General features: G+C 50.9%; 13 protein-coding genes and 3 long non-coding RNA genes across 18 annotated transcripts; 7 read left to right on the forward strand and 9 right to left on the reverse strand.

The window, feature by feature from the left end:
* The first annotated feature begins 17,184 nt into the window (after positions 1 to 17,184).
* On the forward strand, positions 17,185 to 18,120 carry LOC147646493 (olfactory receptor 14J1-like). Its single transcript, XM_086873317.1, has one exon. The coding sequence runs from the start codon at positions 17,185 to 17,187 to the stop codon at positions 18,118 to 18,120; it is 936 nt and encodes a 311-aa protein (XP_086729443.1).
* Positions 18,121 to 40,688: 22,568 nt separating this feature from the next.
* On the forward strand, positions 40,689 to 41,926 carry LOC147646494 (uncharacterized). The gene is made up of 2 exons (XR_015281846.1): positions 40,689 to 40,861; positions 41,310 to 41,926. It is a non-coding gene; the product is annotated as an uncharacterized LOC147646494 (long non-coding RNA).
* Positions 41,927 to 75,693: 33,767 nt separating this feature from the next.
* On the forward strand, positions 75,694 to 77,018 carry LOC147646495 (uncharacterized). The gene is made up of 3 exons (XM_086873316.1): positions 75,694 to 75,825; positions 76,012 to 76,555; positions 76,640 to 77,018. Exons 1-3 carry the CDS (start codon positions 75,774 to 75,776, stop codon positions 77,016 to 77,018), a joined length of 975 nt encoding a protein of 324 aa, XP_086729442.1. The 5' UTR covers positions 75,694 to 75,773.
* A 12,330-nt stretch (positions 77,019 to 89,348) lies between these two features.
* On the reverse strand, positions 89,349 to 90,305 carry LOC147646496 (olfactory receptor 14C36-like). The gene has a single exon (XM_086873299.1). The coding sequence runs from the start codon at positions 90,303 to 90,305 to the stop codon at positions 89,349 to 89,351; it is 957 nt and encodes a 318-aa protein (XP_086729425.1).
* Positions 90,306 to 98,956: 8,651 nt separating this feature from the next.
* On the forward strand, positions 98,957 to 102,079 carry LOC147646497 (uncharacterized). The gene is made up of 3 exons (XM_086873300.1): positions 98,957 to 99,012; positions 101,060 to 101,138; positions 101,333 to 102,079. Exons 1-3 carry the CDS (start codon positions 98,957 to 98,959, stop codon positions 102,077 to 102,079), a joined length of 882 nt encoding a protein of 293 aa, XP_086729426.1.
* Positions 102,080 to 110,219: 8,140 nt separating this feature from the next.
* Positions 110,220 to 111,947, reverse strand: LOC147646498 (serine/threonine-protein kinase pim-1-like). The gene is made up of 3 exons (XM_086873301.1): positions 111,852 to 111,947; positions 110,706 to 111,651; positions 110,220 to 110,407 (listed from the first exon to the last, which is right to left on the reverse strand). The coding sequence occupies exons 1-3, from the start codon at positions 111,945 to 111,947 to the stop codon at positions 110,304 to 110,306; spliced, it is 1,146 nt and encodes a 381-aa protein (XP_086729427.1). The 3' UTR covers positions 110,220 to 110,303.
* Positions 111,948 to 119,958: 8,011 nt separating this feature from the next.
* Positions 119,959 to 121,685, reverse strand: LOC147646499 (uncharacterized). 2 transcript variants are annotated; one of them, XR_015281854.1, is made up of 3 exons: positions 121,414 to 121,685; positions 120,627 to 120,789; positions 119,959 to 120,096 (listed from the first exon to the last, which is right to left on the reverse strand). It is a non-coding gene; the product is annotated as an uncharacterized LOC147646499 (long non-coding RNA). The 2 variants fall into 2 exon arrangements; XR_015281853.1 differs by lacking the exon at positions 119,959 to 120,096 and having other exon boundaries at positions 120,547 to 120,789.
* A 13,115-nt stretch (positions 121,686 to 134,800) lies between these two features.
* On the reverse strand, positions 134,801 to 136,812 carry LOC147646500 (serine/threonine-protein kinase pim-1-like). Its single transcript, XM_086873302.1, has 2 exons — positions 136,759 to 136,812; positions 134,801 to 135,103 (listed from the first exon to the last, which is right to left on the reverse strand). The coding sequence occupies exons 1-2, from the start codon at positions 136,810 to 136,812 to the stop codon at positions 134,801 to 134,803; spliced, it is 357 nt and encodes a 118-aa protein (XP_086729428.1).
* A 6,442-nt stretch (positions 136,813 to 143,254) lies between these two features.
* On the reverse strand, positions 143,255 to 143,853 carry LOC147646501 (uncharacterized). Its single transcript, XR_015281852.1, has 2 exons — positions 143,755 to 143,853; positions 143,255 to 143,468 (listed from the first exon to the last, which is right to left on the reverse strand). It is a non-coding gene; the product is annotated as an uncharacterized LOC147646501 (long non-coding RNA).
* Positions 143,854 to 145,186: 1,333 nt separating this feature from the next.
* LOC147646502 (serine/threonine-protein kinase pim-1-like) lies at positions 145,187 to 184,599 on the reverse strand. The gene is made up of 4 exons (XM_086873305.1): positions 184,585 to 184,599; positions 145,952 to 146,318; positions 145,250 to 145,426; positions 145,187 to 145,200 (listed from the first exon to the last, which is right to left on the reverse strand). Exons 1-4 carry the CDS (start codon positions 184,597 to 184,599, stop codon positions 145,187 to 145,189), a joined length of 573 nt encoding a protein of 190 aa, XP_086729431.1.
* LOC147646503 (uncharacterized) lies at positions 183,841 to 191,103 on the reverse strand. Its single transcript, XM_086873343.1, has 3 exons — positions 189,602 to 191,103; positions 186,264 to 186,342; positions 183,841 to 186,077 (listed from the first exon to the last, which is right to left on the reverse strand). Exons 2-3 carry the CDS (start codon positions 186,313 to 186,315, stop codon positions 184,987 to 184,989), a joined length of 1,143 nt encoding a protein of 380 aa, XP_086729469.1. The 5' UTR covers positions 186,316 to 186,342; positions 189,602 to 191,103; the 3' UTR covers positions 183,841 to 184,986.
* Positions 188,266 to 217,325, reverse strand: LOC147646504 (uncharacterized). Its single transcript, XM_086873306.1, has 5 exons — positions 217,253 to 217,325; positions 216,203 to 217,066; positions 196,176 to 196,670; positions 189,602 to 189,748; positions 188,266 to 188,276 (listed from the first exon to the last, which is right to left on the reverse strand). The coding sequence occupies exons 1-5, from the start codon at positions 217,302 to 217,304 to the stop codon at positions 188,266 to 188,268; spliced, it is 1,569 nt and encodes a 522-aa protein (XP_086729432.1). The 5' UTR covers positions 217,305 to 217,325.
* Positions 206,626 to 209,248, forward strand: LOC147646505 (uncharacterized). Its single transcript, XM_086873371.1, has 4 exons — positions 206,626 to 206,818; positions 207,269 to 207,376; positions 208,005 to 208,179; positions 208,707 to 209,248. Exons 1-4 carry the CDS (start codon positions 206,791 to 206,793, stop codon positions 208,948 to 208,950), a joined length of 555 nt encoding a protein of 184 aa, XP_086729497.1. The 5' UTR covers positions 206,626 to 206,790; the 3' UTR covers positions 208,951 to 209,248.
* Positions 217,326 to 233,696: 16,371 nt separating the features above from the next.
* On the forward strand, positions 233,697 to 235,248 carry LOC147646506 (serine/threonine-protein kinase pim-1-like). The gene is made up of 5 exons (XM_086873307.1): positions 233,697 to 233,711; positions 233,753 to 233,803; positions 234,008 to 234,374; positions 235,009 to 235,185; positions 235,235 to 235,248. The coding sequence occupies exons 1-5, from the start codon at positions 233,697 to 233,699 to the stop codon at positions 235,246 to 235,248; spliced, it is 624 nt and encodes a 207-aa protein (XP_086729433.1).
* Positions 235,249 to 242,963: 7,715 nt separating this feature from the next.
* Positions 242,964 to 245,088, reverse strand: LOC147646507 (uncharacterized). Its single transcript, XM_086873365.1, has 2 exons — positions 245,012 to 245,088; positions 242,964 to 244,825 (listed from the first exon to the last, which is right to left on the reverse strand). The coding sequence occupies exons 1-2, from the start codon at positions 245,061 to 245,063 to the stop codon at positions 244,047 to 244,049; spliced, it is 831 nt and encodes a 276-aa protein (XP_086729491.1). The 5' UTR covers positions 245,064 to 245,088; the 3' UTR covers positions 242,964 to 244,046.
* A 22,481-nt stretch (positions 245,089 to 267,569) lies between these two features.
* On the forward strand, positions 267,570 to 272,638 carry LOC147646508 (serine/threonine-protein kinase pim-2-like). Of its 2 annotated transcripts, none has more exons than XM_086873327.1 (7): positions 267,570 to 268,282; positions 268,393 to 268,443; positions 268,648 to 269,014; positions 269,644 to 270,224; positions 270,414 to 270,630; positions 271,178 to 271,312; positions 271,599 to 272,638. In XM_086873327.1, the coding sequence occupies exons 1-4, from the start codon at positions 267,755 to 267,757 to the stop codon at positions 270,150 to 270,152; spliced, it is 1,455 nt and encodes a 484-aa protein (XP_086729453.1). In that variant the 5' UTR covers positions 267,570 to 267,754; the 3' UTR covers positions 270,153 to 270,224; positions 270,414 to 270,630; positions 271,178 to 271,312; positions 271,599 to 272,638. The 2 variants fall into 2 exon arrangements, with proteins under 2 accessions (XP_086729453.1, XP_086729454.1); XM_086873328.1 differs by having other exon boundaries at positions 270,456 to 270,630.
* Positions 272,639 to 277,619: the final 4,981 nt, after the last annotated feature.

Raw genomic sequence — 277,619 nt, forward strand, 5'->3', positions numbered from 1 at the left:
CAGCTCCTCTGCAGCTCATCAGAAACACTGTCTGCTCCCAGGCACTGCTGCTGCCCAAGCAGCTCCTGCTTGCTTCAGGAGCAGCCCTGGGAACTGTTCCTGTTCCCTGCGTGGCACAACATCCCTGTTCTCAGCCTTGCAAAGAAAGCTGTTGATGCCAAGTGTGGCCAGGATGAAACATTGCTGTGCCTGAAGCCCCTCTCTTGGGGCCCTACAAACAGCGCTCCAAAAGGAGCCCCTTGCAGCTCTCCTGGGCCAGCCACCTCCCTCGGAGTGGGGCCTCTGTGAGCCGGGAACTCTCCCGTTTGCTGCACTCGGGGCACCCCCGAACAAGGACGGAGCCTGGGCCAATCCCCCCACTCCTCCAGGCTCAGGCCTTGGCCTGCTGGGGAGATGCCAAAGCATCCGCAGGGAGCATTTCCCTGCCCTGCAGGGGAATTTCTCACAGCTGCCTTGCACTGCCTCTTTGTGTCTGTGTGCACACACCAGTGCTGTGCCCTGGCAAATGTGGCAGAAATGCTGCTCTGGGAGGGGCTGGAGTGCCTTGGAGATCTGAGTCAGTCAGGCCTGTGGGTGAGGGTAAGTCATTAGGTAAAAGCTAAGTTAAATGCTGCCTAGTGTTGCTCTTTTTAAAGTTTAATATAAGTTATAAGCTAAGTTGAATATTGTTAAGGATTATCCCTCTGTTAAATCAAAAAGTCATAGGTTATAAATTGGGTTAAATCCAGTAAATGCTGTTGTTTTACTAAATTGTGGCATTGGAGGTTTCAGTTAAGGTTAAGGTATAACTGAAGTCCTGTTAAGTTTGACCTCTGTTAAGTGAGCCAACTCTGGGATGTTATCATGTGTTGTCATACAGCTGTACTGTGATGTCACAGAAGACTCTGATGTCAAAAATTCAACCTGTGATATCACAGTCTGTTCTGTGACGTCACATCCAGGTCTGTGATGTCACAGAGCCACCCTCTATGATGTCAGTCTCTGCTCAATGGTCTCACACCATCCTTTATGATGTCACAGCCAGCTCTGTGATGTCATAACCCCATCAGTGATGTCATACAACCATCTCTGTGATGTCATACAGATACCCTGTAATGTCACAGCACATACTTTGACCTCAAAACCAGGTCTATGATGACATACAGCCATGCTATGATGTCACAGCCATCTCTATGATGTCACACAGTCCCCTCTATGATGCTGTAGCTGCTCAGTGACCTCACACAACAAACTCTGTCATGTCACAGCCCCATCTGTGACCTCACACAGCCCACTCGGAGCTGTCACACAGCCCCTTTCTGACATCCCAGCTGCTCTGGGGCTCCAGGACACAGCCACAGAGGTGCTGCTGGGACACAGCCCCCTCTGGCACATCCCACAGCCCCTGCCAGTGCTGAGCCCCTGGCAGCTCTGTCTGGGCCTGCTCTCTGTGTCCCTGAGCTGCCCTGGCAGGGCCCCAGCCCTGCTGGGCTGTGCTCAGGAGCTGCTCCTGGCCGGAGCTGTCTCCCTGCTGTGGTCTGTTCCCATGGCAACATCTGACCCATTGTTATGGTCTGTTTCCATGGCAGCCATAACCAGCCCCTGTTGCTATGGTCAGTCCCTTGGCAGCTCCATGGAGACCCCATGCCAGGGGTGGTTGCCATGGACACCAGCTCAGACCTGGAGCCAGAGTCCATTGCCATGGCAACCATTTGCAGTCCCATCCCCAGGCTCATGGGATCTCAGAGCCACAGAATTGGCTGAGTTGGGAGGGAGCCATGGGGATCCTCCAGTCCAACTGCTGGCCCTGCACAGGACACCCCAACAATCCCAGCCTGGGCCTGGCAGCGCTGGCCAAACGCTGCTGGAGCTCAGCCAGCCCTGGAGCTGGGAGCCTTCCCTGGGGAGCCTGTTCAGTGCCCCAGCAGCCTCGCGGGAAAAACCTTTTCCTCACATCCAGCCTAAACCTGCTCGCCTCAGCTCCAGCCGCTCCCTCCACTCCTGTCCCTGGGCACCAGAGGGAAGAGGTTCCCGCAGCCCCCAGCCAGGGACCCGCTCCCAAGGCTGCTGCCATGGCAACCAGGCCTGGCACCAGCTGGGATGCTCGGTTTCCACGGGCTGGGCTTCAGGAATGGCATTCCTCAATTTCCTGCTCCTGCTGAAACCGTGCTGCTGCTCACTTCCCTCCCATCTCCCATGGAAAGCACAAAAGACAAAGATCCCAGGCTGGGATAAGAACAATTTATTGAGAACAGCAACGAGATAAGGCAAAAACAGGAACAGAAACAATTTTGGTAACAGAAAGGATAAGACAAACCATTCACAGGGAAAACTAAAATACCACCAACTGACTCTTCCTGGCCACGTATTTCCTCCTGCCAAGAAAGGACACCCTTCTCTGGTGAGAGAGAGAGAGTCCTTTTCCTGCCCCTGGCAATGACCTGAGATGGGATTGAATATAATGGACCATGATCACAGTCTCACATTCTTTGATCCCACATCATGACATTGCCATGGGCAGGAAAAGATACAGGTGTCTTCCCAGCATGGATCCCAGGGAACACGGATCACCAGGTCTCTTCCCAGTGTGGATTCTCCATGGGCAGATGAAGCTGGAGAAGTGCACAAAGCTCTTCATGTATTTTGAGGCACTTGCAGGGCTTCCCTTACCGGTGCCTCCGTTGGTGTCTGCCAAAGTTAGACCTGTCTGAGAAGCTCTTCCCACACTGGGTACACTTGTAAGGCCTCTCCCCAGTGTGGATATGTTTGTGGGTATTGAGGTTGGATCTGTGGATGAAGCTCTTCCCACATTCCCCACACTTGTAGGGCCTCTCCCCAGTGTGGATGCGCCGGTGGGTGATGAGGTGGGAGTTTCGCTTGAAGCCCTCCCCACAGTCAGGGCAGCGGAAGGGCCTCTCATCCGTGTGAATCCGCTGGTGCAGGAGGAGATTGGAGCTGGTCTTAAACCTCTTCCCACACTCGGGACACTCATAGGGCCTCTCCCCAGTGTGGATGCGCTGGTGGATGACAAGTTGGGACTTGAAGCTGAAGCCCTTCCCACATTCCCCACACTCGTAGGCCCATTCCCCAGTGTGGATCATCTGGTGGCGGATCAGGCTGTTGCTGTGGCTGAAGCTCTTCCCACACTCCAAGCACTTGTAGCGCTTCTCCCCATCCTGAAGCTGCTCATGGACCACCAGCTCAGAGCCCTGGCTGGATCTCCAGCCGCCTTCCCGGCACAGGGTGGGTCTTTCCTCCTCAGAGCACCCTGGGATGGGTTTGGAGCCCCTCCTCCTGCGGGATCTCTGGGGATTTCCCTCCCCACTGGATTCCTGCACTGTGGAGCTGCTCAAAACAACCTCTTCCACGAGGTTCTGCCGTGGGGATTTGTCCTCCCTGGTCTCCATCCTCAGCTCCTTGTCTGGAGGAGGAAGGACAAGGAGAGGATGGGATTTGCCTCCGTGCCAGAGGGAAGGGGAAGGAGATCCCCCCAGTGCGTCCCCGGCAGGACGGCGTCGGCAGCGGGGTTGTCCTGCAGCCAGGGGCCAGGCTGGGCTGGGAGATGGAGCAGGAGAGAGGGGGAAAGGGGCACTGACTTCCTCCTCACCTGTCTGGGTGTCCTGGGAGATCTTCCTCTTCCTTGCAGCCTTCTCATCCATCCAGCCAAAGTTTGGGATGGGGAAATCCTGGTTTGGGAGAAAACAAGGAATGAGCACGTTGAGTTTGAAGGTCCCTCTGTCCAAGTCCCTGTCTAGAAGTCACCGGGAATCTGGGGTATCTTGATTTAAAAGGAAAGGTGTTTACTAAGGAAAGGAGAAGCCTCCATTGAAATTGATAAAAATGTAAGCAACAGCCCTTTCCAAATTATTATAATCTTGATTTCAAAGTGATCCCAGATAAAAATATAGGAATAACAGTTCTTTACTAAAGAAATTAAAATGAAAATGCAGCAGTACAATAGAAAAAACCCACAAAAAAAACAGCACTCTGAAAGAGTCAGAATACAACCTGATACCCTGTTGGTCAGGGTGCTGGTAGCAGTCTGATTAAATAGTGGCTGCAGTCCTCCTGGAGTGACTGATGTGCTTCTGTTGAAGCAATGATCCCATAGAAGATTGTAGCTTACCTCTGAAGTTCCGGTGCTGTAGATGAGTCTGGTCTCTCCTCTGGGAATCCAGTGGAGAAAGACTGCCTGTGGTGCTTTGATGCTCTGATTATATCCATGCAGGAATGCTTGGCTCCTCCCCCTGGGTGGAGCATCTCACAATGGGATGATGTCATTTTATCAGTCCTGCACTGAGACTCAATGGCCCATTAACAGAAGATATCCCCTTGGAGGAAGGATGGGTGGTGGAAGAGATAAAGAACATTGCCCCACCTGGTTTTAACAGCTGGCCCATTAACAGAAGACATCCCCCAGTTATGAGGGATGGGTGATGAAAGAGATAAAGAAAACTGCTCCTCTAGTTTTTAACAGATGTTGACAGAATACATGCTTTTGGTTGAATCTTGCATTGCAACCCAAGACATGGGGTACATAAAAATTTTACACCACCAAAATCTGGCCCTGAAAATGCCTCCCAGGAGTTCTAGTTCCATCTCTGTTCTCTCCCTTTTGGTGTTCAGGCTTTCACCCCTGTCCCAGCTGCTGGGGGTCACACTTGTACTGTGGGTCCCCTGTCTTATCGGTCCCTGACCTCTTCTGGCTGCTGTGAGTGCCAGGAATTTGAAAACTTCCTCCCATTTCCATCTCCCCACTTAGGGATGCTGGAAGTTTTTGGGGTCCCAGGGTCCCTGCTCCCCTTATTCCCTTCTTGGGGTTGCAGGGGGACCAAGGAGACCCCCCTGGCCCTCTCTATGCAATTGAGGGTCCCACGAATCATGGTGCTCCTCCTCTCTGGGCTCCCCACTTTGGGGTCCTGGGGGACACAGGGCTCTGCTCCTCCAGGCTGCCTCTGCCAGCAGCTGCCACTGGGAACCCCAAATGTCCCCCTAAAGGACATTTTCTTCTCAGCCTTGGTGTTCTTCATTCTCCAACAATCACCCCCAAAAACCCAACCCAGGAAGCCCCCAGGATATCTGGGCCGGGCTCCCCCTCCCTGGTCACCTGTGGGATAGGGGGGGTTTTGATCCCATGGATGGGGGGGCTGTGAATTCAGGGAGTGAATCCCAGCTTGACTGGGATATGCTGGACCTGAGATCATACTGGGATAACAAGCACCTAACTGGGATTACTAGGAGTGTCTGGGAATGGCTATGGAGATGCTGAGGGCAGCTGGGATATACTGGGCGTGTCTGTGATCATACTGGGGATGACTGGGAACACACTGGGAACAATGGGAACCATGCTGGGGACAACTGGGAGCAACTGGGAGTGACTGGGTCTACACTGGGGGCAGCTGGGCATGACTGCAACCTTGCTGGGAGCAGCTGGGATCATCTGGGAAGCGACTGAGACTATACTGGGGCCAACTGGGTGCAACTGGAATCACGCTGGGAGGAACAGGGAGCAACTGGAACCATCCTGAGGGTAACTGGCATCCTACTGGGATCACAGTGGGAGCAGTTGGGCCATACTGGGCAAGACTGGGACCATACTGGCAGCAACTGGGACTGCACTCAGGGTGACTGGGAGTGGCTGGGAGCAACTGGGATCAGGCTGGAAGCACCTGAGGAGTGATTGAGAGCAACTGGGATAGACTGGGAGAGACTGAAACCACAGTGCAGGTAAATGGGAACAACTGGAACCACACTGGATAATTCTGGGAGCAGCTGTGCCCATGCTGGGGTCATACTGGGATCCTACTGGAACTAGCTGGGACCATACTGGGAGTGAGTGCAAAGGGGCTGGCTGGGACTGGAACTGTGCTGGAGGTGACTGGGAGCAACTGGGCCTATCCTGGGAATGACAGGGAGTCACTCTGGCCATGACTGGAATCATGCTGGAAGGATATGGGAGTGATTGGAACCATACTGGGGGTGACTGGGTGTAACAGCAAATACTGGAAGTGACTGAGATTGTAGTGGGAGTGACTGGGAGTCACTGGGATGCTTGGCTCCTCCCCCTGGCTGGAGCATCTCACAATGGGATGATGTCATTTTATCAGTCCTGCAGTGAGACTCAATGGCCCATTAACAGAAGCTATCCCCCTGGAGGAAGGATGGGTGGTGGAAGAGATAAAGAACACTGCCCCACCTGGTTTTAACAGCTGGCCCATTAACAGAAGATATCCCCCTGGAGGAAGGATGGGTGGTGGAAGAGATAAAGAACACTGCCCCACCTGGTTTTAACAGCTGGCCCATTAAGTGAAGATATCCCCCAGTTATGAGGGATGGGTGATGAAAGAGATAAAGAAAACTGCTCCTCTAGTTTTTAACATGGTGATAGAATACATACATTTGGTTACGTCTTGCATTGCAACGCAGGATATGGGGTCCATAAAAATTGTACACCACCAAAAATTGGCCCTGAAAATGCTTTCCCGAAGTTTTCCATTTCTGTTCTCTCCCTTTTGGTGTTCAGGGGTTCCCCCATGTCCCAGCTGCTGGGGGTCATGCTTGTACTGGGGGTCACACTTCTACTCGGTCCCGGACCTCTTCAGGCTGCTGTGAGTGCCAGGAATTTGAAAAGTTCTTCCCATTTCGATCTCCCCACTTAGGCATGCAGGAAGGTTTTGGGGTCCCAGGGTCCCTGCTCCCCTTATTCCCTTCTTGGGCATGCAGGGGGACCAAGGAGTCACCCCTGCCCCTCTCTATTTAATTGAGGGTCCCACGAATCATGGCACTCCCCCTCTCTGGGCTCCCCACTTTGGGGTCCTGGGGGACACAGGGCTCTGCCCCTCCAGGCTGCCTCTGCTGGCAGCTGCCACTGGGAACCCCAAATGTCCCCCCAAAGGGCATTTTCTTTTCAGCTTTGGTTTTCTTCATTCTCCAATCATCACCCCCAAAAACCCAACCCAGGAAGCCCCCAGGATATCTGGGCCGGGCTCCCCTTCCCTCGTCACCTGTGGGATAGGGTGGGTGTTGATCCCATGGGTGGGAGGGGGCTGTGAATTCAGGGAGTGAATCCCAGTTCGACTGGGATATACTGGGCCTGAGATCATACTGGGATAACAAGCACCTAACTGGGATTACTAGGAGTGTCTGGGAATGGCTATGGACATGCTGAGGGCAGCTGGCATATACTGGGAGTGTCTGTGACCATATTGGGGATGACTGAAAACACACTGGGAACAATGGGAACCATGCTGGGGACAACTGGGAACAACTGGGAGTGACAGGGTCTACACTGGGGGCAACTCCAGCTGGGCATAACTGGGACCATGCAGGGAGCAGCTGGGATCATCTGGGAAGTGACTGGGACTATACTGGGGCCAACTGGGATCAACCGGAATCACGCTGGGAGGAACAGGGAGCAACTGGAACCATCCTGAGGGTAACTGGCATCCTACTGGGATCACAGTGGGAGAAGCTGGGCCATGCTGGGCAAGACTGGGACCATACTGGCAGGAACTAGTACTGCACTCAGGGTGACTGGGAGTGGCTGGGAGCAACTGGGATCAGGCTGGAAGCACCTGAGGAGTGACTAGGAGCAACTTGGATAGACTGGGAGAGACTGAAACCACAGTGCAGGTAAATGGGAACAACTGGAACCATGCTGGATAATCCTGGGAGCAGCTGTGCCCATGCTGTGGTCATACTGGGATCCTACTGGAACTAGCTGGGATCATACTGGAAGTGACCACAAAGGTGCTGGCTGGGACTGGAACCATGCTGGAGGTGACTGGGAGCAACTGGGCCCATCCTGGGAGTGACAGGGAGTCACTCTGGCCATGACTGGAATCATGCTGGGAGGATCTGGGAGTGAATGGAACCATACTGGGTGTGGCTGGGTGTAACAGCAAATACTGGGAGTGACTGAGATTGTAGTGGGAGTGACTGGGATCATCCTGGATATGTTTTTCTGTCGATCTTACGTGTTTCTGGTCTCCTTTTCTTCTCCTTCCTATCATACGTACCTGGAACATTTTTGGATACATTAATGTTACCCAAAATCTTAAGGGTTAACACTTTTTAGGATAAATGAGCTAAGTTTGCAAAGTTAATGCTTTGGTAGGAGTTTTATGTTCAGTTGGATGTTGTATTAAACTCTTTGCCAAAATTCCTTGATTGTCTATATTTTGCCAGTTAAATTTTGTGTCATTTTGACCTCTTAGCTCAGTTGGTCAGAGCATGGTGCCAGTATTACTGAGGTTGTGGGTTCAGTCCTTGTGGGGCCATTCACTTAAGAGCTGGACTTGATGGTCCTTGTGGGTCCCTTCCTACCAAGAATATTCTTTACATCTGTACATGTTGAGAAGATCTGGTTGGTGTTTCTCTTGTACACCAAACTCAAGCACAGGAACCTTTGATTACCACCAGCATTGAAGTGTTCTGGGGTGTTACAGCCCTGCAGGCTCACAGTGGCCTCTTGTTTCCATAAGGCTTCAGACTGTCCCACTGGTCCCTTGGTTCCATGGGCCCAAGAGTGCCACAACGATCCCCTTGGTTCCACAACTTCCCATGGTGTCACACTGGCCCCTTGGTTCCATAAGGATCTGGAGTGTCACACAGGTTTATGGCATTTGTCCTTGCTGCCCCTTACATCCCACTGCCCCACAAAGAGCCCCGAGGCACCCGTGAGGGACAGGCCCTGCTGGGCCAGGCCTGGGCTCAGGGCTTGGCCTTTCTGCTTCCTCCAACCCAGCCAGGGCTGGCTCAGCATTGCAGTTCCCTGCTCAGAGCCTTTGGCTCCCGGCAATCCTGGCCTCCAGGATCTGCTCTCACCAGTCCCTGGGGAGCCTTTGGCAGTCCCTGCCCTCAGTGGGGCTGATTGAAGCTCCAAGGGACTTGGAGTTTTTCTTCTGACTCCTTGAGCAGCTTCTTCAGCCTGAAGGAGGGACAAAGGAAGATCAGAGAAAGGAGAAAGAATCACGAGGTCAAGCACTCCCTGAATTCACAGCTCTCCACCTGTGGGATCATCACCCCCATGCCACAGGTGACCGGGGAGGGGGAGCTCAGCCGAGACATCCTGAGGGGTTGGGTTTTTTGAGGCGGATCTTTGAAGAATGAAGAACTCCAAAGCTGAGTGGAAAATTCCCGTTGGGGGGATACTAGGGCGTCCCAGCATCCCTAAGTGGGGAGATGGAAACAGGGGGAACTTTTCAGATTCCTGGTACTCCCAGCAGACTGGACATGGCAGGAACCTAGTAGACGTGGGACCCCCATACACACTAGACCCCCAGCAGCTGGGACAGGGGGGAAACCCTGAACACCAAAGGGGAGAGAACAGAGATGGAGAACTCCTGGGAGGAATTTTCAGGGCTGAATTTTGGTGGTGTAAAATTTTTATGGACCACATGTCCTGGGCTGCAATGCAAGATGTAACCAAAAGTATGTTTTCTATCACCATCTGTTAAAACCAGGTAGAGAAGTTTTCTTTATCTCTTTCATCACCCATTCCCTCATAACTGGGGGATATCTTCTGTTAATGGGCCAGCCGTTAAAACCAGGTGGGGCAGTGATCTTTATCTCTTCCACCACCCATCCTTCCTCCAGGGGGATATCTTCTGTTAATGGGCCATTGAGTCTCACTGCAGGACTGATAAAATGACATTATCCCATTGTGAGATGCTCCACTCAGGGGGAGGAGCCAAGCATTCCTGCATGGATATAATCTGGGAATCAGAACACCAGAGGCAGTCTTTGTCCACTGGATTCCCAGAGGAGAGACCAGACCCATCTACAGTGCCAGAACTTCAGAGGTAAGCTACAATCTCCTATGGGATCATTGCTTCAACAGAACCACATCTGTCACTCCTGGAGCACTGCAGCCACCATTTAATCAGACTGCTACCAGCACCCTGACCAACAGGGTGTAAGGTCCTGACTCTGTTGGTGCGTTGCTTTTTGTTGTGTTTTTGTTTGGTTTTTTTTTTTTGTACTGCTGCATTTTCATTTTCCTTTCTTTAGTAAAGAATTTATATTCCTTTTCCCATATTGTTACCTGAGAACACTTTGGTTTCAAGATTATAATAATTCAGAGGGGATGGGATGCTTACATTTTTTATCAGTTTCAGTGGTGATTTCTGCCTTCCTTAGCAAACTCCTTTCAAACTAAGTCACGTCAGAGGCCCAGGTGACTTCTAGAGATGGGCTTGGTAAGAGGGACCATCAAACTCAATGTGCTCATTCCTTGTTTTTTCTCAAACCAGGAGTTTCCAATCCCAAACCTTGGCTGGATAGAGAAGCAGGCTGTGAGGAAGAGGAAGATGCCATGGGACACCCAGGCAGGTGAGGAAGAAGTCAGTGCCCCTTTCCCCCTCTCTCCTGCTCCATCTCCCAGCCCAGCCTGGCCCCCGGCTGCAGGACAACCCCGCTGCCGACGCCGTCCTGCCGGGGACGCACTGGGGGGATCTCCTTCCCCTTCCCTCTGGCATGGAGGCAAATCCCATCCTCTCCTTGTCCTTCCTCCCCCAGACAAGGAGCTGAGGATGGAGTCCAGGGAGGACAAATCCCCACGGCAGAACCTTGTGGAAGAGGACGTTTTGAGTGGCTCCACGGTGCAGGACTTTAACAGGGAGGAAAATCCCCAGAGGTCCCGCAGGAGGAGGGGCTCCAAACCCATCCCAGGGTGCTCTGAGGAGGAAAGACCCACCCTGTGCCGGGAAGGCGGCTGGAGATCCAGCCGGGGCTCTGAGCTGGTGGTCCATGAGCAGCTTCAGGATGGGGAGAAGCCCTACAAGTGCTTGGAGTGTGGGAAGAGCTTCAGCCGGAGCAACAGCCTGATCTGCCACCAGATGATCCACACTGGGGAATGGGCCTACGAGTGTGGGGAATGTGGGAAGGGCTTCAGCTGCAACTGCCAACTCATCATCCACCAGCGCATCCACACTGGGGAGAGGCCCTACGAGTGTCCCGAGTGTGGGAAGAGGTTTCAGAGGAGCTCCAATGTTGTCCTGCAGCAGCGGATTCACACGGATGAGAGGCCCTTCTGCTGCCCCGACTGTGGGGAGGGCTTCAAGTACAACTCCAGCCTCATCAGGCACCGGCGCATCCACACTGGGGAGAGGCCCTACACATGTGCACAGTGTGGGAAGAGCTTCACCCGGAGCTCTAACTTGACCAGACCAACGGAAGCACCGGTAAGGGAAGCCCTGCGATTGGTTCAAGTGCAGGAAGAGCTTTGTTCACTGCTCCAGCTTCATCTCACATTGGAAGACTGACATTGGGAAGAGACGTGGTGATCCATGTTCCCTGTGATCCATGCTGGGAACACACCTGTACCTTTTCCTGCCCGTGGTAATGACATGATGTGGGATTAAAGAACATGAGAGTCTGGCCATGGTCCTGTCATTATATTCAATCCCATCTCAGGTCATTGCCAGGGGCAGGAAAAGGACTCCCTCTCTCTCACCAGAGTAGAAGGGTATCCTTTCTTGGCAGGAGGAAATGCATCTTCAGGAAGAAAGAGTCGGTGGTGGTTTAGTTTTTTCTGTGAATGGTTTGTCTTATCCTTTCTGTTACAAAATGTATTTCTTTGTCTGTTTCTTCCTTATCCTGTTGCTGTTCTCAATAAATTGTTCTTATCCCAGCCTGGGATCTTTGCCTTTTGTGCTTTCCATGGGAGGTGGAAGGGAAGCGAGCAGCAGCGCGGTTTCAGCAGGAGCAGGAAATTGGGGAATGCCATTCCTGAAGCCCAGCCCGTGGAAACCGAGCATCCCAGCTGGTGCCAGGCCTGGTTGCCATGGCAGCAGCCTTGGGAGCGGGTCCCTGGCTGGGGGCTGCGGGAACCTCTTCCCTCTGGTGCCCAGGGACAGGAGTGGAGGGAGCGGCTGGAGCTGAGGCGGGCAGGTTTAGGCTGGATGTGAGGAAAAGGTTTTTCCCCTGAGGTTGCTGGGGCACTGAACAGGCTCCCCAGGGAAGGCTCCCAGCTCCAGGGCTGGCTGAGCTCCAGCAGCGTTTGGCCAGCGCTGCCAGGCCCAGGCTGGGATTGTTGGGGTGTCCTGTGCAGGGCCAGCAGTTGGACTGGAGGATCCCCATGGGTCCCTCCCAACTCAGCCAATTCTGTGGCTCTGTGATCCCATGAGCCTGGGGATGGGACTGCAAATGGTTGCCATGGCAATGGACTCTGGCTCCAGGCCTGAGCTGGTGTCCATGGCAACCACCCCTGGCATGGGGTCTCCATGGAGCTGCCATGGGACTGACCATAGCAACAGGGGCTGTGATGGTTGTCATGGAAACAGACCATAACAATGGGTCAGATGTTGCCATGGGAACAGACCACAGCAGGGAGACAGCTCTGGCCAGGAGCAGCTCCTGAGCACAGCCCAGCAGGGCTGGGGCCCTGCCAGGGCAGCTCAGGGACACAGAGAGCAGGCCCAGACAGAGCTGCCAGGGGCTCAGCACTGACAGGGGTTGTGGGATGTGCCAGAGGGGGCTGTGTCACAGCAGCACCTTTGTGGCTGTGTCCTGGAGCCCCAGAGCAGCTGGGATGTCAGAAAGGGGCTGTGTGACAGCTCCGAGTGGGTTGTGTGAGGTCACAGCTAGGGCTGTGACATCACAGAGTTTGTTGTGTGAGGTCACTGAGCAGCTACGGTATCATAGAGGAGATCTGTGACATCACAGTGCAGGTTGTGTCATTGTAGTGTGGCTGCATGACATCACAGCATGGTCTGGGTGATATCACTTAGTGGGTGGTGATATCAGAGAGAGGACTATGACACTAGAGGTTAGATAGAGAATATCACAGAGAGGGTTGTGACATCACTGAGCAGACTGTGACACCACATGGTGGTGATATGAAATCCTAAAGTGGGCAGTGACATCATAGAAGAGCCATGTGACATCTCAGGACAGGTTGTATGACATCACAATACTGACTGTGACATCACAGAGTGAACTATGACATCAAATGTTGCTGTGTGATATCACAGGAGGATATGTGACATCACGAGGTGGTTTTGTGGCATATAGGAAGAGATGTGACATCACAGAAATGTGGTGTGACATCCCAGAGCAGGTTGTGTGACACCACTGAGTGGGCTGTGACATCCCAGGTGTCTGTGTGACATCTCGAGGTCACTGGGGAGGTCACTCTGCCCCAACCTCCTTCACAGTTCCCCCCAGAGAAGTCCAACGCTGCCCTTGCAGCAGCCTGTCTGCACAGAAACACTTCCAGGGCTCTCTGTATTTCCCTTCCCTCACTCTTGCCTCACTCACACACCTCCCAACAACCCACTTGGTGCTTTCAGCTGCAAGGAGTTCAAAGCTTGTCTGTCCTTCAGCAGCTGCTCTAATTCTGCCTTCAGACAACTCTGGGGTTGTGTTTATTGTGGAACTCCCTGTGTGTCTGAAACATTCCCTGTGTGGTTCTGCCTTGGGGAAGGGGAACCTCCTTGGTGGCACCTTGGGCTTGGCACACACTTGAGGAGGGTGTCTGTTTTCCATGGGGAAACTCAGCAGTTTTAGATTGCTAAAATCAAAGAAGGAAAACCCCTCTTTGCCTGAGTGCAGCCAGTTCTGTGAGCAAAGCAGGTCCCAGGAGAGTGAGGAGAGACAGGATGGGGCTGGGGAATGTGGAGCAAGGTTGTCCCCACTGGGTCAGACCTCAAGGCACAGCTTCTCTGACCTGGCCAGACCTCCTTAGGAGAGACCCTGGATCAATATCCATCACTGAATGCTGCAATCACCTCTGCTCTAAAGAGAACAGGAATAAAAGACACCCTTTTAAATAGGAATACATATTTCTTAGAAGCTCTTTGAACTATTTCTCCAGAACTATTGTAGGAAACTTTCCTAAGAACTGCACCAGACCAGAGGGAAATCAAGGCACAGCCATGGTTTGTTAGGATTTGCTTGATCCTAATGAGCCCCGTGGTGCATTTGGAGCTGAGCCCTTCAACTTCAGGGCCTGAGAGGAGATTGCACAAACCTTTCCAGGAGCCCAAGTCAGAGGAAACACCCAAAGTTTCTTGAGGCATTAATGGGTGCCACTGAGGTCCATCCCCAACACAGGCTCCTCATGGACTCCTTGGAGAAGAGAACTGGAGGCCAGGATTGCACAAAAACCTCCCAGAGACTCAGTGTGGAAAGGAAAATCCGAAGTAGCTGGAAAAGCCCTGAGTATCTCAAAGTATTGATGAGCCCCACTGAGTGTCAATGCAAAGCTCCCAAGGGACTCATTAAAGCAGATAATTGGGGCCAGGATTGCACAAACTTCTCAGAGACTCAGGATGGGAAGGAAAAAGGAAAGTACCTTAAGCACCTGAAGTACCTTGAAGCATTAATGAGCCCCACTGAGTGTTGTTACTGACAAAGGCTCTCAAGGGACTAATTACAGCAGATAATTGGAGGCCAGGATTGCACAAAGCTCTCAGAGACTCCAAAGCAAAAGCCAAAGTCCTTTGAAAAAGCTGCAGTCCCTGGGAGCATGAAGGAGCCCCCAGGGCCATTCCTGAGCAAGGCTCCCCAGGGACTCCTTCCAGCAGATCCCTAAGGCACTGGCATGTGGGCTAGGGGGGATGCTGAGGGCAGGCCAAGGGGGTGACAGTGGCCAGCCTTGCTGGGGCTGTGCCAGGAGGCCCCAGGGCCTCAGGACAAGGTGTCTCCTCACAGCCCTTGCTGGCACAGCTTTGGCTGCTGTGGCCCAGGGCACCAAGCCTTGGCTTCTCTTTGTCCCCACCTGTCATCAGTGCCTCCAGTTCTCTGCTCTTCCTGGGGCCTGGGGACACTTTCTCAGTCACATCCCTCAGTGGGACCCATTAAAAGTGAAAGAAACTTTGGAGTTGGATTCTGACTTGGAGTTCTTGAGAGGTTTCTTCCCCTCCCTGTCAGGGACTGATGTTCAGGGCCTCAGCACAAAGCCCCAAGAGGCTCATTAAAGTCCTGCTGCTGTGTCTGTGCTGCTGAGCTGGGCCAGGCTCCTGGCACAGAGGCAGCTCCTGGAAACCAAGAAGAGCTTCAAAAGCACATTTCTCTTGCTGAGCAGCTCTTCTGCCAGCCCAGCAGGGCTGGGGCACTGCCTGCAGCCACCCTGGGCACAGTCCAGAGGCACAGAGAGCTTCAATCAGTCAGGGCTGGGAAGGTGCTGAGAAGTGCCTGGGGCAGAATCCCTGCCAGCCCTTGGCACAGGAAGCCTCTGGCTGCAGGACAATGCAGCTGCAGCTCCTGGAGGCATCTCCTAAAGCTGGAACATCCCAGTGCCTACAGACTCTGTGAGTACAGCTCTGAGTATTTCTGGTGGAGGGGAGGTGAATGCTCATGAAGCTCTGACCTGCTGAGGGTTTCTGATCAGTCATGGAATATTTCCAAGACAAGGATTTTGATAAAAATGAGGACATTTCCTAAGACTTTATATTCAGTTTCCTACTATTTCAGAATGGCAGGGAGGAGGAGGATAAATATTAAATTATTTTATAATAATTTATTATTATTGTTTCTTTTTATTTCTTAATTTTAAAATATTAAAGGTATTCTGAATTATAAAGGTAATACAAATTTTGACAAGTCCCTGAGACACTTTTAGTGATCAGTAGGTTCACAGGAGATTGCTAATGTGCTTTCAGCCATTCTGCCCATGGACTACACCAAGTAAATTATACAAGGAGCACAGCAAATCAGGGGCTGCATAAAAGCAAAGATCCTGCTTTTTTAATCTAGTGCTCTGTGTTGCCTGGATGGGAAATTGCACATTGATATTCAGCTCTCATTTCATTTCTCTATTCAACCTCTTGTGACAGGTTGCAATAAATTAAAAAAAGAAAATTCTCAAATCTTAACCAGGCCGTGACAGAAATCAGCACAGGGCCCCTTACAGGCAGCATCAGTGTCCTTTTCCAGCCTCCTCAGGGTTGCTCTGCCATTGCCATCAGAGCCTGCAGAGCCAGAGCTGCCCCTGGGCAGTGCCCTGAGCTGGGAGGGCTCTGCAGGGCAGAGCTGAGCCCCCAGGGCTGGGCTGGGCTGGGGCTGGGCTGGCAGGGTCCAGCCCTGGGCACAGGGCAGCAGCTGCTGGCAGGGACAGCTCCAGGCAGCAGAGCCCTGGGCAGGCAGTGGGGGGAAAGTGCCACCAAGCTGTGCTGGGATATTTAAAGTCTTCTCCCAACCTAACTATTCCATGATTACTCTTTTACAGATCCCCATGCCAAGACACATGTCTCAATGCAAATGTCTCAATGCAAATGCCTGAGGGTGATTGTCCTGCACTGGTGCTGCCTGGCAGGGGCTGGGCAGGGCTGGGCAAGGAAAGGCTTTTCCTCAGGGCCTGGCTCTCTCTCCTTGCCTTGCCCAGGTGCTCCTGGCATTGCTGACAGCTCTCTGGGAATGGCAGCTCCAGCTGCAGGGGCAGGCCCAGCCCTTGGGCTCCTCCTGTGCAGGCTGGGCACAGCAATGGGATGTCCCAGCTCCCTCTGCCCCAGGAGCTCTGGGCAGGGCAGGCTGGGAGGCTGGGAATGACCCGACTCTCCTCCAGCAGTGCCATGGACAGGACCCTTGGTGTGTCCTTGGGATGCCACCCAAGCTGTCAGCTGTCTCCAGGGGACACTGGGGACAGGAGTGTCCTTGGCCAGGAGTGGGGCTGAGACTCTGAGAAAGGCTGAACCAGTTTGCTTTGCTGTGGGTCCCTCTGCTCTCAGCTGTGTCAGGCGGATTTCCAGGGGAACACAGTGCCTGCCCTCGATCGTAGAAAGGGCATCTGGGGACAGATGGAGTAACAGAGCAGCTCCCTGCACCCTCCACTGAGTTACAGCCAATGCTCCTGCATTGCACATTTCTCTCTGATCTCTCTGGGCACACCCAAACCCTCTCAAACTGCCTTTGGCTGTCACCATTCCTGACCCCTGGGACAGGAGATGCTGCCAGGCTCCTCTGCCTCAGGAGCAGTTTGGTCTGATGCAGTCCAACCCCAGGACTGGCCCCTGACCCCATTCCCAAGACCCCACTGCTGCAGAGCAGAGCTCACTCCTCACTGTCCATGGGCAGAGCCCCTGCTCATCACAGCAACAAGGCCAGATCCCAGCAGAGCTCCAGGCACGGGGCTGAAGGAAGGGCTCTGAGAAAAGGAAAATTGGAGCAGGGCTGGGAGAAGGGACATGGACATTGCTCAGCAAAGTCTCCCCTGACTTGTCACTGTCTCCTCTTTCAACAGGACTCCATGGCCAGAGTGAAGAAATGTCCAACAGCAGCTCCATCAGCCACTTCCTCCTGCTGGCATTGGCAGACACGCGGCAGCTGCAGCTCCTGCACTTCTGCCTCTTCCTGGGCATCTCCCTGGCTGCCCTCCTGGGCAACGGCCTCATCATCAGCGCCGTAGCCTGCAGCCACCACCTGCACAGCCCCATGTTCTTCTTCCTGCTCAACCTGGCCCTCACTGACCTGGGCTCCATCTGCACCACTGTGCCCAAAGCCATGCACAATTCCCTCTGGGACACCAGACACATCTCCTACACAGGATGTGTTGCACAGGTTTTTCTGATTTTCTTCTTCTTTGGATCAGAGCTTGCCCTGCTGACCATCATGTGCTACGACCGCTACGTGTCCATCTGCAAACCCCTGCACTACGGGACCCTCCTGGGCAGCAGAGCTTGTGCCCACATGGCAGCAGCTGCCTGGGCCAGTGCCTTTCTCTATTCACTGCTGCACACAGCCAATACATTTTCCCTGCCCCTGTGCCATGGCAATGCCCTGGGGCAGTTCTTCTGTGAAATCCCACAGATCCTCAAACTGTCCTGTTCACATTCAAACCTCAGGGAACTTGGGCTCATTGCAGTCAGTGTCTGTTTGGTATTTGTCTGTTTTGTGTTCATTGTTTTCTCCTATGTGCAGATCTTCAGGGCTGTGCTGAGGATCCCCTCTGAGCAGGGACAAAGGCACAAAGCCTTTTCCACCTGCCTCCCTCACCTGGCCGTGCTCTCCCTGTTCCTCAGCACTGCCATATTTGCCTACCTGAAGCCCCCCTCCATCTCCTCCCCATCCCTGGATCTGGCAGTGTCAGTTCTGTACTCAGTGGTGCCTCCAGCCCTGAACCCCCTCATCTACAGCCTGAGGAACCAGGAGCTCAAGGCTGCAGTGTGGACACTGATGACTGGATGGTTTCAGAAACATTAAACTGCTGGCCAATTCCTGCAAATAACTTGTAATAAAACTTATCTTTGATACTTCTTGGTGGTTTCATTTAGGAGGTTCATTTACTTAGTTTTGTGTTTTAAAATTGTCTTCAATAAAATGTCATTGTTTTGTGCCATTTCTCATTTTGTTTCTCTCCACCTTCCCTGAGGCCACAGACTGTGTCTATGAGGGGCTGTGCTCTTGGTGGCTTTAAATGAACGAAAGGATCTCCCAGCAAAGTTTTCTCCAGAGATTCCCCTTTTGTTCCCTTCTCTGGAGCTGCAGCAGCAGTGTCTGTGTGCAGAGCTGGGGGCAGATCAGTGCTGGCACAGCAGCTGTGCCCAGGAGCAGCAGCACTTGGTGTTGCCAGTGCTGCTCCCGTGCCACTGCCCCGCTGCCCTCCTGGCCCTGGTGTTGCTGCAGGGCCTGAGTGCTCTCGGGGCCGGGCACAGCCCTGGGGGTGGCAGTGCCGGGGCTGCAGCAGGGACAGGCCATGGGCACTGCTGGGGCAGCGCTGACGCCTCAGGGCAGGGCCTGGGGGCTCCAGGCTCCTTGCCCAGGCTCTCTCAAGAACACGGCCAGGCCAAAGCTCAGCACAGAAAACCCCCGTGAGCAGCCCCAGGCTGGCCGTGGGCAGGCTGGGGGCAAACAGCATGGCTGGGGCTCTGCAAGGTCCCTGGGGGAGATGGGAAGGAGCAGCAGAGCAGGGGCTGATCCATCCCCACTGCGCTGGACACCCCAGGGCAGCGTCCAAGAGCGTCCTCACGGAGCTGCCAACAACATCCCCCTGTGCAGCCCTGGCCTCTCCCCCAGCTCAGAGAGGTGCCGCATCCTTGCAGGCACATGTCATGAATAAAATCTCTCAAGAAATCCACCCTGGATAAAATACTGTGTTTGGTTATGTACAGTTAATGTTCTTATCCCATTTGTAAACCTTGTACCCCTTGTTTACTCCAATGGTTATTAGTAATGTTAATTACTTACCAGTTTCTGAAGTGTTTTAAAGGTTCTTATGAGACATTCCTGTACCCTTTCCCCTTACTTCCCTGCTACCTTGTAACAGAGCTGCTCCCATGGGGGCTAAATCCAACTAACAAAAGCAACCCATTAGAAAGGTATGCCACAGAACAAGGCAACTCCCATGGTCCCTGTGCCACATTAGAACAAAGACACTCCTGGCCAATTTCTTGTGTGCTGCACGGGCCGTGGCCCCGGGGGCCTGGACCCACCCGGAGCTCCTCCCGGAGCCCAGCGGACTCCAGCTCAGCGGGGCCGGCAGCGGGGCACGGCTTAGGCTCGGCAAGGTGTGAGCAGCCGTGGTCCGGCCCAGCCTCAGCCGGGGTCCCGCAGCCTCCCGTCCCCACCCGGTCACTGCTGGGGCCAGCCCGGCCCCGCCAGGCCGAGCCTGTGCGATTCAGCCCTTCTGGGACACAGGGCCAGAAAGACTTCAGCCCTGAAGCAGCAGGCTTTGAGTTCAAGCCTTGGGAAGCACTTGCCAAAGGCTTGATGGCAATTCATACGTTCATCAAGTCACCCCACTGAAAGTTGTTTCTAGAATCTTCCCGTGTCTCTCCCCCGACTGGTTGCAATTTGTCACAGTATTTTGCATCTTTCTAACCCCAGTCTGTGTCTGGACCCATGCCCTCAGACTGCGCCCTCACACCTCCCCTAGATATTGTTGTGTCTGCCCCTAGTCCTGGTCTTTGCACTTTGCTCCTGTGCTGAGCAGGCTTTATGGGCCTCATCCCTACTTGATTTTCCTGTTCCAGTTGGTTTTGGGGACTCCAGCGAACCCGCTCCTTTAATTTCCTCCTCGATTGCCCGGGTGTCAGGGGACCCTGAAGCTTTAAGGATTGTTGTGGCCACTGTCAGCACGACTGCAAGGGCCGCAGTGCAGCGGGGCCCGGCCTGACCGGCAGCCGGGTACCTCCTCAAATGTGGAAGCAAGAGAGAGATTTCCCGGGCTTGCCTGTCTGCAAAATGTCAATCTCACCGAGGTGGATCCAGCTTTTTAAATGCTTTAATAGGTAGTCAGTTCCCACAGCTAGCCAGCTCTTGGATTTTGCTTGGCACAGGGGCAGCTCTCGCTTAGCAGCTCCTCTCAGTAAAATCATTTCCATGGGGGGCTTCTTCCCTGCTCACCAAATAGCAATTCATGCAAAAGCAGCACAAACTGTTCTTCCTGTCCTCCTATCTTTGCCAGAGAGCGCCTTTCAAAGGGATAATAATTGGGAGGGAGGGGGTTTACATTTTCCATTGCAAAGGAGCCTCCTGCCTCCCTTAGCAGGCCCCTGTCTTTCAAACGAAGACACACACGGTCTCCTTTTGCACCTACACTTGGCCCCAGCCACTCCTGATCATTTGAAGGAGCGGCTCAGAAGAAGGGGCAGCAATCCCCCAAGGCCTGGGCTGCTCCAGGCCGCTCCTGGTGCCTTGGGCTGTTCAAGGCGTGCCGGAGTGCCCTTTGTGACACAGGCACGGGGTGCCGGGGTGGCCTTTGTGACACAGGCACGGGGTGCCGGGGTGGCCTTTGTGACACAGGCACGGGGTGCCAGGGTGGCCTTTGTGACACAGGCACGGTGCGTCAGGGGCCGTGGTGACGCGGGACCTTGCGGTGCCCAAAGTCCATTGTGACATGGCAGAGCCCCGCCCCGGCTGGGGGGTATATAAAGGGCTTGTGGGGCCTGGGTCAGTCCCAGGACAGTGGCTGTGTCCAGGTACCTGTGTGTGCCAGAGGACTGCAGGCACGGAGGAGGAGAAGGCGAAGCCCAAGTCCCAGCCCCCCAGGCCCTGGCCTGGCTCACAGAGAGCCCAGGCCTTGAGGGAGCAGCAGCAGGAGGCTGAGAGGGCAAGCAGAGGGAGGAGAGGAGCCGTGGAGTCCTGCGCTGAGGAAGAGACAGAGCTCTGCCGAGGAGAAATGAACAAGTTCCAGCAAGGGACTCCAGGGGAAGCCTGCACTGAGCCACAGCTGTCCCCAGGAGAAGCCCAGAGCTGCCAGGAGCTCTCTGAGTGGGATGAAGGCCTTGAGCAAGAGCTGGTCCAAGTATGGGGGAGCTACTGGCATTTGCGGGACTGGGATGAGGGCAGGGAGCAAGAGCCCTCCCCAGTTGTCTCCGAGTGGGGCGAGTGCAGGGAGCAGGAGCCGTGGCAGGCGGACAGCGATCACTGTCAGGAATTCTCAGATTGGGAAGAATCTCCTGAGCAGCGGCTGTCCCCAGGAGAAGGCACGAGCCGCCGGGCACTCTTGGACTGGGAAGCTTGCCGCAAGCAAGAGCTGTGCCAGGATGGCCAGGAGGTGACTGGAGGCAAAGCAAAGAGAAAATCCTCCAGGTCCAGCTGGGATGATGACAGTGATGGAGAGCTGGCTCAGGACAGCAGGGAATACTGCGACATCCTGTGCAGCCAGCTCAAGGCCTGGCAGCGGGAGGACGATGACTGGGATGAGGTGAGCGTCCTGGAGCTGCACGAGGAAGGAGAAGAGGCCAGGCAGCAGAGACTGGCAGATTTAGCCCAAGAGGGAATCCTGCTGCCTGTCCCTCGAGAAGCTTGGGTGGAGTGCCAGGAGCCCGAGCTGTGCCCGCAAGAGCAACTCTGTGCTGGGCCTGGCCCTGTGGCAGCCCAAGCCACGGTGGAAGATGTCTCTTCTCCTGGGTAGCTGCTTCCCCACAGGAAAGGCCGCTCACTCTTGAGGCGGGCCCTGCAGGCGCTGCGGGCGCTGCAGCGGCTGCGGGGGCTGTGGGGGCTGTTCTGCTGCCCCTGCCTGGCGGCACAGCCACAGGATCAGCGCCCGCTGCCAGCAGCACCAGGCTGCAGATGGCGGCTGCCCCGCGGCCTGCCCGGCGCCCCGAGGGAGCCGCACGGGCTGCCCCGGCCTGCGCTGGCCCTGCGGGCCGAGTCGGCCCCGGCTGCTCTGCGGCACCCCCAGGGCAGCTCCCCGAGGGCACATGGCAGCCCAAAGCGGCACCCAAAGGGGGACCCTCGCTGCCGGGGCTCAGCGCCGCATCCCGGCCCATCGTCCGGCCGGGAAGGCACCTGGAAAGTCATCGGCTCCCAGCGGCAGCCTGGCACCGCCAGCGGCACCCCTGCACCGGGTCCCCGAGGGCCACAGCCACACGGCTCTTGGCCCTTTGCAGGGACACTGGCTCCAGCTCCTCCCTGCTGGACTCCAAGGCCATTTCCTCTCCTCAGGAAAGGACTCCATGCTGATCCTGGGGCCCTTTGGCCATGAGGAATGGACACAGACAGGAGGTGTTGCTCCCAGGACACGACGGCGGCCTGCTGGACTGCAGCGCACACAATTCTAACAAAAGAAAATAAAGTTGTGTTTAGGAAGTAGTAATAGGAAAGAAAAAAACCCCAAACCCAACACCCCTCCCCAAAACCTGCATAAGACCCTCCAGAAACCAAAAAATGATAAAGAATAAGAATAGGTATATTAGGAAGAAGAGGTAGAAGCTGAAGTAGATGAAGACCTAGTAGTACTTAAACCATGGAAAATTAAGAATAAGAATAAAATGTTGGAGTCTGGAATACAGAGTGTGTGCCCTTGTTTCTGATACTTAGTTATAAGATCCAGGTATAAGTTCCCCCAGGCAGGGCAGGTCCCTGGGTGCTGCCCCTGGCCCAGATAGTTTTCAGATGGGAAAAACTATCAGAAGTAAGGTTTTAGAAGACAAAATGTCTTCCCTGCTGACAGCACTGTAAGGAATAGCTGCAGGGCAGAGTTTTAAAAACAGAGGTTCTCTTGACCTCTCTACAGCCTTGCATGGTGCTCAGCATGATAGATCAGGGGAAAAAATATTATTGTGGTGTGGTAGCAGCCTCAGGGAGACAGAGTTACATTGTCCTACACCAAACCCCTTGAGAAGGGCGGCCCAGGTGTTCTGATTGGGTTTGAGTCCCTGAGGGGTTCTCCCTTGCTGTGCTTCTACTGGTCCCTGACCCTGAACTTCACCCTCAAAGGTGGAAACCCTCGGGGGTTCTGTCCCTCAAAAACCCCTGCTGTGCCTCTGTTCAGGGCTCTCTGTTCTGGACCTGACTTTGTTCCCATGCTGAATAAATGGTTTCATGAACGGGAGCCCATCTCGGTTGGTGTTTCATGCTGGTTCCCAGAATCCTGCTGCTTCCCTGGACGAGATCCTGGAGTTGTGGACTGCAACAGCAGGGTATTGGATGAAATACACAAATTGACACATTGGGGGATGCAGGATCTATGTGACCACTCCTTGAGGGAGAACATCTGCATAGGGGTTTATGATATAGCAAAGGCCATCACTCAGGGCTGTGTAACGTGTCAAAGGGTAAACCAACGAGTGATGATGAAACCCGTACCAGGGGGGAGGGAAGTAGCAGGGAGACCCTTCCAAAATGTGTAAATTGATTTCACAGAAATGCCTCTAGGACAGGGAAACAAACACCTGCTAGTGATCGTAGATCACCTGACCCATTGGCCAGAGGCTTTTCCCACTCGGAACGAAACAGCGAGAGTAGTAGTCAAAATACTTTTGGAACATATTGTCCCCAGGTATGGGTTAATCAATAACATAGACTCGGACCAAGGCCCCCATTTCACTGCCTGTGTCCTCCAGGAAACCACTGAAGCCCTGGGGATAAAGTGGAGGTTACACACCCCATGGCATCCCCAGAGCTCCGGTCGGGTAGAACGGATGAATAAGACCATAAAAACGACCTTAACCAAACTGACTCTGGAGACTAAATTAGACTGGATAAAATGTTTCCCTTTGGCTTTATTACAGATAAGAACCCGACCTCGAGCAGATTTAGGGGTATCCCCCTATGAAATGTTATTTGGACTCCCCTTCCTAATTACTCCTTACAGCACTGCCCAGTATACTGAAGGGGAAGAAACCTCAAGGAGGTATTTGGAAACTGTTGTTAAAACTTTAGAAAACCTCAGGAAAAAAGGGTATCTCCCTCAAACTCCTCCCTTTGAGGTAGACACACACCATATTAACCATGGGGATTGGGTATTGATAAAATCTTGGGCTAACTCACCTCTCACTCCAAAGTTTGAAGGACCCTACCAATTTCAACTCACCACACATACGGCTGTGAGAACCCAGGAAAAAGGGTGGACACACGTGACTCGAGTTAAAGGACCAGTGGCACCACCAGATGGGGAAGTAAACTCCGAAAAAGATCCCTCTAACTGGACTGTTGTCCCCAACACCAAGGACTTGAAAATAACCTTAAGAAGGAAACTCAGAGAATGAAGTCCCCAATCAGGAACTGGAATTACAACAGTTGTTGTTAAGTGTTCTCTTGGCTGCTACATTTGTGGTTAAGTGTTTCTTTAAAGTCTGTGAACTAATGTTAAGGTGTTTTCCAGTTGTGGTTAACTTGTAACTATTATTATTATTATTATTATTATTATTATTATTATTATTATTATTATTATTATTATTATTATTTGAAAAAGTAAAAGACCCCCCCCCGCCCCTGCTGAATAAGGCTCCAATTTCCTAGCCAAGACTATATCCCTCCCTGGGCAGCTTTTCCCAAGACCAAAACCGACAACAGTAAAAAGGAGAAGGACAAAAAAAATAATAAAGCTGTAAGCCTCGGACTCAGACCCCCAAAAAAGTGTGAGGAAACCCCAAGAGGCAAGACCAGGGGAGATCAAACATGGTTCCTGCTGGACTCTTGGGAGTCACGGACTGCAGGGAGCCTAAAAGGATCATCACAAGGCTCATGGTAGGTCTGGTGATAGCAATGCACCTCACCAATGCCATGGGGACAGACTCTTGCATGAAATGTTATTATCCCTTGTATGATGGGGAAAATCTAGGGTCCCTGGTAAGGGTCCACACAAATTTGAGTCCTTCTTGCTACAACAAATCACAATTAGAAGAACGCCAAGAAAACGGAAAAACATATTGGATTACCAGAAATACGGCCACTTTTAGAGAACGTCTTTTGGGAGACTGTCCCATGAGGGATACTTGGCTGTGCTTTGAAAAGAACGAACCAGTAAAAGGTGAACCTGATGTGGTAAAGGAGAAAAGAGTGGACATGAGCGTGGGAAATGAAGAATAGGAAAATTTGAGCGGGAAGAACTTGTTCATTGATTCAGCTGAAAAGATCAGCAAGGAATTAAATATAACTGATTGTTGGGTGTGTGGGAGTACTAAAATGTCTGATATTTGGCCCTGGAAGGGAATTAGTTTAAAACCTCGAGAAATTTTAAGCATAAAATGAACTGGGGAAGGCCAAAGCACACCAGGGTATAGGAGAAGGGAAAAATGGGAGTTAAAGGCTAAGGTAATTGGGGAAGACTGTATTCTACAAACCGGAAAAAGATATGGGACCCTGGTGGGGCAGATGGCATGCAAAAGATATCTTATAACAAAGAATCTAGGAACTAAACGGGTTCCCCCAGGAGCCCAACCTAAGATATTGATCCTTAGAGAAGAGGGAAAAAGGGTGCATTCATCACAAAGGATATAACCTTTACGAATATGCAGAAAAAGGGATCAATCCCTTCTGGGGAATTAGAAGCCTATCAAAGCATAGGGAGTACCCCTATGAAGACAGGGAGGGTTTTTGGGAAGCCCCAGATGATTTCTTTTGGATCTGCGGGGATGCAGCTTATACACATCTACCAGGAGACTGGTCAGGTAGCTGCACGATTGGGGTGATAAAGCCAGCTTTCTTCCTGCTCCCAAAAGAGATTGGCTCAGAGCTTGGAGTACCACTATATGACAACCTAAAGAGGCCCCTAAAAAGGAAGAGGAGAAGTGTAATAAGCACAGGAGGGACCCAGAACTGGAAAGGAACAGTCTGGACCCTGGAGGAAATAATAAGAACTTATGGGCCAGCGACCTGGGCCCAGGATGGGTCCTGGGGATATAGGACCCCAATATACATGTTAAACAGAATAATCAGGCTCCAAGCTGTAATTGAAATAACATGGAACAAAACAGCCCCAGCCTTGATCATATAAGTGACCACCTCTCCCAGACCTGATGTACCTGGTGTACCAACTCCGACTGGCAGTAGATTACCTTCTCGCTGATGAGGGGGGAATCTGTGGGAAGTTCAACACCTCTGAATGCTGCCTAGAAATAGATGATAAAAGTGAAGTAATCTGGAACATTTCTAAAGAGATCAGAAAAATCTCCTACGTAGGGAACCAAGAATGGACGCCGATCCTGAATACTGATTGATGGGATAGTTTCTGGTCCTTTAAGGGCTGGTGGGAAAAGGTGGCATTCATTGGTATAGCGGGACTAGCAGGACTGTTGTTTCATCCCTGTGTCATCCCGTGTTTGATCAGAATTATTTCCTCAGTAATACAGTCTAGCAGCACGATCTACAACTCATTAGAAATAACCCAAGAGAAGGGAAAAACTAAGATCCTAATGTTAGAAAGTTCAGAGCTGAAAGAAGCAAAAAGGGTATATGACCAATACCAAAGACTAAAGAAGTTTCACTACCAGGAGCCTGAAACAACAAGTTGACACAGGCTGATGCCTGGTCAAATTAAAAGAGGGGGGATATTATTATAAATAAAAATCCCAGTGTTCAAATTATATGTTCCTGTTTCAATCCCAGTTTAGGTCCCTGGATAAGGGGTTTTGGTGTTGTAAGTCCCGAAAGGGTTCACTGTTAAGAAGTTCGTACTTGTTTTATCCTTGCATTTGTATCCCCATCCCTTATTCTCTTCCAACCCATCAGGCAATTTAGCCGCTGCTGCCCAGGATGAACTTCCCCATTTCCCATAAAGACTTGCACATGGGTGCATATTAAAATCATATTACCACCTGGGAGCAAAGACAGCCCTGGACAACGAGCCACGCTCAGGGAACATCTGGAGGACCCCACTGTGGAGGCAGCGGGGACCTGGGGAGACTGGGTGTGCCAATCCCAGTCCAGCAAGCTGGTTGCCATGACCTGGGCAGGACTTGAGAGTGAAGACACCCCTAGACCTTTGAGCCTGAGACAGATTCTCTGGGTGATCCTGGCGAGGATAGAGGCTCTGGTCCTGGTGACAGTGGATGATGACAGGCCTGTGTGATCCTCAACATCGACCACAGGGAGCAGCGGCGGCATGCACCCCGAGCCCCCACCTCTAGGCCCAGTTCTCTCTAATAAAGGCTTGTTAGTGGGAGCAGAAGGTCTCCTGGCCCTTTAATTCACCGCACCTGCACTGCCGGGGGAGGAGGCACAGCTGGGAGGAGGGAGGGGTGGGGGGAAGCTGGTTTTAGGGGTATTAATTTACTTCTCACAATCCTTCCCTGAGTTTTCGGAGTTTTCTGCCAGAAATCTCTCTCCTCCCCCACTCATCCACAGGGATTTGGGGCAGTTTTCCCTTTTTGGGGGAAATCCGAGCCATGCACTGAGGCACCTAATTAGAGGTGGGAGAAGTGAGGCTCCAGGGCTTCCCGCTGAGCCGGAGCCACCGAACACCCAGGGCAGGGAAAGGCGGGCTGGGAGCTGCGGAGAACTTTGTTTGTGTTGGGAGCTCAATGGCGGCTCGGGCCGGGCCCGTTCCAGGCCTGTTCCTCATCTCCGCCCTTCCCCTCACACAGCCCGGGGCGGGCCCTGAGAGCGCGGGGTGGGACTGTGCCGTGTGCAGAGCCCGCCGCTGGCTGCCATTGGCTGCTGCTGCCGTCACTCGTGGCTCTGGCGATCGCTGATTGGGCAGAGCGGGGACAAGCCCGGCCCCGCTGGCGCCCCCAGGGCGGCCGTGGGGCAGGAGAGCCGCCATTGCTGGAGCGTCTGTGCGGGCCCGGCAGCGGCGGCAGGGGCCGGAGCCCGGTGAGGCGGCGGCGGAGCTCGGAGGCGGCCCCAGCCATCGCAGGTGGGAGCCGCGCTCGGTTCTGCGGGAGCTCGGGGCTCGCTGCGGGCCCGGGAGGGGACGGCAGGGGGCTGTGGCGGGTGGGTTGTGCCGTGGCCGGCCCGTGTTGGCCCTGGCGTGAGGGCGCTGCGGGAGCGGCTGCCCGCGGTCTCCTTCCCGCTGGGGCCTCGGCAGGAGCCGGTGCCGGAGCAGCGCTGGCTCGTCCCGCTTCGTGTCGGTAGCCCGGAGGTGGCTGCGCTGTGCCCGGGGCTGGGCGGGCAAATTCCCGGCGCCAGAGGTTTGTGTGGCCAAAGGAGCCCGAGGAGCGGTGTGAGAGTGACTTTATTGCTGCCCAAAGGGAGAGGCCGTGGAGCATTTGCCGTGCGCTCTCTCCAGCTGCTGGAGGACGCGGCCTCGTTTTTGTCCTGATTTTCCCGGCCGCGTGTCCCTGTCCCTTTCCCCACTGGCGGAGGTGCTGGGAAGGTTCAGACTTCCCCATCTGCCTCCTGCATGTCCCGGTTAATATGTACCCACCACTTTTGTATAACATCCGATATTGATGGCTCTGTTAAGTCTTTGTTCTTCTGGAAGTTCAGGAATTTAGCGGGACTTTGTCAGAGCAGCAGTCCTTGTCAATTGGTAACATTTTCTGATACTGATGCTTTCTCCCATTGCTTCCTTATGTGCAAGTCCCTGGCCCTGTCTGCAAGCAGATTCACTCATTGGCTCTGTTTTTTCTTCCTGGGTGTTCTTTGATTTTGGGATTGCTCTCAGTGCCCTCATTCTCTGTCCTTTTGTAGCCGTTTGTGGCTCAGGAGGCCTGGCTGCCCCCTGCATCCCCTTGCTCAGCTGCTGAATGAGCTGCACTCAGCAAGGTGCCGTGCATGGTGAAAAGATGAGAGTTGCTGTAGAACATAAGAGGAGAAACTGCATTCGTTTAACCAATGGTCTGCCAGGGAACCACAAAAAGTTGCCCATTCCCATCCTTTCCACATTTGGACTGGTACATGAGCTCATTTCTTATATCTTTTGTTATCTGTTTCTCCACTTTTCCTTTGTGATCTATTTGCCAACAGCAGTTTGAGTCATTTAACTTTCCACAAACTCTGCCTCCTTTTCCTGCTAAAAGATAATCTGACCCCATCCCATGGTGAAATGTTGTGTTCCTCATCTGAGTGGATTGGTTGGGAAGAAAGTCAGGAACTGGAGCTGTCTGGTTGGGGATTATTTTGAGGACATCATGTAATCTAATTATACCATGGAAATGATAAATTAGTTCTCTGGCTCCTGATATGAATTTGTTAGGGTTCCCATGGCCTGGTCCATGGTGTTGCAGGATTTGTTCTGGTGGCTGTTCATATTTTCCACATTTTTGGGTATTCCCTCCAGCCAGGGTTGCATAAATTTTGGGCTTTTCTCTAATTAAATCAGCACATACTTGGATTCCCAACTGATTTCCCTTAACTTGGAGCAATAAAACCCCAGTGCTCTAATTCACCCTATATAACATAGAAAGTGAGAGCACAAGTTGGGGTGGGGACTGGGATGATTCCCCCCCATTTTTTATAGTGAAGTTTTCACAACATTCTCCATTTGCAGTTTTCCTTTTCAGCTTAACCAATTTCTGCTGCAGTCAGATATCCTCACCATGGGCTCTGCCTTTAGCTGTGCAAATTCCATCTGTGCCCCCAGGCAGAGCTTGGGGTGAGGGGCAGAGGAATTCAGCCCAATTCCTCCCCCAGGCAGGAACACCCTGGTACATTGTCCAGGCTTTGCCCCAGGGGTGTTAATTTGCATTTCTAAAGCTCCTGTCCTGGCTGCCTGGAATGAAGCTTCTCTTCCAGGGCAGCCACAATCTGGTTTTTTGGGGTTTTTTTAACAATTTTCTATTAACTGTTTACCTTTTAAAGGGCCTCTTTTCAAACTCTTCTACTTTTCAAAATGCAGCTTAAAGGTGAACATGGAAAAACCCATACCATAATTTTGTCATCACTAAGAGCCATGCACAAACATAAAACAAAAATCAGAAAGAAATCAAGTGTTTTATTTTTCTTCTCTTCTGACTAAAAACTGATTCTCACACCCCTGGCCCAAACAGAACTGACGCTATAAAATAATTATTACGAAAAATTCTTCTAATGGTGTAATCCATTCACTGAAACTGTGAAAAGCAAAAACTCTCCAACAATGTCTTTAGAGAAATAAAGCATTACTTGATTCTGAACAGAATCATTTCAGCCACACAGTCTTCATGTGCAGAGAAAATCATTCCATGACATGTGAGTTTTACTAGATGTTTCCTGAACTTTAAGCAGTCTGAACCCATAGAAATCCATTGGTTTAGTGTTCATTGTTTCCAAGTTGTGGAGTCCTTAGTGTTTGGTTTCCTGTTGCACCCGGATTTCTGTGTCTCTGATGTGAATTAGGTCTGCACTCCTGGATTTCCTGCTCAGCCTTTTCCAGACCAGGTGTCTCCAGCTGTGCCAGGGCAGTGTCTGGGGTAGATGTTGGTTGATGTTTGCTGCTGGGCCTTGATGTTTTGTTGATGGTTGTTGTCTTTGTGGGAATCTTTTGGGCTCTTCCCAGTCTTTTGACATGTTAAGCTCATCTCTGCTGAGTGGTGGAACATCCCTTAAAAAAAACCTTTAAAATTCCAAGGCAAATGCAAACCAAGCTTGACTGGAGAATTCAAATAAAAAATAATTTTACAGTTGGTCTATTTTCCAATACTCTAATCCCAGCCAGCCCAGAGTGTGAGTGTAATTGAGAGCCAGAGTGGAATTCTCCCGGTGCCTTCCCCAGCAGCTGTGGCGAGGGCAGGCACAGAAAGCCCTGAAGCTCCAGCAGTGCCAGCCAGGATTGTCCCGCAGGGGCTGGAGATGCCAAAGGAGGCTGCCCAGGCCGAGGATTTCAGCAGAGGATCTGTGGGCAGGCCCAGGGGCTTCCCCCGCTGGGGAGCCCTGGCTGCTGCTGCCTTGCCTTCAGTGCAGGCTCAGGGGCGGCTCCCATCCTCCTGCTGCAGCCGGGAAATCCAAATCTGCGGGGCTTCAGAGCCCTTGAGCCGAGGCTGAGGGGTCCCCCCGTGTTCAGCTGTGCTGGGGCTGTTTCTGTGCTCAGGGACACTTGGAATGGGCCGTGCCACTTGGCCACCAGAGCTGCTTCTTTCCACTGCTTCGGCAGGACCCGATGTCCTGCTTGGGTGTGTCGCAGTAGAGATGGACAATGACACCTGTTTCTTCTTCCACCATAGCCAAAGCTTTATTGCACACAGCTTATATTTACATGGTTATCAGAAGGCTCCGTGCTTAATTCCAGTTGGTTGGGAACTCAGTTCACTGGTTGGTAATGGTGAGTGTACACGTCAATCCAAACTTTTCTCTCTAACAATGTTTACATACTTTTTCTACTGATTCCCATGGGACATATCCCTTGTTACTAGAGGTGCACTTGTTTTTCTCCCCAAGAATAGTTTGTTATGTTAACAAACTTTTCATTCTCAAGATGTTTTTGCCTGGGAACCTATCAGGCCACCTGCTAGCTACATTAAGCCCATGTAACAAGTCCTAAACCACAATTTTACAAGTCCTTTCTTTTGTAAGGTTTTACCTTTATGTGACAGGGTGTTGTGGACAGCAAAGTCCAAAGGTGGGTGTGTCTCAAATCTCTCCCAGCCCGGGTCTGGATCTCTCTCAATTCAATGCAGGCATGGGTTTCTCCCCAGCCCCCTCTCCAGGCTGTTCAAACAGGAGGCTGGGTTAAACCCTTCCCCTGTCCTCAATTCTAAATCCTCCTGTGCCACTGAACAAGTTTCATACTGCAGTCACCGAGCTCTGCTCATCCATTTAGGGGCTCTGTTGGGGTACGTGGGAGAAGGTGAGGAGGGGTCCCCGGGGGTCGTGTCCCCCCCCAGGAGCGCCTGTGACTCCCCCATGTCCCCCCCATGCCAGGCTCACCCCCTTTTGTCTCTGCCAGAGCTCCTGAGCCAGCTCCTGCTGTGCCCTGGGAGGGGCTTTGGGGAGCCCCCCTGGGACCCCCTTGGATCCCCATTCCTGGGCCCTGGGACCCCCCCGCATCTCCTTCCCCAGCTCCGGGACCCCCTGCACCCCCTTCTCCTGCACCAACAGCGCCCTGCATCCCCTTTCCCGGGGATCCTCCCCTGGCAGCCCCTGGATCCCCCGGTTCCGTCAGCCCGGGGACCCCCGGAGCCCCATTCCCGGCCATCCCGGGGCACCGCACCCCCAGGCCTCCCTTTCCAGGGAAAGCCGAGCTGGGCACGGGGCTCTCCAGCCGCTCTGGCATTTCTGATCACCCAAAGGAGAGGGAGAGAGCAGCAGAGAGAGAGAGAAGGAGACTGGGAATCGGGGCTCGGGCTCCCAGCGCCCGCTCCTGCTCCGCCGGGGCTGGGGAGCCGCAGCCGCAGGAAAAATGGGATCCGCGGATGCCGGGGCTTCCCCCGCTTTGGGCCGAAGCCGGCGGGTTCCAGGCAGAGTTTGGGCGCAGGGCCCGGGAGTTCAGCCCAGTTTGTCCCGGGGGTCCCGCAGTGCGCGGCCGAGGAGGGTCCCGGGGGATCCCGGGAGGGGATCCAGGGGAATTCCCTGGAATTGCCCCGTCCCCTCCCCCCGCGCTCCCTCGGGCACTTTCGCTTCCGCCTTGGCCGCCCTGCGCCGCCGGGATCTGCCCGGCGACCGGTGACGTCACTGCAGCCTCGGGCTGCCACTGGCGGGCAGCAAAGAGCGGCGCCAATGGCGGGGCCAGCGGGGAGCTGCAGATGCTGCAGCAGCGGCACAGCCAGAGCGGGGCTGAGCGGGGGGAGCCGGGGCTGGGGGATCTGTGGGGCTGCGATGGCAACTGTGGCACCGCCGTGGGGATCCCTGAGATCCAGGCTGAGGGATTAACAAATTCCCTGGCTCACAGCTGCAGGGAATGTCTCCGGAAATATGTCAGATATGGGCGGGAGGTGCTGGAGTGTAAAGGTGGGGAGGGCAGAATTCCCATGGGAATATGGGAATGCAAATGTGGGATTTGGGAGGGCAAAATTTGGGAATGTGGCAATTCCCACGGAAATTCCATGGATGGATCTCAGACATCGCACTCCCACGGGATCTCCGTGAATGGATCCCGCTGCTGTCCCATTCCCATGGGAATTCTGTGGATGGATCTCACTGCCATTCCATTCCCATAGAATTCCATGGGCAGATCTTCCCATCCCGCAGCCATGGGAGCTCCAATCCGGTTCCCCTCCAAACCCATCCTGGGGATCACCCTGTTCTTTGCCCTTCCCACCCCCCACAAGACTCCTGGGGGTCCCCCCTGACCCACCCAGCGCCCCCAAACTCTTCCTGGTCCCTCTTCTTTCCACCATAACGGGAATTCCTGGGAGTCCCCCCGTGTCCCCTCCCCCAGGACTTTCTGGGTCCCACCCGACCTGTCCCTGCACCCCCAGATTTCTTCCACAGCCCCCCTGTGATGGTGGAGGGTGGGGGCCGAGTGCTGGTGCCCCCCTGCCTGCAGCAGATCCAGCGCTGAGGGCAGTTCGAGGGGTCCCTCAGCATTTGGGGTCCCTGGGATTTGGGGTGACCCCCCGGGCCCCCCAGGATCTCCCTGAACACGCTGATGCTGCCCATGCACAGTGAGAAGGTTCAAACCCGGCATGGGGTCCCCAGCACTGCCACCCGCATTGCCCAGGTACCCCCAAACCTGCCGAGAACCCCCAAATCCCCCGGGACACCCCAACCTCCCCTGATCCCAAACACAGCCCTGGATGCTCCAAAAACTCCCCAAAACCACAAAACCCCATAGAGACATTGAGAAGGTTCATACCTGGCATGGGGTCCCCATGTCCATCACCAGCAGGTTCCCCAAAACAACCTTGAGATCCCAAATTCCACTCCCGGGATCGCCCAAATTCCCCCATCGGGACCCCTGTAAACCCCCTTGAGAACCCCCCAAAAATCACCGTGGCCCCAAAAACACCCAGAACTTCTGAAAAACCCCAGGAACCCCTCATGAAGGTTTATACCGAGCACGGGATCCCCATGGACACCATCAGCATCACCCAGGTACCCCCAAACCCCTCCCGGGACCCCCAACCCCTCCCGGGCTCCACTGCCGGAACCAACGGGAGCGGTGTTGCCCTTTTAAGAGGAGTTACAGTGGGACCCGACAACACCGGGGGTCCTTAAAGCGGCCATGGTAGAGAGAACCCCCAAAATTCATCCTGGGGGACATAACATCCCCTACAGGGGCTTGGGGTGGGGACACCCCTAAAAATGTCACTTAAAGCCGTCATGATCCCCCCTCAAAAGGGGCTTGTGGGGCTGCGGCCGCACAAACACCCTAAAATGGGGAGGAAAAAACACCCCTGTAGTGGTGGGATCCCCCCCAAAAAACCTGAGAAAGAGAAAAACTCCTCTTGAGAGGGGCCTGAAGACCCTGAAGGGCCCTGGAAGAGGGACAAGATCCCCTCCTGTGCTGGGGCCTCCCCGAGCCGGGAACTCTCCCGTTCCTGCACTCGGGGGAGCCCCGAACGACGGCGGCTCCTGGGCTGAGCCCCCCTCAGCCGGGGCTGCGGGGGAACTGGGGGGGCTGGGACAGGGCTTGGGGCTCCTGGGGTGAACTGGGGGACCCTCAGTGCTCCCACCTCCCCCTGTTCCCCTGTCCCGCCCCGTTCCCATTGTTCCCCCAAAGCTCCGCTGCCCCCAGCTCGGTTTGGGGGGGACCCAGCCCTTTCCCATCGTGTCCCGGCCCGGCCCCGCTCACCCGAGGGCTCCGAACCACGCACAGGGACAGAGGAGGGACAGAGGGGGAGGAAGAGGAGGGACAGAGGAGGAGCAGGAGGAGGAAGAGCTGGAGCAGGCAGAGGAGGCTCCACCTGCGCTCCCCGCTCTCTGCATCTGCAGCTCCTTCGGGACCATCGCCCCCCATCCCGCAGGTGCCCGGGGAGGGGGAGCTCGCCCCAAATACCCCGGGGCTCCCTGGCTTTGGGGTTTTTGGGGGGGATGTTTGGGGATGGCAGGGCTCCAGAGCCGAGCCGCAGATGCCCCTCGGGGGCACCCCGGGGGTCCCCGGGAGGTGTTTTTGGGGGGTCCCGGTGGCGGTGGCGGCAGAGCCCCGGCAAAGGGGTCGGGGGGATGCGGGTCCGGCATGGCCGGGAAAGGGGTTCGGGGCTCCCGGTGCCGGCAGTGGCTGCTCCCAGCATTGCCCAGTTGCTCACCCCGTGTGGCTCCAGTTTCCTGTGAGCCCCACGATAAGCCAAATCACTCCCAGTCATTCCCTATTAGAGTACAATTTGTCTCCATTTTATCCCATTTTTCCACATTTTTATCCAATTTTTCCCCATTTTTATCCCATTTCTTTCCCATTTTTGCTCTATTTTTTCTAATTTTTATCCCATTTTCATATAATTTTCCCCTATTTTAATCCTATTTCTTATTTTTCCCCAATTTTTTCCCCATTTTTTTCTTTTCCTCTCAATTTTCCCCTTTTTTATCTCATTTGTCCTCATTTTTTCCCAGTTTTTTTTCCTATTTTTCCTCCACTTTTACTCAAATCGTCCCCCATGTGTTCCTATTTTTCCCATTTTTTCCATTTTTAATCTATTATTTCCTAATTTTATGCTATTTTTGCTCCATTTTCTCCCAGTTTTTTCCCCATTTTTACTCCTATTTTCCCCGATTTCTTCCAATTTTCCCCCATTTTTGCCTCATCTTTACCTTTTTTTTCCTATTTTTGTCCCAGTTTTCCCCATTTCCCCCCTCTCCCATTTTTATCCTGGTTTTATCTTACTTTTCCACAATTTTATCCCAATTTTCTTCCATTCCTTTCTCCCATTTTTCCCAATTTTTCCTCCATTTCCATCCAATTATCCCAAGATTTTCCCTATTTTTATCCAATTTTTTCCCATTTTTTCCCCCCATTTTGGCTCCATTTCTCCCCATTTTCCTCCATTTTTCCTCCCATTTTTCTCACTTTTCCCCTATGTTTTTGTAGTTTTCCCTAACTTTTCCCCATTCTTCCTCCATTTTTATCCTATTTTTCCCCATTTCCCCCTATCTTCCCCATTTAATTATCCCAAAAATTGAAATTTGGGGTAAAAAAAATAGAAGTTTTGGGGGGAAAAAAGGGTGCTTTGGTGGCAAAATTTCATGAATTTAAATCACAGCTTTCCCATGATTTTTCCATGATTTCCAGCCAGAAGGAGGTGTGGGATTCATCCCAATGTTCTGGAAGCTGGAAGAGGACCAAGCCATCAGTCTCCCAAAAAACCTGGAGTAGCTCATCCGCAATTCCACCTTTCCCCAGTCCCTGGATTCTCAGGTCTGGAAATTCTTCTACGATCTCCCAGGTAGGCAATTCCTAAAATTCCATGGAAAAATGGGATAGGGGGATTTAATCCTGGTTTTTTCCTGATTTTTCCCATTTTTTTCCCATTTTTTATCCCCATTTTATCCTGATTCTTCCAGATTATTTTCCTCTTTCTTTTCCAATATTTTGTCCCAGATTTTTCCAGTTTTTTTCCCAATATTTTTTCCAATTTTTTCACTCTTTTTTTCCCCCATTTTTTTCTGTTTTTTCCTAGTTTTTTCCTAATTTTCCCTTGCTTTTTTTCTGATTTTTTTACTCCTTTTTCTCCCAAATTTTCCCATTTTTTTCCAGTTTTTTATCAAATTTTCCTGATTTTCCCCTGATTTTTCTCTCTTCTTTTCCCAAATTTTTTTTGTCTTTTCCCCAACTTTTTCTCAAATTTTTCCCTGATTTTTCTGTTTTTTCCCAAATTTTTCCCTGATTTTTCCCAATTTTTTCCCTGATTTTCCCCCAATTTTTTCAATTTTTTTCTGATTTTTTTCAGGTTTTATTCCCTTTTTCTTTTCCTGATTTTTCTCTCATTTTTCACATTTTTTTTTCCTGATTTTTCCCTCTGATCTGTCCCAATATTTCCCCATTTTTTCCAAATTTTTCCTAAATTATGCTTGTTCATTTCCTAAATATTTCCTGGCTTTTTCCCAATTTTTTTAACATTTTCCCAGGTTTTGTCCCCCAGGTTTTTTTCCTCATTTTTCCCTTGATTTTTTTTTCTCTGATTTTTCCCAATTTTTTCCACCATTTCATTTCCTGATTTCCCCCCATTTTTCCCTGATTTTTCCCTGTATTTCCTAATTTTTTTACTGATTTTTCCTGTTTTTTTCCCAGGTTTCTTTTTTCTCTCTTTTCTTGATTTTACCCATTTTTTCCCAATTCTTTTCCAATTTTTTTCCCGATTTATCCCTTTTCCTTTCCCAATTTTTTCTGGCTTTCCCCATTTTCTTCCTGAAATTTTTCATTTTTTTTTTCTGATTTTTTACAGTTTTTTTAATCCTTTTCCTGTTTTTTTTCCCTGATTTTCCCCTGATCTTTCTATTTTTCACTTTTTTTTTCTGATTTTTTTGCAAGCTTTCTCAAACATTTTTGTTTTTTCCTTGATTTTTCAATTTTTTTTTCAGAATTTTTTCTTGATTTCGCCCGATTTTTCCCAGGGTCTTTTTGGCTTTCTTTTCCTGATATTTCCCTGATTTTTCCCATTTTTTCACTTTTTTTTTTTTCCATGCCTTTCCTACTTTTTCCTGATTTTTCTATCTTCCTTTCCCATTTTTTTTCTAGCTTTTTCCCAATTTCTTCTCAAATTTCCCTGAGTTTTCCCTGATTTTTTCCGAATTTTTTTCCCATTATTTTTCTACTATTTTTAGATTTTATGCCTCTTTATTTTCCTGGTTTTTCCAAGTTCTTTCCCAGTTTTTCTCCTGATTTTCTCAGTTTTTTTCCAATTCTTCCTGATTTTTCCTTCTTTTCCTATTTTGTCCTGATTTTTTTCCCCATTTTTCCTGATTTTTTTCAAGATTTTTTCCACTTTCTTTTCCTGATTTTTTCCCCAATTTTTCCCATTTATTCCTTGACTTTTCTCTTTTTTTCCCAAATTTTTCCTGATTTTCCCTTTTTTTTTTTTTTATTTCATCCTGGTTTTTTCTCTTTTTTTCCCCTGATTTTTCCCTTCTATTTTCCTTTTATTTATCCTGCTTTTTTTCCCATTTTTTCCCCAATTTTCCAGTTTCCTTCACACTCCCAGTATCATCCCAGTAACTCCCAGTCTGATCCCAGTCACTCCCAGTCTAATCCCAGTCACTCCCAGGATGAGGCCAGTGGCCCCCAGTTGCTCCCTGGCAGTGCCAGTGTGACCCCAGTAGCCTCCAGTGTGATCCCTGGGACTCCCTGTCTCTCCCAGTATATCCCAGTCAGCCCCAGCACGCTCCCAGTCATTCCCAGCTCCTCCCAGTTGCTTTCAGCATGATCCCAGTTGTTCCCAGCCACTCCCAGTCAATCCCAGTATGATTCCAGTCACCCTCAGTGGGATCCCAGTCTCAGCCAGCAGGGACCCAGCTGCTCCCACTGTGATCCCAGTATGATCCCAGTTGAGTGTGATCCCAGAATAGTTGCAATTCTTCCCAGTTCCTACCAGTATGATCCCAGTTGTCCCTGGAATAGTCCCAGTCCATCTCAGCAGGGTCCCAATTACTCCCAGTTGCCCCCAGTGTGGTTCCAGCTGTTCCCAGTTGCTCCCAGCCACTCCCAGTCACCTTGAGTGCAGTCCCAGTTGCTGCCAGTATGGTCCCAGTCTTGCCCAGCATGGCCCAGCTGCTTCCACTGTGATCCCAGTTAGATCCCAGTTGCCCTCAGCGTGGTTCCAGTTGCTCCCTGTTTCTCCCAGTGTGATCCCAGTTGCACCCAGTAGCTCCAAGTATAGTCCCATCCCCTCCCAGCATGGTCCCAGTCACGCCCAGTTGCTTTCAGTTATCCCCAGCATGGTTCCCGTTGTTCCCAGTGTGTTCCCAGTATATCCCAGTTGTTCTCAGCATGTCCATAGCCATTCCCAGACACTCCCAGTAACCCCAGTCAGGTGCTTGTTATCCCAGTATTATCTCAGTCACACCCAGTATATCCCAGTCCAGCATTCCCCAAATTCACAGTCCCCCACCCGTGGGATCATCACCCCCCCCATCCCAGCAATGACCAGGGAGGGGGAGCTCGGCCCAGATATCCTGGGGGGTCCCTGGGTTGGGTTTTTGGGGAGAATGTTCGGTGAATGAAGAACTCCAAAGCTGAGCAGAAAATGCCCCTTGGGGGGTCCTGGTGGCAGCTGCTGGCAGAGGCAGCCTGGAGGAGCAGAGCCCTGTGTCCCCCAGGACCCCCAGAGAAGGGGAGCGCCACAATTCACAAGACCCTCAACAGCCTGGAGAGGGGTCAGGGGGGTCTCCATGGACCACCTGCACCCCCAAGAAGAGAATAAGGGGAGAAGGGACCCTGGGACCCCAAAAACCTCCAACATCCCTAAATGTTGAGACAGAAATGAGAGGAACTTTTTGGATTCCTGGCACTCTCAGAAGCAAGGGGAGGGCAGGGACCGAGTAGATGGGGGACCCACAGTACAAGCGTGACCCCCAGCAGTTGGAACAGGGGGGAACCCATGAACAGCAAAGGGGAGAGACCAGAGATGGGGAACTCCTGGGAGGCGTTTTCAGGACTGAATCTTGGTGTTTAGGAGGTTTATATGGGCACAAGGTGCCCTGTGACTTCTAGAGAGGGCCTTGGGCAGGAGGAACCCCCTATTCCAATGTGCTCATGAATTGTATTTTTCCCCAAACCAGGATTTCCCATTCCCAAACCTTGGCTGGATGGAGGAGGAGGCTGTGAGGAAGAGGAAGACGTCCCAGGACACCCAGGCAGGTGAGGAGGAAGTCAGTGCCCCTTTCCCCCTCTCTCCTGCTCCATCTCCCAGCCCAGCCTGGCCCCCGGCTGCAGGACAACCCCGCTGCTGACGCCGTCCTGCCGGGGACGCACTGGGGGGATCTCCTTCCCCTTCCCTCTGGCACGGAGGCAAATCCCATCCTCTCCTTGTCCTTCCTCCCCCAGACAAGGAGCTGAGGATGGAGACCAGGGAGGACAAATCCCCACAGCAGAACCTCGTGGAAGAGGCCGTTTTGAGCAGCTCCACGGCACAGGAATCCAACAGGGAGGAAAATCCCCAGAGATCCCACAGGAGGAGGGGCTCCAAACCCATCCCAGGGTGCTCTGAGGAGGAAAGACCCACCCTGTGCCGGGAAGGCGGCCAGAGATCCAGCCAGGGCTCTGAGCTGGTGGTCCATGAGCAGCTTCAGGATGGGGAGAAGCGCTACAAGTGCTTGGAGTGTGGGAAGAGCTTAGGCCAGAGCTCATTCCTGATCCGCCACCAGATGATCCACACTGGGGAATGGGCCTATGAGTGTGGGGAATGTGGGAAAGGCTTCAGCTGCAACTCCCAACTCATCACCCACCAGCGCATCCACACTGGGGAGAGGCCCTACGAGTGTCCTGAGTGTGGGAAGAGGTTTCAGAGCAGCTCCCATCTCCTCAGGCACCAGCAGATTCACACGGATGAGAGGCCCTTCCGCTGCCCTGACTGCGGGGAGGGCTTCAAGCACAACTCCACCCTCATCACCCACCGGCGCATCCACACTGGGGAGAGGCCCTATGAGTGTGGGGAATGTGGGAAGAGCTTCAGCCACAGCTCTAACTTGACCATCCACCAGAGGACCCACACTGGGGAACGGCCCTATGAGTGTGGGGAATGTGGGAAGGGTTTCAGCCAGAGGTCCCAACTGACCATCCACCAGATGATCCACACTGGGGAGAGGCCCTATGAGTGTCCTGAATGCAGGAAGAGGTTTCAGAGCAGCTCCCATCTCCTCCAGCACCAGTGGATTCACACGGATGAGAGGCCCTTCCGCTGCCCTGACTGCAGGAAGGGGTTCAAGTACAACTCCACCCTTGTCAGGCACCGGCGTATCCATGCTGGAGATGGCCCTACAAGTGTCCCCAGTGTGGGAAGAGCTTCACCCAGATCTCTAACTTGACCCAACAGCAACAGAGGCACTGGTAAGTGAAGCCTCTGCCTCGAAGCTTGGGCCCTGCGAGCCCAGGAAGAAACTCCATCCTGGGCCCCTCGTGAGGTGACAGCCCAGGGATTTCTGATTGGGTTTGGACCCCTGGGGTTTTTCCCTTGCTGTGTTCCCAGTGGTCCCTGACCTTGAACTCCACCCTGGTTCTCAAACCCCATCTCCCTGCCTCTGTTTGGGGCTGTCTCTGGATCTGAGTTTGTTCCTGAGCTGAATAAATGGTTTCCTGAGCAGAATCCCATCTCGTTGGTGTCCCCGACTGGTTCCTGGTAAATGTGGCCTCCGTGGACATGATGTTGCGGCCCCGGAACGCAAGACCCCACAAAATTGAGACCTGCCCCCAGAGCCCCCCAAAATTCCCTAAAATTCACCCAAGTCCCCCAAAATTCCTTTAATTTCTTTAAAATGCCCTTTTTGTCCCCCTCCAGGACCAGGTGCCTCGGCTGGATCTCAGGGACAGCCCCAGGAATTTGGAGGGGGTCTCTCCTCCCCTGCCACTCCCAAGAACCTGCTGCTTTTGGGAAAAAAAAAAAAATTAAAAAATTCTTTGGATTCAAGGAGGGGTTCCCCCATTTTTGTCACATTTTTCGGGGGTTCTCCCCCAAATTTTATCCTTTTTTGTTTTTTGGTTTTTTGTTGGGTTTTTTTTTCTATTTTTTGGTGACTTTGGCATTCTTCAAAGTGGGCTTTTTTTGGAGAGGGTTCCCACAATTTTTTTGAGGGGTCCCTCAATTTCTTTGGGGGGAATCACCCCCTCCCTCAATTTTTCCTCTGTCCCCCTTTCCCCAAAATGGGGTGGGGGTGGTCTTTTTTTTCTTTTTTTTTTTTTCTTTTTACCTTTTTTCCCTATTTTTTCCCCTCTTTTTATTTATGTGCATTTAATTTGGGGGGACTGGGGCAGGAATTTTGGAGAGGTGTCGCCAAGGGTGCTGGAAAAGTTGGGGGCACTCCCATCCCCAAAAAAACGGGAAAAATCCCAGGAAATCTGGGGTTTCCCCCCCTACCCAAAGTGCGAAAAATGTGAAATAAAAAATTTATGTTCTCAGCTTTTTGGTGATTTTTGAGGAAGGGAGTTGCAATTTTGGGGGGCTTCTTGGTCACTGGTTTTTTGCAGGGGATCTCCTGAGTTTTGGGGTGGAATTTGGGAAATTGGGGGGAATTTGGGGGTTTGGGGGGGAAATTTGGTGTTTTGGGGAGAACTTCTGTTTTTTTAGGGGGAGGATTTGGGGTTTTGGGGGGGAAATTTGGGGGTTTTGGGGAAAAATTTAGGGGGTGGGGAGAATTTTGGGGGGAAAATTTGGGATTTTTGGGAAAATTTGGAGTTTTGTGGGAAATTTTTTAGTCTTGGGAGGATCTGGGACTTTTGAGGGTGTATGGGGGGTTTTCGGTTTTGGGGGGGATTTGTGAGGAATTTTGGGATTTTGGGGGAGGAATTTGGTGGTTTTAGGGGGAAATTCAGGGGTCCTGGGAGAAGTTCTGATTTTGGTAAGGGGGATTTGGGGAGAATTTTTTTGGTTTGGGGGAATTTCCATTGATGGGGAGGGGTCCTGATCCCATTGAGGAGGGGCACTTCGGGGAGGGGTCTCAAGTGGGATTCCCGATTTTGGGGCAGGGTTTGGGTTGGATTTGGGGAGATTTTCCAGCGATGGGGAGGCATCTCAGGAGTGCGATTTGAGGAGAGGTCTCATCAGAGCCCCATCCTGAGCTGGAAGCGAGGGGGATGTTGGGAGTGGAATCTGGGGAGGATCCGGGGGGAGATTTTCCAGCCATGAGGAAGGGTCCCGGTCCTGGGGCAGTTCCTGAATTTGGGGAGCAGTCTGGAATTTGGGAGGGGTCTCATTGGGGCAGCAGGAGGGGATGGAAGCGGGGCACAATGTTGGCACAGCCGCTCTCCAGGGGGGCCGTGGGCAGCTCCTCGGGGGGTGCCGGGGGTCGCGGCCGCAGGCGCTGCAGCAGCGAGGTCAGGAACAGGAACAGCTCTGCCCGCGCCAGCGCCTCCCCCAGGCACAGCCGCTGCCCTGTGGGGAGGGGGCGTCAGCACCGCCCCACCACAAAGGGTTGGGGGTCCCAAAAGGGTCTGTGATCCCAAAAGGGTCAGGGGGTCCCAAAAGGAGCTGGGGGTTTCAGGGGTTGGGGATCCCAAAAGGGCCTAGGGGATTCCAAAGGGTCTGGGGACTTTGGGGGCTATGGGATCCCAAAAGGGTCTGGGGTTCCAAGAGGGTCTGGGCTACCCCAAAAAGGGTCTGGGGGGTCCCTAATGGGTCTGGGAGCTTTGGGATTGGGGTCCAAAAATGGTCTGGGTGTTTCAGGGGTGGGGGTCCCAAATGGGTCAGGAGTACCCACCCCGAGGAATTTTGGGATTCCAAAAGAATGTAGGGCCACACCCCAAAGGAATTTGGGGATTTTTGGGATTCCAGAAGGATTTAGGACTTCACCCCAAGGATTTATGGGATTTTTGGGGTGCCCACTGGCCGAGAAGGGCACAAAGGCCTCATTGCACTGGAACTGACCCTGCTCATCCAGGATGTTCCCAGGGTCAAATTTTGAGGATTTTTGAAGGATTTGGGGTTGTATAGGACCGAGCTCAGCAGGGGGTAAATGTCTGTGTCCTGTGGGGTCAGGTGTGGGGCCAGAAGTGTCATTTGGGGTCAGGTGTGGGGTCAGAGGAGTCCTTTAGAGTAATTTGGGGTTATTTGTGGTGATTTGGGTTCATTGGTGTCATTTGGGGTTACTAGGGTGTAAGAGACAGTCTGAAGTTTCCCTCATCTGCCTCACAACCATTGCAAGAACAGAGACCAAGACCCTGAAGACCCCAAGGGAATTTGTGCAGGGGTTCTGGCCTGGTTGAGGTGGAAGCTTGCCAGGTGATGGTTTGCAGGTGTGCTTGTTGTGCTGTCAAGGTACACTGCCTTCATTCCTGCTGCTGAGCAGGGACTTGTAAGGAGCGGCCTGTTCTGTACCTTACACCTGCTTCCCAGAGCAAGGGGTCTCATCACAATAGCCTGGGAATTTCCCCACCTCTTGGCCAGCTGCCCCTCGCTTTGAAACAGACTGTAAAAGTGACTTTTCCAAGTTACTTTCTTCGAGAGAGATGTCCCCATGGAAGAAGACACCAGTGACCCTGTCTCGTCTGTTGGTAACTATAACCACCTCTTTTCTCTCTTTACGTTGGCTCTTTACCCCTCTCTCTCTCTCCTTCTCTCCCCCTCTCATCTATCACATAATCCTTGTTGCTGGCACTAAAATAAAGATGCATTATTGCTGTTGTGATTTAAACTGAAATCCCCTGGGGTCCTTTTTGCACTCTGAGCTCAAACGAACCTCTCACGACTCCCACTTGTGTTAGGGGATCGTGACACTCGGCAGCGGGGTGACCCAAGGTGCGGCTTAGAGCAAATGCTCCACGGCACAAGGATATTGGTAGGCACATGGTGGAGACAAGGATGAGGAGGAGACCTCCAGTATGGGTTCCAAAGGCTTTTACTCCACTGCAGGGTCCAGGGACTGAAGACTGAGAACACAACTGTGTGGGGGTTTTTATATGGGGGAGGCCAGAGGGAGGGTACAAAATTTTAACCAATAGGAAGAAGCTGTGGGAGGAGTGGAAGGTTCCATTCAACAATACAATAGGGGAAACAAGGGGAGCAGAGTGGGTCACATGGGCCAATGGGGCATTGGAGATCAGGGGATTTCCAGAGGGGTGGCTCAGGTAGGAGGCTGGCCTAAGGGAAGACTGACAAATGGGTGTAATGACAGATGGGGAACATGAGAAAACAAGGGGTGGGCTTGAGGCAGGATTTGATAGGTCAGTAGGAGGATACAAACTAGGAACAAACCAATGACTTAGGGGAATAATGGGAGAAACCACTCAAACAAAACACACCACAACAATAGAACTGTTAACCATTACAGGAGGTGGCATCTTCAGGAGGCAATGGGTGTGAGTGAGCCCTTGCCACATTGACACTGATTGTTCTGTGTGGAAAGGGACACTGAGAACTTGCCTCCAGCATTCTCCATGGATCTCAAACTGCCATGTGCCAGGGCTTCCAGATAATCCATGTTCTGATCTCAATCTAGATAGGAGCACAGATCAGAACCCTTTCCATGGTGCCGCCAGTGGAGCCATGTCCGCCTTTGTCTGTCAGGAAAAGGGACGTGGGCAGAGCGGGCAGGTGCCACCCTGCTCCATTTGTGCACCAGGCCTGAGCCTCAAATGTTTCTGGTTTCTTAGCTAATTTCTCCCTGGCTCCTCTTTAACATGAGCAAGAGAATAGCATCACACAGTCCAGTTTGACAAATAAGGCTTGTGAACAACTGAGTGCTTCCGCTAAATTAAAAACGCAATGTGCTTGAAAGCCGACCTTCTGTTTGCCCAGGCCTCCTCACCTCTGTAGATGAGGTGACTTTATACTGCTGGTATGTGGGTTTTAGGAGTATGTGGGTTTTTATCTGTGATAGAGATGAGGAAGTGTTGAACTCGTTCCAATGAGCTGCCAAAAGCAGTGACTTTAGTCCCTCTTTGGCTGGGGAGTAGCACCGGCCTTGTTGAACGCAGGCAGCAGCACGAGCAGGACTCCTCCAGCAGCAGGGACACGCCACAAGCCAGCAGGGAACTGTGGCACCAGAGGGGACGGTGGCACCAGAGGGGACGGTGGCACCAGAGGGGACCGTGGCACCAGCCATGCCCAAGGTCTGAACAGGGTGGCAAAGTCGGTGGTGCTACCCGGCTGCATGAGCAGCCCAGGCAAGGCGTGGTGAGGAGCCAGGTCTGGGGGCCATCCAAGGAGTCCTGTCAAGAGCAAATGGTTCTAATATTCTCTCTGGGATGAAAAAGGAGCAATCTTTAGAGTGAACTCGTGCTAATAAATATTTGCTCACATATGGTGGGGTTTCTCAGCAAATGGGCTTTGATGGGAAATTTCTGACCACATTTAGTTTTACTCTTTAAGTCGAGCACCTGAGTATCTTTGTTGAGGAATAGAGAATTGTTTGTAGCTCAGTATTTTCTCAGGAGGAGCCTTACATTTTAGCACAGGAGGAAGGTAAGGCAAAGTTTAAAAGCTTTCCCCCCTGAAGTGACACACTTTCTGAGGAGTCTGTGAGGAGAATTCCCCTCAGCCACTGCCAGGGCTGTTTGCCTCCTCTGCAGGCTCAGGATTCTGGGAGTTCCACGAACCTCAGCTCCCACAGTATTTTCCTCTGAATATTTCTTGTTGTGCAGTACACAGAGAGAATATTTTGTGACAGATTCTCCTCTGGGTTTTGAGGTGAATCTCAGTAATTCTGTTGATTTTCCTGTCCAGACGAACTTTTGGTAGATAGGAAGGAAAAGGGAAGAAGTAACATGGAAAATCAATTGCTCAAAATCTGAGAGGCCCAAGCACAGTAAAAATGAAGTCTAAACTGAAGAATTTTTTTAATTTTTCTTTTTTCCCTTGGTAGGTGGGGTAAAATATGAAGTGTTAATAAAGTTCTTTGAAAAGATTTAGCAAGCACCTAGCTATATGAAAATCAAAAGAGTGAAGGATGAGACAGGGCATGGGAAGAATCTTCAGCCCTTCCCTGTTGAAAGTAAAACAGTAGGAAAACTGCCTCTGGCTGTTACCCACAGGTAACGTGTTATCTGTAGCCAAGAGCAGATGGCCCAAGCTGTTGGTGGCCCAAGCCCTGCCGTGGCTGGCCCACTTTCAGTCCTAGCTGGACCAGGGTGGCCGGCTCGGGAGGGGAGGAGGTGGGGGGATCTCAGGGGGCTTCTGCTTCACAGCCGGGCTGGGGGGCCGTGGAGGAGGCACGGAGTGCTGGTGTTCTGCTTTCTGGAACGATTCCTCCTTCTGAGGCCACGTCTGAGAGCTGTCAAAGCGGACAGTCTTTGGGCTCCCTGGGGGCGAGGGAGAGTCGTGCCTTCTTGGCCGGGAAGCTGGAGCTGCAGCAGGGCGACTGTGGAGAGAAGAGGTGGCTGAGGCCCCCAGCTGCCGCTGGCACACAGGGACCCTCCTGCACAGCAGGGCCCAGAGCTGCCAAGGCTCCCCAGCACGGCTGGAGCTGCTGGCACAGCTTGGCCCAGCTGGACAGCTGCCCCTCAAGGCCCTGGAGAGCAGGGGATGGCTCTGGGCAGGGTCCCTGGCCAGGAGCAGGCCCCAGAGCACCTCTGCCTGTCAAGGGCAATCTCGTCCCCGCTCTTTCTCCTGCCCACCTTGCTTTGCCTCTGCCCGCTGCTCCTGGGGCTGCTCTTGGCCAGGCAGCCTCAGTGGCAGCCAGCACTGGCTGCAGCCCCAGCGGGCTCCCCAGGACAAGGCCCAGCAATTAAGAGGCCAATGAAAGCCCTGGGCAGCAGCAGAACTCTCAGCAGAGTTATTTGGGCAGCCAAGGACTAGCCACAAGTCCACAGCAGCCTCACTGGGAATGTTTCCTGTCTACAACAGACTTTCAAAAGAAGCTGTTTGAGGGAAAAATGAACGAAACACTCACTGTTTTCTCTTCCAGGCATACCAGATTCCAACACAGCATAAAATGAAGAAATGCACCAAACAAAGCAGGCCTGCCATTAATTCTAGCCAACAGCGTGTTCCCTGACAGAAACCTCTTCCAATGCCCTTCTGGGAATTGGGAACACGTGTTGTGCTGGCTGCATCTGTGGGAGCAATGGGCAGCGTGAGCCCGTGCTGTGATCCACTGCTGAGCTGGCAGCATGGTGGGTATGTCCAGGATATTCCCTGTTTCCCTCAGAGCTGGGGCCTGCAGGCACCTTGCTGTCCCTTGGCACAGGCTGTGCCACCCAACAAAGCCCAGAAGGCCAAGAGCAGAGCCCGGGACAGCGCAGCTTCTTGGGCAGTGGCTCCTTCCAGGGACACGGGCCAAACCCATCCCTGAGCAGCCACTGCCACCCCTGACCCTCCCTGCTCTGTGACAGCTCCCCCAGCCCAAGGGGACAGAGCCAGGCCCTGTCAGGGGCCAGTGCAGCCCCTGCCCAGTTGGGAGCCAGGGCTGGCTGTGGCTCTGGGATCGCAGCAGGGCTCCCACTCGGGGCTGCTCCTGTGCCTTGGGCCTCTGGATGCTTAGGGCCAGCTCCAGGAGCAGCTGCAGTGGGATGGACATTGGTGCAGGAATCCCGATTCCCAGGGGCTGGGAATGAGCTCCAGAGGCCTGGAAGCCGAGGCACCTCCAGCTTTGGCTGCTGCTGGGCCGTGCAAGGAGAGGCCCTGTGGGAAGAGCTGCTGGCACACAGCCCCACCGAGGGCTGAGCCCAGCACAGCAATTACCTCCTGTGCCTGGGCCCATGCCTGCAATTGCCTCCCTTCAGGAAATGCCGCCTTCCATAGAGCCTCTCTGTCCATCCCTTGAGAAAGGAAGAGGCACAGCTGGATCAGATGGAACCATCACATAGCAGGGAAGTGGCCTCTTCAGGAGGCAGTGCTTGTCAAAGACATGGAAGAGGATCAGGAAAAGGCCCAGGCTCTCTCTTGTCCAAACCACCACCTCTCCTGATCTGCTCAGAGACCAGGAAGTTGCAGAGGATCTCAAGGTGTGCATGGGCCATGGCGCAGTTTGGGCAGCCTGCCTGCTGATGCCAAATGCCTTCCTGCAGAGGCTGGGCAGAAACTGCATCCAGGCCAGGCTGGGAAACAGCCCTGCAGGGCTTGAAAGCAGCAGCAGGGCAGCGAGGCTGCCATGGATCCCTTCCCATGGTGCAGGGCATGGCATGTCCAGAGAAAGCCCCCGGCTGCTGAGTCTCAGGAAAGGCTGAGGGACATGGACCCACCACGCCCTTTGAGCAGTTCCTTCTCTATTTCTTTCAGGATGTGGTGTGACTCAAGTGATTCTTTCTGTCCTGTGGCTCTGTTCTTCCCTCTCAGAGGACCTTAATAAAAAATAGTTCCATTTCCCAGGAATGGATCCCAGAAAAGCAATGCTCAGCCTGTGGGTACAGCAGGGACACACCACTCACCCCTGCGATGGGAGCCGGGCTTGCGGGCAGTGATCAGCAAAGGAGCTGGGAAAGTCCTCCCTGCAGACACACCTGTAACTCAACAGCCACAGAAGCTTCTGTCACCTGCTTCCTACCAGGTTGTCAATGATTATTCCTCGATGGGACACTGAGAACATACCTGCAGGAAGCTCCAAGGGCTTCAAAACTTTATGCAGCCAATCTAATGGAGAATCCTTCCTGGGAACCTCATCTGGAAGGGAGCACAGATCAGAACCATTCCATGGTGTGCTGGGATCGCCTTCAACCTTAGGGAACTGGGCACTGCCAGGGGGTTGGGTAAGACCATGGGAGCAAGATATAAGTGGACATGGAGGAAGCTGTAGAGGGGCCTGAAATGCTCTGGGCTGGCTCCTGGTCACTCTCAACACTCTTCCCATGCCCTGTGCAACATCCCTGAAGGGTGGGCGCTCCCCAGCAGCAGAGATGGCAGCTCAAGCCTCAGCAGGGCTCAGGCCCAGGGGCACAGCAATTACCTCCTGGGACTGTGCCTGGCATGGCCTCCCTTCCTGCAGCAGAGGCTGCCCATGAGCCACTGCTTCCTCCGGGAAACGCTGCCTTCAGCACAGCCTCTCCATCCACTTCTGCAGAAAGGGACAGCTGGATCAGATGGCAGCATTCCCCACTGGGGAGGTGGCATCTTCAGGAGGCAATGCTTGCCAAAGACTTGGTTAAGGACCAGGAAATCATATAAACTTTTGGGATTGGCCAGGGCCCTCCTTTCTCCAAACAGCTGCCATTTCTGATCTACCCGGAGACCAGAGAATTCTACAAGATCTCAGGGTGGGCATGGCCTGTGCTGCCGTTTGGGCTCCCCGTCAGCTGATGCCAAATGCCTTCCTGCAGAGGCTGGGGAGAAGCTGCAGCCAGGCCAGGCTGGGAAGCAGCCCTGCAGGCTGTGAAAGCAGCAGTGGGGCAGTGAGGCTGCCATGGATCCCTTCCTGCTGTGTTGGGCACTGCATGTCCAGATGTGCAGAGAAAGCCCCCAGTTGCTGAGTCTCAGGAGAAGGCTGAGGGACATGGACACACCTTGTCCTTCCTGCAGAATTTTCTTCAGCATTTGCCTCATGGGTTTGGATGGCTCATGGGGTTTCATAACTCCTGTAGCTTTGGTATTGCCTCTTGGAGGACCTTAGAGGAAAATAATTCCATTTCCCAGGAATGGATCCCAGAATGCCAATGCTCAGCCTGTGGGGTCAGGAGGGACACACCACTCACCCCAGTGATGGGAGCCAGGCTTGTGTGCAGCAACCAACCCAGGAGCTGGGAAAGTCCTCCCTGCAGACACACCTGTAACTCAACAGCCACAGAAGCTTCTGTCATCTCTTCTGATCTGAACAGGCAGCACTGAGCCACAGGAGCAGTGAGAGGATCACACAGGGCGAGGGCACACATGTGCATGGCTCTGTCCTGGCACCTGCAGCGATGCTCTCCTGGCCAAGCCTTGGGCTCTGAGCTGGCAGCTCTCCCAGGGGGAAAGGCCTTCACCTACCCTCACCATCTTCCAGTGCCTCAGTCCTGGGCGTGGGTTGGGAAGCCAGATCACCTTCAGCAAGAGGCTTGGCTGAAAAAAGAGGTAGGACAGAACAGCTCCTGTGGCTCTGTAGGAGACCCTCAGGCTCCCTGGGGCTGGCAAAGGAGCCATGCAAGGCACAGCCCCGGGACACAGCCCTGGGCCCGGCCCCTTCCCTCTCTGCTCTTCTCCATGGCTGCACAGAGCACATGGAAGGAGACACTGATATTACACACGGGAAGAAGATTGACAGCTAAATGCTCCTTCTTCCCACTGGCAGTGACCTGTGGGATCCCTCAGGGCTCTAGAAGGGAGCAGGGCGAGGTTTCTAGAACCCAACAAGCCTGAGATTATGTTAAGAGATATGGCAAATGCTCTTGCCACCTTGTCATTTTGTGTTCTGTCAGTAAAGGGAATAGAAGAACTTGCCTCCAGCATTCTCCAAGATATTCAAAGTATCATTCAGTAGCACTTCCAAATAATTGAGGTTGAGTTCCAAATCTAGAAGGGAGCACAGATCAGAACTGTTTCCATGGTGTGCTGAGATCCCCTTCTACCTTAGGGAACGGGGCAGTGCAAGGGAGTCGCGCTAAGGCTGTGGGTGCCAGATGTCAGTGGACATGGCCACAGCTGCAGAGGGGCCTGGGGGCTCTGGGCTGGCTCCTGGTCACTCTCCACCCTCTTTGCAGGCCCTGTGCAGCATCCCTGGGAGAGGTGGCTGGAGCAGCCCAGGCTCCACTGGGGCCCTCTCTCTGCCACAGCTGAAAGAACTGTAAAAGCAATGGGGAAGAACTATAGCAGGCAGTGCCACAACTGTCCCTCAGGCCCTCCCTCCCTCCTGCCCACATTCTGCTGGGACAGCTCTCCCATCCCATAGGGACAGAGCCAGGTTCTTTCAGGATACAGTGGAGCCTTGCCCTCCCCCTCTGCCTATTCCCCACCATGGGCACCCCTTTGCAGCTGCTGCCAGGTTTTGGGACCTGTCTCCCGTGGAGGGACCCCAGCAGGACTGCTCAGTAGCCAAGTGCCCTGAGCCTGCTGGGGATAATTCCACTGGGCTGTGCTGGTCTTGTCCGGGCTGTGCCTGCACTGCCAAGCAGCAGAGATGGCAGCTCAAGCCTCAGCAGGGCTCAGGCCCAGGGGCACAGCAATTACCTCCTGGGGCTGTGACTGTGCCTGGCATGGCCTCCCTTCCTGCAGCAGAGGCTGCCCATGGGCCACTGCTTCCTCCGGGAAACGCTGCCTTCAGCACAGCCTCTCCTTCCGTCTCTGGAGAAAGGAAGAGGGATACATGCATCAGGTGGGGCTGTTTGTTCCCCAACATGAAGGTGGCATCTTCAGGAGGCAATAGTTGTCAAAGATATGGGTAAATTTCAGGAAGGCATCCAAACTTTGGAGCCAGGCCAGCCACATCTACCACAAGACTGGGAAATTGCAGGGGATTTCAGGGTGTGCATGGCCCGTGCTGCAGTTTGGACACCCTGACAGCTGATGCCAAATGCCTTCCTGCAGAGGCTGGGGAGAAGCTGCATCCAGGCCAGGCTGGGAAACAGCCCTGCAGGCTGTGAAAGCAGCAGCAGGGCAGCAAGGCTGCCATGGATCCCTTCCTGCTGTGCCTGGCACGGCGTGTTCAGATGTGCAGAGAAAGCCCCCGGCTGCTGAGTCTCAGGAGAAGGCTGAGGGACATGGACCCACCACGGCGTCTCTCCAGATCACTCAACATCTTGTGTCCTGTAGGTTTGTTCCTCCCTCTAGGAGGATCTTAACAGAAAGTATTACCATTTCAGATGAATGGATCCCACAGAACCAGGGCTCAGCCTGTGGGATCAGCAGGGACACACCACTCACCCCTGTGATGGGAGCTGGGCTTGCGTGCAGCAACCTGAAAAGGAGCTTGAAATGTCCTCGCTGCAGACACACCTGTAACTCAACAGCCACAGCAGCTTCTGTCACATGCTTCCTGCCAGGGTGTCAGTGTTTATTCCTTGTTGGGACAGTGAGAACATACCTGCATGGGGCTCCAGAGGCAGAAAATCTTCATGAAGCCAAGCTGCTGGAGAAGCCTTCCTACCACCCTTGTCTAGAAGGGAGCACAGATCAGAACCATTCCATGGTGTGCTGGGATCCCATTCTGTTTTAGGGAACTGGGCGCTGCAAGGGGGTCAGGTAAGGCTGTGGGTGTCAGATGTCAATGGACATGGCCAAAGCTGCAGAGGGGCCTGGGGAGCTCTGGGCTGGCTCTGGTCACTCTCCACCCTCTTTGCAGGCCCTGTGCAACATCCCTGGAAGGGCAGTGGGACCAGCCCAGGGCCCCTGAGGCCTCTCTCCCTCCCACAGAGAAAACCCTCCCTAAAGCCCTGGGGAAAACCATCCCCAACACTTCCCAGGGAGAAGGGAGCACTGTCCCAGGAAAGGGAAGCCAGGCCGCCGGCTCACCTGCTCGCCCTGCTCGCCACGGAGCAGCCTGGGCAGCCCTGTCAGGCAGGGCCACTGCCAGGAGGAGCAGGAGGAGGAGGCGCAGAGCAAAGGCCATGGTGCCTTGCCCACTGCCAGTCCTGCAGCTCTTGCTGCCACCACTGTCCTGACACCGCTGTCCCAATGTCAGCACCGCTGCTGCTGCCGCCGCTGCTGCCACAACAGTCGTGGTCAAGGACTGACTGCTCGGTCCTTGTGGTGCTGGGCAACCACGGGGCTCTGGGACCTCTGTGACCTCAGATCCTGCTGTCACCTCAGCCTGCTGTCACCCCAGAGCCTTCTGTGACCTCATGGCCTTAAGTGTCCACCCCAAGTGTACTCCCATCTGTACTAGAGGACTGCTCTGACTGTGAATCTTTGACTTCATCAAAGAGTCATTGCTAAACAAAACCTTGGTTTTGCCTGCTGACATTGCTGGACAGGCAGTGTCCCAGGAGATGCTCTTGATGGTTGCCTCTTTTCCTGGGCATGGCACTGGAGGAGGTCCAGGCCCAGGTGATGCCACTGAAGGAAATGTGCCCTCAGCCCAGGGATGCTCAACACAGACTCCCCCAGCCCCTTGGGGCCCTGCCTCTGGTCACAGCAGCCCCTGCCTGGCTCCTGCCTGCCCACACCAGGGTCAGCCCTGCCTGCTCCTGGACATGGAGCTCAGCCAGGGCTGGTGCTGTGTGGGCTTTGCTGGTGGTACCAGCCAGACACTGGGGTGAGAGCTCCATCTCTTTATTGGAACAGAAGAGCTGTGCTGGGCCCTGCCCTGGCAGGAGGGACCCACCTTCAGTCCAGGCCACAGAGCAGGGCGGGTCCCTTCAGGGACACAGGGCCTTGCTTTGGGTGGTGGCAGCATCTGCACAGCAGCAAGCTGGTAATGCAGTGTCGTGGTTTTAAACCAGAAACTAACAAAAAAATGACTTCTTTTTTGCTGTGAGATATGGATTAGAACAAGAGCAAAACAGGCTTAAAACTTAAAAGGAATAAAGAAAGATTATTGACAAAATATAAGAATAAGAACACCAGAATAAACTTCCAGAAAACTCTTTTTATCCCCTACTACCCACCATTCTTTTGTTCACATGACAACACGGAGAACAAAGAACCTTGGAACTTTGGTGTCCAGAACAGTCCCTATTCTCGCTAGAGTCTTCTAATCAGTCTTTGTAGAGGAACAGAAGTCTCTTTCTGCTAATCTATAGAGTTTCTCACAAGAAAACTATTTCTGCTATAGTTTTCTATTGCCCTGATGTCAGCTGCCCAGAAATGATGCTACCAGAGCTCACTCCTCCCATTTCACATCACTCTGAGGTGTGTATGGGCCATGAGTCTAGGGATGGCATTTAAAGGATGAGTTATTCAAAGGCAAAAGTCTTCTTCATCTGTCTTTGTGAGCTCTACTGGAAAACAGTTTTCTCATTGGCTCTCAAGGCCTCAAATTTTCACTTCACCCTGTTCCAGCACCTCACTGCACCACAATCACTCTATATCCAATCATAGTAATAGAATACTAGTACTATATACTCTAGGAGTGGCTCAGAAGAAGGGGCTGCAATCCCCCAAGGCCTGGGCTGCTCCAGGCCGCTCCTGGTGCCTTGGGCTGTTGAAGGGGTGCCGGGGTGGCCTTTGTGACACAGGCACAGGGTGCCGGGGTGGCCTTTGTGACACAGGCACGGGGTGCCGGGGTGGCCTTTGTGACACAGGCACGGGGTGCCGGGGTGGCCTTTGTGACACAGGCACAGGGTGCCGGGGTGGCCTTTGTGACACAGGCACGGGGTGCTGGGTTGCCCTTTGTGACACAGGCACGGTGTGTCAGGGGCCGTGGTGACACGGGACCTTGCGGTGCCCAAAGTCCATTGTGACATGGCAGAGCCCCGCCCCGGCTGGGGGGTATATAAAGGGCTTGTGGGGCCTGGGTCAGTCCCAGGACAGTGGCTGTGTCCAGGTACCTGTGTGCGCCAGAGGACTGCAGGCACGGAGGAGGAGAAGGCGAAGCCCAAGTCCCAGCCCCCCAGGCCCTGGCCCGGCTCACAGAGAGCCCAGGCCTTGAGGGAGCAGCAGGAGGAGGCTGAGAGGGCAAGCAGAGGGAGGAGAGGAGCCGTGGAGTCCTGCACTGAGGAAGAGCCAGAGCTCTGCCGAGGAGAAATGAACAAGTTCCAGCAAGGGACTCCAGGGGAAGCCTGCACTGAGCCACAGCTGTCCCCAGGAGAAGCCCAGAGCTGCCAGGAGCTCTCTGAGTGGGATGAAGGCCTTGAGCAAGAGCTGGTCCAAGTATGGGGGAGCTACTGGCATTTGCGGGACTGGGATGAGGGCAGGGAGCAAGAGCCCTCCCCAGTTGTCTCCGAGTGGGGCGAGTGCAGGGAGCAGGAGCCGTGGCAGGCGGACAGCGATCACTGTCAGGAATTCTCAGATTGGGAAGAATCTCCTGAGCAGCGGCTGTCCCCAGGAGAAGGCACGAGCCGCCGGGCACTCTTGGACTGGGAAGCTTGCCGCAAGCAAGAGCTGTGCCAGGATGGCCAGGAGGTGACTGGAGGCAAAGCAAAGAGAAAATCCTCCAGGTCCAGCTGGGATGATGACAGTGATGGAGAGCTGGCTCAGGACAGCAGGGAATACTGCGACATCCTGTGCAGCTAGCTCAAGGCCTGGCAGCGGGAGGATGATGACTGGGATGAGGTGAGCGTCCTGGAGCTGCACGAGGAAGGAGAAGAGGCCAGGCAGCAGAGACTGGCAGATTTAGCCCAGGAGGGAATCCTGCTGCCTGTCCCTCGAGAAGCTTGGGTGGAGTGCCAGGAGCCCAAGCTGTGCCCACAAGAGCAACTCTGTGCCGGGCCTGGCCCTCTGGCAGCCCAAGCCACGGTGGAAGATGTCTCTTCTTCTGGGCAGCTGCTTCCCCACAGGAAAGGCCGCTCGCTCTTGAGGCGGGCACTGCGGGCACTGCGGGGGCTGCAGGCGCTGCGGGGGCTGCGGGGGCTGTTCTGCTGCCCCTGCCTGGCGGCACAGCCACAGGGTCAGTGCCCGCTGCCAGCAGTGCCGGGCTGCAGATGGCGGCTGCCCCGCGGCCTGCTCAGCGCCCTGAGGGAGCCGCACGGGCTGCCCCGGCCTGCGCTGGCCCTGCGGGCCGAGCCGGCCCCGGCCGCTCTGCAGCACCCCTGGGGCAGCTCCCCGAGGGCACACGGCAGCCCAAAGCGGCACCCAAAGGGGGACCCTCGCTGCCGGGGCTCAGCACCGCATCCCGGCCCATCGTCCGGCTGGGAAGGCACCTGGAAAGTCATCGGCTCCCAGCTGCAGCCTGGCACCGCCAGCGGCACCCCTGCACCGGGTCCCCGAGGGCCACAGCCACACGGCTCTTGGCCTTTTGCAGGGACACTGGCTCCAGCTCCTCCCTGCTGGACTCCAAGGCCATTTCCTCTCCTCCGGAAAGGACTCCATGCTGATCCTGGGGCACTTTGGCCATGAGGAATGGACACAGACAGGAGGTGTTGCTCCCAGGACACGACGGCGGCCTGCTGGACTGCAACACACACAATTCTAACAAAAGAAAAGAAAGTTGTGTTTAGAAAGTAGTAGTAGGAAAGAAAAAAACCCCAACCCCCAACACCCCACCCCCCCACTAAAACCTGCATAAGACCCTCCAGAAACCAAAAAATGATAAAGAATAAGAATAGGAATATTAGGAAGAAGAGGTAGAAGCTGAAGTAGATGAAGACATAGTAGTACTTAAAACATGGAAAATTAAGAATAAGAATAAAATGTTGGAGTCTAGAATACAGAGTGTGTGCCCTTGTTTCTGATACTTAGTTATAAGATCCAGGTATAGGTTCCCCCAGGCAGGGCAGGTCCCTGGGTGTTGCCCCTGGCCCAGATAGTTTTCAGATGGGAAAAACTATCAGAAGTAAGGTTTTAGAAGACAAAATGTCTTCCCTGCTGACAGCACCGTAAGGAATAGCTGCAGGGCAGAGTTTAAAAACAGAGGTTCTCTTGACCTCTCTATGGCCTTGCATGGTGCTCAGCATGATAGATCAGGGGAAAAAATATTATAGTGGTGTGGCAGCAGCCTCAGGGAGACAAAGAGTTACATTGTCCCACCCCAAACCCCTTGAGAAGGGCGGCCCAGGAGTTCTGATTGGGTTTGCGTCCCTGAGGGGTTCTCCCTTGGTGTGCTTCTACTGCTCCCTGACCCTGAACTCCACCCTCAAAGGTGGAAACCCTCGGGGGTTCTGTCCCTCAAAAACCCCTGCTGTGCCTCTGTTCAGGGCTCTCTGTTCTGGACCTGACTTTGTTCCCATGCTGAATAAATGGTTTAGTGAACGGGAGCCCGTCTCGGTTGGTGTTTGATGCTGGTCCCCAGAATCCTGCTGCTTCTCTGGACGAGATCCTGGAGCTGCAGACTGCAACAGCAGGGTATTGGATGAAATACACAAATTGACACATTGGGGGACGCAGGGTCTATGTGACCACTCCTTGAGGGAGAACATCTGCATAGGGGTTTATGATATAGCAAAGGCCATCACTCAGGGCTGTGTAATGTGTCAAAGGGTAAACCAACGAGTGATGATGAAACCCGTACCAGGGGGGAGGGAACTAGCGGAGAGACCCTTCCAAAATGTGTAAATTGATTTCACAGAAATGCCTCTAGCACAGGGATACAAACACCTGCTAGTGATCGTAGATCACCTGACCCATTGGCCAGAGGCTTTTCCCACTTGGAATGAAACAGCGAGAGTAGTAGTCAAAATACTTTTGGAACATATTGTCCCCAGGTATGGGTTAATCAATAACATAGACTCGGACCAAGGCCCCCATTTCACTGCCCGTGTTCTCCAGGAAACCACTGAAGCCCTGGGGATAAAGTGGAGGTTACACACCCCATGGCATCCCCAGAGCTCCAGTCGGGTAGAACGGATGAATAAGACCATAAAAACGACCTTAACCAAGCTGACTCTGGAGACTAAATTAGATTGGATAAAATGTTTCCCTTTGGCTTTATTACAGATAAGAACCCGACCTCGAGCAGATTTAGGGGTATCCCCCTATGAAATGCTATTTGGACTCCCCTTCCTAATTACTCCTTACAGCACTGCCCAGTATACTGAAGGGGAAGAAACCTCAAGGAGGTATTTGGAAACTGTTGTTAAAACTTTAGAAAACTTTAGGAAAAAAGGGTATCTCCCTCAAACTCCTCCCTTTGAGGTAGACACACACCATATCAACCCTGGGGATTGGGTATTGGTAAAATCTTGGGCTAACTCTCCTCTCACTCCAAAGTTTGAAGGACCCTACCAATTTCAACTCACCACACATACGGCTGTGAGAACCCGGGAAAAAGGGTGGACACACGTGACTCGAGTTAAAGGACCAGTGGCACCAACAGATGGGGAAGTCAACTCCGAAAAAGATCCCTCTAACTGGACTGTTGTCCCCAACACCAAGGACTTGAAAATAACCTTAAGAAGGAAACCCAGAGACTAAAGTCCCCAATCAGGAACTGGAATTATATATGTTTTTAAGTGATCTCTTGGCTGCAACATTTGTGGTTAAGTGTTTCTTTAAAGTTTGTGAACTAATGTTAAAGTGTTTTCCAGTTCTGGTTAACTTGTAACTATTATTATTATTATTATTATTATTATTATTATTATTATTATTATTATTTGAAAAAGTAAAAGACCCCCCCCCGCCCCTGCTGAATAAGGCTCCAATTTCCTAGCCAAGACTATATCCCTCCCTGGGCAGCTTTTCCCAAGACCAATAACGACAACAGTAAAAAGGAGAAGGACAAAAGAAATAATAAAGCCGTAAGCCTTGGACCCAGACCCGCAAAAGAGTGTGAGGAAAACCCCAAGAGGCAAGACCAGGGGAGATCAAACATGGTTCCTGCTGGACTCTTGGGAGTCACAGACTGGAGGGAGCCTAAAAGGATCATCACAAGGCTCATGGTAGGTCTGGTGACAGCAATGCACCTCACCAATGCCATGGGGACAGACTCTTGCATGAAATGTTATTATCCCTTGTATGATGGGGAAAATCTAGGGTCCCTGGTAAGGGTCCACACAAATTTGAGTCCTTCTTGTTACAACAAATCACAATTAGAAGAATGCCAAGAAAACGGAAAAACATATTGGATTACCAGAAATAGGGCCACTTTTAGAGAACGTCTTCTGGGAGACTGTCCCATGAGGGATACTTGGCTGTGCTTTGAAAAGAACGAACCAGTAAAAGGTGAAACTGATGTGGTAAAGGAGAAAAGAGTGGACATGAGGGTGGGAAATGAAGAATAGGAAAATTTGAGTGGGAAGAACTTGTTCATTGATTCAGCTGAAAAGATCAGCAAGGAATTAAATATAACTGATTGTTGGGTATGTGGGAGTACTAAAATGTCTGATATTTGGCCCTGGGAGGGAATTAGCTTGAAACCTCGAGAAATTTTAAGCATAAAATGAACTGGGGAAGGCCAAAGAACACCAGGGTATAGGAGAAGGGAAAAATGGGAGTTAAAGGCTAAGGTAATTGGGGAAGACTGTATTCCACAAACTGGAAAAAGATATAGAACCCTGGTGGGGCGGATGGCATGCAAAAGATATAACGAAGAATCTAGGAACTAAATGGGTTCCCCCAGGAGCCCAACTGATATTGGTCCTTAGAGAAGAGGGAAAAAGGGTGCATTCATCACGAAGGATATAACCTTTATGAATGTGCAGAAAAAGGGATCAATCCCTTCTGGGGAATTAGAAGCCTATTAAAGCATTGGGAGTACCCCTATGAAGACAGGGAGGGTTTTTGGGAAGCCCCAGATGATTTCTTTTGGATCTGCGGGGATGCAGCTTATACACATCTACCAGGAGACTGGTCAGGTAGCTGCACGATTGGGGTGATAAAGCCAGCTTTCTTCCTGCTCCCGAAACAAGCTGGCTCAGAGCTTGGAGTACCACTATATGACAACCTAAAGAGGCCCCTAAAAAGGTAGAAGAGGAGTGTAATAAGCACAGGAGGGACCCAGAACTGGAAAGGAAGCATCTGGACCCTGGAGGAAATAATAAGAACTTATGGGCCAGCGACCTGGGCCCAGGATGGGTCCTGGGGATATAGGACCCCAATATACATGTTAAACAGAATAATCAGGCTCCAAGCTGTAATTGAAATAACATTGAACAAAACAGCCCTGGCTCTTGATCGTATAAGTGACCACCTCTCCCAGACCCGAACAGTGGTGTACCAACTCTGACTGGCAGTAGATTACCTTCTCGCTGATGAGGGGGAATCTGTGGGAAGTTCAACACCTCTGAATGCTGCCTAGAAATAGATGATAAAAGTGAAATAATCTGGAACATTTCTAAAGAGATCAGAAAAATCTCCTACTTAGGGAACCAAGAATGGATGCCGATCCTGAATACTGATTGGTGGGATAGTTTCTGGTCCTTTAAGGGCTGGTGGGAAAAGGTGGCATTCATTGGTATAGCGGGACTAGCAGGACTGTTATTTCTTCCCTGCGTCATCCCATCTATGATCAGAATGATTACCTCAGTAATACAGTCTAGCAGCACGATCTACAACTCATTAGAAATAACCCAAGAGAAGGGAAAAACTAAGATCCTAATGTTAGAAAGTTCAGAGCTGAAAGAAGCAAAAAGGGTATATGACCAATACCAAAGACTAAAGAAGTTTCACTACCAGGAGCCTGAAACAACAAATTGACACAGGCTGATGCCTGGTCAAATTAAAAGAGGGGGGATATTGCTATAAATAAAAATCCCAATGTTCAAATTATATGCTCCTGTTTCAATCCCAGTTTAGGTCCCTGGATAAGGGGTTTTGGTGTTGTTAGTCCCAAAAGGGTTCACTGTTAAGAAGTTCGTACTTGTTTTATCCTTGCATTTGTATCCCCATCCCTTATTCTCTTCCAACCCGTCAGGCAATTTAGCCGCTGCTGCCCAGGATGAACTTCCCCATTTCCCATAAAGACTTGCACATGGGTGCATATTAAAATCATATTACCACCTGGGAGCAAAGACAGCCCTGGACAACGAGCCACGCTCAGGGAACATCTGGAGGACCCCACTGTGGAGGCAGTGGGGACCTGGGGAGACTGGGTATGCCAATCCCAGTCCAGCAAGCTGGTTGCCATGACCTGGGCAGGACTTGAGAGGGAAGACACCCCTAGACCTTTCAGCCTAAGACAGAGTCTCTGGGTGATCCTGGCCAGGATAGAGGCTCCGGTCCTGCTGACAATGGATGATGACAGGCCTGCGTGATCCTCGACATCGACCACAGGGAGCAGCGGCGGCGGCGCGCACCCTGAGCCCCCACCTCTAGGCCCAGTTCTCTCTAATAAAGGCTTGTTAATGGGAGCAGAAGGTCTCCTGGCCCTTTAATTCACCGCACCTGCAGTGCCGGGGTAGGAGGCACAGCTGGGAGGAGGGAGGGGTGGGGAGAAGCTGGTTTTAGGGGTATTAATTTACTTCTCACAATCCTTCACTGAGTTTTTGGAATTTTCTGCCAGAAATCTCTCTCCTCCCCCACTCATCCACAGGTATTTGGGGCAGTTTTCTCCTTTTTGGGAGAAAACCGAGCGATGCACTGAGACACCTAATTAGAGGTGGGAGAAGTGAGGCTCCAGGGCTTCCCGCTGAGCCGGAGCCACCGAATACCCAGAGCAGGGAAAAGCGGGCCGGGAGCTGCGGAGAACTTTGTTTGTGTTCGGAGCTCAATGGCGGCTCGGGCCGGGCCCGTTCCAGGCCGGTTCCTCATCTCCGCCCTTCCCCTCACACAGCCCGGGGCGGGCCCTGAGAGCGTGGGGCGGGGCTGTGCCGTGTGCAGAGCCCGCCGCTGTCTGCGATTGGCTGCTTTTGCCGTCACTCGTGGTTCTGGCGCTCGCTGATTGGGCAGAGCGGGGACAAGCCCGGCCCCGCTGGCGCCCCCAGAGCGGCCGTGGGGCAGGAGAGCCACCATTGCTGGAGCGTCTGTGCGGGCCCGGCAGCGGCGGCAGCGGCCGGAGCCCGGTGAGGCGGCGGCGGAGCTCGGAGGCGGCCTCAGCCATCGCAGATGGGAGCCGCGCTCGGTTCTGCGGGGGCTCGGGGCTCGCTGCGGGCCCGGGAGGGGGCGGCAGGGGGCTGTGGCATGTGGCTTGTGCCGTGGGCGGCCCGTGTTGGCCCTGGCGTGAGGGCGCTGCGGGAGCGGCTGCCCGCGGTCTCCTTCCCGCTGGGGCCTCGGCAGGAGCCGGTGCCGGAGCAGCGCTGGCTCGTCCCGCTTCGTGTCGGTAGCCCGGAGGTGGCTGCGCTGTGCCCGGGGCTGGGCGGGAAAATTCCCGGCGCCAGAGGTTTGTGTGGCCAAAGGAGGCAGAGGAGCGGTGTGAGAGTGACTTTATTGCTGCCCAAAGGGAGAGGCCGTGGGGCATTTGCCGTGCGCTCTCTCCAGCTGCTGGAGGACGCGGCCTCGTTTTTGTCCTGATTTTCCCGGCCGCGTGTCCCTGTCCCTTTCCCCACTGGCGGAGGTGCTTGGAAGGTTCAGACTTCCCCATCTGCCTCCTGCATGTCCCGGTTAATATGTACCCACCACTTTTGTGTAACATCCGATATTGATGGCTCTGTTAAGTCTTTGTTCTTCTGGAAGTTCAGGAATTTAGCGGGACTTTGTCAGAGCAGCGGTCCTTGCCAATTGGTAACATTTTCTGAAAGTGATGCTTTTTCCCATTGCTTCCTTATGTGCAAGTCCGTGGCCCTGTCTGCAAGCAGATTCACTCATTGGCTCTGTTTTTTCTTCCTGGGTGTTCTTTGATTTTGGGATTGCTCTCAGTGCCCTCATTCGCTGTCCTTTTGTAGCCGTTTGTGGCTCAGGAGGCCTGGCTGCCCCCTGCATCCCCTTGCTCAGCTGCTGAATGAGCTGCACTCAGCAAGGTGCAGTGTATGGTGGAAAGAGGAGAGTTGCTGTAGAACATAAGAGGAGAAACAGCTTTCGTTTAACCCATGGTCGGCCAGGGAACCACAGAAATGTTGCCCATGCCCATCCTTTCCACGTTTGGACCAGTACATGAGCTCTTTTCTTATATCCTTTGTTATCTGTTTCTCCACTTTTCCTCTGTGATCTATTTGCCAGCAGCAGTTTGAGTCATTTAACTTTCCACAAACTCTGCCTTCTTTTCCTGCTAAAAGATAATCTGACCCCATCCCATGGTGAAATGTTTTATTCCTCATCTGGGTGGATTGGTTGGGAAGAAAATCAGGAACTGGAGCTGTCTGGTTGGGTATTATTTTGAGGACATCATGTAATCTAATTATACCATGGAAAGGATAAATTAGTTCTCTGGCTCCTGATATGAATTTGTGAGGGTTCCCATGGCCTGGTCCATGGTGTTGCAGGATTTGTTCTGGTGGCCATTCATCTTTTCCCCATTTTTGGGTGCTCCCTCCAGCCAGGGTTGCATCAATTTTTGGCTTTTCTCTAATTAATTCAGCACATACTTGGATTCCCAACGAATTTCCCTTAACTTGGAGCAAAAAAACCCCAGTGCTCTAATTCACCCTAGATAACATAGAAATTGAGAGCACAAGTTAAGGTGGGGACTGGGATGACTTCCCCCCATTTTTTATAGTGAAGTTTTCACAACATTCTCAATTAGCTGTTTTCCTTTTTACCTTAACCAATTTCTGCTGCAGAGACAGATATCCTCACTATTGGCTCTGCCTTCAGCTGTGCAAATTCCATCTGTGCCAGCAGGCAGAGCTTGGGGTGAGGGGCAGAGGAATTCAGCCCAATTCCTCCCCCAGGCAGGAACACCCTGGTACATTGTCCAGGCTTTGCCCCAGGGGTGTTAATTTGCATTTCTAAAGCTCCTCTGCTGGCTGCCTGGAATGAAGCTTCTCTTCCAGGGCAGCCATGGGATGACTCACATGGAGGGCTCCCTCCCCCATCTGCTGTTTCTTTGTTGGTTTTTTTTAACAATTTTCTATTAACTCTTTACATTTTAAAGGGGCACCTTTCAAACTCTTCTAGTTTTCAAAATGCAGCTTAAAGGTGAACATGGAAAAACCCATACCATAATTTTGCCATCACTAAGAGCCATGCACAAACATAAAAACAAAAATTAGAAAGAAATCAAGTATTTTCTTTTTCTTCTCTGACTAAAAACTGATTCTCACACCCCTGGCCCAAGCAGAACTGACAACAGAAAAGTAGAATTATTGCAAAAAATTCTTCTAATGGTGTAATCCTTTCACTGAAACTGTGAAAAGCAAAAACTCTCCAACAATGTCTCCAGAGAAATAAGGCATGACTTGATTCTGAACAGAATCATTTCAGCCACACATATTCTGCATCTGCAGAGAAAATCATTCCATGACATGTGAGTTTTACTAGATGTGTCCTGAACTTTAAGCAGTCTGAACCCATAGAAATCCATTGGTTTAGTGTTCATTGTTTCCAAGTTGTGGAGTCCTTAGTGTTTGGTTTCCTGTTGCACCCGGATTTCTGTGCCTCTGATGTGAATTAGGTCTGCACTCCTGGATTTCCTGCTCAGCCTTTTCCAGACCAGGTGTCTCCAGCTGTGCCAGGGCAGTGTCTGGGGTAGATGTTGGTTGATGTTTGCTGTTGGGCCTTGATAATTTTGTTGATTGTCGTTGTCTTTGTGGGAATCTTTTGGGCTGTTCCCAGTCTGTTGAGATGTTAAGCTCATCTCTGCTGAGTGGTGGAACATCCCTTAAAAAAACCCTTTAAAATTCCTTTTCCCAAGGCAAATGCAAACCAAGCCTGACTGGAGAAATCAAATAAAAAATAATTTTACACCTGGTATATTTTCCAATACTCTAATCCCAGGCAGCCCAGAGTGTGAGTGTAATTGAGAGCCAGAGTGGAATTCTCCCGGTGCCTTCCCCAGCAGCTGTGGCGAGGGCAGGCACAGAAAGCCCTGAAGCTCCAGCAGTGCCAGCCAGGATTGTCCCGCAGTGGCTGGAGATGCCAAAGGAGGGTGCCCAGGCCGAGGATTTCAGCAGAGGATCTGTGGGCAGGCCCAGGGGCTTCCCCTGCTGGGGAGCCCTGGCTGCTGCTGCCTTGCCTTCAGTGCAGGCTCAGGGGCGGCTCCCATCCTCCTGCTGCAGCTGGGAAATCCAAATCTGCGGGGCTGCAGAGCCCTTGAGCCGAGGCTGAGGGGTCCCCCCGTGTTCAGCTGTGCTGGGGCTGTTTCTGTGCTCAGGGACACTTGGAATGGGCCGTGCCACTTGGCCACCAGAGCTGCTTCTTTCCTCTGCTTCGGCAGGACCCGATGTCCTGGTTGGATGTTGTGAACAGCAGAGTCCCAAGGCAGGGTCTGTGCCAGCCGAGCTTCCTGAGGGAGGGATTCCACAAGAGACAGGATTCTGACCACTGACTGCTTTGAATATACATCCCTGATCTGCACCCTGCACTAGGTGGAGATTTACCAGGGTAAGGAATTCCAAAGATCAGTTCCAAGGGAGTTAATTGAATATCTGCCCTGGGTCTGGCTCTTACTCTTGCCAAAGCCAAAAGCTGTACCCATGGAATCTTGGTTTCTATCAGCGGCTTCCAGAGGTGTTTCTTTGTTTCTCCATTCATTCTTCTTACCTGACCTGAGCACTGGGGGTGCCTGGGGTTGTGGAGGTCCCATTGTATTCTTAAAGCTGCCATAACCCCCCTGGAGGATCTTTCCTGTAAAGTGAGTTCCCCTGTCTGAGTCTGTTGCTTCCACAATAGCTTATCTTGGAATTATTTGTTTTAGAAATCCCTTGATAACTGATCCAGTGATTGCTGAGGAAGTCAGAATTGCTTTTGGCACCCTGTTAGCTGCCCTGGTATCAGCATAAGATATTTAACCCTTCCAGCTGAGGGCATGTCAGTGCCAGGTACTTACAAGCACAGCCAGCTCTGCAGGTTGAGCTGACATGGGGGCTGTGATCTGGGCTTTGTCTAATTCCCTTTCCTTAACAATAGCAAGTCCTGTAATTCATTTCCCTTCTACTGCCCTTGAAAGCCCATCCATCAACACATTTTCTCCCTTAGGCCAGGGAATGTCTCATCTCTCCCAGCCCGGGTCTGGATCTCTCTCAATTCAATGCAGGCATGGGTTTCTCCCCAGCCCCCTCTCCAGGCTGTTCAAACAGGAGGCTGGGTTAAACCCTTCCCCTGTCCTCAATTCTAAATCCTCCTGTGCCACTGAACAAGTTTCATACTGCAGTCACCGAGCTCTGCTCATCCATTTAGGGGCTCTGTTGGGGTACATGGGAGAAGGTGAGGAGGGGTCCCCGGGGGTCGTGTCCCCCCCTGGGAGCGCCTGTGACTCCCCCATGTCCCCCCCATGCCGGGCTCACCCCCTTTTGTCTCTGCCAGAGCTCCTGACCCAGCTCCTGCTGTGCCCTGGGAGGGGCTTTGGGGAGCCCCCCTGGGACCCCCTTGGATCCCCATTCCTGGGCCCTGGGACCCCCCCGCATCTCCTTCCCCAGCTCCGGGACCCCCTGCACCCCCTTCTCCTGCACCAACAGCGCCCTGCACCCCCTTTCCCGGGGATCCTCCCCTGGCAGCCCCTGGATCCCCCGGTTCCGTCAGCCCGGGGACCCCCGGAGCCCCATTCCCGGCCATCCCGGGGCACCGCACCCCCAGGCCTCCCTTTCCAGGGAAAGCCGAGCTGGGCACGGGGCTCTCCAGCCGCTCTGGCATTTCTGATCACCCAAAGGAGAGGGAGAGAGCAGCAGAGAGAGAGAGAAGGAGATTGGGAATCGGGGCTCGGGCTCCCAGCGCCCGCTCCTGCTCCGCCGGGGCTGGGGAGCCGCAGCCGCAGGAAAAATGGGATCCGCGGATCCCGGGGCTTCCCCCGCTTTGGGCCGAAGCCGGCGGGTTCCAGGCAGAGTTTGGGCGCAGGGCCCGGGAGTTCAGCCCAGTTTGTCCCGGGGGTCCCGCAGTGCGCGGCCGAGGAGGGTCCCGGGGGATCCCGGGAGGGGATCCAGGGGAATTCCCTGGAATTGCCCCGTCCCCTCCCCCCGCGCTCCCTTGGGCACTTTCGCTTCCGCCTTGGCCGCCCTGCGCCGCCGGGATCTGCCCGGCGACCGGTGACGTCACTGCAGCCTCGGGCTGCCACTGGCGGGCAGCAAAGAGCGGCGCCAATGGCTGGGCCGGAGGCCGCTCTGGGGGGGCGGGGCTGGGGCTGTGGGCTGGGCCGCAGCGGAGCAGCGCGATGGCTCCAGCGCTGGGGCCGGGGGCGCTCCCGGGGGACGGCGAGAGGTGAGGGGGACCCCCGGCACCGGGACTCTTTGATCGCCCATTCCGGAGCGCCGAGGGGCTCCTAAACCCCCATTCCTGGCCGCCGCCATCCCACCGAACCCCCATTCCCGGCCGTGGGTCCCACCCTGCACCCCCTTATCCGGCACCAGGAACGCCTGCACCCCTTTCCCGGCCATCCCGCCTCAAGCAGCCCTCAGAGCCCCCTTCTTGACCCATTTACCCCCCGGACCCCTATTCCTGCCTCTCCCAGCAGCCAGCCCCTCCTTTCCTCAGCACTCAGGACACCCGGGACCCCTATTCCCAGCCATCCCGGCTTTCCCTGCCCTGTCCTGGCAATGGGGACAGCGGGGACCCTTGGAGCTCCCTTTCCTGGGTACAGGAACGCCCTGAACTCCAGCCATGCCACATCTAGCCAGCCCTAGCCTCCCCTCTTGTCACTCCTGGCATCCCCAAATGCCCTTCCCGGCTCTCCCCGTTCCCCCTTTCCTTCAGCCGTGACCCCCCCGATCCCAAATCTCCAAATGTCCCCCCAGTTCTCCTCTCCCTGCGTTCCCTGCACGTGGCGCTGTCGGAGCCCGGCCCGGGCTTCCCGCAGTCCATGTCCATGGGGTCCCTGGCTGGGATCCCCTTCCAGCGCCGCCGCAGCGAGCGGGGCCGGGCGGAGCCGAGCCGGGATCTTGGGATAGCCAGGGCTGGGATCTTGGGATAGCCAGGGCTGGGATATTGGGATAGCCAGAGCTGGGATATTGGGATAGCCAGGGCTGGGATATTGGGATAGCCAGGGCTGGGATATTGGGATAGCCAGGGCTGGGATCTTGGGATAGCCAGGGCTGGGATATTGGGATAGCCAGAGCTGGGATATTGGGATAGCCAGGGCTGGGATCTTGGGATAGCCAGGGCTGGGATATTGGGATAGCCAGGGCTGGGATATTGGGATAGCCAGGGCTGGGATATTGGGATAGCCAGAGCCGGCACAAGGAGCGGCACCGGCACGGGGCCAGCGGGGAGCTGCAGATGCTGCAGCAGCGGCACAGCCAGAGCGGGGCTGAGCGGGGGGAGCCGGGGCTGGGGGATCTGTGGGGCTGCGATGGCAACTGTGGCACCGCCATGGGGATCCCTGAGATCCAGGCTGAGGGATTAACAAATTCCCTGGCTCACAGCTGCAGGGAATGTCTCCGGAAATATGTCAGATATGGGCAGGAGGTGCTGGAGTGTAAAGGTGGGGAGGGCAGAATTCCCATGGGAATATGGGAATGGGAATGTGGGATTTGTGAGGGCAAAATTTGGGAACCTGGGAATTCCCATGGAAATTCCATGGATGGATCTCAGACATCCCATTCCCATGGGAACTCTGTAGATGTATCTCACGGCCATGCCATTCCCATGGAATTCCATGGGCAGATCTTCCCATCCCATTGCCATGAGAGCCCCAGTCCGGTTTCCCCCCAACCCCATCCTGGGGATCACCCTGGTCCTTGCCATCCCCACCCCCTACAAGACTCCTGGGGGTCTCCCCATGACCCAGCCAGCCCCCCAAACTCTTCCTGGGTCCCCCCTCATACCCTCACAATGAGAATTCAAGGGAGTCCCCCTGTGTCCCCTCCCCCAGGACTTTGGGGGTCCCACCCGACCTGTCCCTGCACCCCCAGATTTCTTCCACGGCCCCCCTGTGATGGTGGAGGGTGGGGGCCGAGTGCTGGTGCCCCCCTGCCTGCAGCAGATCCAGCGGTGAGGGCAGTTCGGGGGGTCCCTCAGCATTTGGGGTCCCTGGGATTTGGGGTGACCCCCCGGGCCCCCCAGGATCTCCCTGAACACGCTGACGCTGCCCGTGGGCAGTGAGAAGGTTCAAACCCGGCACGGGGTCCCCAGCACTGCCACCCGCATTGCCCAGGTACCCCCAAACCTGCCGAGAACCCCCAAACCCCCTGGGACACCCCAACCTCTCCTGGATCTTAAACACAGCCCTGGATGCTCCAAAAACTCCCCAAAACCGCAAAACCCCATACAGACATTGAGAAGGTTCATACCTGTCATGGGGTCCCCATGTCCATCACCAGCAGGTTCCCCAAAACAACCTTGAGATCCCAAATTCCACTCCCGGGATTGCCCAGACTCCCTCATCAGGACCCCTGTAAACCCTCTTGGGAACTCCCAAGAAACCACCATGGCCCCAAAAACACCCAGAACTTCTGAAAAACCCCAGGAACCCCTCATGAAGGTTTATACCGAGCACGGGATCCCCATGGACACCATCGGCATCACCCAGGTACCCCCAACCCCTCCCGGGACCCCCAACCCCTCCCGGGCTCCACTGCCGGAACCAACGGGAGCGGTGTTGCCCTTTTAAGAGGAGTTACAGTGGGACCCGACAACACCGGGGGCCCTTAAAGCGGCCATGGTAGAGAGAACCCCCAAAATCCACCCTGGGGGGACAAAACATCCCCTACAGGGGCTTGGGGTGGGGACACCCCTAAAAATGTCACTTAAAGCCGTCATGATCCCCCCTCCAAAGGGGCTTGTGGGGCTGCGGCCGCACAAACACCCTAAAATGGGGAGGAAAAAACACCCCTGTAGTGGTGGGATCCCCCCCGAAAAACCTGAAAAAGAGAAAAACTCCTCTTGAGAGGGGCCTGAAGACCCTGAAGGGTCCTGGAAGAGGGACAAGATCCCCTCCTGTGCTGGGGCCTCCCCGAGCCGGGAACTCTCCCGTTCCTGCACTCGGGGGAGCCCCGAACGACGGCGGCTCCTGGGCTGAGCCCCCCTCAGCCGGGGCTGCGGGGGGAACTGGGGGGGCTGGGACGGGGCTTGGGGCTCCTGGGGTGAACTGGGGGACCCTCAGTGCTCCCACCTCCCCCTGTTCCCCTGTCCCGCCCCGTTCCCATTGTTCCCCCAAAGCTCCGCTGTCCCCAGCTCGGTTTGGGGGGGACCCAGCCCTTTCCCATCGTGTCCCGGCCCGGCCCCGCTCACCCGAGGGCTCCGAACCACGCACAGGGACAGAGGAGGGACAGAGGAGGAGGAAGAGGAGGGACAGAGCAGGAGGAAGAGGAGGAGCAGGAGGAGGAAGAGCTGGAGCAGGCAGAGGAGGCTCCACCTGCGCTCCCCGCTCTCTGCATCTGCAGCTCCTTCGGGACCATCGCCCCCCATCCCGCAGGTGCCCGGGGAGGGGGAGCTCGCCCCAAATACCCCGGGGCTCCCTGGCTTTGGGGTTTTTGGGGGGGATGTTTGGGGATGGCAGGGCTCCAGAGCCGAGCCGCAGATGCCCCTCGGGGGCACCCCGGGGGTCCCCGGGAGGTGTTTTTGGGGGGTCCCGGTGGCGGTGGCGGCAGAGCCCCGGCAAAGGGGCCGGGGGGATGCGGGTCCGGCATGGCCGGGAAAGGGGTTCGGGGCTCCCGGTGCCGGCAGTGGCTGCTCCCAGCATTGCCCAGTTGCTCACCCCGTGTGGCTCCAGTTTCCTCTGCGCCAAACGATAAGCCAAATCACTCTCAGTCATTCCCTATTAGGGTGCAATTTGTCTCCATTTTATCCCATTTTTATCCCATTTTTATCGCCTTTTTTATCCCATTTTTTCCCCATTTTTGCTCTTTTTTTTCTAATTTTTATCCCATTTTCATATAATTTTTCCCCATTTTTATCCTATTTTTTATTTTCCCCCAATTTTTTTCCTTTTTCCCTCAATTTCCCCCTTTTTTAATCTCATTTTTCCTCATTTTTTCCCAGTTTTTCTGATTTTTTCCTATTTTTCCTCCATTTTTACTCAAATTGTTCCCCATGTTTTCCTGTTTTTCCCATTTTTTTCCATTTTTAATCTATTATTTCCCCATTTTATGCTATTTTTGCTCCATTTTCTTCCAGTTTTTCCCCATGTTTACTCCTATTTTCCCCATTTTTTTCCATTTTTCCTCCATTTTTGCCTCATTTTTACCATTTTTATTCCTATTTTTATCCCAGTTTTCCCCATTTTTCCCCCCCATTTTTATCCTGGTTTTATCTCATTTTTCCACAATTTTATCCCAATTTTCTTCCATTTCTCCCATTTTTCCCAGTTTTTCCTCCATTTCCATCCCATTTTCCTCAATTTTTTTTCCTATTTTTATCCCATTTTTTCCCCCATTTTTTCCCTATTTTCCTCCATTTTTGCTCCATTTTTGCTCCATTTTTCCTCCCATTTTTCTCACGTTTCCCCCATATTTTTGTCGTTTTTCCTAACTTTTCCCCATTCTTCCTCCATTTCCATCCTGTTTTTCCCCATTTCCCCCTATCTTCCCCATTTAATTATCCCAAAAATTGAAATTTGGGGGAAAAAATAGAAATTTTGGTGGGAAAAAAGGGTGCTTTGGGGGCAAAACTCCATGAATTTGAATCACAGCTTTCTCGTGATTTTTCCATGATTTTTCCGTGATTTCCCCATGATTTCCAGCCAGAAGGAGGCGTGGGATTCATCCGAACATTCTGGAAGCTATAATAGGACCAGGCCATCAACCTTCCCAAATATCTGGACCAGTTCATCCGCAATTCCACCTTTCCCCACTCCCCGGATTCCCAGGTCTGGAAATTCTTCTACAACCTCCCAGGTAGGCAATTCCTAAAATTCCATGGAAAAATGGGATAGGGGGAATTTCATCCTGTTGTTTTCCAGTTTTTTTCCATTTTTATTCCATTTTTTATTCCCATTTCTTCCTGCTTTTTTCTGATTTTTCCAGATTATTTTTCTATATCTTTTACTCACTTGTCCCAGATTTTTCCCATTTTTTCCCAATATATTTTCCAATTTTTCACTCTTTTTTCCCCCATTTTTTCCTGCTTTTTTCTGTTTTCTCTGCATTTTTACCTGTTTTCCCCCAGTTTTTTCCTAATTTTCCCCTCCTTTTTTTTTCTGATTTTTTCTGATTTTTTTCCCTCCTTTTTCTCCCAATTTTTCCCAATTTTTCCCAGTTTATCAAATTTTCCTGATTTTTCTCCTGATTTTTCCATCTTCTTTTCCCAAAATTTTCTGTCTTTTTCCCAACTTTTTCTCAAATTTTTCCCTGATTTTTCTGTTTTTTCTCATTGTTTTCCCAATTTTTCCCTGCTTTTTCCCAATTTTTTTGCTGATTTTCCCCCAATTTTTTTCATTTTTTTTTTCCTGATTTTTCCCTCTGATCTGTCCCAATTTTTCCCCATTTTTTCCAAATTTTTCCTAAATTTTGCCTGTTCATTTCTTAAATATTTCCTGGCTTTTTCCCAATTTTTTCCCATTTTCCCAGGTTTTGTCCCCATTTCTTTTCCTCATTTTTCCCTTGATTTTTTTGTTTTTTCCCAATTTTTTCCACCATTTCTTTTCCTGATTCACCCACATTTTTTTCTGATTTTTTCCCAATACTTTTCCTGATTTTTTTGCAAGCTTTCTCAAACATTTCCTTGATTTTTCCACTTTTTTTCCGAATTTTTTCCTGATTTCTTCTGATTTTTCCCAGGATCTTTTCAGCTTTCTTTTCCTGATATTTTCCCTGATTTTTCCAAATTTTTCACATTTTTTTTTCATGCCTTTCCTGTTTTTTCCTGATTTTTCTCTCTTCCTTTCCCAATTTTTTTCTAGGTTTTTTTTTCAATTTCTTCTCAAATTTCCCTGAGTTTTCCCTGATTTTTTCACAATTTTTTCACAATTTTTCCTATTATTTTTAGATTTTATGCCTCTTTCTTTTACTGGTTTTTCCAAATTCTTTCCCAATTTTTCTCCTGATTTTCTCAGGTTTTTTCCAATTATTCCTGATTTTTCCTGATTTTTCCTTCTTTTCCTATTTTTCCTGAATTTCCCCCCATTTTTTCTGATTTTTTCAAGATTTTTTCCACTTTCTTTTCCTGATTTTTCCCCAATTTTTCCGATTTATTCCTTGAGTTTTCTCCTTTTTTTCCCAATTTTTTCCTGATTTTTCCTCCATTTTTTTTATTTCACCCTGATTTTTTTCTCTTTTTTCCCCTGATTTTTCCCTTCTATTTTCCTTTAATTTATCCTGCTTTTTTTCACATTTTTTCCCCAATTTTCCAGTTTCCTTTACACTCCCAGTCTGATCTCAGATACTCCCAGTCTGATCCCAGTCACTCCCAGTCTGATCCCAGTCACTCCCAGTCTAATCCCAGTCACTCCCAGTATGAGGCCAGTGGCCCCCAGTTGCTCCCTGGCAGTGCCAGTGTGACCCCAGTAGCCTCCAGTGTGATCCCTGGGACTCCCTGTCTCTCCCAGTATATCCCAGTCAGCCCCAGCACGCTCCCAGTCATTCCCAGCTCCTCCCAGTTGCTCTCAGCATGATCCCAGTTGTTCCCAGCCACTCCCAGTCAATCCCAGTATGATTCCAGTCACCCTCAGTGGGATCCCAGTCTCAGCCAGCAGGGACCCAGCTGCTCCCACTGTGATCCCAGTATGATCCCAGTTGAGTGTGATCCCAGAATAGTTGCAATTCTTCCCAGTTCCTACCAGTATGATCCCAGTTGTCCCTGGAATAGTCCCAGTCCATCTCAGCATGGTTCCACTCACTCCCAGTTGCCCCCAGTGTGATGCCAGCTGTTCCCAGTGTGGTCACAGACACTCCCAGTATATCCCAGTTGCCTCAGCAAGGTTCTGGTTACCTCAGAATGATCCCATTCTTTCCCAGTTACTCCCACTTACTCCAAGTATGATCCCAGCTGTGGTCTCAGTCGCCTCAGCATGGTTCCAGTACCTTCCAGTTGATCCCAGTTGCTCCCAATGTGTCCACATTTTCCTCCCAGCATGGGCCCAGTAGCTCCCAGTAACCCCCAGTCGGGTTCCATTCGCACCCACTGTAATCCCAGTGGTTCCCAGTGCTATCCCTGTAGGAGCCATTGTCACTCCCAGTGTGGTTCCAGTCACTTCCAGGATGATCCCAGTCACTCCCACTACAATCTCAGTCATTTCCAGTATGAGCTGTTGTACCAGCCACCCCCAGTATGGTTCCAGTCACTCCCAGATACTCCCAGTATGGTTCCAGTCATGGCCAGAGTGACTCCCTGTTACTCCCAGGATGGGTCCAGTTGCTCCCAGTCACCTCCAGCATGGTTCCAGTCACAGCCAGCCCCTTTGCAGTCACCCCCAGTATGATCCCAGCTAGTTCCAGTAGGATCCCAGTATGACCCCAGCATGGGCACAGCTGCTCCCAGGATTATCCAGTGTGGTTCCAGTTGCTCCCATTTACCTGCGCTGTGGTTTCAGTCTCTCCCAGTCTATCCCAGTTGCTCCTAGTCACTCCTCAGGTGTTTCCAGCCTGATCCCAGTTGCTCCCAGACACTCCCAGTCACCCTGAGTGCAGTCCCAGTTGCTGCCAGTACGGTAGCAGTCTCTCTCAGCATGGCCCAGCTGCTCCCACTGTGATCCCAGTAGGACCTCAGCATGGTTCCAGTCACTCCCTGTTCCTCTCTGTGTGATCCCAGTTGCACCCAGTTTAATCCCAGTATAGTTGCAGTCCCTCCCCAGATGATCCCAGACCCTCCCAGCATGGTCCCAGTCATGCCCAGTTGCCCCCGGTGCAGACCCAGTCAATCCCAGTTGTTCCTGTTGTTCCCAGCGTGATTTCAATTTCCCCAGGATGGTCACAGACACTCCCAGTATATCCCAGCTGCCCGCAGCATGCTTGTGCTCATTCCCAATCATTCCCAGTTACCCCAGTAAGGTTCCAGTTACCCCAGTCCAAACCAGTCCCTGCCAGTGCTGCCACTCCTGGGATCCCCCAGCCCTCTCTGTGTTCCCCCCTCCCACATCTCCCCAGAGGAGCCCCAAGGGCTGGCAGTCCCCAGCCAGGGTCCCCAGCCAGCCCCAGGTTGGATCTGCAGCCCCCAATTTTCCCAGTTTCCCTCTCCTTTTCCCCGGGCCGGGTTCCCCCCGTCCCCAGCGGGTGGGAGCAGCGGAGAGCCCCGCGCTGCCCATCCTGACCTGTCCCGGCTCCATCCCCGCTCCTGCCGTGGGCTGTGAGGGGTTTGGGAACGGGGCACCGAGGGTGTCGCTGCTCCTGGGGGAGGAGGAGGAGGGATGAAGAAGGAGAGAGAGAAGGGATGGAAGTAGGAGAAGGAGCTAGCGTTAGGTAGGAAGAGGAGTAGAAAGGATGGAAGGGGAGGAGAGGGAGGAAGAGGAGAGACAAAGGAAGATCAGGGAAAGGAGAAGGAACCACGAGGGCTAGCACTCCCTGAATTCACAGCCCCTCACCCATGGGATCATCATCCCCCATCCCACAGGTGCCCTGAGACAGGGAGCTCAGCCCAGATATCCTGGGGGGTCCCTGGGTTGGATTTGGGGGGGGGGGGGGGGGGGGGGCAATATTTAGGTATTAAGGACTGCAAAGCTGAGCGGAAAATGCCCCTTGTGGAGACACTGGGGTTCCCAGCATCTGTTAGTGAGAAGATGGAAAAGGTGAGAACTTTTCAGATTCCTGGCACTCCCAGCAGCCTGAGGAGGGCAGGGACCAAGCAAACGGAGAACTCCCAGTACAAGCGTGACCCCCAGCAGCTGGGACAGGGGGGAACCCCTGAACATGAAAGGGAAGAGACCAGAGATGGGGAACTCCTGGGAGGCATTTTAGGGGATGAATCTTGGTGTTTGGGAGGTTTTTATGGATAGCTTGTGATTTCTAGAGATGGACTTGGGCAGGAGGAACCCCCTATTCCAATGTGCTCGTGAATTGTATTTCTCCCCAAACATGGATTTCTCATTCCCAGACCGTTGGCCCAATGGAGGAAGAGGATGTGAGGAAGAGGAAGATGCCCCGGGACACCCAGGCAGGTGAGGAGGAAGTCAGTGCCCCTTTCCCCCTCTCTCCTGCTCCATCTCCCAGCCCAGCCTGGCCCCCGGCTGCAGGACAACCCCGCTGCCGACGCCGTCCTGCCGGGGACGCACTGGGGGGATCTCCTTCCCCTTCCCTCTGGCACGGAGGCAAATCCCATCCTCTCCTTGTCCTTCCTCCCCCAGACAAGGAGCTGAGGATGGAGACCAGGGAGGACAAATCCCCACGGCAGAACCTCATGGAAGGGGCTGATTTGAGCAGCTCCACAGTGCAGGAATCCAGTGGGGAGGGAAATCCCCAGAGATCCCGCAGGAGGAGGGGCTCCAAACCCATCCCAGGGTGCTCTGAGGAGGAAAGACCCACCCTGTGCCGGGAAGGCGGGCAGAGATCCAGCCGGGGCTCTGAGCTGGTGGTCCATGAGCAGCTTCAGGATGGGGAGAAGCCCTACAAGTGCTTGGAGTGTGGGAAGAGCTTCAGCCGGAGCTCATTCCTGATCCGCCACCAGATGATCCACACCGGGGAATGGGCCTACGAGTGTGGAGAATGTGGGAAGGGCTTCAGCTGCAACTCCAAACTCATCACCCACCAGTGCATCCACAGTGGGGAGAGGCCCTACGAGTGTCCTGAGTGTGGGAAGAGGTTTCACATTAGGTTCAGTCTCTTCAGGCACCAGCGGATTCACACGGATGAGAGGCCCTTCCGCTGCCCTGACTGTGGGGAGGGCTTCAAGCAAAACTCCCACGTCATCAGGCACCGGCGCATCCACACTGGGGAGAGACCCTATGAGTGTGGGAAATGTGGGAAGAGCTTCAGCCAGAGCTCCAGCCTGACTATCCACCAGAGGACTCACACTGGGGAACATCCCTATGACTGTGAGAAATGTGGGATGACCTTCATATGGAGGAAACAACTGACCATCCACCAGATGATCCACACTGGGGAGAGGCCCTATGAGTGTCTCCAGTGTGGGAAGAGGTTTCAGACCAGCTCCAGCCTCCTCCAGCACCAGCTGATTCACACAGATGAGAGGCCCTTCCACTGCCCCGAGTGCAGGAAGGGCTTCAAGTACAACTCCAACCTCATCAAGCACCGGCGCATCCACACTGGGGAGAGGCCCTATGAGTGTCCCCAGTGTGGGAAGAGCTTCACCCAGAGCTCTCACTTGACGAGACACCAACGGAGGCACCGGTAAGGGAAGCCCTGTGAGTGCCCCAAGTGCAGGAAGGTGTCCATGCGCTGCTCCAGCTCCATCCCCCATCAGAGGACCCATGTTGGGCAGAGCTCTGATGACCCACGTACCCAGTGATCTGTGTTGAGAACACACTGGGCTGGTGGTCATTTTGATTTGGCCCTCATTTTCATTCATCTTCATCCCTTTAAAACAGACAAAATTGGGGTAAAAGTCAACAGATTTGTCAAAGGCATCTAAAGCCTCACTTTTTACTAGTGCTTGAAGGGAATCTGGTATTCAGGGAGGTAATGGGGAGGGTTTTGGGGGTATTTGGTGTATTTGTCTCCATCTCTTGGCACTCAAGGAGACGAGTGAGTTCAATCTGTCACCTCAAAATCACTCAGTGCCATTGAAATCTACTTAATCCCACCCAAAATTACTGGATTCCACAGTCCCTCAGGGTGTGTTGCCTTAAGTTTTAGCTTTCATATTTTTCATATTCTGCACTGCCTAGGTTTGTAGTTTTGAACTTCCTATTAAGTGTTAGTGAGCTCCCTTCACAGAGTAGGTAGACAAAACAATTCCTTTTCTAGCTTGATACCAAGGACAATTGTTACAAGTTCCAGGCCCAAAAGCATGAACAAGGGTGGACTGTAGAGAGAAAACAAGAAGGATGGGGCTTCATCATCTGAAGCTGTAACTGGACAATGAATCCAAATATGCAGATGGACCTAAACTTCTGAAAATGTGAGACCTCATGATCACTTGTCCATTTTTGTGACCATTTCTGGTCTATCTTGGGTGTAGCCCTGGCCAGGCTCTTGTACTGCCCATGGTGTATTTAAATCCTTCTAATAAACTTTATTCTTAACTCTGTCCAGCCTCTGTTCTTGGTCAGCCTTCTGAAGGCATCAGGTGGAATGGGGTTGGAAGGGGATTGGGTGAAGTGGGATGCAGATCAGGAGGGGTGAGATGAGCATTGGGTGGGGCAGGATGGGTGGGATGGAGTTTGGGAGGTGTGAAATGGTGGAAATAGAGCTTGGGAAGGGGGTCTTCATGTCCAGCAGGGATGGGGTGGGTTGAGGTTGGGATTGGGGAGGTGAGGTGGGGTCTGCAATGAGACAGCCAAAGTTTGGGGGTGATGAAGGGAGCAGGAGGCCATTACTGAGTTTTTCTGTGAGATTCCCCTGCCCAGGGATGCAAAGATTTAGTTTCAAATGAACATTGTTAAAGTGAGAGGCATGGGCAAGAGGGAATTCCATCCCTCTGCCTCAGAGGATGGGCCCTGTGAGCCCAGGAAGAAACTCCACCCTGGACCCCTCGTGAGGTGACAGCCCAGGGATTTCTGATTGGGTTTGGGCCCCTGGGGTTTCTCCCTTGCTGTGTTCCCAGTGGTTCCTGACCTTGAACTCCACCCTGGTTCTCAAACCCCATCTCCCTGCCTCTGTTTGGGGCTGTCTCTGGATCTGAGTTTGTTCCTGAGCTGAATAAATGGTTTCCTGAGCAGAATCCCATCTCGTTGGTGTCCCATGCCTGTTCCTGGTAACTGTGGCTTCCCTGGACATGATCCTGCAGCCTGGCCCTGGAACGCAAGACCTCACAAAATCAAGACCCCCCCAGACCCCCACAAAAATCGAAAAATTCCCTAAAATTTGCCAAATCCCCTGAAATTCCCTTAATTTCCATAAAATTCCCTTCTATTCACCCTCCACTGCCTCCGCAGACGGTGCCTTGGGGACACCTCAAGGAATTTAGAGGGGGTCTCTCCTCCCCCCCCACCCCGAAAAACCTGCTGCTTTTGGGAAAAAAATTCCCCAAAATCCCTTGGATTCAAGGAGGAGTTCCCCATTTTTGATGCATTTTTTGGGGGTTCCTGTCATGCTATTGGGAACGACGAGAAGCACAACATGGACTCTTATATGAGTTGAAAATGAATGCAAGTTTAATTACCTGAGATCTTCTTTTATAGACCGATATGTGAAAGTACAGAAAGGTAAAACTCTTATTGGTTAGCGAACAAACACAACACTGCCACTGGTCAGTGGGATACACCACCCCACGACCTTCTCTTGCAAGAAAACAAGAAACTGACAAACAGCACCTGCAAGGCTGTCTTCTGTCTCTGAGGATTGTTTTAATTCCTCCTTTTGATTTCCCAGGCCACTTTCTCAGGTGAAACTGAGAAAGATATGCAGCTTGCTTTTCCACAGGCACTGTGCTCCCTGCTTTGCTCATAGCGCGTGTCACTGAGAGGAGAAAATGGAGGCTGTCACTGCTGTGGTGTCACAGAGAGGGGAACACTGGGGCTGTCACTGCTGTGGTGTGTGATAGATTGACATTTAAGATAAAAAGACAAACAGCAAAGGAAGTTAAGGTTGCTGGAGGCTGATGGGAGTTGTTTCTCCTGGCCAATATCTGGCCATTTCGAAGAACTGACGGTAGTTTTGACCATTGAAATCTGACATCAACCTGTGAACATCACCCCATAAAACTTAAGCCCGGGAATTTCTCTTTCTCTTTGGTTTCTGGCTTTTGAAGAGGTAACAGGGCTTCGGTTCTGCCTCCCCCCCTCCCAGGCCAGACAAGGCCGCGGGGGGAGCGGGGCTGGCCGGAGTTCTGCGGTTCCTGGTGGTGGATGGAGACTGTGAAGTGACAGGAGCCCCTTCCCAGAGGAGCTGAAGCTCTGGTAGGGCTCGCTGAGCCTTGTGCAGCGGGGCTGCCGGGCCAGGCTGGTTCCTGGGTCAGCTGCAGTTTCTGATGCTGCTGGCCTTCAGCAGAGACTGCCGAGGAAGGGGAGGGAAAGCTCTTGAGCTGCGGCGTGCTGAGACAGTGGCCACACTCCTCCAGAGCAGCTACCAAAATTCTTCCGTGGCAAACAGCTCCAGCTGCTGCCTCGGCAGAGATCAAGGCCTGGGCAAGAGTTTAACCCTTTCACTAGCCAGATGAGACTTGCAGATTAATCCTTTGTCCAGAGAGAGGGGAGGAGAGAGGGATCAACATGGAAAGAAACAGCATCAACTCTCAAAGGCAGTGAGGGAAGGAATTAACCCTCAGATGGGAAGAGAAGAAGGAGATGCCTGAATAAGCTGAAGTTTTCTTTTGTTCGAGCCATGGAGAGGGACAATAATGTTCTGAAAAAACTCCTTTCTTTCCTGAAACAGTATTTTGGGGGGAATGGAGTATTTCAAAGTGTAGATCTGAGCAAAAGTAATTAATTGATAAAGCTGAGTAAATGGTGAAATCATTGTAATCCTAGGAGATGCTGGAAGAGAAAAGGAGAAGTGAGAGTTGTTGAAGATTTGTGGCTCTTAAGAGACAAAGCAAAAATTTCTGTTTCCAGAGATGGTCACAGAGACAAATGAAGAGAGCTTTTGCCTTTGAAGAACTCATCCTTCAAATGACACCCCTTGAATCAAGAACACAGCTCAGAGTGGTGTGAAATGGCAGGAAAGGACTGATGGCAGAGTTTTCTGGGCCACTGGCATCAGAGCAATAGGAAGCAAAGCACGAGAAAATGGTTTTCTGGTGAAAAAACTCCATAGATTGACAAAAGAGAACTTCTTTTTCTCAACAAAGACTGGTGAAAAGACTATAGCAAACTTAGGACTGTTTTAACCACCAGCTTTTTTTTCCCTCTATGTTGTCAATTAAGGACAGGAATGGCAGCGTGGTGGGGAAAAAGGGTTTCTGGAAGTCTTTTTCTGGTTTCTTAACCTTGTAGTTTGGTTAATAAACTTACTCATTCCTTTACATTTTAAGCTTCTTTTGCCCTTCTCATAATCCACATCTCACAGCAAGAAATGACTAAGTTTTCCAGTGATTTTTTAACTAATGCTTTAAAACCACGAGAGGTGGCACAGAGAGGAGGAAATTAGGGCTGTCACCATTGTGGTGTCACAGGGAGGAGAACAATGGGACTGTCAGGGTTGTGGTGTCACAGAGTGGGGTACACTGGGGCTGTCATGGCTGTGGTGTCACAGAGAGGAGGAAATTTGGGCTGTCAATTCTGTGATGTCACAGACAGGGGAACACTGGGGCTGTCACTGCTGTGGTGTCACAGAGAGTGGAACACTGGGGCTGTCACAGAGAGGAGAAAATAAGATTTTTTTTTTCTTGTTATGAACATGAAAAACCATCCTAGTAAAACAGATGTACATGTATACATGGAGTAAAGAACACTTTTACAGCAATCCAGAACTTGTTAAGTAGATTCACAATTGATATAATGTGATATTATAATGATCCAAATAATGTATAGTATAGATTATTCAATGTACTTTATGTACTATCATCCCAGAGCCTGCAACAGCTGATAAATGAGTGACGGATTGGACAATTATGTCCAGATAACAATTCTTCAAGCTCACTGTAAGGATCCAGCTGTTATATTAATTCACTGATTGCCAAGTCAAACTGACCTGAATATTGTTTTGATGCAGAAAACTTCTGGGTTTATTGGTAAATTCTCCATCCAGGTAAAGTTAAGGCCTGGCCTGGATCTCAGCTTTAAACTGGAGGGAAGCCCTTAGCTTTCTTTCTTTAAACAAAATTCCTAACAATTAGAATTTAATCAACTAGCTATTATTTGGATGTCTTTCAGCTTAACTTTGAGATTACTGAAAACTGTGTTGAATTAAATTTATAATATACTTGTTCAAATGAAGGAAAAGGTTAAAGAATGAGAGAAACCTGTGCAGGGTTAGCTATGTATTTTTTCAATTCAATTTTTAAAAAATGCATTTTTCGGAAGTTGACAGTAATTACAGTAATAATGCCTGGTGATCACCTTATATATATGTATATACATAATATTTTATATGCAACTTTATATTATAAAATGCTACATTACAAGTAGATGTATAGAGAAGACAGTTTCAAAACATTCATTTATTGAGAATACTGAAGCAAAGCAAAAATCTTTTAAATTTCTTGGGATGAATGACTATCATCATTTTTCATGTTATTTATGAAAAGCAAAACCAGCAGATATCATTAGAAATGCAATATCTATATTTATTCTATTATGCAATATTTGTAAACTTTTTGATTTACTTTTGAAAGCATTTTATTCAATAGGGGCTTCTCTCTGAAGCTCAATTGTGACCGCAATAATTTGCAGATTAGCCAGCAATGCAATTTACAATGCTTTTGATCTTTGCATTGCCTAATTAAATTTTTTATTATTATTATTGTATTTTTCCTCTTGTTGCTTGATTTCTTCCTTTCAGCTGCTTTGTGGAAAGCAGCCCAGGGATGCTGAACTTTGTATTGATATGTCCCGAATCCACGGGTTTTAGAATCGCTCCCAAGTCTCTGTATAGTTGTTCCTCTAGGCTTTCAACAAGTTTAGACACTCCCTTTGCTAAGATAAAATTCAGGGAGGTTTGCACAGATTCTGCAGCTTGCAAGAATTTTGAGAATTCTGCAGCTGACTGAGACAAGCCCGTCTGTTCTTTTTCTGAGCCCGTATTGTCCATTCCTCTCCCGTCTCTTGCTTCTGCCCTGTTTGTAGGAGATACCGTGTCTTGTGTGGCTTTTACTGCCATAATTCCATCCTTTGAAAGGATTTCCAACACTTTGGGTGATGTCTTGTGAGATAAAGGTGTCCCAATCCCCATGGAATTACAGAGGCAGAGACTCAGCCTTTTCCAGCATATCCATCAGGGTCTCCCTTCCTGTGCTGGTCTGTAGCATCCCTTGCCTGTGTTTCAGAGTCCCATTTAGTGAAAATGACTTCATAAATCACTCTAGAAGCCAACAGAGGTTTAGTTGCTGCCTGGTCTCTAAGAGTGGCCTTTCTATATATTCTCATGTTTATCTTATCCCACAGGCTTGGGGTAAAAATTTTCTGTGGATCCACGTTAGGGAATTCTGCCTGTATCCAGGATAGAAGGCTTTTAAGCTCATCTGTGGGTACAGAGATTGGGTGCTCCTTGACCACAGTTTCCAAGATAGCCAAAACCTCCCTCTCAGGTTTGGACATGTTTCCCATATTTTTGCTCCCTTTTGACAACTTACCTGACCTTACAGTCAGCTTTTCTCTCAGCTCCTCTATCCGTGATCTGTTCCACAGCTCACAGACGTCTGGCTCTGGCTTATCTGCTCTCACCAGCACCGGGATTACCAAGATCTTATTTTTCTCCTTTCCATGGAGTTTTCCCAGATTTCCACTCTCTTCTTTTTTTTTTTGTTTTTTCAAAAGGGGCATTCACATTCAAGGTACCAAACATTTTGGTGCCACTCTGTCTTGATAGGACATTCGTGGTTGGGTTCGTTTCCCCTCTTGGACTGAGACTGACGAGAGAGAGGCAGTTTTCTCTTGTTTGGACTTGGTTGTTTATTCTTCTTTTATCTCCATTACATGTATACAGGGTACAAGGAGCCACAAGCAGCTATGAGCACTAAGATAGAAAGGTGCAAAATGACTAACAAAGATCTTCTTCAAGGTTTTTTATATGTCCATTTACCCAGTTAATAAATGCCAAGTAAATTATTTTTCTTAGTGACCCAATTACCCAACACCTGTGTGCTGCACTGCAGCATTCTCTATCCAATCACCTACTACTACCCAAAAACCCCTAGAGGAAGAACATGAAGAAGAAAGGAGGACAAGAGACAACACCCTAAATCCTCCGTCTTGTCTTCTGTTCTCTAAACTAGTTTAAACTCCAAACTTTTATCTTTTTCACCCAGTGACATAAGAAAACTTTCTAATTTACACATTTACACCTCTAGCTTTTCTATTTAACAATTGTTTTCAGGATGTTATATGAAATTCAGAGTTTTCTTGGATGTCAGAGCCAGGTATCAGAGATAAGGGCAAAATCTCTGTGCCTCTGACTCCAACAAATTGTCTGAGTGGTTTTCCAATAATCCACCTTTCCTGGACACCTTTGTTTTTAAGGGCTACTTCCCAAGGAACCCTCTGAATAAGTTTCCTAAATAGGCCAATGTCTGCTTTCCAGAAGTTCAATGTAAAAGTCTTATTTTTGTTCCTTCCGATTTCACTAAGTATTGAGAATTCTATAATTTCATGATCACTGTGCCCCAAGCGGCCTCCAACCACCACATTGCCCACCAGCCCATCTCTATTTGCAAACAACAAATCTAACGTAGCTCCTCCTCTATTGGGCTCACCCACCAGCTGCAACAGAAAATTGTCCTCCGTGCACTCTAAAATGTTCCTGGACTGCCTCTTTTCTGCTGTATTAAGTTCCCAGCAGATGTCTGGCAGGTTGAAGTTGCCTATAAGAACAAGGGCTGGTGATCCTGAGACATTCTCCAGCTACTTACAGAATGAATTGTCCACCTCTTCTTCCTGGTTGGGTGGACGATAACAGACTCCCAGGAGGATAATGTCAGCCGTGTGGGCCTTCTTCTTAATTCTTACCCATAGACATTCAAATTCGTTGTCACTAGTTTCAATACCTGTGGTGTCAAAAGCCTCCCTAACATAAAGGGCCACCCCTCCACCTCTTCTCCCTTTCCTGACTCTTCTGAAGAGCTTGTAGACATTCAGTGCAGTGCTCCAGTTATGTGAGTCATCCCACCATGTTTCCGTGATGGCAACTACATCATAGCTTTGCTGTTGCACCATGGCGCCAGCTCCTCCTGATTTTTTCCTATGCTGGGTGCATTGGTATCCATGCACCTCAGCTGGGCTACTTATTTCACCCCTAAACAATGGGGCTCACCTTATTGTCACCCTGACAAGAAGGACACCGTTTTTTGCCAGATCTTGCTGTGTTTTGCAAGATCTCATGTGGCTCTTCACATGAAATCAGTTGACAAGAGACAATTAGAGGCTCTTGAACGTGTTTGTGGAGAACATGGGCTGGACTGTTGACCCTGGCTATTGATGTATTGCTTCTGGTGTAAACAAGAGTTGGACAGTCACTCGGGCACGTGAAATAGAGGAGGTGTATAAGTGTCAGCCGTGTATCACACGGGTTATTTCCTAGTCTAGAGCACAGTGGTTGATTGATTTTGTTGGTACACCATTTGATCAGTTGCCTGGATTGAATGTTCCAAGGGGTGCAGAGTACTGTGTGAACAGCAACAGTTTTTGAATGCATTGGAACTGATTGAAGATTTTGGGCAGAGAGTATTAGCAGATATTAGCTTTGAGCTTAAATGCTTAGCATTATTACGTATTAGACAAGGCAATAAGGTAGTGAACACCAAGTGTGGACAGGGAGTTGGAGTTCCCCAAAGTTGGCAAGTTCAGAGTAGCGAATGGGACAAGGCAGAAAGACAATGGTGACATGCATGGCCATGGCGATGTTAATGTTGATTTTTGGGGGTTTGTCAATGTATGGAGAGGGGGCGTTTCTTGACAAATCACAAACGAATGTTTGGGTAACCTGGCTAATGCATCTGGTATTCAGGATTTTGGTCTCAGTTTACAGCAGGCCAGTGACCCTTTTTGAACTTGCTTAATTGGCATTCCCCTTCAGGAGAATGAAACAGACTTTTCTGGTTGGTGGGACCCTAAGACAGTAAATTTAACTAGTGGCACAAATAGTGACTGTCTAAGTCCAAAAGGACAGTACACTTGCCTGTCTATGCCTAATGCACCCTGGCAGAAAACAGTAATTGAAAATTTGAACTGATCGTATCCTATCGCATTTCAAGAATTGGATTTGTTAGCCAGTGTTTTCCCAACCTTGGATGTTAATGTTGCTGTTCTGCCTAGCTGTGACAGCATGACCCCACCGTGGACACCAGTTAATGGTACAGGAGTAGTTTGGTTTGGAGATCCCTGGTTTAGCTGGTTACAGAAGCAAGGGGAAAAAACATAATTTGAAGATTATTAAAATGTTACAGGGCAATCTTCATAGAACAGATTAAAAACAGGGGTCTGACAGTAAATACTTCAGGAGGGTGGGAACTCCCACTGGGAGTATTTTTGATTTGTGGAATCGAGCATGGCCTGCTCTTCCAAGGTGACCTGTTGGTGGACGACGCTATCTTGGTTGACTAACATTATTTGCCCATCACATGAGAGATTTATTGAATGCCAGTCAAAGTCATCATCAAAGATCATGTCAATCTGTTCAGAATGTTGATGAGACTTGTAATGATAATGTGCAATTGCCATCACTGGTGGCTGTCATTGCAACATCTTTCCTTTTACCGGAGGAATGGCTGCCATAAATGTGAAAAACATAGCTCATCTTGCCTGTTGGGGAGAAAAACAGCTTAGTTTGATTTTGAAAATGCTGAGTGAGTTGCTAACTGATGTTGATAGTATCAGGCATGTCACCTTGCAAAATCACGCACCTATAGATTTTTTGTTATTAGCACATGGACAAGGGTGTGAAGATTTTGAAGGTATGTGCTGTTTTAACTTATCTGGCCACTCCCAAAGTATTCATAAACAACTGGCACAATTGCATGAAATTATGAAACATATCACAGAAGAACATGACCCCTTTTCAGACTGGCTTGCTAGTTTGGGCCTAGGGGATTAGTGGCAGACCCTAGTTAAGGGAGTAATAATGTTACTGATTGTATTTTTAAGTTTTATGCTGATTCTTCCTTGTTTGTTACAAGGCCTTCAACAAACATTGCACAATTTAGTTACTTGAATTTCAGAGAAAAGAGAGGGAGATGTAGGAGTCTGGGCTGCATCAGAACAAATTTGACCATAAAGGGAAACAGTTAAGAATGAGGGCAAGGTTATCAGACAGGGAAGGAACAGTTGTGATCAGCAAAATAACTCAAATTAAGAGCCAAACAGGATGAGAGATAGGGAAGTTGAGCAAGTTGTGGTCCAATATATGCAAATGTAATTATCCAATAAGAATGCTTATAAGGGCGTGTGAACAGCGCGTGTAGTTAGCATGCAACTAATTATAGAGGAGATGCATGCATGAATAGCTTTGTATACAGTATAAATGTAACCAAGTTTGGAGAATAAACAAACGATCTGATCATCCTATTGGTGCTGTGTCATTCCTGTTCCCACGTGAAGAAATGAAGACCTCAGCAGACCTTCATGGACTCTCTCAGATTTTTCATTTCTTTCATCCACAAGCACCTGCAAAACTTGGGTGCTCCCTTCCCCTTAAGTTTGAACATCACAGAGAGAGAGGGACAGAGAAGCTTGCTGGGCTCCAATGGCTGTACACATGTAACCCACCAGTGTTGTTTTGCTCAGCTTTTCTCCAGCAGGCAGCATTAACCAGGTGAGGCTGCTCAACGGCTCCTAGCACTTTGGCATTGCCCACAAAGGACTTGGAAGTGCATTTTGTCCCATGATACAGGGAATAGATGAATGTGCCACAGCAGTCAAGGGCTGGTCAGTGAGCAATGTCACCGGGGAGTGGCTGCCAAGGGGACTCTGTACCACGGGTGGCATTTGACCCTCACTGTTCAGCCAAATTCCCACCCACCCCAGGTTCCACCCCTTCAGCCCAGTTCTCTCTACTCAGGCTCTGAGGAGACCGCAGCAGATCCTGTCACAGGCCCTGCTCAAGTCTGGGCACACGACATCCCCTTCTTTTCCCTCCCACAGGGGTTCTGCAGTCCCCGCCTTGTTCTGCCAGGGCCTGCAATGGCTGCAGGAGGATTTGCCACATTCCCTGCTGTGCCTGACCAGTCTGTAACACTCCCAGTCCCCCTCCCTGCCCTGTCTGCAGACTGCTTCCAGGTCTGCCTTTCCCAAGTGCCCAGGACCCTCTGGGATGGCTCTGGCCTTTCCAAGGGGTTTGAGAGAGGTCACACAGAGACACTACCCAGCCTTCTCCACATCCCTGACACCAAAGGCCTTTTTCACATCCCTCAGTTCCAGGTCAGTGCCCAGAACACAGCACAGCTGTGTCCAGGTCCTCAGGGTGGTTCAGAAGGAGAAGGCAGCTGGGATTTCTCCCCACAGACCCAGCACTCCAATGTCTCTCTGTGCCATCCATGGCTGTGCTGAGCATTTTCCCTGCAGCTTCCCTGCCTTGGATGTTTCTCTCCATGCAGTCCTCAGCACAGCCCAGCAAAGAATTCAGGTGGTTTCCCAGAGGACATTCCTCCTGAGTGAAGTGGCCTCAAGGCACTGTTTGTGCCACTGGAATTGTGCCAGCCTGGGTGCTGCTGATGGTGTTGGTGCTTATGGATGCTAAATCTAAACCACAGTGCCTGTACAAATTACAGGCCGCCTGGCTCCTCGGGCTGCCTGAGAAAATAGCCTGGGAAAAATATGAGAAGGAATTAAAACAATTCTCAGAGATACTAAACAGCCTTGCAGGTGTTGTTTTGCAGTCTTGTTTTCTCTTGCAGGAGAAGGCCAGGGGGGTGATGAGTGCCCCTGACCAATGATGGTGATGTAGCACTTTGTTAGCCAATAGGAGTTTCTTTTCTGTACCTTCCACGTACCAGTCTATAAAACAGGCCTGAAGTAATAAAACAGAGAATTCTCGTGTTGTGACTCCCTTGAGAGTCCATTGTCGTTCTTTAAATCAGTCTTCTCAATCAGAGCGACAGGTGCTCACTGGGGTTCATCTCCCCACACACACACCATGCACTGCTGAAGTCTCCTGAGTACAGAGCAAACATGGACTGCTGGCCTGGTCCCTTGGTGTCCCTCCATGCAGGGACAACCTCCTGCAGGTGAGGGCAGAGGCCAGTGCTGGCAATGGTGGTTGCAGGGGCTGCTGGGGCACAATTGCCCTGGGGCACCTTCCCACATTGTCCCTGGAACACAGACAGAGCCCAGGCCCTGTTCAGCTGCTCCCTCAGGTCCATCCCAGGAGCTCTTGCTGCGCCAGGACACTGCTGTACACTGAGGTTTGCTTTGCCAACCCATTCCTGGAGCACATTCCTGACAGCAGCTCTGGAGGAGAGCAAAGCCTTCCTGCCCTGCCCTCAGGAGATGTCCTTTGCTGCTGGAACTGCTGCTGGAACCCAGCTGTGTCCCGTCAGTGCCCATGGCCTGTCCCTGCCTGTGGGCACAGCACGGACACGCAGCAGGACAGTGACCAAGCTGCCAGAGCACTCTGGCCTGGCACCCACAGAAGGGCTGAGAAGGGGAGTGTGGAGCTGGGAAGAGCGGCTCTGAAAGGACCAAGTGCTGCTGCTCCCTGGCAGTGCTGCTGGTGTGGGACTTTTCCCTTTCTCCCCTCTAACTGCAGGTCTGAGTTGGGATCCCTGATAAAGAAGGCAGTGCAAGGCAGTTTATTTTGTTCAAATAAAGCAATAGTACAAATCCTGGTTTACAGAACTTCTGGATAAAACTCGAGGCAGACAGCGAATTAGATGAGGGATGAATAAAACCATTTAATTGAGCACAACATTATGGCAAGAATACATTGCCACCACCAAAGACTGGGAATGAGCCAGTCATGAGTTCCATTCTGAAAACTATGAAGCAAAAAACAAACCCTTTTTTGCTTCTGAAAAGTATCTAGTCATCATTTTCCTTAGGGAATCCCTGAGCTCCTGGTTCCTCAGGCTGTAGATGAGGGGGTTCAGGACTGGAGGCACCACTGAGTACAGAACTGACAGTGCCAGATCCAGGGATGGGGAGGAGATGGAGGGGGGCTTCAGGTAGGCAAATATGGCAGTGCTGAGGAACAGAGAGACCACAGCCAGGTGAGGGAGGCAGGTGGAAAAGGCTTTGTGCCGTCCCTGCTCAGAGGGGATCCTCAGCACAGCCCTGAAGATCTGCACATAGGAGAAAACAATGAACACAAAACAGCCAAATAACAGAAAAGCACAAACTATGAGAAGCCCCAGTTTCCTGAGGTTTGAGTGAGAGCAGGAGAGCTTGAGGATGTGTGGCACCTCACAGAAGAACTGTCCCAGGGCATTGCCATGGCACAGGGGCAGGGAAAATGTATTGGCTGTGTGCAGCAGTGAATAGAGAAAGGCACTGGCCCAGGCAGCTGCTGCCATGTGGACACAAGCTCTGCTGCCCAGGAGGGTCCCGTAGTGCAGGGGTTTGCAGATGGACACGTAGCGGTCGTAGCACATGATGGTCAGCAGGGCAAGCTCTGATCCAAAGAAGAAGAAAATCAGAAAAACCTGTGCAGCGCATCCTGCATAGGAGATGTGTCTGGTGTCCCAGAGGGAATTGTGCATGGCTTTGGGCACAGTGGTGCAGATGGAGCCCAGGTCAGTGAGGGCCAGGTTGAGCAGGAAGAAGAACATGGGGCTGTGCAGGTGGTGGCTGCAGGCTACGGCGCTGATGATGAGGCCGTTGCCCAGGAGGGCAGCCAGGGAGATGCCCAGGAAGAGGCAGAAGTGCAGGAGCTGCAGCTGCCGTGTGTCTGCCAATGCCAGCAGGAGGAAGTGGCTGCTGGAGCTGCTGTTGGACATTTCTTCACTCTGGCCATGGAGTGCTGTTGAAGGAGGAGAAAGTGACAAGTCAAGGGAGACTTGGCTGAGCAATGTCCAAGTCCCTTCTCCCAGCCCGGCTCCTGCTGCTCTGTGCCACCCAATTTTCCTTTTCTCAGAGCCCTTCCTTCAGCCCCGTGCCTGGAGCTCTGCTGGGATCTGGCCCCATTGCTGTGATGAGCAGGGGCTCTGCCCATGGACAGTGAGGAGTCAGCTCTGCTCTGCAGCAGTGGGGTCATGGGAACGGGGTCAGGGGCCAGTCCTGGGGTTGGACTGCATCAGCCCAAACTGCTCCTGAGGCAGAGGAGCCTGGCAGCATCTCCTGTCCCAGGGCTCAGGAATAGTGATGCCCAAAGGCAGTTTGAAAGGGTTTGGGTGTGCCCAGAGAGATCAGAGAGAAATGTGCAATGCCAGAGCATTGGCTGTAACTCAGTGGAGGGTGCAGGGAGCTGCTCTGTCACTCCATCTGTCCCCAGCTGCCCTTTCTGAGATCGAGGGCAGGCACTGTGTTCCCCTGGAAATCAGCCTGACACAGCTGAGAGCAGAGGGACCCACAGCAGAGCAAACTGGTTCAGCCTTTCTCAGAGTCTCAGCCCCACTCCTGGCCAAGGACACTCCTGTCCCCAGTGTCCCCTGGAGACAGCTCACAGCTTGGGTGGCATCCCAAGGACACACCAAGGGTCCTGTCCATGGCACTGCTGGAGGAGAGTCGGGTCATTCCCAGCCTCCCAGCCTGCCCTGCCCAGAGCTCCTGGGGCAGAGGGAGCTGGGACATCCCATTGCTGTGTCCAGCCTGCACAGGAGGAGCCCAAGGGCTGGGCCTGCCCTGCAGCTGGAGCTGCCATTCCCAGAGAGCTGTCAGCAATGCCAGGAGCACCTGGGCAAGGCAAGGAGAGAGAGCCAGGCCCTGAGGAAAAGCCTTTCCTTGCCCAGCCCTGCCCAGCCCCTGCCAGGCAGCACCAGTGCAGGACAATCACCCTCAGGTATTTGCATTGAGACATTTGCTGTGTCTTGGCATGGGGATCTGTATAAAAGTAATCATGGAATAGTTAATTTGGGAAAAGACTTTAAACTTTAAACTTTAAACTAAAATCCCAGCACAGCTTGGTGCCACTTTCCCCCCACTGCCTGCCCAGGGCTCTGCTGCCTGGAGCTGTCCCTGCCAGCAGCTGCTGCCCTGTGCCCAGGGCTGGGCCCTGCCAGCACTGCCCCAGCCCAGCCCAGCCCTGGGGGCTCAGCTCTGCCCTGCAGAGCCCTCCCAGCTCAGGGCACTGCCCAGGGGCAGCTCTGGCTCTGCAGGCTCTGATGGCAATGGCAGAGCAACCCTGAGGAGGCTGGAAAAGCGACACTGATGCTGCCTGTAAGGGGCCCTGTGCTGATTTCTGTCACTGCCTGGTTAAGATCTGAGAATTTATTTTTTTTAATTTATCACAACCTGTCACAAGATGTTGAATAGAGAAAAGAAATGAGAGCTGAATATCAATGTGCAATTTCCCATCCAGGCAACCCAGAGCACTAGATTAAAAAAGCAGGATCTTTGCTTTTATGCAGCCCCTGTATAATTTACTTGGTGTAGTCCATGGGCAGAATGGCTGAAAGCACATTAGCAATCTCCTGTGAACCTACTGATCACTAAAAGTGTCTCAGGGACTTGTCAAAATTTGTATTACCTTTATAATTCAGAATACCTTTAATATTTTAAAATTAAGAAATAAAAAGAAACAATAATAATAAATTATTATAAAATAATTTAATATTTATCCTCCTCCTCCCTGCCATTCTTAAATAGTAGGAAACTGAATACAAAGTCTTAGGAAATTTCCTCATTTTTATCAAAATCCTTGTCTTGGAAATATTCCATGACAGATCAGAAACCATCAGCAGGTCAGAGCTTCAGGAGCATTCACCTCCCCTCCACCAGAAATACTCAGAGCTGTACTCACAGAGTCTGTAGGCACTGGCATGTTCCAGCTTGAGGAGATGCCTCCAGGAGCTGCAGCTGCATTGTCCTGCAGCCAGAGGCTTCCTGTGTCAAGGGCTGGCAGGGATTCTGCCCCAGGCACTTCTCAGCACCTTCCCAGCCCTGACTGATTGAAGCTCTCTGTGCCTCTGGGCTGTGCCCAGGGTGGCTGCAGGCAGTGCCCCAGCCCTGCTGGGCTGGCAGAAGAGCTGCTCAGCAAGAGAAATGTGCTTTTGAAGCTCTTCTTGGTTTCCAGGAGCTGCCTCTGTGCCAGGAGCCTGGCCCAGCTCAGCAGCACAGACACAGCAGCAGGACTTTAATGAGCCTCTTGGGGCTTTGTGCTGAGGCCCTGAACATCAGTCCCTGACAGGGAGGGGAAGAAAGCTCTCAAGAACTCCAAGTCAGAATCCAACTCCAAAGTTTCTTTCACTTTTAATGGGTCCCACCGAGGGACGTGACTGAGAAAGTGTCCCCAGGCCCCAGGCAGAGCAGAGAACTGGAGGCACTGATGACAGCTGGGGACAAAGAGAAGCCAAGGCTTGGTGCCCTGGGCCACAGCAGCCAATGCTGTGCCAGCAAGGGCTGTGAGGAGACACCTTGTCCTGAGGCCCTGGGGCCTCCTGGCACAGCCCCAGCAAGGCTGGCCACTGTCACCCCCTTGGCCTGCCCTCAGCATCCCCCCTAGCCCACATGCCAGTGGCCTCAGGGATCTGCTGGAAGGAGTCCCTGGGGAGCCTTGCTCAGGAATGGCCCTGGGGGGCTCCTTCATGCTCCCAGGGACTGCAGCTTTTTCAAAGGACTTTGGCTTTTGCCTTGGAGTCTCTGAGAGCTTTGTGCAATCCTGGCCTCCAATTATCTGCTCTAATTAGTCCCTTGAGAGCCTTTGTCAGTAACAACACTCAGTGGGGCTCATTAATGCTTCAAGGTACTTCAGGTTCTTAAGGCACTTTCCTTTTTCCTTCCCACCCTGAGTCTCTGAGAAGTTTGTGCAATCATGGCCCCAATTATCTGCTTTAACGAGTCCCTTGGGAGCTTTGCATTGACACTCAGTGGGGCTCATCAATACTTTGAGATACTCAGGGCTTTTTCAGCTACTTTGGCTTTTCCTTCCCACACTGAGTCTCTGAGAGGTTTTTGTGCAATCCTGACCCCCAGTTCTCACCTCCAAGGAGTCCATGAGGAGCCTGTGTTGGGGATGGACCTCAGTGGGACCCATTAATGCCTGGAGACACTTTGGGTGTTTCCTCTGACTTGGTCTCCTGGAAAGGTTTGTGCAATCTCCTCTCAGGCCCTGAGGTTCAAGGGCTCAGCTCCAAATGCACCACGGGACTCATTAGGATCAAGCAAATCCTAACAAACCATGGCTGTGCCTTGATTTCCCTCTGGTCTGGTGCAGTTCTTAGGAAAGTTTCCTACAATAGTTCTGGAGAAATAGTTCAAACAGCTTCTAAGAAATATGTATTCCTATTTTAAAGGGTGTCTTTTATTCCTGTTCTCTTTAGAGCAGAGGTGACTGCAGCATTCATTGATGGATATTGATCCAGGGTCTCTCCTAAGGAGGTCTGGCCAGGTCAGAGAAGCTGTGCCTTGAGGTCTGACCCAGTGGGGACAACCTTGCTCCACATTCCCCAGCCCCATCCTGTCTCTCCTCACTCCCCTGGGACCTGCTTTGCTCACAGAACTGGCTGCACTCAGGCAAAGAGGGGTTTTCCTTCTTTGATTTTCGCAATCTAAAACTGCTGAGTTTCCCCATGGAAAACAGACACCCTCCTCAAGTGTGTGCCAAGCCCAAGGTGCCACCAAGGAGGTTCCCCTTCCCCAAGGCAGAGCCACACAAGGAATGTTTCAGACACACAGGGAGTTCTACAATAAACACAACCCCAGAGTTGGCTGAAGGCAGAATTAGAGCAGCTGCTGAAGGACAGACAAGCTTTGAACTCCTTGCAGCTGAAAGCACCAAGTGGGTTGTTGGGAGGTGTGTGAGTGAGGCAAGAGTGAGGGAAGGGAAATGCAGAGAGCCCTGGAAGTGTTTCTGTGCAGACAGGCTGCTGCAAGGGCAGCGTTGGACTTCTCTGGGGGGAACTGGGAAGGAGGTCGGGGCAGAGTGACCTCCCCAGTGACCTCGAGATGTCACACAGCCACCTGGGATGTCACAGCCCACTCAGTTGTGTCACACAACCTGCTCTGGGATGTCACACCACCATTCTGTGATGTCATGTCTCTTCCTATATGCCACAAAACCACCTCGTGATGTCACATAGCCTCCTGTGATATCACACAGCCACATTTGATGTCATAGCTCACTCTGTGATGTCACAGTCAGCACTGTGATGTCATACAACCTGTCCTGAGATGTCACATGGCTCTTCTATGATGTCACTGCCCACTCTTGAATTTCATATCACAACCATGTGGTGTCACAGTCTGCTCAGTGATGTCACAACCCTCTCTGTGATGTTGTACATCTAACCTCTGGTGTCATAGTCCTCTCTCTGATATCACCACCCACTAAGTGATATCACCCAGGCCACACTGTGATGTCATGCAGCCACACTACAATATCACAACCTGCACTGTGATGTCACAGATCTGCTCTATGATACCGTAGCTGCTCAGTGACCTCACACAACAAACTCTGTGATGTCACAGCCCCAGCTGTGACCTCACACAGCCCACTCGGAGCTGTCACACAGCCTCTTTCTGACATCACAGCTGCTCTGGGGCTCCAGGACACAGCCACAGAGGTGCTGCTGGGACACAGCCCCCTCTGGCACATCCCACAGCCCCTGCCAGTGCTGAGCCCCTGGCAGCTCTGTCTGGGCCTGCTCTCTGTGTCCCTGAGCTGCCCTGGCAGGGCCCCAGCCCTGCTGGGCTGTGCTCAGGAGCTGCTCCTGGCCAGAGCTGTCTCCCTGCTGTGGTCTGTTCCCATGGCAACATCTGACCCATTGTTATTGTCTGTTTCCATGACAACCATCACAGGCCCTGTTGCTATGGTCAGTCCCTTGGCAGCTCCATGGAGACCCCATGCCAGGGGTGGTTGCCATGGACACCAGCTCAGGCCTGGAGCCTGAGCCCGTTGCCATGGCAACCACTTGCAGTCCCATCCCCAGGCTCATGGGATCCCAGAGCCACAGAATTGGCTGAGTTGGGAGGGAGCCATGGGGATCCTCCAGTCCAACTGCTGGCCCTGCACAGGACACCCCAACAATCCCAGCCTGGGCCTGGCAGCGCTGGCCAAACGCTGATGGAGCTCAGCCAGCCCTGGAGCTGGGAGCCTTCCCTGGGGAGCCTGTTCAGTGCCCCAGCAGCCTCGCGGGAAAAACCTTTTCCTCACATCCAGCCTAAACCTGCCCGCCTCAGCTCCAGCCGCTCCCTCCACTCCTGTCCCTGGGCACCAGAGGGAAGAGGTTCCCGCAGCCCCCAGCCAGGGACCCGCTCCCAAGGCTGCTGCCATGGCAACCAGGCCTGGCACCAGCTGGGATGCTCGGTTTCCATGGGCTGGGCTTCAGGAATGGCATTCCCCAATTTCCTGCTCCTGCTGAAACCGTGCTGCTGCTCGCTTCCCTCCCATCTCCCATGGAAAGCACAAAAGGCAAAGATCCCAGGCTGGGATAAGAACAATTTATTGAGAACAGCAACAGGATAAGAAACAAACAGACACAGAAATACATTTTGTAACAGAAGGGATAAGACAAACCATTCACAGGGAAAACTAAACCACCACCGACTCTTTCTTCCTGAACATGCATTTCCTCCTGCCAAGAAAGGATACCCTTCTACTCTGGTGAGAGAGAGGGAGTCCTTTTCCTGCCCCTGGCAATGACCTGAGATGGGATTGAATATAATGACAGGACCATGGCCAGACTCTCATGTTCTTTAATCCCACATCATGTCATTACCACGGGCAGGAAAAGGTACAGGTGTCTTCCCAGCATGGATAACAGGGAACATGGATCACCACGTCTCTTCCCAATGTCAGTCTTCCAATGTGAGATGAAGCTGCAGCAGTGCACAAAGCTCTTCCTGCACTTGAACCAATCGCAGGGCTTCCCTTACTGGTGCTTCCGTTGGTCTGGTCAAGTTAGAGCTCCGGGTGAAGCTCTTCCCACACTGTGCACATGTGTAGGGCCTCTCCCCAGTGTGGATGCGCCAGTGCCTGATGAGGTGGGTGTTGTACTTGAAGCCCTCCCCACAGTCGGGGCAGCGGAAGGGCCTCTCATCCGTGTGAATCCGCTGCTGCAGGACAACATCGGAGCTCCTCTGAAACCTCTTCCCACACTCGGGACACTCGTAGGGCCTCTCCCCAGTGTGGATGCGCTGGTGGATGATGAGCTGGGAGCTGCAGCTGAAGCCCTTCCCACATTCCCCACACTCGTAGGCCCATTCCCCAGTGTGGATCATCTGGTGGCGGATCAGTTTGTTGCTCTGGCTGAAGCTCTTCCCACACTCCAAGCACTTGTAGCGCTTCTCCCCATCCTGAAGCTGCTCATGGACCACCAGCTCAGAGCCCCGGCTGGATCTCCGGCCGCCTTCCCGGCACAGGGTGGGTCTTTCCTCCTCAGAGCACCCTGGGATGGGTTTGGAGCCCCTCCTCCTGCGGGACCTCTGGGGATTTTCCTCCCTGTTGGAGTCCTGCACCGTGGAGCTGCTCAAAACAGCCTCTTCCACAAGGTTCTGCCGTGGGGATTTGTCCTCCCTGGTCTCCATCCTCAGCTCCTTGTCTGGGGAAGGAAGGACAAGGAGAGGATGGGATTTGCCTCCGTGCCAGAGGGAAGGGGAAGGAGATCCCCCCAGTGCGTCCCCGGCAGGACGGCGTCGGCAGCGGGGTTGTCCTGCAGCCGGGGGCCAGGCTGGGCTGGGAGATGGAGCAGGAGAGAGGGGGAAAGGGGCACTGACTTCCTCCTCACCTGCCTGGGTGTCCCATGGCATCTTCCTCTTCCTCACAGCCTGCTTCTCCATCCAGCCAAGGTTTGGGATTGGAAACTCCTGGTTTGAGAAAAAACAAGGAATGAGCACATTGAGTTTGATGGTCCCTCTTACCAAGCCCATCTCTAGAAGTCACCTGGGCGTCTGACGTGACTTAGTTTGAAAGGAGTTTGCTAAGGAAGGCAGAAATCACCACTGAAATTGATAAAAAATGTAAGCATCCCATCCCCTCCGAATTATTATAATCTTGAAACCAAAGTGCTCTCAGGTAACAATATGGGAAAAGGAATATAAATTCTTTACTAAAGAAAGGAAAATGAAAATGCAGCAGAACAAAAAAAAAAAAAAAAAAAAACACAACAAAAAGCAAGGCACCAACAGAGTCAGGACCTTACACCCTGTTGGTCAGGGTGCTGGTAGCAGTCTGATTAAATGGTGGCTGCAGTGCTCCAGGAGTGACAGATGTGGTTCTGTTGAAGCAATGATCCCATAGAAGATTGTAGCTTACCTCAGAAGTTCTGGCGCTGTAGATGGGTATGGTCTCTCCTCTGGGAATCCAGTGGACAAAGACTGCCTGTGGTGTTCTGATTCTCAGATTATATCCATGCAGGAATGCTTGGCTCCTCCCCCTGAGTGGAGCATCTCACAATGGGATAATGTCATTTTATCATTCCTGCAGTGAGACTCAATGGCCCATTAACAGAAGATATCCCCCTGGAGGAAGGATGGGTGGTGGAAGAGATAAAGAACATTGCCCCACTTGGTTTTAACAGCTGGCCCATTAACAGAAGATATCCCCCAGTTATGAGGGATGGGTGATGAAAGAGATAAAGAAAACTGCTCTACCAGGTTTTAACAGATGGTGATAGAATACATACTTCTGGTTACAACTTGCATTGCAACCCAAGACATGGGGTCCATATAAACCTCCCAAACACCAGGACTTAGCCCTGAAAATGCCTCCCAGGTGTTCCCCATCTCTGGTCTCCCTCCTTTGGTGTTCAGGGGTTCCTCCCTGTCCCAGCTGCTGGGGTTCATGCTTGTACTGGGGGTCCCCTGTCTACTCGATCCCTGACCTCTTCAGGCTGCTGGGAGTGCCAGGAATCCAAAAAGTTCCCCCATTTCCACTCAGCTTTGGAGTTCTTCATTCTTCAAACATCCCCCCAAAAAAACCCAATCCAGGGACAGCCCAGAATATCTGGGCTGAGCTCCCCCTCCCCGGGCACTTCTGGGATGGGGGGTGATGATCCCACAGGTGGGGGCCTGTGAATTCAGGGAGTGCTTGACCTTGTGGTTCTTTCTCCTTTCCCTGATCCTCCTATGTCCCTCCTTCAGGCTGAAGAAGCTGCTCAAGGAGTCAGAAGCAAAACTCCAAGTCCCTTGGAGCTTCAATCAGCCCGACTGTGGGCAGGGACTGCCAAAGGCTCCCCAGGGACTGGTGAGAGCAGATCCTGGAGACCAGGATTGCCGAGAGCCAAAGGCTCTGAGCAGGGAACTGCAATGCTGAGCCAGCCTTGGCTGGGTTGGAGGAAGCAGAAAGGCCAAGCCCTGAGCCCAGGCCTGGCCCAGCAGGGCCTGTCCCTCACGGGTGGCTCGGGGCTCTTTGTGGGGCAGTGGGATGTGAGGGGCAGCAAGGACAAATGCCATAAACCTGTGTGACACTCCAGATCCTTATGGAACCAAGGGGCCAGTGTGACACCATGGGAAGTTGTGGAACCAAGGGGATCGTTGTGGCACTCTTGGGCCCATGGAAGCAAGGGACCAGTGGGACAGTCTGAAGCATTATGGAAACAAGAGGCCACTGTGAGCCTGCAGGGCTGTAACACCCCAGAACACTTCAATGCTGGTGGTAACCAAAGGTTCCTGTGCTTGAATTTGGCGCACAGGAGAAACAACAACCAGATCTTCTCAGCATGGACAGATGCAAAGAATATTCTTGGTAGGAAGGGACCCACAAGGACCATCAAGTCCAGCTCTTAAGATAATGGCCCACACAAGGATTGAACCCACAAACTCGGTGATACTGGCACCATGCTCTGACCAACTGAGCTAAGAGGTCAAAATGACACAAAATTTAACTGACGAAATACAGACAATCAAGGAACTATGGCAAAGGGTTTAATACAACATCCAACTGCACAAAGAACTCTTACCATAGCCTTAACTTTGCAAACTTAGCTCATTTAACCTAAAAAGTGTTAACTCTTAAGATTTTGGGTAACATTAAGATATCCAAAAATATTCCAGGTACGTAGGATAGGAAGGAGAATAAAAAGAGACCAGAAAGACGTAAGATCTACAGAAAAACACTTCCAGAATGATCCCAGTCACTCCCACTACAATCTCGGTCACCCCCAGTATGAGTTGTTGCACCCAGCCACCCCCAGTATGGTTCCAGTCACACCCAGGCCCTCCCAGTATGATTCCAGTCATGGCCAGAGTGACTCCCTGTCACTCCCAGGATGGGCCCAGTTGCTCCCAGTCACCTCCAGCATGGTTCCAGTCCCAGCCAGCCCCTTTGCACTCACTCCCAGTATGATCCCAGCTAGTTCTAGTAGGATCCCAGTATGACCCAGCATGGGCACAGCTGCTCCCAGGATTATCCACTGTGGTTCCAGTTGCTCCCATTTACCTGCACTGTGGTTTCAGTTTCTTCCAGTCTATCCCAGTTGCTCCTAGTCACTCCTCAGGCTGATCCCAGTTGCTCCCAGCCACTCCCAGTCACGCTGAGTGCAGTCCCAGTTGCTGCCAGTATGGTCCCAGTCTTGCCCAGCATGGCCCAACTGCTCCCACTGTGATCCCAGTAGGATGCCAGTTACCCTCAGGATGGTTCCAGTTGCTCCCTGTTCCTCCCAGCGTGATTCCAGTTGCACCCAGTTGCCCCTAGTCATAGTCTCAGTCGCTCCCCAGATGATCCCAGCTGATCCCTGCATGGTCCCAGTTATGCCCAGCTGCCCCCAGTGTAGACCCAGTCACTCCTAGTTGTTCCCAGTTGTCCCCAGCATGGTTCCCATTGTTCCCAGTGTGTTCCCAGTCATCCCCAATATGGTCACAGACACTCCCAGTATATGCCAGCTGCCCTCAGCATGTCCATAGCCATTCCCAGACAGTCCTTGTAATCCCAGTTAGGTGCTTGTTATCCCAGTATGATCTCAGGCCCAGTATATCCCAGTCGAACTGGGATTCACTCCCTGAATTCACAAAACCAAAAGTACCTGTAACCAAAAGTATGTATTCTATCACCATCTTTTAAAAACTAGTGGAGCAGTTTTCATTATCTCCTCCATGACCCATCCCTCATAACTGGGGGATGTCTTCTGTTAATGGGCCAGCTGTTAAAACCAGGTGTGGCAGTGTTCTTTATCTCTTCCACCACCCATCCTTCCTCCAAGGGGATATCTTCTGTTAATGGGCCATTGAGTCTCAGTGCAGGACTGATAAAATGACATCATTCCATTGTGAGATGCTCCACCCAGGAGGAGGAGCCAAGCATTCCTGCATGGATATTATCTGGGAATCAGAACACCACAGGCAGTCTTTCTCCACTGGATTCCCAGAGGAGAGACCAGACCCATCTACAGCACGGGAACTTCAGAGGTAATGTACACAATTCTATGGGATTATTGCTTCATTGCTTATCTGAGATCACTTTGATATCAAGATTATAATAATTTGGAGAGGGCTGTTGCTTACATTTTTATCAATTTCAATGGGAGTTTCTGCTTTCCTTAGCAAACACCTTTCCTTTCAAACCAAGACACCCCAGATGCCCTGGTGACTTCTAGAGAGGGACTTGGACAGAGGGACCTTCAAACTCAGGATGCTCATTCCTTGTTCTCTCCCGAACCAGGATTTCCCCATCCCAAACCTTGGCTGGATGGATGAGAAGGCTGCAAGGAAGAGGAAGATGCCCCAGGAATCCCAGGCAAGTGAGGAGGAAGTCAGTGCCCCTTTCCCCCTCTCTCCTGCTCCATCTCCCAGCCCAGCCTGGCCCCCGGCTGCAGGACAGCCCCGCTGCTGACGCCGTCCTGCCGGGGACGCACTGGGGGGATCTCCTTCCCCTTCCCTCTGGCACGGAGGCAAATCCTATCCTCTCCTTGTCCTTCCTCCCCCAGACAAGAAGCTAAGAATGGAGACCAGGGAGTACAAATCCCTGCGGCACAACCTCGTGGACAAGGCCGTTCTGAGCAGCCCCACAGTGGAGGAATCCAACGGGGAGGAAAAGCCCCAGAGATCCCACAGGAGGAGGGGCTCCAAACCCATCCCAGGGTGCTCTGAGGAGGAAAGACCCACCCTGTGCCGGGAAGGCGGCCAGAGATCCAGCCAGGGCTCTGAGCTGGTGGTCCATGAGCAGCTTCGGGATGGGGAGAAGCCCTACAAGTGCTTGGAGTGTGGGAAGAGCTTCAGCCAGAGCAACAGCCTGGTCCGCCACAGGATGATCCACACTGGGGAATGGGCCTACAAGTGTGGGGAATGTGGGAAGGGCTTCAGCTGCAGCTCCCACCTCATCATCCACCAGCGCATCCACACTGGGGAGAGGCCCTATGAGTGTCCTGAGTGTGGGAAGAGGTTTCACAGCAGCTCCAATCTTGTCCAGCACCAGCCGATTCACACGGATGAGAGGCCCTTCCGCTGCCCCGACTGTGGGGAGGGCTTCAAACACAACTCCACCCTCATCACCCACCGGCGCATCCACACTGGGGAGAGGCCCTACGAGTGTGGGGAATGTGGGAAGAGCTTCAGAAACAGGTCCGACCTCAATACACACAAATGTATCCACACTGGGGAGAGACCCTACGGGTGTCCCCAGTGTGGGAAGAGCTTCACCCAGAGCTCTCACTTGACCAGACACCAACGGAGGCACCAGTAAGGGAAGCCCTGCGAGTGCCCCAAGTGCAGGAAGAGCTTTCTCCACAGCTGCAGCTTCATCCCCCCTTGGAGAATCCACATTGGGAAGAGAACTGGTGATCTGTGTTCCCTGGGATCCATGCTGGGAACACACCTGTCCCTCTTCTTGCCCATGGCAATGACATGATGAGAGATCAAAGAACATGAGAGTCTGACCATGGCCCTGTCATATTCAATCCCATCTCAGGTCATTGCCAGGGGTGGGAAAAGGACTCCCTCTCTCTCACCAGAGGAGAAGAGTGTCCTTTCTTGGCAGGAGGAAATACATGGCCAGGAAGAGCCAGTCAGTCGCATTTTAGTTTTCCCTATGAATAGTTTGTCTTATCCCTTCTGTTATCCACATTGTTTCTGTTCCCATTTGTTCCTTATCCCGTTGCTGTTCCAAATAAATTGTTCTTATCCCAGCCCGGGATCTTTGCCTTTTGTGCTTTCCATGGCAGGTGGGAGGGAAGCGAGCGAAGGTGCAGTTTTAGCGGGAGCAGGAAATTGGGGAATGCCATTCCTGAAGCCCAGCCCATGGAAACCGAGCATCCCAGCTGGTGCCAGGCCTGGTTGCCATGGCAGCAGCCTTGGGAGCGGGTCCCTGGCTGGGGGCTGCGGGAACCTCTTCCCTCTGGTGCCCAGGGACAGGAGTGGAGGGAGCGGCTGGAGCTGAGGCGGGCAGGTTTAGGCTGGATGTGAGGAAAAGGTTTTTCCCGCGAGGCTGCTGGGGCACTGAACAGGCTCCCCAGGGAAGGCTCCCAGCTCCAGGGCTGGCTGAGCTCCAGCAGCGTTTGGCCAGTGCTGCCAGGCCCAGGCTGGGATTGTTGGGGTGTCCTGTGCAGGGCCAGCAGTTGGACTGGAGGATCCCCATGGCTCCCTCCCAACTCAGCCAATTCTGTGGCTCTGTGATCCCATGAGCCTGGGGATGGGACTGCAAATGGTTGCCATGGCAACGGGCTCTGGCTCCAGGCCTGAGCTGGTGTCCATGGCAACCACCCCTGGCATGGGGTCTCCATGGAGCTGCCAAGGGACTGCCCATAGCAACAGGGGCTGTGCTGACTGCCATGGAATCAGACCATCACTACATGGGGCTAGGGATGGTTGCCTACCAAGGGCCAGATTTGTTACAGGCCCTCAGAGGGGCGCCATGGGGACATTCCAAGAGTCTCCAGGCTGTTCAGGAGCCAGAGTGTCACAGGCAGAGACAGGGGCTTCACAGAGACTTCCCAGGGGTTTCTGGGGATGCTGAAGAGCCGTGTGCTCAGACGCAGTCCCAGCAATTCCATGGGGACATCCCAGGGGACCCCGGGCTGCAAAGGCACCGCTCTGTCACAGGCACTCCCGGGGGCTCCACGGTGACATCCCAGGAGTCCCAAGGCTGCCAAAGTGCTGGGATGTCACAGACACTCCCAGGGCTTCCTGTCATGGGCAGAGTGGGAGCTTCAGGCAAAAGCTTTATTTCTTTATTGGAGAAACTCCTGCTGGGTCATGAGTTAGACAAATGACACCCAACAGCCACCAGGAATCTTCAAACCCTTCCAGGATGCCAAGACTTTTAAATTCCTTCTAAGAGAGGAGACTGGGAGTGGCAGGATCCAAACCCAACCCCGGAGTTTGTCAAAGGTTTATGTGTAATAATTGGACAGTTGGAACTGAACCGTAATGCAATTTGTCCCACAGGATTAACAATGGAATATCAGTTATATTTATACAAATACCACTGTCACTGATTCTGGCATGATTAGACAGATTTATTTACATCACAAAGTAAATAAAGAAAAAGAGTTATTTACTCCAGAGTAGAGGAGCTATAACAATTATTAGACTATAGTGCTCTAGAAAGCAATTTTGAAGTAAACAGGGCTTTGCTGGAGTTGTTTGAGCTCATTCCAGGCACAGCCTCCTGCTCCAGCAGGAACTGCCTTTCCTGTGCCATGGCCAGGGCAGATCCCACTGCAGGAAAAGCCCCAGGCCAGCCCCAAGCCAGGGAAGGGCTCGGGCACAAGTGCAGAGTGCCGTGCTGGGAGCTGTGCCAGGGACAGCCTGAGGCACCAAAGGCACCTTGGCAGCAGCAGCTGCTCCCAGGCCATGGCCAGAAGGCTCCCTTGGCACCCCGGCCTGGTGGCCAGCACTGCAGAGCTGCTGCTTCAGGGCTCATTTCTGGCTGGGCTCTGAAAAGCCACTGCTGCTCCAGGAGCCTGACTGGGAAGCAATTGGCCCCAGCACCTTGGGGACAAGATAATAATGAAACAACTCTTCATGCCAGCAGAGACAAGGCAGGGGCAGAAGAAAGGGGAGAGCCAGGCCCAGGGGACATGGCTGCAATGGCGATTGTTATGAATTCACTCAGGAGAGTGATATGGTTCAATCAGAGAAAAGTTTTATTAATTACAGCAAGCAAGCAATAAGCAAAAGATCAGCGCTGGGTGACAGGGGAGCAGGAGAGTTCCTGCTCCGCGAAACTGCCGTGCCGCTGGTTTCCGTACTCCCCCTTTTAACTTGGCTTCTGGGTTACGTGTCCTTTCTCGGGCGTCTCTGCGCATTTGTCTCCGGTTGCTAGGGGGTCTTTTTCTGCCTTCTGGTGGTCGCGGGATGAAGATCATAGGTCTTCCTCAGTCTTATCTTTTTGACCTTTCTTCACTGTTTTCTGTTAAGGCTTATCTTTGGTGACTTTCTGGAATTCAAGAAAGCTCGCAAGGCCGTTAATGATTTATGCAAGCATCAGTAGCAACCTTCAACCTCATCCTGATTCCACAAAGCATAGTTTTGCAAAGCATCGTATCTACATGTTTAGGCGAACAAAAGGGTCTCTGCTTATCACAATCCCCCCTTTTTTCTATTCCTTACTTTTGTTCGCTAAATCTTTGTAGTTCTCTTTTACTTAGTTCTAAATAATCTTCTGTCTCTTCCCCATTTAAGGCTTCATATTTAGCTTGTATTAACATAAGGTGAGCTGCTTTTAACCTGTTTTTCATGATGTTAATGATTTTGTTGAAGATGCAAGGGCCAAAAGTAAGTCCTAAAATTAGTCAAATTAGCAGTCCCGCTATGGTGGATAGCAGAGTTGTTAACCAGGGAGAATAGTTAAACCAGGATTCGTACCAACTTTGTTGCATTTCTTGTTCTCTCTTTCTCTTTTCCAGTCCTTCCCGTAATTTGACCATAGTTTCTCTTACTACCCCACTTTTGTTTACATATACACAGCATTCTTCCCTGAGTGCAGCACATAGGCCCCCTTGCTGTAAAAATAATAGATTTAATCCCCTTCTGTTTTGCAAGGCCACTTCAGCTAGCGAGTCTAGGGAGTCTGTGAGGTCTTTTATAGATTTATCAATTCTTCTTAAATCCTCATCTACTGAAATTTTAAGCTCTCTGAACCCCTGCTGCTGATTCGCCAAGGACGCTCTACCTGTTTCTAGTCCAGTTCCTCTTATGCCTAGCAATACGGCTACTGTTAGTGCCATGAGGGGTTCTCGCTTCACCAAATGATGTTCTCGGACTATCTCTAGGTACCGGTGGGAGTTTAATAGGTACAGGGTGCTTGCTCTTCCCCTGCCCCATTCTTCCGGAGTGCCTTCAATCACACAGCCTCTTTCGCTTCCCCTCGCTCGTGGCCCACGCCCTCGCGGGCCAATGGGAACCGCACTACTGAGGGTCAACACTCGCTTGGGGAATCTGGCTGCCAGTCCCCCTCTCTCACACACACCACTCGCCACACTCCAGGATCCCGACCCCGACCGAACGGCTCCCGTAATACTCACGCGTCCTGCGTCTTCGTCCGGACACTGTGCACAGATTTTAAAGGGTCGACCGGTCTCCCTTTTGCTTATTGCTTAGATTTAGGTTCGTCGGTGCAACTGAGGCAGGAACCAGTCCTCTGGACTGCTAAATATTAAAGCGGGGGCGCCCACTGGTGGTACCGAGAATCCGTCCTGCAGATTGCATCCGAGTCACGGGCACCAAATCTGTTATAGATACACTAGAAAAGGATATATAAGGAAAGGTTTTTATTAATTATAGCAAGCCAGCAATAAGCAAAGTCGGCACTGGGCGGCAGGGAGGAGGAGGAGAAACCTCTTCCCACGGAGCTGCCGTGCTTCCCGCTTCCGTGTTTGTCCTTTTATTCGTTTCGGCCTCCTGGTGATGTGGCTTTCTTCCGGCGTTTCTGAGCATGCGTCTCTGGTCATTAGATGATCTTTTTCTGCCCTCTTGTGGTCGTAGAAGGGAGGCTTCAAGTCTTCCTCACTCCTGTTCCATTGACCTTTTCTCACTGTTTCTCTCTCCAAGTTTATCTTGTCCTAGTGTTCCAGGAATTTCTGCTAGGCTGTTATTAATTATGCCAACTTCAGCGAGTTAGTGGCCTTCAGCCCCTTTCTCAACTTTATATCTAAAGTACAATTTCGCAAAGCATTCTATCTTATCTATATATTTAGGCGAACAAAAGAGTTTCTATCTATCACAATAGCCTGTGCTGGGGGATGTGGGGGCCTTAGGGTGTGCAGGAAGCACTGTGACACTGCGGGGCCTGATGGAACCACAGGGACATTGTGACACTCTGGGCCAGCCCTGTTTGCAGGGTATTTCAGGAACCCCAGTGTACAAGAGTCACTCTGCTCCTGACTGGAAACGTCAGGCACAGCAAGGAAACAAAGCAACAACAATTTACCAAAAGAACAACACTTAGAATCATTTAACTTAGCTTATACTTCATGACTTACCCTCACTCACAGGCCTGACTGACTCAGATCTCCAAGGCACTCCAGCCCCTCCCAGAGCAGCATTTCTGCCACATTTGCCAGGGCACAGCACTGGTGTGTGCACACAGACACAAAGAGGCAGTGCAAGGCAGCTGTGAGAAATTCCCCTGCAGGGCAGGGAAATGCTCCCTGCCGATGCTTTGGCATCTCCCCAGCGGGCCAAGGGCTGAGCCTGGAGGAGTGGGGGGATCGGCCCAGGCTCCGTCCTTGTTCGGGGATGCCCCGAGTGCAGCAAACGGGAGAGTTCCCGGCTCACAGAGGCCCCACTCCGAGGGAGGTGGCTGGCCCAGGAGAGCTGCAAGGGGCTCCTTTTGGAGCGCTGTTTGTAGGGCCCCAAGAGAGGGGCTTCAGGCACAGCAATGTTTCATCCTGGCCACACCTGGCATCAACAGCTTTCTTTGCAAGGCTGAGAACAGGGATGTTGTGCCACGCAGGGAACAGGAACAGTTCCCAGGGCTGCTCCTGAAGCAAGCAGGAGCTGCTTGGGCAGCAGCAGTGCCTGGGAGCAGACAGTGTTTCTGATGAGCTGCAGAGGAGCTGAGCCCAGGGGCTGTTGGCCAAGGCCCAGGCCCAAGGAGCATTTCTCAGCTGGCAGGGCGGCCTGAGAAGGGGAGGGGGAATGCACCAGCACAGGGCCCCATGGAACCAAGGGACCATTGTGACACTGCATGGCACCATGAAATAAACAAAGCATTGTGACACTGTGGGGCCTCATGGAACCAGTGAGACCATTGTGGTCCCCACAGAACCAAGAGGACCATTGGGATACTGTGGGGCCTCGTGAAACCAAGAGGCCTTTGTGACACTGCAGGGCTGCATGGAACCAAAGGTCCAGGGTGACACTGTGGAGCCAGAGGAGACCTTTGTGACACTGCAAACCGCCAAGGTCCATTGTGACATTTCAGGCCTCATGGAACAGAGGAGTCACGTGACATTGAGGGGCCTGTGGGACCACAGAGACCATTGTGACACTGCAAGGCCTCATGGAATCGCTGGGACCATTGTGACACTGCAGGGCCTGATGGATCCTGAGGCCATTGTGACACCGTGGTACTCCATGGAATCAAGAGTCCACTGTGACACTGCAGGTCTTCTTATAATCAGTGCTCCACTCTGACACTGCAGGATCCCATGGAATCACAGCACCATTGTGACACTGGAGGGCCCCATGGAAGTAAGGGTCCATTGTGACTCTATGGGGCCCCATTAAAATCAAGGGAACACAGAACAGGTCTGGCTGCTTTGGCCTCCCAGGGGCACCTGACTGGTCCAACTGACCTTGACATGTTGAGGGTCTCTTCTCATCGGCTACTGAAACACTGGGGAAGGCACTGTGAGTTCCTTCCTATGGGAAAGAACTGTCCTGCTTCTCCAGGCATCCATGGCCAAAATTTAGATTCCACCTCCAACATTCCCTACATCCAAAGACTTCTCCCAGACAAAATCTGCCATTACTGACAAGTTGGGCTGGCTGTGGCCTCCTGATGTCCCGCTCTCACCTGCCTTCCAAACCCTGGGTCTCTGTGCTTTCCTTCCTATGGAAAAGAATTGTCCATCTCAGCCAGGTGCCCATGACCAAAATTGGAATTCCACCTCCAGCTTTGCCTGTTGTGAGAGAATGGAAGAGATTGATGGCTGGAAACATTTTGTGTTTCAAAGGGGAGGAAGGGTCAGGTCCAGCCTTGTCCTGCCCTGTAACCCCAGCACTGCACTGCCCTGGAACCCCAATCCCCCCAGAGCCTCTATCCCAGCCCAGCAGTGTCTGCCAGTCCCTGGCACACCAAAGGCAATGCTCCACACCCACCTCTGGAGCCCCCAGCCCAGCTCCTGAGTGACCAAATGACCGGAAATCCCACCTGGGGAATGGGCCAGGAAGACCAAGGGGTATTTAAGGCTGACCACAAGGCAAGCACACATCTTGAGCCTACCTCCTCTTGGGATTTCTATCTGAACATTGCTGGAATCCAGGAGTTGTATTGGAGGTTAGGTGTCCTTTTTTTGTTCTGGCTTGCTGGTGCAATTTTTACCCATTAGTTGCGGGGACAACCTAACTGTGGGTACTTGGTGGGTGCTCGACAAAGGACAAAGAGTGGCTGGGCCCAGGCGGGGAAGGGGGCAGGAAAAGAGGAGACTGGGGACAGTTTTTAGCTGGCTTTCTTTGGCTTCGGGGAAAGACTTTTTTTTTTCTGGGTCACGGAGCTGCTGCGGTGGGCACAAGAGAATTTCGCCATCACCCAGACGGAGCTGCTGCTGCTTCTCCTTCTCCCCTCTTTGTTGGTGGCCTCGCACCCCCTGTCCTGCAGGGACGTGTGGCAGTGCCAGGCACCGCCGCGGAGCTGCTGATCCACCTCAGCCACCGGCCCAGGATCTCAGCTCATCCCTGCTATTCCAGCTGAGTGTTCCTCAGAGCCCTGCAGGAGCACCAGGACTGCCCACCCGAGGGGGTTTGTGAAACAAAGCCTCTCCTCCATCCCATCTCAGCCGAGAAAGCTGTCACGGGCCCCCTGGTTCTGTTTTCTTGTTAATGCTGTAGTTATTGTTGTTTGTTTGCCTCGTTATAAATACTAATAAAGAACTGTTATTCCTACCCCCAGATCTCTTCCTGAAAGCCCCTTGATTTCAGAATTATAATAATTCAAAGGGAGGGGGTCTACATTTTCATTCCAGGGGAGGCCCCTGCCCTCCCTAGCAGACACCTATTTCCAAAACAAAGACAGATGGGGAGTTTCTCCATCCTCCTTACCCTTGTGGGGCCAGCAGTGCTCTTGGTTCCTCATGCTCTTTTTGTGGGGCCTTTTGTGTCTGTGCCCCTCCGACTTAGGGGGACAGGGGATATTTGCTGCCCCCTTTCTGCTTCTGGGAAGCCTGTGCGGGCTCTTTGTCCCACTCTGATTTGGAGGGTGCCAGTGTTGTCACCATCCCGACATCCCCCGGCTGCTCTTTGCCCTCTGCCAGGCCAGGGGTGTTCTCTATCCCCTTGCAATTTGTGGGGCTGGCACAGACACAATTCCCCTCCTCTTTGGGGGGGCTGGCAGTCTCCCCTTCCCCCTCTGACTTGGGGGATGCTGTGTGCTCCATCCATCTCTTATTTTGGGTTGCCAGGTATTTATCTCCCTTCAGTTTGGGGGGCCCGGGGATCGTCTCCATCCTCCTCCAGTTTTGAGGGGCCTGGGAGTAGTCTCTGTCTCCCACCGATTTGGGGGGACTGGTGCAGGCTCCACCCCCCTCTGATTTTGAGGGACAACCTGGAGGAAAGACACCAAAAGCTTGACAAAGTCTGAAGGGAACGCTCTGATTACCCCTTTTGCCGAGAGGTTCCCTTAGCTGAAGTTGCTAACCAGGACAAAACTTCCAGGCCCGCAGTGGGTTTTGGGTTGTTTTATTTCCTGGGCCCTCAGTCCTGCGTGGGACACGGGAACTGGGTGCTGCAGAGGCTGCACCAAGGCATCAGAAATGCCCGCCCAACACCCAAGGGTGGTAGAAGATCTGCTCCAGCACCGGCCGGTCCATGGGGTGCTTGGACAAACACCAGCGGATCAGATGTTGGCACTCTGGGGAGAGAAGGCAGAAAGCGGCGCTCACTTGCAGAAGGCTCCTGCCCAGCTGCTCCCGGCGCCTGCAGAAGCCGGGCCACGCTGCGTGTGCTGGGAGCTGCCCTTGGCGGGAGAGCGGCACGGCAGGACAAGCGTCCCCTCCTTCAGCCAAGCGTGCCACACCCAGCCTGCCACGGGCCACCTGCTGCAGCCGGCCCTTGAGGGCACATGGACGTTCCGTGGAGCTGCGGGAGGGCCGGGCTGGGCTGCGCGGTGCCACCTGCCAAAGCCTGCCTGCTTCAGGCTGCATACCAACCTGGAGAGACCTCCTGCGGGAAGAAGAGCTGCCCCAACACGGTGTCACGCTCGTTCTCAAAGGGCAGGAACCCGCACACCATCTCCAACAGCAGCACGCCCAGGGACCAGATGGTCGCCCCATCGCCGTGGTAGCAGCGCAGGCCGATCCACTCGGGTGGGCAGTACGTGCGTGTTCCTAGGGGAGACGGGTGGCGCTGCTCAGGCGCAGGCTGCTGCCTTCCAGAGCCTGGCGCCAGTTTCCTGCCAGAGGCAGGGGCTGCAGCCATGGCCACAACTTCCCCCCAAGGCCTGCCTGCCTCCCCCTGACAATGGGCCAAAGCCAAGAAACCATTCTGCAAGGCTGACAACACCAGCGGAGCAGCCCAAGGCCTTGCGGGCCTGCCAAGCCGAGGACCCAGGGCCCGGCTTTTGCAGCCCCTTTCTGTCGGCAGGGCCGGCAGCCGGCTCCTGGGGCACAGCACCTGCCCCGTGCCACAGGGCAGCCGGCAGCCGGCTGAATGCCGGACCCCACGGCCCAGGAGGGAATGGGGCCATGCCGTGCCTGGCACTGGGAGCAGGGCCCGCGCTCTGGGCTCACCAGCAAACTCTGTGAAGGCCCGCTCCTGCAAGAAGATGCCGCAACCAAAGTTGATCAGCTTCAGCTCGCCAGTCTCCAGGTTGACGAGGAGGTTCTCTGGCTTGATGTCCCGGTGCAGGACGCCGCAGGCGGTGCAGTGCCACACGGCCTCCAGCACCTGCCAGAAAAGCCAGCGTGCCACCTCCTCGCTCAGGAACTCTTGCTCCAGCAGGACATGCAAGAGATCCCGAGATTGCTCTGGACGCTCCATCACCAGCACAAAGCTGTCAGGCAGCTGGAGCCAGTCGAGGAACTGGATGATTCTGCGGCAGCCAAAGCTCACCTTTTCCATCAGCACGATCTCCAGTGGAACACAGGTGCCGTCGGGCTGTGAGGAGGAGACAATGCCTCCATCACAGCGCCTGATGCTCCCAGGAACCCCCCAAGTGTCCGCATGTGCAGCGGCCACAGCCAGCGCCAGCCACCTTGCTCTGACCTGCTTCTAGGCTGCTCTCAGAGGCCCTGGCCTGGCCTGGGAATGTCCCTCCAGAGCCCCATGGCAGCCTCAGACAGCTCCTCAGGTCTCACCTGCCGGTACAGAAGCCTTGTTGGTATTTGGTGGCTGTATGGGAGCAGCTTCCTGGAGATGGAGGAAACTCCCTGGTCCCCCGGGAATCTTTTCATCCACCAGGCACAGGTTGTTGCCAGCTGGCACGTCCAGCACCGTCACCTGGGAGCTGTGGTCCGGCAGCTGCTGGCTCCAGGACACTTGCTGCTCCTCCCCCTGCTCCTGAGACGGCTCCCCTGGATCGGGCTGGGCTTCCACTTGGACCTGTGGGCTTTCCCTGGCCATGTCAGTGCTCAGGGATGCGCCCATGTTGAAGTCCAAGGGTCCAAGGAAGCTGGGAGACCTGTCCCTGGGCTCTGCACCTTCTGCAGGCTGACAGGTCTGGCTGAGCCTCTCTGAGGGATGGAGGCTGTCAGAGATAGCGGAGGCTCCTGGCACCATGGACCTTCTCTGACCGCCTGAGCTTCTTGCACAGACGGCGGGTCTTCTCTGCTGTGCCATCCTGGCAAGGCTTGAGGCTCTCCCAAGGATGGCCAGTCTTTCTGAGAGCAGCCTCCTGAAGGGATGGTGGCTTCTGGAGAAGCTGGGAGAGCCACAGCAGGGCAGGTGGCCTCACCTCATCAGCTTCTCCAGTTCTTTCCACAAGGCCTGCCACATCCCAAAGTAGAGCGGCACAGATGTCCCATTGCGTGCCCAGTGCCGGATCATCACTTCCTGCAGCTCTTGGGCCACTGCCACGCAGGGACCGCAGCTGCTGGAGCTCTCCAGAGGGCTTGCGGGAGCACCTGGCCGCTGGCGAGGGGTGGCCCGAAGCCTGGAGAACCTGGGAGCTGCAGGGGCTGCTCGGTTCCTCCATGGGCCTCTGGGCCTAACCCTGGGGCGCTTCCTTGTCTGCCGCCTCCGTGGTTGCCAGTGGCCACCGGCCCAGCAGACAGCCACAGCGGCCAGCAGCAGGACAAGGGCAGGCATCAGGACGCCACCGTCACCCATGGCTACGGCACGTCCCATGGCGACTGCACTGGCAGATGTGGGGGCTGGCCTGGTTTATATAGGGCTGGCGCGGTGATGTCACAGTGCTGTGGCCAGGACAGCTGTGTGACATCACGGCCCTGCAGCACACCAGAGCTCAACCCCTTTGTGACATCACGGCCCCACCCAATTCAGGGATCACAGCCCTGGCTCATCCCTGAAGATGAACATGGCCTGGAAAAGCCTGGAAATCAGAACCGGAGCTCAGCCCCTTGCAATGAATCCTTCCCTGGAGCAAGTGGCAACACATCAGGAAGAGTGCTGCTACCACCTGTGTCAATCCCCGGCTCCGAGGACTCTGCAGTGGCACCAACTTCAAACAACCACTCCCCTGTGCCAGAGAAGATCCCCCAGAGACAAAGGGAGGGGAAGTTCCTCTGTCTCTGGGGAGCTCTCCTGAAATGGCTGGCGAGGACTGCAAGAGTTTTCTCTTAGCAGCTCACCAACTTCCGCAGAGTCTCCATTCTAAATAAATCTGGATATTCCAAAGAGCGCTCATGCTTGTCCCACTGCTCTGGTTTTGACTGCCATGGGGTTCCTCTCTTCCCAAGAGCTGGCACGTGCTGGGTTTGGATTCAAGATGGGAATGCTGTGATTCAGTCTGGGGTGGTTTGGTTTCTGCTGAGCAGGGCTTGCCCTCTTCAAGGACTTTGCAGTGTCCCTTGGTACAATGCGTGTTTTCCTTTGGGAAGGGATGGATGAGTGTTGAAGACAGAGGCAATAAATGCATTAGAAAACCTGCACTGTGTCTGTGTCCATGTTTGTCAGGGGACCATCCACATCCTGGAAGGGGATGATGTAATTTCTATTTTTTAATTTTTTTTTATTAATGGATTTAACAAGTCAATTTTTATTGTGCCTCACATTTTTGGCCACCTTCATCTCCAGCTGAGCTTTCAGTGCACCAAATTTCTTGCTGCAGTGGCAAGAAGCATCTCTGTATTCTTCTCCTGACCTTCATTCCTTGTCCTCTACCCATCCCATCCCACCCCAGGGAGCAGGGACCTTCCTGGGGTAGATCCAGGAGGATATCCAGGACCATCCCTGCCTGGGACGGGTGCCAAGGAGATCCAGGAGGGTTCAGTGTCCAGCTCTAAGTCCTGGGACACCTTGTGCCGTGCTCCCAACAGCCCTGATTTTCAGGAAGGAGCCACAGCAGCCTCCCGGCCATCAATGGATTTTTCTTAAAGGAATTCGCTGTGGAGCTTGTTTCTGTTTTCCTGCTCTTTCTGAGCTCCTGTCAACATGGCATGGAGCTGGAAGAGGTGGAGAGGAGAAACGTCGGTAATGGGAAGATAGAGGGAAATTGCTGGGAAAAGGAAGACACACACCCCTAACGGTGGCTGCAGAAAGCTCCACACACTCCAGCCTGCCCCAAAACCAGGGAAGCCCTGGCTAAAATCCAGGAAAAACACTGCTGAGGATCCAAGGAATCCGAGCCATGATCTGTGTGGAGAGTGTCCCTGACAGGAGGAACGTGAATGGAACCGAGCGAGGCTGGGGCAGGAGGGTCAGAGCGAGCAGAGAAGGGGGGCCCATCAACATCCTAATTTACTGCTCCAGAAAAAGAAAAATTCCCAGCTTTAATTCCAAGGAGGATAATTTAATATCTCCTTGGCATCTGCAGATCTATGACCTGAATCCAGTCATGAGTTTCCTTCAGGTCTCCACCCTTGGGACCAGTTAGACAGATAGTGGGGTTAAACTCTTTCCCACTTGTTAAATCTGGATCTGCCCATTCCATGAGAGACTTTTAATTGTGTCCCTCAGAGAATCCTTCTGGAGCAGAAATCCCAGTGTGAAATGAACGGGAACAGGGAGTGTTGGGCGAAGAACTGACTAATGTGATAAGGGAATGTGCCTCGCTGGGGATCCAAGCCAGCCGAATTTCACCCAGAAAAAAAAAAGAGGGATTAAGTTCAAGCCTTGGGAAGCATTTGATTAAGATGTGGCAAAGAGAAAGGGATTATGGCAGTTAATATGTTAATCGACTCACCCCTTATAAGGTTATGTTTCTAGAATGTTCCTGGTTCTCTCCCCTGATTGGTTGTTATTTGTTGCAGTATTTTGCATATTTCTAACCCCAGTTTGTGGTTGGACCCATGCCCTCAGGCTCTGCCCTCAGACCTACCCTGTATATTTCTGTGTCTGCCCATAGTCCTGGTCTTTGCAGTTTGTCCCTATACTGCGCACGGTTTATGGGAGTTGTGCTTATTTTATTTCTCATAAAAAGTGTTAATTTTAGGTGGACACAAACTCCATCATACCCTTTCATTTTATTTGCACCTCAATTCCCTGAAGTCAGAGAAACCTAAAGTTTTAAAGGTACTGGTTTTCAATGGGATAGGATCCATTTAATTCCCAGAAAGAGGCACAGAATTAGATTTGAATCCAAGTTCGGATTCAGCATGGGAATGTAGGGGACAGCACACCGATGGTTTCCATGTTGCTGAGCAGGGCTTGTCCTGTCCATGGACTTTGCAATCCCCAACTGGACAATCCATGTCCCATGCTCTGCCAGCAAGGAGGTGACACCATCACCGTTCCCCTCCTCATCCCCGTGTCCTATTTAGACAAGGATCTTCCTTCTCCTCTGCTCCAGAGGGTGCTCGAGTGCCCACAGGGAGCCCCTTCCTCGCTCCCGTGGAACTGGTGAGGGCTGGGGTGACGCAGGGCCATGATGTCACAAAGGGGTTAAGCTCTGGTGTGCTGCAGCGCCGTGATGTCACACAGCAGTCCTGGCCACAGCACTGTGACATCACCACGCCAGCCCTATATAAACCGGGCCAGCCCCCACAGCTGCCAGTGCAGTCGCCATGGGACGTGCCGTAGCCATGGGTGACGGTGGCGTCCTGATGCCTGCCCTTGTCCTGCTGCTGGCCGCTGTGGCTGTCTGCTGGGCCGGTGGCCACTGGAAACCATGGAGGCGGCAGACGAGGAAGCGCCCCAGGGTTAGGCCCAGAGGCCCATGGAGGAACCGAGCAGCCCCTGAGGCTCCCAGGTTCTCCAGGCCTTGGGCCACCCCTCGCCGGCGGCCAGGTGCTCCCGCAAGCCCTCTGGAGTGCTCCTGCAGCTGCGGTCCCTGCATGGCAGTGGCCCAAGAGCTGCAGGAAGTGATGATCCGGCACTGGGCACGCAATGGGACATCTGTGCCGCTCTTCTTTGGGATGTGGCTGGCGTTGTGGAAAGAACTGGAGAAGCTGATAAGGTGAGGCCACCTGCCCTGCTGTGGCTCTCCCAGCTTCTCCAGAAGCCACCATCCCTTCAGGAGGCTGCTCCCAGCAAGATTGGCCATCCTTGGGAGAGCCTCAAGCCTTGCAAGGATGGCACAGCAGAGAAGACCCGCCATCCGTGCAAGAAGCTCAGGCGGTCAGAGAACGTCCATGGTGCCAGGAGCCTCCGCTATCTCTGACAGCCTCCATCCCTAAGAGAGGCTGTATGGCACTGCACGGCTTGCGGCGTCCTGCACCGGGACATCAAGCCAGAGAACCTCCTCGTCAACCCAGACACTGGGGACCTGAAGCTGATCGACTTCGGTTGCGGCACCTTCCTCCAGGAGCAGGCCTTTGCACAGTTTGCCGGTGAGCCCAGAGCGCGGGCCCTGCTCCCAGTGCCAGGCACTGCACAGCCCCATTCCCTCCTGGGCCGCGGGGTGCGGCATTCAGCCGGCTGCCGGCTGCCCTGTGGCACACGGCAGGTGCTGTGCCCCAGGAGCCGGCTGCAGGCCCTGCCGACAGAAAGGGGCTACAAAAGCCGGGCCCTGGGTCATCGGCTTGGCAGGCCCGCACGGCCTTGGGCTGCTCCGCTGGAGTTCGCACCCTTGAAGAATGGTTTCTTGGCTTTGGCCCATTGTCAGGGGGAGGCAGGCACGCCTTGGGGGGAAGTTGTGACCACGGCTGCAGTCCCTGCCTCTGGCAGGAGGCTGGCACCAGGCTCTGGAAGGCAGCAGCCTGCGCCTGAGCAGCGCCTCCCGTCTCCCCTAGGAACATGCACGTACTGCCCGCCCGAGTGGATCGGCCTGCGCTGCTACCACAGCGATGGGGAGACCATCTGGTCCCTGGGCGTGCTGCTGTTTGAGATGGTGTGTGGGTTCCTGCCCCTCGAGAACGAGCGTGACACCGTGTTGGGGCAGCTCTTCTTCCCGCAGGAGGTCTCTCCAGGTTGGTACGCGGCCTGAAGCAGGCAGGCTTTGGCAGGTGGCACCGCGCAGCCCAGCCCGGCCCTCCCGCAGCTGCGCGGGACGTCCATGTGCCCTCAAGGGCCGGCTGCAGCAGGTGGCCCGTGGCAGGCTGGGTGTGGCACGCTTGGCTGAAGGAGGGGACGCTTGTCCTGCCGTGCCGCTCTCCCGCCAAGGGCAGCTCCCAGCACACGCAGCGTGGCCCGGCTTCTGCAGGCGCCGGGAGCAGCTGGGCAGGAGCCTTCTGCAAGTGAGCGCCGCTTTCTGCCTTCTCTCCCCAGAGTGCCAACATCTGATCCGCTGGTGTTTGTCCAAGCACCCCATGGACCGGCCGGTGCTGGAGCAGATCTTCTACCACCCTTGGGTGTTGGGTGGGCATTTCTGATGCCTTGCCGCAGCCTCTGCAGCACCCAGTTCCTGTGTCCCACGCAGGACTGAGGGCCCAGGAAATAAAACAACCCAAAACCCACTGCGGGCCTGGAAGTTTTGTCCTGGTTAGCAACATCAGCTAAGGGAACCTCTTAGCAAAAGGGGTAATCAGAGCGTTCCCCTCAGACTTTGTCAAGCTTTTGGTGCCTTTCCTCCAGGTTGTCCCTCAAAATCAGAGGGGGGTGGAGCCTGCACCGGTCCCCCCAAATCGGTGGGAGACAGAGACTTCTCCCAGGCCCCTCAAAACTGGAGGAGGATGGAGACGATCCCCGGGCCCCCCAAACTGAAGGGAGATAAATACCTGGCAACCCAAAATAAGAGATGGATGGAGGCCACAGCAGCCCCCAAGTCAGAGGGGGAAGGGGAGACTGCCAGGCCCCCCAAAGAGGAGGGGAATTGTGCCTGTGCCAGCCCCACAAATTGCAAGGGGACAGAGAACACCCCTGGCCTGGCACAGGACAAAGAGCGGCCGGGGGCTGCCAGGATGGTGACAACACTGGCACCCCCCAAATCAGAGAGGGACAAAGAGCCCGCACAGGCTTCCCAGAAGGAGAAAGGAGGCATCAAATATCCCCTGTCCCCCTAAGTCGGAGGGGCACAGACACAAAAGGCCCCACAAAAAGAGCATGAGGAACCAAGAGCACTGCTGGCCCCACAAGGGTAAGGAGGATGGAGAAACTCCCCATCTGTCTTTGTTTTGGAAGACAGGTGTCTGCTAGGGAGGGCAGGGGCCTCCCCTGGAATGAAAACGTAGACCCCCTCCCTCTGAATTATTATCATTTTGAAATCAAGGGGCATTCAGGCAGAGATCTGAGGATAGGAATAACAGTTCTTTATTAGTATTTATAACCAGGCAAACAAACAACAATAACTACAGCATTAGCAAGAAAACCGAACCAGGGACCCTGTGACAACTTTCTCGGCTGAGACGGGATGGAGGAGAGGCTTTGTTTCACAAACCCCCTCGGGCGGGCAGTCCCGGTGCTCCTGCAGGGCTCTGAGGAACACTCAGCTGGAACAGCAGGGATGAGCTGAGATCCTGGGCCGGTGGCTGAGGTGGATCAGCAGCTCCGCGGCAGTGCCTGGCACTGCCACACGTCCCGGCAGGACAGGGGGTGTGAGGTCACCAACAAAGAGGGGAGAAGGAGAAGCAGCAGCAGCTCCTTCTGGGTGATGGTGAAATTCCCTTCTCCCCACCGCAGCATCTCTGCACCCAACGTGTCCTTCTCTGAAGCTGAAGAAAGCCCCCAAACTGTCCCCATCCTCCTTTTTCCTGCCCCCTTCCCCCCCTGGGCCCGGTCAAACTCTGTCTTTTGTCAAGCACCCACCAAGTACCCACAGTTAGGTTTTCCCCACAACTAATGGGTAAAAATTCCATGGGCAAGCCAGAACTAAAAAAAAAAGGGACACCTAACCCCCAACAGTTTGTCTTAATCCCTCTTAGTGTAAATATTATCAATTAAATGCAACTTCCTGTTTAATTGCAGAAGTGGAAAAAATGTTCCAGAATTCTAAAACTACTTTGAAAAATATGTTATTAATATGGCAAAAGAGAAGAAACATTTGGGGATTACTTCGTACTAAAAATAATTCTAAATATTTCAAAAATATTCTAATTTTTAAAAATAAAAAATAAAGATAACAAGGTGGGTTCCCCAAGCCCGACTGCTGCCTGCCCAGCCAAGGCTGTGGCCAGCCAAGCAGCTGTGCCAGTGCTGCTGGTACCAGCCAGACCCCAGAGCAGAAGACCAAAGGTGTTGCTCAAGCTCTGCCTTGGCAGGAGGGTCCTGCCTTCAGTCCTGTCCAGACACCAGGGCCAGCACTTTCAGGGACAGAGGGTCCTGTTCTGGCTGGTGGCCACACAGCAATAAGCTGATAACGCAGCTTTGGCAAGGAAAACAGACACGGGCTTGGAGACTCAGGAAGAGAGGTGCAGTTCTCCCTGACTGAATGTAGTGATTAACATTCACACTGTTATAAATGCATATCATATTATTGGCTTTTCTCAAATATTAAAAGGAATCTTATATGTATAAGATTAGAAATTTTTTTTGTATTAATATGGTTTTCTTTATTTCTGTTATTGATGAAACTTTGAAATAGTGGTATAATACATATATGTTAAGCTTTGGCATAGTACTAAAACAAAAACTACTTTAGTTTGTATAACCCAAAGACTGCAAAAGATAGCTGGAGATGCCCCCTACATTCAGAAACTATCTTATCCAGATGAAGACAGCAGTGACCAGAACTCCGGGGGAGGAATTTATTGCATTTCTGTTATCAGGAAATGTAAATCTCAATGGCGCCAAGAAGATTGATCTATTGGGAAGGGGGCAAGACAAAACTAAACAGAAGTAAACCAAAGATCCTAAGAAGAATGTATGAATATGCATGTGAATTTATGGATATGTAGTAGGATTCTGTTTTTAAGGGACAATCCTTTGTTAGTAAGGTGTGCTCTCTTGGCTGAATGCAGAGACACCCGGCTGTATCTGTATATTTTACTTTATTTTTAGCTCCTAGTTATCTTTTCATTAAACCTTTAAATTCTATAAGAAAAATACGTGAACCTCATTTTTCACAACACTGAGCTGTTTGGCCGGACATCTGGAGGTGCAGAGGCGCTCCTGTAGAGAAAGAAAGTGGCTGAGGCCCGCAGCTGCTGCTGGCACACAGGGACCCTCCTGCACAGCAGGGCCCAGAGCTGCCAAGGCTCCCCAGCACGGCTGGAGCTGCTGGCACAGCTTGGCCCAGCTGGACAGCTGCCCCTCAAGGCCCTGGAGAGCAGGGGATGGCTCTGGGCAGGGTCCCTGGCGAGGAGCGGGCCCCAGAGCACCTCTGCCTTTCAAGGACAATCTCGTCCCCGCTCTTTCTCCTGCCCACCTTGCTTTGCCTCTGCCCGCTGCTCCTGGGGCTGCTCTTGGCCAGGCAGCCTCAGTGGCAGCCAGCACTGGCTGCAGCCCCAGCGGGCTCCCCAGGACAAGGCCCAGCAATTAAGAGGCCAATGGAAGGCCTGGGCAGCAGCAGAACTCTCAGGAGAGTGTTTTGGGCAACCAAGGACTAGCCACAAGTCCACAGCAGCTTCACTGGGAATGTTTTTATTCTACAATAACTTTCAAAAGAAGCTGTTTGAGGGAAAAATGAACGAAACACTCACCGTTTTGTCTTCCAGACATACCAGATTCCAACACAGCATAAAATGAAGACAAGCACCAAACAAAGCAGGCCTGCCATTAATTCTAGCCAACAGCGTGTTCCCTGACAGAAACCTCTTCCGATGCCCTTCTGGGAATTGGGAACACGTGTTGTGCCGGCTGCATCTGTGGGAGCAATGGGCAGCGTGAGGCCTGTGCTGTGATCCACTGCTGAGCTGGCAGCACGGTGGGTATGTCCAGGATATTCCCTGTTTCCCCCAGAGCTGGGGCCTGCAGGCACCTTGCCAGCCCTTGGCACAGGCTGTGACACCCAACAAAGCCCAGAAGGCCGGGAGCAGAGCCCGGGGACAGCACAGCTGCTTGGGCAGTGGCTCCTTCCAGGGCCACGGGCCAAACCCATCCCTGAGCAGCCACTGCCACCCCTGACCCTCCCTGCTCTGTGACAGCTCCCCCAGCCCAAGGGGACAGAGACAGGCCCTGTCAGGGGCCAGTGCAGCCCCTGCCCAGTTGGGAGCCAGGGCTGGCTGTGGCCCTGGGATCGCAGCAGGGCTCCCACTCAGGACTGCTCCTGTGCCTTGGGCCTCTGGATGCTTAGGGCCAGCTCCAGGAGCAGCTGCAGTGGGATGGACACTGGTGCAGGAATCCCGATTCCCAGGGGCTGGGAATGAGCTCCAGAGGCCTGGAAGCCGAGGCACCTCCAGCTTTGGCTGGACCGTGCAAGGAGAGGCCCTGTGGGAAGAGCTGCTGGCACACAGCCCCACCGAGGGCTGAGCCCAGCACAGCAATTACCTCCTGTGCCTGGGCCCGTGCCTGCAATTGCCTCCCTTCGTTCAGGAAATGCCGCCTTCCATAGAGCCTCTCTGTCCATCCCTTGAGAAAGGAAGAGGCACAGCTGGATCAGATGGAACCATTACATAGCAGGGAAGTGGCCTCTTCAGGAGGCAGTGCTTGTCAAAGACATGGAAGAGGATCAGGAAAAGGCCCAGGCTCTCTCTTGTCCAAACCACCACCTCTCCTGATCTGCTCAGAGACCAGGAAGTTGCAGAGGATCTCAAGGTGTGCATGGCCCATGGTGCAGTTTGGGCAGCCTGTCTGCTGATGCCAAATGCCTTCCTGCAGAGGCTGGGGAGAAACTGCATCCGGGCCAGGCTGGGAAACAGCCCTGCAGGGCTTGAAAGCAGCAGCAGGGCAGTGAGGCTGCCATGGATCCCTTCCCATGGTGCAGGGCATGGCATGTCCAGAAAAGCCCCTGACTGCTGCATCTCAGGAAAGGCTGAGGGAAATGCACCCACCACGCCCATTGAGCAGTTCCTTCTCTATTTCTTTCAGGATGTGGTGTGACTCAAGTGATTCTTTCTGTCCTGTGGCTCTGTTCTTCCCTCTCGGAGGACCTTAACAAAAAATAGTTCCATTTCCCAGGAATGGATCCCAGAAAAGCAATGCTCAGCCTGTGGGTACGGCAGGGACACACCACTCACCCCTGCGAAGGGAGCCGGGCTTGCGGGCAGTGATCAGCAAAGGAGCTGGGAAAGTCCTCCCTGCAGACACACCTGTAACTCAACAGCCACAGAAGCTTCTGTCACCTGGTTCCTACCAGGTTGTCAATGATTATTCCTTGATGTGTCACTGAGGACATACCTGCAGGAGGCTCCAAGGGCTTCAAAACTTTATCCAGCCAATCTAATGGAGAAACCTTCCTGGGAACCTCATCTGGAAGGGAGCACAGATCAGAACCATTCCATGGTGTGCTGGGATTGCCCTTTTGCCTTAGGGAACTGGGCACTGCCAGGGGGTTGGGTAAGACCATGGGAGCCAGATGTCAGTGGACATGGAGAAAGCTGTAGAGGGGCCTGGAATGCTCTGGGCTGGCTCCTGGTCACTCTCAACACTCTTTCCATGCCCTGTGCAACATCCCTGAAGGGTGGGCGCTCCCCAGCAGCAGAGATGGCAGCTCAAGCCTCAGCAGGGCTCAGGCCCAGAGGCACAGCAATTACTTCCTGGGACTGTGGCTGGCATGGCCTCCCTTCCTGCAGCAGAGGCTGCCCATGAGCCACTGCTTCCTCCGGGAAACGCTGCCTTCAGCACAGCCTCTCCATCCACTTCTGCAGAAAGGGACAGCTGGATCAGATGGCAGCATTCCCCACTGGGGGAGGTGGCATCTTCAGGAGGCAATGCTTCTCAAAGACTTGGTTAAGGACCAGGATATCATATCAACTTTTGGGATTGGCCAGGGCCCTCCTTTCTCCAAACAAACACCATTTCTGATCTACCAGGAGACCAGAGAATTCTACAAGATCTCAGGGTGTGCATGGCCCATGGTGCAGTTTGGGCTGCCTGTCAGCTGATGCCAAATGCCTTCCTGCAGAGGCTGGGGAGAAGCTGCAGCCAGGCCAGGGCTGGGAAACAGCCCTGCAGGGCGTGAAAGCAGCAGTGGGGCAGTGAGGCTGCCATGGATCCCTTCCTGCTGTTGGGCACTGCGTGTCCAGATGTGCAGAGAAAGCCCCTGGCTGCTGAGTCTCAGGAGAAGACTGAGGGACATGGACCCACCTTGTCCTTCCTGCAGAATTTTCTTCAGCATTTGCCTCATGGGTTTGGATGGCTCATGGGGTTTCATAACTCCTGTAGCTTTGGTATTGCCTCTTGGAGGACCTTAGAGGAAAATAATTCCATTTCACAGGAATGGATCCCAGAATGCCAATGCTCAGCCTGTGGGGTCAGCAGGGACACACCACTCACCCCTGTGACGGGAGCTGGGCTTGTGTGCAGCAACCAACCCAGGAGCTGGGAGAGTCCTCCCTGCAGACACACCTGTAACTCAACAGCCACAGAAGCTTCTGTCATCTCTTCTGATCTGCACAGGCAGCACTGAGCCTCAGGAGTGGTGAGAGGATCACACAGGGCGAGGGCACACACGTGCACGGCTCTGTCCTGACACCTGCAGCGATGCTCTCCTGGCCAAGCCTTGGGCTCTGAGCTGGCAGCTCTCCCAGGGGGAAAGGCCTTCACCTACCCTCACCATCTTCCAGAGCCTCAGTCCTGGGTGTGGGTTGGGAAGCCAGATCACCTTCAGCAAGAGGCTTGGCTGAAAAAAGAGGTAGGACAGAACAGCTCTCGTGGCTCTGTAGGAGACCCTCAGGCTCCCTGGGGCTGGCAAAGGAGCCACACAAGGCACAGCCCCGGGGCACAGCCCTGGGCCTGGCCCTTCCCTCTCTGCTCTTCTCCGTGGCTGCACAGAGCACATGGAAGGAGACACTGGCATTGCACACGGGAAGAAGATTGACAGCTAAATGCTCCTTCTTCCCACTGGTAGTGACCTGTGGGATCCCTCAGGGCTCTAGAAAGGAGCAGGGCGAGGTTTCCAGAACCCAACAAGCCTGAGATTATGTTAAGAGATATGGAAAATGCTCTTGCCACCTTGTCATTTTGTGTTCTGTCAGTAAAGGGAATAGAAGAACTTGCCTTCAGCATTCTCCAAGATATTCAAAGTATCATTCAGTAGCACTTCCAAATAAATGAGGTTGTGTTCCAAATCTAGAAGGGAGCACAGATCAGAACTGTTTCCATGATGTGCTGAGATCCCCTTCTACCTTAGGGAACGGGGCAGTGCAAGGGAGTCGCGCTAAGGCTGTGGGTGCCAGATGTCAGTGGACATGGCCACAGCTGCAGAGGGGCCTGGGGGCTCTGGGCTGGCTCCTGGTCACTCTCCACCCTCTTTGCAGGCCCTGTGCAGCATCCCTGGGAGAGGTGGCTGGAGGCAGCCCAGGCTCCACTGGGGCCCTCTCTCTGCCACAGCTGAAAGAATTGTAAAAGCAATGGGGAAGAACTACAGCAGGCAGTGCCACAACTGTCCCTCAGGCCCTCCCTACCTCCTGCCCACGTTCTGCTGGGACAGCTCTCCCATCCCATAGGGACAGAGCCAGGCTCTTTCAGGATACAGTGGAGCCTTGCCCTCCCCCTCTGCCTATTCCCCACCATGGGCACCCCTCTGCAGCTGCTGCCAGGATTTGGGACCTGTCTCCCGTGGAGGGACCCCAGCAGGACTGCTCAGTAGCCAAGTGCCCTGAGCCTGCTGGGGATAATTCCACTGGGCTGTGCTGGTCTTGTCTGGGCTGTGCCTGCACTGCCCAGCAGCAGAGATGGCAGCTCAAGCCTCAGCAGGGCTCAGGCCCAGAGGCACAGCAATTACCTCCTGGGTCTGTGCCTGGCATGGCCTCCCTTCCTGCAGCAGAGGCTGCCCATGGGCCACTGCTTCCTCTGGGAAACGCTGCCTTCAGCGCAGCCTCTCCTTCTGTCTCTGGAGAAAGGAAGAGGGATACATGCATCAGGTGAGGCTGTTTGTTCCCCAACATGAAGGTGGCACCTTCAGGAGGCAATAGTTGTCAAAGATATGGATAAGTTTCAGGAAGGCATCCAAACTTTGGAGCCAGGCCAGCCACATCTACCACAAGACTGGGAAATTGCAGGGGATTTCAGGGTGTGCATGGCCCGTGCTGCAGTTTGGGCTCCCTGACAGCTGATGCCAAATGCCTTCCTGCAGAGGCTGGGGAAAAGCTGCAGCCAGGCCAGGCTGGGAAACAGCCCTGCAGGCTGTGAAAGCAGCAGAGGGGCAGCAAGGCTGCCATGGATCCCTTCCTGCTGTGCCGGGCACAGCATGTCCAGATGTGCAGAGAAAGCCCCCGGCTGCTGAGTCTCAGGAGGAGGCTGAGGGACATGGACCCACCACGGCGTCTCTCCAGTTCACTCAGCCTCTTGTCTCCTGTAGGTTTGTTCCTCCCTCTAGGAGAACCTTAACAGAAAGTATTTCCATTTCAGATGAATGGATCCCACAGAACCAGGGCTCAGCCTGTGGGATCAGCAGGGACACACCACTCACCCCTGCGATGGGAGCTGGGCTTGCGTGCAGCAACCAGAACAGGAGCTTGAAACGTCCTCGCTGCAGACACACCTGTAACTCAACAGCCACAGCAGCTTCTGTCACCTGCTTCCTGCCAGGGTGTCAGTGTTTATTCCTTGTTGGGACAGTGAGAACGTACCTGCATGGGGCTCCAGAGGCAGAAAACCTTCATGAAGCCAAGCTGCTGGAGAAGCCTTCCTACCACCCTCATCTGGAAGGGAGCACAAACCAGAACCATTCCATGGTGTGCTGGGACCCCCTTCTGCCTTAGGGAACTGGGCACTGCAAAGGGGTCGGGGAAGGCCGTGGGAGCCAGATGTCAATGGACATGGCCAAAGCTGCAGAGGGGCCTGGGGAGCTCTGGGCTGGCTCTGGGCACTCTCCACCCTCTTTGCAGGCCCCGTGCAACATCCCTTGAAGGGCAGTGGGACCAGCCCAGGGCCCCTGAGGCCTCTGTCCCTCCCATAGAGAAAACCCTCCCTAAAGCCCTGGGGAAAACCATCCCCAACACTTCCCAGGGAGAAGGGAGCACTGTCCCGGGAAAGGGAAGCCAGGCTGCCGGCTCACCTGCTCGCCCTGCTCGCCACGGAGCAGCCTGGGCAGCCCTGTCAGGCAGGGCCACTGCCAGGAGGAGCAGGAGGAGGAGGCGCAGAGCAAAGGCCATGGTGCCTTGCCCACTGCCAGTCCTGCAGCTCTTGCTGCCACCACTGTCCTGACACCGCTGTCCCAATGTCAGCACCGCTGCTGCCGCCGCCGCTGCTGCCACAACAGTCGTGGTCAAGGACTGACTGCTCGGTCCTTGTGGTGCTGGGCAACCACGGGGCTCTGGGACCTCTGTGACCTCAGAGCCTGCTGTCACCTCAGCCTGCTGTCACCCCAGAGCCTTCTGTGACCTCATGGCCTTAGATGTCTGCCCCAAGTGTACTCCCATCTGTACTAGAGGACTGCTCTGACTGTGAATCTTTGACTTCATCAAAGGGTCATTGCTAAACAAAACCTTGGTTTTGCCTGCTGATATTGCTGGTCAGGCGCTGTCCCAGGAGATGCTCTTGATGGTTGCCTCTTTTCCTGGGCATGGCACTGGAGGAGGTCCAGGCCCAGGTGATGCCACTGAAGGAAATGTGCCCTCAGCCCAGGGATGCTCAACACAGACTCCCCCAGCCCCTCGGGGCCCTGCCTCTGGTCACAGCAGCTCCTGCCTGGCTCCTGCCTGCCCACACCAGGGTCAGCCCTGCCTGCTCCTGGACATGGAGCTCAGCCAGGGCTGGTGCTGTGTGGGCTTTGCTGGTGGTACCAGCCAGACACTGGGGTGAGAGCTCCATCTCTTTATTGGAACAGAAGAGCTGTGCTGGGCCCTGCCCTGGCAGGAGGGACCCACCTTCAGTCCAGGCCACAGAGCAGGGCGGGTCCCTTCAGGGACACAGGGCCTTGCTTTGGGTGGTGGCAGCATCGGCACAGCAGCAAGCTGGTAATGCAGCTGTGACAGGGACATCACGTATGGACATGGAGATGTGAAATGTGTGGTGCAGGTGTCCCTGAGGGAGGTGTTTGGCCTTTCCTGTGAAGCTGCAGAGGGGAACCTGTTGAGAGAGGAGATGGCTGAGGCCCCAGCTGCAGCTGGCACACAGGGACCCTCCTGCACACTGGAAGATTCTCACTGTGCTCAAAGTTTCCCTCTGAAGACTAAGAACTGAATGTGGATGGGCTTAGCAGCTGATCTGCAGGCCAAACAATTGAGTTAGCAAAAGGAGAAATTGAGAAAATACAAGTTTATCCATAGCAAGGAAGAAAGCAAGGCCGTTAGCATGGAAACCAATAAAAAGGGATATAAGGGGTATTTGCAGTTGTAATAAATGGAATTGGTTCGTGCTAACTAAATTGTAACTGTTATTAAAGTTCTTATTTGAAACAATCAAGAATCAGTGTTACAAAGCAGATGTACCCCTTTGCAGATGTTACATGTCAAAATTAAGGTACAGGACGTAGTTTAGAAGATAAATGGTGTCTCAAGACCAAAATGGCCAAAATTAGAACAAATTTAGGCATTGGGCCTAAAGATGAGTAAACATAAGGCTAATTAGTAGACTTACATAACACAAGGCTTAGTACGCACGTGCAGACCAGTAGGGTTATCCAAAGGACAATGAGGAAGAGGAGAAGCCTTTGGCAAAAGACCACCAAAAGAAGACTGAAGACCCCCTAACAACAAGTGAGGCATGCGCCATGAAGAAAAGTGATGTAAAGTCAGAAAAACTTGAGATAGGAGGGAACTTAGAGGAAATATTAAGGAATATGTATAAGGATACAGTATACAAGTTTAGCTTGAAGTGCTTTGTTTTGAACATGAGGGAAGGTGGGAAGCCTCTGTACCCTGGTCGATTTTGCTTATGCTTTAATCATACTTAATTACTAGCAGATTACATATATAAATTTTAATGTTTTATTAAACTGTATTATTTTACTAAACTGTACTCTTTTATACCACATTACTATTCAGTTTAGTAAATTGTATCCATTTTCAATTAAACTGCCATTAACCCCAGGGACCTAGTTGTCAAAATTCTAATTTCATTTATAACAATATTTTAACAAAGAAGGCTGTTACAACAACATTGGTATTTAACAAACATGACACAACATGAGCTATATTAACAAAGAAGGCCCCTTACGGTGACAACATTCTACTGCTCAAACTGTAAAACATCTTTGTGTACTGATCAGGAGGTCACGATTTACTCTTTACAATCCTGATGGTGAATGTCTCCTGAGGAGGTCTGGTCAGGGAGAAGAATGAGCCCCTTGTGGGCTGCCCCTGTTTGGACAACCTGCTCCTCACCCCGAGCCTCAGCATGTCTGACATCGCCCACCTGGGATTGACATCCCAAAACATTGAAAACATTTCTCTTTGTAATTTTTCTTTATAATTAAAATCTAATTAATTAATCAAAATAAAATTTTATTTTTATAATACTATTATTCTGTATTTTTATAACCTAATTTTTATATTTATATAAAAGAATTGCTAGGTTTTTAGCAACTAAAACCATTATCGGTCCTTGGTTCAAAGTAGCACATTTCCTTTCATTAATTAATTGACCACTATTTCTCCCTCTTTATGCTAATTACAACTATTTTTAGTCCTTTGATCATCATTTTTATCATTTTCTCAGACAGGGTAAAAGGGGCCACTTTGGGGTCCATGGGGACTTTTCTGAGGAACATTTGGGGCAGTTTTGGGTCGGGGGACGGAACTTAGAGAGAACTTGGGGGTCTGAAGGACACATGGGGAGCCGGGAGGGCACTTGGAGCGGCATTTAGGGATTCTGTGAGACAATTCGGGGTTCGGGGGAGCACTTGGAGGTCCAGGGGGGCACTTGGAGGTCAGGGAGGGGAATCTGGGGGCCCTTCGGGGTCCCGGCGGGCACTTGGGGGGCTGTAACAGGGAATCTCTGGGTCGCGGGGGATGATGGGAGTTGTAGGCGCCGGTATAATGAGGCTTAATGGGCCGCGGAGCATCACGGGAGTTATAGGCGCAGCTCTAATAGGTTCCGGTAAGGCGCGTGGCATGACGGGAGATGAAGTCCCGCCCGGAATAGCGCTCTATGGGCGCCGCGGAGCATGATGGGAGCTGTAGTCCCGGAAGTGGCTCGGAAGGCGCGTTCGGCGGTGTGGGGAAGCCCTTGGAGAACACTTCTGCGTCCGAGCTGCAGGTGCTCTGGGCGAATGTACACGGCTCGGGAGCACTTGGGGGGAACCTGGGGAGCTGTGACCGGGCTCTTTAGGGCGCGGGGCACGGCAGGAGGTTTGGGCGCGGAACTGTGTTGTGGGATGATGGGAGATGAATTCCCAGCAGTGGCTGGAAGGGGAATCTGTGGGGTCGGGAGCATTCGGGGATCCAGGGACGCTTTGGGGGGTCCCGAACGGGCAGTGAGGGGGCACTCGGGGATCCTGAAGGGTCTGGGGGACACATGGGACATATGGGGGGCGATCCCGGGGTTCTGGGGAGCGCAGGGCATATTCCCAGTTCCTCACAACCTGGTCTCAATTGCCCCCTGGAGGCTCCTACTCACTGCCAGTATGATCCCAGTATGATCCCAGTGTGATGTCAGTACACAGCCAGTGCAATCTCAGCCACTGCCAGGATGATCCCAGTCCAAACCAGTCCCTGCCAGTGCTGCCACTCCTGGGATCCCCCAGCCCTCTCTGTGTTCCCCCCTCCCACATCTCCCCAGAGGAGCCCCAAGGGCTGGCAGTCCCCAGCCAGGGTCCCCAGCCAGCCCCAGGTTGGATCTGCAGCCCCCAATTTTCCCAGTTTCCCTCTCCTTTTCCCCGGGCCGGGTTCCCCCCGTCCCCAGCGGGTGGGAGCAGCGGAGAGCCCCGCGCTGCCCATCCCGACCTGTCCCGGCTCCATCCCCGCTCCTGCCGTGGGCTGTGAGGGGTTTGGGAACGGGGCACCGAGGGTGTCACTGCTCCTGCGGGAGGAGGCAGGAAGAAGGAGAGAGAGAAGGGATGGAAGTAGGAGAAGGAGGTGGGGTTATGGAGGAAGAGGAGGAGGAAGGATGGAAGGGGAGGAGAGGGAGGAAGAGGAGGGACAAAGGAGGATCAGGGAAAGGAGAAGGAACCACAAGGTTGAGCACTCCTTGAATTCATAGCCCCCTCCTGTGGGATCATCACCCACCATCCCACAGGTGATGGGGGAGTGGGAGCTTTGCCCGGATATCCTGGGGGGGTCCCTGGGTTGGGTTTATTTTGCGGGGGGGGAATGTTTGGAGAATGTGGAACTCCAAAGCTGAGTGGAAAATCCTACTTGGGGGGACACTGGGGGGTCTCACCATCCCTAAGTGGGGAAATGGAAACAGGGGGAACTTTTTGGATTCCTGGCACTCCCAGCAGCCTGGGGATGGTAGGGACCGAGCAGACAGGTTGTCCCCAGTACAAGCTTGACTCCCAGCAGTTGGGACAGGCGGGAACCCTTGAACCTTCTCTCCTTGAAGACAGGGGAGACTAGAGATGGGGAACTCCTGGGAGGCATTTTCAGAGCTGAATATTGGTGTTTTTTGGAGGTTTTATGGACCCCAGATGTCCGGTGACTTCTAGAGATGAGCTTGGACAGAGGGACCTGCAAACTCAATGTCCTCATCCCTTGTATTTCCTCAAACCAGGATTTCCCATTCCCAAACCTTGGCTGGATGGAGAAGGAGGCTGTGAGGAAGAGGAAGATGTCCCAGGACACCAAGGCAGGTGAGGAGGAAGTCAGTGCCCCTTTCCCCCTCTCTTCTGCTCCATCTCTCAGCCCAGCCTGGCCCCCGGCTGCAGGACAACCCCGTTGCCGACGCCGTCCTGCCGGGGACGCACTGGGGGGATCTCCTTCCCCTTCCCTCTGGCACGGAGGCAAATCCCATCCTCTCCTTGTCCTTCCTCCTCCAGACAAGGAGCTGAGGATGGAGACCAGGGAGGACAAATCCCCACAGGAGAAGCTCATGGAAGAGGCCTTTTTGAGCAGCTCCACGGCACAGGAATCCAATGGGGAGGAAAATCCCCAGAGATCCCGCAGGAGGAGGGGCTCCAAACCCATCCCAGGGTGCTCTGAGGAGGAAAGACCCACCCTGTGCCGGGAAGGCGGCCGGAGATCCAGCCGGGGCTCTGAGCTGGTGGTCCATGAGCAGCTTCAGGATGGGGAGAAGCCCTACAAGTGCTTGGAGTGTGGGAAGAGCTTCAGCCAGAGCAACAGCCTGATCTGCCACCAGATGATCCACACTGGGGAATGGGCCTATGAGTGTGAGGAATGTGGGAAGGGCTTCAGCTGGAGCTCCCAACTCATCATCCACCAACGCATCCACACTGGGGAGAGGCCCTACGAGTGTCCCGAGTGTGGGAAGAGGTTTCAGAGGAGCTCCACTCTCCTCAGGCACCAGCGGATTCACAGAGATGAGAGGCCCTTCCGCTGCCCTGACTGTGGGGAGGGCTTCAAGCAGAACTACACCCTCATCACCCACCGGCGCATCCACACTGGGGAGAGGCCCTATGAGTGTGGGGAATGTGGGAAGAGCTTCAGCCGGAACTCCAGCCTGATATGCCACCAGAGGATCCACACCGGGGAACAGCCCTATGAGTGTGAGAAATGTGGGATGACCTTCAGCCGGAGGTCCCATCTGACCATCCACCAGATGATCCACACTGGGGAGAGGCCCTATGAGTGTCCCGAGTGTGGCAAGAGGTTTCAGACCAGCTCCCATCTCCTCGAGCACCAGCGGATTCACACGGATGAGAGGCCCTTCCGCTGCCCCGAGTGCAGGAAGGGCTTCAAGCACAACTCCCACCTCATCACCCACCGGCGCATCCACACTGGGGAGAGGCCCTTTGAGTGTGGGGAATGTGGGAAGAGCTTCAGCCACAGCTCCAGCCTCAACACCCACCAACGCCTCCACACTGGGGAGACACCCTACGAGTGTCCCCTGTGTGGGAAGAGCTTCACCTGGAGATCTAGCTTGACCCAACACCAACGGCAGCACCAGTAAGGGAAGCTCTGCAAATGCCCCAAAGTACAGGAAGAGCTTTGTGCACTGCTCCAGCTTCATCCCCCCTTGGAAAATTCAAGTTTGGCAGAGACCTGGTGATCCATGTTCCCTGTGATCCATGCTGGGGAGACACCTGTACCTTTTCCTGCCTATGGCAATGACATGATGTGGGATCAAAGAACGTGAGGGTCTGGCCATGGCCCTTTTGTTATATTCAATCCCATCTCAGGTCATTGCCAGAGGCAGGTGTTTGGGGTGTAGGTGTCTTTTTTTTTTTTTAATTCTGGATTGCCTGTGGAATTTTTACCCATTAGCTGTGGGGACAGCCTAACTGTGGGTACTTGGTGGGTGCCTGACAAAAGACAAAGAGTTTGGCTGGGCCCAGGGAGGGAAGGGGGGCAGGAAAAAGAGGAGAGCGGGGACAGTTTGGGGGGCTTTCTTCAGCTTCGGAGAAGGACACATTGGGTGCAGAGATGCTGCGGTGGGCACAAGAGAATTTCGCCATCACCCAGACGGAGCTGCTGCTTCTCCTTCTCCCCTCTTTGTTGGTGGCCTCGCACCCCCGTCCTGCCGGGACGTGTGGCAGTGCCAGGCACCGCCGCGGAGCTGCTGATCCACCTCAGCCACCGGCCCAGGATCTCAGCTCATCCCTGCTGTTCCAGCTGAGTGTTCCTCAGAGCCCTGCAGGAGCACCGGGACTGCCCGCCCGAGGGGGTTTGTGAAACAAAGCCTCTCCTCCATCCCATCTCAGCCGAGAAAGCTGTCACGGGCCCCCTGGTTCTGTTTTCTTGCTAATGCTGAAGTTATTGTTGTTTGTTTGCCTGGTTATAAATACTAATAAAGAACTGTTATTCCTATCCTCAGATCTCTGCCTGAAAGCCCCTTGATTTCAGAATTATAATAATATAGAGGGAGGGGGTCTACGTTTTCATTCCAGGGGAGGCCCCTGCCCTTTCTAGCAGACACCTGTCTTCCAAAACAAAGACAGATGGGGAGTTTCTCCATCCTCCTTACCCTTGTGGGGCCAGCAGTGCTCTTGGTTCCTCATGCTCTTTTTGTGGGGCCTTTTGTGTCTGTGCCCCTCTGACTTAGGGGGACAGGGGATATTTGCTGCCCCCTTTCTGCTTCTGGGAAGCCTGTGTGGGCTCTTTGTCCCTCTCTGATTTGGGGGTTGCCAGTGTTGTCACCATCCCGGCAGCCTCCGGCTGCTCTTTGCCCTTTGCCAGGCCAGGGGTGTTCTCTGTCCCCTTGCAATTTGTGGGGCTGGCACAGGCACAATTCCCCTCCTCTTTGGGGGGGCTGGCAGTCTCCTCTTCCCCCTCTGACTTGGGGGATGCTCTGGGCTACATCCATCTCTTAGTTTGGGGGGGGCACGTATTTATCTCCCTTCAGTTTGGGGGGCCCGGGGATAGTCTCCCTCCTCCTCCAGTTTTGAGGGGCCTGGGAGTAGTCCCTGTCTCCCACCGATTTGGGGGGACTGGTGCAGGCTCCACCCCCCTCTGATTTTGAGGGACAACCTGGAGGAAAGGCACCAAAAGCTTGACAAAGTCTGAGGGGAACGCTCTGATTACCCCTTTTGCTAAGAGGTTCCCTTAGCTGAAGTTGCTAACAAGGACCAGACTCGCCAACCCGCAGTGGGTTTTGGGTTGTTTTATTTCCTGGGCCCTCAGTCCTGCATGGGACACGGGAACTGGGTGCTGCAGAGGCTGTGGCAAGGCATCAGAAATGCCCACCCAACACCCAAGGGTGGTGGAAGATCTGCTCCAGCACTGGCTGGTCCATGGGGTGCTTGGACAAACAGCAGCGGATCAGATGTTGGCACTCTGGGGAGAGAAGGCAGAAAGTGGCGCTCACTTGCAGGAGGCTCCTGCCCAGCTGCTCCCGGCGCCTGCAGAAGCCGGGCCACGCTGCGTGTGCTGGGAGCTGCCCTTGGCGGGAGAGCGGCACGGCAGGACAAGCGTCCCCTCCTTCAGCCAAGCGTGCCACACCCAGCCTGCCACGGGCCACCTGCTGCAGCCGGCCCTTGAGGGCACATGGACATCCCGCGCAGCTGCGGGAGGGCCGGGCTGGGCTGTGCGGTGCCACCTGCCAAAGCCTGCCTTCTTCAGGCCGCGTACCAACCTGGAGAGACCTCCTGCGGGAAGAAGAGCTGCCCCAACACGATGTCACGCTCGTTCTCAAAGGGCAGGAACCCGCACACCATCTCCAACAGCAGCACGCCCAGGGACCAGATGGTCGCCCCATCGCCGTGGTAGCAGCGCAGGCCAATCCACCCGGGCGGGCAGTACGTGCGTGTTCCTAGGGGAGACGGGCGGCGCTGCTCAGGCGCAGGCTGCTGGCTTCCAGAACCTGGCGCCAGCCTCCTGCCAGAGGCAGGGGCTGCAGCCGTGGCCACAACTTCCCCCCAAGGCCTGCCTGCCTCCCTCTGACAATGGGCCAAAGCCAAGAAACCATTCTGCAAGGCTGACAACGCCAGCGGAGCAGCCCAAGGCCTTGTGGGCCTGCCAAGCCGAGGACCCGGGGCCCGGCTTTTGCAGCCCCTTTCTGTCGGCAGGGCCGGCAGCCGGCTCCTGGGGCACAGCACCTGCCCCGTGCCCCAGGGCAGCCGGCAGCCGGCTGAATGCCACACCCCGCGGCCCAGGAGGGAATGGGGCTGTGCAGTGCCTGGCACTGGGAGCAGGGCCCGCGCTCTGGGCTCACCGGCAAACTGAGTGAAGGCCCGCTCCTGGAGGAAGGTGCCGCAACCGAAGTCGATCAGCTTCATCTAGCCAGTCTCTGGGTTGATGAGGAGGTTCTCTGGCTTGATGTCCCGGTGCAGGACACCGCAGGCGATGCAGTGCCACACGGCCTCCAGCACCTGCCAGAAAAGCCAGCGTGCCGCCTCCTCGCTCAGGAACTCTTGCTCCAGCAGGACGTGCAAGAGATCCCGAGATTGCTCCGGATGCTCCATCACCAGCCTGAAGCTGTCTGGCAGCTGGAGCCAGTCAAGGAGCTGGATGATTCTGCGGCAGCCAGAGCCCACCTTCTCCATCAGCACGATCTCCAGTGGAACACAGGTGCCGTCGGGCTGTGAGGAGAAGACAATGCCTCCATCACAGGGCCTGATGCTGCCAGGAACCCCCCGAGTGCCCGCCAGTGCAGCGGCCCCAGCCAGCGCCGGCCACCTTGCTCTGACCTGCTTCTAGGCTGCTCTCAGAAGCCCTGGCCTGGCCTGGGAATGCCCCTCCAGAGCCCCATGGCAGCCTCAGACAGCTCCTCAGGTCTCACCTGCTGGTACAGAAGCCTTGTTGGTAGTTGGTGGCTCTATGGGAGCAGCTTCCTGGAGATGGAGGAAACTCCCTGGTCCCTTCGGAATTGTCTCCTCCACCAGGCACGGGCTGTTGCCAGCTGGCACGTCCAGCACCGTCACCTGGGAACTGTGGTCCGGCAGCTGCTGGCTCCAGGACACTTGCTGCTCCTCCACCTGCTCCTGAGACGGCTCCCCTGGATCGGGCTGGGCTCCCACTTGGACCTGGGGGCTTTCCCTGGCCATGTCAGTGCTCAGGGATGCGCCCGTATTGTCGAAGTCCAAGGGTCCAAGGGAGCTGGGAGACCTGTCCCTGGGCTCTGCACCTTCTGCACGCTGACAGGTCTGGCTGAGCCTCTCCGAGGGATGGAGGCCGTCAGAGATAGCGGAGGCTCCTGGCACCATGGACGTTCTCTGACCTCCTGAGCTTCTTGCACGGATGGCGGGTCTTCTCTGCTGTGCCATCCTTGCAAGGCTTGAGGCTCTCCCAAGGATGGCCAGTCTTGCTGAGAGCAGCCTCCTGAAGGGATGGCGGCTTCTGGAGAAGCTGGGAGAGCCACAGCAGGGCAGGTGGCCTCACCTCATCAGCTTCTCCAGTTCTATCCACAACGCCAGCCACATCCCAAAGTAGAGCGGCACAGATGTCCCATTGCATGCCCAGTGCCGGATCATCACTTCCTGCAGCTCTTGGGCCACTGCCATGCAGGGACCGCAGCTGCTGGAGCTCTCCAGAGGGCTTGCGGGAGCACTTGGCCGCTGGTGAGGGGTCACCCGAGGCCTGGAGAACCTGGGAGCTGCAGGGGCTGCTCGGTTCCTCCATGGGCCTCTGGGCCTAACCCTGGGGCGCTTCCTCGTCTGCCGCCTCCATGGTTGCCAGTGGCCACCGGCCCAGCAGACAGCCACAGCGGCCAGCAGCAGGACAAGGGCAGGCATCAGGACACCACCGTCACCTATGGCTACGGCACGTCCCATGGCGACTGCACTGGCAGCTGCGGGGGCTGGCCCGGTTTATATAGGGCTGGCGTGGTGATGTCACAGTGCTGTGGGCAGCACAGGTGTGTGACATCACGGCCCTGCATCACGCCAGCACTCAGCCCCTTTGTGACATCACGGCCCCACCCAATTCAGGGATCACAGCCCTGGCTCATCCCTGAACATGAACATGGCCTGGAAAAGCCTGGAAATCAGAACCGGAGCTCAGCCCCTTGCAATGAATCCTTCCCTGGAGCAAGTGGCAGCACATCAGGAAGAGTGCTGCTGCCACCTGTGTCAAGCCCTGGCTCCCAGGACGCTGCAGTGGCACCAACTTCAAACAACCAGTACCCTGTGCCAGAGAAGATCCCCCAGAGACAAAGGGAGGTGAAGTTCCTCTGTCTCTGGGGAGCTCTCCTGAAATGGCTGGCGGGGACAGCAAGAGTTTTCTCATAGCAGCTCACCAACTTCTGCAGAGCCTCCGCTCTATAAATCCGGATATTCCAAAGAGCGCTCATGGTTGTCCCACTGCTCTGGTTTCGACTGCCATGGGGTTCCTCTCTTCCCAAGAGCTGGCACGTGCTGGGTTTGGATTCAAGATGGGAATGCTGTGATTCAGTCTGGGGTGGTTTGGTTTCTGCTGAGCAGGGCTTGCCCTCTTCAAGGACTTTGCAGTGTCCCTTGGTACAATGCGTGTTTTCCTCTGGGAAGGGATGGATGAGTGTTGAAGACAGAGGCAATAAATGCATTAGAAAACCTGCACTGTGTCTGTGTCCATGTTTGTCAGGGGACCATCCACATCCTGGAAGGGGACGATGTAATTTCTATTTTTTAATTTTTTTTTATTAATGGATTTAACAAGTCAATTTTTATTGTGCCTCACATTTTTGGCCACCTTCATCTCCAGCTGAGCTATCAGTGCACCAAATTTCTTGCTGCAGTGGCAAGAAGCATCTCTGTACTCTTCTCCTGACCTTCATTCCTTGTCCTCTACCCATCCCATCCCGCCCCAGGGAGCAGGGACTGTCCTGGGGCAGATGCAGGAGGATATCCAGGACCATCCTGACCAGGGATGGGTGCCAAGGAGATCCAGGAGGGTTCAGTGTCCAGCTCTAAGTCCTGGGACACCCTGTGCCGTGCTCCCAACAGCCCCGATTTTCAGGAAGGAGCCACAGCAGCCTCCCTGCCATCGATGGATTTTTCTTCCAGGAATTCACTGTGGAGCTTGTTTCTGTTTTCCTGCTCTTTCCAAGCTCCTGTCAACATGGCATGGAGCTGGAAGAGGTGGAGAGGAGAAACGTCGGTAATGGGAAGACAGAGGGAAATTGCTGGGGAAAAGGGAGACACACACCCCTAACGGTGGCTGCAGAAAGCTCCACACGCTCCAGCCTGCCCCAAAACCAGGGACAGCCCTGGCTAAAATTCAAGGTAAAACACTGCTGAGGATCCAAGGAATCCGAGCCATGATCTGTGTGGAGAGTGTCCCTTACAGGAGGAACGTGAATGGAACCGAGCGAGGCTGGGGCAGGAGGGTCAGAGCGAGCAGAGAAGGGGGGCCCATCAACATCCTAATTTACTGCTCCAGAGAAAGAAAAATTCCCAGCTGTTGCTGCCCGCTCGGCCCTTCACGCCCCGGCTAGCTTGTGCCAAGCGTCGGTGGCAGGAGTGGGGAACCAGGTGAGCACTGTGTGGCTCGACCTGGAACCTCTAGAGCTCCTTTGGGCTTGGGCTCTATGGTATGCAGGGCGACACGTGGTGCAGTAAAGGGAGAGAGAGTGCTCGGAGTCCTCCAATTTCCCAGGAACAAGTTTATTCTAGCAGGTGCAGGGAGAAGGCGATGAGGGACAGGGCTGGGATCTCGAGGAGAAAGTCCGAGCCGAGACCCTGGGCACCTCTGTGCGCCAGGTTTTAAAGCCCGTGGGCGGCTCATACAACAACCAATAATATTGCAGCAGGGGAGGTGTTGTGGGAAGGGGTTACAATACACAAATCCACTGGTAGGGACTTGGGGGAGGGAGGATAGCTATACAACCAATAGGGCATCGAGTAAGGGATGATGAGCAGGGAAGGAACCAGAACAAAAGGTGTGGTGTACATAGACTGATAGGGCTTGGGGGTAGGACCAAAGTGATGGATGGGGAACAATCTGGAAAGAGGGGAGAGGTTTACAATGACAGGCAACTGGGAACAAACTATATCGGGATAGTGGGGAGTAACTGGGGCAAACCAACTCTAAACTCAACGAAGGTGAACAAGCAGACTTAATGAAAGTAAACTAACAGGCGGCAACACCCAGCTTTAATTCCAAGGAGGATAATTTAATATCTCCTTGGCACCTGCAGATCTATGACCTGAATCCAGTCATTCGTTTCCTTCAGGTCTCCACCCTCGGGACCAGTTAAACAGATAGTGGGGTTAAACTCTTTCCCACTTGTTAAATCTGGATCTGCCCATTCCATGAGAGACTTTTAATTGTGTCCCTCAGAGAATCCTTCTGGAGCAGAAATCCCAGTGTGAAATGAACGGGGACAGGGAGTGTTGGGTGAAGAACTGACTAATGTGATAAGGGAATGTGCCTCGCTGGGGATCCAAGCCAGCCGAATTTCACCCAGAAAAAAAAGAGGCATTAAGTTCAAGCCTTGGGAAGCATTTGTTTAAGTTGTGGCAAAGAGAAAGGGCTTATGGCAGTTAATATGTTAATCATCTCACCCCTTATAAGATTATGTTTCTAGAATGTTCCTGGTTCTCTCCCCTGATTGGTTGTTATTTGTTGCAGTATTTTGCATATTTCTAACCCCAGTTTGTGGTTGGACCCATGCCCTCAGACTCTGTCCTCAGACCTACCCTATATATTTTTGTGTCTGCCCGTAGTCCCAGTCTTTGCAGTTTGTCCCTATACTGCGCACGGTTTATGGGCGTTGTCCTTATTTTATTTCTCATTAAAGTGTTAATTTTAGGTGGACACAAACTCCATCATACCCTTTCATTTTATTTGCACCTCAATTCCCTGAAGTCAGAGATCGCTAAAGTATTAAAGGTACTGGTTTTTCAATGGGATAGGATCCATTTAATTCCCAGAAAGAGGCACAGAATTAGATTTGAATCCAACTTCAGATTCAGCATGGGAATGTAGTGGACAGCACACCGATGGTTTCCCTGTTGCTAAGCAGGGCTTGTCCTGTCCATGGGCTTTGCAATCCCGAACTGGACAATCCATGTCCCATGCTCTGCCAGCAAGGAGGTGACACCATCACCGTACCCCTCCTCATCCCCGTGTCCTATTTAGACAAGAATCTTCCTTCTCCTCTGCTCCAGAGGGTGCTTGAGTGCCCACAGGGAGCCCCTTTCTCATTCCCATGGAACTGGTGAGGGCTGCTGTGATGCAGGGCCGTGATGTCACAAAGGGGTTAAGCTCTGGTGTGATGCAGGGCTGTGATGTCACACAGCTGTCCTGCCCACAGCACTGTGACGTCACCATGCCAGCCCTATATAAACCGGGCCAGCCCCCGCAGCTGCCAGTGCAGTCGCCATGGGACGTGCCGTAGCCATGGGTGACGGTGGTGTCCTGATGCCTGCCCTTGTCCTGCTGCTGGCCGCTGTGGCTGTCTGCTGGGCCGGTGGCCACTGGCAACCATGGAGGCGGCAGACGAGGAAGCGCCCCAGGGTTAGGCCCAGAGGCCCATGGAGGAACCAAGCAGCCCCTGCGGCTCCCAGGTTCTCCAGGCCTCGGGCCACGCCTCGCCGGCGGCCAGGTGCTCCCGCAAGCCCTCTGGAGAGCTCCAGCAGCTGCAGTCCCTGCATGGCAGTGGCCCAAGAGCTGCAGGAAGTGATGATCCGGCACTGGGCACTCAATGGGACATCTGTGCCGCTCTACTTTGGGATGTGGCAGGCGTTGTGAAAAGAACTGGAGAAGCTGATGAGGTGAGGCCACCTGCCCTGCTGTGGCTTGCCTAGCTTCTCCAGAAGCCGCCATCCCTTCAGGAGGATGCTCCCAGCAAGATTGACCATCCTTGGGAGAGCCTCAAGCCTTGCAAGGATGGCACAGCAGAGAAGACCCGCCATCTGTGCAAGAAGCTCAGGCGGTCAGAGAACGTCCATGGTGCCAGGAGCCTCCGCTATCTCTGACAGCCTCCATCCCTAAGAGAGGCCGTATGGCACTGCACGGCTTGTGGCGTTCTGCACCAGGACATCAAGCCAGAGAACCTCCTCATCAACCCAGAGACTGGCGACATGAAGCTGATTGACTTCGGTTGCGGCACCTTCCTCCAGGAGTGGGCCTTTGCACAGTTTGCCGGTGAGCCCAGAGCGCGGGCCCTGCTCCCAGTGCCAGGCACTGCACAGCCCCATTCCCTCCTGGGCCGTGGGGTGCGGCATTCAGCCGGCTGCCGGCTGCCCTGTGGCACGGGGCAGGTGCTGTGCCCCAGGAGCCGGCTGCCGGCCCTGCCGACAGAAAGGGGCTGCAAAAGCCGGGCCCCGGGTCCTCGGCTTGGCAGGCCCACAAGGCCTTGGGCTGCTCCCCTGGCATTCTCAGCCTTGCAGAATGGTTTCTTGGCTTTGGCCCATTGTCAGAGGGAGGCGGGCAGGCCTTGGGGGGAAGTTGTGGCCATGGCTGCAGCCCCTGCCTCTGGCAGGAGGCTGGCGCCAGGCTCTGGAAGGCAGCAGCCTGCACCTGAGCAGTGCCGCCCGTCTCCCCTAGGAATACGCACGTACTGCCCGCCCGAGTGGATCGGCCTGCGCTGCTACCACGGCGATGGGGCGACCATCTGGTCCCTGGGCGTGCTGCTGTTGGAGACGGTGTGCGGGTTCCTGCCTTTTGAGAACGAGCGTGACACCGTGTTGGGGCAGCTCTTCTTCCCGCAGGAGGTCTCTCCAGGTTGGTACGCGGCCTGAAGAAGGCAGGCTTTTGGCAGGTGGCACCGCGCAGCCCAGCCCGGCCCTCCCGCAGCTGTGCGGGACGTCCATGTGCCCTCAAGGGCCGGCTGCAGCAGGTGGCCCGTGGCAGGCTGGGTGTGGCACGCTTGGCTGAAGGAGGGGACGCTTGTCCTGCCGTGCCGCTCTCCCGCCAAGGGCAGCTCCCAGCACACGCAGCGTGGCCCGGCTTCTGCAGGCGCCGGGAGCAGCTGGGCAGGAGCCTCCTGCAAGTGAGCGCCGCTTTCTGCCTTCTCTCCCCAGAGTGCCAACATCTGATCCGCTGGTGTTTGTCCAAGCACCCCATGGACCGGCCAGTGCTGGAGCAGATCTTCTACCACCCTTGGGTGCTGGGCGGGCATTTCTGATGCCTTGGCGCAGCCTCTGCAGCACCCAGTTCCCGTGTCCCACGCAGGACTGAGGGCCCAGGAAATAAAACAACCCAAAACCCACTGCGGGCCTGGAAGTTTTGTCCTGGTTAGCAACTTCAGCTAAGGGAACCTCTTGGCAAAAGGGGTAATCAGAGCGTTCCCCTCAGCCTTTGTCAAGATTTTGGTGCCTTTCCTCCAGGTTGTCCCTCAAAATCAGAGGGGGGTGGAGCCTGCACCAGTCCCCCCAAATCGGTGGGAGACAGAGACTTCTCCCAGGCCCCTCAAAGCTGGAGGAGGATGGAGGCGATCCCCAGGCCCCCCAAACTGAAGGGAGATAAATAACTGCCCCCCCCAAACTAAGAGATGGATGTAGCCCAGAGCATTCCCCAAGTCAGAGGGGGAAGGGGAGACTGCCAGCCCCCTCAAAGAGGAGGGGAATTGTGCCTGTGCCAGCCCCACAAATTGCAAGGGGACAGAGAACACCCCTGGCCTGGCAGATGGCAAAGAGCAGACGGGGGCTGCTGGGATGGTGACAATACTGGCACCCCCCAAATCAGAGAGGGACAAAGAGCCCACACAGGCTTCCCAGAAGCAGAAAGGGGGCAGCAAATATCCCCTGTCCCCCTAAGTCGGAGGGGCACAGACACAAAAGGCCCCACAAAAAGAGCATGAGGAACCAAGAGCACTGCTGGCCCCACAAGGGTAAGGAGGATGGAGAAACTCCCCATCTGTCTTTGTTTTGGAAGACAGGTGTCAGCTAGGGAGGGCAGGGGCCTCCCCTGGAATGAAAATGTAGACCCCCCTCCCTCTGAATTATTATAATTCTGAAATCAAGGGGCTTTCAGGCAGAGATCTGAGGATAGGAATGACAGTTCTTTATTAGTATTTATAACCAGGCAAACAAACAACAATAACTACAGCATTAGCAAGAAAACAGAACCAGGGACCCCATGACAGCTTTCTCGGCTGAGATAGGATGGAGGAGAGGCTTTGTTTCACAAACCCCCTCGGGCGGGCAGTCCCGGTGCTCCTGCAGGGCTCTGAGGAACACTCAGCTGGAACAGCAGGGATGAGCTGAGATCCTGGGCCGGTGGCTGAGGTGGATCAGCAGCTCCGTGGCGGTGCCTGGCACTGCCACACATCCCGGCAGGACAGGGGGTGCGAGGCCACCAACAAAGAGGGGAGAAGGAGAAGCAGCAGCAGCTCCGTCTGGATGATGGTGAAATTCCCTTCTCCCCACCACAACAACTCTGCGCCCGAAGTGTCCTTCTCCAAAACTGAAGAAAGCCCACCAAACTGTCGCCACCCTCCTTTTTTTCCTGCCCCCTTCCCTCCTTGGTCCCGGCCAAACTCTTTGTCTTTTTTCAAGCACCCACCAAGTACCCACAGTTAGGTTTTACCCCAAACTAATGGGTAAAAATCCTATGGGCAAGCCAGAAATAAAAAAGAAAGACACCTAACCCCCACCAGTCCCTGAGACTGGGGCTTGGCCTTCCTCGTGGAGAGGGGCATCAAGGAAGGCTGCAGTGTGATGGAGACTGTGATGGGCTGGGAACTCACTGGGGGAAAGGATGGAGCAGTTGTGAAGTAAAAGGCAGGTGGGGGACAGAACTGTTCAGAGAAGGGCTGAGCTACAGCTTGAGGAAGCTGAAAAATATCATTTGGGGTCATCCCAGATGGATTTCATTTCAGAAGTTATGGAACAAGTTTAATTTTTGGGGGGTGTCATGTTTTCCCTTGGAGGTGGACACTCTGCAGACTTGAGCTGCATTGCCAAAATGCTCAAGTCTCTGCTGCAGGTCACAGCGTTTCTTCTTTGGCTGATCCCGGCCCGGTGCTGAGCCCAGCAGAGCCCTGGCAGAGCCCAGAGCAGCCTAAGCATCCGCAGAGCCCGGCTGCAAGGAGAGAAAGCAGAAACCGCCCGTCAGCTGAAGGCTCCTGTCCCCTTGTCCCAGCCAGCCACGGTGCCCAGGCCATGCTGGCCGTGCTCAGAGCTGGGCCCAAAGCTGCCCATCACTGCTGCCTTGGGGAGCAGAGCAGGAGGGCAGGACATGTGCCCAGCCTGCAGCCAGCCACGGCAGATCCAGCCCCTCAGCAGCTGCCCAGAGCGGGATGCTCCTGTGCCCGCTGCCATCTCCCAAAAGCTCTTGTCCCACCCATGCCAAGGAGATGAGGACCCACCTCACACCATCCGCTGCCACAAGAAAAGCTGGTCCCAAACGATGTCCTCAGTCTTCTCCAAGGGCACGGCCCATCCACGCCACAGCTGGTCCCAAGCACTTCCCGATCCAGACTGGACCCCACCTGGAACGCTTCCTTTAGAAAAACAAACAACAAATTAATGAAAATAGGTTACAGACAAAAAGGGGAAACAAGAAAAATGGTAAAAAATCTTCTGTCTGTCAGGAGCTTGGGGAAGGCCCAACCCCTACATTCTGGGGAAAAACCCACCCATGGGTGAGGGAAGCCCATGCTTTCTCCCTTTCCCCCTGCACTGTCCCCCAAAATCACGGTGATCCCAAAGCAAAGCAGGGGAGTGGAGCAGCCCAAGCCCTTCCTTGCCTGCACAGCAAAGCAGCCGTGCTCAGGTTCTGGAGTCCCACCTGTGCTCCTGCCATGGGGGTTTGTTTGTGTCGGGCTGGCTGCCCCAGCCCCAGCCCGGGGCACGGTGGGTGCTGGGGGCTGTTGGCAGGGCCAGGATCCCACTCCCATTTCGTAACCACCCCAGCCCACGTCCCCAGCCCTGCCAAAAACCAGCTGGGCAGCCACTGAGGAATCAGTTGCATCTGCCCCAGCAAAGGGGAAACCTTTGGTTCCCGGCCAATGCACAAATCTGGGAGCATCCCCCTGGGTCTGGACTTACCTGAAAATTCACTGTGGAGCCTGGCTTTGAAGAAGGTGCCAGAATCAAAGTCCATCATTGCCAGCTCCCTCTGGCCAGGTGGAGGAAGAGGTTGTCATCCTTGCTGCTGTCCTCCATGTCTCCAGCAGCAGCAGCAGCAGCCCCACCTGGTACAGCTTCTCCAGGGGCTCCTTCTTCCCTGGGGTGACACCAGGCTGTCAGGGTTCTGCCCAGGGCCCGGCTGTCAGTGAAGCAGGACAAGCAAAACCAGCTCAGATGGTGCCCACCAGTGTTGGGCAGAGCAGCTCAGCTCCAGCACAAGGGCTGTGTGTTCCCATTTGATGACCCCAGTGCAGTGACACAGGCAGGACAAAAAAGTCTGGGTTTCTTTGCTGCTGATTGCCAGGGCATGTGTGGAGCTGTAACTTACCAGGTCCCTGCATCACTGTGCCCGTGGCTCTCTCCCTTCTTCTAGGGCTGATGAATATCCTGCATCCAGGGATCACAGGACAGGTCTTCTAATGAGGGCCTGTCCAAGGAGTTCAGGGATAAACACCACCTGATCAGAACTTGGCAATCTGGGGAGAGAAACCACAAACCACTGGTCAGTTGGAGAAGGCTCCTGTCTGCTTTGCCCCACTATTCCCGTGCCCAGGCCACGCTGGATGTGCTCAGAGCTGGGCCTAAACTTTCCCATCAATTCTTTGTTTTGGAGGAGAGCAGGAGAGCAGGACATGTGCCACCTCCTCAGCAGCTGCCAGAGCGGGATGCTCACGAGCCCGCTGCTGTCTCCCAACACTGGTGTTCCCCCGGTGCCCAGAGATGAGGATCCACCTTGGGAGAGCCGTTGTGGCAGCGGGAGCTGGCCCCATCTGATGTTCCTGCCCCTCCTGAAAGGGTGCTCCCTGCAGACCATCTCGTGCAGCAGGATGCCCAGGGACCAGACGGTCGCTGCCTCGCCATGGTACCACCCAAAGTCGTTCCATTCCGGGGGGCTGTATGACGGTGTTCCTATGGAATATGGATGGAGCTCATCAGGGGGATGCTGCTGCTCCCAGAGCCTGGCCCCAGCATCCCTGGGCATGTGGGGGCTGCCCCAGTGGCACACGGGGTGACCTGCTGCCCTCTCGCCAGCACCTGGGACTTGGGTACAAACCCAGGGCTGGAAAAGAAGCCACTGGTGCTGGAAGAGGGCAGCAGAAACCCTGGCAAGGCCCGACCATGACACACAAAGGGAAATACCCACCCAGTGCTGGGGAAAAACCACACCCACATCCTCCCTGCTGGCATTGCCCAAAAAATATCTTGAACGAAGGCAAACCAGGTGAGCAGAGCAGTCCAAGCCCATTCTCACCTGTACACCAAACCAGCAGGTGCACAGGTTCTGGCTCCCCCTCTCTTCTACCCCCACCCATGGGGATTTTGTCAGGCTGGCTGCCCCAGCCCCAGCCCCAGTCCTGGGAGAATCCCTGCTGCCACACCCTGGTTGGGCCAGGAGATGCCAGGACCAGGATCACCACCCCTGTGTGGGCTCACCTGCAAATTGAGTGTAGGCTGTGTCCTGCAGGTAGGTGCCACAGCCGAAGTCGATCAGTTTTGCCTCGCCGGTGTCCAGGTCTACCAAGACGTTCTCAGGTTTGATATCTCGGTGCAGGACCCCGCAGCTGGTGCAGTGCCGCACGGCCGCCAGCACCTGCTGGAACAGCTCCCGCGCCTCTTCCTCGGACAGGAACCTCCGTGCCCGAATGAAACGCCGCAGGTCCTGACACCGCTCCGGGCGCTCCAGCACCATCACGATGGTGTTGGGGAGCTGAAACCATTCCAGCAGCTGCACCACACCGGGGAAGCCTGTGGACACCTTGTCCAGCAGCACTATCTCCAGGGGTGCGCTGGTGCCGTCGGGCTGCGGGAGGAGCACGGTGCCGTCAGTGGGGCTGAGGCCGTGCCAGGGCTCGGGAAGCCCTCAGCCAGCCCGGGATGCTCTGTGCCCTCCGCTGGCCCCACGCCCGCTCTCCCTCCAGGTGTCCTGGCGGCTCCCACCCTGCCGGGCCCCGGCTCATCCCCGCCCGGCACGGCCCGGCTTCTGCCGCTGGCCCCGCTCACTCACCAGCTCGCCCCAGTGCCGGACGCGGTTCCGTGGCACCTTTTTGATGGCCACCTGCAAGCCAAAGGGAACAGCGGATTCAGCTCACCGCCCACCGTGTCCAGCCCCATCCTCCTCCTCCGCCCCCTCCTCCTCCTCCGCCCGCCGCCGGCCCCTCTGCTCACCGGGAGTCCGTCCGAGAGCCGAGTGGCCGCAAAAACTCTGCCAAAGCCGCCGCGCCCCAGCAGTGAACCCACTCGGTAGCGCTGCTGCAGGGCCTGCTGCGCCTTCCCTGGGGAAGAGACGCGGCCGTCAGTGCTCGGCCCGGGGCCAGGAACGGCCCCCGAGCGCTCCCCGAGCTCCCCGGGCCGGGCACCCGCAGGCGTTCCCTCATTGGAACGCGACAGCGGCGGAGCTCGGGCCGGGGAAGCCGCAGCGGAGGCGGCGGCAGCGGCCGCACCGCCTGTGTCCTCCGCGGGCCCCGGGAGGAGCCGGGGCCGGGGCCGGGGCCGGGGCCGGGGCCGGGGCCGGGGCCGGGGCCGGGGCCGGGGCCGGGGCCGGGGTCGGGGTCGGGGTCGGGCCAGGCGGAGCCAAAGGGCGGCAATGCCGCCCCAACCCCTGGCACTGATGCCCGCCCAGCACAGCCAGAGCCAGGCGAAGAGGAGACCTCGGCGGGATGGGCGGAGACGGGGCCGGGGCCGGGGATGGAGACGGGGCCGGGGCCGGGGCAGCCCCACCCGGGGCCGGGGGCGGACCGGGGGCATGGCCCGGGTGGGCACGGGGAGAGGGAACCTGGAAGAGAAGGGGACACAGGAAAAAGGAGACGCGGATGGGGTGCGGGGCAGTGGGAGAGGGAGAGGAGAATCGACGGAGTCAAGAAATTCGCTTTTTTTCTGCTTCCACTGCTGCTGCTGCCGCTGCTGCCGCCGCTGCTGCTGCCGCCGCTGCCGCTGCAACTGAAGCACCGGGGCCGTTTGTCCCCGTGTCCGTTTGTCCGTTGCCCGCTCGGCCCCGCCCCGAGCCCCGCGCTCCCCGGGCAGCCCCTGAGCCTGGCCAAACACGGCAACTTTGCCCTGCTGAGCCAAGAGCCAGAGTCTGGACTCCTGCACAGGGGCACAGCAATGCCCTTGGCTGCTGCTGTGCCTTGTCCCTGCTGAGGCTCAGACACCGTCTGAGCACATTCCCTGAATGCAGAATTTGTACCTGAGCCGAGCACTGCACTTGTGTCTCCAGCATTGCTTTCCAAGGAAAACAGGGCAAGGCAAACTGGCTATAGCTCAGGGTATTTTACAGTGTCTAAAACTTGCCAAGTCTCAGATCTTAGAGGTGAGAGCCATTTGGAATGAATGGGATGGAGAAACAGTGCAAGATGGAAAAAGGAAAAATAAAAATAGAGAATAGAGAGAAAAATAAATAGAGAAAAATAGAGAAAAACATATTGTTTGTTTCTTTGGATTTTATTTTCATTTCTTAAAAAAGCTGTTTCCATTTTCCCAGAATCTTCTCCCCAGTCCCGTCTGTTCTTTCCAAAAACCTGTCCTGGAGAACAAGGCTCAGCTCCTGTCACAAGATGTGCCCCCAGCTGCAGCTTCTCTTGGCTTCCCACACTGTGAGTGCAGCACAACTCTTGCAGCAAAGCAGGACAAATATTTGAAGAACTTGACAACTTGTTCTTTCTTTTCCTTGTGCACAGGGGAGTTGTGCCATTGGTGAGGTTTTCATTGTTCCTCTTCTACCCAAAGAAAACATGATGGGCTACCAGGAATTGTTGGGGAATACAAGCCTGGCTGAATGTGGAGAAAGAATCTCCAGAGCCTGCAGCCAGCAGTGGAGAGCTCATCATTCCAACAGCCCCATGGACATCTGGAAAGTGATCTGGAACATGAAGATGGGCTGACAGAGGGAGTTTGTTTCTGTGTTCAGTTGAGATGATTCTACATCTCTTGCACTGGGAGAAATCAAGAGCACAATCAGTTGATGATAAGCAGCAGAACATGATAAGCTGGACCTGTCAGTGGATGAGAGAAAGAATGTGAAAAGGAGAAATGCAGGGAATGACTTGGTGAACTTTGTGTGTAAGAAGGGTCATTTTTTCCTAATAATTCCCAATTCATTCCCTTTGCTTTTATCCTTTTAACAAGGCCAATTGCATCTCAGATTCCCAATGAAATGAGAACCCTGAGCTTGTGGAGCTGCCTGAAAGGTGCCCTGTTCCTTTTTCTTCTGCTGCTCAGAAGAAACAATGAAGCGAGTTGGGAAGTTCTGGTTTTTCTTTCTCCTGGTGGATTTTTTCATTTTATTTGCCACTGCAGAGGCAATTTCTGTGATGGCCTCTGTCAGTTGATTCTATTTCAGCAGCAGCAGCAGCAGCAACAGGGCTGTGTTTGAGCACTGCAAATGTGACCTGTGTGGCTTTAATTCCCCTCGACTTAGTGCTCAGGGACTTGGGAGCATTTTGATCTCTACTGATCATGATGCCTGAAACAAAAATCCTGAGTTCCCCGTGACAAAAGCACAGTGGGTAGCACTGATTGAAAGAGGCAATTGCAGCTGTACTGCTAAAATTCAGGTGGCAAGCAGAAGAGGGGCAAGAGCAGCCGGGATCTACAATTGCCAAGGCAAATGTAGATTAAATAATTTTGTGGGACTTTTCTGGAATTTGGTGGGATGTTTCAGGAATTTTGTGGGATTTTTGTGGAATTTAGTGGAAATTTGAGGATATTTTGTGGGATGTTTCTGGAATTTGTTGGGGGTTTAAGAAGATTGAGGGATTTTTAAAAAATTTTTTGCAATTTCATGGGATTTTTTTTGAGTTTTATGGGATTTTGCAAAAGTTTAAATAATTTTGTGGGATAATTCTGGAATCTTGAGGGATTTTGAGGAGACTTGAAGAATTTTGAGGTATTTTCTTCGATTTTGTGGTAATTTGTTTAGATTTTGTGGGATATTTGTGGAATTTGGTGGGTTTTTGAGAACATTTAGAGAATTGTGTGGGATTTTTCAGCAATTTGGTGGGATTTTCCTTGAATTTTGTAGGTTATTGAGGAGATTTTGTGGGAGATTTGTGGAATTTTGTGGGCTTTTGCAGAGTCATGAAGAATTTTGAGGTATTTTCTAAGATTTTGTGGAAATTTGTTTAGATATTGTGGGATGTTGCAGGAATTTGTTGGGCTTTTGAGTAGATTGCTGCAATTTTGTGGGATTTTCCTTGAATTCTGAGGGTTTGTATGGAGACTTGAAGAATTTTGAGGGAGTTTTCCTAGCTGCTTTGGAATTTTTTTGAGATTTGGTGGGATGTTTCTGGAATTTGGCATGGTTTTGGAAAGATTCAGGGAATTTTGTGAGATTTTTTTCTGGAATCTTGAGGGATTTTGAGGAGACTTGAAGAGTTTTGTGGGATTTTTCTGAAATTTTGTGGAAATTTGTGGCAATTTGGTGGGATCTTTCTGGAATTTGGTGGGATTTTTTTGTACTGTTGTGGAATTTTCTATTATTTTGTGGGATTTTGAGGAGACATGAAGGAGGTGTTTTCTTAGATTGTGTGGAAATTTGTAGGGGTTTCGTGGATTGTTTCTGGAATTTGGTGGGGTTTTGAGAACATTTAATGAATTTTGTGGGATTTTTCTGCACTTTTGTCATATTTCTCTTGAATTTTGTATGATATTAGGGAGATTTTGTGGGAGTTTTTTGGAATTTTGAGGGATTTTGAGGAGACATGAAGTATTTTGAGGTATTTTTTTAGATTTTGTGGAAATGTGTGGGGATATTGTGGGATGTTGCTGGAATTTGGTAGGGGTTTGAGAACATTTAGGGAATTGTATGGGATTTTTCTGCAATTTGGTGGGATTCTTCTTGAATTTTGTAGGATATTGGGGTGATTTGTGGGATTTTTGTAGAATCTTGGGGGATTTTGTAGCGACTTGAAGAATTGTGAGGGATTTTTCTGAAATTTTGTGGAAATTTGTGGGGATTTGGTGGGATATTTTGGGAGTTTTCTGGGATTTTTTTCCACTGTTGTGGAATTTTCTGGTATTTTGTGGGATTTTAGCATTGAAAAATTGTGAGAGATTTTTCTTAGATTTTGTGGAAATTTGTGGGGATTTTGTGCGATGTTTATGGAGATTTGGTGGGGTTTTGAGAACATTTAAGGAATTGTGTGGGATTTTTCTGCCATTTTGTGGGATTTTTCTTGAATTTTGTAGCATATTGAGGAGATTTTGTGGCAGTTCTGTGGAATCTTGAAAGATTTTGAGGTGACATGAAGAATTGTGAGGGATTTTTCTGAAATTTTGTGGAAATTTGTGGGATTTTGTGGGATATTTCTGGAATTTGGCAGGGTTTTGGGAAGATGTAGGGATTTTTTTTAGATTTTTTTCTGGAATTCGGTGTGTTTTTGAGGGGACTTGAAGAATTATGAGGGATTTTTCTTAGATTTTGTGGAGATTTGTGGAGATTTCGTAGGATGTTTCTGGAATTTTGTGAGATTTTTTTGTACTGTTGCGGAATTTTCTGGTATTTTGTGGGGTTTTGAGGAGACGTGAAGAATTTTGAGGTATTTTCTTAGATTTTGTGGAAATGTGTGGGGATATTATAGGATGTTTCTGGAATTTGGTGGGGTTTTGAGAACATTTAATGAATTTTGTAGGATGTTTTTGAATTTTGCAGGATATTGTGGAGATTTTGTAGGAGTTTTGTGGAAATTTAAGGGATTTTCAGGAGACATGAAGGATTTTGAGGTATTTTCTTAGATTTTGTGGAAATTAGTGTGGATATTGTGGGATATTTCTGGAATTTGGTGGGGTTTTGGGAACATTTAGGGAATTGTGTGGGATTTTTCTGCGATTTTGTGGGATTTTTCTTGAATTTTGCAGGATATTGTGGAGATTTTGTAGGCGTTTTGTGGAAATTTAAGGGATTTTCAGGAGACATGAAAGATTTTGAGAAATTTTCTTAGATTTTGTGGAAATATGTGGGGATTTTGTGGGATGTTTCTGGAATTTGGTAGGGTTTTGAGAATATTTAATGAATTTTGTGGGATATTTCCGGCATTTTTAGGGAATTTTCTTAAATTTTTGTAGGATATTGGGGTGATTTCATGGGAGTTTTGTGGAACATTGAGGGATTTTGAGGAGACATGAAGGGTTATGAGGTATTTTTTTTATATTTTGTGGAAATTAGAGGGGATATTGTGGAATGTTTTTAGAATTTGGTGGGGTTTTCAAAACATTTAGGGAATTGTATGGGATTTTTCTGCAATTTCTTGGGATTTTTCTTGAATTTTGCAGGATATTGTGGAGATTTTGTAGGAGTTTTGTGGAAATTTAAGGGATTTTCAGGAGACATGAAGGATTTTGAGGTATTTTCTTAGATTTTGTGGAAATTTGTGGGGATATTGTGGGATGTTACTGGAATTTGGTAGGGTTTTGAGAATCTTTCTGCAATTGTGTTGGAGTTTTTTCTGGAATTTGGTGGGATTTTGAGGAGACTTGAAGAATTGTGGGGGATTTTTCTTAGATTTTGTAAAAATGTGTGGGGATTTGGTGGGATGTTTCTGGAATTTTGTGGGATTTTTTTGTACTGTTGTGGAATTTTCTGGTATTTTGTGGGATTTTGAGGAGACATGAAGAATTTTGAGGGTTTTTTTTTTATATTTTGTGGAAATTTGTGGGGATTTTGTGCGATGTTTCTGGAGATTTGCTGAGGTTTTGAGAGCATTTAGGGAATTGTGTGGGATTTTTCTGCCATTTTGTGGGATTTTTCTTGAATTTTGTAGGATATTGAGGAGATTTTGTGGCAGTTCTGTGGAATCTTCAAAGATTTTGAGGAGACATGAAAAATTTTGAGGTATTTTCTTAGATTTTGTGGAAATGTGTGGGGATTTTGTGGGATATTTCTGGAATTTGGTAAGGTTTTGGGAAGATGTAGGGATTTTTTTTAGATTTTTTTCTGGAATTAGGGATGATTTTGAGGGGGCTTGAAGAATTGTGAGGTATTTTTCCTAGATTTTGTGGAGATGTGGTATGATGTTTCTGGTATTTTTGGGGTTTTGAGGAGACAAGAAGAATTTTGAGGTATTTTTTAGGTTTTGTAAAAATTTGTGGGGATATTGTGGGATGTTTTTGGAATTTGGTGGGGTTTTGAGAGCCTTTAATGAATTTTGTGGGATGTTTTTGAATTTTGCAGGATATTGTTGAGATTTTGTAGGAGTTTTGTGGAAATTTAAGGAATTTTCTGGAGACATGAAGGATTTTGAGGTATTTTCTTAGATTTTGTGGAAATTTGTGGGGATATTGTGGAATGTTACTGGAATTTGCTGGGGTTTTCAGAACATTTAGGGAATGGTGTGGGATTTTTCTGCAATTTCTTGGGATTTTTCTTGAATTTTGTGGAATATTGGGGTGATTTTGTGGGATTTTTGTAGAATCTTGAGGGATTTTGAAGAGACTTGAAGAATTGTGAGGGATTTTTCTTAGATTTTTGTGGAATTTTGTGGAGATTTGGTAGGATGTTTCTGGAATTTTGTGGGATTGCTTTGTACTGTTGTAGAATTTTCTGGTATTTTTTGGGATTTTGAGGAGACATGAAGAATTTTGAGGTATTTTCTTAGATTTTGTGGAAATGTGTGGGGATATTGTGGGATGTTTCTGGAATTTGGTGGGGGTTTGAGAACATTTAGGGAATTGTATGGGATTTTTCTGCAATTTGGTGGGATTTTTTTGCATTTTGTAGTATATTGGGGAGATTTTGTGGGAGTTTTGTGGAATTTTGAGGGATTTTGAGGAGACATGAAGGGTTTTGAGGTATTTTCTTAGATTTTGTGGAAATTTGTGGGGGTATTGTGGGATGTTTCTGGAATTTGGTGGGGGTTTGAGAACATTTAATGAATTTTGTGGTATTTTTCTTGAATTTTGCAGGATATTGTGGAGATTTTGTAGGAGTTTTGTGGAAATTTAAGGGATTTTCTGGAGACATGAAGGATTTTGAGGTATTTTCTTAGATTTTGTGGAAATTAGTGGGGATATTGTGGAATGTTTTTGGAATTTGGTGGGGTTTTCAACACATTTAGGGAATTGTATGGGATTTTTCTGCAATTTGGTGGGATTTTTCTTGAATTTTGTAGGATATTGGGGTGATTTTGTGGGATTTTTGTGAAATCATGAGGGATTTTGTAGCGACTTGAAGAATTGTGAGGGATTTTTCTTAGATTTTGTGGAATTTTGTGGAGATTTGGTAGGATGTTTCTGGAATTTTGTGGGATTTTTTTGGATTGCTGTGGAATTTTCTGTTATTTTGTGGGATTTTGAGGAGACATGAAGAATTTTGAGGTATTTTCTTAGATTTTGTGGAAATGTGTGGGGATATTGTGGGATGTTTCTGGAATTTGGAGGGGTTTTGAGAACATTTAACGAATTTTGTGGGATGTTTTTGAATTTTGCAGGATATTGTTGAGATTTTGTAGGTGTTTTGTGGAAATTTAAGGGATTTTCTGGAGACATGAAGGGTTTTGAGGTGTTTTCTTAGATTTTCTGGAAATGTGTGGGGATATTGTGGGATATTTCTGGAATTTGGTGTGGGTTTGAGATCATTTAGGGAATTGTATGAGATTTTTCTGCAATTTGGTGGGATTTTTCTTGAATTTTGTAGGATATTGAGGAGATTTTGTGGGAGTTTTGTGGAATCTTGAAAGATTTTGAGGAGACTTGAATAATTATGAGGGATTTTTCTTAGATTTTTTGGAAATTTTGGAATGTGTGGGGATTTTGTAGGATATTTCTGGAATTTGGTGGGGTTTTCAGAACATTTAATGAATTTTGTGGGATTTTTCTTCAATTTTTGGAATTTTTCTTGAATTTTGCAGGATATTGTGGAGATTTTGTAGGAGTTTTGTGGAAATTTAAGGGATTTTCTGGAGACATGAAGGATTTTGAGGTATTTTCTTAGATTTTGTGGAAATTTGTGGGGATATTGTGGGATGTTACTGGAATTTTGTAGGGTTTTGAGAATCTTTCTGCAATTGTGTTGGAGTTTTTTCTGGAATTTGGTGGGATTTTGAGGAGACTTGAAGAATTGTGGGGGATTTTTCTTAGATTTTGTAAAAATGTGTGGGGATTTGGTGGGATGTTTCTGGAATTTTGTGGGATTTTTTTGTACTGTTGTGGAATTTTCTGTTATTTTGTGTGATTTTGAGGAGACATGAAGAATTTTGAGGGATTTTTTTTGATTTTGTGGAAATTTGTGGCGATTTTGTGGGTTGTCTCTGGAGCTTTGCTGGGGTTTTGAGAACATTTAGGGAATTGTGTGGGATTTTTCTGCAATTTGGTGGGATTTTTCTTGAATTTTGTAGCATATTGAGGAGATTTTGTGGGAGTTTTGTGGAATTTTGAAAGATTTTGAGGAGACATGAAGGATGTTGTGGTTTCTTTGGTTTTGTGGAAATGTGTGGGGATTTTGTGGGATGTTTCTGGAATTGGGTAGGTTTTTAAGAAGCTTTCTGCAATTTTGTTGGAGTTTTTTCTGGAAACTTGGTGTGATTTTGAGGAGACTTGAATAATTGTGAGGGATTTTTCTTAGATTTTGTGGAATTTTGTGGATATTGTGGGCTGTTTCTGGAATTTGGTGGGGTTTTGAGAACATTTAATGAATTTTCTGGGATTTTTCTTGAATTTTGCAGGATATTGTGGAGATTTTGTAGGAGTTTTGTGGAAATTTGAGGGATTTTCAGGAGACATGAAGGATTTTGAGGTGTTTTCTTAGATTTTGTGGAAATTAGTGGGGATATTGTGAGATGTTTCTGGAATTTGGTGGGGTTTTGAGAATCTTTCTGCAATTGTGTTGGAGTTTTTTCTGGAATTTGGTGGGATTTTGGGGAGACTTGAAGAATTGTGAGGGATTTGTCTTAGATTTTGTGGAATTTTGTGGAGATTTGGTAGGATGTTTCTGGAATTTGGTGGGGTTTGGGAACATTTAGGGAATTGTGTGGGATTTTTCTGAGATTTTGTGGGATTTTTCTTGAATTTTTGTAGGATATTTAGGAGATTTTGTGGGAGTTTTGTGGAATCTTGAGAGATTTTGAGGAGACATGAAGGATTTTGAGGTATTTTCTTAGATTTTGTGGAAATGTGTGGGGATTTCGTGGGATATTTCTGGAATTTGGTGGGGTTTTGGGAAGATGTAGGGATTTTTTTAGATTTTTCTGGACTTCGGTGTGATTTTGAGGAGACTTGTAGAATTGTGAGGGATTTTTCTTAGATTTTGTGGAGATTTGGTAGGATGTTTCTGGAATTTTGTGGGATTTTTTTGTACTGTTGTGGAATTTTCTGTTATTTTGTGGGATTTTGAGGAGACATGAAGAATTTTGAAGTATTTTTTTCGATTTTGTGGAAATTTGTGGGGATATTGTATGATGTTTCTGGAATTTGGTGGGGTTTTCAGAACATTTAGGGAATTGTATGGGAGTTTTCTGCAATTTGGTGGGATTTTTCTTGAATTTTGTAGCATATTGGTGTGATTTTGTGGGATTTTTTTAGAATCTTGAGGGATTTTGTAGCGACTTGAAGAATTGTGAGGGATTTTTCTTAGATTTTGTGGAAATTTGTGGGGATTTTGTGCAATGTTTCTAGAATTTTGGTGGGGTTTTGAGAACATTTAGGGAATTGTGTGGGATTTTTCTGCAATTTCGTGGGATTTTTCTTGAATTTTGTTGGATATTGAGGAGATTTTGTGGGAGTTTTGTGGAATTTTGAGGGATTTTGTGGAGACTTGAATAATTATGAGGGATTTTTCTTAGCTTCTTTGGAATTTTGTTGAGATTTGTTGGGATATTTCTGGAATTTAGTTGGGTTTTGGGAAGATTTAGGGAATTTTGTGAGATTTTTTTCTGGAATCTTGAGGGATTTTGAGGAGACTTGAAGAATTGTGAGGGATTTTTCTTAGATTTTGTGGAATTTTGTGGAGATTTGGTAGGATGTTTCTGGAATTTTGTGGGATTTTTTTGGATTGTTGTGGAATTGTCTGTTATTTTGTGGGATTTTGAGGAGACATGAAGAATTTTGAGGTATTTTCTTAGATTTTGTGGAAATGTGTGGGGATATTGTGGGATGTTTCTGGAATTTGGTGAGGTTTTGAGAACATTTAGGGAATTGTATGGGATTTTTCTGCAATTTGGTGGGATTTTTCTTAGATTTTGTAGGATATTGGGGTGATTTTGTGGGAGTTTTGTGGAATTTTGAGGGATTTTGAGGAGACATGAAGTATTTTGAGGAATTTTCTTAGATTTTGTGGAAATGTTTGGGGATTTTGTGGGATATTTCTGGAATTTGGTAGGTTTTTAAGAAGCTTTAGCAATTTTGTTGGAGTTTTTTCAGGAAAATTGGTGTGATTTTGAGGAGACTTGAAGAATGGTTAGGGATTTTCTTAGATTTTGTGAAATTTTGTTGAGATTTGATAGGATGTTTCTGGAATTTTGTGGATTTTTTTTGTACTGTTGTGGAATTTTCTGGTATTTTGTGGGATTTTGAGGTGACATGAAGGATTTTGAGGTATTTTTTTTGATTTTGTGGAAATTTGTGGGGATATTGTGGGATGTTTCTGGAATTTGGTGGGGTTTTGAGAACATTTAATGAATTTTGTGGGATTTTTCTTGAATTTTGCAGGATATTGTGGAGATTTTGTAGGAGTTTTGTGGAAATTTAAGGGATTTTCTGGAGACATGAAGGATTTTGAGGTGTTTTCTTAGATTTTGTGGAAATTAGTGGGGATATTGTGGGATGTTACTGGAATTTGGTAGGGTTTTGAGAATCTTTCTGCAATTGTGTTGGAGTTTTTTCTGGAATTTGGTGGGATTTTGAGTAGACTTGAAGAATTGTGGGGGATTTTTCTTACATTTTGTGGAATTTTGTGGAGATTTGGTGGGATGTTTCTGGAATTTTGTGGGATTTTTTTGTACTGTTGTGGAATTTTCTGGTATTTTGTGGGATTTTGAGGAGACATGAAGAATTTTGAGGGGTTTTTTTTTATATTTTGTGGAAATTTGTGGGGATTTTGTGCGATGTTTCTGGAGATTTGCTGAGGTTTTGAGAACATTTAGGGAATTGTGTGGGATTTTTCTGCCATTTTGTGGGATTTTTCTTGAATTTTGTAGGATATTGAGGAGATTTTGTGGCAGTTCTGTGGAATCTTCAAAGATTTTGAGGAGACATGAAAAATTTTGAGGTATTTTCTTAGATTTTGTGGAAATGTGTGGGGATTTTGTGGGATATTTCTGGAATTTGGTAAGGTTTTGGGAAGATGTAGGGATTTTTTTTAGATTTTTTTCTGGAATTAGGGATGATTTTGAGGGGGCTTGAAGAATTGTGAGGTATTTTTCCTAGATTTTGTGGAGATGTGGTATGATGTTTCTGGTATTTTTGGGGTTTTGAGGAGACAAGAAGAATTTTGAGGTATTTTTTAGGTTTTGTAAAAATTTGTGGGGATATTGTGGGATGTTTTTGGAATTTGGTGGGGTTTTGAGAGCCTTTAATGAATTTTGTGGGATGTTTTTGAATTTTGCAGGATATTGTTGAGATTTTGTAGGAGTTTTGTGGAAATTTAAGGGATTTTCTGGAGACATGAAGGATTTTGAGGTATTTTCTTAGATTTTGTGGAAATTTGTGGGGATATTGTGGAATGTTACTGGAATTTGCTGGGGTTTTCAGAACATTTAGGGAATGGTGTGGGATTTTTCTGCAATTTCTTGGGATTTTTCTTGAATTTTGTGGAATATTGGGGTGATTTTGTGGGATTTTTGTAGAATCTTGAGGGATTTTGAAGAGACTTGAAGAATTGTGAGGGATTTTTCTTAGATTTTTGTGGAATTTTGTGGAGATTTGGTAGGATGTTTCTGGAATTTTGTGGGATTGCTTTGTACTGTTGTAGAATTTTCTGGTATTTTGTGGGATTTTGAGGAGACATGAAGAATTTTGAGGTATTTTCTTAGATTTTGTGGAAATGTGTGGGGATATTGTGGGATGTTTCTGGAATTTGGTGGGGGTTTGAGAACATTTAGGGAATTGTATGGGATTTTTCTGCAATTTGGTGGGATTTTTCTTGCATTTTGTAGTATATTGGGGAGATTTTGTGGGAGTTTTGTGGAATTTTGAGGGATTTTGAGGAGACATGAAGGGTTTTGAGGTATTTTCTTAGATTTTGTGGAAATTTGTGGGGGTATTGTGGGATGTTTCTGGAATTTGGTGGGGGTTTGAGAACATTTAATGAATTTTGTGGTATTTTTCTTGAATTTTGCAGGATATTGTGGAGATTTTGTAGGAGTTTTGTGGAAATTTAAGGGATTTTCTGGAGACATGAAGGATTTTGAGGTATTTTCTTAGATTTTGTGGAAATTAGTGGGGATATTGTGGAATGTTTTTGGAATTTGGTGGGGTTTTCAACACATTTAGGGAATTGTATGGGATTTTTCTGCAATTTGGTGGGATTTTTCTTGAATTTTGTAGGATATTGGGGTGATTTTGTGGGATTTTTGTGAAATCATGGGGGATTTTGAGGAGACTTGAAGAATTGTGAGGGATTTTTCTTAGATTTTGTGGAATTTTGTGGAGATTTGGTAGGATGTTTCTGGAATTTTGTGGGATTTTTTTGGATTGCTGAGGAATTTTCTGTTATTTTGTGGGATTTTGAGGAGACATGAAGAATTTTGAGGTATTTTCTTAGATTTTGTGGAAATGTGTGGGGATATTGTGGGATATTTCTGGAATTTGGTGTGGGTTTGAGATCATTTAGGGAATTGTATGAGATTTTTCTGCAATTTGGTGGGATTTTTCTTGAATTTTGTAGGATATTGAGGAGATTTTGTGGGAGTTTTGTGGAATCTTGAAAGATTTTGAGGAGACTTGAATAATTGTGAGGGATTTTTCTTAGATTTTTTGGAAATTTTGGAATGTGTGGGGATTTTGTAGGATATTTCTGGAATTTGGTGGGGTTTTCAGAACATTTAATGAATTTTGTGGGATTTTTCTTCAATTTTTGGAATTTTTCTTGAATTTTGCAGGATATTGTGGAGATTTTGTAGGAGTTTTGTGGAAATTTAAGGGATTTTCTGGAGACATGAAGGATTTTGAGGTATTTTCTTAGATTTTGTGGAAATTTGTGGGGATATTGTGGGATGTTACTGGAATTTTGTAGGGTTTTGAGAATCTTTCTGCAATTGTGTTGGAGTTTTTTCTGGAATTTGGTGGGATTTTGAGGAGACTTGAAGAATTGTGGGGGATTTTTCTTAGATTTTGTAAAAATGTGTGGGGATTTGGTGGGATGTTTCTGGAATTTTGTGGGATTTTTTTGTACTGTTGTGGAATTTTCTGTTATTTTGTGTGATTTTGAGGAGACATGAAGAATTTTGAGGGATTTTTTTTGATTTTGTGGAAATTTGTGGCGATTTTGTGGGTTGTCTCTGGAGCTTTGCTGGGGTTTTGAGAACATTTAGGGAATTGTGTGGGATTTTTCTGCAATTTGGTGGGATTTTTCTTGAATTTTGTAGCATATTGAGGAGATTTTGTGGGAGTTTTGTGGAATTTTGAAAGATTTTGAGGAGACATGAAGGATGTTGTGGTTTCTTTGGTTTTGTGGAAATGTGTGGGGATTTTGTGGGATGTTTCTGGAATTGGGTAGGTTTTTAAGAAGCTTTCTGCAATTTTGTTGGAGTTTTTTCTGGAAACTTGGTGTGATTTTGAGGAGACTTGAAGAATTGTTAGGGATTTTTCTTAGATTTTGTGGAATTTTGTGGATATTGTGGGCTGTTTCTGGAATTTGGTGGGGTTTTGAGAACATTTAATGAATTTTCTGGGATTTTTCTTGAATTTTGCAGGATATTGTGGAGATTTTGTAGGAGTTTTGTGGAAATTTGAGGGATTTTCAGGAGACATGAAGGATTTTGAGGTGTTTTCTTAGATTTTGTGGAAATTAGTGGGGATATTGTGAGATGTTTCTGGAATTTGGTGGGGTTTTGAGAATCTTTCTGCAATTGTGTTGGAGTTTTTTCTGGAATTTGGTGGGATTTTGGGGAGACTTGAAGAATTGTGAGGGATTTGTCTTAGATTTTGTGGAATTTTGTGGAGATTTGGTAGGATGTTTCTGGAATTTGGTGGGGTTTGGGAACATTTAGGGAATTGTGTGGGATTTTTCTGAGATTTTGTGGGATTTTTCTTGAATTTTTGTAGGATATTTAGGAGATTTTGTGGGAGTTTTGTGGAATCTTGAGAGATTTTGAGGAGACATGAAGGATTTTGAGGTATTTTCTTAGATTTTGTGGAAATGTGTGGGGATTTTGTGGGATATTTCTGGAATTTGGTGGGGTTTTGGGAAGATGTAGGGATTTTTTTAGATTTTTCTGGACTTCGGTGTGATTTTGAGGAGACTTGTAGAATTGTGAGGGATTTTTCTTAGATTTTGTGGAGATTTGGTAGGATGTTTCTGGAATTTTGTGGGATTTTTTTGTACTGTTGTGGAATTTTCTGTTATTTTGTGGGATTTTGAGGAGACATGAAGAATTTTGAAGTATTTTTTTCGATTTTGTGGAAATTTGTGGGGATATTGTATGATGTTTCTGGAATTTGGTTATGTTTTCAGAACATTTAGGGAATTGTATGGGAGTTTTCTGCAATTTGGTGGGATTTTTCTTGAATTTTGTAGCATATTGGTGTGATTTTGTGGGATTTTTTTAGAATCTTGAGGGATTTTGTAGCGACTTGAAGAATTGTGAGGGATTTTTCTTAGATTTTGTGGAAATTTGTGGGGATTTTGTGCAATGTTTCTAGAATTTTGGTGGGGTTTTGAGAACATTTAGGGAATTGTGTGGGATTTTTCTGCAATTTCGTGGGATTTTTCTTGAATTTTGTTGGATATTGAGGAGATTTTGTGGGAGTTTTGTGGAATTTTGAGGGATTTTGTGGAGACTTGAATAATTATGAGGGATTTTTCTTAGCTTCTTTGGAATTTTGTTGAGATTTGTTGGGATATTTCTGGAATTTAGTTGGGTTTTGGGAAGATTTAGGGAATTTTGTGAGATTTTTTTCTGGAATCTTGAGGGATTTTGAGGAGACTTGAAGAATTGTGAGGGATTTTTCTTAGATTTTGTGGAATTTTGTGGAGATTTGGTAGGATGTTTCTGGAATTTTGTGGGATTTTTTTGGATTGTTGTGGAATTGTCTGTTATTTTGTGGGATTTTGAGGAGACATGAAGAATTTTGAGGTATTTTCTTAGATTTTGTGGAAATGTGTGGGGATATTGTGGGATGTTTCTGGAATTTGGTGAGGTTTTGAGAACATTTAGGGAATTGTATGGGATTTTTCTGCAATTTGGTGGGATTTTTCTTAGATTTTGTAGGATATTGGGGTGATTTTGTGGGAGTTTTGTGGAATTTTGAGGGATTTTGAGGAGACATGAAGTATTTTGAGGAATTTTCTTAGATTTTGTGGAAATGTTTGGGGATTTTGTGGGATATTTCTGGAATTTGGTAGGTTTTTAAGAAGCTTTAGCAATTTTGTTGGAGTTTTTTCAGGAAAATTGGTGTGATTTTGAGGAGACTTGAAGAATGGTTAGGGATTTTCTTAGATTTTGTGAAATTTTGTTGAGATTTGATAGGATGTTTCTGGAATTTTGTGGATTTTTTTTGTACTGTTGTGGAATTTTCTGGTATTTTGTGGGATTTTGAGGTGACATGAAGGATTTTGAGGTATTTTTTTTGATTTTGTGGAAATTTGTGGGGATATTGTGGGATGTTTCTGGAATTTGGTGGGGTTTTGAGAACATTTAATGAATTTTGTGGGATTTTTCTTGAATTTTGCAGGATATTGTGGAGATTTTGTAGGAGTTTTGTGGAAATTTAAGGGATTTTCTGGAGACATGAATGATTTTGAGGTGTTTTCTTAGATTTTGTGGAAATGTGTGGGGATATTGTGGGATATTTCTGGAATTTGGTGGGGGTTTGAGATCATTTAGGGAATTGTATGAGATTTTTCTGCAATTTGGTGGGATTTTCCTTGAATTTTGTAGGATATTGAGGAGATTTTGTGGGAGTTTTGTGGAATCTTGAAAGATTTTGAGGAGACTTGAATAATTGTGAGGGATTTTTCTTAGATTTTTTGGAAATTTTGGAATGTGTGGGGATTTTGTGCGATATTTCTGGAATTTGGTGGGGTTTTCAGAACATTTAATGAATTTTGTGGGATTTTTCTTCAATTTTTGGAATTTTTCTTGAATTTTGCAGGATATTGTGGAGATTTTGTAGGAGTTTTGTGGAAATTTGAGGGATTTTCAGGAGACATGAAGGATTTTGAGGTGTTTTCTTAGATTTTGTGGAAATTAGTGGGGATATTGTGAGATGTTTCTGGAATTTGGTGGGGTTTTGAGAATCTTTCTGCAATTGTGTTGGAGTTTTTTCTGGAATTTGGTGGGATTTTGGGGAGACTTGAAGAATTGTGAGGGATTTGTCTTAGATTTTGTGGAATTTTGTGGAGATTTGGTAGGATGTTTCTGGAATTTGGTGGGGTTTGGGAACATTTAGGGAATTGTGTGGGATTTTTCTGAGATTTTGTGGGATTTTTCTTGAATTTTTGTAGGATATTTAGGAGATTTTGTGGGAGTTTTGTGGAATCTTGAGAGATTTTGAGGAGACATGAAGGATTTTGAGGTATTTTCTTAGATTTTGTGGAAATGTGTGGGGATTTCGTGGGATATTTCTGGAATTTGGTGGGGTTTTGGGAAGATGTAGGGATTTTTTTAGATTTTTCTGGACTTCGGTGTGATTTTGAGGAGACTTGTAGAATTGTGAGGGATTTTTCTTAGATTTTGTGGAGATTTGGTAGGATGTTTCTGGAATTTTGTGGGATTTTTTTGTACTGTTGTGGAATTTTCTGTTATTTTGTGGGATTTTGAGGAGACATGAAGAATTTTGAAGTATTTTTTTCGATTTTGTGGAAATTTGTGGGGATATTGTATGATGTTTCTGGAATTTGGTGGGGTTTTCAGAACATTTAGGGAATTGTATGGGAGTTTTCTGCAATTTGGTGGGATTTTTCTTGAATTTTGTAGCATATTGGTGTGATTTTGTGGGATTTTTTTAGAATCTTGAGGGATTTTGTAGCGACTTGAAGAATTGTGAGGGATTTTTCTTAGATTTTGTGGAAATTTGTGGGGATTTTGTGCAATGTTTCTAGAATTTTGGTGGGGTTTTGAGAACATTTAGGGAATTGTGTGGGATTTTTCTGCAATTTCGTGGGATTTTTCTTGAATTTTGTTGGATATTGAGGAGATTTTGTGGGAGTTTTGTGGAATTTTGAGGGATTTTGTGGAGACTTGAATAATTATGAGGGATTTTTCTTAGCTTCTTTGGAATTTTGTTGAGATTTGTTGGGATATTTCTGGAATTTAGTTGGGTTTTGGGAAGATTTAGGGAATTTTGTGAGATTTTTTTCTGGAATCTTGAGGGATTTTGAGGAGACTTGAAGAATTGTGAGGGATTTTTCTTAGATTTTGTGGAATTTTGTGGAGATTTGGTAGGATGTTTCTGGAATTTTGTGGGATTTTTTTGGATTGTTGTGGAATTGTCTGTTATTTTGTGGGATTTTGAGGAGACATGAAGAATTTTGAGGTATTTTCTTAGATTTTGTGGAAATGTGTGGGGATATTGTGGGATGTTTCTGGAATTTGGTGAGGTTTTGAGAACATTTAGGGAATTGTATGGGATTTTTCTGCAATTTGGTGGGATTTTTCTTAGATTTTGTAGGATATTGGGGTGATTTTGTGGGAGTTTTGTGGAATTTTGAGGGATTTTGAGGAGACATGAAGTATTTTGAGGAATTTTCTTAGATTTTGTGGAAATGTTTGGGGATTTTGTGGGATATTTCTGGAATTTGGTAGGTTTTTAAGAAGCTTTAGCAATTTTGTTGGAGTTTTTTCAGGAAAATTGGTGTGATTTTGAGGAGACTTGAAGAATGGTTAGGGATTTTCTTAGATTTTGTGAAATTTTGTTGAGATTTGATAGGATGTTTCTGGAATTTTGTGGATTTTTTTTGTACTGTTGTGGAATTTTCTGGTATTTTGTGGGATTTTGAGGTGACATGAAGGATTTTGAGGTATTTTTTTTGATTTTGTGGAAATTTGTGGGGATATTGTGGGATGTCTCTGGAATTTGGTGGGGTTTTGAGAACATTTAATGAATTTTGTGGGATTTTTCTTCAATTTTGCAGGATATTGTGGAGATTTTGTAGGAGTTTTGTGGAAATTTGAGGGATTTTCTGGAGACATGAAGGATTTTGAGGTGTTTTCTTAGATTTTGTGGAAATTAGTGGGGATATTGTGGGATGTTACTGGAATTTGGTAGGGTTTTGAGAATCTTTCTGCAATTGTGTTGGAGTTTTTTCTGGAATTTGGTGGGATTTTGAGTAGACTTGAAGAATTGTGGGGGATTTTTCTTACATTTTGTGGAATTTTGTGGAGATTTGGTGGGATGTTTCTGGAATTTTGTGGGATTTTTTTGTACTGTTGTGGAATTTTCTGGTATTTTGTGGGATTTTGAGGAGACATGAAGAATTTTGAGGGGTTTTTTTTTATATTTTGTGGAAATTTGTGGGGATTTTGTGCGATGTTTCTGGAGATTTGCTGAGGTTTTGAGAACATTTAGGGAATTGTGTGGGATTTTTCTGCCATTTTGTGGGATTTTTCTTGAATTTTGTAGGATATTGAGGAGATTTTGTGGCAGTTCTGTGGAATCTTCAAAGATTTTGAGGAGATATGAAAAATTTTGAGGTATTTTCTTAGATTTTGTGGAAATGTGTGGGGATTTTGTGGGATATTTCTGGAATTTGGTAAGGTTTTGGGAAGATGTAGGGATTTTTTTTAGATTTTTTTCTGGAATTAGGGATGATTTTGAGGGGGCTTGAAGAATTGTGAGGTATTTTTCCTAGATTTTGTGGAGATGTGGTATGATGTTTCTGGTATTTTTGGGGTTTTGAGGAGACAAGAAGAATTTTGAGGTATTTTTTAGGTTTTGTAAAAATTTGTGGGGATATTGTGGGATGTTTTTGGAATTTGGTGGGGTTTTGAGAGCCTTTAATGAATTTTGTGGGATGTTTTTGAATTTTGCAGGATATTGTTGAGATTTTGTAGGAGTTTTGTGGAAATTTAAGGGATTTTCTGGAGACATGAAGGATTTTGAGGTATTTTCTTAGATTTTGTGGAAATTTGTGGGGATATTGTGGAATGTTACTGGAATTTGCTGGGGTTTTCAGAACATTTAGGGAATGGTGTGGGATTTTTCTGCAATTTCTTGGGATTTTTCTTGAATTTTGTGGAATATTGGGGTGATTTTGTGGGATTTTTGTAGAATCTTGAGGGATTTTGAAGAGACTTGAAGAATTGTGAGGGATTTTTCTTAGATTTTTGTGGAATTTTGTGGAGATTTGGTAGGATGTTTCTGGAATTTTGTGGGATTGCTTTGTACTGTTGTAGAATTTTCTGGTATTTTGTGGGATTTTGAGGAGACATGAAGAATTTTGAGGTATTTTCTTAGATTTTGTGGAAATGTGTGGGGATATTGTGGGATGTTTCTGGAATTTGGTGGGGGTTTGAGAACATTTAGGGAATTGTATGGGATTTTTCTGCAATTTGGTGGGATTTTTCTTGCATTTTGTAGTATATTGGGGAGATTTTGTGGGAGTTTTGTGGAATTTTGAGGGATTTTGAGGAGACATGAAGGGTTTTGAGGTATTTTCTTAGATTTTGTGGAAATTTGTGGGGGTATTGTGGGATGTTTCTGGAATTTGGTGGGGGTTTGAGAACATTTAATGAATTTTGTGGTATTTTTCTTGAATTTTGCAGGATATTGTGGAGATTTTGTAGGAGTTTTGTGGAAATTTAAGGGATTTTCTGGAGACATGAAGGATTTTGAGGTATTTTCTTAGATTTTGTGGAAATTAGTGGGGATATTGTGGAATGTTTTTGGAATTTGGTGGGGTTTTCAACACATTTAGGGAATTGTATGGGATTTTTCTGCAATTTGGTGGGATTTTTCTTGAATTTTGTAGGATATTGGGGTGATTTTGTGGGATTTTTGTGAAATCATGGGGGATTTTGAGGAGACTTGAAGAATTGTGAGGGATTTTTCTTAGATTTTGTGGAATTTTGTGGAGATTTGGTAGGATGTTTCTGGAATTTTGTGGGATTTTTTTGGATTGCTGAGGAATTTTCTGTTATTTTGTGGGATTTTGAGGAGACATGAAGAATTTTGAGGTATTTTCTTAGATTTTGTGGAAATGTGTGGGGATATTGTGGGATGTTTCTGGAATTTGGTGGGGTTTTGAGAACATTTAACGAATTTTGTGGGATGTTTTTGAATTTTGCAGGATATTGTTGAGATTTTGTAGGTGTTTTGTGGAAATTTAAGGGATTTTCTGGAGACATGAAGGGTTTTGAGGTGTTTTCTTAGATTTTGTGGAAATGTGTGTGGATATTGTGGGATATTTCTGGAATTTGGTAGGGTTTTGAGAATCTTTCTGCAATTGTGTTGGAGTTTTTTTCTGGAATTTGGTGGGATTTTGAGGAGACCCGAAGAATTGTGAGGAATTTTTCTTAGATTTTTGTGGAATTTTGTGGAGATTTGGTAGGATGTTTCTGGAATTTTGTGGGATTTTTTTTTTACTGTTGTGGAATTTTCTGTTATTTTGTGGGATTTTGAGGTGACATGAAGAATTTTGAGGTATTTTCTTAGATTTTGTGGAAATTTGTGGGGATATTGTGGGATGTTTCTGGAATTTGGTGGGGTTTTGAGAACGTTTAATGAATTTTGTGGGATTTTTCTTGAATTTTGCAGGATATTGTGGAGATTTTGTAGGAGTTTTGTGGAAATTTAAGGGATTTTCAGAAGACATGAAGGATTTTGAGGTGTTTTCTTAGATTTTCTGGAAATGTGTGGGGATATTGTGGGATATTTCTGGAATTTGGTGGGGGTTTGAGATCATTTAGGGAATTGTATGAGATTTTTCTGCAATTTGGTGGGATTTTCCTTGAATTTTGTAGGATATTGAGGAGATTTTGTGGGAGTTTTGTGGAATCTTGAAAGATTTTGAGGAGACTTGAATAATTGTGAGGGATTTTTCTTAGATTTTTTGGAAATTTTGGAATGTGTGGGGATTTTGTGCGATATTTCTGGAATTTGGTGGGGTTTTCAGAACATTTAATGAATTTTGTGGGATTTTTCTTCAATTTTTGGAATTTTTCTTGAATTTTGCAGGATATTGTGGAGATTTTGTAGGAGTTTTGTGGAAATTTAAGGGATTTTCTGGAGACATGAAGGATTTTGAGGTATTTTCTTAGATTTTGTGGAAATTAGTGGGGATATTGTGGGATGTTACTGGAATTTTGTAGGGTTTTGAGAATCTTTCTGCAATTGTGTTGGAGTTTTTTCTGGAATTTGGTGGGATTTTGAGGAGACTTGAAGAATTGTGGGGGATTTTTCTTAGATTTTGTAAAAATGTGTGGGGATTTGGTGGGATGTTTCTGGAATTTTGTGGGATTTTTTTGTACTGTTGTGGAATTTTCTGGTATTTTGTGGGATTTTGAGGAGACATGAAGAATTTTGAGGGGTTTTTTTTTATATTTTGTGGAAATTTGTGGGGATTTTGTGCGATGTTTCTGGTGATTTGCTGATGTTTTGAGAACATTTAGGGAATTGTGTGGGATTTTTCTGCCATTTTGTGGGATTTTTCTTGAATTTTGTAGGATATTGAGGAGATTTTGTGGCAGTTCTGTGGAATCTTCAAAGATTTTGAGGAGACATGAAAAATTTTGAGGTATTTTCTTAGATTTTGTGGAAATGTGTGGGGATTTTGTGGGATATTTCTGGAATTTGGTAAGGTTTTGGGAAGATGTAGGGATTTTTTTTAGATTTTTTTCTGGAATTAGGGATGATTTTGAGGGGGCTTGAAGAATTGTGAGGTATTTTTCCTAGATTTTGTGGAGATGTGGTATGATGTTTCTGGTATTTTTGGGGTTTTGAGGAGACAAGAAGAATTTTGAGGTATTTTTTAGGTTTTGTAAAAATTTGTGGGGATATTGTGGGATGTTTTTGGAATTTGGTGGGGTTTTGAGAGCCTTTAATGAATTTTGTGGGATGTTTTTGAATTTTGCAGGATATTGTTGAGATTTTGTAGGAGTTTTGTGGAAATTTAAGGGATTTTCTGGAGACATGAAGGATTTTGAGGTATTTTCTTAGATTTTGTGGAAATTTGTGGGGATATTGTGGAATGTTACTGGAATTTGCTGGGGTTTTCAGAACATTTAGGGAATGGTGTGGGATTTTTCTGCAATTTCTTGGGATTTTTCTTGAATTTTGTGGAATATTGGGGTGATTTTGTGGGATTTTTGTAGAATCTTGAGGGATTTTGAAGAGACTTGAAGAATTGTGAGGGATTTTTCTTAGATTTTTGTGGAATTTTGTGGAGATTTGGTAGGATGTTTCTGGAATTTTGTGGGATTGCTTTGTACTGTTGTAGAATTTTCTGGTATTTTGTGGGATTTTGAGGAGACATGAAGAATTTTGAGGTATTTTCTTAGATTTTGTGGAAATGTGTGGGGATATTGTGGGATGTTTCTGGAATTTGGTGGGGGTTTGAGAACATTTAGGGAATTGTATGGGATTTTTCTGCAATTTGGTGGGATTTTTCTTGCATTTTGTAGTATATTGGGGAGATTTTGTGGGAGTTTTGTGGAATTTTGAGGGATTTTGAGGAGACATGAAGGGTTTTGAGGTATTTTCTTAGATTTTGTGGAAATTTGTGGGGGTATTGTGGGATGTTTCTGGAATTTGGTGGGGGTTTGAGAACATTTAATGAATTTTGTGGTATTTTTCTTGAATTTTGCAGGATATTGTGGAGATTTTGTAGGAGTTTTGTGGAAATTTAAGGGATTTTCTGGAGACATGAAGGATTTTGAGGTATTTTCTTAGATTTTGTGGAAATTAGTGGGGATATTGTGGAATGTTTTTGGAATTTGGTGGGGTTTTCAACACATTTAGGGAATTGTATGGGATTTTTCTGCAATTTGGTGGGATTTTTCTTGAATTTTGTAGGATATTGGGGTGATTTTGTGGGATTTTTGTGAAATCATGGGGGATTTTGAGGAGACTTGAAGAATTGTGAGGGATTTTTCTTAGATTTTGTGGAATTTTGTGGAGATTTGGTAGGATGTTTCTGGAATTTTGTGGGATTTTTTTGGATTGCTGAGGAATTTTCTGTTATTTTGTGGGATTTTGAGGAGACATGAAGAATTTTGAGGTATTTTCTTAGATTTTGTGGAAATGTGTGGGGATATTGTGGGATGTTTCTGGAATTTGGTGGGGTTTTGAGAACATTTAACGAATTTTGTGGGATGTTTTTGAATTTTGCAGGATATTGTTGAGATTTTGTAGGTGTTTTGTGGAAATTTAAGGGATTTTCTGGAGACATGAAGGGTTTTGAGGTGTTTTCTTAGATTTTGTGGAAATGTGTGTGGATATTGTGGGATATTTCTGGAATTTGGTAGGGTTTTGAGAATCTTTCTGCAATTGTGTTGGAGTTTTTTTCTGGAATTTGGTGGGATTTTGAGGAGACCCGAAGAATTGTGAGGAATTTTTCTTAGATTTTTGTGGAATTTTGTGGAGATTTGGTAGGATGTTTCTGGAATTTTGTGGGATTTTTTTTTTACTGTTGTGGAATTTTCTGTTATTTTGTGGGATTTTGAGGTGACATGAAGAATTTTGAGGTATTTTCTTAGATTTTGTGGAAATTTGTGGGGATATTGTGGGATGTTTCTGGAATTTGGTGGGGTTTTGAGAACGTTTAATGAATTTTGTGGGATTTTTCTTGAATTTTGCAGGATATTGTGGAGATTTTGTAGGAGTTTTGTGGAAATTTAAGGGATTTTCAGAAGACATGAAGGATTTTGAGGTGTTTTCTTAGATTTTCTGGAAATGTGTGGGGATATTGTGGGATATTTCTGGAATTTGGTGGGGGTTTGAGATCATTTAGGGAATTGTATGAGATTTTTCTGCAATTTGGTGGGATTTTCCTTGAATTTTGTAGGATATTGAGGAGATTTTGTGGGAGTTTTGTGGAATCTTGAAAGATTTTGAGGAGACTTGAATAATTGTGAGGGATTTTTCTTAGATTTTTTGGAAATTTTGGAATGTGTGGGGATTTTGTGCGATATTTCTGGAATTTGGTGGGGTTTTCAGAACATTTAATGAATTTTGTGGGATTTTTCTTCAATTTTTGGAATTTTTCTTGAATTTTGCAGGATATTGTGGAGATTTTGTAGGAGTTTTGTGGAAATTTAAGGGATTTTCTGGAGACATGAAGGATTTTGAGGTATTTTCTTAGATTTTGTGGAAATTTGTGGGGATATTGTGGGATGTTACTGGAATTTTGTAGGGTTTTGAGAATCTTTCTGCAATTGTGTTGGAGTTTTTTCTGGAATTTGGTGGGATTTTGAGGAGACTTGAAGAATTGTGGGGGATTTTTCTTAGATTTTGTAAAAATGTGTGGGGATTTGGTGGGATGTTTCTGGAATTTTGTGGGATTTTTTTGTACTGTTGTGGAATTTTCTGTTATTTTGTGTGATTTTGAGGAGACATGAAGAATTTTGAGGGATTTTTTTTGATTTTGTGGAAATTTGTGGCGATTTTGTGGGTTGTCTCTGGAGCTTTGCTGGGGTTTTGAGAACATTTAGGGAATTGTGTGGGATTTTTCTGCAATTTGGTGGGATTTTTCTTGAATTTTGTAGCATATTGAGGAGATTTTGTGGGAGTTTTGTGGAATTTTGAAAGATTTTGAGGAGACATGAAGGATGTTGTGGTTTCTTTGGTTTTGTGGAAATGTGTGGGGATTTTGTGGGATGTTTCTGGAATTGGGTAGGTTTTTAAGAAGCTTTCTGCAATTTTGTTGGAGTTTTTTCTGGAAACTTGGTGTGATTTTGAGGAGACTTGAATAATTGTGAGGGATTTTTCTTAGATTTTGTGGAATTTTGTGGATATTGTGGGCTGTTTCTGGAATTTGGTGGGGTTTTGAGAACATTTAATGAATTTTCTGGGATTTTTCTTGAATTTTGCAGGATATTGTGGAGATTTTGTAGGAGTTTTGTGGAAATTTGAGGGATTTTCAGGAGACATGAAGGATTTTGAGGTGTTTTCTTAGATTTTGTGGAAATTAGTGGGGATATTGTGAGATGTTTCTGGAATTTGGTGGGGTTTTGAGAATCTTTCTGCAATTGTGTTGGAGTTTTTTCTGGAATTTGGTGGGATTTTGGGGAGACTTGAAGAATTGTGAGGGATTTGTCTTAGATTTTGTGGAATTTTGTGGAGATTTGGTAGGATGTTTCTGGAATTTGGTGGGGTTTGGGAACATTTAGGGAATTGTGTGGGATTTTTCTGAGATTTTGTGGGATTTTTCTTGAATTTTTGTAGGATATTTAGGAGATTTTGTGGGAGTTTTGTGGAATCTTGAGAGATTTTGAGGAGACATGAAGGATTTTGAGGTATTTTCTTAGATTTTGTGGAAATGTGTGGGGATTTCGTGGGATATTTCTGGAATTTGGTGGGGTTTTGGGAAGATGTAGGGATTTTTTTAGATTTTTCTGGACTTCGGTGTGATTTTGAGGAGACTTGTAGAATTGTGAGGGATTTTTCTTAGATTTTGTGGAGATTTGGTAGGATGTTTCTGGAATTTTGTGGGATTTTTTTGTACTGTTGTGGAATTTTCTGTTATTTTGTGGGATTTTGAGGAGACATGAAGAATTTTGAAGTATTTTTTTCGATTTTGTGGAAATTTGTGGGGATATTGTATGATGTTTCTGGAATTTGGTGGGGTTTTCAGAACATTTAGGGAATTGTATGGGAGTTTTCTGCAATTTGGTGGGATTTTTCTTGAATTTTGTAGCATATTGGTGTGATTTTGTGGGATTTTTTTAGAATCTTGAGGGATTTTGTAGCGACTTGAAGAATTGTGAGGGATTTTTCTTAGATTTTGTGGAAATTTGTGGGGATTTTGTGCAATGTTTCTAGAATTTTGGTGGGGTTTTGAGAACATTTAGGGAATTGTGTGGGATTTTTCTGCAATTTCGTGGGATTTTTCTTGAATTTTGTTGGATATTGAGGAGATTTTGTGGGAGTTTTGTGGAATTTTGAGGGATTTTGTGGAGACTTGAATAATTATGAGGGATTTTTCTTAGCTTCTTTGGAATTTTGTTGAGATTTGTTGGGATATTTCTGGAATTTAGTTGGGTTTTGGGAAGATTTAGGGAATTTTGTGAGATTTTTTTCTGGAATCTTGAGGGATTTTGAGGAGACTTGAAGAATTGTGAGGGATTTTTCTTAGATTTTGTGGAATTTTGTGGAGATTTGGTAGGATGTTTCTGGAATTTTGTGGGATTTTTTTGGATTGTTGTGGAATTGTCTGTTATTTTGTGGGATTTTGAGGAGACATGAAGAATTTTGAGGTATTTTCTTAGATTTTGTGGAAATGTGTGGGGATATTGTGGGATGTTTCTGGAATTTGGTGAGGTTTTGAGAACATTTAGGGAATTGTATGGGATTTTTCTGCAATTTGGTGGGATTTTTCTTAGATTTTGTAGGATATTGGGGTGATTTTGTGGGAGTTTTGTGGAATTTTGAGGGATTTTGAGGAGACATGAAGTATTTTGAGGAATTTTCTTAGATTTTGTGGAAATGTTTGGGGATTTTGTGGGATATTTCTGGAATTTGGTAGGTTTTTAAGAAGCTTTAGCAATTTTGTTGGAGTTTTTTCAGGAAAATTGGTGTGATTTTGAGGAGACTTGAAGAATGGTTAGGGATTTTCTTAGATTTTGTGAAATTTTGTTGAGATTTGATAGGATGTTTCTGGAATTTTGTGGATTTTTTTTGTACTGTTGTGGAATTTTCTGGTATTTTGTGGGATTTTGAGGTGACATGAAGGATTTTGAGGTATTTTTTTTGATTTTGTGGAAATTTGTGGGGATATTGTGGGATGTCTCTGGAATTTGGTGGGGTTTTGAGAACATTTAATGAATTTTGTGGGATTTTTCTTGAATTTTGCAGGATATTGTGGAGATTTTGTAGGAGTTTTGTGGAAATTTAAGGGATTTTCTGGAGACATGAAGGATTTTGAGGTGTTTTCTTAGATTTTGTAGAAATTAGTGGGGATATTGTGGGATGTTACTGGAATTTGGTAGGGTTTTGAGAATCTTTCTGCAATTGTGTTGGAGTTTTTTCTGGAATTTGGTGGGATTTTGAGTAGACTTGAAGAATTGTGGGGGATTTTTCTTACATTTTGTGGAATTTTGTGGAGATTTGGTGGGATGTTTCTGGAATTTTGTGGGATTTTTTTGTACTGTTGTGGAATTTTCTGGTATTTTGTGGGATTTTGAGGAGACATGAAGAATTTTGAGGGTTTTTTTTTTATATTTTGTGGAAATTTGTGGGGATTTTGTGCGATGTTTCTGGAGATTTGCTGAGGTTTTGAGAACATTTAGGGAATTGTGTGGGATTTTTCTGCCATTTTGTGGGATTTTTCTTGAATTTTGTAGGATATTGAGGAGATTTTGTGGCAGTTCTGTGGAATCTTCAAAGATTTTGAGGAGACATGAGAAATTTTGAGGTATTTTCTTAGATTTTGTGGAAATGTGTGGGGATTTTGTGGGATATTTCTGGAATTTGGTAAGGTTTTGGGAAGATGTAGGGATTTTTTTTAGATTTTTTTCTGGAATTAGGGATGATTTTGAGGGGGCTTGAAGAATTGTGAGGTATTTTTCCTAGATTTTGTGGAGATGTGGTATGATGTTTCTGGTATTTTTGGGGTTTTGAGGAGACAAGAAGAATTTTGAGGTATTTTTTAGGTTTTGTAAAAATTTGTGGGGATATTGTGGGATGTTTTTGGAATTTGGTGGGGTTTTGAGAGCCTTTAATGAATTTTGTGGGATGTTTTTGAATTTTGCAGGATATTGTTGAGATTTTGTAGGAGTTTTGTGGAAATTTAAGGGATTTTCTGGAGACATGAAGGATTTTGAGGTATTTTCTTAGATTTTGTGGAATTTTGTGGGGATATTGTGGAATGTTACTGGAATTTGCTGGGGCTTTCAGAACATTTAGGGAATGGTGTGGGATTTTTCTGCAATTTCTTGGGATTTTTCTTCAATTTTGTGGACTATTGGGGTGATTTTGTGGGATTTTTGTAGAATCTTGAGGGATTTTGAAGAGACTTGAAGAATTGTGAGGGATTTTTCTTAGATTTTTGTGGAATTTTGTGGAGATTTGGTAGGATGTTTCTGGAATTTTGTGGGATTGCTTTGTACTGTTGTAGAATTTTCTGGTATTTTGTGGGATTTTGAGGAGACATGAAGAATTTTGAGGTATTTTCTTAGATTTTGTGGAAATGTGTGGGGATATTGTGGGATGTTTCTGGAATTTGGTGGGGGTTTGAGAATATTTAGGGAATTGTATGGGATTTTTCTGCAATTTGGTGGGATTTTTCTTGCATTTTGTAGTATATTGGGGAGATTTTGTGGGAGTTTTGTGGAATTTTGAGGGATTTTGAGGAGACATGAAGGGTTTTGAGGTATTTTCTTAGATTTTGTGGAAATTTGTGGGGGTATTGTGGGATGTTTCTGGAATTTGGTGGGGGTTTGAGAACATTTAATGAATTTTGTGGTATTTTTCTTGAATTTTGCAGGATATTGTGGAGATTTTGTAGGAGTTTTGTGGAAATTTAAGGGATTTTCTGGAGACATGAAGGATTTTGAGGTATTTTCTTAGATTTTGTGGAAATTAGTGGGGATATTGTGGAATGTTTTTGGAATTTGGTGGGGTTTTCAACACATTTAGGGAATTGTATGGGATTTTTCTGCAATTTGGTGGGATTTTTCTTGAATTTTGTAGGATATTGGGGTGATTTTGTGGGATTTTTGTGAAATCATGGGGGATTTTGAGGAGACTTGAAGAATTGTGAGGGATTTTTCTTAGATTTTGTGGAATTTTGTGGAGATTTGGTAGGATGTTTCTGGAATTTTGTGGGATTTTTTTGGATTGCTGAGGAATTTTCTGTTATTTTGTGGGATTTTGAGGAGACATGAAGAATTTTGAGGTATTTTCTTAGATTTTGTGGAAATGTGTGGGGATATTGTGGGATGTTTCTGGAATTTGGTGGGGTTTTGAGAACATTTAACGAATTTTGTGGGATGTTTTTGAATTTTGCAGGATATTGTTGAGATTTTGTAGGTGTTTTGTGGAAATTTAAGGGATTTTCTGGAGACATGAAGGGTTTTGAGGTGTTTTCTTAGATTTTGTGGAAATTAGTGTGGATATTGTGGGATATTTCTGGAATTTGGTAGGGTTTTGAGAATCTTTCTGCAATTGTGTTGGAGTTTTTTTCTGGAATTTGGTGGGATTTTGAGGAGACCCGAAGAATTGTGAGGAATTTTTCTTAGATTTTTGTGGAATTTTGTGGAGATTTGGTAGGATGTTTCTGGAATTTTGTGGGATTTTTTTGGATTGCTGTGGAATTTTCTGTTATTTCGTGGGATTTTGAGGAGACATGAAGGATTTTGAGGTATTTTCTTAGATTTTGTGGAAATTTGTGGGGATATTGTGGGATGTTTCTGGAATTTGGTGGGGTTTTGAGAACGTTTAATGAATTTTGTGGGATTTTTCTTGAATTTTGCAGGATATTGTGGAGATTTTGTAGGAGTTTTGTGGAAATTTAAGGGATTTTCAGAAGACATGAAGGATTTTGAGGTGTTTTCTTAGATTTTGTGGAAATTTGTGGGGATATTGTGGGATGTTTCTGGAATTTGGTGGGGTTTTGAGAACGTTTAATGAATTTTGTGGGATTTTTCTTGAATTTTGCAGGATATTGTGGAGATTTTGTAGGAGTTTTGTGGAAATTTAAGGGATTTTCAGAAGACATGAAGGATTTTGAGGTGTTTTCTTAGATTTTGTGGAAATGTGTGGGGATATTGTGGGATATTTCTGGAATTTGGTGGGGGTTTGAGATCATTTAGGGAATTGTATGAGATTTTTCTGCAATTTGGTGGGATTTTCCTTGAATTTTGTAGGATATTGAGGAGATTTTGTGGGAGTTTTGTGGAATCTTGAAAGATTTTGAGGAGACTTGAATAATTGTGAGGGATTTTTCTTAGATTTTTTGGAAATTTTGGAATGTGTGGGGATTTTGTGCGATATTTCTGGAATTTGGTGGGGTTTTCAGAACATTTAATGAATTTTGTGGGATTTTTCTTCAATTTTTGGAATTTTTCTTGAATTTTGCAGGATATTGTGGAGATTTTGTAGGAGTTTTGTGGAAATTTGAGGGATTTTCAGGAGACATGAAGGATTTTGAGGTGTTTTCTTAGATTTTGTGGAAATTAGTGGGGATATTGTGAGATGTTTCTGGAATTTGGTGGGGTTTTGAGAATCTTTCTGCAATTGTGTTGGAGTTTTTTCTGGAATTTGGTGGGATTTTGGGGAGACTTGAAGAATTTTGAGGGATTTGTCTTAGATTTTGTGGAATTTTGTGGAGATTTGGTAGGATGTTTCTGGAATTTGGTGGGGTTTGGGAACATTTAGGGAATTGTGTGGGATTTTTCTGAGATTTTGTGGGATTTTTCTTGAATTTTTGTAGGATATTTAGGAGATTTTGTGGGAGTTTTGTGGAATCTTGAGAGATTTTGAGGAGACATGAAGGATTTTGAGGTATTTTCTTAGATTTTGTGGAAATGTGTGGGGATTTTGTGGGATATTTCTGGAATTTGGTGGGGTTTTGGGAAGATGTAGGGATTTTTTTAGATTTTTCTGGACTTCGGTGTGATTTTGAGGAGACTTGTAGAATTGTGAGGGATTTTTCTTAGATTTTGTGGAGATTTGGTAGGATGTTTCTGGAATTTTGTGGGATTTTTTTGTACTGTTGTGGAATTTTCTGTTATTTTGTGGGATTTTGAGGAGACATGAAGAATTTTGAAGTATTTTTTTCGATTTTGTGGAAATTTGTGGGGATATTGTATGATGTTTCTGGAATTTGGTGGGGTTTTCAGAACATTTAGGGAATTGTATGGGAGTTTTCTGCAATTTGGTGGGATTTTTCTTGAATTTTGTAGCATATTGGTGTGATTTTGTGGGATTTTTTTAGAATCTTGAGGGATTTTGTAGCGACTTGAAGAATTGTGAGGGATTTTTCTTAGATTTTGTGGAAATTTGTGGGGATTTTGTGCAATGTTTCTAGAATTTTGGTGGGGTTTTGAGAACATTTAGGGAATTGTGTGGGATTTTTCTGCAATTTCGTGGGATTTTTCTTGAATTTTGTTGGATATTGAGGAGATTTTGTGGGAGTTTTGTGGAATTTTGAGGGATTTTGTGGAGACTTGAATAATTATGAGGGATTTTTCTTAGCTTCTTTGGAATTTTGTTGAGATTTGTTGGGATATTTCTGGAATTTAGTTGGGTTTTGGGAAGATTTAGGGAATTTTGTGAGATTTTTTTCTGGAATCTTGAGGGATTTTGAGGAGACTTGAAGAATTGTGAGGGATTTTTCTTAGATTTTGTGGAATTTTGTGGAGATTTGGTAGGATGTTTCTGGAATTTTGTGGGATTTTTTTGGATTGTTGTGGAATTGTCTGTTATTTTGTGGGATTTTGAGGAGACATGAAGAATTTTGAGGTATTTTCTTAGATTTTGTGGAAATGTGTGGGGATATTGTGGGATGTTTCTGGAATTTGGTGAGGTTTTGAGAACATTTAGGGAATTGTATGGGATTTTTCTGCAATTTGGTGGGATTTTTCTTAGATTTTGTAGGATATTGGGGTGATTTTGTGGGAGTTTTGTGGAATTTTGAGAGATTTTGAGGAGACATGAAGTATTTTGAGGAATTTTCTTAGATTTTGTGGAAATGTTTGGGGATTTTGTGGGATATTTCTGGAATTTGGTAGGTTTTTAAGAAGCTTTAGCAATTTTGTTGGAGTTTTTTCAGGAAAATTGGTGTGATTTTGAGGAGACTTGAAGAATGGTTAGGGATTTTCTTAGATTTTGTGAAATTTTGTTGAGATTTGATAGGATGTTTCTGGAATTTTGTGGATTTTTTTTGTACTGTTGTGGAATTTTCTGGTATTTTGTGGGATTTTGAGGTGACATGAAGGATTTTGAGGTATTTTTTTTGATTTTGTGGAAATTTGTGGGGATATTGTGGGATGTCTCTGGAATTTGGTGGGGTTTTGAGAACATTTAATGAATTTTGTGGGATTTTTCTTGAATTTTGCAGGATATTGTGGAGATTTTGTAGGAGTTTTGTGGAAATTTAAGGGATTTTCTGGAGACATGAAGGATTTTGAGGTGTTTTCTTAGATTTTGTGGAAATTAGTGGGGATATTGTGGGATATTTCTGGAATTTGGTAGGGTTTTGAGAATCTTTCTGCAATTGTGTTGGAGTTTTTTCTGGAATTTGGTGGGATTTTGAGGAGACTTGAAGAATTGTGGGGGATTTTTCTTACATTTTGTGGAATTTTGTGGAGATTTGGTGGGATGTTTCTGGAATTTTGTGGGATTTTTTTGTACTGTTGTGGAATTTTCTGGTATTTTGTGGGATTTTGAGGAGACATGAAGAATTTTGAGGGGTTTTTTTTTATATTTTGTGGAAATTTGTGGGGATTTTGTGCGATGTTTCTGGAGATTTGCTGAGGTTTTGAGAACATTTAGGGAATTGTGTGGGATTTTTCTGCCATTTTGTGGGATTTTTCTTGAATTTTGTAGGATATTGAGGAGATTTTGTGGCAGTTCTGTGGAATCTTCAAAGATTTTGAGGAGACATGAAAAATTTTGAGGTATTTTCTTAGATTTTGTGGAAATGTGTGGGGATTTTGTGGGATATTTCTGGAATTTGGTAAGGTTTTGGGAAGATGTAGGGATTTTTTTTAGATTTTTTTCTGGAATTAGGGATGATTTTGAGGGGGCTTGAAGAATTGTGAGGTATTTTTCCTAGATTTTGTGGAGATGTGGTATGATGTTTCTGGTATTTTTGGGGTTTTGAGGAGACAAGAAGAATTTTGAGGTATTTTTTAGGTTTTGTAAAAATTTGTGGGGATATTGTGGGATGTTTTTGGAATTTGGTGGGGTTTTGAGAGCCTTTAATGAATTTTGTGGGATGTTTTTGAATTTTGCAGGATATTGTTGAGATTTTGTAGGAGTTTTGTGGAAATTTAAGGGATTTTCTGGAGACATGAAGGATTTTGAGGTATTTTCTTAGATTTTGTGGAAATTTGTGGGGATATTGTGGAATGTTACTGGAATTTGCTGGGGTTTTCAGAACATTTAGGGAATGGTGTGGGATTTTTCTGCAATTTCTTGGGATTTTTCTTGAATTTTGTGGACTATTGGGGTGATTTTGTGGGATTTTTGTAGAATCTTGAGGGATTTTGAAGAGACTTGAAGAATTGTGAGGGATTTTTCTTAGATTTTTGTGGAATTTTGTGGAGATTTGGTAGGATGTTTCTGGAATTTTGTGGGATTGCTTTGTACTGTTGTAGAATTTTCTGGTATTTTGTGGGATTTTGAGGAGACATGAAGAATTTTGAGGTATTTTCTTAGATTTTGTGGAAATTTGTGGGGATATTGTGGGATGTTACTGGAATTTGGTAGGGTTTTGAGAATCTTTCTGCAATTGTGTTGGAGTTTTTTCTGGAATTTGGTGGGATTTTGAGGAGACTTGAAGAATTGTGGGGGATTTTTCTTAGATTTTGTAAAAATGTGTGGGGATTTCGTGGGATGTTTCTGGAATTTGGTGGGATTTTTTTGTACTGTTGTGGAATTTTCTGTTATTTTGTGTGATTTTGAGGAGACATGAATAATTTTGAGGGATTTTTTTTGTTTTTGTGGAAATTTGTGGCGATTTTGTGGGTTGTCTCTGGAGCTTTGCTGGGGTTTTGAGAACATTTAGGGAATTGTGTGGGATTTTTCTGCAATTTGGTGGGATTTTTCTTGAATTTTGTAGCATATTGAGGAGATTTTGTGGGAGTTTTGTGGAATTTTGAAAGATTTTGAGGAGACATGAAGGATGTTGAGGTTTCTTTGGTTTTTGTGGAAATGTGTGGGGATTTTGTGGGATGTTTCTGGAATTGGGTAGGTTTTTAAGAAGCTTTCTGCAATTTTGTTGGAGTTTTTTCTGGAAACTTGGTGTGATTTTGAGGAGACTTGAAGAATTGTTAGGGATTTTTCTTAGATTTTGTGGAATTTTGTGGATATTGTGGGCTGTTTCTGGAATTTGGTGGGGTTTTGAGAACATTTAATGAATTTTCTGGGATTTTTCTTGAATTTTGCAGGATATTGTGGAGATTTTGTAGGAGTTTTGTGGAAATTTGAGGGATTTTCAGGAGACATGAAGGATTTTGAGGTGTTTTCTTAGATTTTGTGGAAATTAGTGGGGATATTGTGAGATGTTTCTGGAATTTGGTGGGGTTTTGAGAATCTTTCTGCAATTGTGTTGGAGTTTTTTCTGGAATTTGGTGGGATTTTGGGAAGACTTGAAGAATTGTGAGGGATTTGTCTTAGATTTTGTGGAATTTTGTGGAGATTTGGTAGGATGTTTCTGGAATTTGGTGGGGTTTGGGAACATTTAGGGAATTGTGTGGGATTTTTCTGCAATTTTGTGGGATTTTTCTTGAATTTTTGTAGGATATTTAGGAGATTTTGTGGGAGTTTTGTGGAATCTTGAGAGATTTTGAGGAGACATGAAGGATTTTGAGGTATTTTCTTAGATTTTGTGGAAATGTGTGGGGATTTCGTGGGATATTTCTGGAATTTGGTGGGGTTTTGGGAAGATGTAGGGATTTTTTTTAGATTTTTCTGGACTTCGGTGTGATTTTGAGGAGACTTGTAGAATTGTGAGGGATTTTTCTTAGATTTTGTGGGTATTTGGTAGGATGTTTCTGGAATTTTGTGGGATTTTTTTGTACTGTTGTGGAATTTTCTGTTATTTTGTAGGATTTTGAGGAGACATGAAGAATTTTGAAGTATTTTTTTCGATTTTGTGGAAATTTGTGGGGATATTGTATTATGTTTCTGGAATTTGTTGGGGTTTTCAGAACATTTAGGGAATTGTATGGGAGTTTTCTGCAATTTGGTGGGATTTTTCTTGAATTTTGTAGCATAATGGGGTGATTTGTGGGTTTTTTGTAGAATCTTAGGGTATTTTTTAGCGACTTGAAGGATTTTGAGGTGTTTTCTTAGAATTTGTGGAAATTTGTGGGGATATTGTGGGATGTTTCTGGAATTTGGTGGGGTTTTGAGAACATTTAGGGAATTGTGTGGGATTTTTCTGCAATTTCGTGGGATTTTTCTTGAATTTTGTTGGATATTGAGGAGATTTTGTGGGAGTTTTGTGGAATTTTGAGGGATTTTGTGGAGACTTGAATAATTATGAGGGATTTTTCTTAGCTTCTTTGGAATTTTGTTGAGATTTGTTGGGATATTTCTGGAATTTAGTCGGGTTTTGGGAAGATTTAGGGAATTTTGTGAGATTTTTTTCTGGAATCTTGAGGGATTTTGAGGAGACTTGAAGAATTTTGTGGGATTTTTCTTAGATTTTGTGGAATTTTGTGGAGATTTAGTGGGGTGTTCCTAGAATTTGGTGGGGTTTTCAGAACATTTAGGGAATTGCATGGGATTTTTCGGCAATTTCTTGGGATTTTTCTTGAATTTTGTAGGATATTGGGGTGATTTTGTGGGATGTTTGTAGAATCTTGAGGGATTTTGAAGAGACTTGATGAATTGTGAGGGATTTTTCTTAGATTTTGTGGAATTTTGTGGAGATTTGGTAGGATGTTTCTGGAATTTTGTGGGATTTTTTTGAACTGTTGCGGAATTTTCTGTTATTTTGTGGGATTTTGAGGAGACATGAAGGATTTTGAGGTATTTTCTTAGATTTTGTGGAAATTTGTGGGGATATTGTGGGATGTTTCTGGAATTTGGTGGGTTTTGAGAACGTTTAATGAATTTTGTGGTATTTTTCTTGAATTTTGCAGGATATTGTGGAGATTTTGTAGGAGTTTTTGGAAATTTAAGGGATTTTTTGGAGACATGAAGGATTTTGAGGTATTTTCTTAGATTTTGTGGAAATTTGTGGAGATTTTGTGGGATTTTTCTGGAATTTGGTAGGGTTTTGAGAATATTTTTGCATTTTGGTGGGATTTTTTTCCAGAATTTTATGGGATTTTGTGGAGACTTGAAAAATTTTGACGGATTTTTCTTGATATTGTGGAATTTTGTAGAGCTCTGGTGGGATGTTTCTGGAATACGGTAGGGTTTTGAGAAGATTTAGGGAATTTTGTGGGATGTTTATGGAATTTTGTGGGATTTTTGTGGAATTTTGTGGGATTTTGATGAAACGTGTAGGTGTCTAGAAATGCAGGGACATTTCTCTGTCTATTCAATTATTTAAAGAATATATGAATCATATATAATATTGACAGAAAGGCTTCCAAATATCCCTGAGCAAGCCAGGGTTTGTAAGAAATATGATAGAAAGTAGAAAAATGTTTCATTTAACACTGAGGTGAAAATATAGATTTTTAGAGGGTTTCACACGTGGAGTAAAGATGAAAGAAAAAAGGTGTAGTTTTTAATCCTTCTTCTTCCTTCTTCTCCATGCTTCTGCAGTTTTTAGAAGCACAAAGAATGATTGGTTTAGAGTTAGTCGCACGTTTAATTACATGAGTAGATCTAGAAAACCAATTTGTTGAGATATAATAACAATACACGTGTCTGTAGTTAATAGGGTAAAAATTGGTATAAAGGTGAAAAGACCGCGTGGTTCGGGGCCATTTTGTATCATTAGAACGAGATGAGCCAGGCTGTCGTGATTTAAGCTTGTGCAGCTAGTCTGGATAGACCTGCCAGGTTTTTGTAAGGATCCTTCAATAAACACCAGAAACCAGAATCTAATGAGCCCGGGAGTTTTCTTCGAATGTTAAGGACTGAGATAAGTGGGACTCCCCATGAGGGAGGATTCCAGAGGAATTCAGCCCAAAGGAGGCTGAGAGACTAGAGAAAAGTTATATCCACAGGGAATTCAGCACAAAGGAAGCTGAGAGACTAGAGGAAAGTTATATCCACAAAAAATTCAGCCCAAAAGAAGCAAAAAGAGAAAAGTTACACCAATCCCCATCCCACCCATCCTGCCCCACCCAATGCCCATCTCACCCCTCCTGATCTGCATCCCACTTCACCCAATCCCCTTCCAACCCCATTCCACCTGATGCCTTCAGAAGGCTGACCTAGAACAGAGGCTGGACAGAGTTAAGAATAAAGTTTATTAAAAGGCCTTAAAGGATACACCTTGGGCAGTACAAGAACCTGCCCAGAGCTACACCCAGGACTGACCAAAATAGCTCACAAAAATGGACAACTCATCATGAGGTCATACATTTTTAGAAGTTTAGGTCCATCTGGACATTGGGGCTCATTGTGCAGTGACAGCTTCAGATGATGAAGTCCCATCCTTCTTGTTTTCTCTCTTCAGTCCACCCTTGTTCATGCTTTTGGGCCTGGAACTTGTAACAATTGTCCTTGGTATCAAGCTAGAAAAGGAATTGTTTTGTCTACCTACTCTGTGAAGAGAGCTCACTAACACTTAACAGGAAGTTCAAAACTACAAACCTAGGCAGTGCAGAATATGAAAAATAGGAAAGCTAAAACTTAAGGCATCACATGCTGAGGGGCTGTGGAATGCAGTAATTTTGGTGTGGGATTGAGTAGATTTCAATGGCACTGAGTGGTTTCAAGGTGATAGATCGAACTCTCTCATCTCCTTGAGTGCCAAGAAATGGAGACAACTACACCAAATGCCTCCAAAACCCTCCCATGTACATCCCTTGTCGCCCTGAAAACTCAGCTTTGGAGCTTGTTGACATAGTTTCTAAAGAACTTTCCCAGGACAGAAACTATAAACATAGATACTTGTGCATTCCTTCTGTTAGACGTCTCTTGATGGACATGTCTTACGGCCAGTGTGGTTAGAAAGGGGCTATCCTGACTACCCAATCCCTGGCCATGGTCAGAAAGCTATAAATTGTGAGAGAAGAAATAAAGTTCACTTCTTCTTCATCATCTCTTGAGCTGTGTCCGTGTGACTTATTTCGTGTCCAACAGCGACGCTCCCTGAATCCCAGATTCCCCTGAAGCACCGGTAAATGTGAGGTTTTAGATGCCTTTGATGAATTTGTAGACTTTTATTCCAATTTTATCTGTTTTAAAGGGATGAAGATGAATCAAAAGATAGAACCAAAATAAAATGCCCACCAGCCCAGGTGTCTTCCCAACACAGATCACTGGGAACGTGGGTCATCAGGGCTCTGCCCAATGCGCATCCTCTGGTGGGGGATGGAGCTGGGGCAGTGCACAAAGCTCTTCTTGCACTTGGGGCACTCACAGGGCTTCCCTTAGTGGTGCCTCTGTTGGTGTCTGGTCAAGGTAGAGCTCCTGGAGAAGCTCTTCCCACACTGGGGACACTCATAGGGCCTCTCCCCAGTGTGGATGCGCCGGTGCCTGACAAGGGTGGAGTTGTACTTGAAGCCCTTCCTGCAGTCAGGGCAGCGGAAGGGCCTCTCATCCGTGTGAATCCGCTGGTGCACGAGGAGAGTGGAGCTGGTCTGAAACCTCTTCCTGCACTCAGGACACTCATAGGGCCTCTCCCCAGTGTGGATCATTTGGTGGATGGTCAGCTGGGACCTCCGACTGAAGGTCATCCCACATTCCTCACACTCATAGAGACGTTCCCCAGTGTGGGTCCTCTGGTGGATGGTCAAGTTAGAGCTGTTTCTGAAGCTCTTCCCACACTGGGGACACTCGTAGGGCCTCTCTCCAGTATGAATGCGTTTGTGGGTACTAAGGCTGGAGCTTTGGCTGAACCCCTTCCCACATTCCTCACACTCATAGGGCCCCTCCCCAGTGTGGATGCGCCGGTGGGTGATGAGGGTGGAGTTGTACTTGAAGCCCTCCCCACAGTCAGGGCAGCGGAAGGGCCTCTCATCCGTGTGAATCCGCTGGTGCAGGAGGAGAGTGGAGCTCCTCTGAAATCTCTTCCCACACTCAGAACACTCATAGGGCCTCTCCCCAGTGTGGATGCGCTGGTGGATGATGAGTTGGGAGTTGTAGCTGAAGCCCTTCCCACATTCCCCACACTCGTAGGGCCATTCCCCAGTGTGGATCATCTGGTGGCGGATCAGGCGGTTGCTCTGGCTGAAGCTCTTCCCACACTCCAAGCACTTGTAGGGCTTCTCCCCATCCTGTAGCTGCTCATGGACCACAAGCTCAGAGCCCTGGCTGGATCTCCGGCCGCCTTCCCTGCACAGGGTGGGTCTCTCCTCCTCAGAGCACCCTGGGATGGGTTTGGAGCCCCTCCTCCTGTGGGATCTCTGGGGATTTTCCTCCCTGTTGGATTCCTGTGCCATGGAGCTGCTCAAAATGGCCTCTTCCATGAGGTTCTGCCGTGGGGATTTGTCCTCCCTGGTCTCCATCCTCAGCTCCTTGTCTGGGGGAGGAAGGACAAGGAGAGGATGGGATTTGCCTCCGTGCCAGAGGGAAGGGGAAGGAGATCCCCCCAGTGCGTCCCCGGCAGGACGGCGTCGGCAGCGGGGTTGTCCTGCAGCCGGGGGCCAGGCTGGGCTGGGAGATGGAGCAGGAGAGAGGGGGAAAGGGGCACTGACTTCCTCCTCACCTGCCTGGGTGTCCTGGGGCATCTTCCTCTTCCTCACAGCCTCTTTCTCCATCCAGACAAGGTTTGGGAATGGGAGATCCTGGTTTGGGGAAAAACACAACACATGAGCACACTGAATTAGGGGCTTTCCTCTCTCCAAGTCCACCTTTAGAAGTCACTGGGCAACTGGTGCCCATATAAATCCTCCAAACACCAAGTTTCAGTCCTGAAAATGTCTCCCAGGAGTTCCCCAACTCTGGTCTCTCCCCTTTGGTGTTCAGGGGTTCCTCCCTGTCCCAGCTGCTGGGGGTCACGCTTGTACAAGAGGTCCCCCAGTCTGCTCGGTCCCTGCTCTCCCCAGGCTGCTGGGAGTGCCAGGAATCTGAAAAGTTCCTCCTGTTCCCATCTCCCCACTTAGGGATGCTGGGACCCCCTGAAGTGCCCCCAAGAGGCATTTTCCACTCAGCTTTGGAGTTCTTCATTCTCCAAACATCTTCCAGGAAAAAACCCAACCCAGGGACCCCCCACGATATCTGGGCTGAGCTCCCCCTCCCCAGGCACCTGTGGGATGGGGGTGATGATCTCACAGGTGGGGGCTGTGAATTCACGGAGTGCTGGAACCTCGTGGTTCCTTCTCCTTTCCCTGATACTCCTTTGTCCCTCCTCTTCCTCCCGTTCCTCCTCCCTATCCCAACCTTCTCCTACTTCCATTTCTTCTCGCTCTCCTTCTTCATCCCTCCTCTTCCATCCCTCCGCCTCCTCCCCCAGGAGCAGTGACACCCTCGGTGCCCCGTTCCCAAACCCCTCACAGCCCACGGCAGGAGCGGGGATGGAGCCGGGACAGGTCGGGATGGCAGCGCGGGGCTCTCCGCTGCTCCCACCTGCTGGGGACGGGGGGAACCCGGCCCGGGGAAAAGGAGAGGGAAACTGGGAAAATTGGGGGCTGCAGATCCAACCTGGGGCTGGCTGGGGACCCTGGCTGGGGACTGCCAGCCCTTGGGGCTCCTCTGGGGAGATGTGGGACCGGGGAACACAGAGAGGGCTGGGGGATCCCAGGAGTGGCAGCACTGGCAGGGACTGGTTTGGACTGGGATCATCCTGCGATCACACTGGCAGTGACAGGAACTGTATTGGATGTGTACTGACATCTGTATGATGTCACAACTTACATCATACTGGGATCATACTGGGAGCAGCTGAGCCCATGCTGGGGGGGACTGGGATCCCACTGAGGGTGACTGGAATCATACTGGGATTGACTGGGAGTGGCTGGGAACAACTGGGATCATGCTGAGAGCAACTGGGAGGAGCTGGGAATGACTGGGAGCGTGCTGGGGCTGACTGGGATATACTGGGAGAGACAGGGAGTCCCAGGGATCACACTGGAGGCTACTGGGGTCACACTGGCACTGACAGGGAGCAACTGGGGGCCACTGGCCTCATCCTGGGAGTGACTGGGATTAGACTGGGAGTGACTGGGATCAGACTGGGTGTTACTGGGATTAGATTGTGACTGGGATGAGACTGGGAGTGTGAAGGAAACTGGAAAATTGGGGAAAAAATGGAAAAAAGCCCAGGATAAATTCAAGGAAAATGGAAGGGAAAATTCAGGGAAAACCCAAAAATATCAGGGTGAAATCCAAAAAAATCAGGGAAAAATCAGGAAAAAATTGGGAAAAATTTGGGAAAAACAGGGGAAAATCTCACAAAAAATTGGGGAAAACCAGGAAAAGTTTGGGGGAAAAAAAGAGCAAATTTAAGGAAAAAAATGTGAAAAAATTGGGGAAAAATCAGGAAAAGACAGTGGAAAAAATCTGGGAAAAATCAGGAAAAGTCAAAAAAAATGGGGAAAAAATCAGAAAAAATAGGAAAAGAAGGAAAAGTCATGAAAAACCAGGGAAAATTGGAAAGAATATTTGGGAAATCAGGAAAAAAACTGGGAAAGAACTTGGAAAAATTGGGGAAATCCAGAAAAGAAAGAGGAATAAAATCTGAAAAGGAATAGGAAAAAAACCAGGAAAAATCAGGTGAAAACTAGGGAAATTTGAGAAGAAATTGGGAAAAAGTTAGAAAAAATTTGGGAAAGGAAGAGAGAAGAATCAGGAAAAAATGGGAAATACATGAAAAAATTGTGAAAAATTGTGAGAAATCAGGGAAAATATCAGGAAAAGAAAACCAAAAAAAACCCTGGGAAAAATCAGGAAAAAATTGGGAAAAATATTGGAAAAATGAAAGAAAAACCAGAAATATTTGAGAAAAAATTGCAAAAAAATCTGGAAAATAATTCGGAAAAAATCAGAGAAAAAATGTGGAAAAAAAAAGAGAATCAGCGGAAAATCAGGGAAACAAACAGGAAAAGGATAAAAAAATCTGGGAAAATCAGAAAAAAATAATGAAAAAAAATCATAAAAAAAATTATAAAAAAAATCTGGAAAAATCTGGAAAAAATGGGGAAAATCTGGAAAAATATTGAGCAAATATTGGGTAAAATCAGGAAAAGAGAGGGAAGAAACCTGGAAAAAATCAGGAAAAATCAGTAAAAAATTAGGAAATACAGGGAAAAATCAGGGACAAATTGTGAAAAAAAATGGGGAATAACCAGGAAGAAATTGCAAAAAGAAGAGGGAAAAATCAGGAAAAAGAGGGGGAAAATCAAGAAAAAAAATTAGGAAAAAATTTGGGAAAAAACGGAAAAATCAGGAAAAGAAAGAGGAAGAAGACTGAGGAAAAAAAAGTGAAAAATCAAGGAAAAAAATAAAAACTGAGGACAAGAAAGTGGGGAAAAAACTGGAAAAATGGGGGAAAAATTGGGGAAAAAACTAGGAAATATCAAGGAAACAAACAGGAAAAATTCAGGAAAAATTAGGAAAAAAAGGGGAAATATTTCGACAAATCAGAGGGAAAAATCAGGAAAAATAGTTTGAAAAATATGTGAAAAAAATTGTGAAAAATGAGAAAAAAATAAGAAAAAGGGAATAAAACCTGGAAAAAATCAGGGAAAGGAATCAGAAAAAACAATGAAAAAAATTGGGGGCAAATCAGGAAAAAAAATGGGAAAATCAGGGGAAAAAATGGGGAAAAAATGGGAAAAGCCTGAAAAATTTAAGAAAAATTTAAGAAAAAGTTGTGGAAAAGAAAAAATTTTGGGAATAGGGAAAAATCAGGGAAAAAAAGTCAGGAAAAAAATGGGGAAAAAACTGGGAAAAATTCAAGGAAAAATGACGGAAAAATCAGGAAAATTAAGAAAAAAAAAGAAAAAGAGAGAAAAAAATTGGGGAAAATAATGGGGAAAATCAGGAAAAAAAACTGGATGAAATCCCCCTATCCCATTTTTCCATGGAATTTTGGGAATTGCCTACATGGGAGGTCGTAGAAGAATTTCCAGACCTGGGAATCCGGGGAGTGGGGAAAGGTGGAATTGCGGATGAACTGGTCAAGATTTTTTGGAAGGTTGATGGCCTGGTCCTCTTCAAGAATGTTCAGATGAATCACACGCCTCTTTCTGGCTAGAAATCATGGGGAAATCATGGAAAAATCACAGGAAAGCTGTGATTCAAATTCATGGAGTTTTGCCCCCAAAGCACCCTTTTTTCCCACCAAAATTTCTATTTTTTCCCCCAAATTTCAATTTTTGGGATAATTAAATGGCGAAGATAATGGGAAATGGGGAAAAATAAGATAGAAATTGAAGAAGAATGGGGAAAAGTTGGGGAAAACTAGAAAAAAAGGGGGGAAAGAGAAAAACAGGAAAAAAAATGGGGGAAAATGGAGCCAAAACCGAAAAAAAAATAGGGAAAAAATGGGATGGAAATGGAGGAAAAATTGGGAAACATGGGAGAAAGAAATGGAAGAAAATAGGGATAAATTTGTGGAAAAATGAGATAAAACCAGGATAAAAATGGGGGAAAAAATGGGGAAAACTGGGGTAAAAATGGGAATAAAAATGGTAAAAATGAGGCAAAAATGGGGGAAAAATGGAAGAAAATAGGGAAACTAGGAGAGAACAGGAGAGAGGAGGGGAAAAACTAGGGAAAAATAGAGCAAAAATAGCGTAAAATGGGGAAATGGGGAAAAAAATAGATTAAAAATGGAAAAAAATTGGGGGAAAATAGGAAAACATGGCGGAAAAAATTGAATAAGAACGGAGGAAAAATAGGAAAAAAATCAGGAAAAAATGGAGAAAACTGAGGAAAAATGAGATAAAAAAGGCAGAAATGGAGGAAAAAGGAAAAATATGAGGGAAAAGTTGGTGAAAAATAAAAATTAGGATAAAAATGACGAAAACTATATGAAAATAGGATAAAAATTAGGAAAATAGAGCAAAAATGGGGGGAAATGGGATAAAAAAGGGGAAAATTGGATAAAAATGTGGAAAAATGTGATAAAATGGAGACAAATTGTACTCTAATAGGGCATGACTGGGAATGATTTGGCTTATCGTGGGGCACAGAGGAAACTGAAACCACACGGGGAGAGCCACTTTGCTCATGCTGGGAGCAGCCACTGCCGGCACCGGGAGCCCCGAACCCCTTTCCCGGCCATGCCGGACCCGCATCCCCCCGGCCCCTTTGCCGGGGCTCTGCCGCCACCGCCACCGGGACCCCCCAAAAACACCTCCCGGGGACCCCCGGGGTGCCCCCGAGGGGCATCTGCGGCTCGGCTCTGGAGCCCTGCCATCCCCAAACATCCCCCCCAAAAACCCCAAAGCCAGGGAGCCCCGGGGGATTTGGGGCGAGCTCCCCCTCCCCAGGCACCTGCGGGATGGGGGGCGATGGTCCCGAAGGAGCTGCAGATGCAGAGAGCGGGGAGCGCAGGTGGAGCCTCCTCTGCCTGCTCCAGCTCTTCCTCCTCCTGCTCCTCCTCTTCCTCCTCCTCTGTCCCTCCTCTTCCTCCTCCTCTGTCCCTCCTCTGTCCCTGTGCGTGGTTCGGAGCCCTCGGGTGAGCGGGGCCGGGCCGGGACACGATGGGAAAGGGCTGGGTCCCCCCAAACCGAGCTGGGGGCAGCGGAGCTTTGGGGGAACAATGGGAACGGGGCGGGACAGGGGAACAGGGGGAGGTGGGAGCACTGAGGGTCCCCCAGTTCACCCCAGGAGCCCCAAGCCCCGTCCCAGCCCCCCCAGTTCCCCCCGCAGCCCCGGCTGAGGGGGGCTCAGCCCAGGAGCCGCCGTCGTTCGGGGCTCCCCCGAGTGCAGGAACGGGAGAGTTCCCGGCTCGGGGAGGCCCCAGCACAGGAGGGGATCTTGTCCCTCTTCCAGGGCCCTTCAGGGTCTTCAGGCCCCTCTCAAGAGGAGTTTTTCTCTTTCTCAGGTTTTTTGGGGGGATCCCACCACTACAGGGGTGTTTTTTCCTCCCCATTTTAGGGTGTTTGTGCGGCCGCAGCCCCACAAGCCCCTTTTGAGGGGGGATCATGACGGCTTTAAGTGACATTTTTAGGGGTGTCCCCACCCCAAGCCCCTGTAGGGGATGTTTTGTCCCCCAGGGTGGATTTTGGGGGTTCTCTCTACCATGGCCGCTTTAAGGGTCCCCGGTGTTGTCGGGTCCCACTGTAACTGCTCTTAAAAGGGCAACACCGCTCCCGTTGGTTCCGGCAGTGGAGCCCGGGAGGGGTTGGGGGTCCCGGGAGGGGTTTGGGGGTACCTGGGTGATGCCGATGAAGGTGATGGGGTCCTCATGCTGGGTATAAACCTTTGTGAATGTTTCCTGGGGATTTTCAGAAGTCCTGGGTGGTTTTGGGGCCACGGTGGTTTTTGGGGGGTTCCCAAGGGGGTTCACAGGGGTCCTGATGAGGGAATTTGGGCGATCCCGGGGGTGGAATTGGGGGTCCCAAGGCTGTTTTGGGGAACCTGCTGGTGATGGACATGGGGACCCCATGCCAGGTATGAACCTTCTCAATGTCTGTATGGGGTTTTGCGGTTTTAGGGAGTTTTTGGAGCATCCAGGGCTGTGTTTGGGATCAGGGGAGGTTGGGGTGTCCCGGGGGCTTTGGGGGTTCTCGGCAGGTTTGGGGGTACCTGGGCAATGCGGGTGGCAGTGCTGGGGACCCCGTGCTGGGTTTGAACCTTCTCACTGCGCACGGGCAGCGTCAGCGTGTTCAGGGAGATCCTGGGGGGCCCGGGGGGTCACCCCAAATCCCAGGGACCCCAAATGCTGAGGGACCCCCCGAACTGCCCTCACCGCTGGATCTGCTGCAGGCAGGGGGGCACCAGCACTCGGCCCCCACCCTCCACCATCACAGGGGGGCTGTGGAAGAAATCTGGGGGTGCACGGACAGGTCGGGTGGGACCCCCAAAGTCCTGGGGGAGGGGACACAGGGGAACTCCAGGAATTCCCATTGTGAGGGGATGAGGGTGGACCCAGGAAGAGTTTGGGGGGCCTGGGTGGGTCATCGGGGATCCCCAGGAGTCTTGTGGGGGCTGGGGATGGCAAAAAACAGGGTGATCTGCAGGATGGGTTTGGGGGGGAACTGGATTGGAGCTCCCATGGCAGTGGGATGGGGAGATCTGCCCATGGAATTCTGTGGGAATGGCATGGCAGTGAGATATGTCTACAGAATTCCCATGGGAATGGGACAGCAGCGGGATCCATCCTTGGACATCCCGTGGGAATGGGATGTCTGAGATCCATCCATGGAATTTCCATGGATTTCCCAGCCATGGATTTGCCCTCCCAAATCCCACATTCCCGTTCCCGTATTCCCATGGGAATTCTACCCTCCCCATCTTTACACTCCAGCGCCTCCCGCCCATATCTGACCTATTTCCGGAGACATTCCCTGCAGCTGTGAGCCAGGGAATTTGTTAATCCCTCAGCCTGGATATCAGGGATCCCCATGGCGGTGCCACAGTTGCCATCGCAGCCCCACAGATCCCCCAGCCCCGGCTCCCCCCGCTCAGCCCCGCTCTGGCTGTGCCGCTGCTGCAGCATCTGCAGCTCCCCGCTGGCGCCGTGCCGGTGCCGCTCCTTGTGCCGGCCCTGGCTATCCCAATATCCCAGCTCTGGCTATCCCAATATCCCAGCCCTGGCTATCCCAATATCCCAGCCCTGGCTATCCCAATATCCCAGCCCTGGCTATCCCAATATCCCAGCCCTGGCTATCCCAATATCCCAGCCCTGGCTATCCCAATATCCCAGCTCTGGCTATCCCAAGATCCCGGCTCTGGCTATCCCAAGATCCCGGCCCTGGCTATCCCAATATCCCAGCCCTGGCTATCCCAATATCCCAGCCCTGGCTATCCCAATATCCCAGCCCTGGCTATCCCAATATCCCAGCCCTGGCTATCCCAATATCCCAGCTCTGGCTATCCCAAGATCCCAGCCCTGGCTATCCCAATATCCCAGCTCTGGCTATCCCAAGATCCCGGCTCTGGCTATCCCAAGATCCCGGCCCTGGCTATCCCAATATCCCAGCCCTGGCTATCCCAATATCCCAGCCCTGGCTATCCCAATATCCCAGCCCGGGCTATCCCAAGATCCAGCCCTGGCTATCCCAATATCCCAGCTCTGGCTATCCCAAGATCCCGGCTCGGCTCCGCCCGGCCCCGCTCGCTGCGGCGGCGCTGGAAGGGGATCCCAGCCAGGGACCCCATGGACATGGACTGCGGGAAGCCCGGGCCGGGCTCCGACAGCGCCGCGTGCAGGGAACGCAGGGAGAGGAGAACTGGGGGGACATTTGGAGATTTGGGATCGGGGGGTCACGGCTGAAGGAAAGGGGGAACGGGGAGAGCCGGGAAGGGCATTTGGGGATGCCAGGAGTGACAAGAGGGGAGGCTAGGGCTGGCTAGATGAGGCGTGGCTGGAGTTCAGGGCGTTCCTGTACCCAGGAAAGGGAGCTCCAAGGGTCCCCGCTGTCCCCATTGCCAGGACAGGGCAGGGAAAGCCGGGATGGCTGGGAATAGGTGTCCCGGGTGTCCTGAGTGCTGAGGAAAGGAGGGGCTGACTGCTGGGAGAGGCAGGAATAGGGGTCTGGGGGGTAAATGGGTCAAGGAGAAGGGGGCTCTGGGGGCTGCGAGAGGCGGGATGGCCGGGAAAGGGGTGCAGGCGTTCCTGGTGCCGGATAAGGGGGTGCAGGGTGGGACCCACGGCCGGGAATGGGGGTTCGCTGGGATGGCGGTGCCCAGGAATGAGGGTTTAGGGGCCCCTCGGCGCTCCGGAATGGGCGATCAAAGAGTCCCGGTGCCGGGGTCCCCCTCACCTCTCGCCGCCCCCCGGGAGCGCCCCCGGCCCCAGCGCTGGAGCCATTGCGCTGCTCCGCTGCGGCCCCGCCCACAGCCCCGGCCCCGCCCCCAGAGCCGCTTCCGGCTTCGGCATTGGCGCCGCTCTTTGCTGCCCGCCAATGTCACACATGGCACTATGATGTCATACAGCCATGCCATGATGTCACAGCCATCTCTGTGATGTCACACAGTCCCCTCTATGATGCCGTAGCTGCTCAGTGACCTCACACAACAAACTCTGTCATGTCACAGCCCCATCTGTGACCTCACACAACCCACTCAGAGCTGTCACACAGCCCCTTTCTGACATCACAGCTGCTCTGGGCCTCCAGGACACAGCCACAGAGGTGCTGCTGGGACACAGCCCCCTCTGGCATATCCCACAGCCCCTGCCAGTGCTGAGCCCCTGGCAGCTCTGTCTGGGCCTGCTCTCTGTGTCCCTGAGCTGCCCTGGCAGGGCCCCAGCCCTGCTGGGCTGTGCTCAGGAGCTGCTCCTGGCCAGAGCTGTCTCCCTGCTGTGGTCTGTTCCCATGGCAACATCTGCGCCATTGTTATGGTCTGGTTCCATGGCAACTATCACAGCCCCTGTTGCTATGGTCAGTCCCTTGGCAGCTCCATGGAGACCCCATGCCAGGGCTGGTTTCCATGGACAACAGCTCAGGCCTGGAGCTAGAGCCTGTTGCCATGGCAACCATTTGCAGTCCCATCCCCAGGCTCATGGGATCCCAGAGCCACAGAATTGGCTGAGTTGGGACGGAGCCATGGGGATCCTCCAGTCCAACTGCTGGCCCTGCACAGGACACCCCAACAATCCCAGCCTGGGCCTGGCAGCGCTGGCCAAACGCTGCTGGAGCTCAGCCAGCCCTGGAGCTGGGAGCCTTCCCTGGGGAGCCTGTTCAGTGCCCCAGCAGCCTCGTGGGAGAAACCTTTTCCTCACATCCAGCCTAAACCTGCCCGCCTCAGCTCCAGCCGCTCCCTCCACTCCTGTCCCTGGGCACCAGAGGGAAGAGGTTCCCGCAGCCCCCAGCCAGGGACCCGCTCCCAAGGCTGCTGCCATGGCAACCAGGCCTGGCACCAGCTGGGATGCTCGGTTTCCATGGGCTGGGCTTCAGGAATGGCATTCCCCAATTTCCTGCTCCCGCTGAAACCGTGCTGCTGCTCACTTCCCTCCCACCTCCCATGGAAAGCACAAAAGACAAAGATCCCAGGCTGGGATAAGAACAATTTATTGAGAACAGCAACGAGATAAGGCAAAAACAGGAACAGAAACAATTTTGGTAACAGAAAGGATAAGACAAACTATTCACAGGGAAAACTAAAACACCACCGACTGACTCTTCCTGGCCACGTATTTCCTCCTGCCAAGAAAGGACACCCTTCTACTCTGGTGAGAGAGAGAGAGTCCTTTTCCTGCCCCTGGCAATGACCTGAGATGGGATTGAATATAATGGACCATGATCACAGTCTCACATTCTTTGATCCCACATCATGACATTGCCATGGGCAGGAAAAGGTACAGGTGTCTTCCCAGCATGGATCCCAGGGAACACGGATCACCAGGTCTCTTCCCAATGTGGATTCTCCATGGGTGGATGAAGCTGGAGAAGTGCACAAAGCTCTTCCTGTATTTTGAGGCACTTGCAGGGCTTCCCTTACCGGTGCCTCCGTTGGTGTCTGCCAAAGTTAGACCTGTCTGAGAAGCTCTTCCCACACTGGGTACACTTGTAAGGCCTCTCCCCAGTGTGGATATGTTTGTGGGTATTGAGGTTGGATCTGTGGATGAAGCTCTTCCCACATTCCCCACACTCGTAGGGCCTCTCCCCAGTGTGGATGCGCCGGTGGGTGATGAGGTTGGAGTTTCGCTTGAAGCCCTCCCCACAGTCGGGGCAGCGGAAGGGCCTCTCATCAGTGTGAATCCGCTGGTGCAGGAGGAGATTGGAGCTGGTCTGAAACCTCTTCCCACACTCGGGACACTCGTAGGGCCTCTCCCCAGTGTGGATGCGCTGGTGGATGACAAGTTGGGACTTGAAGCTGAAGCCCTTCCCACATTCCCCACACTCGTAGGCCCATTCCCCAGTGTGGATCATCTGGTGGCGGATCAGGCTGTTGCTGTGGCTGAAGCTCTTCCCACACTCCAAGCACTTGTAGCGCTTCTCCCCATCCTGAAGCTGCTCATGGACCACCAGCTCAGAGCCCTGGCTGGATCTCCGGCCGCCTTCCCGGCACAGGGTGGGTCTTTCCTCCTCAGAGCACCCTGGGATGGGTTTGGAGCCCCTTCTCCTGTGGGATCTCTGGGGATTTTCCTCCCTGTTGGATTCCTGCACTGTGGAGCTGCTCACAATGGCCTCTTTCACGAGGTTCTGCTGCGGGGATTTGTCCTCCCTGGTCTCCATCCTCAGCTCCTTGTCTGGGGGAGGAAGGACAAGGAGAGGATGGGATTTGCCTCCGTGCCAGAGGGAAGGGGAAGGAGATCCCCCCAGTGCGTCCCCGGCAGGACGGCGTCAACAGCGGGGTTGTCCTGCAGCCGGGGGCCAGGCTGGGCTGGGAGATGGAGCAGGAGAGAGGGGGAAAGGGGCACTGACTTCCTCCTCACCTGCCTGGGTGTCCTGGGACATCTTCCTCTTCCTCACAGCCTCCTTCTCCATCCAGCCAAAGTTTGGGATTGGAAAATCCTGGTTTAGGAGAAAACAAGGAATGAGCACATTGAGTTTGATGGTACTTCTTACCAAGTCCATATTTAGAAGTCATCGGGGCATCTGCGGTGCCTTGGTTTGAAAGGAAAGGTGTTTGCCAAGGAAGGCAGAAACCTCCATTTAAAATGATAAAAATGTAAACATCCCATCCCCTCCGAATTATTATAATCTTGAAATCAAAGTGATCTCAGGTAATGATCTGGGAATAGGAACAATATTTTTTTTCTAAAGAAAGGAAAATGAAAATGCAGCAGTACAAAAAAAAACCAACAACAAATAAACAACCCACCAACAGAGTCAGAATACAACCTGACACCCTGTTGGTTAGCATGCTGGTAGCAGTCTGATTAAATGGTGGCTGCAGTCCTCCTGGAGTGACTGATGTGGTTCTGTTGAAGCAATGATCCCATAGAAGATTGTAGCTTACCTCTGAAGTTCCCGTGCTGTAGATGGGTATGGTCTCTCCTCTGGGAATCCAGTGGAGAAAGACTGCCTGTGGTGCTTTGATGCTCTGATTATATCCATGCAGGAATGCTTGGTTCCTCCCCCTGGGTGGAGCATCTCACAATGGGATGATGTCATTTTATCAGTTCTGCAGTGAGACTCAATGGCCCATTAACAGAAGATATCCCCCTGGAGGAAGGATGGGTGGTGGAAGAGATAAAGAGCACTGCCCCACCTGGTTTTAACAGCTGGCCCATTAACAGAAGATATCCCCCAGTTATGAGGGATGGGTCATGGAGGAGATAAAGAAAACTGCTCTACCAGGTTTTAACAGATGGTGATAGAATACATACTTTTGGTTACATCTTGCATTGCAACCCAAGACATGGGGTCCATAAAAATTGTACACCACCAAAATTCAGCACTGAAAATGCTTTCCAGAAGTTCCCCATTTCTGTTCTCTCCCTTTTGGTGTTCAGGCTTTCACCCCTGTCCCAACTGCTGGGGGTCATGCTTGTACTGGGGGTCCCCTGTCTACTCAGTCCCTGACCTCTTCAGGCTGCTGGGAGTGCCAGGAATATGAAAAGTTCCCCCTGTTTCCATCTCCTCACGTAGGGATGCTGAGACACCCCAGTATCCCCCCAAGGGGCATTTTCCATTCAGCTTTGAAGTTCTTCATTCTCCAAACATCCCCCCCAAAAAGCAGAACCCAAGAAGGACCCCCCACGATATCTGGGCCACATTCCCCCTCCCCGGTCACCTGTGGGATGGGGGGTGATGATCCCAGAGGTGGGGGGGCTGTGAATTCAGGGAGTGCTTGACCTCGTGGTTCCTTCTCCTTTTCCTGATCCTCCTATGTCCCTCCTTCAGGCTGAAGAAGCTGCTCCAGGAGTCAGAAGCAAAACTCCAAGTCCCTTGGAGCTTCAATCAGCCCAGCTGAGGGCAGGGACTGCCAAAGGCTCCCCAGGGACTGGTGAGAACAGATCCTGGAGGCCAGGATTGCTGGGAGCCAAAGGCTCTGAGCAGGGAACTGCAATGCTGAGCCAGCCCTGGCTGGGTTGGAGGAAGCAGAAAGGCCAAGCCCTGAGCCCAGGCCTGGCCCAGCAGGGCCTGTCCCTCACGGGTGGCTCAAGGCTCTTTGTGGGGCAGTGGGATGTGAGGGGCAGCAAGGACAAATGCCATAAACCTGTGTGACACTCCAGATCCTTATGGAACCAAGGGGCCAGTGTGACACCATGGGAAGTTGTGGAACCAAGGGGATCATTGTGGCACTCTTGGGCCCATGGAACCAAGGGACCAGTGGGACAGTCTGAAGCCTTATGGAAACAAGAGGCCACTGTGAGCCTGCAGGGCTGTAACACCCCAGAACACTTCAATGCTGGTGGTAACCAAAGGTTCCTGTGCTTGAATCTGGCGCACAGGAGAAACAACAACCAGATCTTCTCAGCATGGACAGATGCAAAGAATATTCTTGGTAGGAAGGGACCCACAAGGACCATCAAGTCCAACTCTTAATATAATGGCCCACACAAGGATTGAACCCACAAACTCGGTGATACTGGCACCATGCTCTGACCAACTGAGCTAAGAGGTCAAAATGACACAAAATTTAACTGACGAAATAAAGACAATCAAGGAACTGTGGCAAAGGGTTTAATACAACATCCAACTGCACAAAGAACTCTTCCCATAGCCTTAACTTTGCAAACTTAGCTCATTTAACCTAAAAAGTGTTAACCCTTAAGATTTTGGGTAACATTAAGATATCCAAAAATATTCCAGGTACGTAGGATAGGAAGGAGAATAGAAAGAGACCAGAAAGACAGAAGATCTACAGAAAAACACTTCCAGGATGATCCCAGTCACTCCCACTACAATCTCAGTCACCCCCAGTATGAGCTGTTGCACCCAGCCACCACCAGTACGGTTACAGTCACTCCCAGATACTCCCAGTATGATTCCAGTCATGGCCAGAGTGACTCCCTGTCACTCCCAGGATGGGCCCAGTTGCTCCCAGTCACCTCCAGTATGGTTCCAGTCCCAGCCAGCACCTTTGCAGTCACTCCCAGTATGATCCCAGCTAGTTCCACTAGGATCCCAGTATGACCCCAGCATGGGCACAGCTGCTCCCAGGATTATCCAGCATGGTTCCAGTTGTTCCCATTTACCTGCACTGTGGTTTCAGTCTCTCCCAGTCTATCCCAGTTGCTCTCAATCACTCCTCAGGTGTTTCCAGCCTGATCCCAGTTGCTCCCAGCCACTCCCAGTCACCCTGAGTGCAGTCCCAGCTGCTGCCAGTATGGTCCCAGTCTTGCCCAGCATGGCCCAACTTCTCCCACTGTGATCCCAGTAGGATGCCAGTTACCCTCAAGTTGGTTCCAGTTGCTCCCTGTCCCTCCCAGTGTGATTCCAGTTGCACCCAGTTGGCCCCAGTATAGTCCCAGTTGCTCCCCAGATGATCCCAGCTGCTCCCTGCATGGTCCCAGTTATGCCCAGCTGGAGTTGCCCCCAGTGTAGACCCTGTTACTCCCAGTTGTTCCCAGTTGTCCCCAGCATGGTTCCCATTGTTCCCAGTTTGTTTTCAGTCATCCCCAGTATGATCACAGACACTCCCAGTATATGCCAGCTGCCCTCAGCATGTCCATAGCCATTCCCAGACACTCCTAGTAATCCCAGTTAGGTGCTTGTTATCCCAGTATGATCTCAGGCCCAGTATATCCCAGTCAAGGTGGGATTCACTCCCTGAATTCACAGCCCCCCCATCCATGGGATCAACACCCCCCTATCCCACAGGTTACCAGGGAGGGGGAGCTCGGCCCAGGTATTCTGGGTGGTTCCTGGGTTGGGTTTTTTGGGGGTGATTATTGGAGAATGAAGAATTCCAAAGCTGAGAAAAAAATGCCCTTTGGGGAGACATTTAGGGTTCCCAGTGGCAGCTGCTGGCAGAGGCAGCCTGGAGGAGCAGAGCCCTGTGTCCCCGAGGACCCCAAAGTGGGGATCCCAGAGAGGGGGAGCGCCATGATTTGTGGGACCCTCAATTAAATAGAGAGGGACAGGGGGGTCTCCTTGGACCCAATGCACCCCCAACTAGGGAATAAGGGGAGCAGGGACCATGGGACCCAAAAAACCCCAAACATCCCTAAGTGGGGAGATGGAAATGGGGGGAACTTTTCAAATTCCTGGCACTCACAGCAGCCAGAAGAGGTCAGGGACTGAGTAGATGGGGGATCGCCATTACAAGCGTGACCCCCAGAAGCTGGGACAGGGGTGAAAGCCTGAACACCAAAAGGGAGAGAACAGAAATGGGGAACTTCTGGAAAGCATTTTCAGGGCCAAATTTTAGTGGTGTACAATTTTTATGGACCCCATGTCCTGGGTTGCAATGCAAGATGTAACCAAAAGCATGTATTCTATCACCATCTTTTAAAAACTAGTGGAGCAGTTTTCTTTATCTCCTCCATGACCCATCCCTCATAACTGGGGGATGTCTTCTGTTAATGGGCCAGCTGTTAAAACCAGGTGGGGCAGTGTTCTTTATCTCTTCCACCACCCATCCTTCCTCCAGGGGGATATCTTCTGTTAATGGGCCATTGAGTCTCACTGCAGGACTGATAAAATGACATCATCCCATTGTGAGATGCTCCACCCATGGGGAGGAGCCAAGCATTCCTGACTGGATATAATCTGGGAATCAGAACACCACAGGCAGTCTTTGTCCACTGGATTCCCAGAGGAGAGACCAGACCCATCTACAGCACGGGAACTTCAGAGGTAATGTACACAATTCTATGGGATTATTGCTTCATTGCTTATCTGAGATCACTTTGATATCAAGATTATAATAATTTGGAGAGGGCTGTTGCTTACATTTTTATCAATTTCAATGGGGGTTTCTGCTTTCCTTAGCAAACACCTTTCCTTTCAAACCAAGACCCCCCAGATACCCAGGGACTTCTAGAGAGGGTCTTGGACAGAGGGACCTTCAAACTCAACGTGCTCATTCCTTGTTTTCTCCTAAACCAGGATTTCCCAATCTCAAATCTTGGCTGGATGGATGAGAAGGCTGCAAGGAAGAGGAAGATGCCCCAGAACACCCAGGCAGGTGAGGAGGAAGTCAGTGCCCCTTTCCCCCTCTCTCCTGCTCCATCTCCCAGCCCAGCCTGGCCCCCGGCTGCAGGACAACCCCGCTGCCGACGCCGTCCTGCCGGGGACGCACTGGGGGGATCTCCTTCCCCTTCCCTCTGGCACGGAGGCAAATCCCATCCTCTCCTTGTCCTTCCTCCCCCAGACAAGGAGCTGAGGATGGAGACCAGGGAGGACAAATCCCCACGGCAGAACCTCGTGGAAGTGGCCATCTTGAGCGGCTCCACAGCACAGGAGTCAAGGAGGAAGGAAAAGTTTCAGAGATCCCGCAGGAGGAGGGGCTCCAAACCCATCCCAGGGTGCTCTGAGGAGGAAAGACCCACCCTGTGCCGGGAAGGCGGCCGGAGATCCAGCCGGGGCTCTGAGCTGGTGGTCCATGAGCAGCTTCAGGATGGGGAGAAGCGCTACAAGTGCTTGGAGTGTGGGAAGAGCTTCAGCCAGAGCAACAGCCTGATCTGCCACCAGATGATCCACACTGGGGAATGGGCCTACGAGTGTGAGGAATGTGGGAAGGGCTTCAGCTGCAGCTCCCACCTCATCATCCACCAGCGCATCCACACTGGGGAGAGGCCCTATGAGTGTCCTGAGTGTGGGAAGAGGTTTCACAGCAGCTCCAATCTCCTCAGGCACCAGCGGATTCACACGGATGAGAGGCCCTTCCGCTGCCCTGACTGTGGGGAGGGCTTCAATCGAAACTCCAACCTCATCAGGCACCGGCGCATCCACACTGGGGAGAGACCCTACAAGTGTGGGGAATGTGGGAAGAGCTTCAGCTGCAGCTCCCACCTCAATACCCATAAACGTATCCACACTGGGGACAGGCCCTACGAGTGTACCCAGTGTGGGAAGAGCTTCTCAGACAGGTCTAACTTTGGCAGACACCAACGGAGGCACCAGTAAGGAAAGTCCAGCGAGTGCCCCAAGTGCAGGAAAAGCATTCCCCACAGCTCCAGCCTCCTCCCCCCTTGGAGGACCGAGGTTAGGAGGAGACCTGGTGATCCATGTTCCCTGTGATCCATGCTGGGAAGACACCTGTACCTTTTCCTGCCCATGGCAAGGACATGGTGTGAGATTAAAGAATGTGAGAGTCTGACCATGGCCCTGTCATTATATTCAATCCCATTTCAGGTCATTACCAGGGGCAGGAAAAGGATTCCCTCTCTCTCACCAGAGGAGAAGAGTGTCCTTTCCAGGCAGGAGGAAATAAGTGGCAGGGAAGAGGGCATCCAGTAGTGTTGTCGTTTTCCCTGTAAATAGTTTGGTTTATCTCTTCTGTTACCAAAATTTTTCCTGTTCCTCTTTGTTCTTTATCCCGTTGTTGTTCTCAATAAAAAGTTCTTATCCCAGCCTGGGATCTTTGCCTTTTGTGCTTTCCATGGGAGGTGGGAGGGAAGCGAGCGGCAGCGCGGTTTTAGCAGGAGCAGGAAATTGGGGAATGCCATTCCTGAAGCCCAGCCCGTGGAAACCGAGCATCCCAGCTGGTGCCAGGCCTGGTTGCCATGGCAGCAGCCTTGGGAGCGGGTCCCTGGCTGGGGGCTGCGGGAACCTCTTCCCTCTGGTGCCCAGGGCCAGGACTGGAGGGAGCGGCTGGAGCTGAGGCGGTATCATGGGGTGACTTTACCTTTAAGGTTGTTTTGAGAGCTAAGGAAGTTGATGTTGCTAGGGACTGATGGGTGTCTTTTCTCCTGACCAATTATTGGTCATTACTGGAATTGACAGCAGTTTTGACCGTTGAAAAGTGGGATCAACTTGTGAACGCTACCTTAAGATGTAAAGCCAGAGTACTCTTGTCTCTCTTTGTTTTCTGGCTGTGAAAGGTAACAGAGCTCCAGGCCTCCCGTTCCCTGCCCGCCCATGCGGCTGGGTGGGGGCTGGGCTGAGCTGCCATGTCTCCCGGTCAGGAGATGGGGCCTGCGGGGCTTGCCCTGGGCTCTGGCCGGGCCAGGCCGGTTCCTGGCTCAGCTGCAGGTTTTGCTGTGACTGAATTCACCAGGGACTGCCGAGTGAAGAAAGAAAGGGGCTCTGAACCTGCGGCGAGCTGAGGCAGCGACCAAACTTTCCAGAGCAGCCATGAAGAATCTTCTATCGCAGACAGCTCTAGCCGCTGCTCCAGCAGAGATCACAGAACCACCTACAAAAGCCTGGGCAAGATTTTAACCCTTTCATTACCCAGATGAGACTTGCAGATTAATTTTTTTTATCCAGAGAAAGAAAAAGAGAGTAATCAACATGTAAAGAGTCTTTATAAAACTATCAGAGACAGTAAAGAAAAGAATTAAGTTTCAGAAGGGGTAGAGAATAAGAAAACGCTTTATGAGCTGAAATACCTTTCTCTTGAGGCTATGGGAATGGACAATAAGGTCTTGAAAAAACTCCTTTAATTCATGACACAGTATATGGGCAGGAATGGAGTGTTCAAAGTGTGAATTTTGAGTAAAAAGTAGAGTGATTGTGGTGCGGTGAGGTGCTGGAACAGGGTGAAGCGAAAATTTGAGGCCTTGAGAGCCAATGAGAAAACTGTTTTCCAGTAGAGCTCACAAAGACAGATGAAGAAGACTTTTGCCTTTGAATAACTCATCCTTAAAATGCCATCCCTAGACTCATGGCCCATACACATCTCAGAGTGATGTGAAATGGGAGGAGTGAGCTCTGAGAGCATCATTTCTGGGCAGCTGACATCAGGGCAATAGAAAACTATAACAGAAGTAGTTTTCTTGTGAGAAACTCTATAGATTAGCAGAAAGAGACTTCTGTTTCTCTACAAAGACTGATAAAAAGACTCTAGCGAAAATAGGGACTGTTCTGGACACCAAAGTTCCAAGGTTCTTTGGTCTCTGTGTTGTCATGTGAACAAAAGAATGGTGGGTAGTAGGGGATAAAAAGAGTTTTCTGGAAGTTTATTCTGGTGTTCTTATTCTTATATTTTGTCAATAATCTTTCTTTATTCCTTTTAAGTTTTAAGCTTGTTTTGCTCTTGTTCTAATCCATATCTCACAGCAAAAAAGAAGTGATTTTTTTGTTAGTTACTGGTTTAAAACCACGACACTGCATTACCAGCTTGCTGCTGTGCAGATGCTGCCACCACCCAAAGCACGGGCCTGTGTCCCTGAAGGGACCCGCCCTGCTCTGTGGCCTGGACTGAAGGTGGGTCCCTCCTGCCAGGGCAGGGCCCAGCACAGCTCTTCTGTTCCAATAAAGAGATGGAGCTCCCACCCCAGTGTCTGTCTGGTACCACCAGCAAAGCCCACACAGCACCAGCCCTGGCTGAGCTCCATGTCCAGGAGCAGGCAGGGTTGACCACGGTGTGGGCAGGCAGGAGCCAGGCAGGGGCTGCTGTGACCAGAGGCAGGGCCCCGAGGGGCTGGGGGAGTCTGTGTTGAGCATCCCTGGGCTGAGGGCACATTTCCTTCAGTGGCATCACCTGGGCCTGCACCTCCTCCAGTGCCATGCCCAGGAAAAGAGGCAACCATCAAGAGCATCTCCTGGGACAGCGCCTGACCAGCAATGTCAGCAGGCAAAACCAAGGTTTTGTTTAGCAATGACCCTTTGATGAAGTCAAAGCTTCACAGTCAGAGCAGTCCTCTAGTACAGATGGGAGTACACTTGGGGCAGACATCTAAGGCCATGAGGTCACAGAAGGCTCTGGGGTGACAGCAGGCTGAGGTGACAGCAGGCTCTGAGGTCACAGAGGTCCCAGAGCCCCGTGGTTGCCCAGCACCACAAGGACCGAGCAGTCAGTCCTTGACCACGACTGTTGTGGCAGCGGCGGCGGCGGCAGCAGCGGTGCTGACATTGGGACAGCGGTGTCAGGACAGTGGTGGCAGCAAGAGCTGCAGGACTGGCAGTGGGCAAGGCACCATGGCCTTTGCTCTGCGCCTCCTCCTCCTGCTCCTCCTGGCAGTGGCCCTGCCTGACAGGGCTGCCCAGGCTGCTCCGTGGCGAGCACGGCGAGCAGGTGAGCCGGCAGCCTCGGTCCCCTTTCCCAGGACAGTGCTCCCTTCTCCCTGGGAAGTGTTTGGGATGGTTTTCCCCAGGGCTTTAGGGAGGGTTTTCTCTGTGGGAGGGACAGAGGCCTCAGGGGCCCTGGGCTGGTCCCACTGCCCTTCCAGGGATGTTGCACAGGGCCTGCAAAGAGGGTGGAGAGTGCCCAGAGCCAGCCCAGAGCTCCCCAGGCCCCTCTGCAGCTTTGGCCATGTCCACTGACATGTGGCTCCCATGGCCTTACCCAAACCCCCTTGCAGTGCCCAGTTCCCTAAAACAGAATGGGATCCCAGCACACCATGGAATGGTTCTGATCTGTGCTCCCTTCTAGATTGGGATCGTGACATGGAGTACCTGAAAGCCCTGGCACATAATGGTTTGAGATCCATGGAGAATGTTGGAGGCAAGTTTTCAATGTCCCTTTCTGCACAGAATAATCAGTGTCAAGGTGGCAAGAGCTCACTCACGTGCCATTTCCCTTGAGAGTCTGAAGATTGATGGATTCTGGAAACCTCGCCCTGCTCCCTTCTGGAGCCCTGAGTGATCCCACAGCATTGCTGTCAGTGGGAGGAAGGAGCATTTAGCTGTCAATCCTCTTCCCATGTGCAATGCCAATGTTTATTGTTCATGAAGAAGTTCAGTGTGCTCTGTGAAGCCATGGAGAAGAGTAGAGAGGGAAGGGGCTGGGCTCAGGGCTGTGCCTTGTGTGGCTCCTTTGCTGGCCCCAGGGAGCCTGAGCTGCTCCAGCTGCCACTGCCAAGCCCTGGCCCTGCCTGGGGCTCAGTTCAGAGCTGCTGGCAGCTCCAGGGAGTCCTTTCTCCCCTGACTGCCATGCAAGGGGCTCCTTCCATCCCAGTGTGGGGCCACTGCAGGCACGTGGTCCCCCTGCTGCTGCTCCTGAGTGGAAGGTGGAGAGGAGGGAGTGCCTTGGAGGGCAGCAGTCACCCAGGTGCACTCACTGCCACTCTGGCCTGAAGGAGAAATGGAACTACTTTCCATTAAGGTCCTCCTAGATGGAAGAACCAAGACACAGAAGACAAGAAATCCCTGGAGGCATCCCAACTTCTGGACAAGATGCTGAGTGATCTGGAGAGACGCCATGGTGGGTCCATGTCCCTCAGCCTTCTCCTGAGACTCAGCAGCCGGGGGCTTTCTCTGCACATCTGGACAGTGTGCCCAGCACAGCAGGAAGGGATCCATGGCAGCCTCGCTGCCCCGCTGCTGCTTTCATGCCCTGCAAGGCTGTTTCCCAGGCTGGCCTGGCTGCAGCTTCTCCCCAGCCTCTGCAGGAAGGCATTTGGCATCAGCTGACAGGGAACCCAAACTGCACCATGGGTCATAAACAACCTGAGATCCCTTGCAATTTCCCGGTCTTGGGCTAGATCAGGTGTAGGGGCTGTTTGGAGGAGGGAGGGCCCTGGCCCAGCCTCAGTAACCTGGGTGTTTTCCCTGTCCTTATCCATGATTTGACAAGTATTGCCTCCTGAAGATACCACCTCACCTAATGGCGAACAGTTCTATCTTATCCAGCTGTCCCTTTTCCTTTCTCAAGTGCTGGAGGAAATGTCTGTGCAGACAATGACATATGCTAGAGGAAGCAACGTCTCTGTGCCAGCTGCTGATGCAGGAAAGGAGGAGATTCCAGGCCCAGGCACAGGAGGTAATTGCTGTGCTGGGCTCTCCCTCGGCCGGGCTGTGTGCCAGCAACTCTTCCCCCATGGCTGGCCCTTGCACGGCTGAGCAGCAGCCAAAGCTGGAGGTGCCACGGCTTCCAGGCCTCTGGAGCTCATTCCCAGCCCCTGGGAATCGGGATTCCTGCACCAATGTCCCTCCCACTGCAGCTGCTCCTGGAGCTGGCCCTAAGCATCCAGAGGCCCAAGACACAGGAGCAGCCCCGAGCGAGAGCCCTGCTGTGAGCCCAGGGCCACAGCCAGCCCTGGCTCCCAACTGGGCAGGGGCTGCACTGGCCCCTGACAGGGCCTGGCTCTGTCCCCTTGGGCTGGGGGAGCTGTCACAGAGCAGGGAGGGTCAGGGGTGGCAGTGGCTGCTCAGGGATGGGTTTGGCCCGTGTCCCTGGAAGGAGCCACTGCCCAAGCAGCTGCACTGTCCCTGGGCTCTGCTCCTGGCCTTCTGGGCTTTGTTGGGTGTCACAGCCTGTGCCAAGGGGTGCCAAGGTGCCTGCAGGCCCCAGCTCTGGGGGAAACAGAGAATGTCCTGGCCGTATCCAGTGTGCTGCCAGCTCAGCCGTGGAGCACAGCACAGGCTCACGCTGCCCATTGCTCCCACAGAAGCGCTTGGCAAGTCAAATATAAATGCTGAGAATGCACCGAGCACCCCAAGAGTGTTCTGTCCGCAGGATGTGCGCAAGTCCTGCATGATAGGCACTGTAGTGACACTGTTCACAGTGCCCCTTTCCATGGTTCTCTGCTATGTTGGATTCCGGTGGTGGAAGGACAAGAAACGGTAAGTTGTTGTTCATCCCCACCCTCCAGCTTCTTGAAAGGCTGCTCATAGTCAGGAGACATTCCCAGTGAAGCTGCTGTGGACTTGTGGATAGTCCTTGGTTGTCCAAATAACTCTGCTGAGAGTTCTGCTGCTGCCCAGGCCTTTCATTGGCCTCTTAATTGCTGGGCCTTGTCCTGGGGAGCCCGCTGGGGCTGCAGCCAGTGCTGGCTGCCACTGAGGCTGCCTGGCCAAGAGCAGCCCCAGGAGCAGCGGGCAGAGGCAAAGCAAGGTGGGCAGGAGAAAGAGCGGGGACGAGATTGCCCTTGAAAGGCAGAGGTGCTCTGGGGCCCGCTCCTGGCCAGGGACCCTGCCCAGAGCCATCCCCTGCTCTCCAGGGCCTTGAGGGGCAGCTGTCCAGCTGGGCCAAGCTGTGCCAGCAGCTCCAGCCCTGCTGGGGAGCCTTGGCAGCTCTGGGCCCTGCTGTGCAGGAGGGTCCCTGTGTGCCAGCGGCAGCTGGGGGCCTCAGCCACCTCTTCTCTCCACAGTCGCCCTGCTGCAGCTCCAGCTTCCCGGCCAAGAAGGCGCGACTCTCCCTTGCCCCCAGGGAGCCCAAAGACTGTCCGGTTTGACAGCTCTCAGACGTGGCCTCAGAAGGAGGAATCGTTCCAGAAAGCAGAACACCAGCACTCCGTGCCTCCTCCACGGCCCCCCAGCCCGGCTGTGAAGCAGAAGCCCCCTGAGATCCCCCCACCTCCTCCCCTCCCGAGCCGGCCACCCTGGTCCAGTTAGGACTGAAAGTGGGCCAGTCACAGCAGGGCTTGGGCCACCAACAGCTTGGGCCATCTGCTCTTGGCTGCAAATAACACGTTACCTGTGGGTAACAGCCAGAGGCAGTTTTCCTACTGTTTTACTTTCAACAGGGAAGGGCTGAAGATTCTTCCCATGCCCTGTCTCATCCTTCACTCTTTTGATTTTCATATAGCTAGGTGCTTGCTGAATCTTTTCAAAGAACTTTATTAACACTTCATGTTTTACCCCACCTAGCAAGGGAAAAAAAAAATAAAAAAATTCCTCAATTTAGACTTCATTTTTACTGTGGTTGAGCCTCTCAGATTTTGAGCAATTGATTTTCCATGGTACTTCTTCCCTTTTCCTTCCTATCTACCAAAAGTTCGTCTGGACAGGAAAATCAACAGAATTACTAAGATTCACCTCAAAACCCAGAAGAGAATCTAGCACAAAATATTCTCCCTGTGTACTGCAAAACAAGAAATATTCAGAGGAAAATACTGTGGGAGCTGAGGCTCGTGGAACTCCCAGAATCCTGAGCCTGCAGAGGAGGCAAACAGCCCTGGCAGTGGCTGAGGGGAATTCTCCTCACAGACTCCTCAGAAAGTGTGTCACTTCAGGAGGGGAAAGCTTTTAAACTTTGCCTTACCTTCCTCCTGTGCTAAAATGTAAGGCTCCTCCTGAGAAAATACTGAGCTACAAACAATTCTCCATTCCTTAACAAAGCTACTCAGGTGCTCAACTTAAAGAGTAAAACTAAATGTGGTCAGAAATTTCCCATCAAAGCCCATTTGCAGAGAAACCCCACCATATGTGAGCAAATATTTATTAGCACGAGTTCACCCTAAAGATTGCTCCTTTTTTGTCCCAGAGAGAATATTAGAACCATTTGCTCTTGACAGGACTCCTTGGATGGCCCCCAGACCTGGCTCCTCACCACGCCTTGCCTGGGCTGTTCATGCAGCCGGGTAGCACCACCTGACTTTGCCACCCTGTTCAGACCTTGGGCATGGCTGGTGCCACGGTCCCCTCTGGTGCCACGGTCCCCTCTGGTGCCACGGTCCCCTCTGGTGCCACAGTTCCCTGCTGGCTTGTGACATGTCCCTGCTGCTGGAGGAGTCCTGCTTGTGCTGCTGCCGGCGTTCAACAAGGCCGGTGCTACTCCCCAGCCAAAGACGGACTAAAGTCACTGCTTTTGGCAGCTCATTGGAACAAATACATCACTTCCTCATCTCTATCACAGATAAAAACCCACATACTCCTAAAACCCACATACCAGTATTATAAACTCACCCAATCTACAAAGGTGAGGAGGCCTGAGTGAACAGAAGGTCGGCTTTCAAGCACATTGGGTTTTTAATTTAGTGGAAGCACTCAGCTGTTCACTTATTTGCCAGACTGGATTGCGTGATGCTATTCTTTTGCTCATGTTAAAGAGGAGCCAGGGAGAAATTAGCTAAGAAACCAGAAACATTTGAGGCTCAGGTCTGGCACACAAATAGAGCAGGGTGGCACCTGCCCGCTTTTCCCGCATCCCTTTTCCTGCTGGACAAAGGCGGATGCAGCTCTGCTGGAGGCACCATGGAAAGGGTTCTGATCTGTGCTCCCTTCTAGACTGAGATCAGAACATGGATTATCTGGAAGCCCTGGCACATGGCAGTTTGAGATCCATGGAGAATGCTGGAGGCAAGTTCTCAGTGTCCCTTTCCACACAGAACAATCAGTGTCAATGTGGCAAGGGCTCACTCACATCCATTGCCTCCTGAAGATGCCACCTCCTGTAATGGTTAACAGTTCTATTGTTGTGGTGTGTTTTGTTTGAGTGGTTTCTCCCATTATTCCCCTAAGTCATTGGTTTGCTCCTAGTTTGTATCCTCCTACTGACCTATCAAATCCTGTCTCAAGCCTACCCCTTGTTTTCTCATGTTCCCCATCTGTCATTACACCCATTTGTCAGTCTTCCCTTAGGCCAGCCTCCTACCTGAGCCACCCCTCTGGAAATCCCCTGATCTCCAATGCCCCATTGGCCCATGTGACCCACTCTGCTCCCCTTGTTTCCCCTATTGTATTGTTGAATGGAACCTTCCACTCCTCCCACAGCTTCTTCCTATTGGTTAAAATTTTGTACCCTCCCTCTGGCCTCCCCCATATAAAAACCCACACACAGTTGTGTTCTCGGTCTTCAGTCCCTGGACCCTCCAGTGGAGTAAAAGCCTTTGGAACCCATACTGGAGGTCTCCTCCTCATCCTTGTCTCCACCATGTGCCTACCAATATCCTTGTGCCGTGGAGCATTTGCTCTAAGCCGCACCTTGGGTCACCCCGCTGCCGAGTGTCACGATCCCCTAACACAAGTGGGAGTCGTGAGAGGTTCGTTTGAGCTCAGAGTGCAAAAAGGACCCCAGGGGATTTCAGTTTAAATCACAACAGCAATAATGCACCTTTATTTTAGTGCCAGCAACATGTGTTGTGTGATAGATGAGAGGGGGAGAGAAAGAGGGAGAGAGGGAAAGAGGGAGAGAGGGGTAAAGAGCCAACGTAAAGAGAGAAAAGAGGTGGTTATAGTTACCAACAGACAAGACAGGGTCACCGGTGTCTTCTTCCATGGGGAGATCTCTCTCAAAGAAAGTAACTTGGAAAAGTCACTTTTACAGTCTGTTTCAAAGCAAGGGGCAGCTGGCCAAGAGGTGGGGAAATTCCCAGGCTATTGTGATGAGACCCCTTGCTCTGGGAAGCAGGTGTAAGGTACAGAACAGGCCGCTCCTTACGAGTCCCTGCTCAGCAGCAGGAATGAAGGCAGTGTACCTTGACAGCACAACAAGCACACCTGCAAACCATCACCTGGCAAGCTTCCACCTCAACCAGGCCAGAACCCCTGCACAAATTCCCTTGGGGTCTTCAGGGTCTTGGTCTCTGTTCTTGTGATGGTTGTGAGGCAGATGAGGGAAACTTCAGACTGTCTCTTACACCCTAGTAACCCCAAATGACTCAAATGACCCCAAATTACCACAGATAACCCCAAATTACTCTAAAGGACTCCTCTGACCCCACACCTGACCCCAAATGACACTTCTGGCCACACACCTGACCCCACAGGACACAGACATTTACCCCCTGCTGAGCTCGGTCCTATACAACCCCAAATCCTTCAAAAATCCTCAAAATTTGACCCTGGGAACATCCTGGATGAGCAGGGTCAGTTCCAGTGCAATGAGGCCTTTGTGCCCTTCTCGGCACCCCAAAAATCCCATAAATCCTTGGGGTGAAGTCCTAAATCCTTCTGGAATCCCAAAAATCCCCAAATTCCTTTGGGGTGTGGCCCTACATTCTTTTGGAATCCCAAAATTCCTCGGGGTGGGTACTCCAGACCCATTTGGGACCCCCACCCCTGAAACCCCCAGACCATTTTTGGACCCCAATCCCAAAGCTCCCAGACCCATTAGGGACCCCCCCAGACCCTTTTTGGGGTAGCCCAGACCCTCTTGGGACCCCAGACCCTTTTGGGATCCCATAGCCCCCAAAGTCCCCAGACCCTTTGGAATCCCCTTGGCCCTTTTTGAATCCCCAATCCCTGAAACCCCCAGCCCCTTTTGGAACTCCCAGCCCCCTTTGGGACCCCAGAGCCTCTAGAGACCCCCATCCCTTTGGGACCCCCAGACTCTCTGGAGACCCCCACCCCTTTTGGGACCCCCGACCCTTTGTGGTGGGGCGGTGCTGACGCCCCCTCCCCACAGGGCAGCGGCTGTGCCTGGGGGAGGCGCTGGTGCGGGCAGAGCTGTTCCTGTTCCTGACCTCGCTGCTGCAGCGCCTGCGGCCGCGACCCCCGGCACCCCCCGAGGAGCTGCCCACAGCCCCCCTGGAGAGCGGCTGTGCCAACATCCTGCCCCCCTTCTAGCCCCTCCTGCTGCCCCAATGAGACCCCTCACAAATTCCAGACTGCTCCCCAAATTCAGGAACTGCCCCAGGATCTGGACCCTTCCCCATGGCTGGAAAATCTCCCCCCAGATCCTCCCCAAATTCTACTCCCAACATCCCCCTTGCTTCCAGCTCAGGATTGGGCTCTGATGAGACCCCTCCCCAAATCCCACCCCCAAGATGCCTCCCCATCACTGGAAAATCCTCCTAAATCCACCCCAAACCCTGCCCCAAAATGGGGAATCCTCCCTGAGACCCCCCCCCAAATTCAGGCCTCCCCAAAATGCCCCTTCTCAATGGGATCAGGACCCATCCCCATCAATGGAAATTCCCCCAAAACCCAAAAAATTCTCCCCAAATCCCCTTTACCAAAATCAGAACCCCCCCCAGGACCCCTGAGATTCCCCCAAAAACCACCAAATTCCTCCCCAAAAATACCAAAATTCCTCACAAATCACCCCAAAAACCCCAAAACCCCCATACTCCCCCCAAAGTCCCAAATCCACCTAAGACTCAAAATCCCACCCCAAAACTCCAAATTTCCTCCCAAACCCAAATTTCCCTTCAAAACCCCAGAATTCATCAAAACCCCCAAAATTTCCCCACCCCCCCAAATTTCCCCCAAAACCACCAAATTTCCCCCCCCAAACCCCAATTTCTTTCACAAAACCCCAAATCCTCCCCCTAAGAACCCCAAAGTTCTCCCTAAAACCCCAAATTTCCTCCACCTACACCCAAATGTTACAAAAAAAACCCTAAAATTTCTGCCCTAAAACCTTGAAATTCCCCCAGGACCCTCAAAGTTTCTCCCCAACACCCCAAATTTCCCCCCAAACCTCCAAATTCCCCCCAAAATCCCAAATTCCACTCCAAAACCTGGGAGACTCCCCTGCAAAAAAACAGCAACTCCTCCCCAACCCCCCCCAAAATCGCAACTCTCTCCCCAAAAATCACCATAAAAGTTGAGAACGTAAATTTTTTATTTCATATTTTTCACACCTTGGGATGGGGGGAAAACACCAGAATTCCTGTGATTTTTCCTGTTTTTTGAAGGAATGGGTGTCTCCCCAAATTTTCTAGCCCCCCCAGGTGACCCCTCCCCAAAATTCCTGCCCCTGAGCCCCCCCAATTAAGTACAAATAAATTAAAAGAGGAAAAAAGAATACAAGGGTGGGGAAAGGTAAAAATAAAGAAAAACAGAAAAAAAAAAAAAAGAAAAAAAATCCCCTCAACCCAATTTGGGGGGAGGGGGACAAAGGATATATCGAGGGAGGGGTCGAATTCCCAGAAAATAATTGAGGGACCCCCCCCCAAAAAACTGGGGGAACCCCCCCCCAAAAAAATTTCACTTTTAAAAATGCCAAAACCAAAAAAAAAACTGGCAAAAAAAGGTAAAAAAACCTGAAAAATTTGGGGGAGAACCCCCAAAAAATGCATAAAAAATGTGGGAACTCCCCCTTGAATCAAAGGGATTTGGGGGAATTTTTTTCCCAGAAGCAGTGGGTTTTTTGGGGGTGGCAGGGGAGGAGAGACCCCCTGCAAATTCCTGGAGGTGTCCCCAAGACACCGTCTGCAGAGGCAGCGAAGGGAACAAAAAGGCCAGTTTAGGGAAATTAAGGGAATTTGGGGAGATTTGGGCAAATTTTAGGGAATTTTTGGATTTTTAGGGGGTCAAGGGCGGGTCTCCAGTTTGCAGAGCCTTGCATTCCAGGGCTGCAGGATCATGTCCAGGGAAGCCACAGTTACCAGGAACAGGCATGGGACACCAACAAGATGGGATTCTGCTCAGGAAACCATTTATTCAGCTCAGGAACAAACTCAGATCCAGAGACAGCCCCAAACAGAGGCAGGGAGATGGGGTTTGAGAACCAGGGTGGAGTTCAAGGTCAGGAACCACTGGGAACACAGCAAGGGAGAAACCCCAGGGGCCCAAACCCAATCAGAAATCCCTGGGCTGCCACCCCACGAGGGGTCCAGGGTGGAGTTTCTTCCTGGGCTCACAGGGCCCATCCTCTGAGGCAGAGGGATGGAATTCCCTCTTGCCCACACCACTCACTTTAACAATGTTCATTTGAAACTAAATCTTTGCCTCCCTGGGCAGGGGAATCTCACAGAAAAACTCAGTAATGGCCTCCTGCTCCCTTCATCACCCCCAAACTTTGGCTGTCTCATTGCAGACCCCACCCCACCTCCCCAATCCAAACCCCAACCCATCCCATCCCTGCTGGACATCAAGACCCCCTTCCCAAGCTCTATTTTCCACCATTTCACACCTCCCAATCCCCATCCCACCCATCCTGCCCCACCCAATGCCCATCTCACCCCTCCTGATCTGCATCCCACTTCACCCAATCCCCTTCCAACCCCATTCCACCTGATGCCTTCAGAAGGCTGACCTAGAACAGAGGCTGGACAGAGTTAAGAATAAAGTTTATTAAAAGGCCTTAAAGGACAGACCTTGGGCAGTACAAGAGCCTGGCCAGAGCTACACCCAAGATAAACCCAAAAATGGTCATAAAAATGGACAATTGATCATAAGGTCTCACATTTTTAAAAGTTTAGGTCCATCTGCATATTGCAATCTATTCATTGTCCAATGACAGCTTCAGATGATGAAGTCCCATCCTTCTTGTTTTCTCTCTTCAGCCCACCCTTGTTCATGCTTTTGGGCTGAAACTTCTAACAACTGTCCTTAGTATCAAGCTAGAAAAGGAATTGTTTTTTCTACCTACTCTGTGAAGAGAGCTCACCAACACTTAATATGAAGTTCAAACCTACAAACCTAGGCAGTGCAGAATATGAAAAATATGAAAGCTAAAACTTAAGGCATCACACCCTGAGGGGCTGTAGAATTGAATAATTTTGGAGAGGTACTGAGTTGGATTCAGTGACACTGAGTGGTTTTGAGGTGAAAGATCAAACCCTTTTGTCTCTTTGAGTGCCAAGAAATGGAGACAACTCCACCAAATAACCCCACAACCCCCAAATACTCCCAAGTACCTCCCAGATTCCCTTGAAGCACTAGTAAAATGTGAGGTTTTAGATGCCTTTGATGAATTTGTTGATTTTTACCACTATTTCTCTGTTTTAAATAGATAAAGATGAATCAAAAGATAATTGAAACCAAAATAAAATGACCACCAGCCCAGTGTGTTCCCAACACAGATCACTGGGAACGTGGGTCATCAGGTCCTGCCCAATGTGGGTCCTCTGGTGGGGGATGGAGCTGGAACAGTGCACAAAGCTCTTCCTGCACTTGGGGCACTCGCAGGGCTTCCCTTACCGGTGCCTCTGTTGGTGCTGGGTCAAGTGAGAGCTCTGGGTGAAGCTCTTCCCACACTGGGGACACTCATAGGGCCTTTCCCCGGTGTGGATGCGCCGGTGCCTGATGAGGGTGGAGTTTTGCTTGAAGCCCTTCCTGCAGTCAGGGCAGCGGAAGGGCCTCTCATCCGTGTGAATCCGCTGGTGCCTGAGGAGAATGGAGCTGGTCTGAAACCTCTTCCCACACTTGGGACACTCGTAGGGCCTCTCCCCAGTGTGGATCATCTGGTGGATGGTCAGTTTGGACCTCCGGCTGAAGGTCATCCCACATTCCCCACACTCGTAGGGTCTCTCCCCAGTGTGGATGCGCCGGTGGGTGACGAGGGTGGAGTTGTCCTTGAAGCCCCTCCTGCAGTCAGGGCAGCAGAAAGGTCTCTCATCCGTGTGAATCCGCTGGTGCAGGAGGAGATTGGAGCTGCTCTGAAACCTCTTCCCACACTCAGGACACTCATAGGGCCTCTCCCCAGTGTGGATGCGCTGGTGGATGACAAGTTTGGAGCTGCAGCTGAAGCCCTTCCCACATTCCCCACACACGTAGGCCCATTCCCCAGTGTGGATCATCTGGTGGCAGATCAGGCTGTTGCTCTGTCTGAAGCTCTTCCCACACTGCAAGCACTTGTAGGGCTTCTCCCCATCCTGAAGCTGCTCATGGACCACCAGCTCAGAGCCCTGGCTGGATCTCCGGCCGCCTTCCCAGCACAGGGTGGGTCTTTCCTCCTCAGAGCACCCTGGGATGGGTTTGGAGCCCCTCCTCCTGTGGGATCTCTGGGGATTTTCCTCCCCACTGGATTCCTGCACTGTGGAGCTGCTCAAAACGGCCTCTTCCACGAGGTTCTCCTCTGGGGATTTGTCCTCCCTGGTCTCCATCCTCAGCTCCTTGTCTGGGGGAGGAAGGACAAGGAGAGGATGGGATTTGCCTCCGTGCCAGAGGGAAGGGGAAGGAGATCCCCCCAGTGCGTCCCTGGCAGGACGGCGTCAGCAGCGGGGTTGTCCTGCAGCCGGGGGCCAGGCTGGGCTGGGAGATGGAGCAGGAGAGAGGGGGAAAGGGGCACTGACTTCCTCCTCACCTGCCTGGGTGTCCTGGGGCATCTTCCTCTTCCTCACAGCCTCTTCCTCCATTGGGCCAACAGTCTGGGAATGGGAAATCCTGGTTTGGGGAGAAATACAATTTATGAGCACATTGGAATAGGGGGTTCCTCCTGCCCAAGTCCATCTCTAGAAGTCACCAGCCTTCCATAAAAACCTCCCAAACACCAAGATTCAGCCTTGAAAATGCCTCCCAAGAGTTCCCCATCTCTGGTCTCTCCCCTTTGCTGTTCAGGGGTTCCCCCCTGTCCCAGCTGCTGGGGGTCATGCTTGTACTGGGGGTTCTCCGTTTGCTTGGTCCCTGCCCTCCTCAGGCTGCTGGGAGTGCCAAGAATCTAAAAAGTTCTCCCCTTTTCCATCTTCTCACTAACAGATGCTGTGAACCCCAGCATCTCCACAAGGGGCATTATCCGCTTAGCTTTGCAGTCCTTAATTCTTAAATATCCCCCCGCCAAAATCCAACCCAGGGATCCCCCAGGATATCTGGGCTGAGCTCCCTATCCCAGGGCACCTGTGGGATGGGGGGTGATGATCCCATGGGTGAGGGGCTGCTACCGCTGAAGATGAATAGATCACGCGGACACAGGTCGAGGTGTGGTGAAAAGAAGAGCAGAGTTTATTTTCCTCCCAGGATTTATAGGTTTTTGACCACGGCCAGGGACTGGATGATCAGGATAACACTTTCTCACTGCACTGGCCATGAGAGATGCCTACCACAAGATGTGTAACAGAAAGAATGTACACATATCTATGTTTACAGTTACTGTCCTGGGAAAGGCCTTAGAAAACCATGTCAGCAAGCTCAGAAGCTGAGTTTTCAAGGCGACAAGGGACTTTGAATTCAGGGAGTGCTTGATCTCGTGGTTCCTTCTCCTTTCCCTGATACTCCTTTGTCCCTCCTCTTCCTGCCTCTCCTCCCCTTCCATCCCTCCTCCTCCTCTTCCCTAACCGAACCTCCTTCTCCTCCCCTTCCATCCCTTCTCTCTCTCCTTCTTCATCCCTCCTCCTCCTCCATCCCTCCTCCTCCTCCCCCAGGAGCAGCGACACCCTCGGTGCCCCGTTCCCAAACCCCTCACAGCCCACGGCAGGAGCGGGGATGGAGCCGGGACAGGTCGGGATGGGCAGCGCGGGGCTCTCCGCTGCTCCCACCCGCTGGGGACGGGGGGAACCCGGCCCGGGGAAAAGGAGAGGGAAACTGGGAAAATTGGGGGCTGCAGATCCAACCTGGGGCTGGCTGGGGACCCTGGCTGGGGACTGCCAGCCCTTGGGGCTCCTCTGGGGAGATGTGGGACCGGGGGGAACACAGAGAGGGCTGGGGGATCCCAGGAGTGGCAGCACTGGCAGGGACTGGTTTGTACTGGGGTAACTGGAACCTTACTGGGGTAACTGGGAATGACTGGGAATGAGCACAAGCATGCTGAGGGCAGCTGGGATATACTGGGAGTGACTGTGACCATACTGGGGGACTGAAATCATGCTGGGAACAATGGGAACCATGCTGGGGACAACTGGGAACAACTGGGATTGACTGGGTCTGCACCAGGGGCAACTGGGCATGACTGGAACCATGCTGGGAGGGTCTGGGATCATCTGGGGAGGGACTGCAACTATACTGGGATTAAACTGGGTGCAACTGGGATCACACAGAGAGGAACAGGGAGTGACTGGAACCATGCTGAAGTCCTACTGGGATCACAGTGGGAGCAGCTGGGCCATGCTGAGAGAGACTGCTACCGTACTGGCAGCAACTGGGACTGCACTCAGGGTGACTGGGAGTGTCTGGGAGCAACTGGGATCAGGCTGGAAACACCTGAGGAGTGACTAGGAGCAACTGGGATAGACTGGGAGAGACTGAAACCACAGTGCAAGTAAATGGGAGCAACTGGAACCACACTGGATAATCCTGGGAGCAGCTGTGCCCATGCTGGGGTCATACTGGGATCCTACTGGAACTAGCTGGGATCATACTGGGGGTGACTGCAAAGGGGCTGGCTGGGACTGGAACTGTGCTGGAGGTGACTGGGAGCAACTGGACCCATCCTGGGAGTAACAGGGAGTCACTCTGGCCATGACTGGAACCATACTGGGAGTATCTGGGAGTGACTGGAACCATACTGGGGGTGGCTGGCACAACAGCTCATACTGGGGGTGACTGAGATTGTAGTGGGAGTGACTGGGATCATCCTGGAAGTGACTGGAACCATACTGGGAGTGACAATGGCTCCTACAGGGATAGCACTGGGAACCACTGGGATTACAGTGGGTGCGAATGGAACCCGACTGGGGGTTACTGGGAGCTATTGGGCCCATGCTGGGAGGAAAATGTGGACACATTGGGAGCAACTGGGATCAACTGGAAGGTACTGGAACCATGCTGAGGCGACTGAGACCACAGCTGGGATCATACTTGGAGTAAGTGGGAGTAACTGGGAAAGAATGGGATCATTCTGAGGTAACCAGAACCTTGCTGAGGCAACTGGGATATACTGGGAGTGTCTGTGACCACACTGGGAACAGCTGGAACCACACTGGGGGCAACTGGGAGTGAGTGGAACCATGCTGAGATGGACTGGGACTATTCCAGGGACAACTGGGATCATACTGGTAGGAACTGGGAAGAATTGCAACTATTCTGGGATCACACTCAACTGGGATCATACTGGGATCACAGTGGGAGCAGCTGGGTCCCTGCTGGCTGAGACTGGGATCCCACTGAGGGTGACTGGAATCATACTGGGATTGACTGGGAGTGGCTGGGAACAACTGGAATCATGCTGAGAGCAACTGGGAGGAGCTGGGAATGACTGGGAGCGTGCTGGGGCTGACTGGGATATACTGGGAGAGACAGGGAGTCCCAGGGATCACACTGGAGGCTACTGGGGTCACACTGGCACTGCCAGGGAGCAACTGGGGGCCACTGGCCTCATCCTGGGAGTGACTGGGATTAGACTGGGAGTATCTGAGATCAGACTGGGAGTGACTGGGATCAGACTGGGAGTATCTGAGATCAGACTGGGAGTATGAAGGAAACTGGAAAATTGGGGAAAAAATGTGAAAAAAAGCAGGATAAATTAAAGGAAAATAGAAGGGAAAAATCAGGGGAAAAAAGAGAAAAAAATCAGGGTGAAATAAAAAAAATGGAGGAAAAATAAGGAAAAAATTGGGAAAAAAAGGAGAAAACTCAAGGAATAAATCGGAAAAATTGGGGAAAAATCAGGAAAAGAAAGTGGAAAAAATCTTGAAAAAATCAGAAAAAATGGGGGGAAAATTCAGGAAAAATAGGAAAAGAAGGAAAAATCAGGAAAAATCAGGAATAATTGGAAAAAACCTGAGAAAATCAGGAGAAAAATTGGGAAAGAATTTGGAAAAACCAGTAAAAGAAAGAGGCATAAAATCTAAAAATAATAGGAAAAATTGTGAAAAAATTGTGAAAAAATCAGGGAAAACTCAGGGAAATTTGAGAAGAAATTGAAAAAAAAACCTAGAAAAAAATTGGGAAAGGAAGAGAGAAAAATCAGGAAAAAACAGGAAAGGCATGAAAAAAAAATGTGAAAAATTTGGAAAAATCAGGGAAAATATCAGGAAAAGAAAGCTGAAAAGATCCTGGGAAAAATCAGAAGAAATCAGGAAAAAATTCGGAAAAAAAGTGGAAAAATCAAGGAAATGTTTGAGAAAGCTTGCAAAAAAATCAGGAAAAGTATTGGGAAAAAATCAGAAAAAAATGTGGGTGAATCAGGAAAAGAAATGGTGGAAAAAATTGGGAAAAAACAAAAAAATCAAGGGAAAAATGAGGAAAAGAAACGGGGACAAAACCTGGGAAAATGGGAAAAAATTGGGAAAAAGCCAGGAAATATTTAAGAAATGAACAGGCAAAATTTAGGAAAAATTTGGAAAAAATGGGGAAAAATTGGGACAGATCAGAGGGAAAAATCAGGAAAAAAAAAAATGAAAAAAATTGGGGGAAAATCAGCAAAAAAATTGGGAAAAAGCAGGGAAAAATTGGGAAAACAATGAGAAAAAACAGAAAAATCAGGGAAAAATTTGAGAAAAAGTTGGGAAAAAGACAGAAAATTTTGGGAAAAGAAGATGGAAAAATCAGGAGAAAAATCAGGAAAATTTGATAAACTGGGAAAAATTGGGAAAAATTGGGAGAAAAAGGAGGGAAAAAAATCAGAAAAAATCAGAAAAAAAAAGGAGGGGAAAATTAGGAAAAAACTGGGGGAAAACAGGTAAAAATGCGGAGAAAACAGAAAAAAGCAGGAAAAAATGGGGGAAAAAAGAGTGAAAAATTGGAAAATATATTGGGAAAAAATGGGAAAAATCTGGGACAAGTGAGTAAAAGATATAGAAAAATAATCTGGAAAAATCAGAAAAAAGCAGGAAGAAATGGGAATAAAAAATGGAATAAAAATGGAAAAAAACTGGAAAAAAACAGGATGAAATTCCCCCTATCCCATTTTTCCATGGAATTTTAGGAATTGCCTACCTGGGAGGTTGTAGAAGAATTTCCAGACCTGGGAATCCGGGGAGTGGGGAAAGGTGGAATTGCGGATGAACTGGTCCAGATATTTGGGAAGGTTGATGGCCTGGTCCTATTATAGCTTCCAGAATGTTCGGATGAATCCCACGCCTCCTTCTGGCTGGAAATCATGGGGAAATCACGGAAAAATCATGGAAAAATCACGAGAAAGCTGTGATTCAAATTCATGGAGTTTTGCCCCCAAAGCACCCTTTTTTCCCACCAAAATTTCTATTTTTTCCCCCAAATTTCAATTTTTGGGATAATTAAATGGGGAAGATAGGGGGAAATGAGGAAAAATAGGATGGAAATGGAGGAAGAATGGGGAAAAGTTGGAGAAAACGACAAAAATATGGGGGAAACGTGAGAAAAATGGGAGGAAAAATGGAGCAAAAATGGAGGAAAATAGGGAAAAAATGGGGGAAAAAATGGGATAAAAATAGGGAAAAAAATTGAGGAAAATGGGATGGAAATGGAGGAAAAACTGGGAAAAATGGGAGAAAGAAATGGAAAAAAACTGGGATAAAATTGTGGAAAAATGAGATAAAACCAGGATAAAAATGGGGGAAAAAAATGGGGAAAACTGGGATAAAAATAGGAATAAAATTGGTAAAAATGAGGCAAAAATGGAGGAAAAATGGAAGAAAATGGGGAAAACAGGAGTAAATATGGGGAAAAACTGGAAGAAAATGGAGCAAAAATAGCATAAAATGGGGAAATAATAGATTAAAAATGGAAAAAAATGGGAAAAACAGGAAAACATGGGGAACAATTTGAGTAAAAATGGAGGAAAAATAGGAAAAAAATCAGAAAAACTGGGAAAAAATGAGGAAAAATGAGATTAAAGAAGGGGGAAATTGAGGGAAAAAGAAAAAAAATTGGGGGAAAAGAAAAAATAGGATAAAAATGGGGAAAAATTATATGAAAATGGGATAAAAATTAGAAAAAATAGAGCAAAAATGGGGAAAAAATGGGATAAAAAAGGGGATAAAAATGGGATAAAAATGGGATAAAATGGAGACAAATTTCACCCTAATAGGGAATGACTGAGAGTGATTTGGCTTATCGTTTGGCACAGAGGAAACTGGAGCCACACGGGGTGAGCAACTGGGCAATGCTGGGAGCAGCCACTGCCGGCACCGGGAGCCCCGAACCCCTTTCCCGGCCATGCCGGACCCGCATCCCCCCGGCCCCTTTGCCGGGGCTCTGCCGCCACCGCCACCGGGACCCCCCAAAAACACCTCCCGGGGACCCCCGGGGTGCCCCCGAGGGGCATCTGCGGCTCGGCTCTGGAGCCCTGCCATCCCCAAACATCTCCCCCAAAAACCCCAAAGCCAGGGAGCCCCGGGGTATTTGGGGCGAGCTCCCCCTCCCCGGGCACCTGCGGGATGGGGGGCGATGGTCCCGAAGGAGCTGCAGATGCAGAGAGCGGGGAGCGCAGGTGGAGCCTCCTCTGCCTGCTCCAGCTCTTCCTCCTCCTGCTCCTCCTCTTCCTCCTCCTCTGTCCCTCCTCTTCCTCCTCCTCTGTCCCTCCCCTGTCCCTGTGCGCGGTTCGGAGCCCTCGGGTGAGCGGGGCCGGGCCGGGACACGATGGGAAAGGGCTGGGTCCCCCCCAAACCGAGCTGGGGGCAGCGGAGCTTTGGGGGAACAATGGGAACGGGGCGGGACAGGGGAACAGGGGGAGGTGGGAGCACTGAGGGTCCCCCAGTTCACCCCAGGAGCCCCAAGCCCCGTCCCAGCCCCCCCAGTTCCCCCCGCAGCCCCGGCTGAGGGGGGCTCAGCCCAGGAGCCGCCGTCGTTCGGGGCTCCCCCGAGTGCAGGAACGGGAGAGTTCCCGGCTCGGGGAGGCCCCAGCACAGGAGGGGATCTTGTCCCTCTTCCAGGGCCTTTCAGGGTCTTCAGGCCCCTCTCAAGAGGAGTTTTTCTCTTTTTCAGGTTTTTTTGGGGGGATCCCACCACTACAGGGGTGTTTTTTCCTCCCCATTTTAGGGTGTTTGTGCGGCCGCAGCCCCACAAGCCCCTTTGGAGGGGGGATCATGACGGCTTTAAGTGACATTTTTAGGGGTGTCCCCACCCCAAGCCCCTGTAGGGGATGTTTTGTCCCCCAGGGTGGATTTTGGGGGTTCTCTCTACCATGGCCGCTTTAAGGGCCCCCAGTGTTGTCGGGTCCCACTGTAACTCCTCTTAAAAGGGCAACACCGCTCCCGTTGGTTCCGGCAGTGGAGCCCGGGAGGGGTTGGGGGTCCCGGGAGGGGTTGGGGGTACCTGGGTGATGCCGATGAAGGTGATGGGATCCCCATGCTGGGTATAAACCTTTGTGAGGGTTTCCTGGGGATTTTCAGAAGTTCTGGGTGGTTTTGGGGCCATGGTGGTTTCTTGGGAGTTCTCAAGGGGGTTTACAGGGGTCCTGATGGGGGAATTTGGGTGATCCTGGGGGTGGAATTGGGGGTCCCAAGGCTGTTTTGGGGAACCTGCTGGTGATGGACATGGGGACCCCATGCCAGGTATGAACCTTCTCAATGTCTCTATGGGGTTTTGCGGTTTTGGGGAGTTTTTGGAGCATCCAGGGATGTGTTTGGGATCCCAGGGAGGTTGGGGTGTCCCGGGGGCTTTGGGGGTTCTCGGCAGGTTTGGGGGTACCTGGGCAATGCGGGTGGCAGTGCTGGGGACCCCGTGCCGGGTTTGAACCTTCTCACTGCCCACGGGCAGCGTCAGCGTGTTCAGGGAGATCCTGGGGGGCCCGGGGGGTCACCCCAAATCCTAGGGACCCCAAATGCTGAGGGACCCCCCGAACTGCCCTCACCGCTGGATCTGCTGCAGGCAGGGGGGCACCAGCACTCGGCCCCCACCCTCCACCATCACAGGGGGGCTGTGGAAGAAATCTGGGGGTGCACGGACAGGTCGGGTGGGACCTCCAAATTTTTCAAGTCTCCCCAATATTTCACAAAATTCCAGACACATCCCACAAAATTATTACAAATTTCCACACAATCTAGAGAAATACCTCAAAATTCTTCAAGTCTCCTCAAAATCCCTCAAAATTCCACATAAATCCCACAAAATACCACAGAAATCCTACCAAATTCCTGAAACATCCCACAAAATTCTAGAAACATCCCACAAAATTCCCTAAATTTTCTCAAAAGCCTAACAAATTCCAGAAACATCCCACAAAATCTCCACAAATTTCCACACATTCTAAGAAAAATCCCTCAGAATTCTTCAAGTCTCCTCAAAATCCCACTAAATTCAAGAAAATTCCACAACATTCCAAAAAAGTCCCACAAAATTCCAGAAACATCCCACAAAATTGTGGAAATCTTTTCAAAAGCCCAACAAATTCCAGAAACATCCCACAAAATCCCCACACATTTCCACAAAAACCTAAGAAAATACCTCAAAATTCTTCATGTCTCCTCAAAATTCCACAAAACTCTCAGAAAATCTCCAAAATATCCTACAAAATTAAAAAAAAATCCCACTAAATTGCAGAAAAATCCCACACAATTCCCTAAATTTTCTGAAAACCCCACCAAATTCCAGAAACATCCCACAAAATCTCCACAAATTTCCACAAAATCTAAGAAATATCCTACAAAATTCTTCAAGTCTCCTCAAAATCCCTCAAAGTTCCTGAAATAAATACCACAAAACTGCAGAAATCTTCTCAAAACCCCACCAAATTCCAGTAGCATCCCAAAAAATCTCCACAAATTTCCACACATTCTAAGAAAAATCCCTCAAAATTCTTCAAGTCTCCTCAAAATCCCACAAAATTTAAGAAAATTCCACAACATTCCAAAGAAGTCCCATAAAATTCCAGACACATCCCACAAAACTATTACGAATTTCCACACAATCTAAAAAATACCTCAAAATTCTTCATGTCTTCTCAAAACCCTACCAAATTCCAGAAACATCCAAAAAAATTCCAGAAACATTCCACTAAATTCCCTAAATCTTCTCAAAATCCCACCAAATTCCAGAAACATCCCACAAATATCTCACAAAATTCCTGGAAAATCTGATGAAATGGTTAGTGTTCAGGAACACACATAATCACGAATGATCATATGCAGGTGCTTTATTAAGAGATCTGGGTGTCAGGGGTACACAGACCCAAATCTGACCCATCTTGGTTTGGAACTGAACATCTTTTATACTCTATCATTATATAACTCACATATTAATTATTAAACTTACATTGTTCTATTGTAAGCATTGTTTTTACCCAAGCATGGATTTCTCATGATCCCCCCATGCCCCCTAACATTGTTCCTCAAGTTCTTTAAACAATAATTATATCCAATCATATCTAGCAATTGTATCATGATCATCTACTGACTACACAGGTGCAGTTTGACCTGATCTTTAGCAAGTACAAGGCCTAACATTTCCCAGGGCCTACTTTTCCAAGGCCTTTCCAAACCTAACTTGTTGGGGAAGGTGAAACAGGGAAACCTTATGAATGTGATTGTTTGGCACTAGATTGTGAAAATATGAAGGCTAGAATCAAAGTAGAAATGAAAGCCTGCTTTGAGTTATAGGATACTGAGTACTGGTTAACCAAAGAACAATAGCCTAGCCAGCTAGAGGAGAATCCCTGTTGATAAAACAATGTCCTTCTGCTGATAAGAAGAGTCCAAAAGTAAAGAAGCAAGGAAAGAACTTGTAAAGCTCTGTAGAGTATAAAATGCAACACTGTATGTTAATATAGGGAAGCCCATTGGTTGTATGTAAATTCTTTAGTGGGTGTGTCTCATGGTGATTGGTTTCTGGTAATTAGAATATTCACGATAGAAAAAGATATATTGGATTGTAACAAGAACTTCGCTGTCTTTACTCTTACATCTTTACTCTTAACTCTTTACTCTTCCCTCTTCTCTCCTCTCTCCTCTCTTTACCCCTCTCCCAGCTCCCCTCTCCCCCACTCTTACCTCGGAACCCCTCTTAACTCTCAGCCCCCTCTCCCGGCTCCTACCCCTCTTGTCTTCCCTCTCTTACTCCCTCCCTCCCCCTTCCAACCTCTTCTCCCCTGCTCTACCTGTGCTCACTCCCCTCCCCCGACCACGTGGACGCCGAGGCTGGTGGCGGACACGGCTCTCCCCTCCTTGTACCCTTGTAATAAATCGCTTATACTTGAACAGCTTGACCCTGGAGAAGTCTCTCACCGCGAGCGAGTGTTTTCACATCTCCAATACTAACTTTCGTTCTAAGTCTCCGAATTTTCTAACATTTTGAGACCTTTTATTATCACTTACAGGACTTGTGATCCAGAGCCCTCACCAGCCTTGTTGCCCTTCGCTGGACACGCTCCAGCCCATCCATCTCCTTCCTAAATTGGGGGGCCCAGAACTGGACACAGCACTCGAGGTGCTGCCCAACCAATGCAGAGTAGAGGGGAGGAATCCCTGCCCTGCTCCTGCTGGCCACACTGTTCCTGATCCAGGCCAGGAGCCATTGGCCTCCTTGGCCACCTGGGCACACTGCTGGCTCATGCCCAGCCTGCTGTCCATCAGTGCCCCAGCTCCCTTTCTGCCTGGCTGCTGTCCAGCCACTCTGTCCCCAGCCTGGAGCACTGCAGGGGTTGTTGTGGCCAAAGTGCAGGACCTGGAACTTGGACTTGTTAAACCTCACCTTGTTGGGTTTGGGCCCTGGATCCAGCCTGTCCAGCTCCCTGTGCAGAGCCCTCCTACCCTGCAGCACATCAACACTCCCAGCCAACCTGGTGTCACCACGGTTCCATGGGGCCCTAGAGTGTCACAATGGTCTCCAGGATTCCATGAGGCCTCCCAGCAATCCAATTTTGGATCATACTGGGACTTACTGGACTCATACTGGGAGTATCTGAGAATGACTGGGAACACACCATGCACATCATCCCCCATACTGGGGGTGACTGGGAGCAACTGGGAGCATGCTGGGAGCCAATGGCATCATACTGGGACTGACTGGGTTGATCTAGCCAGAGGCAACTGGGACCATCCTGGGAGTGCTGCCCTGTGACAAGGATCATACTGGAGCTTATTTGGCTCATGATGGTGTTGAAAGGGAACAACTGGGATCTCTGAACACCAAAGGTTCCTTTCCTGCTCACTGAAGAAGGAGCTTCCCAGTGTCCATGTGTGAGGGGACCTTCACCTGAACCAGATGCTGTTAGGAGAAAAAGCTGCCTCTGCTGGAAAATCCCACACAACAAGTCAATGCCAAGAGAGCATTTTGCTTTCACAACTTCCCTCCTGGAGCCACAGTCCTTTTGGATCACACAGCAAGCAAGAGAACAGCACAAAATACAAGGCTGTGTCCAGTTTTTGGCTGGATCAGCAAACAGAGGGAGGAATGCCAGGGTTCACTGCCACAGACTCTCCTCTTGGGGAACAGAACCCCCCAGGCTCCATTCCAAATGCTGTGCACACCCTGCTGGCTACAAACAACCCCTTTCTAAGAAGTTGTTGGCAAGAGCTTTCCCAAATAAATGGCATCTTAATGGCAATTTTCTTTCAAAATCACCTCTGTTCCAAAGGAAGAACAGGAAGCCCACAGCAATCCCAAAGGCACATATGGTGCACCTGGGGAAATCCTCGACTTAGGGGCCCAGTGGGTTAAAAAATACCCATCAGAAGCCCCAGAGTGCAGAGTGCAAACTGCAGCAACCACTTGCTGGATCATTTTGGCTGTGCTGCACACATCTGCAGACTGTCTGTCCCCCTGCCAGGACAGAAGGACACCCATCAGGGGCTGGGCTGGCTGCTGAGAATGCCTCGGGCAGGAGGATCCTCAGGCAATGAGCAGGTGCCCAGAGCCGCTCTGACACTGAGGCCTCTGTGCCCCACAGCAACGGGAACACCACAAGGACACGGCAACGTTCCTGTGACATCACAGCAGCAGCTCCCCCAAAAACCGCCTGGAAGGTTCTCCTGGGTCACCAAGGAGCACAAAGGATCCTCAGAGGGCACAACCTATTGCTCAAGGGATCCAACAGGAACTCAGAAAATGCAGCAAATGAGGACACCCCACAGCCCAGCCTGAACACTGAGAAGGAACAAAGATGTGACCAAACCAATGGAAATACAACTTTTGGTCGCTGATGCTTCTGACTAAAACCAGCAAGGCTTGTTCCATCTTGGACCTTTATTCTAGTTGTAGAAACAAGCAAGGTTCTCTACTGTCAATGTACAGAAAGCAGGAACTTGGGGGAAAGAAGGCCGAGAGTGCCAAAGCCTTGTGTGACTCCTTGGACATCTTGTGGCTGAGGGTGTCCAAGGCAATGGACTCACAAGCGGGGTCCCTGCCCTCCCCACTGACAGCTGCCATCTCTCCTTCAGCCCCACACGTGTCTCCAACAACCTCCTGTCAAGGGCCTCCATCCACACATTCCATCACCAGCCACAGATCCTCATCCACGAGGTCACCCAGCATCCCTGAGGCCACAGCAGGGAGTGCTCCTGGCATCTGGTAGAGCACTGTGGCTTTCCTGGGATCCTTCTGGTGCCTGTGGCTGAGAGGAGTGGGGTGGATGGAAGCAGGACGGGTCACAGATCAGCAGCCCCACTGCAAGCAGTGCTTTCTCCTGCTGTGTGGGGACCGTGGGGTGACTGATATTGGGACTCCTCTGGCTTTGGTCCTGCAGAGCACACAGTGGCTCAGACACTGGGCTGAGGGAAGGGGTGCCATGGAAACCCAGCACAGGCATTTCTCTTTGGAGAGGGGGTTCTGCAGGGAGAAGGGAGAAGAAGAGACTTTCCTGTCTGCTGAGATTCCCCCTCCTCCTTCAGCAGCCATTCCACAATCCATCAGTACCAGAGTTCATAGGATCACTTCCATGCCAGGGAGCACAAGGCACTCAAAACTGAACCCTGCCAGAGCCCAGCCCTGCCTGCCCATTTGGAGGGTGTGGGGGAATGGAATTTCAGCAGGAGTTGACCCACAATGATACTTTGCCACCTGTGGGTTTCTCACAGCCTTAGAAGGAGTTTGAGATCTCTGTCCCCAACACCTGCTCACCCTTCAAGTGCACACACGAGCCTGGGGGCAATTCAGGTTCCCTGGAGTGGTGGCTGCTTCCCTTGGAAACAGGAGCTGTTGTCTTTTCCAGTGTGCTTAACTCCCTTCTAACTATTAGAAAGTGGGTGAGTAAAGGAAATGACCCTGGAGGAAGGGGACCAGAAACTGGGAGAAGGATGAAACACATCTGAATTACAAATGAAATCTATTTCAATTTATTTCTTTACTACTAATCTATTACAAACATAAACATGTTTCTGAGCTGATTGTTGGGATTCAGAAGAATTATTATTCAAGAAATAAACTTGTTCTTGTTGTTATTATTATTTATTAGTATTACTTTTCACTGTCAAGACTTTTAAATCTTAGACATGAATAAAAATGGCTGGATGTCTCTCACTGGGAAAATTCCCTTGCTTTTCCCACTGTGATTAAACTGTACAGTCATTTCCGAGCTGCCAGTGGATTCTAAAGATGGAAAATCCTTTTAATGGTGGGTTTAGTGTGGTTTGGAGCTAGGGAAGGGTCTCATCCCCTCCCAGAGGTGCCCCAAGCCCGCTCTGCTGCCACGTCTGCACTCGCGGCCCCTCATGGCTGCTCTGCCCTGGGGACATGGTGGGACCCCTCCTGCCAGGGCTGAGGCTCCTCATGGCCCCTCACAGCCCCTCATGACCCCACAGAACCTCTCATGGCCCCATAGAACCTCTCATGGCCCCATAGAACATCTCTTGGCCCCTCACAGCCCCTCATGGCCCCTCACTACCCCTCATGGCCCCACAGAACCTCTCATGGCCCCATAGAACCTCTCATGGCCCCACAGAACATCTCTTGGCCGCTCACAGCCCCTCATGGCCCCATAGAACCTCTCATGGCCCCATAGAACCTCTCATGGCCCCATAGAACCTCTCATTTCCCCTCACGGCCCCTCACAGCCCCAGGGGCTCCTCCCAAAGGAGAAGGGGTCGGGCCCTGCTCACTCTCCTTTTATTTCGGTCCCTTCACAGCGCCGAGTAAAGAAAGGCTGAATGGAGCCTTTCCCCAGCGTTTCCCTCGGGGTTCATTGCGGGCTGAAGCTCTGTGCTGGCGCTGGCCCCAGCACCAACATCCCTGCAGCCCCCAAGGCCTTTGCTGTCCCCCCGTGTCCATTCCCTGTCCCCGAGTCCCGCCCGGCTCTGGCAGCAGCAGCAGCCGCAGCGCAGCGGGCGCAGGCCCGGCCCGGCCGGGGCTCCCGGCCAGGAGCAGCAGCAGCGCCGGCCCTTCCCACCTGCTCCTGCCTCGGCTCCCCAGGGCTTTTGCCAGGGCAATGCTGGACTACAGCAACAATCCCCCACAAACAGCCCTGATTCCTCAGGGCCCGCCTCTGCTGCCCTCAGCCAGCCCTCAGAGGAAGAAAGGATCGGGTTCCAGCGCTGTTTTCAGCCCTGTTTTACTCACCCTGAGGTGACAGCAGGAGGCTGTTGGTGCCCTGGCCTTGGCAATTGTAGATCCCGGCTGCTCTTGCCCCTCTTCTGCTTGCCACTTGAATTTTAGCAGTACAGCTGCAATTGCCTCTTTCAATCAGTGCTACCCACTGTGCATTTGTCACAGGGAACTCAGGATTTTTGTTTCAGGCATCATGATCAGTAGAGATCAAAATGCTCCCAAGTCCCTGAGCACTAAGTCGAGGGGAATTAAAGCCACACAGGTCACATTTGCAGTGCTCAAACACAGCCCTGTTGCTGCTACTGCTGCTGAAATAGAATCAACTGACAGAGGCCATCACAGAAATTGCCTCTGCAGTGGCAAATAAAATGAAAAAATCCACCAGGAGAAAGAAAAACCAGAACTTCCCAACTCGCTTCATTGTTTCTTCTGAGCAGCAGCAGAAAAAGGAACAGGGCACCTTTCAGGCAGCTCCACAAGCTCAGGGTTCTCATTTCCTGGGAAATCTGAGATGCAATTGGCCTTGTTAAAAGGATAAAAGCAAAGGGAATGAATTGGGAATTATTAGGAAAAAATGACCCTTCTTACACACAAAGTTCACCAAGTCATTCCCTGCATTTCTCCTTTTCACATTCTTTCTCTCACCCACTGAGAGCTCCAGCTTATCATGTTCTGCTGCTTATCATCAACTGATTGTGCTCTTGATTTCTCCCACTGCAAGAGATGTAGAATCATCTAAACTGAACACAGAAACAAACTCCCTCTGTCAGCCCATCTTCATGTTCCAGATCACTTTCCAGATGTCCATGGGGCTGTTGGAATGATGAGCTCTCCACTGCTGGCTGCAGGCTCTGGAGATTCTTTCTCCACATTCAGCCAGGCTTGTATTCCCCAACAATTCCTGGCAGCCCATCATGTTTTCTTTGGGTAGAAGAGCAACAATGAAAACCTCACCAATGGCACAACTCCCCTGTCCACAAGGAAAAGAAAGAACAAGTTGTCAAGTTCTTCAACACATTTGTCCTGCTTTGCTGCAAGAGTTGTGCTGCACTCACAGTGTGGGGAGCCAAGAGAAGCTGCAGCTGGGGGCACATCTTGTGACAGGAGCTGCGCCTTGTTCTCCAGGACAGGTTTTTGGAAAGAACAGACGGGACTGGGGAGAAGATTCTGGGAAAATGGAAACAGCTTTTTTAAGAAATGAAAATAAAATCCAAAGAAACAACCAATATGTTTTCCTCTATTTTTGTCTATTTATTTTTATGTTTCCCTTTTCCATCTTGCACTGTTTCTCCATCCCATTCATTCCAAATGGCTCTCACCTCTAAGATCTGAGACTTGGCAAGTTTTAGACACTGTAAAATACCCTGAGCTATACCCAGTTTGCCTTGCCTTGTTTTCCTTGGAAAGCAATGCTGGAGACACAAGTGCAGTGCTTGGCTCAGGTACAAATTCTGCATTCAGGGAATGTGCTCAGACGATGTCTGAGCCTCAGCAGGGACAAGGCACAGCAGCAGCCAAGGGCATTGCTGTGCCCCTGTGCAGGAGTCCAGACTCTGGCTCTTGGCTCAGCAGGGCAAAGTTGCCGTGTTTGGCCAGGCTCAGGGGCTGCCCGGGGAGCGCGGGGCTCGGGGCGGGGCCGAGCGGGCAACGGACAAACGGACACGGGGACAAACGGCCCCGCTGCTTCAGTTGCAGCGGCAGCGGCGGCAGCGGCAGTGGAAGCAGCAGCGGCGGCAGCAGCGAAAGCAGAGAATCAATCGATTTCTGTCTCTCCTCTCCCTCTCCCACTGTCCCGCATCCTCTCCTGATCTCCCTTTTCCTGTGTCCCCTTCTTTTCCAGGTTCCCTCTCCCCGTGCCCACCCGGGCCATGCCCCCAGCCCGCCCCCGTCCCCGGGCGGGGCTGCCCCGGCCCCGGCCTCGGCCGTCCCTCCGCGGTCTCGCCTCCGCCCAGCTCTGGCTGTGCTGGCGCTGGCGCTGCTGGGCGGGCATCATTGCCTGGGGCTGGGGCGGCATCGCTGCCCTTTGGCTCCGCCTGGCCCGGCCCCGACCCCGACCCCGGCCCCGGCCCCGACCCCGGCCCCGGCCCCGGCCCCGACCCCGACCCCGACCCCGGCCCCGGCTCCTCCCGGGGCCCGCGGAGGACACAGGCGGTGCGGCCGCTGCCGCCGCCTCCGCTGCGGCTTCCCCGGCCCGAGCTCCGCCGCTGCCGCGTTCCAATGAGGGAACGCCTGCGGGTGCCCGGCCCGGGGAGCTCGGGGAGCGCTCGGGGGCCGTTCCTGGCCCCGGGCCGAGCACTGACGGCCGCGTCTCTTCCCCAGGGAAGGCGCAGCAGGCCCTGCAGCAGCGCTACCGAGTGGGTTCACTGCTGGGGCGCGGCGGCTTTGGCAGAGTTTTTGCGGCCACTCGGCTCTCGGACGGACTCCCGGTGAGCAGAGGGGCCGGCGGCGGGCGGAGGAGGAGGAGGGGGCGGAGGAGGAGGATGGGGCTGGACACGGTGGGCGGTGAGCTGAATCCGCTGTTCCCTTTGGCTTGCAGGTGGCCATCAAAAAGGTGCCACGGAACCGCGTCCGGCACTGGGGCGAGCTGGTGAGTGAGCGGGGCCAGCGGCAGAAGCCGGGCCGTGCCGGGCGGGGATGAGCCGGGGCCCGGCAGGGTGGGAGCCGCCAGGACACCTGGAGGGAGAGCGGGCGTGGGGCCAGCGGAGGGCACAGAGCATCCCGGGCTGGCTGAGGGCTTCCCGAGCCCTGGCACGGCCTCAGCCCCACTGACGGCACCGTGCTCCTCCCGCAGCCCGACGGCACCAGCGCACCCCTGGAGACAGTGCTGCTGGACAAGGTGTCCACAGGCTTCCCCGGTGTGGTGCAGCTGCTGGAATGGTTTGAGCTCCCCAACACCATCGTGATGGTGCTGGAGCGCCCGGAGCGGTGTCAGGACCTGCGGCGTTTCATTCGGGCACGGAGGTTCCTGTCCGAGGAAGAGGCGCGGGAGCTGTTCCAGCAGGTGCTGGCGGCCGTGCGGCACTGCACCAGCTTCGGGGTCCTGCACCGAGATATCAAACCTGAGAACGTCTTGGTAGACATGGACACCAGCGAGGCAAAACTGATCGACTTCGGCTGTGGCACCTACCTGCAGGACACAGCCTACACTCAATTTGCAGGTGAGCCCACACAGGGGTGGTGATCCTGGTCCTGGCATCTCCTGGCCCAACCTGGGTGTGGCAGCAGGGATTCTCCCTTTGGCTGCCAGTCACAGGACTGAGTCTTCAGCCAAGTTGCTTTTGAGCAGAGCTGGGTGAGGACCCATCTTCCATCCCTGCTGGCAGCCTTTGCCTGCCACTCTGCCCAGGACTGGGGCTGGGGATGGGGCAGCCAGCCTGACAAAACCCCTGTGAGTGGGGGTTGCAGAGAGGGGGAGCCAGAACCTGTGCACCAGCTGGTTTGGTGTGCAGGTGAGAAAGGGCTTGGACTGCTCTGCTCACCTGGTTTGCCTTGGTTCAAGATGTTTTTTGGGCAATGCCAGCAGGGAGGATGTGGGTATGGTTTTTCCCCAGCACTGAGTGGGTATTTCCCTTTGTGTGTCATGGTCAGGCCTTGCCAGGGTTTCTGCTGCCCTCTTCCAGCACCAGTGGCTTCTTTTCCAACCCCAGGTTTGTACCCAAGTCCCAGGTGCTGGCGAGAGGGCAGCAGGTCACCCTGTGTGCCACTGGGGCAGCCCCCACATGCCCAGGGATGCTGGGGCCAGGCTCTGGGAGCAGCAGCATCCCCCTGATGAGCTCCATCCATATTCCATAGGAACACCGTCATACAGCCCCCCGGAATGGAACGACTTCGGCTGGTACCATGGCGAGGCAGCGACCGTCTGGTCCCTGGGCATCCTGCTGCACGAGATGGTCTGCGGGGAGCACCCTTTCAGGAGGGGCAGGAACATCAGATGGGGCCAGCTCCCGCTGCCACAACAGCTCTCCCAAGGTGGATCCTCATCTCTGGGCACGGGGGGAACACCAGTGTTGGGAGACAGCAGCGGGCTCGTGAGCATCCCGCTCTGGCAGCTGCTGAGGAGGTGGCACATGTCCTGCTCTCCTGCTCTCCTCCAAAACAAAGAATTGATGGGAAAGTTTAGGCCCAGCTCTGAGCACATCCAGCGTGGCCTGGGCACGGGAATAGTGGGGCAAAGCAGACAGGAGCCTTCTCCAACTGACCAGTGGTTTGTGGTTTCTCTCCCCAGACTGCCAGATTCTGATCAGGTGGTGTTTATCCCTGAACTCCTTGGACAGGCCCTCATTAGAAGACCTGTCCTGTGATCCCTGGATGCAGGATATTCATCAGCCCTAGAAGAAGGGAGAGAGCCACAGGCACAGTGATGCAGGGACCTGGTAAGTTACAGCTCCACACATGCCCTGGCAATCAGCAGCAAAGAAACCCAGACTTTTTTGTCCTGCCTGTGTCACTGCACTGGGGTCATGGAATGGGAACACACAGCCCTTGTGCTGGAGCTGAGCTGCTCTGCCCAGCACTGGTGGGCACCATCTGAGCTGGTTTTGCTTGTCCTGCTTCACTGACAGCCGGGCCCTGGGCAGAACCCTGACAGCCTGGTGTCACCCCAGGGAAGAAGGAGCCCCTGGAGAAGCTGTACCAGGTGGGGCTGCTGCTGGAGACATGGAGGACAACAGCAAGGATGACAACCTCTTCCTGCACCTGGCCAGCGGGAGCTGGCGATGATGGACTTTGATTCTGGCACCTTCTTCAAAGCCAGGCTCCACAGTGAATTTTCAGGTAAGTCCAGACCCAGGGGGATGCTCCCAGATTTGTGCATTGGCCGGGAACCAAAGGTTTCCCTTTCACTGGGGCAGATGCAACTGATTCCTCAGTGGCTGCCCAGCTGGTTTTTGGCAGGGCTGGGGGCGTGGGCTGGGGTGGATACGAAATGGGAGTGGGATCCTGGCCCTGCCAACAGCCCCCAGCACCCACCGTGCCCCGGCTGGGGCTGGGGCAGCCAGCCCAACACAAACAAACCCCCATGGCAGGAGCACAGGTGGGACTCCAGAACCTGAGCACGGCTGCTTTGCTGTGCAGCCAAGGAAGGGCTTGGGCTGCTCCACTCCCCTGCTTTGCTTTGGGATCACCGTGATTTTGGGGGACAGTGCAGGGGGAAAGGGAGAAAGCATGGGCTTCCCTCACCCGTGGGTGGGTTTTTCCCTAGAATGTAGGGGTTGGGCCTTCCTCAAGCTCCTGACAGACATAAGATTTTTTACCATTTTTCTTGTTTCCCCTTTTTGTCTGTAACCTATTTTCATTAATTTGTTGTTTGTTTTTCTAAAGGAAGCGTTCCAGGTGGGGTCCAGTCTGGATCAGGAAGTGCTTGGGACCAGCTGTGGCGTGGATGGGCCGTGCCCTTGGAGAAGACTGAGGACATCGTTTGGGACCAGCTTTTCTTGTGGCAGCGGATGGTGTGAGGTGGGTCCTCATCTCCTTGGCATGGGAGGGACAAGAGCTTTTGGGAGATGGCAGCGGGCACAGGAGCATTCCGCTCTGGGCAGCTGCTGAGGGGCTGGATCTGCCGTGGCTGGCTGCAGGCTGGGCACATGTCCTGCCCTCCTGCTCTGCTCCCCAAGGCAGCAGTGATGGGCAGCTTTGGGCCCAGCTCTGAGCACGGCCAGCATGGCCTGGGCACCGCGGCTGGCTGGGACAAGGGGACAGGAGCCTTCAGCTGACGGGCGGTTTCTGCTTTCTCTCCTTGCAGCCGGGCTCTGCGGATGCTGAGGCTGCTCTGGGCTCTGCCAGGGCTCTGCTGGGCTCAGCACCGGGCCGGGATCAGCCAAAGAAGAAACGCTGTGACCTGCAGCAGAGACTTGAGCATTTTGGCAATGCAGCTCAAGTCTGCAGAGTGTCCACCTCCAAGGGAAAACATGACACCCCCCAAAAATTAAACTTGTTCCATAACTTCTGAAATGAAATCAATCTGGGATGACCCCAAATGACATTTTTCATCTTGCTCAAGCTGTAGCTCAGCCCTTCTCTGAACAGTTTTGTCCCACACCTGCCTTTTACTTCACAACTGCTCCCTCCTTTCCCCCAGTGAGTTCCCAGCCCATCACAGTCTCCATCACACTGCAGCCTTCCTTGATGCCCCTCACCACAAGGAAGGCCAAGCCCCAGTCTCAGGGACTCATCCTGTCAGTGGCTGAAGAGCAGCAATGTCTGTCTGTGCCAGGGGCTCTTGGATGTCTCTGTATCCATGGACAGAAGGGTCTGTCTGTGCCAGGGGCTCTTGGATGTCTCTGTATCCATGGACAGAAGGGTCTGTCTGTGCCAGGGACTCTTGGATGTCTCTGTATCCATGGACAGAAGGTCTGTCCTTGCAAAGGTTTCCATAATATCTTGGTACCCATGAGTATGGAATGAACACAGAGAGTGAAAGTGTCAGTCACGTTGTTTGCACACTCCTTCCTTTCCATACAAGACACATCCATGCACACCCACACATACAGATATATTAAAAGGATAGGGATGGATAGAGATTTCCCACAGAGCTCTAACTTTGGCAGAACTCACCTTGTAAGCCATGGCCAGGGCATTTTTTTCCCAGCTCTGTGTCAGTAGGTGTCCAAGAGCTGAAGGGAACAGCATTTAGAAGCAGTTTCAGGATTTCTAGGCAGGAAAGGGAGCTGACAACCATCCACATAACTCACCGTATTCGTCGGGATGGGCTGCTGGTTCTTTAGGAATATGGCACAATGGAGACACGAGACTTGGGATAATCCCAGCTCTCTGTGGATCTGTGCAAAGGTGGAGCAGCAGAAACACCTTGTGTCTTCTTTGGGGACACAAGGTCCAAGGAGCTGGGGTGGCAGAGCGTGACCTGGGCTGGTGGCAGGTGAAGTCCCATTTCATGACATCCCGAGTGGCACAGGACAAAGCTCCAAGCAGCCACAGCCCCACTGAGGAAGTCCTTGGAGTGCTGCACATCCCATAGGAAAAGATGCATTCCCTCAGTCCATTGGCATTTATCACTTCCATTTGCAACACTTGAGGTCCAAGTTTCAAACTGCAAAATTTTTACACTCAAGACACAGTCATGAAGAACACGTATTTCAATTTCCTATTCCTTTAACTGCAGTGTAAAATATCTTGATATTGGAAAACATCCACCAAATCTGTAAAGGAAGGCAGCTAATGGATCCTTTCCACTAGCATGTGTACAAACTAAGTAACTAAAATCAAAGCTGAGTTCTCTTTTTCAAAAGATCAGTTACCTCTTTCTTACTCCGGAGTTATAGAAGATTTTTCACTACACATTTGGGGGTAATTTTTATCTTTCATTTCTTTTTTATGTTTCCTTTTTTGTTTTTTGTTTTTTTGTTTTGGTTTGGTTTGGTTTGGTTTTTTGTTGGTTTTTTTTTACAGAAAACAAGTCCTAGAAAAGGCATGTCCTTTGCTCCTGGTTCCCGTGTGGAGCAGCTCCCTTCCCGCTGGCTGAGCTGCTCAGGCAGAGCCCGGCAGCTCCTGGCCCTGCAGGGCTGAGGCTTTTCCCCGTTGCTGGGCACAGACTGATGGAGCAGCACTGCTGAACACGGGCACACGCAGAGGGAGCAGAGCAGCTGCCTTTGCCCACCTGAAGCTCCAAGGCCAAACTCTGAGCAGGCACGGCTGCAAGAGACTCGCAGGCTCCCTGTTGGCTCTGCTGCCCCACTTGTGCCCGGCCCAGCTCTGCGGGAGGCAGAGGGAGAACAAGGGGCAGCTCCCTCCCAGCCCCAGCCCAGGGACCCCTCCAGCCCCGGGCCTTGGGCCACTGTCAGCACCCGCTGCTCCAGCCACCGCTTCTGCTGGCACTGACAGCAACAACCAAACTGGGGCTGGTCCCCAGGGAGCAGCAGCAGTGCCTGCATCTGATCCCTCAGTCTGGGGCAGCCCCCTGGGGGAACAGAGGGCACAGCAAGAGGGACAAAACCAGGCAGGGGCAGAGACTGGGAAGAGCCAGAGCTGGGAGCAGCAACAGCTGCTTCATTGCACTCCTGGAGAAAGCTCTTGGCTGGCTCAAAGCACTGAAAGGTGTGAAAGGCAGAGAGGAGGCCACACCAAACAATGCTCCTGTTTCCACACCCTCCTGTAATAAATGGAAATGATTCGTGCTAACTAAAGTGTAACTATTTGGAAAGTTATTATGAGGAGCAATCAAGGGAATTGGTGTTACAAGGCAGATGTACCCCTCTACAGATGTTACATGTTAAAATTAAGATAGAGGATGTAGATTTGAGATAAGTAATGTCCTAAGACAAAATCGACCTTGAGATGGATAAAGTTGGAACAACTTTAGGCATAGGGCCTGAAAATTATAAAATATAAGACTAATTAGTGGAGCACAATGCTTACTTACGTAACACAACACTTAGTACACACACTGTAAGCCTGTAAGGTTATCCAGAGGACAATGAGGATGAGTGTAAGCCTTCGTCCAAAAGACCACCAAATGAAGACCGAAGACCCCCTAGCAACAAGTGAAGCATGCACCATGAAGAACAGTGATGTAAAATTAAAGAATCAGAAGTAAGATGAGACTTAGGGGAAACATGAATGAATATGTGTAAGTATACAGTATATAAGTTTAGTTTGAATTGCTTTATTTCATATGTAAGGGGGTTGAGAAGCCCTCTCCATACCCCGGTCAGTTTTGCTTATGCTTTAATCATAATTACTGGCAAGCTATATTCATATATATATTCATACATATATACACATATGTATATATATATGAATATATTCACTGAATTGTACTCTTTTACTAAATTGTATTCCTTCTATATCAAATTGCTACTTAATCCACTAAATTATATTCTTTTATTAAATTGGATTCTTGTATTCAATTCACTAAATGGTATAATTTTTTTCTTGTTATTACACTGCTGTTAACCCAATAGCCCTAGCTGTCCAAATTTCAATTTGATTTATGACACTGCCCTTGGGTGAGTTACAGCCACAGCGAGAGGGAGGAGGAGATGATCCCACCCATGGCTGCTGCTGGCTCCAGACATTTGCTGAGATAAAGCTGAGCCAGAGCTTCAGCATCTCTCCCAAAATCACAGAATCACAGAATGCCTTGGCTAGGAAGAGACCTTAAAGTTCATCTCATTCCACCCCCTGCCATGGCAGGGACACCTTCCACTATCCCAGGCTGCTCCAAGCCCCATCCAACCTGGCCTTGGACACTTCCAGGGATCCAGGGGCAGCCACAGCTTCTGTGGGCAAGCTCTGATCTCTGCCCAGGTGAGCAGGGACAGGAGCCGAGGGAACGGCTGGAGCTGGGCCAGGGCAGGGCTGGGCTGGAGATGAGCAAAAGCTTCTTCCCCCCCAGGGGGCTGGGGCAGTGCCCAGGCTCCCCAGGGAATGGGCACGGCCCCGAGGCTGCCGCAGCTCCAGGAGCCTTTGGCCAGCGCTGCCAGGGATGCACAGGCTGCGATTGTTGGGGTGTCTGTGCAGGGCCGGGGGCTGCACTCCATGATCCCAATGGGTCCCAGATGCCAGCTCAGCCCCTTGTGCAACTCTCACCCTTGGGCTCAGCCTTTGTGTCCCCTGGAGGCGCTGGCAGAGCTGATGGGGTGGGGCAGGAGCGGGGCAGCCCCAGCGTTCCCCTGGCAGTGACAGCACAGCCGGGCCAGCAGCCCCAGCGTTCCCCTGGCAGTGACAGCACAGCCGGGCCAGCAGCCCCAGCGTTCCCCTGGCAGTGACAGCACAGCCGGGCCAGCAGCCCCAGCGTTCCCCTGGCAGTGACAGCACAGCCGGGCCAGCAGCCCCAGCGTTCCCCTGGCAGTGACAGCACAGCCGGGCCAGCAGCCCCAGCGTTCCCTCCCTGGAGACGCTCCAAGGGAAGCGGCCAGAGCCGCGTCCAGTCAGCGGAACTGAGCGGCCACTGAGCACCCCCGGCCTGGGCTGCTGTGGATTCCTCTGCACACAGCTCGGGGAAGGTGCCCTTGGCCACCCCCACAGTGCCACAGACAAGTGTCACACACAGTTACACAGCTCTGCACACAGCTGACAGGGGGAGATAATTTAAAAAAAACCCAAAAAATCCACCATGAAAAAGAGAACTCCTACCTGGCAGAGCTGTTCCATCCTTCAGTTGAGACACCTGCATGCACACAAGACCTGGGGCTGCAAAAAATGTGGCTTCATCAGCAAATTTGCAGGAAAAACTGGTTTAGGACAGGCTATCAGCAGAACTGTTCTCAGCTGGGTGAAAAAGGCCCCTTTGGCAGCTGCAGGGCCATTGAAAATGCAGACCCTCAGCCCATGGGGGAGAAAAGGGCTCTGAATTCCCCTCCCCTGACACACAAACCCTGCTCCCAGGCTGCTCCCCACACAGGATTCTACTGGAGGACTGTGGAAGGCTGAGAGTTGGCTCTGGCTTCTTCATGTTCGTGTCCTAAAGCTGCCTGGGAGAAGAAATTTAGGGTCAGCTCCACTGGCACAATCCCTCCTGGCCCAGGGCACAGCCCCAGGAAGGTCTTTGCTCCTCCCTCGGCCCTCCCTGAGGAGGCTGGCAGGGCTCGCAGGTTTATGGCATTTGTCCTTGCTGCCCCTCACATCCCACTGCCCCACAAAGAGCCCCGAGCCACCCGTGAGGGACAGGCCCTGCTGGGCCAGGCCTGGGCTCAGGGCTTGGCCTTTCTGCTTCCTCCAACCCAGCCAGGGCTGGCTCAGCATTGCAGTTCCTGTGCTGTGCCCCAAGCTCGCTCGGGCCCTGCTGGAAAGGGACCTGAGGTACCTCCATCCCCTCGGGCAGTGCATGGGAGAAAACAACAAACTTCTCAGGAGGATGGGAACAAACTTTCAGCTGCAAACTTTAGAGAATGAGGTACTTGGGAAATCATAAAGCTGCATGCAATTAGAGGAAATCACTTCACTAAGCACTGACTGAGCCAACTCGTCCAACCCATCCAACTTCAAGCTATCCAGATTTTGAAAACTGGAAGTCAGGAGAAAAGAGAGGGACAAAGATCCACAGTCAGCCTTGGATCCAGCGCCATCTCAGCTGCTGTGAGCTCCAGGGCCATGGCACATGTCAGTGTCACACCCGTGTCACAGCCTCACCTGCTCTGCTCCCTCTCCCAGCTGGGGTTTTTGGGGTGCCAGGGGCTTGGCAGCCACTTTGGGGCTGGAGCAGAGGCTGCAGAGCTGGGCTGGGGCAGTGACCGCATCACACAGGCAGAACTTGCTCTGCCCCCAGACACACCCTGGAGATGTCTGGGGCCATTCATCATTTCTCTGCTCTCCAGCGCTGAGGCAACGCACTCTGGCTACAGCTCTGAGCTCGTGCCCATGGCAACCAGCCCTGGCAATGGGACTCCATGGAGCTGCTCTCAGGAACACCCCAAAGAGCTGGGGAGTGCCCCAAAAGCGCCTCAGAAATGTGAGATGCCCCAAAATCTCTTCAGGAACGTTGAATATCCAAAAACTCATTCAGTAATGGCCTCCTGCTCCCTTCATCATCCCCAAACTTTGGCTGTCTCATTGCAGACCCCACCCCACCTCCCCAATCCAAACCCCAACCCATCCCATCCCTGCTGGACATCAAGACCCCCTTCCCAAGCCAAATTTCCCTCATTTCACACCTCCCAAACTCCATCCCACCCATCCTGCCCCACCCAATGCCCATCTCACCCCTCCTGATCTGCATCCCACTTCACCCAGTCCCCTTCCAACCCCATTCCACCTGATGCCTTCAGAAGGCTGACCTAGAACAGAGGCTGCACAGAGTTAAGAATAAAGTTTATTAAAAGGCCTTAAAGGATACACCTTGGGCAGTACAAGAACCTGGACAGGGCTACACCCAAAATGGACCAGAAATGGTCACAAAAATGGACAAGTGATCATGAGGTCTCACATTTTTAGAAGTTTAGGTCCATCTGCATATTTGGATTCATTTCCAATTACAGCTTCAGATGAGGAAGTCCCATCCTTGTTTTCTCTCTTCAGTCCACCCTTGTTCATGCTTCTGGGCATGGAACTTGTAACAATTGTCCTTGGTATCAAGCTAGAAAAGGAATTGTTTTGTCTACCTACTCTGAAGAGAGCTCACTAGCACTTAATAGGAAGTTCAAAACTACAAACCTAGGCAGTGCAGAATTTGAAAAATATGAAAGCTAAAATTTAAGGCAACACACCCTGAGGGACTGTGGAATCCAGTCATTCTGGGTGGGATTGAGTAGATTTCAATGGCACTGAGTGGTTCTGAGGTGACAGATAGAACTCGCTCATCTCCTTGAGTGGCAAGAGATGGAGACAAATAAACCAAATACCCCCAAAACCCTCCCCATTACCTCCCTGAATACCAGATTCCCTTCAAGCACTAGTAAAAGAGATGTTTTAGATGCCTTTGATGAATCTGTAGACTTTTACCCCAATTTTGTCTGTTTTAAAGGGATGAAGATGAATCAAAAGAAAATTAGGGCCAAAATAAAATGACTACCAGCCCAGTGTGTTCCCAACACAGATCACTGGGAACGTGGGTCATCAGGGCTCTGCCCAACGTGGGTCCTCTGATGGGGGATGGAGCTGGAGCAGCACATGGACACCTTCCTGCACTTGGGGCACTCGCAGGGCTTCCCTTACCAGTGCCTCCGTTGGTGCTGGGTCAAGTGAGAGCTGTGGCTGAAACTCTTCCCACACTGGGGACACTCGTAGGGCCTCTCCCCAGTGTGGATGCGCCGGTGCCTGATGAGGTGGGAGTTGTGCTTGAAGCCCTTCCTGCAGTCATGGCAGCGGAAGGGCCTCTCATCTGTGTGAATCAGCTGGTGCTGGAGGAGATGGGAGCTGCTCTGAAACCTCTTCCCACACTAGAGACACTCATAGGGCCTCTCCCCAGTGTGGATCATCTGGTGGATAGTCAGCTGGGACCTCCGGCTGTAGGCCATCCCACATTCCTCACACTCATAGGGACGTTCCCCAGTGTGGATCCTCTGGTGGATGGTCAGGCTGGAGCTGTGGCTGAAGCTCTTCCCACATTCCCCACACTCATAGGGCCTCTCCCCAGTGTGGATGCGCCGGTGGGTGATGAGGTGGGAGTTTCGCTTGAAGCCCTCCCCACAGTCAGGGCAGCGGAAGGGCCTCTCATCTGTGTGAATCCGCTGGTGCTTGAGGAGATTGGAGCTGCTGTGAAACCTCTTCCCACACTCAGAACACTCGTAGGGCCTCTCCCCAGTGTGGATGCGCTGGTGGGTGATGAGTTTGGAGCTGCAGCTGAAGCCCTTCCCACATTGCCCACACTCGTAGGCCCATTCCCCAGTGTGGATCATCTGGTGGCGGATCAGGCTGTTGCTCAACCTGAAGCTCTTCCCACACTCCAAGCACTTGTAGGGCTTCTCCCCATCCTGAAGCTGCTCATGGACCACCAGCTCAGAGCCCCGGCTGGATCTCTGGCTGCCTTCCCGGCACAGGGTGGGTCTTTCCTCCTCAGAGCACCCTGGGATGGGTTTGGAGCCCCTCCTCCTGTGGGATCTCTGGGGATTTTCCTCCCCGTTGGATTCCTGCATTGTGGAGCTGCTCAAAACAGCCTCTTCCACGAGGTTCTGCCGTGGGGATTTGTCCTCCCTGGTCTCCATCCTCAGCTCCTTGTCTGGGGGAGGAAGGACAAGGAGAGGATGGGATTTGCCTCCGTGCCAGAGGGAAGGGGAAGGAGATCCCCCCAGTGCGTCCCCGGCAGGACGGCGTCGGCAGCGGGGTTGTCCTGCAGCCGGGGGCCAGGCTGGGCTGGGAGATGGAGCAGGAGAGAGGGGGAAAGGGGCACTGACTTCCTCCTCACCTGCCTGGGTGTCCTGGGGCATCTTCCTCTTCCTCACAGCCGCCTTCTCCATCTGGCCAAGGTTTGGGAATGGGAAATCCTGGTTTGGGGAAAAACACAACACATGAGCACACTGAATTAGGGGCTTTCCTCTCTCCAAGTCCACCTTTAGAAGTCACTGGGCAAATGGTGCCCATATAAATCCCCCAAACACCAAGTTTCAGCCCTGAAAATGCCTCCCAGGAGTTCCCCATCTCTGGTCTCTCCCCTTTGGTGTTCAGGGGTTCCCCCTGTCCCAGCTGCTGGGGTTCATGCTTGTACTGGGGGTCCTCTGTCTGCTCAGTCCCTGCCCTCCTCAGGCTGCTGGGAGTGCCAGGAATCTGAAAAGTTCCCCCTGTTTCCATTTCCCCATTTAGGGATGGTGAGACCCCCCAATGTCACCCCAAGTAGGATTTTCCACTCAGCTTTGGAGTTCTTCATTCTCCAAACATCCCCCCCAAAAAACCCAACCCAGGGACCCTCGAGGATATCTGGGCTGATCTCCCCTTCCCCGGTCACCTGTGGGATGGGGGATAATGACCCCACAGGAGGGGGCTATGAATTCTGGGAGTGCTGAACCTTGTGGTTACTTCTCCTTTCCCTGATCTTCCTTTGTTCCTCCTCTTCCATCCCTCCTCCTCCTCCCCCAGGAGCAGTGACACCCTCGGTGCCCCGTTCCCAAACCCCTCACAGCCCACGGCAGGAGCGGGGATGGAGCCGGGACAGGTCGGGATGGGCAGCGCGGGGCTCTCCGCTGCTCCCACCCGCTGGGGACGGGGGGAACCCGGCCCGGGGAAAAGGAGAGGGAAACTGGGAAAATTGGGGGCTGCAGATCCAACCTGGGGCTGGCTGGGGACCCTGGCTGGGGACTGCCAGCCCTTGGGGCTCCTCTGGGGAGATGTGGGACCGGAGAACACAGAGAGGGCTGGGGGATCCCAGGAGTGGCAGCACTGGCAGGGACTGGTTTGGACTGGGGTAACTGGAACCTTACTGGGGTAACTGGGAATGATTGGGAATGAGCACAAGCATGCTGAGGGCAGCTGGGATATACTGGGAGTGACTGTGACCATACTGGGAACAGCTGGAACCACACTGGGAGCACCTGGGGGTGAGTGGGACCGTGCTGAGATGGACTGGGACTATTCCAGGGACAACTGGGATCATACCAGGAGGAACTGGGAAGAATTGCAACTATTCTGGGATCATACTCAACTGGGATCATACTGGGATCACAGTGGGAGCAGCTGGGTCCCTGCTGGCTGAGACTGGGATCCCACTGAGGGTGACTGGAATCATACTGGGATTGACTGGGAGTGGCTGGGAACAACTGGAATCATGCTGAGAGCAACTGGGAGGAGCTGGGAATGACTGGGAGCGTGCTGGGGCTGACTGGGATATACTGGGAGAGACAGGGAGTCCCAGGGATCACACTGGAGGCTACTGGGGTCACACTGGCACTGCCAGGGAGCAACTGGGGGCCACTGGCCTCATACTGGGAGTGACTGGGATCAGACTGGGAGTGACTGGGATTAGATTGTGACTGGGATTAGACTGGGAGTGTGAAGGAAACTGGAAAATTGGGGAAAAAACGGAAAAAAACCCAGGATAAATTCAAGGAAAATGGAAGGGAAAATTCAGGGAAAAACCAGAAAAGTATCAGGGTGAAATCCAAAAACATCAGGGGAAAATCAGGAAAAAAATGGGAAAAATTTGGGAAAAATGGGAAAATTTGAAAAAATTGGGGAAAACCAGGAAAAATTTGGGGGGAAAAAAAGAGAAAACTCAAGGAAAAAATGGGAAAAAATTGGGGAAAAAAGTCAGGAAAAGAAAGTGGAAAAAAATTTGGGAAAAATCAGAAAAAATGGGGGAAAAATCAGGAAAAACCAGGGAAAATTGGAAAGAATATTGGGGAAATCAGGAAAAAAACTGGGAAAGAACTTGGAAAAACTGGGGAAGATCCATAAAAGAAAGAGGAATAAAATCTGGAAAGAAATAGGAAAAATCACAGGAAAAATCAGGTAAAAACTAGGAAAATTTGAGAAGAAATTGGGAAAAAGCTAGAAACGAATTGGAAAAGGAAAAGAGAAGAATCAGAAAAAAGTGGGAAATACATGAAAAAAATTGTGAAAAATTGTGAGAAATCAGGGAAAATATCAGGAAAAGAAAGCCGAAAAGACCCTGGGAAAAATCAGGAAAAAATTAGGAAAAATATTGGAAAAATGAAGGAAAAACCAAAAATATTTGAGAAAAAATGTGGAAAAAAAGGAAAATCACGGGAAAATCAGGGAAATGAAATGGAAAAGGATAAAAATATCTGGAAAAATCAGAAAAAAAATAATGAAAAAAAATCAGGAAAGAATTGAGGAAAACCAGAAAAATTAGGGAAAGGATAAGGGAAAAATCTGGGAAAAAATGGGAAAATCAAGGAAAAGTTTGAGAAAAAAAATTGGAAAAAATTGGAAAAAAAAAATCAGGAAAATAAAAAAAAATCATTGAAAATATTATGAAAAAAAATAAGGGAAAATCAGGAAAAATATTGAGAAAAAATTGGGTAAAATCAAGAAAAGAGAGGGAAGAAACCTGGAAAAAATTAGGAAAAATCAGTAAAAAAATTAGGAAATACAGGGAAAAATCAGGGACAAATTGTGAAAAAAATCGGGGAACGATGAGGAATAAATTGCGAAAAGAAGAGGGAAAAGTCAGGAAAAAACGGGGAAAAATCAAGAAAAAAATTTAGGAAAAGAATTGGGAAAAAACAGGGAAAAATCAGAAAAAGAAAGAGGAAGAAGACTGGGAAAAAACTGGGGAAAATCAAGGAAACAAATCAAGGAAAAAATCAGGAAAAGAAAGTGAGGGAAAAAACTTTGGAAAAATGGGAAAAAAATTGGGAAAAAACCAAGAAATATCAAGGAAACAAACAGGAAAAAATCAGGAAAAATTAGGAAAAAAAAGGGGAAATATTGGGACAAATCAGAGGGAAAAATCAGGAAAAAAATTTTAAAAATATTCAAGAAAAATTGTTTGAAAAATGAGGAAAAAAATCAGGAAAAGAAAAAGGGAATAAAACCTGAAAAAAGTCAGGGAAAAAAATAAAAAAAAAGAAAAGAAAAAGAAAAAAATTGCAGGAAAATCAGGAAAAGAAAATGGGTAAAACAGGGGAAAAAATCATGAAAAAAATGGGAAAAACCAGAAAAATTACAGAAAAATTGGAGAAAAAGTTGGGAAAAAGACAGAAAACTTTGGGAAAAGAAGAGGAAAAAATCAGGAAAAAATGGGGAAAAAAATGGGAAAAATTCAGGGGAAAATGAGGGAAAAATCAGGAAAAAATAAGAAAAAAAACTAAGAGAGAAAAAATTGGGGAAAATCAGGAAAAGAACAGGATGAAATCCCCCTATCCCATTTTTCCATGGAATTTTGGGAATTGCGTGCCTGGGAGGTTGTAGAAGAATTTCCAGATCTGGGAATCCAGGGAGAGGGGAAAGGTGGAATTTCAGATGAGTTGGTCAAAATTTTTGGGAAGGTTGATAGCCTGGTCCTATTCCAGCTTCCAGAATGTTCAGATGAATCCCACGCCTCCTTCCAGCTGGAAATCATGGAAAAATCACGGGAAAGCTGTGATTCAAATTCATGGAGTTTTGCCCCCAAAGCACCCTTTTTTCCCACCAAAATTTCTATTTATCCCCCAAATTTCAATTTTTGAGATAATTAAATGGCGAAGATAATGGGAAATGGGGAAAAATAAGATAGAAATTGAGGAAGAATGGGGAAAAGTTGGGGAAAACTAGAAAAATATGGGGGAAAAGTGAGAAAAATGGGAGGAAAAATGGAGCAAAATAGAGGAAAATAGGGAAAAATGGGGAAAAATAGGGAAAAAATGGGATAAAAATAAGAAAAATTTGAGGAAAATGAGATGGAAATGGAGGAAAAATTGGGAAAAATGGGAGAAAGAAAGGGAAGAAAATTAGGATAAAATTGTGGAAAAATGAGATAAAACCAGCATAAAAATGGGGGGGGGGGGGGGGGGCATAAGGAAAACTGGGATAAAAATGGGAATAAAAATGGTAAAGAGGAGGCAAAAATGGGGGAAAAATGGTAGAAATTGGGGAAAATAGGAGTAAACATGGGGAAAAAACTGGGAGAAAATGGAGCAAAAATAGGGTAAAATGGGGAAATAATAGATTAAAAACGGGAAAAAAAATGGGAAAAATAGAAAAACATGGGGAACGATTTGAGTAAAAATGGAGGAAAAATAGGAAAAAAATCAGAAAAACTGGGAAAAAATGAGGACAAATGAGATAAAAAAAGGGAAATTGAGGGAAAAAGGAAAAAATAGGGGGAAAATTGGGGGAAAATAAAAAATAGGATAAAAATTGGGAAAATTGTTATGAAAATGGGATAAAATTAGAAAAAATAGAGTAAAAATGGGATAAAAATGTGGAAAATGGGATAAAATGGAGACAAATTGTACTCTAATAGGGAATGACTGGGAGTGATTTGGCTTATCGTGGGGATCACAGGAAACTGGAGCCACACGTGGGGAGCAACTGGGCAATGCTGGGAGCAGCCACTGCCGGCACCGGGAGCCCCGAACCCCTTTCCCGGCCATGCCGGACCCGCATCCCCCCGGCCCCTTTGCCGGGGCTCTGCCGCCACCGCCACCGGGACCCCCCAAAAACACCTCCCGGGGACCCCCGGGGTGCCCCCGAGGGGCATCTGCGGCTCGGCTCTGGAGCCCTGCCATCCCCAAACATCCCCCCCAAAAACCCCAAAGCCAGGGAGCCCCGGGGGATTTGGGGCGAGCTCCCCCTCCCCGGGCACCTGCGGGATGGGGGGCGATGGTCCCGAAGGAGCTGCAGATGCAGAGAGCGGGGAGCGCAGGTGGAGCCTCCTCTGCCTGCTCCAGCTCTTCCTCCTCCTGCTCCAGCTCTCCCTCCTCCTCTGTCCCTCCTCTTCCTCCCCCTCTGTCCCTCCTCTGGCCCTGGGCGTGGTTCGGAGCCCTCGGGTGAGCGGGGCCGGGCCGGGACACGATGGGAAAGGGCTGGGTCCCCCCCAAACCGAGCTGGGGGCAGCGGAGCTTTGGGGGAACAATGGGAACGGGGCGGGACAGGGGAACAGGGGGAGGTGGGAGCACTGAGGGTCCCCCAGTTCACCCCAGGAGCCCCAAGCCCCGTCCCAGCCCCCCCAGTTCCCCCCGCAGCCCCGGCTGAGGGGGGCTCAGCCCAGGAGCCGCCGTCGTTCGGGGCTCCCCCGAGTGCAGGAACGGGAGAGTTCCCGGCTCGGGGAGGCCCCAGCACAGGAGGGGATCTTGTCCCTCTTCCAGGGCCCTTCAGGGTCTTCAGGCCCCTCTCAAGAGGAGTTTTTCTCTTTTTCAGGTTTTTTGGGGGGGATCCCACCACTACAGGGGTGTTTTTTCCTCCCCATTTTAGGGTGTTTGTGCGGCCGCAGCCCCACAAGCCCCTTTGGAGGGGGGATCATGACGGCTTTAAGTGACATTTTTAGGGGTGCCCCCACCCCAAGCCCCTGTAGGGGATGTTTTGTCCCCCAGGGTGAATTTTGGGGGCTCTCTCTACCATGGCCGCTTTAAGGGCCCCCGGTGTTGTCAGGTCCCACTGTAACTCCTCTTAAAAGGGCAACACCGCTCCCGTTGGTTCCGGCAGTGGAGCCCGGGAGGGGTTGGGGGTCCCGGGAGGGGTTGGGGGTACCTGGGTGATGCCGATGAAGGTGATGGGGTCCCCATGCTGGGTATAAACCTTTGTGAGGGGTTCCTGGGGATTTTCAGAAGTTCTGGGTGGTTTTGGGGCCATTGTGGTTTTTGGGGGGTTCCCAAGGGGGTTTACAGAGGTCCTGATGGGGGAATTTGGGCGATCCCGGGAGTGGAATTTGGGATCTCAAGGTTGTTTTGGGGAACCTGCTGGTGATGGACATGGGGACCCCATGCCAGGTATGAACCTTCTCAATGTCTGCATGGGGTTTTGCGGTTTTGGGGAGTTTTTGGAGCATCCAGGGCTGTGTTTGGGATCAGGGGAGGTTGGGGTGTCCCGGGGGGCTTTGGGGGTTCTCGGCAGGTTTGGGGGTACCTGGGCAATGCGGGTGGCAGTGCTGGGGACCCCGTGCCGGGTTTGAACCTTCTCACTGCGCACGGGCAGCGTCAGCGTGTTCAGGGAGATCCTGGGGGGCCCGGGGGGTCACCCCAAATCCCAGGGACCCCAAATGCTGAGGGACCCCCCGAACTGCCCTCACCGCTGGATCTGCTGCAGGCAGGGGGGCACCAGCACTCGGCCCCCACCCTCCACCATCACAGGGGGGCTGTGGAAGAAATCTGGGGGTGCAGGGACAGGTCGGGTGGGACCCCCAAAGTCCTGGGGGAGGGGACACAGGGGGACTCACAGGAATTCCCGGTGTGGGGGGATGAGGGGGGACCCAGGAAGAGTTGGGGGGGCTGGGTGGGTCATGGGGGGACCCCCAGGAGTTTTGTTGGGGGGGTGGGGATGGCAAGGAACAGGGAGATTGCCAGGATGGAGTTGGGGGTGAACTGGATTGGAGCTCCCATGGCAGTGGGATGGGAAGATCTGCCCATGGAATTCCATGGGAATGGCATGGCCGTGACATCCATCTGGGGAATTCCCATGGGAATGGGACAGCAGTGGGAACCATCCGTGGAGATCCCATGGGAATGGGATGTCTGAGATCCATCCATGGAATTTCCATGGGAATTCCCAGGTTCCCAAATTTTGTCCTCCCCGATCCCACATTCCCATTCCCATATTCCCATGGGAATTCTGCCCTCCCCACCTTTACACTCCAGCGCCTCCCGCCCATATCTGACATATTTCCGGAGACATTCCCTGCAGCTGTGAGCCAGGGAATTTGTTAATCCCTCAGCCTGGATCTCAGGGATCCCCATGGCGGTGCCACAGTTGCCATCGCAGCCCCACAGATCCCCCAGCCCCGGCTCCCCCCGCTCAGCCCCGCTCTGGCTGTGCCGCTGCTGCAGCATCTGCAGCTCCCCGCTGGCCCCGTGCCGGTGCCGCTCCTTGTGCCGGCTCTGGCTATCCCAATATCCCAGCCCTGGCTATCCCAATATCCCAGCTCTGGCTATCCCAATATCCCAGCCCTGGCTATCCCAATATCCCAGCTCTGGCTATCCCAATATCCCAGCCCTGGCTATCCCAATATCCCAGCTCTGGCTATCCCAATATCCCAGCTCTGGCTATCCCAATATCCCAGCCCTGGCTATCCCAATATCCCAGCTCTGGCTATCCCAATATCCCAGCCCTGGCTATCCCAATATCCCAGCTCTGGCTATCCCAAGATCCCAGCCCTGGCTATCCCAATATCCCAGCCCTGGCTATCCCAATATCCCAGCTCTGGCTATCCCAATATCCCAGCCCTGGCTATCCCAATATCCCAGCTCTGGCTATCCCACGATCCCAGCCCTGGCTATCCCAATATCCCAGCTCTGGCTATCCCAATATCCCAGCCCTGGCTATCCCAATATCCCAGCTCTGGCTATCCCAATATCCCAGCCCTGGCTATCCCAATATCCCAGCCCTGGCTATCCCAATATCCCAGCTCTGGCTATCCCAATATCCCAGCCCTGGCTATCCCAGTATCCCAGCCCTGGCTATCCCAAGATCCCAGCCCTGGCTATCCCAAGATCCCAGCCCTGGCTATCCCAATATCCCGGCTCTGGCTATCCCAATATCCCGGCTCTGGCTATCCCAATATCCCAGCTCTGGCTATCCCAATATCCCAGCTCTGGCTATCCCAATATCCCAGCCCTGGCTATCCCAATATCCCAGCCCTGGCTATCCCAAGATCCCGGCTCGGCTCCGCCCGGCCCCGCTCGCTGCGGCGGCGCTGGAAGGGGATCCCAGCCAGGGACCCCATGGACATGGACTGTGGGAAGCCCGGGCCGGGCTCCGACAGCGCCGCGTGCAGGGAACGCAGGGAGAGGAGAACTGGGGGGACATTTGGAGATTTGGGATCGGGGGGGTCACGGCTGAAGGAAAGGGGGGACGGGGAGAGCCGGGAAGGGCATTTGGGGATGCCAGGAGTGACAAGAGGGGAGGCTAGGGCTGGCTAGATGTGGCATGGCTGGAGTTCAGGGCGTTCCTGTACCCAGGAAAGGGAGCTCCAAGGGTCCCCGCTGTCCCCATTGCCAGGACAGGGCAGGGAAAGCCGGGATGGCTGGGAATAGGGGTCCCGGGTGTCCTGAGTGCTGAGGAAAGGAGGGGCTGGCTGCTGGGAGAGGCAGGAATAGGGGTCCGGGGGGTAAATGGGTCAAGGAGAAGGGGGCTCTGGGGGCTGCGGGAGGCGGGATGGCCGGGAAAGGGGTGCAGGCGTTCCTGGTGCCGGATAAGGGGGTGCAGGGTGGGACCCACGGCCGGGAATGGGGGTTCGGTGGAATGGCGGCGGCCAGGAATGGGGGTTTAGGAGCCCCTCGGCGCTCCGGAATGGGCGATCAAAGAGTCCCGGTGCCGGGGGTCCCCCTCACCTCTCGCCGCCCCCCGGGAGCGCCCCGGCCCCAGCGCTGGAGCCATCGCGCTGCTCCGCTGCGGCCCCGCCCACAGCCCCGGCCCCGCCCCCAGAGCCGCCTCCGGCCCCGCCATTGGCGCCGCTCTTTGCTGCCCGCCATTGACAGCCCGAGGCTGCAGTGACGTCACCGGTCGCCGGACAGATCCCGGCGGCGCAGGGCGGCCAAGGCGGAAGCGAAAGTGCCCAAGGGAGCGCGGGGGGAGGGGACGGGGCAATTCCAGGGAATTCCCCTGGATCCCCTCCCGGGATCCCCCGGGACCCTCCTCGGCCGCGCACTGCGGGACCCCCGGGACAAACTGGGCTGAACTCCCGGGCCCTGCGCCCAAACTCTGCCTGGAACCCGCCGGCTTCGGCCCAAAGCGGGGGAAGCCCCGGCATCCGCGGATCCCATTTTTCCTGCGGCTGCGGCTCCCCAGCCCCGGCGGAGCAGGAGCGGGCGCTGGGAGCCCGAGCCCCGATTCCCAGTCTCCTTCTCTCTCTCTCTGCTGCTCTCTCCCTCTCCTTTGGGTGATCAGAAATGCCAGAGCGGCTGGAGAGCCCCGTGCCCAGCTCGGCTTTCCCTGGAAAGGGAGGCCTGGGGGTGCGGTGCCCCGGGATGGCCGGGAATGGGGCTCCGGGGATCCCCGGGCTGACGGAACCGGAGGATCCAGGGGCTGCCAGGGGAGGATCCCCGGGAAAGGGGGTGCAGGGCGCTGTTGGTGCAGGAGAAGGGGGTGCAGGGGGTCCCGGAGCTGGGGAAGGAGATGCGGGGGGGGTCCCAGGGCCCAGGAATGGGGATCCAAGGGGGTCTGGAAAAGGCTGAGCAGGAAATCCAGGAGTGCAGACCTAATTCACATCAGAGACACAGAAATCCGGGTGCAACAGGAAACCAAACACTAAGAACTCCACACCTTGGAAACAATGAACACTAAACCAATGAATTTCTATGGGTTCAGACTGAATAAAGTTTAGGAAACATCTAGTAAAACTCACATGTCATGGAATGATTTTCTCTGCACATGCAGACTATGTGTGGTTGAAATGATTCTGTTCAGAATCAAGTCATGCCTTATTTCTCTAAAGACATTGTTGGAGAGTTTTTGCTTTTCACAGTTTCAGTGAATGGATTACACCATTAGAAGAATTTTTCGTAATAATTCTACTTTTCTGTTGTCAGTTCTGTTTGGGCCAGGGGTGTGAGAATCAGTTTTTAGTCAGAGAAGAAAAAGAAAATACTTGATTGCTTTCTAATTTTTGTTTTTATGTTTGTGCATGGCTCTTAGTGATGACAAAATTATGGTATGGGTTTTTCCATGTTCACCTTTAAGCTGCATTTTGAAAACCAGAAGACCTTGAAATGCGGCCCTTTAAAAGGTAAACAGTTAATAGAAAATTGTCTTAAAAAAAAAAAAAGAAAAGAAAATTGTAAGGTGGGGGGGGGCTCCATGTGAGTCATCCCATGGCTGCCCTGGAAGAGGAGCTTCATTCCAGGCAGCCAGGACAGGAGCTTTAGAAATGCAAATTAACACCCCTGGGGCAAAGCCTGGACAATGTACCAGGGTGTTCCTGCCTGGGGGAGGAATTGGGCTGAATTCCTCTGCCCCTCACCCCAAGCTCTGCCTGGGGGCACAGATGGAATTTGCACAGCTAAAGGCAGAGCCCATGGTGAGGATATCTGACTGCAGCAGAAATTGGTTAAGTTGAAAAGGAAAACTGCAAATGGACAAGGTTGTGAAAATTTCACTATAAAAAATGGGGGAGAATCATCCCACTCCCCACCTGAACTTGTGCTCTCACTTTCTATGTTATCTAGGGTGAATTACAGCTCTGGATTTTGTTGCTACCCCAAGTTAAGGGAATTCAGTTGGGAATCCAAGTATGTGCTGATTTAATTAGATAAAAGCCCAAAATTGATGCAGCCCTGCCCAGAGGGAGCACCCAAAAATGGGGAAAAGATGAATGACCACCAGAACAAATCCTGCACCACCACGGACCAGGCCCTGGGAACCCTAACAAATTCATATCAGGAGCCAGAGAACTAATTTATCATTTCCATGGTATAATTAGATTACATGATGTCCTCAAAATAATACCCAACCAGACAGCTCCAGTTCCAGACTTTCTTCCCAACCAATCCACCCAGATGAGGAACACAACATTTCACCATGGGATGGGGTCAGGTTATCTTTTAGCAGGAAAAGGAGGCAGCTTGTGGAAAGTTAAATGATGTTGTTGGCAAATAGATCACAAAGGAAAAGTGGTGAAACAGATAACAAGGAAATAAGAAAGCAGCCCGTGTACTGGTCCAAACATGAACAGATGGGAATGGAACACATCTCCATGTTTGCCTGGCAGACCATGGGTTAAACGAATGCAGTTTCTCCTCTTATGTTCTACAGCAACTCTCATCTTTTCACCATGCACACACCTTGCTGAGTGCAGCTCATTCAGCAGCTGAGCAAGGGGATGCAGGGGGCAGCCAGGCCTCCTGAGCCACAAACGGCTACAAAAGGACAGAGAATGAGGGCACCGAGAGCAATCCCAAAATCAAAGAACACCCAGGAAGAAAAAACAGAGCCAATGAGTGAATCTGCTTGCAGATAGGGCCAGGGACTTGCACATAAGGAAGCAATGGGAGAAAGCCTCCGTTTCAGAAAATGTTACCAATTGACAAGGACCGCTGCTCTGACAAAGTCCCGCTAAATTCCTGAACTTCCAGAAGAACAAAGACTTAACAGAGCCATCAATATCGGATGTTATACAAAAGTGGGGGGTACATATTAACCGGGACATGCAGGAGGCAGATGGGGAAGTCTGAACCTTCCAAGCACCTCCGCCAGTGGGGAAAGGGACAGGGACACGCGGCCGGGAAAATCAGGACAAAAACGAGGCCGCGTCCTCCAGCAGCTGGAGAGAGCGCACGGCAAATGCCCCACGGCCTCTCCCTTTGGGCAGCAATAAAGTCACTCTCACACCGCTCCTCGGGCTCCTTTGGCCACACAAACCTCTGGCGACGGGAATTTTCCCGCCCAGCCCCGGGCACAGCGCAGCCACCTCCGGGCTACCGACACGAAGCGGGACGAGCCAGCGCTGCTCCGGCACCGGCTCCTGCCGAGGCCCCAGCGGGAAGGAGACCGCGGGCAGCCGCTCCCGCGGCGCCCTCACGCCAGGGCCAACACGGGCCGGCCACGGCACAAGCCACCCGCCACAGCCCCCCGCCGCCCCCTCCCGGGCCCGCAGCGAGCCCCGAGCCCCCGCAGAACCGAGCGCGGCTCCCACCTGCGATGGCTGGGGCCGCCTCCGAGCTCCGCCGCCGCCTCACCGGGCTCCGGCCGCTGCCGCCGCTGCCGGGCCCGCACAGACGCTCCGGCAATGGCGGCTCTCCTGCCCCACGGCCGCCCTGGGGGCGCCAGCGGGGCCGGGCTTGTCCCCGCTCTGCCCAATCAGCGCGCGCCAGAATCACGAGTGACGGCAGCAGCAGCCAATCGCAGCCAGCTGCGGGCTCTGCACACGGCACAGCCCCGCCCCGCGCTCTCAGGGCCCGCCCCGGGCTGTGTGAGGGGAAGGGCGGAGATGAGGAACAGGCCTGGAACGGGCCCGGCCCGAGCCGCCATTGAGCTCCGAACACAAACAAAGTTCTCCGCATCTCCCGGCCCGCCTTTCCCTGCCCTGGGTGTTCGGTGGCTCCGGCTCAGCGGGAAGCCCTGGAGCCTCACTTCTCCCGGCGCTAATTAGGTGCCTCAGTGCATCGCTCGGATTTCCCCCAAAAAAGGGAAAACTGCCCCAAACCCCTGTGGATGAGTGGGGGAGGAGAGAGATTTCTGGCAGAAAACTCCAAAAACTCAGAGCAGGATCATGAGAAGTAAAGGAAGACCCTTAAAACCAGCTTCCCCCACCCCTCCCTCCTCCCAGCTGTGCCTCCTCCCCCGGCAGTGCAGGGACACAGGGAATGGGGCCATGGTCACTCCATCCCCCGGGGCTTTTCCCGCTGCTCAGGGACAGGAGTCGTTCCCCTGCTGCACCCTGGGCTCTCTCCCACCGGAGACTTCTCCAGGAACTTCTCCAAGCTGAGTCCATCCCATGGGGAACAGCCCCTCACAGTGCTGCAGCGTGGGTCACTCTGCCACGGGGTCAGTCCTTCTGAAAAGAACAGGCAAGGAGAGCAGCTCCTTTTTAATGCCTTTATTGAGGGCAGCTCTAGGTGGGGGAAGCTAAACCACTGCTGCTCCCAATGGATGACCCAGAGGAGGAGATGTTCAGCTTTGCCACAGGGCAGAGATGGGGATTCTGCCTTCAGGTGAGTCTCTAGAAGGACTCTGGTTTACTGTAAATCTTGGGTAGTCGTGGAGAGCAAATGTTATTTAGTTATGGTGACAAGGTCTGGAACATCAGTCAGTTGCTCAATGTTCTCCCTTGCTCCTCAGTGTAGTTTGGAGTCTGGTTTGTGCCCTGGCTCGCTGATTCTAGGGGTCTTTGGATGTTAATCCCACTTCCCCTGGGTGCTACCCCCATGGGAGTTGGGCTCATCTACACACTGGGTGCTGTCATCGGTGCCACTGGGGGTGCCAGGAGCAGCAGAGGCAATAGACAAGGCCAGGTGGCATTAACAAGGCTGGTACAACAACATTGGTATTTACCAAACATGACACAACATGAGCTATATTAACAAAGAAGGCCCCTTACGGTGACAACATTCTACTGTTCAAACTGTAAAACATCTTTGTGTACTGATCAGGAGGTCACGATTTACTCTTTACAATCCTGATGCTGAATGTCTCCTGAGGAGGTCTGGTCAGGGAGAAGAATGAGCCCCATGTGGGCTGCCCCTGTTTGGACAACCTGCTCCTCACCCCGAGCCTCAGCATGTCTGACATCGCCCACCTGGGACTGACATCCCAAAGCATTGAGAACATTTATCAATTTTTGTTTATCATCAAAATCTAATTAATTTATAAAAATAAAATTTTACTTTTTATAATAATATTATTCTGTATTCTTATAACCTTGTTTTTGAATTTATATAAAAGAATTGATACCTTTTCAGGAACAAAAAGCATTATTGTTCTCTGGCTCTAAGTACCACAATTCCCTTCATTAATTAACTGACCTCTATTTCTCCCTCTTTATGCTAATTACTCCTATTTTTAGCCCATTAATCATAATTTTGAAATTATTCTCAGACAGGGTAAAAGGGGCCACTTTGGGGTCCATGGAGACTTTTCTGGGGAACATTTGGGGCAGCTTTGTGTCTGGGGAGGGAATTTAGAGAGAACTTGGGGGTCTGGAGGACACTTAGGGGAATTGAGTGCGCACTTGGAGGGGCATTTAGGGATTCTGTGGGACAATTCGGGGTCAGGGGGACACTTGGGGGTCAAGGGGGGGGAATCTGGGGACCCTTTGGGGTCCGAGCGGGCACTCGGGGGGCTGTAACAGGGAATCTGTGGGCCGCGGGGGATGATGGGAGCTGTAGACGCCGGTATAATACGGTTTAAAGGTGCCGCGGAGCATCACGGGAGTTGTAGGCGCACCTCCAAAATCCCACACAGTTGTTCATATGTCCTCAAAATCCCTCAAAATTAAAAAAAACCCACAGAATTTCTTGAAACTTCTCAAAACCCTACGAAATTCAGAAACATCCCACAAAATCTCCACAAATTTCTACAAAATCTGAGAAAAATCCCTCTAAATTCTTCAAGTCTCCTCAATATCCCACAAAATTCCACAAAAATCCCACAAAATTCCAGAAATATCCCAAAAAACTCCCTAAATCTTAAAACCTTACCAAATTCCAGAAACGTTCCACAAAAACTCCACAAATTTCCACACAATCTAAGAAAAATCTTTCAAAATTCTTCAAGTCTCCTCAAAATCCCTCAAAATTCCAGAATCATCCCTCAAAATTCCAGAAAAATACCACAAAATACCACAATCATCCTAACAAACTCTCTAAATCTTCTCAAAACCTTACCAAATTCCACAAACATCCCACAAAATTCCAGAAAAATCTTCTCAAAACCCTACCAAATTCCAGAAACTTCCCACAAAATCTTTACAAATTTAAACACAATCTAGGGAAATCTTCGCAAAATTCTTCAAGTATCCACAAAATCTCACCAAATTCCAGAATATTCCACAACATTCCAAAAAAACCACACAAAATTCCAGAAACGTCCCACAAAATTCTTTACATTTCTCAAAATCCCACAAAATTCCAGAAAAGCATCACGAAATTGTGAAAAAACCCTTAAAATTCCCTAAACCTTCTCAAAACACTACCAAATTCCACAAACAACCCACAAAATCTTTACAAATTTCCACACAATCTACGAAAAATCCCCCAAAATTCTTCATGTCTCGTCAAAATCCTTCAAAATTCCACAAAAATCCCACAAAATTCCAGAAAAATCCTACAGAATTCCAGAAACATCCCACAAAATTCCCTAAATCTTCTCAAAACCCTACCAAATTCCAGAAACATCCCACAAAATCTTTTCCAATTTCCATACAATCTTAGAAAAACCTTTCAAAATTCTTCAAGTCTCCTCAAAATCCCACAAATTTCCAGAAAAATCCCACAAAATTCCAGAAACATCCCACAGAATTCCTCAAACATCCCAACAAACTCCCTAAATCTTCTCAAAACCCTACCAAATTCCAGGAAAATCCCACAAAATCATTACAAATTTCCACACCATCTAGGAAAAATCCCTCAAAATTCTTCAAGTCTCCTCAATATCCCAAAAAAATCCTGAAACATCCCATAAAATTCTTTAAATTTTCTCAAAATCCCACAAAAATCTTGAAAAGCATTACGAAATAGTGAAAAAATCCCACAAAACGCCCTAAATCTTCTCAAAACCCTACCAAATTCCAGAAAAATCCCACAAAATCTCCTCAAATTCCCCATATTTAAGAAAAATCCCTCAAAATTTTTCAAGTCTTTTCAATATCCCACAAATTTTCCAGGAAAAATCCCTCAAAATTCCCAAAACATCCCACAAAATCTTCACAAATTTCCACACAGTCTCGAAAAATATCTCAAAATTCTTCATATCTCCTCAAAAGCCCTCAAAGTTTTAGAAAAATCTAACAAAATTATTTAAATTTTCTCAAAATCCCACAAATTTTCATAAACATCCCACAAAATCTCAATATCCCACAAAATTCCTGTAAAATCCCACAATATTCCAGAAACATCCCACAAAATCTCAACAAATTTCCACAAAATCCCAGAAAAATCCCTCAAAAATTTTCAAGTCTCTTCAAAATCCCACAAAAGTCCAGAGATTTCCACAACATTCCAAAAAAATCCCACAAAATTCCAGAAAAATCCCAGAAAAATGTTTACATTTTCTCAACATCCCACAAAATTCAATAAAAATCCCTCAAATTTCAAGATAATCCTAGAAAATTCAAGAAAAATCCCTTAAAATTATTTAAATTTTCTCAAAATCCCATTAAATTTCAGCAAAATTTCACAAAATTGCTAAAATTTCACGAAAAATTAAAAAAAAACCTAAATATTTTCAAAATCCTAGCAAATTCCAGAAACATCCCACAAAATGCCCTCAATATCCTGCAAAATTCCACAAAAATTCCATAAAATTTTACAAATATCTCACAAAATTCCAGTAAAATCTGATGAAATGGTTAGCATTCAGGAACACACATAATCACAAATGATCATATGCAGGTGCTTTATTAAGAGCTCTGGGTGTCAGGGTACACAGTACCAAATCTGACCCATCTTGGTTTTGGACTGAACATGTTTTATACTCTATCATTATATAACTCACATATTAATTATTAAACTTACATTGTTCTATTGTACACATTGTTTTTTCCCAAGCATGGATTTCTCGTGATCCCCCCCAAGCCCCCTCACATTGTTCCTCATGTTCCTTAAACAATAATTATATCCATTTATATCTAACAATTGTATCATGATCATCTACTGACTACACAGGTGCAGTTTGACCTGATCTTTAGCAAGTACAAGGCCTAACATTTCCCAGGGCCTACTTTTCCAAGGCCTTTCCAAACGTAACTTCCTTTCTAAGTCCCCGAATTTTCTAAGATTTTGAGACTTTTTACTATCACTTACAGGACTTGTGCTCCAGACCCCTCACCAGCCTTGTTGCCCTTCTCTGGACACGCTCCAGCCCCTCCATGGCCTTCCTAAATTGGGGGCCCAGAACTGGACACAGCACTCGAGGTGCTGCCCAACCAGTGCAGAGTAGAGGGGAGGAATCCCTGCCCTGCTCCTGCTGGCCACACTGCTCCTGATCCAGGCCAGGGGCCATTGGCCTCCTTGGCCACCTGGGCACACTGCTGGCTCATGCCCAGCCTGCTGTCCATCAGTGCCCCAGCTCCCTTTCTGCCTGGCTGCTGTCCAGCCACTCTGTCCCCAGCCTGTAGCACTGCAGGGGTTGTTGGGGCCAAAGTGCAGGACCTGGCACTTGAACTTGTTAAACCTCACCTTGTTGGGTTTGGGCCCTGGATCCAGCCTGTCCAGCTCCCTGTGCAGAGCCCTCCTACCCTGCAGCACATCAACACTCCCAGCCAACCTGGTGTCACCACGGTTCCATGGGGCCCTAGAGTGTCACAATGGTCTCCAGGATTCCATGAGGCCTCCCAGCAATCCAATTTTGGATCATACTGGGAGTGACTGGACTCATACTGGGAGTATCTGAGAATGACTGGGAACACACCATGCACATCATCCCCCATACTGGGGGTGACTGGGAGCAACTGGGAGCACGCTGGGAGCCAATGGCATCATACTGGGACTGACTGGGTTGATCTAGCCAGAGGCAACTGGGACCATCCTGGGAGTGCTGCCTTGTGACAAGGATCATACTGGAGCTTACTGGGCTCATGATGGTGTTGAAAGGGAACAACTGGGATCTCTGAACACCAAAGGTTCCTTTCCTGCTCACCGAAGAAGGAGCTGTGCAGTATCCATGTGTGAGGGGACCTTCACCTGAACCAGATGCTGTTAGGAGAAAAAGCTGCCTCTGCTGGAAAATCCCACACAACAAGTCAATGCCAAGAGAGCATTTTACTTTCACAATTCCCCTCCTGGAGCCACAGTCCTTTTGGATCACACAGCAAGCAAGAGAACAGCACAAAATACAAGGCTGTGTCCAGTTTTTGGCTGGATCAGCAAACAGAGGGAGGAATGCCAGGGTTCACTGCCACAGACTCTTCTCCTCTGGGGAACAGAACCCCCCAGGCTCCATTCCAAATGCTGTGCACACCCTGCTGGCTACAAACAACCCCTTTCTAAGAAGATGTTGGCAAGAGCTTTCCCAAATAAATGGCATCCTAATTGCAATTTTCTTTCAAAATCACCTCAGTTCCAAAGGAAGAACAGAAAGCCCACAGCAATCCCAAAGGCACATATGGTGCACCTGGGGAAATCCTCGACTTAGGGGCCCAGTGGGTTAAAAAATACCCATCAGAAGCCCCAGAGTGCAGAGTGCAAACTGCAGCAACCACTTGCTGGATCATTTTGGCTGTGCTGCACACGTCTGCAGACTGTCTGTCCCCCTGCCAGGACAGAAGGACACCCGTCAGGGGCTGGGCTGGCTGCTGAGAATGCCTCGGGCAGGAGGATCTTCAGGCAATGAGCAGGTGCCCAGAGCCACTCTGACACTGAGGCCTCTGTGCCCCCCAGCAACGGGAACACCACAAGGACACGGCAACGTTCCTGTGACATCACAGCAGCAGCTCCCCCAAAAACCGCCTGGAAGGTTCTCCTGGGTCACCAAGGAGCACAAAGGATCCTCAGAGGGCACAACCTATTGCTCAAGGGATCCAAGAGGAACTCAGAAAATGCAGCAAATGAGGACACCCCACAGCCCAGCCTGAACACTGAGAAGGAACTTAGATGTGACCAAACCAATGGAAATACAACTTTTGGTCACTGATGCTTCTGACTAAAACCAGCAAGGCTTGTTCCATCTTGGACCTTTATTCTAGTTGTAGAAACAAGCAAGGTTCTCTACTGTCAATGTACAGAAAGCAGGAACTTGGGGGAAAGAAGGCTGAGAGTGCCAAAGCCTTGTGTGACTCCTTGGACATCTTGTGGCTGAGGGTGTCCAAGGCAATGGACTCACAAGTGGGGTCCCTGCCCTCCCCACTGACAGCTGCCATCTCTCCTTCAGCCCCACACGTGTCTCCAACAACCTCCTGTCAAGGGCCTCCATCCACACATTCCATCAGCAGCCACAGATCCTCATCCACGAGGTCACCCAGCATCCCTGAGGCCACAGCAGGGAGTGCTCCTGGCATCTGGTAGAGCACTGTGGCTTTCCTGGGATCCTTCTGGTGCCTGTGGCTGAGAGGAGTGGGGTGGATGGAACCAGGACGGGTCACAGATCAGCAGCCCCACTGCAAGCAGTGCTTTCTCCTGCTGTGTGGGGACCGTGGGGTGACTGATATTGGGACTCCTCTGGCTTTGGCTCCTGCAGAGCTCACAGTGGCTCAGACACTGGGCTGAGGGAAGGGGTGCCATGGAAACCCAGCACAGGCATTTCTCTTTGGAGAGGGGGCTCTGCAGGGAGACAGGAGAAGAAGAGACTTTCCTGTCTGCTGAGATTCCCCCTCCTCCTTCAGCAGCCATTCCACAGTCCGTCAGTACCAGAGTTCATAGGATCACTTCCATGCCAGGGAGCACAAGGCACTCAAAACTGAACCCTGCCAGAGCCCAGCCCTGCCTGCCCATTTGGAGGGTGTGGGGGAATGGAATTTCAGCAGGAGCTGACCCACAATGATACTTTGCCACTGGTGGGTTTCTCACAGCCTTAGAAGGAGTTTGAGATCTCTGTCCCCAACACCTGCTCACCCTTCAAGTGCACACACGAGCCTGGGGGCAATTCAGGTTCCCTGGAGTGGTGGCTGCTTCCCTTGGAAACAGGAGCTGTTGTCTTTTCCAGTGTGCTTAACTCCCTTCTACCTATTAGAAAGTGGGTGAGTAAAGGAAATTACCCTGGAGGAAGGAGACCAAAAATGGGGAAAAGGATGAAACATGTCTGAATTACAAATGAAATCTATTTCAATTTATTTCTTTACTACTAATCTATTACAAACAAAAACATGTTTCTGAGCTGATTGTTTGGATTCAGAAGAATTATTATTCAAGAAATAAACTTGTTCTTGTTGTTATTATTATTTATTAGTATTACTTTTCACTGTCAAGACTTTTAAACCTTGGACATGAATAAAAATGGATGGATGTCTCTCACTGGGAAAATTCCCTTGCTTTTCCCACTGGGTTTAAACTGTACAGTCATTTCCAAGTTGCCAGTGGATTCTAAAGATGGAAAATCCTTTTAATGGTGGGTTTAGTGTGGTTTGGAGCTGGGGAAGGGTCTCATCCCTTCCCAGAGGTGCCCCAAGCCCGCTCTGCTGCCACATCTGCACTCGCGGCCCCTCACGGCTGCCCTGCCCTGCCCTGGGGACATGGTGGGACCCCTCCTGCCAGGGCTGAGGCTCCTCATGGCCCTTCACAACCCCTCATGGCCATCATAGAACCTCTCATGGCCCCTCACAGACCCTCATGGCCCCACAGAACCTCTCATGGCCCCATAGAACCTCTCATGGCCCCATAGAACATATCTTGGCCCCTCACAGCTCCTCATGGCCCCTCACTACCCCTCATGGCCCCACAGAACCTCTCATGGCCTCATAGAACCTCTCACAGCCCCTCATGTCCCTTCATGGCCCCTCATTTCCCCTCACAGCCCCTCATGGCCCCATAGAACCTCTCATTTCCCCTCACAGCCCCTCACAGCCCCACAGAACCTCTCATGGCCCCATAGAACCTCTCATTTCCCCTCACAGCCCCTCACAGCCCCAGGGGCTCCTCCCAAAGGAGAAGGGGTCGGGCCCTGCTCACTCTCCTTTTATTTCGGTCCCTTCACAGGGCCGAGTAAAGAAAGGCTGAATGGAGCCTTTCCCCAGCGTTTCCCTCGGGGTTCATTGCGGGCTGAAGCTCTGTGCTGGCGCTGGCCCCAGCACCAACATCCCTGCAGCCCCCAAGGCCTTTGCTGTCCCCCCGTGTCCATTCCCTGTCCCCGAGTCCCGCCCGGCTCTGGCAGCAGCAGCAGCCGCAGCGCAGCGGGCGCAGGCCCGGCCCGGCCGGGGCTCCCGGCCAGGAGCAGCAGCAGCGCCGGCCCTTCCCACCTGCTCCTGCCTCGGCTTCCCAGGGCTTTTGCCAGGGCAATGCTGGACTACAGCAACAATCCCCCACAAACAGCCCTGATTCCTCAGGGCCCGCCTCTGCTGCCCTCAGCCAGCCCTCAGAGGAAGAAAGGATCGGGATCCAGTGCTGTTTTCAGCCCTGTTTTACTCACCCTGAGGTGACAGCAGGAGGCTGTTGGTGCCTTGGCATTGGCAATTGTAGATCCCAGCTGCTCTTGCCCCTCTTCTGCTTGCCACTTGAATTTTAGCAGTACAGCTGCAATTGCCTCTTTCAATCAGTGCTACCCACTGTGCTTTTGTCACAGGGAACTCAGGATTTTTGTTTCAGGCATCATGATCAGTAGAGATCAAAATGCTCCCAACTCCCTGAGCACTAAGTCAAGGAGAATTAAAGCCACACAGGTCACATTTGCAGTGCTCAAACACAGCCCTGTTGCTGCTGCTGCTGCTGCTGAAATAGAATCAACTGACAGAGGCCATCACAGAAATTGCCTCTGCAGTGGCAAATAAAATTAAAAAATCCACCAGGAGAAAGAAAAACCAGAACTTCTCAACTTGCTTCATTGTTTCTTCTGAGCAGCAGAAGAAAAAGGAACAGGGCACCTTTCAGGCAGCTCCACAAGCTCAGGGTTCTCATTTCCTGGGGAATCTGAGATGCAATTGGCCTTGTTAAAAGGATAAAAGCAAAGGGAATGAATTGGGAATTATTAGGAAAAATGACCCTTCTTACACACAAAGTTCACCAAGTCATTCCCTGCATTTCTCCTTTTCACATTCTTTCTCTCACCCACTGAGAGCTCCAGCTTATCATGTTCTGCTGCTTATCATCACCTGATTGTGCTCTTGATTTCTCCCAGTGCAAGAGATGTAGAATCATCTCAACTGAACACAGAAACAAACTCCCTCTGTCAGCCCATCTTCATGTTCCAGATCACTTTCCAGATGTCCATGGGGCTGTTGGAATGATGAGCTCTCCACTGCTGGCTGCAGGCTCTGGAGATTCTTTCTCCACATTCAGCCAGGCTTGTATTCCCCAACAATTCCTGGTAGCCCATCATGTTTTCTTTGGGTAGAAGAGGAACAATGAAAACCTCACCAATGGCACAACTCCCCTGTGCACAAGGAAAAGAAAGAACAAGTTGTCAAGTTCTTCAAACATTTGTCCTGCTTTGCTGCAAGAGTTGTGCTGCACTCACAGTGTGGGAAGCCAAGAGAAGCTGCAGCTGGGGGCACATCTTGTGACAGGAGCTGCGTCTTGTTCTCCAGGACAGGTTTTTGGAAAGAACAGACGGGACTGGGGAGAAGATTCTGGGGAATTTGAAACAGCTTTTTTAAGAAATGAAAATAAAATCCAAAGAAACAAACAATATGTTTTTCTCTATTTTTCTCTATTCATTTTTATGTTTCCCTTTTCCATCTTGCACTGTTTCTCCATCCCATGCATTCCAATGGGCTCTCACCTCTAAGATCTGAGACTTGGCAAGCTTTAGACATTGTAAAATACCCTGAGCTATAGCCAGTTTGCCTTGCCCTGTTTTCCTTGGAAAGCAGTGCTGGAGACACAAGTGCAGTGCTTGGCTCAGGTACAAATTCTGCATTCAGGGAATGTGCTCAGACGGTGTCCGAGCCTCAGCAGGGACAAGGCACAGCAGCAGCCAAGGGCATTGCTGTGGCCCTGTGCAGGAGTCCAGACTCTGGCTCTTGGCTCAGCAGGGCAAAGTTGCCGTGTTTGGCCAGGCTCAGGGGCTGCCCGGGGAGCGCGGGGCTCGGGGCGGGGCCGAGCGGGCAACGGACAAACGGACACGGGGACAAACGGCCCCGGTGCTTCAGTTGCAGCGGCAGCGGCGGCAGCGGAGGCAGCGGCGGCAGCAGCGAAAGAAGCGATTTTATCAATTTTCTGTGTCTCCTCTCCCTCTCCCACTGTCCCTCATCTTCTCCCCGTCTCCCTTTTCCTGTGTCCCCTTTTCGTCCAGGTCCCCTCTCCCCGTGCCCACCCGGGCCATGCCCCCAGCCCGGCCCCGGCCCCGTCCCCGCCCATCCCGCCGAGGTCTCCTCTTCGCCTGGCTCTGGCTGTGCTGGGCGGGCATCAGTGCCAGGGGCTGGGGCGGCGTTGCCGCCCTTTGGCTCCGCCTGGGCCGACCCCGTCCCCGACCCCGACCCCGTCCCCGACCCCGGCCCCGGCCCCGGCCCCGGCCCCGGCCCCGGCCCCGGCCCCGGCCCCGGCTCCTCCCGGGGCCCGCGGAGGACACAGGCGGTGCGGCCGCTGCCGCCGCCTCCGCTGCGGCTTCCCCGGCCCGAACTCCGCCGCTGTCGCGTTCCAATGAGGGAACGCCTGCGGGTGCCCGGCCCGGGGAGCTCGGGGAGCGCTCGGGGGCCGTTCCTGGCCCCGGGCCGAGCACTGACGGCCGCGTCTCTTCCCCAGGGAAGGCGCAGCAGGCCCTGCAGCAGCGCTACCGAGTGGGGTCACTGCTGGGGCGCGGCGGCTTTGGCAGAGTTTTTGCGGCCACTCGGCTCTCGGACGGACTCCCGGTGAGCAGAGGGGCCGGCGGCGGGCGGAGGAGGAGGAGGGGGCGGAGGAGGAGGATGGGGCTGGACACGGTGGGCGGTGAGCTGAATCCGCTGTTCCCTTTGGCTTGCAGGTGGCCATCAAAAAGGTGCCACGGAACCGCGTCCGGCACTGGGGCGAGCTGGTGAGTGAGCGGGGCCAGCGGCAGAAGCCGGGCCGTGCCGGGCGGGGATGAGCCGGGGCCCGGCAGGGTGGGAGCCGCCAGGACACCTGGAGGGAGAGCGGGCGTGGGGCCAGCGGAGGGCACAGAGCATCCCGGGCTGGCTGAGGGCTTCCCGAGCCCTGGCACGGCCTCAGCCCCACTGACGGCACCGTGCTCCTCCTGCAGCCCGACGGCACCAGCGCACCCCTGGAGATAGTGCTGCTGGACAAGGTGTCCACAGGCTTCCCCGGTGTGGTGCAGCTGCTGGAATGGTTTGAGCTCCCCAACACCATCGTGATGGTGCTGGAGCGCCCGGAGCGGTGTCAGGACCTGCGGCGTTTCATTCGGGCACGGAGGTTCCTGTCCGAGGAAGAGGCGCGGGAGCTGTTCCAGCAGGTGCTGGCGGCCGTGCGGCACTGCACCAGCTGCGGGGTCCTGCACCGAGATATCAAACCTGAGAACGTCTTGGTAGACCTGGACACCGGCCAGGCAAAACTGATTGACTTCGGCTGTGGCACCTACCTGCAGGACACAGCGTACACTCAGTTTGCAGGTGAGCCCACACAGGGGTGGTGATCCTGGTCCTGGCATCTCCTGGCCCGACCTGGGTGTGGCAGGAGGGATTCTCCCTTTGGCTGCCAGTCACAGGACTGAGTCTTCAGCCAAGTTGCTTCTGAGCAGAGCTGGGTGGGGACCCATCTTCCAGCCCTGCTGGCAGCCTTTGCCTGCCACTCTGCCCAGGACTGGGGATGGGGCAGCCAGCCTGAAAAAATCCCCCATGGTTGGGGGTAGCAGAGACGGGGTGGCAGAACCCGTGCACCAGCTGGTTTGGTGTGCAGGTGAGAAAAGGCTTGGACTGCTCTGCTCACCTGGTTTGCTTTGGTTCAAAATATTTTTTGGGCAATGCCAGCAGGGAGGATATGGGTATGGTTTTTCCCCAGCACTGAGTGGGTATTTCCCTTTGTGTGTCATGGTCGGGCCTTGCCAGGGTTTCTGCTGCCCTCTTCCAGCACCAGTGGCTTCTTTTCCAACCCCAAGTTTGTACCCAAGTCCCAGGTGCTGGTGAGAGGGCAGCAGGTCACCCCGTGTGCCACTGGGGCAGCCCCCACATGCCCAGGGATGCTGGGGCCAGGCTCTGGGAGCAGCAGCATCCCCCTGATGAGCTCCATCCATATTCCATAGGAACACCGTCATACAGCCCCCCGGAATGGAACGACTTCGGCTGGTACCATGGCGAGGCAGCGACCGTCTGGTCCCTGGGCATCCTGCTGCACGAGATGGTCTGCGGGGAGCACCCTTTCAGGAGGGGCAGGAACATCAGATGGGGCCAGCTCCCGCTGCCACAACGGCTCTCCCAAGGTGGATCCTCATCTCTGGGCACGGGGGGAACACCAGTGTTGGGAGACAGCAGCGGGCTCGTGAGCATCCCGCTCTGGCAGCTGCTGAGGAGGTGGCACATGTCCTGCTCTCCTGCTCTCCTCCAAAACAAAGAATTGATGGGAAAGTTTAGGCCCAGCTCTGAGCACATCCAGGGTGGCCTGGGCACGGGAATAGTGGGGCAAAGCAGACAGGAGCCTTCTCCAACTGACCAGTGGTTTGTGGTTTCTCTCCCCAGACTGCCAGATTCTGATCAGGTGGTGTTTATCCCTGAACTCCTTGGACAGGCCCTCATTAGAAGACCTGTCCTGTGATCCCTGGATGCAGGATATTCATCAGCCCTAGAAGAAGGGAGAGAGCCACGGGCACAGTGATGCAGGGACCTGGTAAGTTACAGCTCCACACATGCCCTGGCAATCAGCAGCAAAGAAACCCAGACTTTTTTGTCCTGCCTGTGTCACTGCACTGGGGTCATGGAATGGGAACACACAGCCCTTGTGCTGGAGCTGAGCTGCTCTGCCCAGCACTGGTGGGCACCATCTGAGCTGGTTTTGCCTGTCCTGGTTCACTGACAGCCGGGCCCTGGGCAGAACCCTGACAGCCTGGTGTCACCCCAGGGAAGAAGGAGGCCCTGGAGAAGCTGCACCAGGTGGGGCTGCTGCTGCTGCTGGAGACATGGAGGACAACAGCAAGGATGACAACCTCTTCCTCCACCTGGCCAGCGGGAGCTGGCGATGATGGACTTTGATTCTGGCACCTTCTTCAAAGCCAGGCTCCACAGGGAATTTTCAGGTAAGTCCAGACCCAGGGGGATGCTCCCAGATTTGTGCATTGGCCGGGAACCAAAGGTTTCCCCTTTGCTGGGGCAGATGCAACTGATTCCTCAGAGGCTGCCCAGCTGGTTTTTGGCAGGGCTGGGGGCGTGGGCTGGGGTGGGTACGAAATGGGAGTGGGATCCTGGCCCTGCCAACAGCCCCCAGCACCCACCGTGCCCCGGGCTGGGGCTGGGGCAGCCAGCCCAACACAAACAAACCCCCATGGCAGGAGCACAGGTGGGACTCCAGAACCTGAGCACGGCTGCTTTGCTGTGCAGGCAAGGAAGGGCTTGGGCTGCTCCACTCCCCTGCTTTGCTTTGGGATCACCGTGATTTTGGGGGACAGTGCAGGGGGAAAGGGAGAAAGCATGGGCTTCCCTCACCCATGGGTGGGTTTTTCCCCAGAATGTAGGCGTTGGGCCTTCCTCAAGCTCCTGACAGACATAGGATTTTTTACTATTTTTCTTGTTTCCCCTTTTTGTCTGTGACCTATTTTCATTAATTTGTTGTTTGTTTTTCTAAAGGAAGCGTTCCAGGTGGGGTCCAGTCTGGATCAGGAAGTGCTTGGGACCAGCTGTGGCGTGGATGGGCCGTGCCCTTGGAGAAGACTGAGGACATCGTTTGGGACCAGCTTTTCTTGTGGCAGCGGATGGTGTGAGGTGGGTCCTCATCTCCTTGGCATGGCTGGGACAAGAGCTTTTGGGAGATGGCAGCAGGCACAGGAGCATCCCGCTCTGGGCAGCTGCTGAGGGGCTGGATCTGCCGTGGCTGGCTGCAGGCTGGGCACATGTCCTGCCCTCCTGCTCTGCTCCCCAAGGCAGCAGTGATGGGCAGCTTTGGGCCCAGCTCTGAGCACGGCCAGCATGGCCTGGGCACCGCAGCTGGCTGGGACAAGGGGACAGGAGCCTTCAGCTGACGGGCGGTTTCTGCTTTCTCTCCTTGCAGCCGGGCTCTGCGGATGCTGAGGCTGCTCTGGGCTCTGCCAGGGCTCTGCTGGGCTCAGCACCGGGCCGGGATCAGCCAAAGAAGAAACGCTGTGACCTGCAGCAGAGACTTGAGCATTCTGGCAATGCAGCTCAAGTCTGCACAGTGTCCACCTCCAAGGGAAAACACGACACCCCCCAAAAATTAAACTTGTTCCATAACTTCTGAAATGAAATCCATCTGGGATGACTCCAAATGACATTTTTCAGCTTCCTCAAGCTGTAGCTCAGCCCTTCTCTGAACACTTCTCTCCCCCACCTGCCTTTTTCTTCACAACTGCTCCCTCCTTTCCCCCAGTGAGTTCCAGCCCATCACAGTCTCCATCACACTGCAGCCTTCCTTGATGCCCCTCTCCACGAGGAAGGCCAAGCCCCAGTCTCAGGGACTGGTGGGGGTTAGGTGTCTTTCTTTTTTATTTCTGGCTTGCCCATAGGATTTTTACCCATTAGTTGGGGGGAAAACCTAACTGTGGGTACTTGGTGGGTGCTTGAAAAAAGACAAAGAGTTTGGCCGGGACCAAGGAGGGAAGGGGGCAGGAAAAAAAGGAGGGTGGCGACAGTTTGGTGGGCTTTCTTCAGTTTTGGAGAAGGACACTTCGGGCGCAGAGTTGTTGTGGTGGGGAGAAGGGAATTTCACCATCATCCAGACGGAGCTGCTGCTGCTTCTCCTCCTCCCCTCTTTGTTGGTGGCCTCGCACCCCCTGTCCTGCCGGGATGTGTGGCAGTGCCAGGCACCGCCGTGGAGCTGCTGATCCACCTCAGCCACCGGCCCAGGATCTCAGCTCATCCCTGCTGTTCCAGCTGAGTGTTCCTCAGAGCCCTGCAGGAGCACCGGGACTGCCCGCCCGAGGGGGTTTGTGAAACAAAGCCTCTCCTCCATCCCATCTCAGTCGAGAAAGCTGTCACGGGGTCCCTGGTTCTGTTTTCTTGCTAATGCTGTAGTTATTGTTGTTTGTTTGCCTGGTTATAAATACTAATAAAGAACTGTCATTCCTATCCTCAGATCTCTGCCTGAAAGCCCCTTGATTTCAGAATTATAATAATTCAGAGGGAGGGGGTCTACGTTTTCATTCCAGGGGAGGCCCCTGCCCTCCCTAGCTGACACCTGTCTTCCAAAACAAAGACAGATGGGGAGTTTCTCCATCCTCCTTACCCTTGTGGGGCCAGCAGTGCTCTTGGTTCCTCATGCTCTTTTTGTGTGGCCTTTTGTGTCTGTGCCCCTCGGACTTAGGGGGACAGGGGATATTTGCTGCCCCCTTTCTGCTTCTGGGAAGCCTGTGCAGGCTCTTAGTCCCTCTCTGATTTGGGGGGTGTCAGTGTTGTCACCATCCTGGCAGCCCCCGTCTGCTCTTTGTCCTTTGCCAGGCCAGGGGTGTTCTCTGTCCCCTTGCAATTTGTGGGGCTGGCACAGGCACAGTTCCCCTCCTCTTTGGGGGGGCTGGCAGTCTCCTCTTCCCCCTCTGACTTGGGGGATGCTCTAGGCTACATCCATCTCTTAGTTTGGGGGGGGCAGGTATTTATCTCCCTTCAGTTTGGGGGGCCCGGGGATCGCCTCCATCCTTCTCCAGCTTTGAGGGGCCTGGGAGAAGTCTCTGTCTCCCACCGATTTGCAGGGAACTGGTGCAGGCTCCACCCCCCTCTGATTTTGAGGGACAACCTGGAGGAAAGGCACCAAAATCTTGACAAAGTCTGAGGGGAACTCTCTGATTACCCCTTTTGCTAAGAGGTTCCCTTAGCTGAAGTTGCTAACCAGGACAAAACTTCCAGGCCCGCAGTGGGTTTTGGGTTGTTTTATTTCCTGGGCCCTCAGTCCTGCGTGGGACACGGGAACTGGGTGCTGCAGAGGCTGTGCCAAGGCATCAGAAATGCCCGCCCAGCACCCAAGGGTGGTAGAAGATCTGCTCCAGCACCGGCCGGTCCATGGGGTGCTTGGACAAACACCAGCGGATCAGATGTTGGCACTCTGGGGAGAGAAGGCAGAAAGCGGCGCTCACTTGCAGAAGGCTCCTGCCCAGCTGCTCCCGGCGCCTGCAGAAGCCGGGCCACGCTGCGTGTGCTGGGAGCTGCCCTTGGCGGGAGAGCGGCACGGCAGGACAAGCGTCCCCTCCTTCAGCCAAGCGTGCCACACCCAGCCTGCCACGGGCCACCTGCTGCAGCCGGCCCTTGAGGGCACATGGACGTCCCGAGGAGCTGCGGGATGGCCGGGCTGGGCTGCGCGGTGCCACCTGCCAAAGCCTGCCTTCTTCAGGCCGCGTACCAACCTGGAGAGACCTCCTGCGGGAAGAAGAGCTGCCCCAACACGGTGTCACGCTCATTCTCGAGGGGCAGGAACCCGCACACCATCTCCAACAGCAGCACGCCCAGGGACCAGATGGTCGCCCCATTGCCGTGGTAGCAGCGCAGGCCAATCCACTCGGGTGGGCAGTACGTGCATGTTCCTAGGGGAGACGGGTGGCGCTGCTCAGGCGCAGGCTGCTGCCTTCCAGAGCCTGGCGCCAGCCTCCTGCCAGAGGCAGGGGCTGCAGCTGTGGCCACAACTTCCCCCCAAGGCCTGCCCGCCTCCCCCTGACAATGGGCTAAAGCCAAGAATCCATTCTGCAAGGCTGACAACGCCAGCGGAGCAGCCCAAGGCCTTGTGGGCCTGCCAAGCCGAGGAACCGGGGCCCGGCTTTTGCATCCCCTTTCTGTCGGCAGGGCCAGCAGCCGGCTCCTGGGGCACAGCACCTGCCCCGTGCCACAGGGCAGCCGGCAGCCGGCTGAATGCCGCACCCCGCAGCCCAGGAGGGAATGGGGCTGTGCAGTGCCTGGCACTGGGAGCAGGGCCCGCGCTCTGGGCTCACCGGCAAACTGTGCAAAGGCCCACTCCTGGAGGAAGGTGCCGCAACCGAAGTCGATCAGCTTCAGGTCCCCAGTGTCTGGGTTGACGAGGAGGTTCTCTGGCTTGATGTCCCGGTGCAGGACGCCGCAAGCCGTGCAGTGCCATACGGCCTCTCTGAGGGATGGAGGCTGTTAGAGATAGTGGAGGCTCCTGGCACCATGGACGTTCTCTGACAGCCTGAGCTCCTTGCACGGATGGCGGGTCTTCTCTGCTGTGCCATCCTTGCAAGGCTTGAGGCTCTCCCAAGGATGGTCAATCTTGCTGGGAGCAGCCTCCTGAAGGGATAGCGGCTTCTGGAGAAGCTGGGCGAGCCACAACAGGGCAGGTGGCCTCACCTCATCAGCTTCTCCAGTTCTTTCCACAACGCCTGCCACATCCCAAAGAAGAGCGGCACAGATGTCCCATTGTGTGCCCAGTGCCGGATCATCACTTCCTGCAGCTCTTGGGCCACTGCCATGCAGGGACTGCAGCTGCAGGAGCTCTCCAGGGGGCTTGCGGGAGCACCTGGCCGCCGGCGAGGGGTGGCCCGAGGCCGGGAGAACCTGGGAGCCTCAGGGGCTGCTCGGTTCCTCCATGGGCCTCTGGGCCTAACCCTGGGGAGCTTCCTCGTCTGCTGCCTCCATGGTTTCCAGTGGCCACCGGCCCAGCAGACAGCCACAGCGGCCAGCAGCAGGACAAGGGCAGCCATCAGGACGCCACCGTCACCCATGGCTACGGCACGTCCCATGGCGACTGCACTGGCAGCTGCGGGGGCTGGCCCGGTTCATATAGGGCTGGCGTGGTGATGTCACAGTGCTGTGGCCAGGACAGCTGTGTGACATCACGGCCCTGCATCACACCAGAGCTTAACCCCTTTGTGACATCACGGCCCTGCGTCACCCCAGCCCTCACCAGTTCCACGGGAGCGAGGAAGGGGCTCCCTGTGGGCACTCGAGCACCCTCTGGAGCAGAGGAGAAGGAAGATTCTTGTCTAAATAGGACACGGGGATGAGGAGGGGAACGGTGATGATGTCACCTCCTTGCTGGCAGAGCATGGGACATGGATTGTCCAATAGGGGATTGCAAAGTCCATGGACAGGACAAGCACTGCTCAGCAACATGGAAACCATCGGTGTGCTGTCCACTACATTCCCATGCTGAATCTGAACTTGGATTCAAATCTAATTCTGTGCCTCTTTCTGGGAATTAAATGGATCCTATCCCATTGAAAACCAGTACCTTTAAAACTTTAGGTTTCTCTGACTTCAGGGAATTGAGGTGCAAATAAAATGAAAGGGTATGATGGAGTTTGTGTCCACCTAAAATTAACACTTTTTATGAGAAATAAAATAAGGACAACGCCCATAAACCGTGCGCAGTATAGGGACAAACTGCAAAGACCAGGACTACTAAATATACTACTAAATATACAGGGTAGGTCTGAGGGCAGAGTCTGAGGGCATGGGTCCAACCACAAACTGGGGTTAGAAATATGCAAAATACTGCAACAAATAACAACCAATCAGGGGAGAGAACCGGGAACATTCTAGAAACATAACCTTATAAGGGGTGAGTCAATTATCATATTAACTGCCATAAGCCCTTTCTCTTTGCCACAACTTAAACAAATGCTTCCCAAGGCTTGAACTTAATGCCTCTTTTTTATCTGGGTGAAATTCGGCTGGCATGGATCCCCAGCGAGGCACATTCCCATATCACATTAGTCTGTTCTTCACCCAACACTCCCTGTCCCCGTTCATTTCACACCAGCACTTCTACTCCAGAAGGATTCTCTGAGGGACACAATTAAAAGTCCCTCATGGAATGGGAGGATCCAGATTTAACAAGTGGGAAAGAGTTTAACCCCACTATCTGTTTAACTGGTCCCAAGGGTGGAGACCTGAAGGAAACTCATGACTGGATTCAGGTCATAGATCTGCAGATGCCAAGGAGATATTAAATTATCCTCCTTGGAATTAAAGCTGGGAATTTTTCTTTCTCTGGAGCAGTAAATTAGGATGTTGATGGGCCCCCCTTCTCTGCTCGCTCTGACCCTCCTGCCCCAGCCTCGTGTGGTTCCATTCACGTTCCTCCTGTCAGGGACACTCTCCACACAGATCATGGCTCGGATTCCTTGGATCCTCAGCACTGTTTCTCCTGGATTTTAGCCAGGGCTGTCCCTGGTTTTGGGGCAGGCTGGAGTGTGTGGAGCTTTCTGCAGCCACCGTTAGGGGTGTGTGTCTCCCTTTTCCCAGCAATTTCCTTCTGTCTTCTCCTTCCTGACGTTTCTCCTCTCCACCTCTTCCAGCTCCATGCCATGTTGACAGGAGCTCAGAAAGAGCAGGAAAACAGAAACAAGCTCCACAGTGAATTCCTGGAAGAAAAATCCATGGATGGTCAGGTGACTGCTGAGGCTCCTTCCTGAAAATCGGGGCTGTTGGGAGCACGGCACAGGGTGTCCCAGGACTTAGAGCTGGACACTGAACCCTCCTGGATCTCCTTGGCACCCATCCCAGGCAGGGATGGTCCTGGATATCCTCCTGGATCTGCCCCAGGAAGGTCCCTGCTCCCTGGGGTGGGATGGGATGGGTAGAGGACAAGGAATGAAGATCAGGAGAAGAATACAGAGATGCTTCTTGCCACTTCAGCAAGAAATTTGGTGCACTGAAAGCTCAGCTGGAGACGAAGGTGGCCAAAAATGTGAGGCACAATAAAAACTGATTTGTTAATACATTAAAAAAAGAAATTATAGAAATTACATCGTCCCCTTCCAGGATGTGGATGGTCACCTGACAAACATGGACATAGACACAGTGCAGGTTTTCTAATGCATTTATTGCCTCTGTCTTCAACACTCACCCCTCCCTTCCCAGAGGAAAACACGCATTGTACCAAGGGACACTGCAAAGTCCTTGAAGAGGGCAAGCCCTGCTCAGCAGAAACCAAACCACTCCTGACTGAACCACAGCATTCCCATCTTGAATCCAAACCCAGCACGTGCCAGCTCTTGGGAAGAGAGGAACCCCATGGCAGTCAAAACCAGAGCAGTGGGACAACCATGAGCGCTCTTTGGAATATCCGGATTTATTTAGAATGGAGGCTCTGCAGAAGTTGGTGAGCTGCTAT

This window comes from Cyanistes caeruleus, unplaced genomic scaffold, assembly GCF_971803275.1.
Source record: "Cyanistes caeruleus unplaced genomic scaffold, bCyaCae1.hap1.1 HAP1_SCAFFOLD_94, whole genome shotgun sequence".
NCBI classification, from domain to species: domain Eukaryota; kingdom Metazoa; phylum Chordata; class Aves; order Passeriformes; family Paridae; genus Cyanistes; species Cyanistes caeruleus.

Excerpts from the sequence above, each read along its gene's own strand:
- LOC147646500 (XM_086873302.1), bottom strand. The coding sequence starts at position 136,812 with ATGAGCGCTCTTTGGAATATCCGGATTTATAGAGCGGAGGCTCTGCAG. Across the intron at positions 135,104-136,758 it reads CGGAGGCTCTGCAGAAGTTG|CCCGACGGCACCTGTGTTCC; the intron begins GTGAGCTGCTAT and ends TTCTCCTCACAG.
- LOC147646493 (XM_086873317.1), top strand. The coding sequence starts at position 17,185 with ATGTCCAACAGCAGCTCCATCAGCCACTTCCTCCTGCTGGCATTGGCA.
- LOC147646503 (XM_086873343.1), bottom strand. The coding sequence starts at position 186,315 with ATGGAGAAAGAGGCTGTGAGGAAGAGGAAGATGCCCCAGGACACCCAG. Across the intron at positions 186,078-186,263 it reads GCCCCAGGACACCCAGGCAG|ACAAGGAGCTGAGGATGGAG; the intron begins GTGAGGAGGAAG and ends TTCCTCCCCCAG.
- LOC147646502 (XM_086873305.1), bottom strand. Across the intron at positions 145,427-145,951 it reads AGCCTACACTCAATTTGCAG|GAACACCGTCATACAGCCCC; the intron begins GTGAGCCCACAC and ends CATATTCCATAG.
- LOC147646507 (XM_086873365.1), bottom strand. The coding sequence starts at position 245,063 with ATGGAGAAGGCGGCTGTGAGGAAGAGGAAGATGCCCCAGGACACCCAG. Across the intron at positions 244,826-245,011 it reads GCCCCAGGACACCCAGGCAG|ACAAGGAGCTGAGGATGGAG; the intron begins GTGAGGAGGAAG and ends TTCCTCCCCCAG.
- LOC147646495 (XM_086873316.1), top strand. The coding sequence starts at position 75,774 with ATGGAGGAAGAGGATGTGAGGAAGAGGAAGATGCCCCGGGACACCCAG. Across the intron at positions 75,826-76,011 it reads GCCCCGGGACACCCAGGCAG|ACAAGGAGCTGAGGATGGAG; the intron begins GTGAGGAGGAAG and ends TTCCTCCCCCAG. Across the intron at positions 76,556-76,639 it reads GACTGTGGGGAGGGCTTCAA|CCAGAGCTCCAGCCTGACTA; the intron begins GCAAAACTCCCA and ends GAAGAGCTTCAG.
- LOC147646498 (XM_086873301.1), bottom strand. The coding sequence starts at position 111,947 with ATGAAAAGATTCCCGGGGGACCAGGGAGTTTCCTCCATCTCCAGGAAG. Across the intron at positions 111,652-111,851 it reads CAAGGCTTCTGTACCGGCAG|CCCGACGGCACCTGTGTTCC; the intron begins GTGAGACCTGAG and ends TCCTCCTCACAG. Across the intron at positions 110,408-110,705 it reads CCCGCAGGAGGTCTCTCCAG|AGTGCCAACATCTGATCCGC; the intron begins GTTGGTATGCAG and ends TTCTCTCCCCAG.
- LOC147646506 (XM_086873307.1), top strand. Across the intron at positions 233,804-234,007 it reads TCCGGCACTGGGGCGAGCTG|CCCGACGGCACCAGCGCACC; the intron begins GTGAGTGAGCGG and ends CTCCTCCCGCAG. Across the intron at positions 234,375-235,008 it reads AGCCTACACTCAATTTGCAG|GAACACCGTCATACAGCCCC; the intron begins GTGAGCCCACAC and ends CATATTCCATAG.
- LOC147646508 (XM_086873327.1), top strand. The coding sequence starts at position 267,755 with ATGCCCCCAGCCCGGCCCCGGCCCCGTCCCCGCCCATCCCGCCGAGGT. Across the intron at positions 268,283-268,392 it reads GGCTCTCGGACGGACTCCCG|GTGGCCATCAAAAAGGTGCC; the intron begins GTGAGCAGAGGG and ends TTTGGCTTGCAG. Across the intron at positions 269,015-269,643 it reads AGCGTACACTCAGTTTGCAG|GAACACCGTCATACAGCCCC; the intron begins GTGAGCCCACAC and ends CATATTCCATAG.
- LOC147646496 (XM_086873299.1), bottom strand. The coding sequence starts at position 90,305 with ATGTCCAACAGCAGCTCCAGCAGCCACTTCCTCCTGCTGGCATTGGCA.
- LOC147646497 (XM_086873300.1), top strand. The coding sequence starts at position 98,957 with ATGGAAGCAAGGGACCAGTGGGACAGTCTGAAGCATTATGGAAACAAG. Across the intron at positions 99,013-101,059 it reads TATGGAAACAAGAGGCCACT|GATTTCCCCATCCCAAACCT; the intron begins GTGAGCCTGCAG and ends CTCCCGAACCAG. Across the intron at positions 101,139-101,332 it reads GCCCCAGGAATCCCAGGCAA|CTAAGAATGGAGACCAGGGA; the intron begins GTGAGGAGGAAG and ends CCAGACAAGAAG.
- LOC147646505 (XM_086873371.1), top strand. The coding sequence starts at position 206,791 with ATGCTGAGTGATCTGGAGAGACGCCATG. Across the intron at positions 207,377-208,004 it reads TCCAGGCCCAGGCACAGGAG|AAGCGCTTGGCAAGTCAAAT; the intron begins GTAATTGCTGTG and ends TTGCTCCCACAG. Across the intron at positions 208,180-208,706 it reads TGGTGGAAGGACAAGAAACG|TCGCCCTGCTGCAGCTCCAG; the intron begins GTAAGTTGTTGT and ends TTCTCTCCACAG.
- LOC147646504 (XM_086873306.1), bottom strand. The coding sequence starts at position 217,304 with ATGGAGGAAGAGGCTGTGAGGAAGAGGAAGATGCCCCAGGACACCCAG. Across the intron at positions 217,067-217,252 it reads GCCCCAGGACACCCAGGCAG|ACAAGGAGCTGAGGATGGAG; the intron begins GTGAGGAGGAAG and ends TTCCTCCCCCAG. Across the intron at positions 196,671-216,202 it reads GCCCTATGAGTGTCCCCAGT|GCGGCCGGAGATCCAGCCAG; the intron begins GTGGGAAGAGCT and ends TGTGCCGGGAAG.